Consider the following 288,358-nt stretch of genomic DNA (forward strand, 5'->3'; position numbering starts at 1 on the left):
TCTATTCATTTTCATACGCTGCTTTTCCGTTGTTACTTTCTCTATTAGCTCTGCAATGACATCTACACTATAAGAAGAATGTAATTTAAACCCATGTAACAAGCTATCTTCCGCTTGATTTTTCATATTGACATGGAGAACATTAGCTAATTCTTCACAACTCAGATCTTCAAACTTAAAAATGTTAGTAACCCTTCTGCTAAAACCTTCATTAGAAGATATTACACGTTGCATTGCTTCGTTGTAGCCAACAAATATGACTAAAACTTTTCCATTGTCCATACAAGACATGATCTCTTCTAAGGCTTCTAACCCAAAGTCACTAGGACATGCGTCCTCCGGCATTAGTCGATATGCTTCATCCACAAAAAGAATACCTCCCTCGGCTTCTCTGATCTGTGCATGAAATTAAAATTTTTTTTTTTTGGTAAAAATAAACCATAAAATCTAATATATGTTTGCAAGATATTACGCATTTTGAAATATAAAAAGGTAAAGAGAGGATACAAGTCCATCAAACTATATTCATTTTTTTAATTAATAAACTTCAGGCTATGTCGAACATATGATATAGAAAGCAAAGTGGTGTACCATCTCCCTAGTCTTATAACCAGTATGACCAACATATTCACCAATTAAATCTGTCCGTTGAACTTACACCTTCAATCAGCTCAGACCGATTCATCGACATGCACCTCCGATCGGCTCAAACCGACTCATAAAACTCACATATTCTATTGGCTCAGACTGATTCATCAGCATACACCTTCGGTCGGCTCAGACTGATTCATCGGTTTATACCTTCAATCGACTCAAATTGATTCATTGACTTACACCGCCGGACGGCTCAGACCGACCTAGCAACTCAATGGCTTACACATCCAGCTAACCTTACCAACATACCACCACAACACTGGCAACTCAACCACTTGGTCTCGTCCATATCACAGCACAAGTAGTTGGTTCAACCCCCATATATTTACAAACAATCAAGCAATCAATTCATTCATCCACAAATTTAAGGGTTAAAGTTAAGTAAATAGATATTTTTCAGTTATAATAAACAACCGTCACAAATTTTATTAATGATTTCTACTAAATGAGGGCTAAGGTTGCATTTTCCAAACTAGCTAGTGCATCATGTTATTTCATTAAATATATGGGATTTACTGAAAAATACCCTTTAGAATCGATAGGTCCAAAACTATCTTGCAAATTTAAAGTAGTTAGTTGATTGATGGTACCTTACCATTAATTGATTTCTGATTACCGTACAAATTTAAAAAAAATTCACAGAGTTTGTTGATGATGGTACCTTACTATTAATTGATTTCTGATTACCGTACAAATTTATAGAAAATTCAAAGGAGTTAATTAATCGATGGTACCTTACCATTAGTGAATTTCTGACTACCGTACAAATTTAAAAAACATTCAAAAGAGTTAGTTGATTGGTGGTAGTTTTATCATATACTCCCTCAGTTTTTTTTTTTAAAATATCAAGCGTAAATTTTTTTCAAATTAAATGATATTGTTTTATCTTTGTCCCACATCTTTATTTTCTACATTTTTTTTTATGACCTACATCTTCTATCCCTCTCTTTATCTTATCTCTTCTTCTCAATCTCCTTTATTCTGGCAATATATATATTAAATTATTTAAATAACCCGTGTGCAACGGGATAAACAAACTGCAAAATTGAAAACGTTGTGCGCAAGTAAATTATGTAGAAACTTAAATCGTGAGAGGGAGTAATTGATTTCTGACAACTCGGGGAAAAGGCTGAAAACATTGGTATAAGTGTTTGCAACGAGTTATTTTTTCTGAATACTTTGTGAAGCAGAGCTGGAAACATTGATTTTACACTACGATTGAGTTGACTACTGAGCATTAAATGAGTTTATATTCCACGATCTGCATTCTGCAAGTCTTTGGTTAATTGCTGTGCCTTCTTCTATTTTTTTTTTTCATCTTTTTCTATTTTATTTCCATCTCTTTTCCTCGAAGTTGCCTGCCTTTTTTTTTGCTTTCTTTTCTTTTTACCAGACCTATAATTGCATTCCTAACAAGCAACTAATGAGCCATTCATTTTGATGAGATTGTATTGCAAAATTCATTAATTCACACACAAGAAATTCCTCAATGAGGGTTCACATTTGTAACACATAGTTCTAGGGTAATAAACAATGATCAATAATTTAAACCCCCCGCCCCCCCCCAAAAAAAGTCTGTTCAAGAAATTTCACACCATTTTTTGTGAAATTGCTAACAACCGTTCTACATTGAGTCTCAACAATTGAAATTCTGTTGTAGAACTGTCGGCAGGATGAAGTCAAAAGAGATGGAAAAATTTGATATCTTCTAATAAGTTCATCTTCATCAATGAAAGTCTCAATTATTTTCTGACACAAGGCTTCATAGTATGGCTAGTAAAATTGTCATGGTGGTCCTCAACTCTGAAACTATTAAGAAAATGATGATACTTATTCGGCAATAGGAAGAAGATAAAGAAGCCATTAACTTTCCACAAATCCAGTCAGTTCACATTGGCAAAAACATAGAGAGCTAAACCAAGACAGCATATAATTGAGTATTTGCTGTAAGCATTTCAGCTTTAATTATCTCTTTTCCTAAAAGATGCCTTGCCTTTTTTTATTTTTTGACCAGACTTATAATTGCATCCCCAACAGCAACTTATTGGAGAATGGTTGCTGTTATTATTATTGGTACAGTTGCAGATTGTAATTAGTTACAACTAGCTTAGTTAAGTTTGTTACGGCTAGTCAAGTCATCATGTTGACTATAGTTAATCAGTTGTTAATCATGGTTGTAGTTAGAGTTAAGTTGACTACTTGGATAAAGGACTTCGATCCTTTCTTTGTAAAGTGAGACTGAATTTCATAAAATATGTTCCTTTCTTTTTGGCTCTCTCTTCTTTGTTCTTTGTCACAACTAACTGAACCATTCACTTGGTATTTTTTTTTTTTTTTAACACATTCTTGAACATGACCTAGATAGTAATTGATGGTTTGCTCCCACGTTAAAAAAAAAAAAATGTGACCTATTACTATTAAATATTTTATTTCTCAGGAAATGCCCAGAATAAACAAACCAACAGTGTTAAAAAAAAAAAAAAAAAGTTCAAGTAATAAAGATAGGAATGACAAAGAAAGAGTAATAAATATATGACATATACAAATTGAAAGTTCAACTGATACACAAGCTGAAAACACACTAAAGCAAAGCAACATTCAAACATCTATTGGGGTAAAAATCTCAAAGCTGCTTCAAAATCCTCTAATTTGATCGTAAGCAGCTCATCCATGTCTGCACAATCATCACTAAGCCTAAGATCCAGATTCCCCTTGGCATTATTTAACATTATATGCACTAAACCTCCATTCATTTTCATACGTTGCTTTTCCGTTGTTACTCTCTCTATTAGCTCTACAATGACACCTACACTACAAGAAGAATGTAATTTAAACCCATGTAACAAGCTATCTTCCGCTTGATTTTTCATCTTGATATGGAGAACATTAGCTAATTTTTCACAACTTAGATCTTCAAACTTAAAAAAAATTCGAAAGAGTTAGTTGATTGATGGTACTTTTACCATATACTCCCTCTGTTTTTTTTTTTTTTTTAATAAATATAAAGTGTAATTTTTTTTCAAATTGAATGACTTTATTATGTCTCTAACCCATATCTCTATTCTCTTCTTTTTTCTGTGGCCCACATCTCCTCTCTCTCTCTTTATCTTATCACTTCCCTTTATCTCATCTCTTCCGTATTTTTCATCGCCCGCATCTTCTTTATCTACTCTGACTATATATATATATTAAATTATTTAAATAATTCACTTATGTGTATAGCGGAAAAAACAAGCTGCAAAATCAGAGGAAAAAGTTGTGTGCAGGAGTATTAGATAGGATGTAGGATTAATCTATGTAAAGAAATGAGGGTTTATTTTGTAATATTTCAAAGTAAATCAAACGCATCTGGTGTGCTCATTTATTTTGCTTAATTTTATTGCGTAACACGTTAAACGTCAGCATGGAAAATTTTAATTTAGAGTCTTCAATGAAGGTTCCTTAGCTTTCAGGTACTTCTTCTTGATTGATTTGACTAATTTTTTGTAGTATGTTAAGGAAAGATGAATCCACCTAATGCAGCTTTCTTTAACCTTTCAGAAAAGGAGCGCTTGTATGCCAAGGTATTTTTATATCAGAAATGATACAGCCACCGAAGGTTATACACCGATTTTATGCATCGAATGCGTGGTAAAATCCTGACCGTTGATTAATATTAAGTTAAAATTAATCAACAATCAGGATTTTGTCACGTCATTCGGTGCATAAATTCGATGCACTACTTCAGTGACTGTAACATTACTCTTTATATATATATATTAACGGCTTCACGTTCTGCGAAAGGGCCGTCTTGAACATTGTCTATTCCATAGCTTACATCAGGGTCCACTTGACATAGAAATTAATTACAATTTATTTATATATTTTCGAAAAGAGTTGATATATATTTTAAGCCAATGCATATTTATGCCATGTAAGTATAAATTTTAGTAATACTATCCATCTCATCAAACATAAAATAGTTTTAAAAAAAAAATGAATAATACTGCATTTACGAACTTTTTTTTATAAACTTTTTCATTCAAATTGATGCGAACAAAAGATGATTGAGTGATTTTATTTATTTTTATTTGATATGGTACCATGTTGTATTCTAAATTTTTCTCCTCTACTTATAATTATCCTATTTTAATGATTTTATCACGACTCCCTAATATAGGGTCTGTTTATTTTTTGTTCTTAATTTTTTTTTTTTTTTTTGCGTAACATTTTAATAATTTTATCACGACTCTCAAACATAGGGTCTGTTTATTTTTTGTTCTTAAATCTTTTTTTACTTTTCATAATAAAGGTGTTCAGGCTAGCTTATGTGTACCTTAACTAATTCTCATAATGATTTTAACTTTTAACACAAAACTCAATCTCTCACATATATTATAACGTATCGTCAATTCCAGTAAATTTTTTTTTTTTTTAATTTGAATTGAATCAATTTGCTAAATTGTTTAACAAATGAGGATCAACTCAAATGTTTGACTGTCACAGGCCCAGAGTTTCAACACAGCATAACATTTCGTGCAGCACTCCAATATCACCATTAGTGAGGTTAAGCTTGCACATCGCACCATTCATTGGGTCGAGGTTAACTGGTTTCCTTTTGCCATGGACTCATTAGGAAATTAATAGTTCCAACTCCAAACCAATATGTGCAGGGCTGTCCAAGTCCAAGTCCCTTTTTAATAATTAAATCTGAAAAAAAACTCCTTATTGCCTATTGCACTCCCCTTTCGAAGCACATCCCACACTAATACTTCGCTTAACCAATTGACCGCACATGCTCATTCTACAAAGTTGTCAAATAGAAATTTAAAAATTCGGTCCAATAGGAAATTTCCGGTAAATTTCCAAATATAGCTCCAAATTATCAACTTAATCATAAAATTATCAAATTGTCCCCTATTTTTTTAAATTTTAATTTAGTCCTAGTTTCCAACAAATTTTGAGACTGGAACCGACCTTGTGAGGGTCAGTTCTGAAGGAATCGAAACCAAAATCTCTATACTTGTCTGTTGATGCTCGTTTTAAGCACCAACGAATTCTCACGTGCGTAACGTTGATTGGCTGTTAAATACACGTGAAAATGGAATATAGAGCGAAATAAATGCAAATGGAGTTTTTTAAGTGGTTCGGATGCTAAGGTAGCATGTCCTACGTCCACTGATTTATTGATATTAGTGTGGGGTCAGGTCGCAACTGCGGACTGACTTACAAAGAGTTGGAAAATAAAAATGTCTTTACAGAGAGAGAGATTTTTCTCTTTGTATGAAATGGCCGAATCCCCTTAATGAAGGGGTCTTCTTCATTTTATTCAAACTGAAGCGTGTAATCATCATTAAATCCATGGTTTGGTGTGATTGTCAGGTATAATCCGGCTTTACGTCCCTTTTCCTTTTCCCAAGCTGACATCGCACGCTATTATTGCAGGAAATGGACGCGTGTGAGCTCTATATCATTGTGCGGTCTGACGTGTGCGTGTTGCTCTGACGGGAGCAGGTCACCCTCACGTGACTTTCCTACGTCGGCCCTTTATTTCCCGGCATAACATTGTCGATTCCAGTTTTACCCTAAATCCTTACACGCCTTTAGAGATTATGTATGGCAACCGTCATGCAAAGGTCAATACTTGATGGATTTAGGGTCAAGAGTTAAGTAATAGGTATTCTAGTTATAATAAAACCGTAAAAATTTTATTATGATTTTTACTAAATAGGAGCTAAGGTTGCATTTCCCAACTAGCTAGCGCATCATGTTATTATTGAGTAGTACCCTTTAGAATAGATAGGTCCAAACTATCTTGCAAATTTAAGTATAGTTAGTTGATGATGGTACCTTACCATTAATGATTTCTTTTACCGTCAAATTAAAAAAAATTCACGAGAGTTTGTTGATGATGGTACCTTACTATTAATTGATTACTGATTACCGTACAAATTTAAGAAATTCAAAGGAGTATTAATCGATGGTACCTTACCATAGTGATTTCTGACTACCGTACAAATTTAAAAACATTCAAAAGAATTAGTTGATTGATGGTAGTTTTACCAATACTCCCTCAGTTTTTTTTTTTTAAAATACAGCGTAAATTTTTTTCAATTAAATGATATTGTTTTATCTTTGTCCCACATCTCTATTTTTTACATTTTTTTTTTATGACCTACACTTCTATCCCTCACTTTATCTTATCTCTTCTTCTCAATCTCCTTTATTCTGGCAATATTATTAAATATTAAATAAACCCGTGTGCAGCGGGATAAACAACATGCAAATTGAAAACGTTGTGCGCAGTAAATTATGTAGAAACTTGAATCGTGAGGGAAGTAATTGTTTTCTGATAACTCGAGAGAAAAGGCTGAAAACATGGGTATAAGGTTATGCAACCAGTTAATTTTTTCTGAGTACTTGTGAGAAGCAGAGCTGGAAAACATTGATTTTACACAACGTTGATGTTGACTACTGAGCATTAAATGAGTTTATATTCCACGATCTGCATTCTGCAAGTCTTTGGTTGATGCTGTGCCTTCTTCTATTTATTTTTTTTCATCTTTCCCCGAAGTTGCCTGCCTTTTTCTATTTTATTTCCATCTCTTTTCCTCGAAGTTGCCTGCTTTTTTTTTGCTTTCCTTTTTTACCAGACCTATAATTGCATTCCTAACAAGCAACTAATGACCATTCATTTTGATGAGATTGTATTGCAAAAATTCATTAATTCACACACAAGAAATTCCTCAATGAGGGTTCACATTTGTAACACATAGTTCGGGTAATAACAATGATCAAATAATTTAAACACCCCGCCCCCCCCCCAAAAAAGTCTGTTCAAGAAATTAAAACCATTTTTTGTGAAATTGCTAACAGACCGTTCTACATGTGAGTCTCAACAAATTGAAAATTCTGTTGTAGAACTGTCGGCAGGATGAAGTCAAAAGAGATGGAAAAATTTGATATCTTCTAATAAGTTCATCTTCATCAATGAAAGTCTCAATTATTTTCTGACACAAGGCTTCATAAGTATGGCTAGTAAAATTGTCATGGTGGTCCTCAACTCTGAAACTAATTAAGAAAATGATGATACTTTAGTCGGGCAATAGTGGAAGAAGATAAAGAAGCCATTAACTTTCCACAAATGACAGTCAGTTCACATTGGCAAAAACATAGAGAGCTAAACCAAGACAGCAATAATTGAGTATTTGCTGTAACGCATTTCAGCTTAATTATCTCTTTCCTAAAAGATGCCTTGCCTTTTTTTATTTTTTGACCAGACTTATAATTGCATCCCCACAAGCAACTTATTGGAGAATGGTTGCTGTTATTATTATTGGTACAGTTGCAGATTGTAATTAGTTACAACTAGCTTAGTTAAGTTTGTTACGGCTAGTCAAAGTCATCATGTTGACTATAGTTAATCAGTTGTTAATCATGGTGTATTAGTAGTTAAGTTTACTACTTGGATAAAGGACTTCGATCCTTTCTTGTAAAGTGAGACTGACATTTCATAAAATATTTCCTTTCTTTGGCTCTCTCTTCTTGTTTCTTTGTCACAATATGAACCATTCACGGGTATTTATTATTTTTTTTAACACATTCTTGAGCATGACCTATTAGTAATTAAATATTTATTTTTCAGGAAATGCCCAAAATAAACAAACCAGCAGTGTTTCAAAAAAAAAAAAAAAAAAACACAGTGCTAAGTAATAAAGATAGGAATGACAAAAGTAATAAATATATGGCATATACAAATTGAAAGTTCGACTGATACACAAGCTGAAAACACACTAAAGCAAAGCAACATTCAAACATCTATTGGGGTAAAAATCTCAAAGCTGCTTCAAAATCCTCTAATTTGATCGTAAGCAGTTCATCCCTGTCTACACAATCATCACTAAGCCAAGATCCAATTCCCCTTGGCATTATTTAACATTATATCCACTAAACCTCCATTCATTTTCATACGTTTTTTTTCCGTTGTAACTCTCTCTTGCTCTACAATGACTTCTATACTACAAGAAGAATGTAATTTAAACCCATGTAACAAGCTATCTTCCGCTTGATTTTTCATCTTGATATGGAGAACATTAGCTAATTCTTCACAACTTAGATCTTCAAACTTAAAAATGTTAGTAACCCTTCTGCTAAAACCTTCATTAGAAGATATTACACGTTGCATTGCTTCATTGTAGCCAGCAATATGACTAAAACTTTTCCATTGTCCATACAAGACATGATCTCTTCTAAGGCTTCTAACCCAAAGTCACTAGGACATGCGTCCTCTGGCATTAGTCGATATGCTTCATCCACAAAAGAGTACCTCCCTCGGCTTTTTTGATCTGTGCATGAAATTAATTTTTTTTGGTTAAAAAAACCATAAAATCAATATAGGTAATTGTAAATTTATCATTTTGAAATTATAAAGGTAAAGAAAGGAACAAGCCTCAATTATCATTTTTTATTATAACTTCTGCTATGTTCGAACTTGTATAGAAAGCAAAGTGTGTACCATCTCCCTAGTCTTATACCAGTATGACCAATATTATCACCAACTAAATCTGTCCGTTGAACTTCTTTTACATTGTCAGTTTGCAAAATTCCCACACCATGGAGTAGTCTTCCAAGGATTCGAGCCACCATGGTCTTACCTATCCAATTATGAAACAATCTTTAATTTGATAGGAACAAAATATTCCAGCAGCAATTTTAACTGAAAGGTAAAGATAAAGTAAGCACAATTTTACCTGTTCCAGGATTTCCTAAAATGCCATGTGAGGAAGTTTTCCAGCAGTGCCGATTTCAAGTCCAATGGCCTTGCGCCTCTCATCCAAAAGAAGGCCCTTTGCCCATTTTCGAAGTTGCAACTTGAGTTCATCCAGACCCCATATTTGAGCTCTTTTTCGAGGGCATTTATCTTTTGTTTTTGCTTGCTGCATGCTTCAAGTATTTTTTTCTTTTGTCGTTCTTGTTGATGAGAAAGTAATAAATCACGCAACTTCCCACTTTCTGGATTTTTAAAGATGATCAACAGGAGTCATGCCCTCCTGCATTCAAATTACTTAATCACTGCTAATTAGCAAGAAATATATTTATTATTTTAGACACAAAATACATACATCATCTCTACATCAAATCGGCATTATTCTCGAGCAATGTCTCACACATTGCACAGTCTTCAGCTCGAATTGAATGACAAACAAAAGCATTTGGTGTCATTCCATACTGCGTGTCAAATGGGAATAAAATGAAGAAAATATATATCACATCACAAATCTCAGGAAAATTATATCTGAATGAGAATATAGAATAAATTATATGAAAGCACCTTAGTTTCGCTTCAACAAGAGCACCATGAGCAAGAAGTAATCGTGCAGCTTCATTGCACCCATTCCGCTGCTACATGCAATGGAGTTTCTCCATACTGCAAAATTCAACATATATATCAAAAACCAAAAATATAACAGATGTTTGTTTTCCCATTTTACTAATTAAGCGTGCATATTTTTACTAGCATACTTTTCGCTTTGCAGTGGTATATTTCTCACTGGATAACTGATAAGAACACATACCGTATTTTTCGCTTCCAAGTCACTTTATCATCTCCTTTCCATTCAAGCAGAAATTTCACCATATCTTGTCGTGTGTTACTAGCAGAAAAATGAGGGTGTCTCCATATCGCATTAAACCAAATTAATACATAAATTGGAGAAAAACACACTCAGCTTAATTTTACTTAAATTAATTAATTTTCAAAGAAATTTAATTTTTGTTCTCTTCTTAATCTGTCAAAACCCTCTAAAGAAACAACTGACAAAATCTAATTCTTTCAAGTGGTGTATATTCATAATAAAAAATTATATTAATTGAAGAAAAAAAAATCTTACAATGCATTTCTTTTGAGAAAGAGGGATCATCCTGAAGTAGTTTCTCAAACCCATCAATATCCCCAATTGAGCACAATCAGGAATGGTTATACGTTTCTCAGATCCTGAGGATTGTTTATCCTGACCATTCTCCATTGTCATATGTCTTTTTATCTCTTGAAGATTAAGGAGATTAAAGAGAACAAAATAAGACAAAGCAAAAACAAAGAGAGATTTGGAATGTTCACGGAATGAAATGAAGTTTCGTTCCCTTTCCATTAGCATCTATATGCTCATATTTTGCTTAATTTTATTGCGTAACATGTTAAACGTCAGCATGGAATATTAACGAATCTTCAATGAAGTTCGTTAGTCTCACTCTCACCAATAATATTGTATCTCTAATGTCTGATTTCTTTTGTTGACTTAACTAAAGGTATGTTTGTCATATGTCGAAGAAAGATAATTCGACCTAATGCTCCTTTCTTTTCTTTCTGAAAAGGAGCGCTCATATGTCTAGCTGTTTTAATATTAACGTCCTCCTTTTCTGCGAAAGGACCAATTTGAACACTATCTCATATGTAGTTTACCTTAAAGATATGTTTGACATAGAATTTAAATATAATTTTTTTTTTTGAAAATAAATTATACAAAAATCATATAAAAATTATATTTGATACAAAATAAGTTAGTACATATTGCAAGTCAATGCATATATACCATTTAATAACGCTATCCATCCCATTAAATTTAAAAATAGTTAAAAAAATTCATATATAATATAAATTTATTAATTTATGGTATAGATCACATGGTACTTTCTTATGTTCTTGTCTTTTTCTTATACTTATCCTGTTTTGGCAATTTTATCACGACTCTCTTAATTGCTTTTACTATTAATAATTTGATTCTTACGGATAAGCAGCAATGTAATGTGAAAATGTAGATGAATAAAGTTAATCTGCAAAATTAAACGCATTGATTAATTGGGAGTTTTTCTTCTTCTTCTTCTTTTTGTTTACAAAGCAATTTCTTTGAAAATTCATTGAAGTTTCACATCTTCCTAGGGGTGAGCGGTTCCGGGTACTCTGCATTTTTCGGGGGAACCGAAACCGTACAGTGCAGGTTCCCAAAAAAAGGAACCGAAACCGGAACCGCATAATGTAGGTTCTTAAATTCAACGAACCGGAACCTAAAATGCAGTTCCGGTTCCTTTCCCAAGTACCCTGTAAAAAATTATTACCCCCTATTAGTTTAAAAAATGATAAAAATACCTTAAAAGTTTACAAATACACCCCTAACAAATTTTGATTACTCATTCATTTGTGTCCAATCTTTGAGAGATGTGCCAAATCTTTGAGATACCCTAATCGAATTGGGTATTTCGCTTTGTTTGTAAATGTAAAATTACAAGATACCCCCATTATTTTATACTAACGTTGCACAGGGGTCTATTTGATAAATTAATAAATTATTAATGTTTATAAATTTATTAATTTAATGTTATAATTAGGTATTTATAATATACTAAATATAATGTAGTAAATTTAATATTATAAATTATTAATGTTTATAGTGTAATATAGTGATGTTGTAATTAATTAGTAATTATTAAATTATAATGTACTATTATAATTAATTAAGTAATCATACTATACATTTATAATATAATGTTATAATTAATTAAATTTATAATTAGTGGCACAAGTTAAAAATATCATAATATTGAGGGTTTTTATGACTGGACTAAAAGTCTCAAAATAATCCAATCCAGCAGTTTGTTGGAAACCCTTTGCAACTAATCTTGCTTTATCCTTCTGTAAGTGCCATCAGCATGATATTTGACTCTAAAACCACTTTAGTCCACAACATGCATATCTGAGGTAAAGGGAACAAGGTCCAGTTATTATTGGCAATAAAGCATCATATTCAATTTGCATGGCTTGTTTCCATTCTGGCAAGCTAGACTTCAGAAACTGATGCCGGTTCGTCACAAAGAACTTATAGCTTAAAAACTATAGGACAGATGCTTTGTTCTTTCTTTTTGCTCTTGTCATCATGGGTGCACATTAAGAACAGAATCTGATGTTTCATTTTTATCACATACTGAGATGGACACAGATCAACCTCTAAGAGCGATGGAATAACCTTGTCTGAAGGAATAGTCTATGGTGATTGGGAGATTTAGATGATGATGGATTAATGTTAAATGGAGTATTAGTTGTAGAAGGTGTAGGAAAAGTGTGGGTGGTGAGATGAGGATAAATATAGATATGGGCAGATTGTTTTTGGGATATGGGAACAGTGTTATGAGAGAGGAAAAGAGATTGTGTGGAAGAATTTTGCTTACCAGTTGCTGTAGAGAACTTAGGTACAGAGCACTTTACTGTAGGGACTCAGAAGAAGCTATATTTGAAAAGGTAAACTAGAAAACTATTCGAAAGACAGGAAGACTGATTCTGGTCTGAAGAGAAAGTGTGGACAGGTTAGGATGCTTAAAACCAGTGGAAAAAGGGAACAATTCATTGATTTGACACTATTGTAATAATGATTTTGCCATCAGGTGTGAGACACTTATAGCCTTTGTGAACTAAACTATACCCTACAAAGACACTCTTTGACAATGGAAACTAAATTTATGCCTATTAAAGTTCTAACAAAAGGAAAACATGCACAACCAAACACTTTGAGTGTTGAAAATAGGATCTGTCTTAAACAACAATTGATAAGGAGACAAATTATCGGTTGCTGGTGAAGGCATTCTATTAATGAGGAATGCAGCAGATTCAAAGGCAAGCCACCAAAAATCTAAGGGTAATGCATGAGCTAAGAGAGTAAGGCTTGTTTTAACTATGTGCCTATGTTTTCTTTCACTACGACCATTTTGTTAATGCACATAGGAACAAGAATATTTGAATTGAATGCCTTCAGTGGTAAGATATGAAACCAGTCCCTTGTACTCACTACCTTGATCAGATTGAAGGCATTTCAATTTACAGTTAAACTGTCTTTCTACTAGATGATGGAATTTTACAAATATAGATTTGACTTCAGCCTTTGTCCTAGAGGAATAACCAGTGAATCTACTGTAACATCTATAAAGTGTACATAATACCTAAAACCTTCTGTGAAACCAATGGGCAGGACCCCATATATCACTATGTACAAGTTCAAGAGGTGCACTAGCTCAGAATGTAAAGTAGAAAAGGTGTTTTGATGCATTTTCCCTAAATGGCAGGCATCACAAAAGGGAATTGGTAGTTTAGGTTTAGTGATTAGGGATTCACTTGCTACCATACTTGTTAAATCTTTTGCAAGGTTGCTAAGTGTGGATGTCCTAACCTCATATGCTATAACTAGCATCATCATGTGTTTTATGACAACATAGCTGATGGTAGTGAAGTATTATTACTATTAAGTCAACTAAAGAATTATCAGAAACAATAAAATCTTCATTACACAGGGTGAAATAAAATTATCATGCAACTAAAACTGTATCAACACAAACTAAAGCAAAACTCATTGTTTTTTATTAACACTAGATAAATGGGAGAATCAGAATTTGCAATACAAGATGTAGAGTTATCGTAACAGGTGTAATAGCATTCTGCATACTATTATTTGACCATTTAAGCTATCATGTATCACTATAGCACATCTTTATTGATAGTACAAGTATGAGACTCATTTAAAGGTTCGGCAGTCAGGTTGACATTATAGGAACATTTTGAGGTGAAATCGTGACTTTAAGCAGAAGGTGAATATGAGGTAATTTTGGGGAAAGGTTCAGTTGATATAAGCCTGCTCTGAGCTCTCCTTGCAGTAAGTTGCTATGTGTGACTTTGTCCTTAACACACAGAATCAGCATTAAATTCAACTACAACATTATCTTTAGTGAATTTTGATATCGAAGTAATTTTTTTGGTTATTCTAGGAACATAGAGAACATGTTTTAAATGTAAACATTTATTTTGTAAAATCCTAGGCAAAGAATAAAACCAGTGTGTGTAATGTGAAGAACTCACCACTGCCTACTTGGAGTTGATCTGATCCATCATAGTCCTTGCTGATGTTTACCTGAGTGAGTCACAATTTGTCTTTGTCTAAACCCCAGTCAAACTAAACTCTACTACTTACACTTTTGACTTGACCATGTTTGTCCAACAATCTCATCACTTTCTAAATCTTATATTGCAATGATTGATAACTAAACTCGATCGTATTATAAATTAAGCCAAATATTTAATTAACTAATATAATCCATTAAAACTTTATTTGGTCTATAGAATTTAAGCAATCAAATCTTTCTCTTACCACTTTAAAAACAACAATGCTATAGATACTTGGGGTTTTTACACCGAATTATTGTACCGGCCTACGTGTCCCGTGATCACACACCATTCAACACCTTTCACGTTATTAATTTTTTTAGTGAACTTTATTCATCAAATGTAGATGACCGTTCCACTTACATGGACTCCTGTCCATATTATATGGACGGGGGTCTATTTACTACGACGGGCGTCCCCATTTAAGGATCCCGTCCATCATAAATGGATAAAAAATATGAAAAAAAAATTAGGGACGTCTGTTCAAGGTATGGACGGTCATCCATAAATATTAGACGAGCGTTCATATGTTATGGATGCCCATCCATAAACATCGTTTTTAAAAATTAAAAAACTTTAGGGACGGCCGTTCGTCTTAATAGACGGTCGTCCCTTAATGGATGGGCACCCGCAAATAAGGATGCCCATCCATAATGTAAATATAAAAATTTAAAAAACATTGGGATGCCTGTCATAAATTGTACGGGCGTCCCTAACGTGTGGACAGGTGTCCGTAAAGAATGGTCGCCCATCCATAATGTGCGGGCGTTCGTAAGGAATGGTCGTCCATCCTAATGTTGTTTTAAAAAATTTAATAAAATCTTTGGACGCCCGTCATAAATTATGGACGGGTGTCCCTTATGTGTGGACGGGCGTCTGTAAGGAATGGACGCCCGTCCATTATGTATGGACAGTCGTTCGTAAGTAATGGACAGTCGTCTATTATGTAAGGACAGCCATCCGTAGTAATGGACGCCCGTCCATAAGGAATACGGCCGTCCTTTAGTTTTGGATAAGCATCCGTACTGTAATTAAAAAACGCATTAGGTTAAAAATTTTGGGGAAGTTTTTAAAATAAACAACATATTCGCGGTCTTCTTCTTCTTCTTCCATCTGCGTTCTAGTTTTTCTTCTTTCTCATCTACACTCTTGTTCTTCGTCTTCGTCATCTGCCATTGGTAATTAGACACTTTCATTTTCAAGTTTTTTTTTTTTTTTTATGTTGGATGATGTGTTGGATTCTACATTTGTGTTGAATGGAGTTGAGTTGATAAAGAGAATCCATCGATTTGGTGGGACTGTTTTCGATTGTAAATAGAAGTGTTCTGTTTTGAGTGTTTTTGGCTTGGAAAAACTACTTTTGTTGGTTGTGTGATGTGGTCTCTTTTGAAGGTCGTTGTATAGACTGTTCGATGCTCTGTCTTATGCCAATCAGAGTTATAAACAATTAGAGTTGGGAGCTTGAACTACCAATTCAGCTTAAACATCTGTTTTTGTCATTAGACCTGTATGCAAAACATCATTTTTTTTTTTTTTTTTTGGTGGTTGTTTGTTCCTATATGATTAGAGTTAGAGATTAGTTTAAGCCGTTGCAGATTTGGTGCTTCAAATATTTGTGGATGAGCTGCAGATTTGTTGCAGGTTTAATGAATGATTTGAAGTTGATTTGAACTACAGGTTAATGCAGGATTATAAAGCATTTTTGCAGAAAAGTTTAACGTTCAAATTTGAAGTGGATTGAGTTGAGCTGCAGGTTTAATAAGTTGAGTTGGAGTTGTTTTGAACTGTAGGTTTATGCAGATTTTATAATGCTTGATTTGAGGAGTTGATTTGAGCTAAAAGTTTAATGTGCAATTTTGAGGTTGATTAGAGGAATTGATTTAAGCAGCAAGCTTAATGTGCAATTTTGAGTTGATTTGAGGAGTTGATTGAAGGTGCAAGTTTAATGCGATTTTATAATGCTTAATTTGAGAGTTGATTTGAGCTACAGTTTAATGTGAAGTTCAATGCAAGTTTGGAAAGCTGATTGGGTTGCTCTTATTGCTTTTTTTTTTTTTTTTTTCCTTTTTTACTCAGATTTAATTTTTGAATATATATTTTTTGAACAAAATGTATGCACCAAATTCAGAGTCTATTATATACTTATTTTTTAGCTAATGAGCATGGTGTAATAGAAATATTTCTTTCTCCGGTTCATTTTTGCTTGACTTGTCATTTTAAAAAGACTATATGGAAGAATTGGGGAGAAATATGCTGCCATTTTGATTAATTTCTCTTTCGTTGTCTGCAATGTGATTGATTTTGATAGTATGCTGTTAAAGTGGGATACATGGTTATGCTGCATGTGCTTTAAAGTTTATGCTTAAAATATGGTTGTGATAATTGTGAGGAAGCTTTTTGGCCTTTGGACTTTGCTAGTAACTGTGCTTTTTCCTATTGCAGGGGAGGATAGATGTGGTGATCTTGATTTATTTGTTAGTTTTAGGAGAAAATTATGTGCGTTAGAGACAATGATAAATGTCTTTCTACTTTCTAGTTCATTCAAGTGATGCCTAAGTTGGATTGGTTGAACCACTATCTTGAATGTATTATGGTTTAAAAGGGCACAATTTGGTGGTCTAATGTCGTATATGTTTTGTCATATAACATGAATTACTTATGATATGTTTTTTTCCAGGAAGTTGCTGGTTTTAGAAGAAACCAGAAAATGGTAAGAGCAAAAATCATAACCACTCCGGGTGAAGCACATCGTCATCTGGAGTCTAATTTCGAGACGTGCAACATAAAAAACAATACAAGAGATGGCGAAAGAGATATTTGTCTTGGAAGAATTTTGATTTAGGATTTATAACTAGTTTGGGTTTAGGTGATAGATTAATGGTTGGATCAGTAATTTGAAATGGGACCATTAGTGAGTATTAATATGAAGATATAGCATTTGATTTATGAGTTTTTTAGTATTTTGGAATTATGGGACAATGTACAATGATTTTCCTGCGTATACATGTTTTTTAGATTAAAGAATCAGAATTGTGTTAATGAGCCACAAGACTTAGCAACTGGTAGGATTGATTTTGAAGGTTTGGATAACGTATCCAGAACATGGGATTCCAACAAGCTTGGACAGATGTTTTTGAATAGGGGTTTATTATCCACATAGGTGTAAATCTACAAAGTTAAAGAATCCTATCATGAGAGTTTTTCACATTTCTGACATTCACATTTAGTGCAAGAAAAGACAAGGAAATGTGAGTAAGGATTTATTGTTGATGGAAGCAGCAATAAGGGAAGCAAGTAATTTAGCAAAGTTATTGATTAAGAAGTTGGGAGAGATTAAAGTAGAAAAAGGTGACATTTATTGGGGGAAGGTTTACGCTAATATGTGAGAAGTTGTGCTTGAGATCACCCCTTTAGATGAAGCCAATAAGATACCATTTTCTCAAATAATTTGTTGGGGATGTCACATTGTCTAAAATGGTTTGATTAAAAAGATGTGTTAGGAGAATGGTTGATGATTAGGGATGAAATGGAGGAAAAGGCAACGGTTCAGGAAGTGTCCCTGTTCTAGAAGGGGAAGAAGGACAAGGTTTGTGCGACAAAGAAGAAGAATGAGTGTTGAACCTGGATCTTCTCAGAATGTAGAGAAATATCTTCTCATACCTTAGACGAAAGAGTAAGCACAATTGATCGATTGAAAGGTTTCAAGAAGAGTTTTTCACATTGAGAGAAAGTAGAACAACAGATCAGTTGCAAAGTGATTTCAACTCGCTGCATACAGATAAGAAAGAAACGGTTGACATCCGAGGGACCATGACAAAATCCACAATGAATAAAATTGTCATCAGCCTCTCCCCCTCCAATCAGCCTCCACCCCCTACACTAGGATAAATGAACACTCGAACCCTTCTCAACATCTTTGGGAACACACTATAGATTTAATTGTAATATGTGTAGTCAAATACTAAACTGTATGTACGCCAATATGTTAAAATAAAGTTTGATATTTCACAATATGTTCTCAATTAGCTAAACTCTCCATCACTATACATATGATAGTATAATTCTCATATAAAGTTTATGTACAAAGATTATTTTGCCACATATCATATCATTAATTATTGTTCAATACATATCTGAATGCTCATGTATATGAATACTATCCATACCAAAAGACATATCAAATTAAAATCTGAAATGAAATGTAGAATAATATATACTGAAATGTGACGATAATATAACTGAAAAAATTCAGAATAAGGATAATACATACATTTACACTATTATTATAATCAGCACCCTACAACCACAGTATACTCTTACCCACCAGCAACAAAATATAAAAACAAAACATCTATTCAGCATATAGCTCAACTGCATGTCAGAAATTAACCAACGCGAATAATTTCTACCGAATACAATGAATTGCTTCAACCAGTAACAATATCAAATCCTCCTAATGACTGTTCATCATTTACGTCCTCCTGTCCAATACATAAATTACTATTTCCTACGAGATTCTGAAACCGAACCAGTGGACAACTGTCAATGTTAAATAATCACAATTTAGCCCATGTTATAGAAACTTAGTTTTTACAATTATACAACATACATACACATACCTGAGTAGCAACAACATCATTTGATAACACTTGAGTCCAGGTACCCTTTCACAATGTTGTCTTGCTCGCTGATGATTCTTTCCCTATAAGTAGCATAACACATTATAATCAAGTAAATATTATTATAAACTTCAACTAAGTAAATAATGTTTAAAAACAAATATCATTTCATAATGGGTGTATAACCATACCAAGTCTTGTGTTCACATTTTTTATTTTTAGCCCTACTTACAATTTTCAACCTTCGATTGCTTTCTTTTGCATGGAAGACGACCTTTGCTGCGAGCTACCGTGGACTAATAATTAGACTATTCCCCTCTTTTGGAGGATTGTCCCCCTCTTTACTACCAAGCCCTCCCTCACTTTCCTTCTGCTCCAACTTATTTCTCATGCAAGTTATCAATTCCATCAACATGTTACAGTCTTCCCAATTTTGGATCCATATCACGCTACTGTCAGCATTAGATTAGACAACTTCCCAAAACGTTGTCCTTCAACGTTGTGCCCCACCTATTAACTTACCTTGATTTTCGTATGAATCTTTTTATGTTTTCCTCCAACGCCGTAGAATGTACTTTCTGGAATGTGTGAAACCCTTTTATGAATCACAACAATAATGGACGTCTGCATAAAATCCCTTTGAACTCAAACAAACGACAATTACAATGAATATCATGAATTTCTTCAAAGTATACCAAAAGGGAACACCCATTACTATCTCCAAGCCAACATCTTTTAAAACTTGATACTCCTTATACGAATCAGACTTTTTCAGAAAAGATAATTCACATAAATCTTCCCCGCAATCTCTTCTTGAAACTCTTTAATTTTGCAGTTGTGTATCATTTTGAAATTGTTTCTCAATGGGGTAATTAGTTATGCATGGTATCCAAGACTTGAAAGATCTAAAATCAGCCTCCCTTTCCTTTTCCACTTTATCTCGCAATGCATTATCAATTGTTCCACAAATCGTTTCAATGTTGTTTTGAATTTACATATCTATCGAAATTCATGCACTTTCACTACGTTGGGTAGTAGACATACCTACCCAGAAAGTATCTTAAAAAATGTAGGCACCCAACGTACTCTTTCTTTATACAATCTAGATAACCATTCATTCTCTGAAGGTTATACACATCAATGATTTTGTTCCACCGTTCTTCTGAACTCTTCACATGTCAACGAATCTACACAATATTTTGTAACGTAAACTTTGTAGCTTTATATTCGTTATACCCTCTTAAATTTTTAGGCAGTTTCTTCATTAATGCCACAAACCACCTATGTCTTACCAGGGAAAACAATCTCAATTGCATTTTGCATGGCCTTATCTTGATTAGTGAATTCCATTAGGAGCAACATCCATGCATTCAAGCCAAGAACAAAATAGCCATACAAATGCTCTGTGTCCTCATGTAATAACCCACAACCTAACAATGTCGAATGTCCATGATGATCAACCCCACAAAGCAACAAATGCATATCATACTTGTTCGTTAGATATGTTGTGTCGAAGGTCACAACATCACACAATCTTATATATACCCTACATCTAGCATCAACCCATAACACATTTTTAATCGACTCTCTTCCTCACACAATCATGTACCAGAAATTTGAATTGTTCTTTTGCATTTTCATAAGATACTCTAATACTGCCGAAGCTCTCCAACTCCAAGTCGTAGCCTTCTAACTTTCAATGTATCCTACAATCTTTTTGTAGAAATGCCAATTCTCTACACCTCTTACCTCAATTGAACATGACTGAAAATTTTTATACGGTCAATCCCAGCCTGATCATTAACTTCAAGCCTCATTTTCACAAAGGCTATATCGTTCGGTTTACCTTGAAATACTCTTTTCGTCGACTTGTAAGATCATGGTTATGTTCAAGCACAACTGATTTAATTCCCATTTGTATTCACCATTAAAAGCTGCACTAATTCGACTCTTACATCTGTTTTTGCAATAGTTGTTTTTTCAAGGTATTTCGTGCATTTACTTCTCTCTTTCCTAGAACAAAACAAGAACACGCCACTGTCACGTATCTCATCTCCCCATCATCTCCTTTCTTTGACGTACGTATCATTGCTTCAAAACCCATTTTATTCCCATACCTTCTGTAATACTTCCCAAACTATCAACTGAATCGAACACCATTCCAATTGCACATCCGTATCTTCTAATTCATCACATTCATTTTTCTATTCAATGTTTTATATAAGAAAATTAGAATGTAATAATACAACACATCATAATAAACAATACAATATAGCACATTTGAAAATGTTTCAAACACAATTTACCTTAACATCATTGAAACGAGGCAAACTGGACTCTTCCATATTCCATTATGTCTTGCACAACTAATACCAGTTTTTTGCGTTCACGAATTTAGTTTAACAACAGTCGCCAACAAATATTATCTATCAAACATATATTTAATCCAAAATAGAATATACTAAATGAATATATAAATAAGTCAAAATTCTTTACCTTGACAAAAATTCCGAGCTTTAAAAGGTTTGATATTATTTTTTTGTTTCTCAGTTATCTCTATAAAAGAGGTATTGCTGCTGGTGCTTGGTTGTAAAGGAACAATAGGCGTCAAGCAAGGAATCACAACACGTAGAGAAGGAGAAGCGAAGAAAAACAATACGCAGATGAAATCGAAGAAAACAATTGACGAATGAAGGAGAAAAGAGAAGAAAAATTTTGGCGCTTACAAATGAACAGTATTAGACAACCATTCATTAATATTAATTAAACAAAATATTTTCAACAACATGAAGAAAGTCCATGTAATGCAGACAACTGTCCATACTAGATGGACTTCCATCTAATATGGCAGCCGTCCAAAGTACATGGACTGGCGTCCATACAAAAGGAACAGTCGTCCCCACTAGATGGACTGGCGTCCATATGTCATTATTTTTAAATAATTTTTTAAAAATAAAATTTCACAAACTGGGACGACAGTCCATCTAGTGTGGATAACCGTCCCTACAAGATGGACGACCATCCACAACAGATGGATTGTCGTCCTATTATATTTTAAAACTATTTTTTAAAAAAAATTTCACAAACATCATCCATCGTTTAAGGACGGCCGTCCCTGTAAGATGGACGACCGTCCACAAAGATGGATTGGTGTCCATCTTTATGGAGACCGTCCATAAATTGTACGGCCGTCCATATTAACGGGATACCTATTCGTAGAATTTGGATGGGAGTCCATTGTTTTTTTTTTTTTTTTTTTTTCAAACAAAACAACTTTTTATGGACGGTCGTCCATTCCACTATGACAACCGTCCAGGATGTATGGACGGCCATCAAAACCGTTGGACGACTGTCCATTTATGTAAGTATTCATTCGTCCAATGTGGCGACCTCAATGTTTTTTTGGTCAATTGTTTGGTGGATATAGCTTTTAATTTAAAAAAATATGTTTAATTTGTGTTTACATGTTAAAGAAAGCCATCCCCTTTATCTTTTTTTCTAGAAGATGCCTCGGCTAAAGAAATTTATCGCGAGATAAGAAGCAACTCATAGAGTTCCTCAAACAAAACCAGGACTATTTCGCCTAGTCCCACGTAGACATGACAAGAGTCAGCCCTGAGGCAATCGTCCACCACCTCCAAGTAGGTCCGGATCACCCCCCATGAAGCAAAGGCGAAGGAAGTTCGCACCAGAACGCACCAGATCGTCAATGAGGAGATTGACAAACTATTATAATAGGCTGATCAGAGAAGTCCACTACCCTGACGGCTAGCAAACTTGTGGTCATAAAGAAAAGAACGGAAAGTGGATGGTCTACATAGACCTCACAGATTTGAACAAAGCAGCCCTAAGGACTCCTTCCTGCTCCCACATATCGACATATGGTTGATGCGACAGCAGGTCACAAACTCCTAAGCTTTATAGATGTCTTCTCAGGGTACAACCAGATTTTGATGCACCCAAACGACAAAAAGAAATCAACCTTCATCACAGAAGGGGGACCTACTACTACAAGTAATACCATTTGGTCTCAAGAACGCCGGGGTCACCTATCAGCGACTGGTCACCAAATGTTTGCTGAACACCTGGAGGCACAAAAAGTATACATCGATGACATGCTTGTCAAGTCCCTTATCTGAACAACACCGCACCACCTCAGCCAATCGTCGTCGTCCTAAGGAAATACACACTGAAGCTGAATCCAGCCAAATGTTCGTTCGAGGTCTCATTAAGAAAATTCTTGGGATACATGGTACTCAGCATAGGATAGAAGCCAACCCTTATGATATCCAGGCGATCCTTGACATACCATCACCAACTTGCATCAAAACGTCCAAACACCTCGCGAGGTGAATAGCTGCCTTGAACCGCTTCATCTTCAGATTCGCCGACAAGTGCCACCAATTCTTTGCCACACTCAAGATCCAAGAAATTTGAGTGACCCCCACCTGCGAGGGGCCCTACAACAATTAAAAAGGTTCTAACCTCTCCCCCGCATTTCCAACCGCGGTTGGGGAAACGCTTTAACCTACTAGCGGTCTCGGAGACAGCCATCTCATAGTATTAGTCCGGGAAGACAATGCGTAGCAGCTACCAATTTACTACGTAAGCAAATCACTCTCGATGCCGAGACACATACAGTCGTTAAGAAACTGACACTCGCCCTGTCCACGCATCCAGGAAGCTCAGACCATACTTTCAATGCCACTCCATAGTCGCCTCACGTTCATTCCCACTCAAGAAGATGTTCCATAAGCCAGAGTTATCAAGCCGAGTCACACAATGGATAGTGGAGCTTAGTGAGTTTGATATATCTTTCTAACCACGCACCACCATCAAATCCTAAGCACTGGCAGACTTTACTGCTGATTTCACACCGAATACCACCATCCAGGCAGAAAGGAGTTATTGTGCATCAATAGCGGATCACCTTCGAAGTGGACTCTCTCACAGATGCTCAAGCAATGCGATGGAAGCAGGTTCGACGTTGTCTTTTACACCCAGAAGAGGATATCATCCAACGGGCCATATGATGTGGGTTCAAGTGCACAAACAATGCCGAATACAAAGCCCTCATCGCTGGACTCTTTCTGGCCAAAGAGATCGAAGTAAGGAAGCTGGAGGTGAAATTCGACTCTCAACTTGTAGTCAACCAACTACAAGGCACCTACCAACCCGAGACTTAAAGATGATAGCCTACTTGAACTTGGTCAAGGAAATATAGACTGCCTTCGAAGAATTCTCCATCACCCAAGTCCAAAGAGCGGAGAACACCCAGCTGATGCCTTCAACCTCGGCTCGGCCCTTCAAGGCTTCTCCCAATCGTCCATCCCACTACTATCCTCCAATGCCAGCCAACTGAAAGAACACCTAACGAACAAATTGCCCAAAGAAGTAATGGACGTCGAACTAGCCGACTCCTGGATGACACCAATACTCAATACTTGGAACATAATGAGCTCCCAACTGACAGGTTGAAGCATGCTGCCTAAGAACGAAGCCACAAATTCATCATATAAGAGGGCCAGCTCCTATAAGTCGTTCTCGGCCCCTATCTTAAGCCATAAGCCTAGAAAAAGCCAAGTGGGTTCTCGCCGAACTCCATGAAGGTGAATGTGGACAACATGCAGGAGGACGCAGCCTTGCCTAGCGGGTGTCACTGCGGGTAATTATTGGCCAACCATATGCACTGACTCAGCAGCCTACGTGAAGAAATGTGACAACTGTTAGAGATTCGCCACGTCTCACACTTCCCACCTAAGAGCCTCAACTTCACCCTCACACCTTGGTCATTCATGAAGTGGGGAATGAAAATAGTCGAAACTCGCGACCACGCCTAGGCAGCCGGTCTTCATGTTAGCAGTCAGTAACTACTTTACTAAATGGATCAAAGCCGAAGCACTCGCCCAAGTCAAAGACTGAGAGGTAAAAGCCTTAATCTTGAAACAGTTATCTATTGATTTGGAATACCGAGAAATATTCACTGACAGTGGATCCCAATTCATTAGTTTAGGCTTCAGACTTCGTGACATCTGAGGATCAAGCTCAACTTCTCCACCCTTTGCAACCCCTAATCAACGGCCAGGCTGATGTCATCGAATATAACATATGCAACTTTAAAGAAGCACCTCCAAAAAGCCAAAGGCGCATGGAAACGAACTACCCGGTCCTCTGGTCCTATCGGACAACAACCCGCTTGTCCATGGGCAAAACTCCTTTCTTCCTCACATATGGATCTGAAGCAGTCATCCCAATCAAAGTATTGTTCCTCTCAACCAGACTCCAATGGTCAGACGAAGAAACCAACAACAAACCTTCTCACAACTTGACACAGTCAAAAAATACGCGAGCGGGCGAATATCCGCAATGCAACCTACCAGTAGCACCGCTCAACATTACAACCGTAATGTCCAAGTCAGACTTTCAAACCACCGACTGCGTCCTCCGCAAAGTCTTTCAAACAGAGGGAGATCACTCTGGCAAGCTCCCCCACCTAGGGGTCTCAACAAGATTGCCAAGGAAGTAGGGAAGCGCCTACAGACTCCAAACCCAGAGGCAGGGACATCAGCAACAATTGGAATGCAATCCATCTCAAAGGTTATTTCTAGTCAGACTTTCTCATCGACATTTCCATTTTCTTGTTTTTGTTTTTCAAAAAAGGATGAATGGGCCTGCCCACCTCCTTCATCATCATTTGGCCTCATGCTTGAATTCAACAAAAGAACTATTTAGCAATAGAGCAGCATACACCTTCAATCGGCCAAGACCGATTCATCGACTTACACCTTCAATCGACTCAGACGATTTATCGACATCCACCTACAATAGGCTCAGACCGACTCATAAACACATATTCTATCGGCTCAGACTGATTCATTGACTTACACTTCAATCAGCCTAGACTGATTCATTGACTTACATCTTCAATCGGTCTAGACCGATCATCGACTTACACCTTCACAAGCTCAGACCGATTCATCGACATACACCTTCGTCGGCTCAAACCGACTCATAAAACTCACATATTCTATTAGCTCAACTGATTCATCAACATACACCTTCGGTCGGCTCAGACCATTCATCGGCCTATACCTTCAATCGGCTCAAATTGATTCATTGACTTACACCGTTGGACGGCCCAGACCGACCTAGCAACTCAATGGGTTCACATCCAGCTGACCTCCACAACACACCACCACAACACTGGTGACTCAACACTTGGTCTCATCCATACACAGCAAAAGTAGTCGGTTCAACCCATATATTTACAAATAATCAAGCATCAATTCATTCTCCACAAATTTAAGGTTAAGTTAAGTAAATAGATATTTTTCAGTTATAATAACAACCGTCACAAATTTATTATGATTTCTACTAAATGAGGCTAAGGTTGCATTTTCCAAACTAGCTAGCGCATCTTGTTATTTCATTAAATATATGGGATTTTTGGAAAATACCCTTTAGAATCGATAGGTCCAAAACTATCTTGCAAATTTAAAGAGTTAGTTGATTGATGGTACCTTACCATTAATTGTTTCTGATTACTGTACAATTTAAAAAAAATTCACCAGAATTATTTGATGGTACCTTACATAATTGATTTTTGATTACCGTACAAATTTATGAAAATTCAAAGGAGTTAATTAATCAATGGTACTTCCATTAGTGAATTTCTGACTACCGTACAAATTTAAAAACATTCAAAAGAGTCAGTTGATTGATGGTAGTTTTAACCTAATACTCCCTCAGTTTTTTTTTTTTTAAAATATCAAGCGTCAATTTTTTTCAAATTAAATGATATTGTTTTATCTTTGTTCCACATCTTTTTTTTCTACTTTTTTTTTTATGACCTACATCTTCTATCCCTCTCTTTAACTTATCTCTTCTTCTCAATCTCATTCTGGCAATATATATATTAATTATTTAAATAACCCGTGTCCACAGGATAAACAAACTGCAAAATTGAAAATGTTGTGCCAAGTAAAATTATGTAGAAACTTAAATCGTGAGGAGGAGTAATTGATTTCTGATAACTCGAGAGAAAAGGCTGAAAACATTGGTATAAGGTTATGCAACCAGTTAATTTTTTCTGAATACTTGTGAGAAACAGAGCTGGAAACATTGATTTTACACTACGATTGATGTTGACTATGAGCATTAGCGAGTTTAATTCCACGATCTGCAAGTCTTTGGTTGACTGCTGTGCCGCTTCTATTTTATTTTTCTCACTTTTCCCCGAAGTTGCCTGCCTTTTTCTATTTTATTTTCATCTCTTTTCCTCGAAGTTGCCTGCCTTTTTTTGCTTTCCTTTTTTACCAGGCCTATAATTGCATTCCTAACAAGCAACTAATGAGCCATCATATTTGATGAATTGTATTGCAAAAATCATTAATTCCACACAAGAAATTCCTCAATGAGGGTTCACATTTGTAACACATAGTTCTAGGGTAATAAACAATGATCAATAATTTTAAACACCCCGCACCCCCCAAAAAAAGTCTGTTCAAGAAAATTTAACCATTTTTGAAATTGCTAACAGACCGTTTACATTGAGTCTCAACAAATTGAAAATTCTATTGTAGAACTGTCGGCAGAATGAAGTCAAGAGATGGAAAAATTTGATATCTTCTAATAAGTTCATCTTCATCAATGAAAGTCTCAATTATTTCTGACACAAGGCTTCATAAATATGGCTAGTAAAATTGTCATGGTGGTCCTCAACTCTGAAACTAATTAAGAAAATGATGATACTTAGTCGGGCAATAGTGGAAGAGACAAAGAACCATAACTTTCCACAAATGAGAGTCAGTTCACATTGGCAAAACATAGAGAGCTAACCAAGACAAGACAGCATAATTGAGTATTTGCTGTAGGCATTCAGCTTTAATTATCTCTTTTCCTAAAAGATGCCTTGCCTTTTTTTTATTTTTGACCAGACTTTATATTACGTCCCCAACAAGCAACTTATTGAGAATGGTTGCTGTTATTATTATTGGTACAGTTGCATATGTATGTATTAGTTACAACTAGCTTGTTAAGTTTGTTACGGCTAGTCAAAGTCATCATGTTGACTATGCTAATCAGTTGTTATCATGGTTAGTAGTTAGAGTTAAGTTGTACTACGTGATAAGACATCGATCTTTCTTTGTAAAGTGAGACTGATATTTCATAAATAATGTTCCTTTTCTTTTTGGCTCTCTCTTCTTTGTTCTTTGTCACAACTAATTGAACCATTCACATTGGTATTTTATTTATTTTTTTTTACAACATCTTGAGCATGACCTATATATATTTAGATGGTTTGCTCCACGTTAAAAAAAAAAAAAAAATGTGACCTATTACTATTAAATTTTTATTTTCAGGAAATGCCAGAATAACAACCAGCAGTGTTTCAAAAAAAAAAAAAAAAAAAAAAAAGCAGTGCTAAGTGATAAAGATAGGTGACAAAGAAAGAGTAATAATATATGGCATATACAATTGAAAGTTCGACTGATACACAGCTGAAACACACTAAGCAAAGCAACATCAAACATCTATTGGGTAAAAACTCAAACTGCTCAAAATCCTCTAATTGATCGTAAGCGTTCATCCCTGTCTACACAATCATCACTAGCCTAAGTCCAGATTCCCCTTAGCATTATTAACATTATATCCACTAAACCTCCATTCATTTTCATACGTTGTTTTTTCCGTTGTTACTCTCTCTATTAGCTCTACAATGACATCTACACTACAGGAAGAATGTAATTTAAACCCATGTAACAAGCTATCTCTCCGCTTGATTTTTCATCTTGATATGGAAACATTAAGCATTCTTCACAACTTAGATCTTCAAACTTAAAATGTTAGTAACCCTTCTGCTAAAACCTTCATTAGAAGATATTACACGTTGCATTGCTTCATTGTGCCAGCAATATGACTAAAACTTTTCCATTGTCCATACAAGACATGATCTCTTCTAAGGCTTCTAACCCAAAGTCACTAGGCATGCGTCCTCTGGCATTATCTATGCTTCACCCAAAAAGAGTACCCTCCCTCACTTCTTGATCTGTGCATGAATTAATTTTTTGGTTAAAATAAACCATAAAATCTAATATATGTTGGTAAGATATTATACTTTTGAAATATAAAAAGTAAAGAAAGGATACAAGTCCATCAAATTATTTTCATTTTTTTGATTATAAACTTCTGGCTATGTCGAACATATGATATAGAAGCGAAGTGTGTACCACTCCCTAGTCTTATAACCAGTATGACCAATATATTCACCAACAAATCTGTCCGTTGAACTCTTTTACATTGTCAGTTTGCAAAATTCCCACACATGGAGTAGTCTTCCAAGGTTCGACCACCATAGTCTTACCTATCCAATATGAAACAATCATTTAATTTGATAAGGAAACAAAATTCCACAGCAATTTTAACTGAAAAGGTAAAGATAAGTAAGCAGCAATTTTACCTGTTCCAGGATTTCCTGAAATGCCATGTGAGGAATTTTTCCAGCAGTGCCGATTTCAAGTCCATGGCCTTGCGCCTCTCATTCAAAGAAGGCCCTTTGCCCATTTCGAAGTTGCTCTTGAGTTCATCCAGACCCAAATATTTGATACTCTTTTTCGGAGGGCATTTTATCTTTTGTTTTTGCTTGCTGCATGCTTCAAGTAATTTTTTCTTTTGTCTTTCTTGTTGATGAGAAAGTAATAAATCACGCAACTTCCCACTTTCTTGGATTTTTGAAAGATGATCAACAGGAGTCATGCCCTCCTGCATTCAAAGTTACTTAAATCACTGCTAATTACAAAAAATATATTTATTATTTTAGACACAAAATCATACATCACTCTAGCATCACAATCGCAATTATTCTCGAGCATGTGTCTCGACAATTGAACAGTCTTCAGCTCCAATTGAATGACAAACAGAAAGCAAGTGGTGTCATTCCATACTGCGTGTCAAAATGGAAATAAAATGAAGAAAATATTATCACTATCACAAATCTCAGGAAAAGTATTACTGAATGAGAATATAGATAAATTATATAGAAAGCACCTTAGTTTTCGCTTCAACAAGAGCACCATGAGCACAGTAATCGTGCAGCATCATGCACCCATTCTCGGCTGCTACATGCAATGGAGTTTCTCCATACTGCAAAATTCAACATATATATCAAAAACCAAAATATATAACAGATGTTTGTTTTTCCATTTTACAATGCGGTCATATTTTACTGCATACTTTTCGCTTTGCAGTGGTATATTTCTCACTGGATAACTGATAAAGAACACATACCGTATTTTTCGCTTCCAAGTCAATTATCATCTCCTTTCCATTCAGCAGAAATTTCACCATATCTGTCTTGTTGTTACTAGCAGAAAATGAAGGGTGTCTCCAATATCTGCATTAAAACCAAAATTATACATAAATTGGAAGAAACAACACACTCAGCTTAATTTTACTAAATTATTAATTTTCAAAGAAATTTAATTTTTGTTCTCTTCTTAATCTGTCAAAACCCCTAAAGAACAACTGACAAAAATCTAATCTTTCAATTGGATTATGTCATTATAAAAATTATATTAATTAGAAGAAAAAAAATAATCTTACAATTGCATTTCTTTCATTAGAGAGATGGATCATCCTGAAGTAGTTTCTCAAACCCACATATCCCCCAATTGAGCCACATCATGAATGGTTATACGTTTCTCAGATCCTGAGGATTGTTTTACCTGACCATTCCCATGTCTATATGTCTTTTTATCTCTTGAAGATTAAGGAGATTAAAGAGAACAAAATAAGACAAAGCAAAAACAAAGAGAGATTTGATTTCACGGAATGAAATGAAGTTTCGTTCCCTTTCCATTAGCATCTATATGCTCATTTATTTTGCTTAATTTTATGTGCGTAACATGTTAAACGTCAGCATGGAATATAACGATCTTCAATGAGTTTCGTTAGTCTCATCTCACCAATAATATTTGTATCTCTAATGTCTATTTCTCTTCGGTAATTTAAATATGTGACTTAAATTTGTAAAAGTAATTATTGGTCATAGATTCCCGGTAATTCAATAAACTTGAGAGAGAAGTTGAAATAAATTATTTATTGTGTCATCTCTGTGAAGGTTAGGGATTTTGTGAAAGTTAGGGATTCGAGAGCAAAGAACTCAGTGAAGAAGAAGAAATACTTCCCGTGTTTTTTTTTCAATAGTGAACAGTGTTACAAAGTCAGCTTTAATAGCTGATTATTACAATTCAAAACGGCAACACTTTGGACTTTATACAAACGTCACCGTTTCACAATTTGTCTTTGTCTAACAGCCCTAATCAAACTAAACTCTACTACTTACACTTTTAACTTGACCATGTTTGTCCAACAGCCCTTGTCAAGCTATACTGCACTTTCACAGCCTCACATCTGCACCATGTTTATCCAACAGCCCCTGTCAAGCTATACTGCACTTTCACAGCCTCACATCTGCATATTCATATCTTTTCTTCTGCACTTTCACAACTAAACATTTGCACTTTCATACGACTTTCACACTTGTTCAGCTGTAGATAAATTGAGGCTAACACCTTACAACAAAAACTAACACCACTTTCATATAATTTTGCCACTTTGACAGCCTCACATCTATGTTTTTATACAGTTTAATATCTGCTCAACTTTCACATCAACTTCAGCTTCACAGCAGCATTTTTCATACAGTTTAACACCTACTCAACTTTCATACAGCTTCAGCTTCACATCAGCATTTTTTTCATACAATTCAACACCTGCTCAACAACAACCTGCAATTTCTCATTATCACAACTTCATACACTGTCATACAACTTTTACATCAACTTCAACTTCACAATAATACAACTGTGATTTCACATTTTTCACAACTTCACACAAGCATTTTTTCATACAGATCAACACCTGCTCAACACCAATCTGTAATATCTCAGTCTTACAACTTCACAACATTTTTATACAATTGCACTTTTTTTTTTTCAGCTTGACATCTACACTTTTAAACTGCTTCATCTACCCAAAGATAGATTGCTTCACAAAACACAGAAACACTGCAATATTTCAACTGACTACAAAAATACTCAAGCAAAAAAGAACTGCAAACTTTTAATCTACACAGCAAGATTTTCACGACAACACCAACTTTCACAGCTCAAGAACTCAACATCAACAATCTTCATCTGCATAACTACCAAGCCAGTACTTATGCAGTCAAAGCAACTTAATCAGCCACTGTTGCTTGTACCCTGATCAACAACATTCAATTTCTGCTTTAAGGTAAGAAATTGAGAAATAGACAAAGCTTTTGTTAAAATATTTGCAATTTGTAACTTGGAAGGAACATATTGAACTAAAAGTTTCTTGGCTAGAACTTGTTCACGGATATAATGCGCATCAATCTCAATATGCTTTGTCTGGGCATGAAAAACTGGATTTGCTGCCAAGGCCCCTGCACTAACATTATCACACCAAACAATTGGAGATTTGTCAAATGTTAGACCCAATTCAGAAAATAAACTTTGTAACCAAGCTACTTCAGTAGCTGTTTGTGCCAATGCCCTATATTCTGCTTCAGTGGATGACAAGGCAACCACTCTCTGTTTTTTAGAGCTCCATTGAATCAAATTGGGCCCCAAAAATACACAATATCCACTGGTGGATTTCCTATCTGCAATACTACTACCCCAATCTGCATCAGCATAACATTCTATGTTTAAACTGGCTATTGGTCTGAAGAGCAAACCATGGCTGATAGTGCCTTTAAGATATCTTAAAATCCTCTTACATGCTTGCCATTGCAGGTCAGTGGGAGCTTGAAGGAATTGACTAAGTTTGTTTACTGAAAAACTAATATCAGGTCTAGTAAGAAGCAAATATTGCAAAGCTCCTATAGTGCTTTGAAACAAGCTAGGATTATCAAACAGTGGACCATCTTCAGGAAATAATTTAGTACCAAATGCCATGGGAGTAGAGCAAGGATTGGCCTCAAGCATTTTGGTTTTAAGCAACAAATCAGTAGCATATTTAGTTTGCTTTAGATGAATCCCAGCTGCATTTCTATTGACCTCAAGACCTAGGAAGTAATGTAAGGAACCAAGAGTTTTCAAAGCAAACTTATCATTCAGCTCTTTCACCAATTGATGAACAAAATCAATGTTTGATCCAGTAAGAAGAATATCATCAACATATATTAAGACATATGTAACCTGATGATTTTCCTTATGCACGAAAAGACTAGAATCAGATATTGAATTATGAAAACCTTTACTGATAAGAGCTGCTTTTAACTTGTCAAACCAAGCTCTAGAAGCTTGTTTAAGACCATATAAGGCCTTATTCAGCTTGCAAATATGAGAAACTCTATACTGATCAACAAAACCAGAAGGTTGTTCCATATATACAACTTCATTAAGCTCACCATTCAAAAAAGCGTTATTAACATCCACTTGTTGTATATCCCAATTGTATGTGGCAGCAAGTGTAAAAATAATCATAATAGTTGAGGGTTTTATGACTGGACTAAAAGTCTCAAAATAATCCAATCCAGCAGTTTGTTGGAAACCCTTTGCAACTAATCTTGCTTTAGACTCTTAAATGTCCATCAGCATGATATTTGACTCTAAAAACCCACTTATGTCCCACAACAGGCATATCTGAGGTAAAGGGAACAAGGGTCCAGGTATTATTGGCAATTAAACATCATATTCAATTTGCATGGCTTGTTTCCATTCTGGCAAGCTAAGAGCTTCAGAACTGATGCCGTTTCAGTCACAAAAGAACTTATAGCTGTAAAAACTATAGGACAAGATGCTTTGTTCTTTCTTTTTGCTCTTGTCATCATGGGGTGCACATTAAGAACAGAATCTGATGTTTCATTTTTATCAACATACTGAGATGGACACAGATCAACCTCAATAGAGCAGATGGGAATAACCTTGTCTGAAGGAATAGTCTATGGTGATTGAGAGATTTAGATGAGGATGGATTAAGTTAAATGGAGTATTAGTTTGTAAGGTGTAGGGAAATGTGTGGTGAGTGAGTGAGGATAATATATGTGATAGGCAAATTGTTTTTGGGATATGGGAACAGTGTTAGAGAGGAAAGGAAAAGAGAAGTTGTGGAAGAATTTTGCTTACCGTTGCTGTGAGAACTTAGGTACAGAGCCTTACTTTGAGACTCAGAAGAAGCATATATTGAAAAGGTAAACTAGAAACATTCAGAAAGACAGGAAACTGATTCTGGTCTGAAGAGAAAGTGTGGACAGGTTAGGATGCTTAAAACAGTGGAAAAAGGGAATCAAATTCATTGAATTTGACACTAGGTGTAATAATGATTTGCCATCAGGTGTGAGACACTTAAGCCTTTGTGAACTAAACTATACCCTACAAAGACACTCTTTACAAATGGAAACTAATTTATCCTATTGAAAGTTCTAACAAAAGAAACATGCACAACCAACACTTTGAGTGTTGAATAATGGATCTGTCTTAACACACATTGATAAGGAGACAAATTATCGGTTGCTGGTGAAGGCTTCTATTAATGAGGAATGCAGCAGATTCAAGGCAGCCACCAAAAATCTAAGGGCATAGATGCATGAGCTAAGAGGTAAGGCTTGTTTTAACTATGTGCCTATGTTTTCTTTCACTACACCATTTTGTTAATGCACATAGGAACAAGAATATTTGAATTGAATGCCTTCAGTGGTAAGATTGAAACCAGTCCCTTGTACTCACTACCTTGATCAGATTGAAGCATTTCAATTTACAGTTAAACTGTCTTTCTACTAGATGATGGAATTTTACAAATATAGATTTGACTTCAGCCTTTGTCCTAAGAGGAATAACCAGGTGAATCTACTGTAATCATCTATAAAGTTACATAATACCTAAAACCTTCTGTGGAAACCAATGGAGCAACCCCATATCACTATGTACAAGTTCAAGAGTGCACTAGCTCTAGAATGTAAAGTAGAAAAGGTGTTTTGATGCATTTTCCTAATGGCAGCATCACAAGGGAATTGTAGTTTAGGTTTAGTGATTAGGGATTCACTTGCTACCATACTGTTAAAATCTTTTGCAAGGTTGCTAAGTGTGGATGTCCTACCCTCATATGCTATAACATAGCATCATCAGTGTGTTTATGAACAACAGAGACTGATGGTGTGAAGTATTATTACTATTAGAGTCAACTAGAATGAATCAGAAAACATAAAATCTTCATTAACACAGGGTGAAATAAAATTATCAGATGCAACTAAAACTGTATCAACACAACTAAAGCAGAAACATCATTGTTTTTATTAAAACTGATAATGGGAGGAATCAGAATTTGCAAACGAATGTAGAGTTATCAGTACAAGGTGTAATAGCATTCTGCATACCTCATTTTATTTGACCATTTAAGCTATCATGTATCACTATAGCAGCATCTTTATTGATAGTACAAGTATGAGACTCATTTAAAGGTTCGGCAGTCAGGTTGACATTATAGGAACAATTTTGAGGTGAAATCGATGACTTTAAGCAAGAAGGTGAATATGAAGGTAATTTTGGGGAAAGGTTCAGTTGATATAAGCCTGCTCTGAGCTCTCCTTGCAGTAAAGTTGCTATGGTGACTTTGTCCTTAACAACACAGGAATCAGCATTAAATTCAACTACAACATTATTTTCTTTAGTGAATTTTGATATGCGAAGTAAGTTTTTGGTTATTCTAGGAACATAGAGAACATGTTTTAAATGTAAACATTTATTTTGTAAAATACTAGGCAAAGAAGTAAAACCAGTGTGTGTAATGTGAAGGAACTTACCACTGCCTACTTGGAGTTGATCTGATCCATCATAGTCCTTGCTGATGTTTACCTGAGTGAGGTCACAATTTGTCTTTGTCTAAAGCCCCAGTCAAACTAAACTCTACTACTTACACTTTTGACTTGACCATGTTTGTCCAACAATCTCATCACTTTCTAAATCATTATATTGCAATGAGTTGATAACTAAACTCGATCGTATTATAAATTTAAGCCAAATATTTAAATTAACATAATATAATCCATTAAAAAACTTTATTTGGTCTATAGAATATTTAAGCAATCAAATCTTTCTCTTACCAACTTTAAAAACAACAATGCTATAGATACTTGGGGTTTTTACACCGAAATATTGTACCGGCCTACGTGTCCCGTGACTCACACCATTCAACACCTTTCACGTTATTAAATTTTTTTCTAGTGAACAGTTATTCATCAAATGTAGATGACCGTTCACTTACATGGACTCCTGTCCATATTATATGGACGGGGGTCTATTTACTACGGACGGGCGTCCCCATTTAAAGGATGCCCGTCCATCAGTAAATGGAATAAAAAATATGAAAAAAAAATTAGGGACGTCTGTTCATAGGTTATGGACGGTCATCCATAAATATTAGACGAGCGTTCATATGTTAATGGATGCCCATCCATAAACAATCGTTTTTAAAAATTAAAAAACATTTAGGGACGGCCGTTCGTCAGTAATAGACGGTCGTCCCTTAATTTTGGATGGGCACCCGCAAATAAGGGATGCCCATCCATAATGTAAATATAAAAATTTTAAAAAAACTTGGGATGCCTGTCCATAAATTGTGGACGGGCGTCCCTAACGTGTGGACAGGTGTCCGTAAAGAATGGTCGCCCATCCATAATGTGGCGGGCGTTCGTAAGGAATGGTCGTCCATCCATAATGTTGTTTTAAAAAAATTTAATAAAATCTTTGGACGCCCGTCCATAAATTATGGACGGGTGTCCCTTATGTGTGGACGGGCGTCTGTAAGGAATGGACGCCCGTCCATTATGTATGGACAGCGGTTCGTAAGTAATAGACAGTCGTCTATTATGTAAGGACAGCCATCCGTAAGTAATGGACGCCCGTCCATAAGGAATGGACGGCCGTCCTTTAGTTTTGGATAAGCATCCGTACTGTAATTAAAAAACGCATTAGGTTAAAAAATTTTGGGGGAAGTTTTTAAAATTAAAACAACATAGTCGCGGTCTTCTTCTTCGTCTTCCATCTGCGTTCTAGTTCTTCGTCTTTCTCATCTACACTCTTGTTCTTCGTCTTCGTCATCTGCCATTGGTAATTAGACACTTTCATTTTTCAAGTTTTTTTTTTTTTTTAATGTTGGATGAATGTGTTGGATTCTACATTTGTGTTGAATGGAGTTGAGTTGATAAAGAGAAATCCAGTCGATTTGGTGGGACTTGTTTGTGCGATTGATAAATAGAAGTGTTCTGTTTTGAGTGTTTTTGGCTTGGAAAAAGCTTACATTTTTGTTGGTTGTGTGATCTGGTCTCTTTGAAGGTCGTTTGTATAGACTGTTCAAATGCTCTGTCTTATGCCAATCAGAGTTATAAACAATTAGAGTTGGGAGCTTGAACTACCAATTCAAGCTTAAACATCTGTTTTTGTCAGTAGACACTGTAATGCAAAACATCAGTTTTTTTTTTTTTTTTTGGTTGTTGTTGTTCCTAATTGATTGAGTAAGTTAGAGATTAGTTTAAGCCGTTGCAGATTTGGTGCTTCTAAATATTTGTTGATGAGCTGCAGATTTGTTGCAGGTTTAATGAATGAGTTGAAGTTGATTTGAACTACAGGTTAATGCAGGATTATAAAGCATTTTTGCAGAAAAGTTTAACGTTCAAATTTGAAGTGGATTGAGTTGAGCTGCAGGTTTAATAAGTTGAGTTGGAGTTGATTTGAACTGTAGGTTTAATGCAGATTTTATAATGCTTGATTTGAGGAGTTGATTTGAGCTTAAAGTTTAATGTGCAATTTTGAGGTTGATTTGAGGAATTGATTTAAGCAGCAATCTTAATGTGCAATTTTGAAGTTGATTTGAGGAGTTGATTGAAGGTGCAAGTTTAATGCAGATTTTATAATGCTTGATTTGAGAAGCTGATTTGAGCTACAAGTTTAATGTGCAAGTTTAATGCAGGTTTGAGAAGCTGATTTGGGTTGCTTCTTATTGCTCTTTTTTTTTTTTGCTTTTTCTTTTTTACTTAGATTTAATTTTTGAATATATATTTTTTGAACAAAATGTATGCACCAAATTCAGAGTCTATTATATACTTATTTTTTAGGCTATACGAGCATGGTGCAATAGAAATATTTCTTTCTCGGTTCATTTTTGCTTGACTTGTCATTTTAAAAAGACTATATGGGAAGAACTGGGGAGAAAATATGCTGCCATTTTGATTAATTTCTCTTTCGATTGTCTGCAATGTGATTGATTTTGATAGTATGCTGTTAAAGTGGGATACATGGTTATGCTGTATGTGCTTTAAAGTTTATGCTTAAGATTATGGTTGTGATAATTGTGAGGAAGCTTTTTGGCCTTTGGACTTTGCTAGTAACTGTGCTTTTTCCTATTGCAGGGGAGGATAGATGTGTGATGTGCTTGATTTATTTGTTAGTTTTAGGAGAAAATTATGTGCGTTAGAGACAATGATAAAATGTCTTTCTACTTTCTAGTTCATTCAAGTGATGCCTAAGTTGGATTGGTTGAACCACATATCTTGAATGTATTATTGGTTTAAAAGGGCACAATTTGGTGGTCTAATGTCGTATATGTTTTGTCATATAACATGAATTACTTATGGATATGTTTTTTTCCAGGAAGTTGCTGGTTTTAGAAGAAACCAGAAAATGGTAAGAGCAAAAATCATAACCACTCCGGGTGAAGGCACATCGTCATCTGGAGTCTAATTTCGAGACGTGCAACATAAAAAGCAATACAAAGAGATGGCGAAAAGAGATATTTGTCTTGGAAGAAGTTTGGATTTAGGATTTATAACTAGTTTGGGTTTAGGTGATGAGATTAATGGTTGGATCAGTAATTTGAAATGGGACCAGTTAGTGAGTATTAGATATGAAAGATATAAGCATTTGATTTATGAGTTTTTTAGTAGTTTGGAAGTTATGGAGACAAGTACTAATGATTTTCCTGCGTATACAATGTTTTTTAGATTAAAGAATCAGAATTGTGTAATGAGGCCACAAGACTTAGCAAACTGGATAGGGATTGATTTTGAAGGTTTGGATAACGTATCCAGAACATGGGATTCCAACAAGCTTGGACAGATGTTTTTGGAATAGGGGTTTATTATCCACATAGGTGTAAATCTACAAAGTTAAAGAATCCTATCATGAGAGTTTTTCACAAATTTCTGACATTCACATTTAGTGGCAAGAAAGAGACAAATGGAAATGTGATAGTGAAGGATTTATTGTTGATGGAAGCAGCAATAACAGGGAAGCAAGTAAATTTAGCAAAGTTATTGATTAAGAAGTTGGGAGAGATTAAAGTAGAAAAAGGTGACATTTATTGGGGGAAGGTTGTTACGCTAATATGTGAGAAGTTGGGTCTTGAGATCACCCCTTTAGATGAAGCCAATAAGATAACATTTTCTACAAATAATTTGTTGGGGGATGTCACATTGTCTAAAATGGGTTTGATTAAAAAGAATGTGTTAGGAGAATGGTTGATGATTAGGGATGAAATGGAGGAAAAGGCAACGGTTCAGGAAGTGTCCCTGTTCTAGAAGGGGAAAATGAAGGACAAGGTTATGTGCGACAAAGAAGAAGAATGAGTGTTGAACCTGGATCTTCTCAGAATGTAGAAGAAATATCTTCTCATACCTTAGACGAAAGAGTAAGCACAATTGATCAGATTGAAAGGTTTCAAGAAGAGAGTTTTTCACATATTGAGAGGAAAATGTAGGAACAACAAGATCAGTTGCAAAGTGATTTCAACTCGCTCGCATCAAGAATAGAAGAAACGGTTGACATCCATGGGGAACGCATGACAGAAATATCCAACATGATGAAGAAATTGTCATCAGCCTCGTCCTCCTCCAATCAGCCTCCACCCCCTACACTAGGATAAAGAACTACTGAACAACCTCCACCTTCTCAACATCTTTGGGGAACACACTATGAATGTTAATTGTAATTATGTGTAGTTCAAATACTAAACTGTATGTACGCCAATATGTTAATTAATAAAGTTTGATTTCACAATATGTTCTCAATTAGCTGAACTTCTCCAATATCATATGAATGTTAATTCTCAATATAAATGTTATGTACAAAGATTATATTTGCCACAATATCATATCATTAATTATTGTTCAATACATATCTGAATGCTCATGTATATGTAATACTATCCATACCAAAAGACATATCAAAATTAAAATCTGAAATGAAATGTAGAATAATATATACTGAAATGTGACGATAATATATACTGAAAAAATTCAGAATAAGGATAATATATACATTTACTCTATTATTATGAATTCAGCACCCTACAACCAACAGTATACTCTTACCCAACCAGTAACAAAAATAGTAAAAACAAAACATCTATTCAGCATATAGCTCAACTGCATTAGTCAGAAATTAACCACAACGCGAATAATTTCTACCGAATACAAATGTATATGCTTCAACCAGTTAACAATATCAAATCTCTCCTAATGAAACATGTTCATCATTACTCCTCCTGTCCATACATAAATTACTATTTCCTCGAGATTCTGAACCGAACCAGTGGACAACTGCAATGTTTAATCACAATTTAGCCCATGTTTAGAAAACTTAAGGTTTTTACAATTATACAACATACATAACACATACCTGAGTAGCAACAACATCATTTGATAACACTTGAGTTCCGGTACACTTTCAGAATGTTGTCTGCTCTGCTGATGATTCTTTCCCTATAAAGTAGCATAACACATTATAATCAAGTAAATTATTATAAACTTCACTAAGTAATAATGTTTAAAAAACAAATATCATGTCAGAATGGGTGTATAACTCATACCAAGTCTTTGTTTTCGCAATTTTTTATTTTTAACCCTACTTACAATTTCATCAACCTTCGATTGCTTTCTTTTGCATGGAGGACGACCTTTGCTGCAAGCTACCCGTGGACTATTAATTAGACTATTCCCCTCTTTCGGAGGATTCTCCCCCTCTTTACTACCAAACCCTCCCTCACTTTCCTTCTGCTCCTACTTATTTTTCACTCCAGTCATCAATTCCATCAACATGTTATACTCTTCCTCATTGTTTGATGCCATATCAGCTACTGTCAGCATTAGATTAGACAACTTCTCAAAACGCTGTCCTTCAACGTTTGTGCTCCACCTATTATAACTTACCTTGATTTTCGTATGACATCTTTTGCTATTTTTCCTCCAACGCCGTAGAATGTACTTATCTGGAATGTGTGAAACCCTTTTATGAATCAACACAATAATGGCATGTCTGCATAAAATCCCTTTGAACTCAAACAAACGACAATTACAATGAATATCACATGAATTTCTTCAAAGTATACCAGAAAGGGAACACGCCTATTACTATCTCCAAGCCAAACATCTTTTAAAACTTGATACTCCTTATACGAATCAGACTTTTTCAGAAAAGATAATTCACAATAAATCTTCCCTGCAATCTCTTCTTGAAACTCTTTAAATTTTGCAGTTGTGTATGCATTTTGAAATTGTTTCTCAATGGGGTAATTAGTTATGCATGGTATCCAAGACTTGAAAGATCTAAAATCAGCCTCCCTTTCCTTTTCCACTTTATCTCGCAATGCATTATCATATTGTTCCACAAATTGTTTCAATGTTGTTTTGGAATTTACATATCTATCGAAAAATTCATGCACTTTCACTACGTTGGGTAGTAGACATACCTACCCAGAAAGTATCTTAAAGAAATGTAGGCACCCAACGTACTCTTTCTTTATACAATCTAGATAACCATTCATTCTTATGAAGGTTATACACATCAATGAATTTGTTCCACCGTTCTTCGAACTCTTCACATGTCAACGAATCATACACAATATTTTGTAACGTAAACTTTGTAGCTTTATATTCGTTATACCCTCTTAAATTTTTAGGCAGTTTCTTCATTATATGCCACAAACACCACCTATGTCTTACCAGGGAAAACAATCTCAATTGCATTTTGCATGGCCTTATCTTGATTAGTGATAATTCCATTAGGAGCAACATCCATGCATTCAAGCCAAGAACAAAATAGCCATACAAATGTCTCTGTGTCCTCATGTGAAGTTAACCCACAACCTAACAATGTCGAATGTCCATGATGATCAACCCCCACAAAAGCAACAAATGGCATATCATACTTGTTCGTTAGATATGTTGTGTCGAAGGTCACAACATCACCAAAATCTTTATATATGACCCTACATCTAGCATCAACCCATAACACATTTTTTAATCGACTCTCTTCCTCTACATCAATCATGTACCAGAAATTTGAATTGTTCTTTTGCATTTTCATAAGATACTCTAGTACTGCCGAAGCATCTCCAACTCCAAGTCGTAGCCTTCTAACTTTTTCAATGTAATTCCTACAATCTTTTTGTAGAAATGCCAAATTCTCTACACCTCTTACCTCAATTGAACATGACTGAAAATTTTTATACGGTCTAATCCCAGCCTGATCATTAACTTCAAGCCTCATTTTCACAAAAGGCTATATCGTTCGGTTTACCTTGAAATATCTTCTTTTCGTCGGACTTGTAAGATCATGGTTATGTTCAAGCACAACTGATTTAATTTCCCATTTGTATTCACCATTCAAAGCTGCACTAATTCGACTCTTACAATCTGTTTTTGCAATAGGTTGTTTTTTCAAGGTATTTCTGCATTTACTTCTCTCTTTCCTAGAACAAAAACAAGAACACGCCACTGTCACGTATCTCATCTCCCCATCATCTCCTTTCTTTGACGTACGTATCATTGCTTCAAAACCCATTTTATTCCCATACCTTCTGTAATACTTCACCAAACTATCAACTGAATCGAACACCATTCCAATTGCACATCCCGTATCTTCTAATTCATCACATTCATTTTTCTGATTCAATGGTTTTATAATAAAGAAAATTAGAATGTAATAATACAACACATCATAATAAACAATACAATATAGCACATTTGAAAATGTTTCAAACACAATTTACCTTAACATCATTGAAACGAGGCAAACTGGACTCTTCCATATTCCATTATGTCTTGCACAACTAATACCAGTTTTTGCGTTCACGAATTTAGTTTACAACAGTCGCCAACAAATATTATCTATCAAACATATATTTAATCCAAAATAGAATATGAAACTAAATGAATATATAAAATAAGTCAAAAATTCTTTACCTTGACAAAAAATTCCGAGCTTTAAAAGGTTTGATATTTATTTTTGTTTCTCAGTTATCTCTATAAAAAGAGGTATTGCTGCTGGTGCTTGGTTGTAAAGGAACAATAGGCGTCAAAGCAAGGAATCACAACACGTAGAGGAAGGAGAAGCGAAGAAAAACAAATAGCGCAGATGAAGATCAGAAGAAAAACAATTGACGGAGATGAAGGAGAAGGAGAAGAGAAGAAAAAAATTTTGGCGCTTACAAATGAAACGTATTAGACAAGCCATTCATTAATATTAATTAAACAAAATATTTTTTCAACAAACATGGAAGAAAGTCCATGTAATGCAGACAACTGTCCATACTAGATGGACTTCCATCTAATATGGACAGCCGTCCAAAGTACATGGACTGGCGTCCATACAAAAGGAACAGTCGTCCACACTAGATGGACTGGCGTCCATATGTACATTATATTTTAAAATAATTTTTTAAAAAATAAAAATTTCACAAACTGGGGACGACAGTCCATCTAGTGTGGATAACCGTCCCTACAAGATGGACGACCATCCACAACAGATGGATTGTCGTCCTAATTATATTTTAAAACTATTTTTTAAAAAAAATTTCACAAACGATCATCCATCGTTTAAGGACGGCCGTCCCTGTAAGATGGACGACCGTCCACAGAAGATGGATTGGTGTCCATCTTTATGGATGACCGTCCATATAATTTGGACGGCCGTCCATATTAACGGGATACCTATTCGTAGAATTTGGATGGGAGTCCATTGTTTTTTTTTTTTTTTTTTTTTTCAAAACAAAACAACTTTTTATGGACGGTCGTCCATTCCACTATGAACAACCGTCCAGGATGTATGGACGGCCATCCAAAACCGTTGGACGACTGTCCATTTATGTAAGTATTCATTCGTCCAATGTGGCGACCTCAATGTGTTTTGGTGCAATTGTTTGGTGGATATAGCATTTTTAATTTAAAAAATATGTTTAATTTGTGTTTACATGTTAAAGAAAGCCATCCCCTTTATCTTTTTTTCCTAGAAGATGCCTCGGCTAAAGAAATTTATCGCGAGATAAGAGAGCAACTCATAGAGTTCCTCAAACAAAACCAGGACTATTTCGCCTAGTCCCACGTAGACATGACAAGAGTCAGCCCTGAGGCAATCGTCCACCACCTCCAAGTAGGTCCGGATCACCCCCCAATGAAGCAAAGGCGAAGGAAGTTCGCACCAGAACGCAACCAGATCGTCAATGAGGAGATTGACAAACTATTGAATAATAGGCTGATTAGAGAAGTCCACTACCCTGACTGGCTAGCAAACATTGTGGTCATAAAGAAAAAGAACGGAAAGTGGATGGTCTACATAGACCTCACAGATTTGAACAAAGCAGGCCCTAAGGACTCCTTCCTGCTCCCACATATCGACATGATGGTTGATGCGACAGCAGGTCACAAACTCCTAAGCTTTATAGATGTCTTCTCAGGGTACAACCAGATTTTGATGCACCCAAACGACAAAAAGAAATCAACCTTCATCACAGAGAGGGGGACCTACTACTACAAAGTAATACCATTTGGTCTCAAGAACGCCGGGGTCACCTATCAGCGACTGGTCAACAAATGTTTGCTGAACACCTTGGAGGCAACATAAAAGTATACATCGATGACATGCTTGTCAAGTCCCTTATGGCTGAACAACACCGCGACCACCTCAGCCAATCGTTCGTCGTCCTAAGGAAATACAACATGAAGCTGAATCCAGCCAAATGTTCGTTCGAGGTCTCATTAAGAAAATTCTTGGGATACATGGTAACTCAGCATAGGATAGAAGCCAACCCTTATGATATCCAGGCGATCCTTGACATACCATCACCAACTTGCATCAAAGACGTCCAACACCTCGCGAGGTGAATAGCTGCCTTGAACCGCTTCATCTTCAGATTCGCCGACAAGTGCCACCAATTCTTTGCCACACTCAAGAAATCCAAGAAATTTGAGTGGACCCCCACCTGCGAGGGGGCCCTACAACAATTAAAAAGGTATCTAACCTCTCCCCCGCTCATTTCCAAGCCCGCGGTTGGGGAAACGCTTTACACCTACTTAGCGGTCTCGGAGACAGCCATCTCAGTAGTATTAGTCCGGGAAGACAATGCGTAGCAGCTACCAATTTACTACGTAAGCAAATCACTCTTCGATGCCGAGACACGATACAGTCAGTTAGAGAAACTGACACTCGCCCTTGTCCACGCATCCAGGAAGCTCAGACCATACTTTCAATGCCACTCCATAGTCGTCCTCACGTCATTCCCACTCAAGAAGATGTTCCATAAGCCAGAGTTATCAAGCCGAGTCACACAATGGATAATGGAGCTTAGTGAGTTTGATATATCTTTCTAACCACGCACCACCATCAAATCCTAAGCACTGGCAGACTTTACTGCTGATTTCACACCGAATACCACCATCCAGGCAGAAAAGGAGTTATTGTGCATCAATAGCGGATCACCTTCGAAGTGGACTCTCTCAGCAGATGGCTCAAGCAATGCGAATGGAAGCAGGTTCGACGTTGTACTTATTACACCAGAAGAGGATATCATCCAACGGGCCATATGATGTGGGTTCAAGTGCACAAACAATGAAACCGAATACAAAGCCCTCATCGCTGGACTCTTTCTGGCCAAAGAGATCGAAGTAAGGAAGCTGGAGGTGAAATTCGACTCTCAACTTGTAGTCAACCAACTACAAGGCACCTACCAAGCCCGAGACTTAAAGATGATAGCCTACTTGAACTTGGTCAAGGAAATATAGACTGCCTTCGAAGAATTCTCCATCACCCAAGTCCAAAGAGCGGAGAACACCCATGCTGATGCCCTTGCCAACCTCGGCTCGGCCCTTCAAGGCTTCTCCCAATCGTCCATCCCACTACTATTCCTCCAATGGCCAGCCAACTAGAAAGAACACCTAACGAACAAATTGCCCAAAGAAGTAATGGACGTCGAACTAGCCGACTCCTGGATGACACCAATACTCAAATACTTGGAACATAATGAGCTCCCAACTGACAAGGGTGAAGCATGCTGCCTAAGAACGAAAGCCACAAAATTCATCATATAAGAGGGCCAGCTCCTTAGGAAGTCGTTCTCTGGCCCCTATCTTAAGGCCATAAGCCTAGAAAAAGCCAAGTGGGTTCTCGCCGAACTCCATGAAGGTGAATGTGGAAACAATGCAGGAGGACGCAGCCTTGCCTAGCGGGTGATCACTGCTGGTAATTATTGGCCAACCATATGCACTGACTCAGCAGCCTACGTGAAGAAATGTGACAACTGTTAGAGATTCGCCCACGTCTCACACTTCCCACCTAAGAGACTCAACTTCACCCTCACACCTTGGTCATTCATGAAGTGGGGAATGAAAATAGTCAGAAACTCGCGACCACGCCTAGGCAGCCGGTCTTCATGTTAGCAGTCAGTAACTACTTTACTAAATGGATCAAAGCCGAAGCACTCGCCCAAGTCAAAGACTGAGAGGTAAAAGCCTTAATCTTGAAACACGTTATCTATTGATTTGGAATACCGAAGGAAATAGTCACTGACAGTGGATCCCAATTCATTAGTTTAGGCTTCAGAGACTTCTGTGACATCTGAGGGATCAAGCTCAACTTCTCCACCCTTTGCAACCCCTAATCAAACGGCCAGGCTGAGTCATCGAATATAACAATCATGCAGACTTTAAAGAAGCACCTCCAAAAAGCCAAAGGCGCATGGGAAGACGAACTACCCGGGGTCCTCTGGTCCTATCGGACAACAACCCGCTTGTCCATGGGCAAAACTCCTTTCTTCCTCACATATGGATCTGAAGCAGTCATCCCAATCAAAGTATTGGTCCTCTCAACCAGACTCCAATGGTCAGACGAAGAAACCAACAACCAGAACCTCTATCACAACTTGGACACAGTCAAAAAATTACGCGAGCGGGCGAATATCCGCAATGCAACCTACCAGTAGCAAGCCGCTCAACATTACAACCGTAATGTCCAAGTCAGGACTTTCAAACCAAGCGACTGCGTCCTCCGCAAAGTCTTTCAAAACAGTAGGGAGATCAACTCTGGCAAGCTCGGCCCCACCTAGGAGGGTCTCAACAAGATTGCCAAGGAAGTAGGGAAGGGCGCCTACAGACTCCAAACCCCAGAGGGCAGGGACATCAGCAACAATTGGAATGCAATCCATCTCAAAGGTTACTATTTCTAGTCAGACTTTCTCATCGACATTTCCATTTTCTTGTTTTTGTTTTTCAAAAAAGGATGAATGGGCCTGCCCACCTCCTTCATCATCATTTGGCCTCATGCTTGAATTCAACAAAAGAACTATTTAGCAATAGAGCAGCATACACCTTCAATCGGCCAAGACCGATTCATCGACTTACACCTTCAATCGACTCAGACCGATTTATCGACATCCACCTACAATAGGCTCAGACCGCTTCATAAAACTCACATATTCTATCGGCTCAGACTGATTCATTGACTTACACCTTCAATCAGCCTAGACTGATTCATTGACTTACATCTCATCGGTCTAGACCGATTCATCGACTTACACCTTCAATCAGCTCAGACCGATTCATCGACATACACCTTCGATCGGCTCAAACCGACTCATAAAACTCACATATTCTATTAGCTCAAACTGATTCATCAACATACACCTTCGGTCGGCTCAGACCGATTCATCGGCCTATACCTTCAATCGGCTCAAATTGATTCATTGACTTACACCGTTGGACGGCCCAGACCGACCTAGCAACTCAATGGGTTACACATCCAGCTGACCTCACCAACACACCACCACAACACTGGTGACTCAACCACTTGGTCTCATCCATATCACAGCAAAAGTAGTCGGTTCAACCCCCATATATTTACAAATAATCAAGCAATCAATTCATTCATCCACAAATTTAAAGGTTAAGAGTTAAGTAAATAGATATTTTTCAGTTATAATAAACAACCGTCACAAATTTTATTATTGATTTCTACTAAATGAGGGCTAAGGTTGCATTTTCCAAACTAGCTAGCGCATCTTGTTATTTCATTAAATATATGGGATTTTTTGGAAAATACCCTTTAGAATCGATAGGTCCAAAACTATCTTGCAAATTTAAAGTAGTTAGTTGATTGATGGTACCTTACCATTAATTGATTTCTGATTACTGTACAAATTTAAAAAAAATTCACAGAATTAGTTTATGATGGTACCTTACTATTAATTGATTTTTGATTACCGTACAAATTTATAGAAAATTCAAAGGAGTTAATTAATCAATGGTACCTTACCATTAGTGAATTTCTGACTACCGTACAAATTTAAAAAACATTCAAAAGAGTCAGTTGATTGATGGTAGTTTTACCATATACTCCCTCAGTTTTTTTTTTTTTAAAATATCAAGCGTCAATTTTTTTCAAATTAAATGATATTGTTTTATCTTTGTTCCACATCTTTATTTTCTACATTTTTTTTATGACCTACATCTTCTATCCCTCTCTTTAACTTATCTCTTCTTCTCAATCTCTATTCTGGCAATATATATATTAAATTATTTAAATAACCCGTGTGCAACGGGATAAACAAACTGCAAAATTGAAAATGTTGTGCGCAAGTAAAATTATGTAGAAACTTAAATCGTGAGGAGGGAGTAATTGATTTCTGATAACTCGAGAGAAAAGGCTGAAAACATTGGTATAAGTGTTATGCAACCAGTTAATTTTTTCTGAATACTTGTGAGAAACAGAGCTGGAAAACATTGATTTTACACTACGATTGATGTTGACTACTGAGCATTAAATGAGTTTATATTCCACGATCTGCAAGTCTTTGGTTGACTGCTGTGCCGCCTTCTATTTTATTTTTCTCATCTTTTCCCCGAAGTTGCCTGCCTTTTTCTATTTTATTTTCCATCTCTTTTCCTCGAAGTTGCCTGCCTTTTTTTTGCTTTCCTTTTTTACCAGGCCTATAATTGCATTCCTAACAAGCAACTAATGAGCCATTCATATTTGATGAGATTGTATTGCAAAAATTCATTAATTCACACACAAGAAATTCCTCAATGAGGGTTCACATTTGTAACACATAGTTCTAGGGTAATAAACAATGATCAAATAATTTAAACACCCCGCNAGGATTAGACTTCTTTGTTTTCTCAACAAGTTTTTGGCATCATATTAAAGATAGGAATGACAAAGAAATAGTTGAGATTTCTAACATCCCAAATACTTCAAAATAGTTATTACAAATACAAATTAAAACTTCGACTAATACACAAGTTAAAATGATACTGAAGCCCAAAAACACTTATTCATCAGAAGATCAAACATCTATTGGGGTAAAAATCTTATGGCTGCTTCAAAATCGTCTAATTTGATAGTAAGCAATTCACCAGTCTCCACACAATTAGCACTAATCCTAAGATCTAAATTCCCTCTAGCGTTATTCAGCATTATATCCACTAAACCTCCATTTATTTTCATACGCTGCAATTATGTTGTCTGTCTCTTTATTAGCTTTGCAATGACATCTACACTACAGGAAGAATGTAATTTAAACCCATGTAACCAGCTATCCTCTGCTTGATTATTCATCTTGACATAGAGACCCTTAAAAATGTTAGTGACCCTTCTGCAGAAACCTTCATTAGAAGATATTACGCGTTGCATTGGTTCACAGTAGCCAGCAAATATGACTGATATTTTCCCATTGTCCATAGAATTAGTCGATAAGCTTCATCCACAAAAATAATTCCTCCTCCTGCTTCTTTGATCTGTGCACGAAATTTAAGATGTACATTACTTTGTTTAAATAAACCATATATATCCAGGGCCGGAGACACGGTCCTAATGGAGCTATTTACCCCATTGGGCACAAGTGGCTGTTAAATCCTCTGATATATATATATATATATAGAAGGTGATGCAAATCATTTTATTAGTAAATCTTTTCTTTAACCCAACAAAATTAATCATATGAAAGTATCTTTGCTATATAACGACTTTAATAGAAGCAAATATTATTAATAAATGTCAATTAATAAAAAAACAGCAAAACAACTTAGAGCTTAGAGCCTTAAGATATTAAGTCCCTATCAATTAAAGTTGAGGCAGATGCAGGCAGATGCTTGTGCCAAAAGCTATAAAGCAGCAAAACAACTTATTAAAGAATAATCTTGGAAGAAGGAAAGAAATTTGTCTGTATAAAAGAAGAAGAAGAAGAAGAGCTATTTTAGAAAATTAACTCATACAAAATCGAAAATATGATTTATTTTCTTAATGGCTAAGTGTTTTACCTTCTTCCTTGTCTGTGGTCCAGTTTGACCAAATATATTTAGCCACTAAATCTGTCCGTTGAACTTCTTTTACTTTATCACTAGGCAAAATTCCCTCACTATGGAGTAGTCTTCCAAGGATTCGAGCCACCATAGTCTTACCTATCCGATATGAAAAAATCAATTAATTTAAATTTTATTTAAGTAAACAAAATATATCAAGTGGAATTTAAATTTCATAAAACTATAAGAAGCAATTTCACCTGTTCCAGGATTTCCAGGAAAAGTCATATGAGGAAGTCTTCCAGTGCCAACTTGCAGTCCGAGGGCTTTGCGTCTCTTATCCAAAAGCATGCCAATTGCCCATTTCCGAAGTTGCATCTTCAGTTCATCCAAGCCCACAATATATGATAACTCTTTTTCGAGAGCATCCATCTTTTCTTTTTCCTTGCTGCATGCTTCCAGTGCCTTTTTCTTCCGTTGCTCTTCTTGATAAGAGTTTAATAGCTCACGCAACTTCCCACTTTCTGGGATTTTTGAGAGGGATGCTGCCAAGTGCATTGGAGTTTCTCCATACTCCAAAATTTGAGAACAGATAAGTTAAGTTGGAGCTTAAACCTAATTCTTGAAGGAGGTCAAGTACCCAACTTAAATGCCTAGTTTAAATTGAACTTGCCCTAAGTTTGAATTAAAATTATTAATAAAAAGAAGAAAAAAAAAATTGAAGAATTCGTGTTTTAATAGTATAATTATTTAAAAATAATAATTGGATAGCGTTAATAAATATAGAATTATATTATATGCAATGTTGTTTTATATATTAAAATTTAATCACATAAATTTATGGATCCGTCACTAAGTCCTATTCTTAAGACCAAACAATTCAAATAGGACTCCTTCTCAGCAGTCTCATACAGTACACAGATTAGTTTCTCTCCGGAAAATTAATAAAATATATATCTCATAAATTTCACATACCATATTCTTTGCTTCTAAGTCAACTTTATCGTTCCCCTTCCATTCAAGCAGACATTTAACTATTTCTGTCATGTTGTTACCAGCAGAAACATGAAGGGGATGTCTCTGATATCTGCACTTAAACCAAAATGAAAAAGAATACATAAATTAGAACATAAAACACTTGCTGCTCACTTATTTTTTTAAATATAAATTAACTTATTTGCTAAGAAACTTGTTTTTTTCCCCTTAATTCTTTGTCCAATACCTTTTACTTTCTTATTAAGTTCATGTTTATGTAATTTTATGTAATTTTTTAAGGATCTAATGACACGTAATGGTTTCATTATCTAACGGCTACTTCCAAGATTAGATGAAATTAGATTAATAGAGGATCATCTAATTATGACCATTCAATTAAAATATGCTCTAAAAGTGGATACAATTTTCATAAAAAATAAAAAGAATACTAAAAATTAATCTTACAATTGCATTTCTTTCATTGAGAAGAGATGGGTTGTCCTGTAGTAGCTTCTGAAACCCAACATTATCCCTGGACTGAGCACACTCATGAATGGTTGTAGGTTTCTCGGATCCTGATGACTGTTTATCCTGATTATTCTCCATGTCTCTTAATGTAGGAGATTGAAAATAACAAAACACAAACAGAAAGAGAGAGAATGGGCGGTTCAGAATGAAATGAAGTTTCGTTCCCCTTTTTATAAGTGTCTCATTTCCCATTCTTTTCTACTTTATTGCGTAATATGTTCAATTTTTCTAAACGTCAGCATTGAATAATGTTCAATGAATCTTCCTTCACTTTCTCCGTCACCAATGAATAACATTTGTACCTCTAATGTCTTTTTCTCTTTACTGACTTGATAGGTCTATTTTCCATGACAAAGAAAGATGAATCCACTTAATGTTACTTTACTTTTCTTCTTCTTTTTGTATTGTAAGGCTCCCTTCCTGTGGAAGGGTGTGATGAATACTAATTATATCTCCACATATTAAATTTAAAAAGGAAATAGAATAGGACATGTAGATGCTAAAATCTACAGTTNCGCTTCCAAGTCAACTTTATCATATCCTTTCCATTCAAGCAGAAATTTCACTATATCTGTCTTGTTGTTACCAGCAGAAAGATGAAGGGGTGTCTCCAATATCTGCACTAAAACCAAAATGAATACATAAATTGGAAGAAAAACACACTCAGCTTAACTGTACTTAAATTAATTAATTTTCAAACAAATTTAATTTTTGTTCCCTTCTTAATTTGTCAAAACCCTCTAAAGAATCAACTGACAAAATCTAATTCTTTCAAGTGGATATATATTCATTAATAAAAAATTATATTAGAAGAAAAAAGATAATCTTACAATTGCATTTCTTTCATTGAGAAGAGATGGATTATCCTGAAGTAGCTTCTCAAACCCATCAATATCCCCTGACTGAGCACAGTCATGAATGGTTATACGTTTCTCAGATACTGAGGATTGTTTATCCTGACCATTCTCCATCTCTCTTTGTCTTTATCTCTTGAAGATTAAGGTGATTAAAGAAAACAAAATAAAACAAAGCAAAAACAAAGAGAGATTTGGAATGTTCACGGAATGAAATGAAGTTTCGTTCCCTTTCCATTAGCATCTATATGCTCATTTATTTTGGTTAATTTTATTGCGTAACATGTTAAACGTCAGCATGGAATATTAACGAATCTTCAATGAAGTTTCGTTAGTTCACTCTCGCCAATAATCTTTGTATCTCTAATCTCTGCTTTTCTTTATTGACTTGACTAATGTTTTGTCATATGTCCAGGAAAGATAATTCGACCTAATGCTCCTTTCTTTTCTTTCTGAAAAGGAGCGCTTGTATGTCTAGCTGTTTTTATATTAACGGCCTCCTTTTCTGCGAAAGGACCAATTTAAACAGTGTCTCATAAATAGTTTACCTTAAAGATATGTTTGACATAGAATTCAAATATAATTTTTTGTAAGTATGAAGACTGAAAGAATGCCGTATTACTTAACTAAGTAATACGCTGTCATTTTAGGATAATAGAAGAATCAATCTGGACCATCAGTTATCTTGAGATCTAACGGTTGCAATTAGTCCAAGTCTGGTCAATGGTATTTAAGCAGATAAGTCTTCAATCTTCATTCAAGGGTTTGATAGATTGACACTGCATAAAGAGAATTGCTCTCTTAGGGTTTTTCGTTTAGTTCTGAAATCATAATCGTTGTAACTAGTTTGAGTGATTGTGTTAGTCATTCTGGGAGGGGGTTATTATCTCTCAAAAGGTTAGGGAATCTTAGTGTTGTTTCTCTAGGTTGTTTGTTCCAAGATTGGTTGATTTTGGGGTTTCTTCTTGGATCATTTGATTCGAAGTCTGTAATCTGTAAACTGCTTATTAATAGTGCAATGAGCTTCTTCTGTTTCCGGAGCTCAACATGGACGTAACCTTCTCATTCTTGGAAAGGTGAACCATGGTAAAATTGTGGTGTTGATTCTTTTATGTGGTTGCTTGATCCGTTTGATTTGGTAGGTTTGTGTGAGTGTTTTCACAACATATTTTTTTGAAAATAAATGATACAAAAATCATATAAAAATTATATTTGATACAAAATAAGTTAGTACATATTGCAAGTCAATGCATATATACCATTTAATAACGCTATCCATCTTATTAAATTTAAAAATAGTTAAAAAAATTCATATATAATATAAATTTATTAATTCATGGTATAGATCATATGCTACTATCTTATGTTCTAATTTTTTTTGTCTTTTTCTTGTACTTATCCTATTTTGATAATTTTATCACGACCCTCTTAATTACTTCTACTATTAATAATTTGATTCTTACGGATAAGCAGCAACGTAATGCGAAAATGTAGATGAATAAAGCTAATCTGCAAAATTAAAGGCATTGATTAATTAGGAATTTTTTTTTTTTTTAAAGCAAATTTCTTTGAAAATTCATTGAAGTTTCACAACTTCCAATTATTTAACCTTTCACGCTCTTCAACGATTTTATTTATGCCACGCATGTGATCAAGGAAACTGGGTGATAATTATTATACTTTATTTCTACTTTCATTTTCTTTCCAGGAAGTTGCCTAGCCTTTTTCTATTTTATTGTGTTTATCTCTTTTACCAGGAAGACATCCTGCATGCCTAAAATTATAAAAGCTTTGAATCATAAGGGTTAGGCGTGGTAAGTTGCCACCCCACTTAAAAGCTTAAATTAGTGGGTAAGGACTCATTATATAAGTCCAATAGAATCCCTCACATCGAACTATGATTTTTTTTTTTTTTTTTTCATTTTCTTTTATCTAGTTTATATGTGAAATTCAAACTTGAAACATTTGGCTTTGATATCATATGAAGTTGTCATTTGAGCCAAAAGTTTTGAATTGGTTTTTGAGTCCAATGTCTTGAATCTGGATCCCCACATAAAAACTAGGTAAAGAAAATGGAAAAAACAAATATCCGAGTTTGATGTGAGGGCAACTTAATATGGTATCTAAGTCAAATGTCTCAAATCGGTATTTAAACCAAAGGTCTTAAGTTTGAATCCTCACATACAAACTAAATAAAGAAAAAAAAAAAAAAAATCCAAGTTTGATATGAGGATACATAACTTAACATGGTATTTGAGCCAAAAGTCTCAAGTTCAAATCCCCACACGTGAGATGACAACTTAGCATAGTATTTGAGTCAAAGACCATCTTGGATTATTGATTAATTGTTGTAATTAGTTAACAAAGTAGTTAATTAGTTTTATAGTTAGTTAACTGCTGTTATGGTTAGTTAGAATGCTGATCTTGGATTATTGATTAATTGTTGTAATTAGTTAACAAAGTAGTTAATTAGTTTTATAGATAGTTAACTGCTGTTATGGTTAGTTAGAATGTTGTTATGGTTTAGTTAGAAATAATTGACTATCGTTAACTTAACCATAATTACTGCAGATTGTATATAACTGTAAATAACTCTTGTACAGTTAACCTTTGAGTTGAATAAATGAAATTCACTTTACTTTCTCTCTGAAACAGACTCGAACATGGTATCAGAGCAGTGTTTTAAGCTGCGGAATTTACAATCTTTCAATTGAAGAATCAAGCTCAAATAGAAGCTGTATTTGTATCATCCTTCAAGACCGGTTGATCGTCGTCATCAATTTCTTCCTTGATTAAAATAGGTTTTATGCCAATTTGATTTCTTCTATCTTCATCAGCAAATTTCGTCCTTGATTAAGCTGTTTTTCTGCTAAATCAGTTCATGATTAGCTTGATTTCTACACATACCTTAAAGTCAATCGATTCTAGATGTTGAATGTTACTGACTCGGGTTCTCCTCTCTACATTCATCTGTCGGACACCCCAGGTTCAACTCTGATTTCAGAACAACTTACTGGAACAGAAAATTATGGGATATGGAATCGTGCGATGACAGTCTCTCTAAGGGCGAAGAACAAATTGGGCTTTGTTGACGGATCTTGTGAGAAGTCAAAATTCAATGAGTCTTTGCATGCACAGTGGGAACGTTGTAACTCCTTAGTTTTGGCATGGATTTTCAACACTGTGTCGAAGGAGATATTCAACAGTATTGTGTACTCTACCAATGCTCATCAGGTCTGGCAAGATCTTCAAGAACAATACAATAAAGTCAATGGTACGAGAGTGTTTGGTATTCACAGAGAGGTAGCTAATTTGGTACAAGGAACAAGTAGAGTTGCAGCTTATTACAACAAATTGAAAACTCTGTGGGATGAACTGAGTTCATTGGTGAGTCTGCCGCCACCAGATAGTGAGTCAGCCAAGGCTTATTTGGCTCATCTCAACCAACAAAAGCTATTACAGTTTCTCATGAGACTTAATGAATCATATGCCTTGGTGCGAAGTCAGATTTTGTTGATGGTTCCTCTGCCATCAATTAAACAGACTTATTCAATAGTGAGTCAAGATGAGAGTCAGAAGGTATTGACTGGATTCAATCATAATACTGAAGTTACTACAGCACTGTACTTACAAGGGAATCAAAGGAATCAATCTCAAAACTCGAAATACAAAGGAAAGAAACCCTACATATAATGTGAATAAAATAAAAAATTGAAATGAAAGAAGATGATTAAACGATTTCATGATCATTAGCCACCTGATTAAGAATCAAAACATAGGTGATTATATAGCAATAACTTTCAACAAATAAACAAATTAGTGGTTAAAAGTATTTAAAAAAAAAAAAAAATGAAGAACATGACTGATGATTTCACGACTGCCAACGATCCGACGGAGAACGAGGACGTAATGATAGGCAGTTGGCTGTGGAGATGGTAATAAGATATTTTGTTTAACTTAAAGTGAGAATCGTAATTTAAGTTCAAACAAATTAAACTTATTAAAACATTTGCCATTTGGTCACACGTGGGTATATTTGATTGGGTAGCATCATCACAAAACTATAATGAGGTGGTGAAGCTATCCCATGTTCTCAAACATTTCCTAGATCTCCGTGCACCGAATTTTGCACTACCTTACCAAGTGTTTGGACCCAAAGTTTTATGTGAAAGGGGTTATCATAGGAATTTTAATATTTAATTAATATTACTTTAATAGTTATTTCTTAATTAAAAATCATGAATTTTTCTTTTTTTTTTTTTCTCCGGAACCTGGCGGTGGGCCGGTTGCTTGTGCCCCCTTACTTTCTATGTGGGTCCGCCGTAACCTTAAGAACGCGAGTACATTATAATCCTTAAAGGAGCAAATCATCTTTCTCCTTTGGCCCTAAAGTCTTTCTTTCTATTCACCACCTCATTAAAAAATTTGATTCAATTTCTTTGAACAGCACTTTGGCATGTCTTTTGCTTTATGTTCCAAACTATAATTTATGTTTCTTTAATCATTCATCCCTAGAATCCTGTATCACACAGATCCTAAATAAAAGCTACTCTTTAAAAAAAAAAAAAACTTGGAAAAGTCATACCAAACAAACCTTTAAAAAAAATAAATAAATAAAGCAATCAAATATTATTCAAAAAAAAAAAAAAAATGTTAGTGATAATGTTGAATGCAATCTTGATAAAAAGAATCCAACTATCTGAGAGTCTTAACAACAATTAGCAGTTTATATGATCAAGTAGTGATAAACATTCAAAAGAGAAAACAAACCAATTATGCAAACATATACAATCAAGGCAAAAACAACAGGAAAATTTGAAAATAAACTAGTGCTTTAAATAGAACAGAACACACAAAATAATGGCAGAATGATTTTTGTTAGATGGGATTCATTAGCATTTAATAGGCTACTTTCTAAAGGTTTACAAACGCTACACTAACAATAGAGGGATTTAAGTCTTTATTAAACATACTAGTGGTACAAATTATATTAAATGTCATAATCCAAATTGTTTTAATCTAGTTTTTAAAAATTGTAACTTAATTTGAATAAAGAAAAAAATGTTGTTTTTAAACATAACCAATATAATAACTTAAATATGTGACTTAAATTTGTAAAAGTGATTATTGGTCATAGATCCTCGGTAATTCAATGAACTTGAGAGAGAAGTTGAAATAAATTATTTATTGAGTCGTCTCATCACTTTCTAAATCTTTATATTGCAATGAGTTGATAACTATTATAAATTTAAGCCAAATATTTAGGGAGTGTTTGTCTGAGCTTATAAATATTAGTTTATAAACAACAAGTGATAGCTTATAAGTATTTGAAATTTTAAGCAATTACGTGTTTGATTAAAGTACTTATAAGTGACTGATAAGTAGTTGATGTGTTTGATAAAATATGACTTATAAGTACATTTTATTATAAAATGACTAAAAATGGTACTACATTAAACAAGGGTACACTATGAAATTTTAAAATTAAACAAAGATAATATGGTAATGTATTTTGTCAAAGTAGCTTATAAGCAGAGTGCTACTTTTTTTTTTTTTTTTTTTATTTTTTTTTTTTTTTTGCTTATAAGCTCAACTTATAAACTCAAAAAAATTATAAACAAACATGTCAGCTTAATTTTATAGTTTATAAGCTTAGATAAACACCCCCTTAGACAAACACTTTTAGCTTATAAGCTAGTTTGATTAGCTTATAAACTTAGACAAACACCCCTTAAATTAACATAATACAATCCATTAAAAAACTTTATTTGGTCTATAGAATATTTAAGCAATCAAATCTTTCTCTTACCAACTTTAAAATTTATGTTTAATTTGTGTTTACATGTTAAAGAAAGCCATCCCCTTTTATCTTTTTTTCCCAGAAGATGCCTCGGCTTTTTTCCTTTTTTTACTAGACTTAAGATTGCATTCCCAACAAGCAACTAATAAACCATTCACATTTGGTGTGATTGTATTAAACAGATTCATTAATTCACACGCAAGAAATTGCTCAATGAGGGTTCACATTGTGACATAATTTCAATCACATTTGGTGCGAAAGTATCTTTTTTTATTTTTTATTTTTCTTTAGAATAGTCGGTGGGAATGCAATCATAAGAGATGGATAAATTTGATCTCCTCTAATAAAGTTCAATCTCTAAGCATTTCAACTTTATGTGGTGACTTTGACGGTTCCCGGAGAACGAAGCAGGTTTCTTTTAATTTTTTTCAATGAAGGTGAAAGTCGAAATACATTAATGCCCTTTAAGTTAAAATACATTATTTTATTGTTGTTGTTATTATTATTATTATTATTATTAATTTTTTTTGGCTGTAAGTTACCTTGCCTTTTTCTATTTCATAGTTTTCATTTTTGTTCGCATTAACAAAAGATGGCCGGCCTAAAATCATAAAAACTGTCAATCATAATTCACAAGGGTTACCATTGATCCAAAAGAAACAAAACCATCCATTTATCTTTCTTTAAAAATTTAGTTTGCCACTCCTTCTCCACCCACCCCACAACCATGTTCCATCACAAGCAGCCCATTACAATTCATATTTAAAAATTCAATTTGCTATTATTTTATTTTACTTTATAATATGATTACTAGGCTAATCATGTTCTTATTAATTTTACTTAGTGTAGTGAAGTTAGTCATTGTATTCACAGACTCATGGCCAACATGTTGTTATGAATCTTTTACAGATTTGTAAATATTCATAACCTATTGAATCATCAATTTTAATATAAAACAAAGTTTATTTTGTTAAATGGATTTGGGTAGAAACCGCTCCTAAAAGCTAGCTTAGGAAAAGAGGGAGTCCGATCACATATATAGAGTTTATCTTGATAAATGAGTTTAGAAGTGTCACTTCCAACCTATCTCAGCTGAGCATTAGTAAGAACCTGAAGCTTATCCTCACCTTCATAGTTCTTACTAATGCTCAGCTGAGATAGGTTGGAAGTAGCATGATCTGTTGCCCCAGAGTCCATATACCATGCTGGATCAATTGGAGTGATGACAGAGGCTTGTGAATTATTGTACAGTGCTGTGCAGTTCTGAGCTGGAAAAGCATTACTTCCAGGATACCCCAATGAGGTAATATCAGTATGAACCAGATTTGCTTGACTATTAGCTCCTATCTGATGACTAGGGACTCCAAAAGTTGCTGAAGCACTTTTCAAACTGGCAATGGAAATTTTCAGCCCACGTCATTTACAGATCCAATACTATATTCCCTATTGGTACCTCACAACAACATCCTGATAATTCATTTCAACCACAACACCTACCTTATAACCCATAGCAGTCACAGTACATTCAATCCCAACAACCACATTATACTCCACAGCAGTCACAGTACACTGGCAATCCTAAGAATAATGTCAGTGCTTCAGCAACTTTTGGAGTCCCTAGTCATCAGATAGGAGCTAATAGTCAAGCAAATCTGGTTCATACTGAATTACTCATTGGGGTATCCTGGAAGTAATGCTTTTCCAGCTCAGAACTGCACAGCACTGTACAATAATTCACAAGCCTCTGTCATCACTCCAATTGATCCAGCATGTATATGGACTCTGGGCAACAGATCATGTCACTTCCAACCTATCTCAGCTGAGCATTAGTAGAACTATGAGGTGAGGATAGCTTCAGGTTGGCAATGGTGAGTACCTTCTCATTTCCATATTGGTCACTCCTTTATTCCTAGTAGTCTTCATTCTAAGTGTCTTTATCTTAAAATATATTGTGTTCCTAAAATCACAAAAAAATTTACTGAGTATTTCTAAGTTTACAAAGGATAATAATGTTGTTGTTGAGTTTGATGCTAACTCTTGTGTTGTTAAGGACAAGTAACCAAGCTATGTTACTACAAGGGGGTCTTAAAGAAGGACTTTATCAACTGGAAATTCCAACAAACACCACTAACCTGTTCAAACCAGTGTCCTCCTTATCAGTCTGATCTGCCTACTGCTTATACACACCAACCTGGCAGCTACTGACATTTATTAGTCCTTCAACTAAAGACTCTTCTCAATACTTCCATAAACTGTGACCAATAACAACATCCAGAGTAGTTGGAAAAGTCAATAACATTCTGATATAGTTTCAAATGTTAGCTATATAGAAGTTCTGTTTCTGAAGAACAATGTAATGACTTTTGTTCTAGAAATAAGTCAAATGTATTTCTGTTGAACCTACTGTTTGTTCTACTGCTACTCTAATGGAATACATAATGATGAATGTTTGTTTAAGCCTAGTTTCAATAGTTGAGAATGATATTGCTACTGCTTCAATGAGTGAAAATAATACTGCAAACTGCTATTAATGATGAAATGTCTACGATTATCCTGTTAGTGAACAATTGTATGATGTTAATTGCACTAATCATGTACAATTGTCTGCTGAAAATTCTTACACTGCTGATTCTTCACTAAGTTGCTTGACTGTTGACAAACATTCACATCAACACATGATTGGCATAAAAGATTGGGTCATCCCAACTCAACTATATTGAATAAAATCTTATAACAACCCTTCCCAAATCTGTTTCTCTCACTTCAAACCAAAGTCTGCCTATCCAAATGTCTAATTTTTGTGATGCTTGTCAGCTAGGTAAGTTAAATCAAAATAGTTTTCCCTTGTCTCAATCTCATGCTACAGACCTTTAGCTTTAGTTCATAGTGATGTGTGGGGTCCTGCCAGTCACCTCAGTAGAAGGATTTAGGTATTATGTGCAATTCCTAGATGATCAGTCGCTTTACATGGGTGTTTCCTCTTAGAACAAAGCTAAAGTTAAGTCCATTTTATCAAATTCCACCACCTTGCTGAGAGGAGTTTGAAACCAAACTAAAGTGTCTCCAATCAGATCAGGGAGGAGAGTACAAAGCTTTACTTCCTTATCTGACTGAAAATGGTATTCAACCTAGGTACTCTTGTGCCTATGTCATCACAAAAATGGCCGTAGTGAGAGGAACATAGGCACATTGTTGAAACTGGACTTACCTTATTAGCTCATGCCTTATGCCTTTAAAATACTGGTGGTTGGCTTTGAAACAGCAACTTTTCTCATTAACCGACTGCCCACTGCTGTCTTAAAATAATAACAACATATTTCATGCTATTCTATAAACACCTATGTATGAAAGTCTTAAAGTTTTTGGATGTTTGTTTCCCTTTTCTTAGGAATTTTCATAGTCACAAGTTTGATTTCCATTCCTCAAAATGTGTATTTGTAGGGTATAGTTTACTTCATAAAGGTTATAAGTGTTTAAGGGCTGATGGAAAATTTTTATACTCTAGTGTCAAATTTAATGAAAATGAATTTATTCTCAAGAGTCTGTTATATCCTCTGTTCAGTCCAATCCTGACCTTTCAGCCAAATCCACCAATGCTTGTTCCAATAACACACCACTGCCATATATAATCTTCCAACATACCCCCTCTTCAGCAGCTTCTGATCCCAAGTAGTAACTGGTTCTCAGACTGTTCTTAACAATCCAGCAGTTGGTACTAATTCTACAGCAACAGACAGGTCAGAATCTTTCTCATCCACTCAAAAAATCATAATTGATATCTTCTTTACCTGTTATTCCTCCTCAAATACTTTTGCACAATTTCATATTGAGGGTTGATTTAAACTCTGCCACACCAACTTGTGATCCTGCATCTAGTTGTAAGCTTCCGGATTTAAATCCACTTTCCAAAACACACTCTAGCAGTTCTGATACGCTTTACAGACTACTCCAATCTCAGTCCATCTCACCTTGTTCATCATTCAGTAATCTACCACATTGTCAACTTGAGGCTGATCTTACTACTCACCAGTTCCCTAGTGCTCAACCTCCTATTCACTGAATTCTCACCCTATGACACAAGATCCAAAGTTGTTGCTGGTCATGACAATGTGCCTGTGATTTGTTGGATTGGTGTTACTTACAACCAGTCAGTTACCTATAGATCAGAACCTGTGACAGTTGCTGAAGCATTAAATCTGCAGTTTGGAAAGAGGCTATGCAGACAGAATTTGATGCTTTAATTAGGAACAACACCTGACTTTATTGCTCCTACTACAGACATGAATATGTGGGTAACAAATGGGTTTCAGAACTAAATTGAATGCTGATGGTACTCTGCAGAAGTATAAAGCAGACTAGTGGCTAAGGGGTTTCAAAAACTCCTGGATTGGACTACTTCGAAACATTAGTCCAGTTATAAAACCATCTACCATCCGAATAGTTCTCCACTCGCAGTAACCAATGCTTGGGATGTTCAACAAATTGATGTGAACAATGCATTCCTTAATGGCCATTGAGTGAGTTAGTGTTTATGCGCAACCAAGTGGTTTTGAATCAGCTGCTCATCCTTCATGTTGTGTAAGCTGACAAGGCTTTATATGGCCTTAAACAGGCCCCTAGGATGGTTTGATAAACTAGAGCTGCCCTTCAAGACAAGGGTTTTCAAAACTCAATTTCAGATTCTAGTCTATTTGTTCTAAAAAATCATCAGGACTAATCTATGTTCTTGTTTATGTAGATGATATTTTAATAACTGGTTCTGAGCAGCCTACATTGCTCAGTTGTTGAGAGAGTTAAATGAGCATTTGCTTTGAAAACTCTAGGATCACTCAAGTATTTTTTAGGTCTGGAAGCAGTCAGGACAGTGTTGGCATACATCTCAGGCAGTCCAATATGCCTCAGATTTGCTTGTTAAAACTCGAATGATGGATGCCATTCATGCTCTACACCAATGGCTGTTGGTACTAAACTGAGGAGTGTGACAGTGATCCGTTTGACAACCCCACTTTATATCGCAGACAATTGGCGCTTTGCAGTATCTACACTAACAAGACCAGATATAGCTTCACTGTTAATCGTCTTAGTCAGTTTTACAAGCCCCAACTGAGTTACAATGGCAAGCATGTAAACGTGTTCTGAGGTATGTTAAAGGAACACTGCACTATGGACTTCAGTTTAAACCAGCAAGCTCCCTGAATATTGAATGCTATGCTGATGCAGATTGTGGGTAGCAATGTTGAAGACAGAAGGTCTACTAGTGGATATTGTGTTTATCTGGACCTAATCTAATTCAGTGGAGCTCTAGGAAGCAAAAAGTTATTGCACTATCATCTACTGAAGCTGAATACAGAGCTTAGCACAAACTGCCACAGAGGTTGCATGGCTTAAAGTATGTTCACTGAACTCAGTCTTCAAGTGCCCTCCAAACCTGTAATTTGGTGCGACAATACAAGCGCCGGAGCCTTAGCTTCAAATCCTGTCTTCCATGCCCGAACAAGCATATAGAAATAGATGTCCATACTAGGGAGCAAGTTCTTGCCAAGAATCTGACAGTTCAATATGTACCTCAAAATGCAGATTGGAGTATTGCCATCAGTTGCAACAGATTTGCAGTTGAAAGCAAAGAGTGCATAAGCTGTGTGTGATTGTCTTGAACCTCAGATGATTAAGCTGAAACTGCAAATAATGAACTGCAAATGAAATACTGTCTAAAGATGATTGTCATGGTTGATTACTGATTTGTTAAGCTTGATTTGCTGCAGTTGAAATGAAATTGCAGAACTGGAAAAATGCAGAACTGGAAAATGAGTTTTGTTTTGTGAAGTTTGGTTGATAAGGTAGTGTGAAGTTTGGTTGATAAGGTAGTGTGATTGTAAAGTTGATTTGTTGCAGTTGAAGTTGCAATTGAAATAAAAATGTAGAACTGGAAAAATGCAGAGTTTTGTTCTGTGAAGTTTGATTGATAAGGTAGTGTGGATATGAAGTTTGATTTGCTGCAGTTGAAATGAAATTGCAGAACTGGAAAAATGCAGAACTTGTTTGTGAAGTTTGGTTGATAAGGTAGTATGGATGAAAAGCTTGATTTGCTGTAGTTGAACTGGAAAATAAGTTTGGTTGATAAGGTAGTGTGAACTGAAAAATGTAGAAAAGGAGGTTTAGTTTCAGAGGGGATGTTGGTCAAAGAACCAATGAGGTGAAAGGAAATGCTAAGAAAAGCTGGTAAAAGACTGCTGAAGCAACAGAAGCAGAGTGTCCAGTTTAAGAGGGGATGTTGGTCAAAGGACGAAAGTGCAAAAGAGCCAAAGTAGCAGGGGGAAAATGTAATTCTGCAAACGATGTCGTTTTATGTTTTATAATAAAAACAGTTGTAAAACGCAGCACTTTAGTCTTCTCTTACATTTTACTTGTATAAAAGAGTAAAGTTTAATCTTCACTGTATACAGAAAAAATAAGTTCGTCAGTAAAGAAGATTCAAACAATTTTCTCTCAATTCGTACTTGTTCACAAACCCTAAGCTAACCCTAAGCTAAATTCACAAGAAGAACTCACTCTAAAAAATTAGTTGAAAGAAAAAAGGAATTCAATCACATATATATATACAAACTATAACAATTCACCAACTTAATGACGTGGGAAGATTACAACTTATAACATGCTTAAAATGTTATAACAAATTGACCGCCGGTCAAATTATGTAATACACTCTAGAATTGAGGAAGATAAAACTAAGGTAGAGTTCCTTGGGTTGTACCTGAACCTGAAAACCTGTGCATGGATTAGACTTGCTGCTTTCAAAGTTTTGTTTTGTTGTTCTGTTGATTAACTTTGGTCGTGTGTTAAACTCTCATTTTTTATTTTCTGTTAGGAAAGGTGATGTTAAATACTTAATTATTTTTAGATAAAACAGTCCTCATCCAGGTATAACAACTTATAAGTAGAATGTATTGTATTTGGGGTGTGAACCCGTGACCGTGGCAAGACTTGCTTGACTTATTTTGTTTGACATAATGTGTTTATATTATGTGCTCCGAATTCGCACAAATTACAGTGCTTCATCATCAGCAACTGAATCATTCTGCAACTTGCTCTTGATAATTACAAGCATCAGCCATTATTGACTTCCATTTCAAGGATTTCTTAAACGTTAAAAAAAAAAAAAAAAGGGTAAAACAATAGTAAGTAATAAAGATAGGAATGACAAAGAAAGAATACAGATTAATTCCATCATCCCAAATACTTCAAATAGTTATTACAAATAAAAAATTAAAAGTTCCAAACACTCAAAAGCTAAAGTAATTTTTTTGTAAAATAAANCATTTTTCCGATGAGTGGCAGCTTCCATGGCCCTGCCGGTGGTAAGCTTGAACTTTATTTTGCATTTGGATCGTTTCCCTATCTTTATTACCATTACAATGAATATAAAGATCATATATATGTATATATAGAAAAGAAAATGAAATTAACATTTTCATTATGTAATAAGTGCTAGGAAAATTTTGGGAGCAAGCTTCACTGGTGAGCAAGCCAAGGAATGAGTTTGAAAGGACCTAGCTTATAAAATGAAGAGGAAGATGGAGAGACATACTGTATTGTATTAAACAATGTACAAACTGAAACAATCTAGAGTAATACGAAATCAAAAACAGTAAACACACACAAGTAAAGAGAAAGAAGAATAAGCGCAATTTACCCTAGTTCACCTAATTTACAGACTACGATTAACAAAGCCAATATTATTATAAAATTGTCTCACCTCTCTCATTATAATGACTATAATTTGTCATATGATTTGTTATCATATTCATACAAGAGAAAAATAACTTAATATAATAGATATAAAGAGTAAAACCTAGTAGTACAATGATTTATTTTCCTAGGCTCAAACCCAATTAAGAATTAATTACTTAGAGAAATCCTATAATGGTTCTTCATGGAATAGGCCCAAACCACATATGGGCCCTAAACCCCTAATGCGTTTGCATGATCTCTTATTGTTGAAGTAGTCGACAACTCAAACATAAATCTCCACAGCTTCATCAATTTATATAATCTCCTATTATGCAATTTTGCTCTTGTTTTCTATTAGATATTAATTCTTATTAAAAGAAGTTACACACTTTTTTTCCTTATAATAGATATCTTCTAGATCATCTTAAATATTTGGTACGAGCAAAAAAGCATAAATTCTTAGCCTATATGTGTTTTGTTTACTTGAAACTAAAGTGTTTTCAAAAATACATAATAAGCCTAAATAGTTCCATGAAACTATTCATCTGGCTGTGAGTGAAGTTAATAAAAATTTATTACTTCATACTCTATTAGAAAATCGGTTTAAAGCTAAGGGGAACAGTCGTCGTTTTACACTACTAAACATGTCGTTTTGAAGGAACAATGACAAAGTAAACAGTGTCAGTCGCGTGTCAAGTAAGCTGGTCGTTTTATGGAAAGATGAAAGACGCATGCTTTATTATTGTAACATTACACCACTGTGCACAATCAGGGGATGGTCATGGGAGAAATTCTAGATCAAAGATAGTTAAAACTAGTATATATATCAGTTGTTTTGTATTTTCAATATTTGTTATATACTTCAAATAAGCTCAAGATATCCATTTGTCATATATTAATAAGAGAGGCATAACTTCAGCCGAGAATGATGGAATTGATCAGTAACTAAAACTTAATGAGCAAACCAAAGGAGTGAGCTTGGAAGGATCTAGCTTATCAAATGAAGAGGAATATGGAAGGATATGATTAACTATATTGAGCAAGGTACATAGTTCGGTTACACTCTTCATGCTTAGTGCAATATAAATAATCATTAAATTAAGAATATATAAAATTTCTCCAATTAGCCAACAGGCTGAGGGAGATGAGGAATTGGAACCAAGATTAGGTCATCTTTTCTTCCCACTGTAAGACCAAAAACGTCAGTCATGTCAAGATCTTCATTCTTTTGTCCATTGGGAAGTTTCCAATCAAAATGATATAGCAAATGGGCAAGTGGAAGCTCCACATTGGCTATAGCGAATCCTATGCCAGGACAAACTCTCCTTCCAGCTCCAAATGGGATGAACTCAAGATTAGGCGCCCCTTTGTAGTCAAATCCATTTTCAATAAATCTCTCAGGATTAAACTTCTCAGCTTCGCTCCAGTAATTTGGATCCCTCCCTATCGCCCACGAATTTACTAAAACTCTGGTCTTCACAGGTATTTCATATCCGAATATCTCACAACTTTTCCTACATTCTCTTGGAAGTAACAAAGCAGCAGCTGGGTGTAACCGCATAGATTCCTTGATTACTGCCTTCAAATATTTTAATTCATGAAGGCCGTCTTCATCAACTGTTCCTTTCATTCGAAACACATTTCTTAATTCTGCTTGTGCTTTTGCCATCACACTTGGATTTTTTATCAATTCAGACATTGTCCATTCCACAGTTGAAGCTGATGTATCACTCCCAGCGGTAAAAATGTCCTGAAGAAGTTAGAAATATGGTCAATTATAATTCAGAAACAAATGATCCGAAACATATGATTATGCTGAAACTGATGTGAAAAGAAGATAGAAACACTAACCACGATAACTGCTTTGATGTTGTCATTGCTTAAGGTAAATTCATGGTCTCCATTCTTTTGAGCTTCCAAAAGAAGATCTAACAGATCTTTGTGATCCTCTTCATCCTCATCTTTCTTCATGGCTGGCTTTTTATTTTTATGCTCATTAATCATTTCATCAAACATTCCATCAACTTTGCGATGAATCGCTTCAAGTCTCCTCTTTGCCCCACTGATATAGTCAATATATTTGAAGGAAGGAAACATATCAGCCACAGTGAAACCTCCACCCACCTCTAAACCTTCTTCAATGGCATCCAAGAACGCCTTTTGATCTTTCATTATTTCACCAAACGCCGATCTCGTTGTGATGTCAAACATCATTGAAAAAATTCCCTTGCTAATATTGATCGTTCCTTTAGCTCTTGAAGAACACAAACTAACGAATTTTGATACCTCCTCTTCCCGGATTCCTCTGAAAGATTGCACAGATTTGGGAGTCATAAGCTGAGTAATGCACATCTTTCGTAGCTGTTGCCAGTAGTTTCCGTATGGTGAAAACACAACATCTGTGCAACCATAAGCTACAACATCTGCACAAAGAAGAGGAGGCCTTTGAGCGAAGTTAATATCATTATTTTTCAGCACTTCTCTAGCGGCTTCAGGCGTAGAAACAATAAGAGTTGGAATTTCGCCGAGCTGTAAGTGCATAAGAGGACCATGTTTTTTCGCCAGGTCTCTTAGCCTGTGATGAGGCTCACAATTAATGAAGTGGTGCATGTTTCCAATAATTGGAAGCTTCCATGGCCCCGGTGGTAATATTGATTTCTTGGTTATGGAATTCTTCAATGCAATGAAGGTGAAGAATAAAATGGAAAGTGGGATCAGAAAATAGGGGTTTTGGAGCTCCATGAGAGTTGGAAAATGATGATCGATGTAGAGATATTGAGAGGTTTCACGACTTTGTTGTTGGGTCACACTATAGATGTATCAGTTATTTATACACTTTATTTGGAGTTAATAACATTAACCTAGGTTAGATAAAATATAAATATTCTCCTGATATTTAAGAAATAACAGAAATTCTTTTACTGTCAAATCATTTCATTTATTAAAATAATCGATAAAACGGCAATTTGACAATATTCACTAACTTATAACATAATAATTTTAACAGCTTACTAACAATTCATTAACAGCAATGGATGTTTTGTCCTTTAAAAAACTATAAAGGGATTTTATTGTTATATCATATTCAAGGGGTTTATATCTTTTTAACCCGTTTATTAGTGTCATGTTATTAATACAAGTTATTTGTTTTTTAATAATAATTTTTTGTTTAACGTAGAGATGATTTTTGTTTACCATAGAGAACGGATTTTTTTCAACTAGATTTTAATTTTATAATCAATGAATTTGTCGTTTGTACAGTTGGAGTACTAACATAAAATATTTAAGTAGATTTAAAAATTAATTAAGAAGGATGAACTTTTAAGCTTCTCCTGTAAACATCAAACCACTTTTTTCATAATCACTCAAGGTCAGCCTAAGCATAAATTATGGTTAAAGGGTTTGTCATCCAGTCACAAGAAGAATCTGCTTAATAGGTCAAAACTACGAATCGATATCTTACATTACTCCTTTCTTGGGTGCCTCCGCCACTGAATACAAGCTGAATGTATCCTATATTATCGGCTTATAACATATTTAATCTAGATTAATGGATTATTAAATTAGCCATGTGTTCTTGTGTATTGAACTTCCAATTATTGGTAATTGGTGAAGCAAAAAATAATATTATTTGTACAAACTCGCTCTGTAAAGATCTCTATCTTAAAATTTACCTATTGAGTATCCTAAAAGGTTGATGCAAGCTCAATGTATTCTATATTACTCTTTCTTTGAAGGGTGCCAGTTATACTATCAAAAAAAAAATACCAATTTCACCAATACAAATTCTATCATGCCATTCATATTATTTTAAGTAATAATATTGAATGATTTTTTTTTATTATATCCTGTAAATCTTGTGACACAATGAAAGATATTAAATTAAATATAATCTTTTTTCGTAGATTGTAATGTAATCGTTTTTAACATAAAAAAATTTAAGAATGTGATCCATGCTTACACAACCTAAATTAATGGTCATGCAAATTATCTAGTTTCCAAGAGAAATATTGACCCAGAATTTCAACAAAGAATATGCTCTCTAATTAAATAGATTAGAATATAATGGTTCCAAATTTCACTCTATGGATATTGACTTGACTCCCAAGGAGAGGACGTTGCACCTTAATCTAATAAGTCTTTCCACATGCTAACTCTGAATAAAAGCACCAATATTAGAACTGAAACTGAAAGGAGAGCTCAACTCAAAAGACCTGCTTGATAGGTGAGCGAACCCCCAAGCTTAAGTACTATACTTGGTGGGTGTTAGATCCTAATGTGTGATCTTATTGAACATTGCTGAAAAATAATAAAGGATTCTTTATTTTGCAACGCCTTCGCAAACCATTTATTAGTATAAAAAAAAAAAAATGCAGTTGATTCTACTCAAAGGGAAGATCAAAGAAATATAGCAATTGGCTTAGGTTGAAGATGCGCATTGGGCTATAATATGGATACTTTTCAGCTCCAAGTGGAATAAATTCAAAATCAGAGATTTTTCAAGTATAGAGGTCTGCAATGATTAGAAAAAATTGTCACCTTAACTTCTTTCAGAAAGTAAAAAGTATGTTTAACATAGAGAATTTATAGGAGCTTTTAAATTCTGAGAGTTTTCTGATAAACTCTCCGAAGTTTACTCCATAAACTGCTGAATTTGAAGAAATTTGAAGCCATGAAACAATCCTCAACAGTGAAATAAAACCTCCTGTCAAGTTTACACTTTCAAGAACAACAGATGAATGTGATCTCTTCAGGATCTTTCAAGTTTTCACCGAAGGCTGCTCTACCAACTGTAAAAGAATCTTTTAAGACAGATTGTAAGTGACACCTTTCTCTTTTTTTGTTTTGTTGTAAATTTACCATACTATAAGAAACCCTTCTCTGCGAAATCTTTTTTTCATTCCAAAATTTGTTCCAAGTTGCTTCGAATGAATTCAGCTTGTGGGAATTCTTTTTCTATTTTGTTCATTTTCTTCTAATAACAAGAATTTTTCATGTAACAACAATAATTATAAGTTAACTGTAACACCCCGGCCCAACACTCTCAAGATATTATCCGTTTGGACAGCCAGGGTAGCCCGACTCCAAAACTCAACTTCTCATAGTTTTATTTTCAAGCCCAAGAACTCTTACTTAAGGGCAACCCTCTCCTTCCCAAGTGATGTGAGATGTTGTTTTCAGGCCTAACAACCCTTGTTTAAACCCAAAAAGTGTATACAAGAATCTTCTAAAATATTCATGAGATAACTCTCGTAAGGTTTAATAATTTAGGAAAATTACATGGATTTAACCTAAGTTTAGAGAAAAATAATAATAATAATAATAATCATCCTTCATATGTTTTAATAACTAACAATTATATAATGGTTAGTGTAGATGCAAAAAATCTACCATTATGGAAATAGGGTTTGATCCCATGAGGTTGAGACCACTAACAATCTAGTGGACTTGCACACACGAAAAGACAAACGTGAAGTTTACGAAAAACATCGGGGTGGTATTTGCCGTAGACAATCCGACGCTCAAGTCAACAAGGTTGAAAGAGATAATTTAATAAGAATTAGGGAAAGAAATATTACAAAGAGTCTTGTCGGAGGCCAGGACCACGCCGAAGATGTAGAATTCTCGGGAGCAAGAATTTAGGAGAAAAGAGGTGATTTGAGTAGTCAAGATTGAATATTCGAGATCGCCTTATGAGAGGGCAGACTTCTGTTTATATAGTGAACCCAAGGGGTTAGAATCCTAGTAGGACACTAAGTTCTACTTTGGGAGATAATCACTATCAAGAAATAAATAGAATTTCTTGCCTTTATCAGATTAAATTTACTAATTTCGGTAAGATTCAGGATCTTAACAAAAGAGGAAATAGAATGTGATTCTGATTTCTTATTTATGGACTGTTATAGGCTAATGGACCAGTAACTTAATTTAGCTTAACTCGTAGGATAGCCCAACTCATAAAGTGGGCAGTTCACAAGGCAATTTTAAACGTAGGCCCAATCGAGATTAGGTTAAGACCTTGGGTCGTGACATATTTATTTAATTATTGAGCCTCGTTAGGTCCAAGACGATTTTTTGCCCATACAATTAGCTTAACAAATGTGAAATCAAAATTAGACACCATTCAACTAATCATTAGCTTAAACAAAATGCACAATTAAAATTAGCAACTAATTGTCCATCCCTTAATTCGCATATTAAAAATTCAATATTCCAAACCGATTAATGATTTTATATAAATAATACAGAGAGGTCGTAGCTTAGTTGATATTACCTTCATACCATTAAAGTTTGTAAGTTTTTATTCCCGTAGACATCAACTCTTATTACAATAAGTCACAAACTTCGTTCCCTTAGTGATATCTTCTAGATCATCTTCAAAAATACTTAGTATAAGCAACAATACATAACTTAAGTCATTAACTTCAAGGTCACAAGAGACTAGTTGAAGTGCACATACGTTAGTCCAAACATCCTTGAATACCGAAAAAAAAAAAAAAAAAACAACAACACATTACTTCTAAAGAGAATCATAATGCATTTTTATCATAGCATATAATTTCTCCTATCAGCCAACAGGGTGAGGATGATACGGACTTTGGAACCAATTTCAGGTCATTTTTTCTTCCCACAGTAGCACCAAAAGCCTCAATCATGTCAAGATCCTCTAGCTTTTCGCATTGGGAAGTTTCCAATCGAAATGATATAGCAACTGGGCAAGTGGCAGCTCCATATTGGCTACGGCAAATCCTATGCCAGCACAAATTCTACTCCCACCTCCAAATGGGATGAATTCAAAATTAGCCCCCTTTTAATCAATTGAACTCTCAAGAAATCTCTCAGGATAGAACTTCTCAGCTTGGCTCCAATGTTTGGCAGGTATTTCATATGCGAAAAGCGCACAGCTTTTCCTACATTCCCTTGGAAGCAAGGGACCAGCAGGGCGTAATCTGATAACTTCTTTGATTACTGCCTTCAAATATTTCAATTCATGAAGCCTTTCTTCAGCAACTTTTCCTTTCATACCGAAGACGTCCTCACCTCTGCTTGTGCTTTTACCATGACACTTGGATTTTTAATGAACTCTGATAGTGATGGCAATGGGCCGGACCGAGACTAGGTACCCCTTGGTCCAGGCCCAAATCCAACCTCATGACAAAGGTCCAGCCCGGTCTAAGCCTGTCACAGGTATGACAGGTAAAGTTCAAGCCCGGCCTAACAGGTTTTTTATAACCTCATATCTGACCCAAGCCTACCCCTTTTTATATTGTAAATTTTTAAATATTAATAAATTTTAATTATTTTATATTTTTAATTCTAGAAACAGTTTTTAAATATTAATTTATTTTTTGAATACTCACCAAATAGGATGAGATGATGGTTTGAAAAAAAATGGTAGATATATGTAAAATAATATTGTAATTAAATATATAGTATAAGAGTAATTTAATAAAATTAATACTAAAATTATTGAATTAAGCTGGGTCGGGCTAGAAGATATACCCAAATTCAACCCGTATCCGAGATTGAGCTTTAAAAACAAGCCCAAACCGGCTAATACTAAGTAAAGTTTGACCTTTTCAGGAGGGTGTAATCTGAAAATATCAAACTCCTTGTCATCACTAAACTCTGACATTGCCCATTCTGCAGTTGTAGATGTTGGACCGCTCCCGGCAGTAAAGATGTCCTGCAATAATAGGGCTGAAAAACTTGCGTCAAACTATTAATCATTAATTTCTTCCCATGATGTACAAATATAGTTAATTATAATTCAGAAAGTTGCGTGACTAAAAGCATTAATATATATATAGATATATATATATATATATATATTATATAATAATATTATATATATAATATATTCTACAAAAAATAAAATAAAGTTTGATAAATATGATATATATTAGTTAGGACGTCTATATTAATTTTACAAGGAGTGAGCATGGATAAAGGGTAAAACCATATCTGTTATAGAAAAATGAAATCAGGAATTCTCGGGTCCAGTTTTGGTTCTTATAGTGCTAGAATCGGGAATGGGAACCAAGGCCCGGGTACCCAAATAGGAATTGGGATTGAATTATAATTTTTGTAAACTTTTACGGTGTAGTTGGCTTTAATAAAAAGTACAGGGCAATTGAAATTAACCAAGGTATCCAAAACCAAAACCTATGTTTCAGGTTCTGGTTACAGTTTTCTAGGAACCGGAACCAGTCGATTTCGGTTCTAGTTCTAAATCTTAGAAATCGACCGATTTCGGTTCTTATTTCGGTTTCAATTCTAGCTCCAGTTCCTTGTTAGGGCCAAAAACCGTCCTTGGCCCGAATAGGAAAACGGGCTCGACACTGAAGAAGAAGTCAGGCCCAATCCCGATATGACCCAACCAGATTAGGCCCATTCGGTATAAGATATAGCCAGCCCAAACCACGTGGGCACGAGCCTCCTAATCCCAGTCCATTTCTTAGGTCCATGGGCGAATCCAAAGCCCACAACCCCCTAAGAATACTTTCCTACTCATGATCAATCTCCCATTCAAGGTCACCTTCCTATTCCTGATCACTTTCCTACTCGGAGTTACTCTCCTAATCAGAATCACCTTCCTATCCAGACATTGGTAAGACAGCTTACCACGACCCTAATTCTTCTAGGGTTTGCATCAGAGTCATACTAGGACTCCTACTTCTACCAGGATTGGGAGACCAGACGACCAATATATAAGCAAAGGCCAGCCCTCTCACAAAGGACAGATGACATTACACCTTCACACTGAAAGCTCTGACTTGAAAGCTCCACATCATCGTCGTAGTCACAGTCCCCGACTAGACTTCCGGTAACCTCTACTCCCTAACCCTCACTATATTAGCCTCTCTTAGCCTTGCTGACTTGAGTGTCAGAGTGCCTACAGCAAACACCACCCCGGTGTTTCTCGTTCGCTTCACGCGTGTGTTTCTCTACGTGTGCAGGTGTAGCGGATCGCTAGTGGCCTCAACCTCACGGGATCAGACCCCCCTTCCGTACAAGTAGAATTTTACGTCTACAGTTTGGCGCCCACCGTGGGGCCTCTAACAATCATTCGGCTTGACGAACCTTGCTACATGGAGGAATATTCCATGGCTGACAATCCCAACAACGTTAACTCTGGCCTCGAGGCCAGACTGGAGGCTTTGACCGCTCTCATACAACAAAACTCGGACAAGGTGGCCGCGCTGGAAGCCGAAAACGCATCCATTAGGGCTGAAAACTAGTCTTTAAAAGAGAAAGTAAGTCAATTCTATGATCTCGAGTTTCTGCCCAACCAAGTACCCCCCAATCGGTTCCGCGCCCTTATCCCATCTAGGCAACCTCTCTCCACACCAGAGCATCGCCCCTCGGCCTCCGGTAAAGGGCCCCGTCCGTTAAGTGCACTGGCGCTCGACGACTCCGTTTTGACTAATGGGGACAAAGATATGCCAACAGAACACTATCCAGCCGATCCATCCCAGCCCCGTGACCAAGACGATCCAGTAACAGAAAGCCCGCATCTGCAAGACCAACCCATCCTTACCGTCCCGCTCCACCTCCAGTCAACAACCGAAACACAAACCCCATTCAGCTCGGCTCACCCTCGCGGGTTGAACGGCCAAACCAAACCAACTCTAGCACTCGAGCTCATCCATCCTGATGGACTGAACGACTACCAGACGACTCCCCTGACCATTCATGTAGGGTGGAATAATAGAACAATGACAATAGGAGTCATCCAACTGGAAGGAATGAACGAAGATCCATGCTACCAAGGAATGCACGACGGAATGATTTATCAGACCGCCCCCCGAGGGATGACCCAACGGAAGGTGCTGAGAACGAATGCAATAGTAGACCCAGTAAGACGAGATGATCCGGTAGTATCCTCCTTGATTCGGTAGTATCCCCCTCTCCTATGGAACAAGTACTGGCCAAGAGGCTGGCCGATGTCGAGGCAGTGATGAGACGCATTCCAGGAATGCCGGTCCCAACCAAGAAGAGCAAACCCCATTGTTACGCCGATTCACCCTTTGTGGATGAGATCGTCTTGGCTGACATGCCCCAGAAATTCACCATTCCCAACATGAAACCCTACGACTGCACAACCAACCCAGATGATCACATAGCCTCGTACAAGTAGCGGATGTTCACTGTCTCAATACCCCAAGCGTTGAGGGAAGCCTGCATGTGTAAGAGTTTTGGTTCAAGCTTATCGGGTCCAGCACTCCAGTGGTACACAAATCTCCCGAACGGTTCCATCGACTCATTCGCTCAGCTCACCGACACCTTTGTGGAGCAGTTCGCCAGCAGCAAGAAACTCAAGAAGCTGTCAGCCGATCTATACAAAGTATACCAGAGGAGGGGAGAGCCACTGAGAGAGTATGTCAACAGATTCAACAAAGAGAAGATTTCCATCCCTTCATGTAACCCTAAGACAGCCATAGACGCCTTCAAAAAAGGTCTCCTCCCGCATGGTGAACTATACAAAGAACTGACGAAGCTAGGTTGCACCACGATAGAAGACGCCTTGGCCAGAGCAACGATTCAAATAAGGTGGGAGGAAGATGAGATGAATCAGGCAATTCACGCTAGGTATGACTGAATGCAGAACGACAGGAGGCTAGAGCTCAGATCGATTGTAGGCTCTACAAGGTCACCAAAAAAGCAGGGAATGGTGCCTACAAACTCCAGACCCCCGAGGGCAAAGACATCAACAACAGTTAGAATGTCGTTCACCTCAAACGCTACTACTTCTAGGTGAACCTTGTCTTTTTTTCGTTTTTCATTTTTTCATTTTAAAAAAAAAAGATGAGTGGGCCTATCGACTGCCTCTTAGACAGTCGGCCTCATGGCCAAATATTTAATGAAGTGCTATTCAGAAGTTTTCGTCTCCAAATCTACGCCGATCAATGAATTACTTACACCTTCAAATCGGCCTTGCCCGATAAACGTACGGACACCTTCAAATCGGTCATGCCCGATAAACGTACGAACACCTTCAAATCGGTCCTGCCCGATGAACGTACGGACACCTTTAAATCGGCCCTGCTCGATAACCGTACGGACACCTTCAAATCGGCCTTGCCCGATAACCGTACGGACACCTTCAAATCGGCCTTGCCCAATGAACGTACGGACACCTTCAAATCAGTCCTGCCCGATGAACGTACGAACACCTTCAAATCGGCATTGCCCGATAAACGTACGGACACCTTCAAATCGGCCCTGCCCGATGAACGTATGGACACCTTCAAATCGGCCCTGCCGGATGAACGTATGGATACCTTCAAATCGGTCTTGCCCGATCAACGTACGTACACCTTCGAATCAACCCTGCTCGATTCACGACGACACCTTCAGATCGGCCCAACCCGATCAACGTACGTACACCTTCGGATTGACCTTGCTCAATCTACGGATTTAGACCCTCGGATCGACCCTGCTCGATCCACGGATTTACACCTTCGGATTGACCCTGCTCAATCCATGGATCTACACCTTTGGATCGACCCTGCCCGATCCATGGATTTACACCTTCGGATCGGCCCTGCCCGATCCACGGATTTACACCTTCGGATCGGCCCTGCTCGATCCACGGATTTACACCTTCGGATCGGCCCTGCCCGATCCACGGATTTACACCTTCGGATCGGCCCTGCCCGATCCACGGATTTACACCTTCGGATCTACCTTGCTCGATCCACGGATCTACACCTTTGGATCGGCCCTGCTCGATCCACAGGCTTACACCTCCAGATCAACCCTGCTCGATCCACAGTTTTACACCTTCGGATCGACCCTACTCGATCCATGAATTTACACCTTCGGATCGACCCCACTCGATCCACGGATTTACACTTTCGGATTGACCCTGCTAAATCCACGGACCTCCACTCTACCCGATGGACCAACTCAACTCTACCATCACTCCCCAAGAACCAAGTATTGGACCTCCACTCTACCCGACGGACCGACTCTACTCCATCCTTACTCCCCAAGAACCATGTACTGGATGTCCACTCTACCGGACCGACCGACCGACCGACTGACTCAACTCCATCCTCACTCCCCAAGAACCATGTATTGGATGTCCACTCTACCCGACCGACCGACCGACTCAACTCCACCATCACTTCCCAAGAACCAAGTATTGGACCTCCACTCTACCCAGCGGACCGACTCTATTCCATCCTCATTCCCCAAGAACCATGTATTAGATGTCCACTCTACCGGACCGACCGACTGACCGACCGACTTAACTCAACCATCACTCCCCAAGAACCAAGTATTGGACCTCCACTCTACTCGACGGACCGACTCCACTCCATCCTCACTCCCCAAGAACCATGTATTGGATGTCCACTCTACCCGACCGACCGACTCAACTCTATCATCACTCCCCAAGAACCAAGTATTGGACCTTCACTCTACCCGACGAACCGACTCCACTCCATCCTCACTTCTTAAGAACCATGTATTGGATGTCCACTCTACCGGACCGACCGACCGACTCAACTCCATCCTCCCCAAGAACCATGTATTAGATGTCCACTCTACCCGACCGACCGACCGACTCAACTCCACCATCCTCCCCAAGAACCATGTATTGGATGTCCACTCTACCGGACCGACCGACCGACTCAACTCCATCCTCCCCAAGAACCATGTATTAGATGTCCACTCTACCCAACCGACCGACTCAACTCCACCATCCTCCCCAAGAACCAAGTATTGGATCTCCACTCCACCCGACCGACCGACCGACTCAACTCCACCATCCTACCTCCCCAGGAACGAAGTATTGGATCACTACTCCACTCGACCGACCGACCGACTCAACTCCATCCTCCCCAGGAACCAAGTATTGGATCACCACTCTCCCTATGCCACCGACCAACCTAGTCTTTTCAAACTTTGACTATCACCACTCCCCCCGCCCCCCACCACCGATCAACACACAGACTTAACCTGTCTAAAAGATTCAATCGCCCTTCCTACCCAACCGAGCCAGCACATTGCAACAGGTTGGCTCCCGCAACGAAGCTTACACTCCCATGCTTCACGTCTAGGAGATTCTCCAAATCTGGGTGATCGGCTAGGAGCAGTCTCGCACTTGTTCACCCTCGAGGTGATCAAGCTAAGGGGCCTCGTCCATTCAGTCTTCCATAGCAGACGAGTGGGAAGCCATGGGTCAAATGTTTGCGTATTTTGTTTGGCCCTTTGGCATCCAGTAAAAAGCGCCATGGAGTCACAAGTGCAAGTCTTACGGTCCAACAAACCAGTCGAGCCGATTCCATCCCATTCGATCACCCGAGTACCCCAACTGAATGAACCTTTAATTTAACATCGTCTCCAACTCATTCGACCCGACATACCGAGCGGATACCCCTGTCATGGGATTTTAGTTCACTTCTCCAGTCAGCAGGACACACCGAACGAGCACGTGAGCCCCAGAAGTCTCGTTATCTCAGTCCCTTCGACCCTTCACACCGATCGGGCACACCCTCTTGGGGTGACTGCATATTTCGGATCAGCTTTGATACCGAACGACCCTCAACTACGAATCACCTACATCAAACTAGTCAGCTACGCCGACAATCGACCGTCCAAGAAGGGAGATCGAGTGCCCATCGATTGCTTCCTACTCTGACTTAAGAAACTCTTAACTCAGAGAGTGGGGGGCAAACTGTTAGGGCCAAAAACCATCCTTGGCCCGAATAGGAAAACGGGCTCGACACTGAAGAAGAAGTCAGGCCCAATCCCGATATGACCCAACCAGATTAGGCCCATTCGGTATAAGATATAGCCAGTCCAAAACACGTGGGCACGAGCCTCCTAATTCCAGTCCATTTTCTAGGTCCATGGGCGAATCCAGAGCCCACAACCCCCTAAGAATACTTTCCTACTCATGATCAATCTCCCATTCAAGGCCACCTTCCTATTCCTGATCACTTTCCTACTCGGAGTTACTCTCCTAATCAGAATCACCTTCCTATCCTGACATTGGTAAGACAGCTTACCACGACCCTAATTCTTCTAGGGTTTGCATCAGAGTCATACTAGGACTCCTACTTCTACCAGGATTGGGAGACCAGACTACCATTATATAAGCATAGGCCAGCCCTCTCACAAAGGACAGATGACATTACACCTTCACACTGAAAGCTCTGACTTGAGAGCTCCACATCACCGTCGTAGTCACAGTCCCCGACTAGACTTCTGGTAACCTCTACTCCCTAACCCTCACTATATTAGGCTCTCTTAGCCTTGCTGACTTGAGCGTCGGAGTGCCTATAGTAAACACCACCCCGGTGTTTTCCGTTGGCTTCACGCGTGTGTTTCTCTACGTGTGCAGGTGCAGCGGATCGCTAGTGGCCTCAACCTCACGGGATCAGACCCCCCTTCCGTACAGGTAGATTTTTACATCTACATTCCTTCAAAAAGTGTAGAGTGTCCAGAATCGCTCACGTCTCAATTGTTGATTCATTCTTCTCATTGGACTGTGATTATATTTTATAGCTCAGATCCAACGGTATACATGTATAGTCCTGACAAAATTATATTAGTACGTTTGAACTACAGAATTATCGTATAAACATAAAGAAAAGAACTTATACAAAATCTAATATGAAAAGAAGATGGACACTAACCATGAGAACGGCTTTGATATTGTCGTTAAAGAAAGTCCAAGGTCTCCATGCTTCTGTAATTCAAAAGAATGTCTAACAAATCTTTACAATCATCATCATCCTCTTCACTCTCATCCCTCTTAGTTCCTGCCTTTCTTCTTATACGCTCATTGGTCATACTATCAAACATTCCATCAATTGTATGATGAATCTTCTCAAGTTTGCTCTTCACCCCACTGATAGAGTCAACAAATTTGAAGGAAGGAAACATATCGGTTGCACTGAAACCTCAACCCAACTCTATTAATGCTTCTTCAATAGCACCTAAGAACTCCTCTTTATGTTTCACTTTTCCACCAAACACCGCTCTCGTTGTTATGTCAAGTGTCATTGAAAATTTCCTTGCTAATATTGATCATGCCTGCTGCTCTTGAAGAACACAAACGAACGAGGTTTGATACCTCCTCTTCCCCGATTGTTCTAAAAGATTGCACAAATTTGGGAGATAGGAGCCGAGTTACGCACATCTTTTGTAGCTGTTGCCAGTAGTTTCCATGAGGCGAAAACACGATGTCTTCGCAACCATAACTTCAAATATCTGCAGCAAGAACAACAGGCCTTTGAGCGAAGTTAATATCATTAGTTTTAAGCACTTCTGGAGCAGCTTCGGGTGAAGAAATAACAACAGCTGAAACTTGGCCGAGTTGTAAGTGCATAACCGGCCAATGGGGCGAAGAGCCAATCAATTGGTGAATATTTCCCAAAAGTGGCAGCTTCCATGGGTAATCTTAAACTTGATTTCTTGGTTCTAAAATCCATGAATGCAAGGAAGGTGAAGATGGTAAATAGGATCCAAAAATAGGGAATTTGGGGTTCCATGAGCGTTAGGAGAAGATGATCCAAAAATACGGCACTGTGCCATATTACATTTGATGGTTCTCTTTGGATTATCCTATAAAAATGTGGGCTCCATTTNTGTTAGGGCCAAAAACCATCCTTGGCCCGAATAGGAAAACGGGCTCGACACTGAAGAAGAAGTCAGGCCCAATCCCGATATGACCCAACCAGATTAGGCCCATTCGGTATAAGATATAGCCAGTCCAAATCACGTGGGCACGAGCCTCCTAATTCCAGTCCATTTTCTAGGTCCATGGGCGAATCCAGAGCCCACAACCCCCTAAGAATACTTTCCTACTCATGATCAATCTCCCATTCAAGGTCACCTTCCTATTCCTGATCACTTTCCTACTCGGAGTTACTCTCCTAATCAGAATCACCTTCCTATCCTGACATTGGTAAGACAGCTTACCACGACCCTAATTCTTCTAGGGTTTGCATCAGAGTCATACTAGGACTCCTACTTCTACCAGGATTGGGAGACCAGACTACCATTATATAAGCATAGGCCAGCCCTCTCACAAAGGACAGATGACATTACACCTTCACACTGAAAGCTCTGACTTGAGAGCTCCACATCACCGTCGTAGTCACAGTCCCCGACTAGACTTCTGGTAACCTCTACTCCCTAACCCTCACTATATTAGGCTCTCTTAGCCTTGCTGACTTGAGCGTCGGAGTGCCTATAGTAAACACCACCCCGGTGTTTTCCGTTGGCTTCACGCGTGTGTTTCTCTACGTGTGCAGGTGCAGCGGATCGCTAGTGGCCTCAACCTCACGGGATCAGACCCCCCTTCCGTACAGGTAGATTTTTACATCTACATTCCTTCAAAAAGTGTAGAGTGTCCAGAATCGCTCACGTCTCAATTGTTGATTCATTCTTCTCATTGGACTGTGATTATATTTTATAGCTCAGATCCAACGGTATACATGTATAGTCCTGACAAAATTATATTAGTACGTTTGAACTACAGAATTATCGTATAAACATAAAGAAAAGAACTTATACAAAATCTAATATGAAAAGAAGATGGACACTAACCATGAGAACGGCTTTGATATTGTCGTTAAAGAAAGTCCAAGGTCTCCATGCTTCTGTAATTCAAAAGAATGTCTAACAAATCTTTACAATCATCATCATCCTCTTCACTCTCATCCCTCTTAGTTCCTGCCTTTCTTCTTATACGCTCATTGGTCATACTATCAAACATTCCATCAATTGTATGATGAATCTTCTCAAGTTTGCTCTTCACCCCACTGATAGAGTCAACAAATTTGAAGGAAGGAAACATATCGGTTGCACTGAAACCTCAACCCAACTCTATTAATGCTTCTTCAATAGCACCTAAGAACTCCTCTTTATGTTTCACTTTTCCACCAAACACCGCTCTCGTTGTTATGTCAAGTGTCATTGAAAATTTCCTTGCTAATATTGATCATGCCTGCTGCTCTTGAAGAACACAAACGAACGAGGTTTGATACCTCCTCTTCCCCGATTGTTCTAAAAGATTGCACAAATTTGGGAGATAGGAGCCGAGTTACGCACATCTTTTGTAGCTGTTGCCAGTAGTTTCCATGAGGCGAAAACACGATGTCTTCGCAACCATAACTTCAAATATCTGCAGCAAGAACAACAGGCCTTTGAGCGAAGTTAATATCATTAGTTTTAAGCACTTCTGGAGCAGCTTCGGGTGAAGAAATAACAACAGCTGAAACTTGGCCGAGTTGTAAGTGCATAACCGGCCAATGGGGCGAAGAGCCAATCAATTGGTGAATATTTCCCAAAAGTGGCAGCTTCCATGGGTAATCTTAAACTTGATTTCTTGGTTCTAAAATCCATGAATGCAAGGAAGGTGAAGATGAAGATGGTAAATAGGATCCAAAAATAGGGAATTTAGAGTTCCATGAGCGTTGGCAGAAGATGATCCAAAAATACGGCACTATGCCATATTACATTTGATGGTTCTCTTTGGATTATCCTATAAAAATGTGGGCTCCATTTTGTTAGTTATTTAGAATAACATTTCTGGAAAATAGCATAAGATTATAAGAAGTTTTTGGTACATTTATGAATAGCATTTTCTGAAAATATTTAGATTATTTTTAACTCCACAGGTTTGTTAATTTAACTAAACATCTTCCATAATAAAGTTTAAAATTTGATAAAAATACCCCCACCCATCCATCTATTTATTGCCAATAGCTAGCCACCACCATCAAAAGGTGGTCAGAATCTGCCGAAATAGTGTGCAACTGGCTGGATCTGGCCGGTCATGCGTCGATCTAGCGTTTTTTAGCCAAATCCACTATGGATCTGGTCAAAAAGGGTCAAATCTACAGCCACAGATCTAGCCGTTGACAACCAAACAACGGTCAAGATATCTGGTTGTCAACGATAACCAAGATATGGATGTTGTTTAGCCATCAACGACGGTCAAGATATGACCATCGTCAATGGTCAGATCTTTGGTCGTAGATCTGGCTGTTTTCAGCCAAATCCATGGGGAATCTGGTCGAAAATAGACATATCGGCGTACGATCGGCCAAATCTAGCCGATCGTGCGTCGTTACAATGCCGGTAACAGTGGCTACTGGGGGGTGATAGTGGCTTGGATAGGTAAGAGTGTTTTTGTTCATGTTAAAAATTTTATTGAGAAATATAATTGTTAATGTTTGAGTTGAATATGATATAATTGGACTAAAATAATAATGAAAACAAACACAGTAAAAGGTGTGTATATATATATATATATATATATATATATATATAAACCTTAGGATATGATAGGGGAAAAAAAAACAAACACAGTAAAAGGTGTGTGTGTGTATATATATATAACCTTAGGATATGATAGGGGAAAAAAGTGTGTCAAACGGACCCCACTTCTCCGTCTTGAGCTCTCTGCAACATTGGCTAGACTAAAATAAGACCGGGAATAACAAAACACATTAAAAGGTTATAAATAATCTAATCAATCCAGTTACAGATATCGGGGTTTTACACTAAAATTTTATACCGGCTACATGTCTCCTGACTCAAAACATTCAACATATTAACATTATTAAATTTTTTTTAAAATATAAAAATTTAAAAAAAAAACTGGAATGGACGGGCGTCCATTCCAAATGGGACACCCGTCCATTGTGTAAGGACAACCATCCTTTTTTTTTGGACGAGCGTCCCTACTCTAATTAAAAAGCTTCAAGCTTCAAGTCCTAACTTATCATCTCCATAACCTCTGCAAGTCACCCGACGGTGTTTCAAAGCTCATAACCAATGGCTTCTTCTATGCCTTCCTCTACCTTCTTTCTCTACAGCTTTTCACGCTTTCGCACAACCCAAAACGCACCCACTTCTTCTCATTAACTGCTAAAAAATTACCTTCATGCTGCAAAAAGGGAGATTTAGATGACCCAAGTGAAGATTTGATGGAGGGAGTCAATGAAGAAGAAGCATGGAAGGCCATGAAGAAGAAGAAGTGTCGTCAAAAAAAGCACAACAGATTTGATGGAGGGAGTCAACGAAGAAGTCATGGAAGGCCATGAAGAAGAAGAAGTGGCGTCAAAAAAGCAACAGGGTTGTGCCAAAAGCATGAAAGACATTTTTTTTTTTTTTTTTATTTTGGTTTAGCATTTTTGGCTTCCTGATAGAGGAAAAGAAGCTTCACCTGTTTCGGTTGCAATTTTCGATGCAATTTTTTCGGTGGATATAGCATTTTTGAATCAATATATATATATAACACTAATTAATTATATTTAATTATGATTTTATTTTAGATTTTCTATAAATATTGTGATACATATTAAAAGGTATAATCAATAATATAATATAACACTAATTAATTATATATATATATACAACACTGTTAATATACATATTTAATTAATGATTTTATTTTAGATTCTATAAATATTGTGATACATATTAAAAGGTATAACAATATATTAATAACACTAATAATATATATATATATATATATAACACTGATTAATTACATATTTAATTAAGGATTTTATTTAGATTATTCTATAAATATTGTGATACATATTAAAAGGTATAATCAAGATATATATATATATATATAACACTAATTAATTATATAATATATAACACTGATTAATTACATATTTAATTAATGTTTATTTTGATTATTCTATAAATTTTGTGATACACATTAAAAGTATAATCAATATATATATATATAACACTAATTAATTACATATTTAATTAATGATTTTAGTTTAGATTATTCTATAAATATTGTGATACCTTGTACCTTTCAAACCTCCATAGCATTGTTTAGAGGAGATGATAATGAAAACAAAACTGTTTCAGCATTAAGAGCTTGATCTATTAAATTATAACATACTTAACCTACGGGAATAAAAATTATAATAAAATTAACATAAAAAAAAAATTAAAAATTCTAGCAAGTGAAATGTGCCAATTAATTGGTCTATTAAAAAAAATAAATGAATTCGAACCTGAGTTTGATCAAAAGAAGTAGTCGACCTCTAGAATACTATTGAACCTTCAGAAGAAGAATACATCTATTAGTTAGAGTATTCAATGTAATATAACTGAATCCTGTTATAATCTTAGTGGTGTAATTGTAACAAAATAAACTAAAAGGGATTGTGAAAAAAAGAGCATAATAAAGAGGGCTGAAATGAGAAGCTTTTATTAACTCTCTCTCAAAATTGAGTTGTCTTTGTCAATAAAACGAAGGAAATTGGTTCAATTTATCGCCCTTTCTCACTGTAAAATGAAGGGAATTGGCTCAATTTATAGTTTTTCCCCGCCACCCACCTTATAAGGACTAATTATCCAATAACAATTCTAATACATATGCCTTCAAAGGACGATACATAGGTCATGTGTCTTCAAGTAGATTGTATGAGCTATGTCCCAAATCCCAGTTTTTTAAATAACGATGAGGAAGTGACAGTAGCAGCTAAGTTGAAGCTTAAGATGAGCTATAACATACGATACCTTTCAGCTCCTGTTTTAAAAAAAGATTCAAACATCCCATCAAAGAAACCCTTCTGTTGTTTCATGCTTCAAGATCCTGAATGCTTCTGCAAATTCAAAGGGACTTCTAGCAAACACATCTCATGATCATCCTGACAACCATTCTCATTGTCTGTGTTTGTGAAGCATTCTATCAGTTTTCTTATTAACCCTCTCAAGTGTGCTCCTTCTCCTGCATAATTTTCAAGAATTTTGAAGGCGGAAAACAACCATCAACATTAAATCCTGCTCCTTCACGGATTAATATGAAACAATTGCTAGACTTTGGACTAAGAAGTTGATTTATGAAATTTTCCTAGCTTTTCCAATAGCTCCATGTGGTGAAAGGACACTGTCTGTGGAACGTAAGTAATGGCCAGGCAGAAGAAAGAGAAAACACCATTTGAGCAAAGTTAAGATCAAGAGTTTTCATTACTTGATTAGCATATCTAAATGACATATAGAATCATATTTTGTTGTCAGTCTTTAGACTTTGATGAGGAAGAGACAGAAAGAAAAGGGTGAATGTTTTGAGGGAAGACGATGCCTGAGTAATTTACATTATGTCCATTGAAGTTTATGGTGAAGAATCACTGAAGAAACAACAGTGTTTGACACAAAACCAAAGTTTTGTTCATCAATCATCTGCGACATGCTAAAAACTGTAGGTCCAGATAATTTTCACTAAATCAAGGCTGTGAGTGCAATTTCCCATATATTAATTACAACACAGGATTTTTAATCAATCAATCGGATGAAAGGTAGTCTGCTCGTTTGCACGCTTAACTCCTACTTCAGAAACTAACCATGAGTTGCTAGTACCACTACTTAAGCAAAGAATTTTGTGGTGGTGATGAAATGAAGTCTGAACTTAAAATTTTACACTGAAATAATTATAGCAAAAGAACAGTTTTTTCTAGTTGTTTTTGACTAATATTTGCCCTCCCCTGCCTCTGGGGGTTACAAAATGTAAAGACCAGAACATTGTCCTAGTAAAAGTGGTGAAAGATTGATGAAATCTCTAGTAGAGTTAGAATTATTTTCATTCTCAAAAATATCTGCAGCCTACATTTTTGTTTTCAACTCAAGGATTCTGGTGCTCTGCTTCTGAAACAGAGCTCTCTGCTTCTAAAACAGAGCTCCCACAGTCACTACAAAAGTTCCATAACTAAAAATGCATATTCTGGTAAACAAACAAGCAAATTACAACAAACATACCAAGAACACAAGAGAAAAATGCCCACACAAATCTTATTTATCAATGTAATTACATCAAAAGTACTACATATCATCCATATATGATCCTCAAATTCTTCTGTTGGTATAGGAGAACTTCAGTTCTCACTAAAAAACCACAAACAAGCTACAAAAGGAGCCCTCTATATAACATAATCAGACCATTAATGAATATGCGAAGTTTGATCCATTGTAAACTAGGAATCTTATCAAGCCTAGTTGGATTCTCCTTCCCCCCAAACCAATCTAGCCGGGTTACCAACAGCGTAGTTCTCGCCGGCACAATTTAACACAACCGAACCCGCCCCAATTTTCGCCCCCTCACCAATCTAATGTTCCCCAAAATAACAGTCCCCGCGCCAATCAAAACCCCATCACCAATTTTCGGATGCCTGTCACCAGACGCCTTCCAGTTTCCCCAATGTCAATATGCAAAATCGAAACATTGTCACCAATCACAGCCGTTCTCCAATCACAAACTCCAGTGGCGTGATCAAACAAAATCCACTTCCCATTTTTGCTCAGGATGAATATCAACTGCGGAAAACTTCAGAAACCCGGTTTTGTATCAACAAGGCCAAGACTTTTCGGCCTGGGACCAAAGTTTATGCCCAATTCTATGCGCCGACATGCGAGGAAAACCCTTTGAAATTCAACAAGCAATGCACATAACTTATGCAAGCGGGGTCTCTCATCTTTAACGCTCTCAAATCAGCTTTCACAGCTCTAACGAGGGTTTCTTGATCCTCTACAAGCCCGCCTGTGAAAATATCATACAAAGTACCTTCAGGGAGACTTGAAAATGCTCAGTTTGATGGAAAGAAGATTCGCCAAAGCGCTTCGAGTGATAGCGACAAATGAAGTGAAAGAGTAGTAGTTTGACAAGATGGGCTCTTGTTCGACGTTCTGATCTTGCTTCATCTAGCATTTCAGCCATAGATCTTGATCATCACGATCCCGATTATCATGATTGTTAAACCCCACGCGGGGGCATGGTTTTGTGTGGTTCTTGTTGAAGGGTAGCAAGAAACATGATCAGAAAAACTGGGCGACAGGTTTTGACATAGTCGTATGCATGGTCATCGATTGTGGACCTGTTTGGCTCCTGGGAAAGTTGAGAGGTGTCCATACAAGTAGCCATGGACACTGAGAATTTTGTTTGGTGGTAGAACGTGAAGAAGAAAGGTGTGAAGAGAGGAGAGGTCTTAGGAGAGGGAAGAAGGAGGAGCGTTATTATATAGAGGAAGGGAAAAAGGGTCGAACATCACCTGAAGTGAGTTTCATGGGAACTGATATTTTCTTGGGAAATTTTTATCAAGTCGGTTTGTTAAATAGAAAAAAAAAAATGCTTTTTTTTTTTTTTTTTATCGTAATCTGATTGTGGGATTTCTAGTTTGAAGATGAACTGTCTGAAGGGAAGCACATGATTTAAAGAGTTCAAAAAGAGGTTTGCCAGTTTTCTTGTGGACCTTTCACACATGATTAATTGCTCTTTTTTTTATTCTATTAATATTATTCCTTCCTTTATGGAGGATTAATTAAATAAAAATATTAAATATGGGTAAAATCTCTGACATACCCTTACTTTTAGAGGTACTTCTCAAATATCTTCTACAATTTGAAAACTATCATTGACCTCCTTGTTGTTTGTAGTAGAACACATTGACCTGTGTTGTAATACCGTTGGCCTCCGAAAGCTCCCTTAAAAGGGTAGGTTTGAGGTGGATTAGCGATGATTGAGCAAAATATGAAAGGACGGTAAGTAATCTAAGGAGAGATAGTCAAGAATTCAGATTAATCTAACAAAGGTCACCGAGAACTCAACATAATCTTGATAGGGTTTTAGATGTAATTAACAATGGTTAGTTAAAATATTAGGGTGATTTGTAAATATAAGCAAAATCTTCTTAGAAGTCAACAATGTTTATAAGGGGTGGTGAGCGATGATTTTCAAACTATAAGGGTGTACGAATCTCAAACAAACCTAAGGTGGAGTTGGTAACTCTCAAAATAAATGAAATAATAAACTAATCCTATAAAAATATGGTACTAAGTTTGATAATATAATTAGTGTTGATATTGCCCTTTTTCTTGATGTAACAACCACTAAGATAAACAAAGATTATGAAATTATTAATTACTAATTTAATTAAATATTGCATTATCCTAATACTTTCAACAAATCACTAGTCAAGTCAAAAGGGCATCTTTTATTCCTAATATTTATTGAGAAAAACTTATACATAATACACTTAACATGCTAATAGTCATTCATTAGAATTAAGTCACAAATAAACACTATCACTAATTCAATTAACGATAAATAAAATTATTGAGTTTTTTTTTTTTTTTCTTTGTTAACTAATGTATTTAAATTAGCTTACGCGTACCTCAATTAATCATCAAGAGAAGCTATCGCACAGCAACCCACTGCCGTGGCACCCTATGTAAATCATAGCCAAAAGTATTATACATTTAAGTTATTTCATTTGTCCTTGAAAGATAGTTAACTCTTAAACGCTTCAACAACTTTCAAAAAATATTGAAAACCCCCTTCAGTATATGGGGTTTTTTTTATATTTGTAAGGGATAATATTTTTGAAAAAGTTTTTGGTAATTTCATATGATAATTAACCTTACTTTTATTATATTCATATTCTTTATTTATTTATTTATTTATTTATATATGATATGCAATATTCTTTTTCAAGATGAAATAAGCCCACGTAGTGGACCAAGTGCCATTTCTATAATTGACTTAATTTCACTATCAAACAATCAAAATGAGGCTTTTAATCAACAAATGGGTTTATACAAAAGCATCTTCCATGCCATTTAGACATATCATGTTGTAGCCAAATGCAACTTTAATGCTCTTTTTGATGTCCTCTATTGGTGTCACTTTGCATAAAATGTGTAATTACTTGCATATGTTGCTTATTTTTATGGCCATAAATTGCCTATTGGATAACCCACTTTGGCTGACCCTTTAGTCTCTATCATTGAATCAATGGAACTTTTATTTACATTTATAGAAGAAAGTTTTAGGTGAAGAAGCTTTTATCAATTTTAGGAAAAATAACTTACGCATAACATTCGTAACATGTTATCTTACTGACGTGTCAATTAATCAAAACACGTTATAAATGTTTCTATGTTTTTCTCTATCTAAATAAAGTATATCTGTCCCATCAAAAATATTCTTATTATTACAATTGTGTAATGAATTATGAATGCATATTTTATATGTATCAATTTGGCTTGAATGAATAGATATATCCTTGTAGGTAACTAGCACAATATCATACCGTCATGATCACTTGTTTAAATCTTAGGAGTCAAAAGAATTTGAATCTGAAACCGCACATTTTAACTACACATTTTATGTGTCTGTATAGGAAGGTGATTCTGATTAGGAGAGTAACTCCGAGTAGGAAAGTATTCTGAGGGGGTTGTGGGCTTTGGATTTGTCCACGGACCTAGGACATGGGCCAGGTTTGAGAGGCTTGTGCCCGCTCAGTTTGGGTCGGTTTATTCCTCATGTTAGAAGAGAACTAACATGGCGTGGGCCTTTGCAGGACTGGGCTTGGTCCTTCTTCGCTAATGGTCCTTTTTCCCTATTTGGGCCAAGGACGATTTTTGGCCCTAACAGTATTTCAATTGAATGAATTACAGAAAGAAAAGAAGTAGACTGTTATATACAGTTTACTTGAACACAAAACGGCAGCGTATTGCTCTGCTTTATACTAAATTACATTTTGACCCTTTTTACTTCTTATGGTCAATAATTAAAGCCTCGTTCCATGAAAATTGAACATAATTTTTTGATTGATCAACTTAGGTAATTCATGGATGTTTACAAATCTATTAATAAAGCCATTATCTGGCCATTTATATGTGAAAGCCCCACTTTCTCCTCCATGCTCTAGATATTTTACTATATAAAATATTCATTGTTTCCTTGCCTCTTTGCATCAATATAGCGTTCTATTATCATGCAAAAATAGAATATTAAGACCGTGTTTGTACATAGTACCTGATTGCATTATTTTCTTGGGATTGGACTGAATTAGATTAGAGTGGATAAGACTGAATAATTATGTATATATACATTACTCCAACATTATATATTCATGTAGTTAAAAGTTACTATATATGCATATGATGGAATATATACCTTATGGAATTTGATATATCTTATCAAAATCAAAGGTGTAAGCTATTTATGAAAAACAAATTTGATAAACGGAATGATAAATACTATTGAAAGTTTACAATTCCTTGTGCTAACGAGGGTAGAGTTCAGTGATGGGCTCGTGATTCACATATGAAGGCATGGGTTTGCCTAAATATTGAATTGAATCTGTACTCTTTTTTGGCATGCTTTGCTCTGTCGTTCTATGAATAGAAAATGCTGGTTGTTTCGGTAACGGAAGTGCAGTAGAGAAACTATTAAGCATGAGTAATATTGTTGCCATTATAGGTCTATCTGTTGGATCTTCTTGAACGCACAATAACCCGATATAGATACATCGAATGACCTCATATGGGGAAAACAAATCACCTAAAGTTTGATCCATTAGCTTTAATGGTGTTCCTTCCCTCCAAAGTTTCCAAGCCTGTGACAAGCATCAGTTAATTCTCATAACAAAATGCAGCTTCTATTCTATGTAAGATTAAATTGAGTTAGTGCTTACATAGCTCAAGAGGCCCTCGGCATAAGCTGATTGATAGAAACAATTGTTCTTTTTACCACTTATGATCTCTAGTACTAAAACTCCAAAACTGTACACATCAGACTTAATTGAGAATTGTCCGTGCCACACATACTCTGGAGACATATAGCCACTAGAATCTAGCATCATTAGTATACTAGTCTAGTATATATCCAAATAATTGCTAAGAATAATGAGAAGGACTATTATTGTGTTAAATCTTACTATGTTCCAACAATTCTGTTTGTTCTTCCTCGGCTTTGATCCATCCCACAAATACTTGCTATGCCAAAATCTGCTATCTTTGGCTCCATATCCTCATCCAACAGAACATTACTAGCTTTAAGATCACGATGTATAATTCTGAATCTGGAATTTCGGTGAAGATACAGAAGTCCTCGAGCAATTCCTTCTATAATCTTGAAACGTGTTGGCCAATCCAAAAGTCCTTGTTTTTCACGGTCTGTACATGCATCCATCAAAATAATAAATTCTTAGTTGTGAGATGAGAGTTTGAGACATTGAAGTACACTTATTTTATGATGTTATGAAGAAATAAAGAAATTTCGTATACCAAAAAGGAAGTAGTCAAGGCTTTTGTTGGGCACAAATTCATAGACGAGTATTTTCTCCCCTTCTTCCGCACAAAACCCTAATATCCTCACTAACTTTCTGTGTTGAAGCTTGGCTACCAACGCAACCTCGTTCCTAAATTCTTGCAAACCTTGGCCTGAACCTCTTGATAGCCTTTTAATAGCTACTTCCTGTCCATTATGAAGTGTACCCTGAGGATAGATAATAGTCCATTAATCAACCATTTGCAAATACATATACTAATTAACCTCTTAATGATGTTACCGACAATGATGTCTTGACGAGTTTCCAGAGCAATAATTTGCGCCAGTGCTCATTTGCCCTGACGCGTTTTTCAAATTTTCCGGCAACATGGTCGCGTCGGGGCAGGGTCATTTTGTGATGGTGTGAGTTCATCTGGTCGGATCCTTAGGGATAAAATTTTGCTTATTTCATTGTAAAGAAAGAAAGAAAAAAGGGAAAGTTTCTTACCTTGTACACGCTGCCAAATCCACCCTCACCGATCTTGTTTCCATCAGAGAAATTGTGTGTGGCAGCTTCAATGGTATGCAAATCTAATTGTAAAAATTCCACCATTGAAATTTCATCACCAGCTGGAGATAATACTTTACCAAAAAAAAAAAAATGGAAGTTTTAAGTTAGTATTAGTTAGAATATGATAAAACAAAAGCTTTTTAGTTTTGTTATATATATATATATTACCATTTCCCTTATTTACAGCTCTGTACTTTCTCCCTGCTTTCCAACGTAAGAGACAATAGCATGAAGTGGATAAAATTATTGTGAAGACAAGTACTGTAGGAACTCCAATTTCAATAATCCTCTTTGGGGAGATCTGCCTATTTCCTGCATACACAAGAAATATTTGATTCCCTAAGACACAATATACTTAGCCATATTCTAGCTAGACAGAGTCAAATGATTCACTTCGGCAAAAAACGTAGATGGAATGAGTTTAGCAATTCATATTATCAGCTGGTAAGTTTAGCAAATAATAATAAATTTTGATCATTTTATTTCTTATTATTAATCAAATGTTCATCAGATGTATATGCATTCAATGAATGACCTAGAGTCATAATCGTGCATCTGGCATGCACTGTAACATCTCATGCCCACTTCCTCTGGTGGGAAACCAAGAGTTATGTTCTTCATGTATCGTTCTAGTCACCTCATATGGTGGGGTTCGGAATATTCTCTTATCCACCTCAATTAGTGAGATTTACAGCACATCTCTCTTCATTCGAACCCAAAACAATACGTGAAAGAACAACGTAACTCTCAAAGCCCCGTAAGAGGAAGTCGGTATGCAGGCCATTACAAGCACAAACTTGCTAATTGGTCTGATGTAAATGAATCCGATAATCCAAAAAATTTGTAAAATCAAATGCTTACCACTTGTTGAGGATGCTGGCTGTGGAGGTGGTCCTAGTGGTGGTAGAGATGGAGGTGGAGGTGGAGGTGGAGGTGGAGGTGGAGGTGATTGAGAGTAAAAAGGATACATTTCAAACCTGATATTGCAACTAGGCTTATAGACTCTACCTCCTTCCTTCCCATAACAGCATTCAGACATCTCACTGACACAGTCATCCAAGCACTTGTTGCAGTCAGATGAAACAATGTCAGGAGTGCATTGCGCCAGCCCATATAGCCTGGTAACAGTTGAGGGATTCACTGTTTCTGTGGCAAAAAAATTGCTAGAACCCACAGCCTTTTTGATCAAACTATTCATCAACCCATCCAAACTCTCCTTAAACTGACTCGCATTCAAAGCATCGTTCATGTTCTCCAACCAATAACCAGGTTTCTCTTCCATGTCGGCGAAAATTGCCCTGTTTGAGTACCTTAACATGCACTCATCATACCATACAATTGCTTCCTTCTGTTTTGGACAAAGGGTTATGATCTTTTCCCTAGCGGCCTTGACACAATTTTGGCAAAAATCTGGAGCGATGTCTCCTCTGCAAAGAAAGAGACCATAGGCTTTATCGGTGCCGTCCAGCAGGCCGCCGGTGCTGGTGTTGTAAAATCCATTGCTGAGGTTGGCGTTTGAGATTAGGGAAGAGAGAGTTCGATTGAGGTTTCTTGAGAAGGCAACATTGGGAGAATAAGTTGTTGAGTTTATTGTGCATCTGTAGTAGGGATATTGGTGTGTGATTTTTGCAGAGATGATGAGCATAACAATGGCGGAAAAGACGATTTTAGACAAAGAGATGGAACAAGCCATGATTGTTACTAGTTCTGATACAATTTCGATGTCCTATTTATAAAGAAAATGCATGCATTAAGAGGTTGACTTGACTCTCCCATGTGTTTGGTGAGCATCCTAGGACGGCGCCACCACTGAAATAATTAATTGCATGTTTGGCTTATTATCCATATTCCCAATCCTATTCTCCAAATAATGTTTCGCATATTATTCCAGAAATATTACCCTATTTTTTAATTACTTTTAGACCCTAGAAGGTTATGAATTTCATTAAATGCCCCCTGAAAAAAAGTTTAAAAATTAACAAAAACACTCTCGCGACCCATACTTGTCAGATTCCGGCAACCACCGTCAGTGGTAGCCGGAATCTGTACAACGACCTACCCATCTTTGGCCGTAACGACGGCCAAAGAAATTGTTGTCGTTGCCTATCAACGACGGCCAAATCTTGGCCATCGTTGACCGAAAACGACGGCCATATCTTTAGCCGTTGCTGACGGCCAAAGATGGCCGTCGTTTTGGCCTTTTTCGGCCATCGCGACCACGGCAGGCCGTGGATCTGGCCTTTTCTAGCCAGATCCATGGTGGATCTGGCCGAAAAAGGCCATAACGACGCGTTACGACACAGATCCGACCTATCTGTGTTGTAACGCGATTTTCCGGCCAGATTCCGGCGGTGGTAGTTGGAATCTGGCACTGCAGGTGGTGGGGGTGTTTTTGTCATTTTATAAATTAGGGTGTTTAATTAAATTAGCAAACTTAGGGGCTTTTTCATAAATTTTAAAATTTTACCTCGTAATACTCCCCTATCCAACTACCGAATATTATTCCCAAAATCCTATCCAAAATAATAAACCAAACGCACCCTAAGGTGTTTAAAAACTTTAAATAACATAATTTTAATTTAATATATATTTAACTAAATTATATTGTAAAAAAACACTCATAAATTAATGTTTCCATTTCTTAAACTTTTGTACACCATAGTTACTTTAGAGAAGAATTTATGAATTTTGAAGTGGGATATTATCTTGTCAAAATTGAAGTTATTAGTATAATGTTACAAACATTTGTGGTTTTTATTAATGAATTTCGTGTTTAATTTTTTTTTTTTTTTTTTTTTTTTTGTATTAAATTGTTAATGGTGTTAATTATTAAGTTTTATACAATTGTAGATTAATTAATACTAATAATAAAAGATATATTATGTTTAGAAAATTATTCCCCCATTAAACAAAATTCTTGGCTCCGTCAAGAATCTTCATTTGCTAAAACAAAGACATCAAATACAATATTGAACGCGGCATTTACTCTAAAATTACATAGTTAAAGTCTTATTCCAAATTTTCTTTCTTGAATTATTCTATTTTACAGTAACATGTAAATAACACACTGATGTGGTAGTTGATATATTAATATCCCTAAATCGATACATCAAGTACTTAATTAAAATCAGGTATTTTAAATAAAAGCTAATTAGGATGTGTAATATTTCCCAGTATGAAACCAACTCACCCATATATGCTGCTTTTGCTTTGTTTGGCCTTAAAATATTAAAAAATCCATTCAATTATAATTTAAAATAACTTTAACTTTTCAACATTCAATAAGATGGAAAAGTTGTGTTTGCATTATATTCTCGAGACATATTTGCGACTTGGTCAATATATCACATAATTGGTGAGGGCAAATGTCATTTCAAGAAATCTTAAAGTGTCCCGTGTCATTTTACTTGTTAGATTGATGGTTTAAAAAACATAAGGTTAAGCCTCTTCTGATGAGGGAAATTTTCAATATCTACTCTTTAGGTTTTGTTAATACTCAACTTTATGGAAATTATGTTACGAATTATTAGAAAATACCCCTCGTTACGAACAACGTTAAATTATTCTAACGGTTATAAGGCATTGTGGTCATTTTGTTAAGAATATTTCATTAAAATTAATCACTGGTAAACTTAATTAACCCTAATTTAAATTAGCCAAACATTAATTAGTCTTAACCCTATTGTTGCTAAGTAAAATTAATAATATTAATTAAACTAAAATTGACTGGTTCAAAAATACTTTTCCATCTTCAATAAAAGTGAGGGCAAAATGGTATTTTTTCAAATAAACTAAAAATTCAAGGTAACAAAAGTTAATGGTATAAGTGATAATATTTTGTGATGATTTCTAGTATAAGTGCCACAAAGCTGAGTATTAGCAAAACCTCATAGATATATTTTGAAAATTTTCTCTTCTACGAACAATAACTTTTGATCAGGTGATAAGTGTACAATCCTAACTAGATTTTGATGTTGTAAAAGAAAATTGAACTGAACTTGGGTTTTTTAATATATTCGTAGTATAAAGTGCTCTTCATATTTGTTTACACCCAAAAAAAAAAAAAAAAATAATATTTGAAGGCTCTTCATATTTTCATATTGGTCATTGTTTTCTTTACCACAAATAGAATTTATCAATTAAAGAAGACTTTTGTATAAAAAGGCCTCCACCTTTTCATACACATAGATTGACCACTACATGACAAGCAATGCCTGCTTTTATGACCATGCAATATCACAAAAATTGAGTTTTAACTCATTTCTACACGTGTTTCATCCCTGACGTGCTCTCTGGTTAGATTGAAATTAAAGTAATTTAGGGTTGAGCGGGTCAAGGTACCCAGCCCAATCCCTTAGAACCAGATCTAGATCCAGACCCAATGGTTCCTAGGATTTAGGAATTGGAATTGGACCTAGTCAGAACCGGTTCCAAAATGCCTAAAACTAAAAGTTCTATCCAATGTTCTTAAAATCGGACTAGGCCTTGACCCGTTCATGGGTTCAGTTCTCGGTTTGACCAGTTGAATCTGTCAGTTGGACCGTATTATATAAAACTACTGTTAGTCCCTAAATATTTAAAATTAATCAAAAACACCCCTAAATAATTCCCATAAGTCCCTAAAGGTTTGAAATCTATCCAAAACACCCTTGTCGCGCAAAAAGACTGGTGAGTGGTGGCTACAGTGATGTTCGACAGCCAATCGAAGTTTGGAATGATGGGGCTTTTGATGTGTAGATGTCGGCGAATCTTATGGTGGTGTCAGGGAGTTTTAAAGGTGCCGAAATTTGCCGGAATCAACAAAGAAGGTCGACAGTTGCGTCAACAATAGGTGGACAGCAATCGAGGGCTAATCGAAGTTTGGAATGATGTGGCTTTTGATGTAGAGGTGTCGGCAAACCTTATGGTGGTGTCAGGGAGTTCTGATGGCACTGGAATTAGCTAGAATCAAGAAGGAAGGCCGACGGTCGCTTGAACAATAGGTGGACAGCGAGCGACGAAAGGCTAGATGGTGGCCACTGAAAATGGATGGGTTTTGTTGTGGAGGTGCTGCCAAGTCTTATGGTGTTGTTATCTCCCTTGAACGATGCTAGAATCTAGCGGGATTGACTCACAATTGGACCGTAATTTGACACTATTCCGACGTCCAACTATGACTCAATCCATTTTGATTAAGGATACCGGCTTTTCAAGGGAAATTGGACCATAGATGACGCCAATTCCTGGTCAAACTGGTCCAACTGGCCGATCCTGTCCGGTTTTCAGAACACTATCTGTACCATGAGTTTCGATTCTGAGTCTAGGTCCGCGTACCCAACAGTGGTCACAAAAAATTACAAATACACCCCTTACATTCGCAAAAATGATAGACATACCCTGAAAAACTTACAAACACAGCCCCAACTATTTGCAAAAATTACAAATACACCCCAAGTACACGTCGGTTCCACCGGGGGCACCCATTGGTGGAACCGACGGGTACTTGGACCTCGATTCCGGTTTCGATTCTCGAATCAGATTCCTCGATTGTTGGAATTAGACCTCGACCCGCACAATGCCGATTCCATCAAATTTGGAACTAGAATCGACACCCTTGTTCAACCCTAAAAATTTGGTCACCCCTAAGCATCCATAGAACCTACTATTTAAAATTGAAGTTTTTGATAAGACTTAAAACCCAAACTTTGGGAAAGCAAACCACAAGCATAATTGCTCTTCACACACATTATAGATGCAAGAGCACAAAGTCTCTATTAAACAAATTTGAGGCGTCTTATAGGATTAAAAAAAAAATTAGAAAGCATATTCCATCATGGAGAGTGACATTAGAAGCAAGAAGTGTCCTACAAGATCATGTTCCTGTGTCGTTCTCATAAGCGCTGTTGGTTGTGAAATTTCATGTGTAATAGCATATAATTGCTCTCGTAACACCAATATTTATAAGCTAGCATATAAAGAAACTAATCAAATTAAGCACATATATTGTAAAAGTAAAACCCATTTGAGGGTTATGCTTTTTTCATTTGGAGAAGTCACAAAATATAGCTAATGGCTTTATTACTTCAAATGCGTGTATGCTAATGACAGTCACACCTGGAACAATCACTGCATAACTCAGTCATACGTGTCCCAGAAGAATAAATTATTAATTTTAATTTATTAAAATATTATCTACTTTTATAATTACAACACGTGTCAAGAGCATGTATTTGGTAGGCAGTATCATTCAATATACATGTGAATTTTATTTTTTTTTTATTATTATATAAGTAAGCTTTTATCAATAAAATGAAAAAGAATATACAAAAAACCAGAAAAAGGCAATGCAGACAATTCTCTAGGCAAGAATGCAGCAGACACCGGGGTTTTTATATCAAAATTTTGTACCAGCCTACATGTTTCTTGACTCACACCAGCAATCCAGACACATTTTATGTTATTAAATTTTTTTCTAGTGAATAGTCATTCATCAAATATGGACGACCGTTCACTTATATGGACTCTTATCCATATTATATAGACGGGGATCCATCTACTACGATCAGTAAATGAAATAAAAATTATAAAAAAATTAAGGACAATCGTTCATAGGTTATAGACGATTGTCCCTAAATATTGGACGGGCGTTCATATTTTAATGGACACCCGTCCATTAACAATTCTTTTTTAAAAATTAAAAAACATCTAAGAATCATTAGTTACGAACAGCCGTCCCTTAATTTGGGACGGATGTCCGCAAATAAAGAACGTCTGTACATAATATAAATATAAAAATTAAAAACAATGGATGCTCGTCCAAATGCAATGGACTCGCGTCCAGTTAACATGGATGGTCGTCCAAATTATAAGGACGAATGTCCAAAAAGCACATACTCCGAGCTCTTGTTTCCAATTCAGCTTGCTTCTTCTTCGCTTTTGATAATTTAACCTCCTTTTGCAACAAGATTGACTCGTCCTTCTGCACCAAGACTGAACCAAGCTCTTGTTTCGGAGCTTCAACTTGCCTAAGTGCTCAGCCCAATTCTTTGGGATTTGCATCTCTGAGCATATCAATCAGCCTATCCAACTCTACAGTCTTTTTGAATGCTTCCTCAGCGTCTTTGAATGGCGTCCATATCGCTGTAAAAATTTTAAAATTTCAACTTCAGCTACATCTTCTTCACAACTTCTTTTATCAAGCTCTGGTTCTCTATCTCATCTCTCTCCTTATCAACTGTGTGGGTTTGATACCAAAACACTTGTCTCATGTCCCAGTAACTGCAACAACGTTAATGTCAAGAGAAGACATGTTGGTGCCGATGTCAAGTGCATGGCTGTAGGGACGGCGTCAGAGGTTGAAACCAAGAAGAAAAGTGTGTTTGAGATTCAAACACTCACAAACTGGTTGTTGAAGCAGGAACAAGCTATTGATGTAGAGCTCACTATTGTGCTTTCAAGCATCTCTACAGCTTGTAAGCAGATAGCTTCTTTGGTTCAGATAGCCAGCATTTCCAACTTGACTGGCATTCAAGGTGCTGTCAACGTTCAGGGGGAGGACCAGAAGAAGCTTGATGTTGTTTCAAATGAGGTTGGTAGGGCTTGCATTGGGAGTTAATCATCTTGACTGCATATAATGAGTTAGACTCTACCCAAAGGTTCTGAATGCCCATTCGCGAAACCATCTCCACCGTATGGCAGATTGCATAAAGTTTCACTTTCCAAATCTCTCTCCACTCAACCGTCTTCTGAAAAGCCCAAAGAGGATGGCCGAAAAAGTCTCGTGCTATCGCAACCTCTATTGCTACTGAGCTGTTTGTGTTCACTTTTGTTTCCGGAGGGTTCGAAGAAGAGTAAGATTCAACCATTTATGGCTGAGCAGGGTGACCGTGCACTACCCAAAACGGACGCCCGTCCACACTTAAAAGGACGGCTGTCCACAATTTATGGACAGTCATCCAAAGTTTTTCTTTTATTTTTTAAAACCAAAATAATGGACGGGCGTCCATTCCTTACGGACGTCCGTCCAAACATAAGGGACGGTCATCCACAATTTATGGACGGGCGTCCCCAAAGTTTTTTTATTTTTTTTTATTTTCATATTTAGATTAAGGACGGCCATCCCTTATTTGCGGGCGCCCATCCAAAATGAAGAGACGGCCGTCCATAATGGATGAACAGTCGTCCCTAAATGTTTTTTAATTTTTTAAAAAGAATTGTTAATGGACGGGCGTCCATTAAAATATGAACGTCTGTCCAATATTTAGGGACAGCCGTCCATAACCTATGAACGGTCGTCCCTAATTTTTATAAAAAAAAAAAAAAATTATTCTATTTTACTGATGGACGGGCGTCCTTTAAATGGAGACGCCCGTCCGTAGTAAATGGACCCCCGTCCATATAATATGGACGAGAGTCCATGTAAGTGAACGACCGTCCATATTTGATGAACGGTCGTTCACTAGAAAAAAAAATTATTAACGTGAAACGTGTTTGGATTGCTAGTGTGAGTCAGGGGACACGTAGGTTAGTACACGATTTCGGTGTAAAAATGTTGATGTCCATAGCGTTATTGTTCTCTAGGTTAGAACCCAAAAAAATAGCCTATACACTATATATGTTCACAATACACTCTTTCCGTCTCGAGACATATCCTGGGTTAAGAACAAAACCAAAGAAACCCATAAGACAATGCTTAAATAGGCGACAAAAACCCAACAGCCACATGCCCTCGACTCGAAAGAGGAAAAGACTCCACACACAATGCAAAAGGCCGAGGCATCGAAAAAAAATTATTTTTTTCCCTTTTTTTAATGCCTTGCGCTATGGGTACATTCAAAAAATCAGAAATGACCGTGCCCAAATGAGTAATACTAGCCTTACAAAGGGGCATACAAAGAGTCAAATTCAGCCCTTAAAAAAGGGAAAGAGAGAGAGAGAGAGAGAGAGAGAGAGAATCATGAATTTTAAACGCTGAATTTGACTCTTTGTATGTCTCTTTGTATGCATCTTTGTAAGGCTAGCTAGTATTACTCGTGCCCAAATACACATGTGATTTTGATTATACAAAAATTATAACCTAATTTTAATTTTGTTGGCTCAAGTCCGTGTTAATATGTATAAAAATTTAAGAGTGCAGAGCTTACAAACAAACAAGAAACAAGTGGATTTGCATTATTTTATGTCCTGATTTTACTTTTATCACTTTCTCTCCAGTCAAATAAATGAGATTATGAACTGATCAAGAATGTGAAATTGGGTGAGTATTATTAAGATAAATTCAGTTTAAACAAATTATATATCCTTTTGCGATTTAATAATTGGAAAAATTATATTATTAGTAGTAACGTTACACTCCCATAATTGGCCCTTGGATCACTCTTTTTTTTTTCTTTCGGTGACTGGGTGTGTCCGACTCCGAGTCAATTTACGCATATTTCGATTAATCTCCTGAAACTCTGAAGTTAACGATCAAATAAAACCTTCAGTGACCACCCTTATTCACAACCGAAGAGAATCGAACTCATTACCTCTTAAGTAATACACCCAAGAGTCTCTATCGCCTCACCTGATTACCTGGTTTCAAGTAACGTTACCTCTACATTAGGGGCGGATGCTACCCTAGTGGCCCACCCTCAAATTTAAAAAAAAAAAAAAAAAAAAAGCTATTAATATGTATAATTTCTGGATTTTACCCACCCTAACAGAAATATTAAAAGACAAAAATATTAATATGTAATTAGTTTTTATTTTGGTCCATAATATCAGATATATTTGGATCCACCCCTGTCCATATTGTAGAATCAAACTAATTATTGTCACAATTTATTTAAAATAATAAAAATAAATAATATTTTAACCACAATTTTTTTTTTTTCTATCCAAAATAAAATTTATAACATATAAAATGTAAAATTGATTGTAAGTTTGATACACATAATTAAACTATTTTACAAATCTAAATATATATCTCACACCTGAACTTGAAATTATCACATCCACAGCCCCTCACCAATATCTTAAATCTATTAATAAACTGAAAAAAAAAAAAATCATAAAAATGAAAATCATATAATCTCGGTGGCTGCAGCAGCTGCATCGTGTACAATAGTAATATTGGAGCTGATACTGGCACTCGATTCACGGCTCTGATCATCATCATCTTGATCACTGAAGGCCTTCCTCTTGATGAACTCAATGCAGTCGGCGACGGCCTCGCTGTGGTGGGGATCCGCCGGGTTGTAATAATACGACTGTGACGCGTGAGATATCGAGGAAGAAGACGATAACGAACACGTTGTCCTTGCCCTTGTCCTTGCTGTTGTTGCTGCTGTCGTTGTTGGATTGTTTTGAACTTTTGAAAGCGCGGAGAGCATGATCAGACGAAACACCGCTTCACGAAAACGCTCAAGGAGGGTCATGGGAGTGAGGGGTTTGGAGGGTCGGGAGGCGGCGGAGGTGGCGGAGGAAGAGGATGAGGAGGTGGTGGTGTTGAATCTTTGGAGGCGTGGAAGGCAGAGATTGAGATTTGTTTTCATTTTTCTGATGGGGCTGTTGGATCCTTTGAGTCTGTCCATGTTAGTTTGGTTTGAAGGGGACTGGAGTGTGAATATATTTGAGAATCTTGTAGTGTAAGACAAAATTAATATATTTTTTTTAATAAATATTATATAATATAAGCCTGGCTGGCTGCAACATGCAGCTAGTGAAAGCTTGAAGAGTATTTTAGTAATTAAACAAACTAATAAGGGTTTACTATTGGTTACTGGAAAGAACATGTAAGCTGATTGTATAAAAATACTTTATGTAGAACAGTTATTGTCTTACTTTATTGATGTGATAAGACCGTCCAACATAATAAAGATATATTGTTAATTAATTAATTAAAGTTACATTAAGTTTTATTATATAGTTAAATTCTTCTCTTTTTAAGGATTGAGACGATCAATATAAAATCTCTGACATGGGTCCAAAAACCTGGAAAATTTTATCATTGCTTGTCAGAAAATTTTGCTGGAATCACTGAAGAATTAATGAATTATTAAGCGTAATTAAGTCAACACTAAACACAATTATTCTCTCATTAAGAAACAGATTAGGTTTTAGGGTTTTATTTGTCCACTAATGCCTAGGGCCAACTCAATTATATGTGTTAATTTTGTCTCTACTTGGTTGTTTCCTAAAACATATTTATTTATTTAATCGGGTCTTTTTTTTCATATATCTCTATAAAATAATTTAATATTATGAGGAGGTCGAGTTTTCAATATTTTCTTTGGGATTTTTATTGGTTTTTTGATAATTTATAAATAGAATATATATAATATTTCTTTATAATTATAGATATATTTTATAACAATCGATCTCATAAAGGGTAAATGAAATAAACCCTATTTAATTAAACATTATAAATTTTTAATTCATTATATAAGCTTTTGGATTGATATTGTATAAATTGTCCTTGGATACTTCAAAATCAAATCCTTTCTCATGGTAGATTATGTTTCAATAATTCAATGTTTTTAATGATTTTGAGAATATTCTTAAGATTAATCACAAGTATCATTCAAATGTATCATAAATAAGGTATAACTACCTTCTTTTTGTATTTAATGTTTGTCAAAATTTAAATATTATTATGTTGGGGCCTCTCTTAACTTAATTAATTCCTTTTTTTGGAATATTTAGGACTTAATTATTTAATATTAGTATCTATCTATTTATTTTTGAATCATACATTAAGGTATTCACATTATAAAATTATTTACAATATTCGATCAATAATGATATGTTGATTCACAAAACCATACATAGGAAAAAACAATAATGGATGCGTTTGGTTTATTATTTTGGGAATAGTATTGGATAATTGAATATGGGAGTATTACAAGGTAAAATTTAAAAATTTATAAAAAAAACTCCCTAAGTTTGCTAATTTAATAAATACCCCCAACATGTAAAATGACAAAGATATCCCCACCACCTACAGTGCCAGATTTCGGCCACCACCACCAGAATCTGACCGAAAAATCGCATTACGACACTGACCGGTCAGATCTGTGTCGTAACGCGTCGTTATAGTCTTTTCCAGCCAGATCCACCACGGATTTGATCGAAAAATGCCAGATCTGCGACGTGCCGTGGCCGTCGATGGCCGAAAAAGGCCAAAACGACGGCCAATTTTTTTTTTTTTTTTTTTTTTGTATTTGACTAGTTAGCTATGGTTCACATGGGTACATGTGCATGCATACATATTTTTAATGTACATCCATTCATGACTCAACACTATATATATTCAAACTCAGCCGACTTAACCACCCCTTTAAATTTAATTAATTCTCCTGTTAATTTATTAATTATCTCTTAATAAGACATCAAATTAGTGTTCTCAATTCCATTCATGATTCTATTCAAAGGAACAAAAGAGACTATGTGTGCATTAATAGCAACATCACATTTATGCATAAATCCAGATAAAATATTAGGTGAGATAAATATATCACGTCATTTACATGTCTACTGACATATAAAATATTCAACAAGCTTTGGTAAGAATTTTTGGGGGCTTTTATAAAAATTTAGAAATCTGATGTTTTGATAAAGAAAACAATCCAGGATAGACTGATTTTGAAGATCGATTTATTAGTTAAAAGCTTTCTCCCATTATTGAATTGTCTAAACAAGAATTTTATACGAGACTCGAAGCCCAAGGGGAGAATTACAAATTTTTTTTTTAGGAGATCAAAGCCGTACATAGGAAAAAACAATAATGGGTGCGGTTGGTTTATTATTTTGGGAATAGTATTGGATAATTGAATATGGGAGTATTACGAGGTAAAATTTAAAANACAAATAAACCCTAATAAAATTACAATTACACCCCAAACAATTAAGTGCAAAACATTAAATAATATATTTGTTTATATTTACTTGATGTTTGATGCTTGATTATAAGTATTTAATTGTTTGTTTTCACCGATAATAAACATTTAAAAGCTATTATTTAATTTTTTAATAAGTAATAAGTGAAACTTAATATTAATAAGAATATTTTGAAAAACTGATCTTTTAATGAAAATTAATAAGACTTTTGATACTAAGATAAAAAAACCAAAATTTTCTTATATATTTATATGATATGCAAAATCCCATATGCAAAATATTAAGAAACCCCTATTCTTTAATATTATATCAATTTAGTCCCAGTTTCGATTCCTTTGATTTGGAACCTGAACCGGAATCGCATAGTATCAGTTCTAATTTTTTGGAACCATAACCTACCCTGTTACGACCGGTTCTAGATAGGAACAGGAACCGACACCCAGGTACCTGTCGATTCCGGTTCTACCCTAAAATTTTGCCCACCCCTAGATATGAAAGTCAATGTGGGCTATGGAGAATTTTATTAAGAAAAATAGGACAAAGTTTTAATATTAGAAAATATTTAAGGGTTTAATTAATTATAGCTAGTTCAAGTACTAAATTGCACTCCACTTTCAAATTGCTAAAAATATAGAATCAAAATTATGAGAGAGTTTATTAGGTTTTCATGCATGTTAATTGAAACAATTTCTCATCTAAAAATTGTTTGAATATATATATGTTAGATGAGAAATTGTTAAATAACAATTTCTCATCTAACATGCATATATATATTTATTATTTTTTTATTTTTATTTTTTTGCATAATTCCCGTTCCTTTCTTAATGTCATAATTTCGGTACATAATCACTTTGTAATTTTGATTATTTTTTTTCTAACACTAATGTTATTCGACCGCCGTTTATTTGCACCTGCTACAAGGATATAATTGTAATAAAAAAATAAACTGGTTTGGGGCTTGGACTACAGCCTTCGTCATTGGAAAATGGGCCTGGCTTGGGCTCCTCAAAGCCCAAAAAATATATTTATGGCCAACAATTATCTTCTGTGGCCCAATGACTTAATAACATTAAAGGGAGCCCTTAAGTGGCCCACCTTGTCAAGCCCATGTTTTATTATTTTTTAAATAATTTCTCAACAAATTTAATTTTTGTGCCGAAAGTTATGTGAACTTATATAGGAAGTTAGTGAATTTCACCTTAAAATGAACAAGAACCATACATTAAAATTTTCATAAAATTGTTTAGTTAATCTACCTTTATTATGAAAAACAGATTGTAAAACTCTAAAATATGACTTATCTAACTGTTGTCGATAATATACCACTTACGACTCTTCCAATAAATAAATAGTGGCAATTAAATAAGTACAATGATAAGGTTTACTTCCTTTGATTTTGAATAAAAAAAGCTTTCATAAATTTATTTTTGCACTAAAATTATCTTTCTAAAATTTCTCAAAATCGATTGAAAATTCATCAAAAAATCTTTTAATATAAATATATAGCATGAAAAGCCTGAAATAAAAATTTATAGATAATTACAAACATTTCCCTCACGTTTTCCAAAATCATCACTCAAGTCCCCTTTACGTCTTTACCATAATCGATGAGCAAAGGGCAGGTAAGGTCATGAATTTAGCAAAAATATGTGAGGGATAAGGTTGCCACTGCATTTGGGTTTTTATAAAGCATCAGGAAACTTCAGGGATCTCTGGAGGTTATCCGAAACAATTTACAGACATCTGTGATCTGTCTCTCAGTAGTTCTCGGGTGCGTATTGTAGTATTTGGATATGATTTTTGAAAAAGTAAGAGTTGAGTAGTTATTACGAGGTAAGATTTAAAAATTATAAAACCACCCCATAAGTTTGTTAATTTCTAAACACTCTTGTAATAAAATATTAAAAATTAACAAAAATACTCCCACTCACCCATTCAATATTGGCAGCTAGCCACCACCGCTGGAGGGTGGCTGGAATCAACGTATCGGCGCACAATTGGTTAGATTTGGCTTGTGGTACGTTGATACGGTGTTTTCCAGCTAGATCCACCGTGGATGTTGGAAAATGCCAGATCTATGGCTAGATTTGACTGTTGATGGTCAGATCTTGCTGCGTTTGGTCGTCAACTACGGCCAAAGATATGGCCGTCGTTGAAGACTAGCTACGACTAGATCTTTGGCCGTAGATCTGGTCGAAAAAGGCTAGATTGGTGCACTATCGACCAGATCCAGCCAGTGGTACGCCATTATACTAGATTCTAGGCACTTTCTGACGGTGGTGGCCGAAATTTGGCAACTGTGGGTGGATAGGGGTGTTTTTGTTATTAAACTTTTTTGGGGGTATTTAGTTAAATTAATAAACTTAGGAGGTTTAAAAAATTGAATAAAATAGAATAGAATTTTTATAATAAGAAAACAAATGTGTATTTTAGGTAGGATACGGATATGATAGTGTAAAAATATTAAAACAAACACAATCGTACTTGCCTCCCCATGACTTGACTGTGCCGTGAGGGGGACTTTGGAAGCTTTGTAATATATTATGGGCCTTGTGATATTTATTCTCCGCACAAAAATATACACACTCCTCTCGTTTTCAAACCGAGACAATCCGCGTGAAATTCACGTCGAAAATTAAAATCCCTATATAAACCTACATTCAAAACTCTCTCTTCGTTTCTCTCTCTCTCTAAAATTCAAATTCTGTCACTCCGATCCAAATCCAAATCCCAAGGACCCAAACCCTATCTCTCTCTCTAGAACTCTCAGCTTCATAGCAACGACAATGAGGAAGGGCGCTAAGCGAAAGGCCGCCACCAAAGATGGCGCCGACGCCTCCAAAGCTTCGTCTTCTTCGCAGGACAACCACAAGGAGGAGCAGCAGCAGCCGAAGCAGCAGAACACCAAAGCTCCTCGAGCCAAGCGCGTCAAGGCCGCCAAGCCGGAAGCCGAGCCGGAGTACTTCGAAGATCAGCGCAGCTTGGTAATATGAATGTTTCTTCCTCTTGTTTATTAATTTCTGCTTTTTTCGTATTGAGCACGTGCGGATATTGATTCTTTTGAGTTCGTGGTTTGGCGGAGTACTGTGTGGTGCTGAACTGGTAATGTTACCAGATGTGGAAAGGATAATGTGTTATTGGTTGTGTTCGTTTTGGAGACTTTTTGTTTTTTGTAGCGATTTTTAGCGGTTTCTGTTTGGTTGCTGAGAAAATTTTGGAGGTGGAAAGTGATTTGAGTTTTTGACTTGTGTACTTAGTTGAAGGTAGTAAATGTCAATTTCTGCTGTTTCATATTGAGCACGTGGTTTGGCGGAGTAGTTTGTGGTACTGGACTTGTTATATTAACAGATGCGGAATGCGCTTTTGGTTGTGTTCGTTTGGGACACTTTTTGTTTTTTTGTAAAATTTTAGAGGTTTGTGTTTGGTTGCTGAGAAAATTTAGGTGGAAAGTGATTTTAGGTTTTTGAACTTGTGTACTTAGGTGAAGGAATAGGTCTGTTTCCATTGAGTTGATTAGTGTTGCAAAATGTTAATGTCTGCTTTTTCATATCGAACATGTGCTGGTATTGGTTCTTTTGAGCTTGTGGTTTGGCGGAGTACTGTGTGGTACTGGACTGGTAATGTTGCAGGATGCAGAAAGGATAACGTGTTTTTTGTTGTGTTCATTTTGGAGAATCTTTGTTTTTTTTTTTTCTTTTTTACAATTTTTGGAGGTTTCTGTTTGGGTGCTGAGAAAATTTAGGAGCTGGTAAATGATTTGCGGTTTTTGAACTTGGGTGAAGGGATAGGCCTGTTTCAACATTGAGTTGATTAGTGTTACAAATGTGAGTTTTTTTTTTTTTTTTTCCGAAACGAAGTTGTGAGTTAGCGTTTTTGCTGTACTTTATGCATGAAGATAGTGAAAAAGAATAGGAAGTGTAAACTGTTGAGAGGCTTAGTTAGGTTTTGGAAGTATAAAATCAAAGGAAAAAGAATTTTTTGCTTGTGAAGTATGATTTTGTATTAGTTAAATTCAATGACCTTTATCACTAATTGGCGTTGATGTTACTGGTATCATGTCTTATGCAACAAGTGCCTTGTTAGATGTTATAATAACGCATCCCTTTAACAATATGGACCCGGTAAATATGAACTTACAATTAATAATTGAACATAAGTAAATTTTGTTTGCAAATTTTCATTAGAATATGCAGTGGTAGTGCTGCTTTCTCTGTATTATGCCTGTACATACCTGCACATTCTCGAGTGTGAGTGTGGGTGGGGTGGTGGTTGGAAATGATTTTCAATTGACTATGTTCAGTTTTACCTGATTTAAATTTGCCAATCATATGTTTTGTAGGAAGATTTATGGAAGGTGGCATTCCCTGTTGGAACAGAGGTTTGATTAACACTCTAATTTTGTTTATTCATGTATGTTGCTTCTCTGTCTGTATAGTCAAGTAAGTTCTGTTCCTGATGTATGTACATGTTTTCCTGTCAGTGGGATCAATTGGACTCACTCTACCAATTCAAGTGGGACTTCTCAAATCTGGAAGTGAGTTTCAAGAACATCATTGCTTTTTATGTTTTCATTTTCATTTTGCTGTTTCGTCTATTTTATTTTTCTTTAGTGTTCATTGGTTTAAAGAATCAACCAGACTGATAAGTGGTAAATATCCTGTTTAATTCTTGGCCAGGATGCATTTGAAGAAGGAGGAAAGCTCCATGGGGAGAAAGTTTATCTTTTTGGCTGTACTGAGCGTAAGTTTGCAGACTTGGACTTCATAGGGCTTGTTTGTTGGGGTTTTCTGTTGTCTGTTCTCAGGAACATGCTCTCAGGGATGAGAAGAGGAATTATTTTATTTTGTTTTTAATATTGGTACACGTTTGGGAAATTGGAATCAGGAAATTGTTTCAATTGTGTAAATTAAGTTCTTGTTTACATTATAGAAGGCAGACGACTATGCAAAAGAGTTTCTCAAAACACCAAAAAAAACAGTGGCTATTGCAAAAATTATAGGTGTTTCAAGGATAGTTTTTATGGATTGTTTTTGGGGAAGGGTTAGCCAAACAGTTTTTGTAGTTGAGAGAACAGAAAATTTATTCTAAGAAAACGAAACTCTTTTGAGGGCAGCTTACCTGATGTCTATCCTTGATTGACTTACAGTAAGCTAATTGAATTCTTTATGCTACCCTTTTATTAAGTTTTCTCGTCCTGCAGCTCAATTGGTCCCATACAAGGGGGAGAACAAACTCATCTGCATACCTGTGGTGGTGGCTGTAAGTTTATTTGCTTCTAGAATGTTAATTCGTTGCAAAAATCAATTTTTATTCCTGGGTTTTCAAGTTTCTCCATTCATATATTTTCTTATTTGTGTAGGTTGTTTCTCCTTTCCCACCTTCTGATAAGATAGGGATTAACTCAGTTCAAAGAGAGGCTGAAGAAATTATTCCCATGAAGGAAATGAAAATGGACTGGGTTCCATATATACCTCTAGAAAAAAGGTATCTACAATTGAACTTCTTTTTCTTCTGTTTTTGAATTGATTTTATAGAAATGGTTCTCTTCACTCATTTTTAAGATTATTTCACAAATTTTGATATCATTGGATAATTTAATTCCTCTACAGAGACAGGCAAGTAGAGAGGCTGAAATCTCAAATATATATCTTGGGCTGCACTCAGAGAAGGTAAAGTTGTCTTTGCACTTTTCAAATTTGTTTTATTAGATTAAATGATCTGATAAATTGTAGGTTGCATGGTCTATGTTACGTTACTAGTTAGATGTCAGATAAGTTGTTTACTGATGGTAAATATATATATATATTGCAAATGTGAAGGTGTGTTTCTATTATTTTTACTTATGCATTTGAAATCCTTTTGCAGGAGTGCTTTGAGACATTTGAAGTTAGATCGCCTTAAGAAATATGAATACTGCTTGCCTTGTAAGTTTTAGAGCTGTATTTTTATGTTAACATTGCTGCGTTGCACATAAATTTTGTAGTGATTTAGAACAAATCATAGTATAAGAGACAGAATTATTTTCTGTTTCCTGAAAAGTAAGTTGTGGCAAGAAAAAGGACAAAACGTAATAAATGAAAAAAAAAAATAGATTCTCTTGCTCACATATAATGGTGAAAATTATGTGTATGATCATTGATGCTTTGTACGCGGCAATAATCAGATTTTTCACTTTCATTGGCTATTGAGGAATAATGACAACTACCCCCAAGGGGCTAGCTTAATTCGTTAGAGCTCTGGGGATTAAATCCTTCTCATACCAACCTTGAAGGGGGATCTGCTTAATTTGAGTTTGTGGATTAGGAAGAGTGGGGTGGGGTGGGGTGCATGATTGAAAAGGAGGAAAAATGACTGTCCACTCATACACCTCATGTTGGTGTTCCATCTTATATTGTTGCCATTGCTTGTGGATCTACACTATTTAATTGACACCCTTATATTCTTGTTGACAGATTTCTACCAGCCATTCAAAGAAGATGAATTTGAACAAAGTACCGAGGTTCAAATTATGTACCCACTTGAACCACCGGTAGGGTCATAGTTTTGATATAAAGGGGTTCTCTTGGTTATTTGTTAACAAACTGTGTTGATTAATTTTATTTGATAATTTGGGAAGATGTTGTAATTGTTTGGATTGATTTTTCTTTTTTATTCTTGCAGGTTGTTTGTTCATTTGATTGGGAATTAGATGAACTTGAGGTATAAAATTGTCTTTTAAAGTTTAAGTTCTAGTATAACATGGAATTTGAAGTTTGTGCCTATTATTAGCTTTAAAGCTCGCGAATATTGGGGTCCTTTTGACAATATAAGTTTCCTTGAAATATGGGGTTTGTTATTTTAAAACAACTTCTTTTGGCTGGGATTGATGTTTAACTAGCTTTTTGCAGTCATCTTGTAATTATATTTAATTGGCTTAAATATGAGTTTATATGGATAGGTTTTTCAATTTGTGCTCGAATGGGATTGCTGGGATTGATGTTTAACTAGCTTTTTGCAGTCATCTTGTAATTATATTTAATTGGCTTAAATATGAGTTTATATGGATAGGTTTTTCAATTTGTGCTCGAATGGGATTTAGCTCTCGTGTGATTTCTCTATATTGTTTTGTTTCATTACTCTCTATGTCTCTCCCCCTTTTTCACAACAAAAAGAAAGAGAGAGAGAGTGGAAAAAAGAAGAATTTATTTATTTTACTAAATTTATCTATAAATTTGTAGGAGTTCACTGACGATTTGGTAAAGGAGGAGGCATTGACTGAAGATCAAAAGGATGCCTTTAAGGTGAAGTACAATGAAAGATGTGAAAGTAATATTTAGCTTTTAAATAATCTGGAGTGAATAATGATTTTTTTTTTTCCTCCTTATCATTCTCAGGAGTTTGTAAAAGAGAAAGTTCGAGAAGCCAAGAAAGCCAATCGAGAGGTATTTTTTTAACAGATATTTGTTGTTGTAGACATGCTCTAATAATTCTACTAATTTCTTCTTTTTTTAAGGCAAGGGAAGCCCGAAAAAAAGCCATTGAGGAAATGAGTGAAGAGACTAAAGCAGCATTCGACAAAATGAGGTTTTACAAGTTCTATCCTGTCCAAACACCCGATACACCAGACATATCAAATGTGAAGGTAAAACTTGAAGACTACTGCTTTATATTTATCTGATGCATACGTCCTTTGAGTTTCTGTTATGCCATTTGGTCATTAAAAGCAGCATTGACACTATTTGCTAGATCTTGGTTTTAGGCTAATAATTGTTGAGATACAGGTCAATCATTTCCCAGAACTAGATATTTTAAGCAGTATACTGACACACATTGTTTTTATCATTATCATTATTATTATATTGTTCATAAGAAGGAAGCTTGTTACGTGTATTAATAAAGCGTAGAGTCAAGTACATATTTTGTCGGAGCTCTTGTGCCCTTTTTATAGAAAACTTGAAATTGGAATATAAATGTAGAAAGATGGGTCTCTTGAAAGTGTTATTGAGCTTGCTTTACAAAAGAATCTTGTGCATGAAGTAGACAGTGACACAGATGTCATCTTAGTATTTCTTGCTTTTGGAGTTTGCTCTAGCACGATGCAACTAGAAGAGGGAAAGCTAAAAATAAATTATCAGAATAATGTCATATCAGTTTGTATGAATACACGGTTTTTCCGCTAATACTTTTTCTGCATTCTAACTTTTCTGTGCAGGCTCCATTCATAAACAGATATTACGGAAAGGCTCACGAGGTTCTATAATCAAGCTCATTGCATAATTGTATTCGACAGATGTTTGAAATCTGATTTTGCTTCCAAAAGGAGGGAATCGCTCAATCAATGATTTTGATCATCATATGCACTCAAATTACAGGGCATGCTCTTGGTGCCCTGACACATCGTTTCTGCATCAGTCAAGGTATTGCAGGCAAAGACATGTAAACTTGCAGTAGTAGAGTTTCCAGATAATTGATTTAGTTATTCATGTTAGTATAGAGGAAGATCTGTAGTTGAGTTGAGGTGTCAAAATTTTTGAATGAGTTCTCTAGCTTCCGGTGTGGAAATTCCCCGTTGCTTGAGTTTCTTCGGAGTTTCATGTTTCGGAACTTTTTTGTACGAATGGAAGTTGGATTGTCAAACATTAACGAAATGTAGAACCAATTTAATAATTTTATGTAATAAAAAACATTGATAATCGTTTAGGCAACTCATTTAAAACCGTTGATTTCACTTTTTTTTTTTCTTTGTTTTATTTTATTCTCCATTTTATCTTGTAAAATGTATCACTTGTTCATTTATAATTTCTTTTTTCTAGAGTGGAAAGCAGAAAATATCATAAATGACTTAAAAACTGAAAATACATTGCATAATTTTTTTTTTTTATATTTTATGTTTATCGCAAGAAAACAATAACAAAATATTATTGTTTTGTTTTTTTTGTATCACAAGGATCTATATATATATAATATAAGAAGATGTTACATCTATAACTTTTTTTCATAAATTTTTTTTCATAATTTCGATATAATAATTCATAATTAGTTGGCTCATAATGATAATGAGTTTTATCAGAGGTTGTGGGTGTAACATTAATTATAATATATTTATAAGAAAATAATAACAAACATATTTTTACTGTTTTAATTTTCAAATATTATTCTTAATATAAATGATAACGAACACATTTTCAAAATTTGAAAATGCAAAATCAAATTTGTTATTTTCATTTTGATTTCTTTCTAAAAACAAAAATATAAAAAATGTAAATAATGCCACGTAAATATTTTTTTTTCTTCATGGTATCTCATCCCACGTATCATTAGATAATAGTTTCCCACTTTTTAATCCGTTACATTGAGCACCAAAATCCGATGAAATACTAAGGGTCTGTTTGGTTCATTATTTATATACTTTTTAGAATAATATTTTAAAAAAAAGTTAAATTGGGTGGGTATTACGATGTAGAATTTGAAAATTAATAAAAATACTTGATATGTTTGTTTATTTACTAAATACCCCTATAATAAAATATTAAAAGCTAACAAAAATACTTCCAACCCATCCATTAAATACGGACAACAGGCCACCACCCTCCGAGTCGTTATATCAGCGCATGACCAACTGGATCTTACCGGTCGTGCGTCGATATGGCTTTTTTCAGTCAGACCCACAATGGATCTGGCCAAAAAAGACCATATCTACTGCTAGATCCGGCCATTGACGGCCAGATCTTACTGCATTTGGTCGTCAACGATGGCCAAAGATACGGTCGTCATTGATGGTCAATGACGACCATATTTTGACCGTCGTTGACGACTATCTATGGCCAAAGATCTGACCTTTTCCAACCAGATCTTTGGTTGTAGATCTAGCTTTTCCGGCCAGATCCACAGTGGATCTGACCAGAAAAGGCTAGATCGGTGCACTACTAGACAGATTCAGTCGGTAGTGCGCCATTACATCAGATTCTGACCAGCTTCACGCAGTGATGGCCAGAATATGATAAATGCGGGTTGTTGGGGTATTTTTATAATTTCTAAAAAAAAAATTAAGAGTGTTTAATTAAATTAACAAATTTAGGGAGTTTAAAAGAAATTGAATAATATAGAATAATATTTTGAGAATAAGCCAATTTTACTGTTTAACTTTATTGGGAAAACCAAAAATAACATTTTGAAGAGCGAAACAAACAGAGCCTATTAATTTTTTTTTTTTTTAATAATTTAGAAATTTGATACTTAGTGATAGCTCGCGGGGGGAGAATACAAATGATAATGATACAAGAGACAATGTTTGCTTTTATGAACTATAATGACTGTAACATAACAACATTGTCACTGCAAAAACACATCCTTAGACATAGCAATAAACATCAACTGTGATTGAAAATTCTACCTCTGCCTTTTCCAGGTAAAAGAAATTAATTTACATTATCGCCAGACTCGTTCCGGTTGAGACACCTAAAATTACTGATACAAGAGATAAATAAACCAAGCTGCAGCTACAGAAAATTATTCAGGGCAAATACAACACCGGAGCAGCTTGACATAAAATACAAGAGTAATTTACACCAATAGTCAATAACAGTAACTCGATGACACAAGGAATCAGTGACTAATACGACGCTCAAAACTGTAGCATTAATCGTCTATCGATGATGATTGAGAGTCTAAGATTAGTACTGAGAAGTGATCCTTCCATTCATTAAGGGTTGCAAAAGGCATAAGGCCACAGATTAGTGGTAAGAACAGAAGAAGAGTAGCATAGAACACAGATCTACGTGCCCAGTATGGAACCACTGTCTTGCCTTTCATCCCTTGGGAAATGTCGACAGGCCCATGAAGGATAATGAACAATGGTGATGTACAGACATTTGCGAAGAAATGCAGCGAGCAGAGAATCTCCCAACATATGAGCCAGTAATATCCACTTCCACCCAGAGTGTCTACGCAAAGCTTGCCGGCAAAACCACAGGCAGCTCCCAAGAGCAAAAGGATAAAAGTGATAGGCATTGTCTGTCTTGAAGTGGCCGAACGCTGGAGAAGCAAGTAAGCTATTGCGAGAATCATTAGAAAACCAAATATCATTCGGCTCATAACCTGAACTTGGCACTTAATGGTATGCAGCCCTGAATTAAACGATGACACTGTATTCGGCATCCACCAAGACTTGGATTCCTGAAACAAATAAAAGCGTATCATATATTCTGTCAAGAACAAAAAATAATGCAGGTTTTGTATGAAAATTATTGAGGCCCTAAATAAGCACGGTCGTTACCTTTTGTAAAGGCGCACAGGCTGCAGTAGCTTCAGAAATCTTTTTGTATGAAAAAACATAAGCGGCATAAGAAAGGGAAGCTGACATGAGGACTATACCGGCTACAAGACAGTCGATGCACTTTTTAAGCAGCTCACCATGTCTCATGTCTTCTAATTGATTTTTGAATTTTTCAGCTTTAAAGGATGCCTTGGATATACCCACAGCTAATTTTGACCTCTCCAAATGATTTGAATCATGGTTGAGAGCCAACTGGGCCTCTTTCAACTTCAATCTTTTCATTACAAGACCAAGCTCCAATGCCTTGAGGTCATTCGAACGGACTTGTTCTATAACAGATTTTTCCATCGTACTCAGCACGTTCTTATTGATTGCAGAATCTAATGAGCTTGAAGAGGCACAAGCCAGTTGGTTGTTTTGATCATGCAGTACAAGTTCCTTATAAATAAAACTTGCTGTTGTTTGTTCAGGTTCTACTTCAGGGGTGGTCAATATATCTTCAGTTGCAATAGTAGGCAAGTCTGTTTCCGAGTGACAATCATGAAGCTCAGAATTGCTTGAGCAACCCGCTTCATTAGAAGGCAAATCCAAATTAGATACACGGTGATTTTTTAGGTGGTATCCTTCCTTCTTGGTGGATGATTCATTAATCAATCTAAGAGTCCTCAATGTGCTCCCAAACGATTTCTCAAAGTTCCTCGCGAAATAATTAAAATTGTCCCCAAAAACCTGTTGCCGAAAAGGCAGTCAAAACAATGAACACATACGTAATACTTTAGAACCTTGATCTTCAGTGCTGTTGATACGAACACAACGAAACTTATTTCGTAAAAGCAGATTCAAGGCATGAGTCAGCATTTAAGCTCTGGCTTACATTGGTTAAAGATTCTCTGACAGCTGAAGTGCAGATCTGCAATGAAGTTAACAAATTTATACCAGTTTTAGGTACTGCCAAAAATTTTAAACATCAAGTATACGCAAACAAATTGAACAAAAAGCTTTATGAAGAAATAGATAGGTCAAGGTCAACTAGTATGTCAAAAATGAGTTGGCAAGCAAATTAACGGTTATGAGATAACAGTAGTAGATGACTTCGAAAACAAATTTTAATTACTCTTAATGAAGGATGGAATACTACCCTTGAAAGATGGTCGATGGATATCCTATCACCTGCTGCATCTTTCCTTTCCAAAACCTAAAACCAACAAGCAGCACGTTGACATGAGCAATCAAAAAATAATCATGTGAACTCAAGATCAGTGAAGAAACACGATAAATTTCTGCACAAGAACGGAGGAAAGACATATATGCTATTCTGAAGCAGCACATGACAACCATAAATAACATACTCTTGACAATAAAACTCAGACCTTGAGCTTTGCCCCACAGCAAGATTCAAGAAGAAAGGCCAGAGCCTAGGCCATCCATAGCAAACAAATAAAGACACATGCTTCAAAGTGTGAAGAACATCGGGGTCACAAGTCTCAAACTCCACTACTTCCCTTACATTGAGGAGTAGATAAACTTGATGAGCATTAAATCATTAAAGATTACAAGTAAATAGCAAAGCCAGATGCTATCCATTTTTTATCTCATAAATGACAAGAAAACTCCAAAAGAAATAAAGATAAACAGACTTAAGACAACCATTAACAAGAAAAAAGGAAAAACCCACATTTCAATGATTTTAGTTAGAAAGTACAAAATATAAGAATTCACATTAAACATCAGCGAAGATATATCATGAAATCCAGATTCAAAATATAATAATCACTTCCAACATTAATACAAGCTTCTGGTGTCTTTATGATCCACTAAAGCATAATAAAGAAAAAAGATAGTTCTAAATGTATACCCAAACCTCTCAATACCATCCACCTCCTTTTATAAATGTTATCGGCATAAGCCACCAATCAAAAATTTTAAATTAGTGTCTATTTTCCCAAAATGTAAGGCAAAAAGCTTCAAACAGGCATATCTCTTAACAATTACTCATTTGGAATAATTTCCTTATATATTTTCAAGAACAGTATGCCATGCACCACTTATTTTCCCCTCTCTCTGGGCTGACAAACAAATAACTAAAAGAAAACAAACTAAGGCAAACTACATCTCAAAAGCACCAGAACCTGATGAGAATAAGCCTGGGCCGTGTGAAACCAGAGACACCATTAAGCAGCACCCACCAAGGCCAGCTCCACATTGGCTTCTCTGAAACATAGTAAATTATGAAGATCAAAGGCTCCAGAGGCTCTTCTTCTATCTTTAATAACTACCTTTTCATCCCAAGCAGTTGAAGCTTGGAAGTTCAGAGCACTCTTGTAGTGGGTTGAATTGACCATCACCTTCAAGTTGAAGGTGTTCCTCATCCTTTTTCCCTTCAACTGAAAGTACAATTACTATGTCACTCCCACAACTACACCCCCACAATCTCTTGCAAATCAAACACCATAAGCTTTCTTTCTAACACATGTACCATCAACATTTTCTTTCTTCCATGCTTTACACTCTCAATTTCATAAACTAATTTTCAAAGCAGCTTAAAAAAAAGTACTCTAACCACATTCTTGAAGTTGCATTGTCAAAAATAAGGTATATTTCACAAGAATCAAATTTTAAAAGCATATAAAGTTTAAAAAAGAGCCCAACAATCAATATAAAGGAGAAAAGTTACTGAAAAGTCTCCAATTACAATTCACAGAAAGTGCAAGACCAACTTAATCAACAAGCAAGAACCAAAACCCTATCAATAACTATTCATAAAGATCAACAATGAAACAACCACATTGCACCCACTTTCGACAACCATTAAAATCATAATAAAATCCCACAAACCCCAAAACAACACAAAGACTCAACCTTTGACACTATGGATAAACCAATCATATAACCATTCATCAAAATTCAAACTTTCCCACCTCAGAAAAACACCGAGACAACCAACAAAGTTCCCCCACACCCCCCCCCCCCCCCAAAAAAAAAAAAAAATAAAAAGCCTTTAACTTACCTGAGCAACAACAGCGGCAAACGACATTCCAAGAGGAAGAGCAATAGCCTCTATCTCAGTCCCCTCGCTCGGCCTTCGAACCTGACCCGCCCGGAACTTAACGTTGCGTCGTCTGAACGCCAATCCCTTGCCTTTGCTGGTAGAACATAAGGAACAAGAAGAGGATGATGGTACATCTTTGTTAAGTCTTTTCTTCTTGTTTTTTCCACGGTTGAGGGGCTTTGAGGACGAAGCGGAGTTACAAGCCGTTGGATTCGGGTCAGAGGGAAGCGGGTTCGGCGGGTTTTCGGCGGAGACGGGGGCAGTGGATGGGTGATGCTGTGGAGAAGAAGGAGAGGGAGGTGAAGGCGCAGGGGTGTCCATAAAAGAAAACAAAATCAAGTGGGCTGAATTTGAAAAAAGTCATGTAAATATGTGGGAGAGAATTAGAAATTGAAATAAAAATCAATGAATTTGGTCAAACTTTACAACTAAGAGAATTTAATTGATGTAGAATTCGAATATATAGTTTTTTACTTTTTTATTTTTGAAATAAAAGTTATAAATTGAAATATTTTTTTAAATGATTTGTTTTTTGAAAGTGGGTGTGTATAATATCAGAAAATGAAAATTTTTACTTTTTTATTTTTGAAATAAAAGTTATAAATTGAAATATTTTTTTAAATGATTTGTTTTTTGAAAGTGGGTGTGTATAATATCAGAAAATGAAAAAAAATTGATACTCCTAGAAGCATATAGTTTAATTTCAAATTATTTTTAAATATTACATCGAACATGTTTTAAGATAATAAGATTATTGAAATATAATTTTAAATTTAAATTTTATCTTTACTATTTTCAAATTATTTGTGAAACAATTTTTTTTTTTAAATTTTAAAACCTTTTAAGTTTATTTATTTAATGATAATAAACATACTATAATTTAATTCTCCAATAATAGATACTAATATTAATCTTGTTGTCCATGTGCAATGTATGCTGATTATTCTAATATCTTATACTAACCTCATCCCCTAAAAAAAAGAGAGTAGAAAAGAAATCGCTTATGCATATCTTAAAAAAAATTAATGGACTTCTATTATTTTTTTATTACCAACATATGATTTGAGTTTTAAAATATTTTAAGCTAGATATGAGTTGTGGTCTAGTTGGTAATTGGATTCTTGTAGACAAACTTTACTTAGAATGTCAGAGATGTGAATTTCATTGAAAGTAATTTGTAGTCAGAGACATTTACCCAAACCACGATCGAAAATTAGTCTCATACATCTAAGTGTGGGAAATCTCAACGCTTTCACCGAGAAAAAAAAAAAACATATCTTAAGTTCGAGTTTTAGGTCAACAACACCATGTGTTTGTTTATTTGTCATTTGGTCACCCATGTTATATGTCTATTTTTTGAATCGTTATTGTTGGCAGATTCAAAGTTCGATTATATATATGTGTGTGAAGAACTTCTTTTACTTTTTTTCGGTTTTGGGTAAAATCGGATCGACTAATTCTAATAAATAAGTTTCTATTTATATATATTCTAACACAAAACGAAATAATATAAGATTAATCTAAAATTTACTTTGAACTAAAGAATAATAATAATAGGTATACTTATATATAAAAATTATTGTTAAATCATTAAACAGGAGCAACAAGAAATCAACTTACACATATATTAATATAAAAATTGCTGGTATTAATTATTTCTTTCCAAAATCTCTACCAATCAACTCCTCCATGAACATGAGCAGCTGCCAAGGCTGCTCTGTTTCCATTTCCTTCTCCATTTTCATGGTGAATCCTGCTGAAATTAAACCCTTCTGTGCCCAAATTTTCTCCGTAGCTGATCACCCTTGTGCCCTCTCCAATACTTTTTGCAGCTGCTTGTGCCCCAAGGGAGTAAAATCCCATGTTAAAATTCTGAAAATCTGCCTTTGAAACTGATAAAGAACCATTCATTTTATGAATTTCTTCGTGGTTCATGCTGGTGACGAGAGTTTGATGATGATCATCTTGTCGAGGCATCAAGTTTTTTTCACCTTCGGTTTCTCGATATTTGTTGAGGTAAGTCTTCAAGGTTCCAACGTAATTCTCGAACCCTAACGTTGTCATCGCCCACAAAAGATCGTCGCCATTGATGGTCTTCCGCTTCTCTCTTTGGCACTTGTCTGAGGCCTCCCCAGTGATGAAGCTAATGAACTCGGAAACACATTCTTGGACAGTATCTTTAGCTTCCTTGGAGATTTTCGCATTGGCGGGTAAGGCCTTTTTCATGATCCTACTCACATTCGCAATAGGCAGAAACCGATCATGCTCCTTCGAGGAGCTGTCGGAGATGTTCCCCGACGACGGGCTGCCAATCGGGCTCGATTGGTTTCGCTTTCCAGTCATCGAAGTGATCAGAAGTTGAAGAAAAAATCAGTGTTTTTATCAAACGTTTGATATGTTTTTGTAATGTTTTTTTTTTTGGTTTTCTAAGTGTTTGATGAAGAATCCAGTGTAGGGAAAATGTGAACTTATAAGCAAAGAAGAGTGAGGGGAAAGAGGTCAATATATGAAAAGGTGGAGAGGCGGTTTGATGGGGACAGAAAAGGAAAGAAACAAGCACTTGCAGAATTCCAATTAATTTACAAAAGGATGGTTTAAGAAGTGAGGAATCTTGAAAGGAAAAAAGTGACCAAAAAAATTGGATATGAAAACAAAATCTAGGCATGAATATTTGAACAAATAATGTTAGGGGACCTTTTGTCCCATGGAATTTCTATATGGGGATTACTTTGTTTGTTTGGTGAGGTTTGCTTTCAAAAAACANCAACGAAATAATATAAGATTAATCTAAAATTTACTTTGAACTAAAGAATAATAATAATAGGTATACTTATATATAAAAATTATTGTTAAATCATTAAACAGGAGCAACAAGAAATCAACTTACACATATATTAATATAAAAATTGCTGGTATTAATTATTTCTTTCCAAAATCTCTACCATTCAACTCCTCCATGAACATGAGCAGCTGCCAAGGCTGCTCTGTTTCCGTTTCCTTCTCCATTTTCATGGTGAATCCTGCTGAAATTAAAGCCTTCTGTGCCCAAATTTTCTCCGTAGCTGATCACCCTTGTGCCCTCTCCAATACTTTTTGCAGCTGCTTGTGCCCCAAGGGAGTAAAATCCCATGTTAAAATTCTGAAAATCTGCCTTTGAAACTGATAAAGAACCATTCATTTTATGAATTTCTTCGTGGTTCATGCTGGTGACGAGAGTTTGATGATGATCATCTTGTCGAGGCATCAAGTTTTTTTCACCTTCGGTTTCTCGATATTTGTTGAGGTAAGTCTTCAAGGTTCCAACGTAATTCTCGAACCCTAACGTTGTCATCGCCCACAAAAGATCGTCGCCATTGATGGTCTTCCGCTTCTCTCTTTGGCACTTGTCTGAGGCCTCCCCAGTGATGAAGCTAATGAACTCGGAAACACATTCTTGGACAGTATCTTTAGCTTCCTTGGAGATTTTCGCATTGGCGGGTAGGGCCTTTTTCATGATCCTACTCACATTCGCAATAGGCAGAAACCGATCATGCTCCTTCAAGGAGCTGTCGGAGATGTTCCCCGACGACGGGCTACCAATCGGGCTCGATTGGTTTCGCTTTCCAGTCATCGAAGTGATCAGAAGTTGAAGAAAAAATCAGTGTTTTTATCAAACGTTTGATATGTTTTTGTAATGTTTTTTTTTTGGTTTTCTAAGTGTTTGATGAAGAATCCTGTGTAGGGGAAATGTGAACTTATAAGCAAAGAAGAGTGAGGGGAAAGAGGTCAATATATAAAAAGGTGGAAAGGCGGTTTGATGGGGACAGAAAAGGAAAGAAACAAGCACTTGCAGAATTCCAATTAATTTACAAAAGGATGGTTTAAGAAGTGAGGAATCTTGAAAGGAAAAAAGTGACTAAAAAAATTGGATATGAAAACAAAATCTAGGCATGAATATTTGAACAATAATGTTAGGGGACCTTTTGTCCCATGGAATTTCTATATGGGGAATACTTTGTTCGTTTGGTGAGGTTTGCTTTCAAAAAAAAAAACACTTTTGGACCAAACGAAAGTGGAAAAGTTTTCCAAACTTTTTCTTTTTTTCAATATTCGTGTAGTTCGTTTAACTGTTTATGTACATATCTCTGTTTTGAAACATGTTTTATTTAATTAAGACAACTTACTATTTATAATTAGTTCAAACCAACAATCATTAGTTATGCGAGATATGATAGTTATTTCTAATTATAATTTTTGGTCAATCAGAATTAGGGTAAAACTGAATTTTATTCTATAACAAATTGTAAATAATAAAACTATATCATATGTAACGTTAAACCCATTTTTTTTTTCTTTCGTAGAAATTTTCTGATCTTCATGTAGTTAAGAGTTAAAAAAATTATAGGTGTAACATGTGCACGTATATCCAACTAACAAATACATAGTATATTTTACGTGTGTTGTTGTGTCACTTTCTCATTGGTTGGTGGATGCATGTATGTCATTATACAATTTTTTCCTTATGTGGGTATTTTTATTTTCAAAAATAAGATAATTATTCACCAATGGACATGCATACTTTAAAAAGCTTGGAAAAGCGAAGGACATATGCTTCACTTTGCTCTATCTCTTTAATTACTTTTAAGTTCACTTCACTGAACTCCAAGATTCTTCTCCATCACATTCAAGAATTTTACAAACTTTCAAGACCATTTCTAGGCCATTAAATCTTATTAGAACTGTCCCTTGTGAATAATAGGCACAATTCAAAAAGTTGATTTGATTTGATTTGTGATACCAACATAATTGTCCCATATAAATGCTACATAAAACCCTTATTATATTTTTTTTAATCCACTTCCACCCAGAGTGTCTACGCAAAGTTGCCGGCAAAACCACAGGCAGCTCCCAAGAGCAAAGGATAAAAGTGATAGGCATTGTCTGTCTTGAAGTGGCCGAACGCTGGAGAGCAAGTAAGCTATTGCGAGAATCATTAGAAAACCAAATATCATTCGGCTCATAACCTGAACTTGGCACTTAATGGTATGCAGCCCTGAATTAAACGATGACACTGTATTCGGCATCCAAGACTTGGATTCCGAAACAAATAAAAGCGTATCATATATTCTGTCAAGAACAAAAATAATGCAGGTTTTGTATGAAAATTATTGAGGCCTAAATAAGCACGGTCGTTACTTTTGTAAAGGCGCACAGGCTGCAGTAGCTTCAGAAATCTTTTTGTATGAAAAAACATAAGCGGCATAAGAAAGGGAAGCTGACATGAGGACTATACCGGCTACAAGACAGTCGATGCACTTTTAAGCAGCTCACCATGTCTCATGTCTTCTAATGATTTTTGAATTTTTCAGCTTTAAGGATGCCTTGGATATACCCACAGCTAATTTTGACCTCTCCAATGATTTGAATCATGGTTGAGAGCCACTGGCCTCTTTAACTTCAATCTTTTCATTACAAGACCAAGCTCCAATGCCTTGAGGTCATTCGAACGGACTTGTTCTATAACAGATTTTTCCATCGTACTCAGACCGTTCTATTGATTGCAGAATCTAATGAGCTGAAGAGGCACAAGCCAGTTGGTGTTTTGATCATGATACAAGTCTCATAAATAAAACTTGCTGTTGTTGTTCAGGTTACTTCAGGGGTGGTCAATATATTCAGTTGCAATAGTAGGCAGTAGTTTCCGAGTGACAATCATGAAGCTCAGAATTGCTTGAGCAACCCGCTTCATTAGAAGGCAAATCCAAATAGATACGGTGATTTTTTAGGTGGTATCCTCCTTCTTGGTGGATGATTCATAATCAATCTAGAAGTCCTCAATGTGCTCCCAAACGATTCTCAAAGTTCTCGCGAAATAATTAAAATTGTCCCCAAAAACCTGTGCCGAAAAGGCAGTCAAAACATGAACACATACGTAATACTTAGAACCTTGATCTTCAGTGTGTTGATACGAACACAACGAAACTTATTCTCGTAAAAGCAGATTCAAGGCATGAGTCAGCATTAAGCTCTGGCTTACATTGGTTAAAGATTCTCTGACAGCTGAAGTGCAGATCTGACATGAAGTTACAAATTTATACCAGTTTTAGGTACTGCCAAAAATTTAAACATCAAGTATACGCAACAAATGAACAAAAAGCATTATGAAGAAATAGATGGTCAAGTCAACTAGTATGTCAAAAATGAGTTGGCAAGCAAATTAACGGTTATGAGATAACAGTAGTAGATGACTTCGAAAACAAATTTTAATTACTCTTAATGAAGGATGGAATACTACCCTTGAAAGATGGTCGATGGATATCCATCACCTGCTGCATCTTTCCTTTCCAAAACCTAAAACCAACAAGCAGCACGTTGACATGAGCAATCAAAAATAATCATGTGAACTCAAGATCAGTGAAGAAAAACGATAAATTCTGCACAAGAACGGAGGAAAGGCATATATGCTATTCGAAGCAGCACATGACAACATAAATAACATACTCTTGACAATAAACTCAGCCTTGAGCTTTGCCCCACAGCAAGATTCAAGAAGAAAGGCAGAGCCTAGGCCATCCATAGCAAACAAATAAAGACACATGCTTCAAGTGTGAAGAACATCGGGGTCACAAGTCTCAAACTCCACTACTCCCTTACATTGAGAGTAGATAAACTTGAGAGCATTAAATCATTAAAGATTACAAGTAAATAGCAAAGCCAGATGCTATCCATTTTTTATCTCAAATGACAAGAAAACTCCAAAAGAAATAAGAAAACAGACTTAAGCAACCATTAACAAGAAAAAGGAAAAACATTCAGAAAGAATTCACATAAACATCAGCGAAGATATATCATGAAATCCAGATTCAAAATATAATAATACTTCCAACAATATACAAGCTTCTGGTGTCTTTATGATCACTAAAGCATAATAAGAAAAAAGAAGTCTAAATGTATACCCAAACCTCTCAATACCATCCACCTCCTTTTATAATGTTATCGGCATAAGCCACCAATCAAAAATTTTAAATTAGTGTCTATTTTCCCAAAATGTAAGGCAAAAAGCTTCAAACAGGACATACTCTAACAATTACTCTTTGGAATAATTTCCTTATATATTTTCAAGAACAGTATGCCATGCCACACTTATTTTCCCCTCTTTCTGGGTGACAAACAAATAACTAAAAGAAAACAAACTAAGGCAAACTACATCTCAAAAGCACCAGAACTGATGAGAATAAGCCTGGGCCGTGTGAAACCAGAGACACCATTAAGCAGCACCCACCAAGGCCAGCTCCACATTGGCTTCTCTGAAACATAGTAAAATATGAAGATCAAAGGCTCCAGAGGCTCTTTTCTATCTTTAATAACTACCTTTTCATCCCAAGCAGTTGAAGCTTGGAAGTCAGAGCACTCTTGTAGTGGGTTGAATTGACCATCACCTTCAGTTGAAGGTGTTCCTCATCCTTTTTCCTTCAACTGAAAGTACAATACAGTCACTCCCCAACTACACCCCCACAATCTCTTGCAAATCAAACACCATAAGCTTTCTTTCTAACACATGTACCATCAACATTTTTTTCTTCCATGCTTTACACTCTCAATTTCATAACTAATTTTCAAAGCAGCTTAAAAAAAAGTACTCTAACCACATTCTGAAGGTTGCATTGTCAAAAATAAGGTATATTTCACAAGAATCAAATTTTAAAAGCATATAAAGTTTAAAAAAGAGCCCAACAATCAATATAAAGAGAAAAGTTACTGAAAAGTCTCCAATTACAATTCACAGAAAGTGCAAGACCAACTTAATCAACAAGCAAGAACCAAAACCCTATCAATAACTTTCATAAAGATCAACAATGAAACAACACATCAGCACCCACCTGACAACCATTAAATCATAATAAAATCCCAAAAACCCCAAAACAACACACAAGATTCAACTTTACCTATGATAAACAATCACATAACCATTCATCAAAATTCAAACTTTCCCACCTCCAGAAAACACCGAGACACCAACAAGTTCCCCCCCCCCCCCCCCCCCCAAAAAAAAAAAAAAAAAAACTTTAACTTACCTGAGCAACAACAGCGGCAAACGACATTCCAAGAGGAAGAGCAATAGCCTCTATCCAGTCCCCTCGCTCGGCCTTCGAAACTGACCCGCCCGGAACTTAACGTTGCGTCGTCTGAACGCCAATCCCTTGCCTTTGCTGGTAGAACATTAGGAACAAGAAGAGGATGATGGTACATCTTTGTTAAGTCTTTTCTTCTTGTTTTTCCACGGGTGAGGGGCTTTGAGGAGAAGCGGAGTTACAAGCCGTTGGATGGGGTCAGAGGGAAGTGGGTTCGGCGGGTTTCGGCGGAGACGGGGGCAGTGGATGGGTGATGCTGTGGTGAAGAAGGAGAGGGAGGTGAAGGCGCGGGGTGTCCATAAAAGAAAAAAAAATCAAGGGGGCTGAATTTTAAAAAGTCATGTAAATATGTGGAGAGAATTAGAAATTGGAATAAAATAAATGAATTTGGTCAAACTTTACAACTAAGAGAATTTAATTGATGTAGAATTCGAATTATAGTTTTTTATTTTTTATTTTGAAATAAAAGTATAAATTGAAATATTTTTTAAATGATTGTTTTTGAAAGTGGGTGTGTATAATATCAGAAAATGAAAAAAATTGATACTCCTAGAAGTATATAGTTTAATTTCAAATTATTTTTAAATATTACATCGAACATGTTTTAAGATAATAGATTATTGAAATATAATTTAAATTTAAATTTTATCTTTACTATTTTAAATATTTGTGAAACAATTTTTTTTTTTAAATTTTAAAACCTTTTAAGTTTATTTATTTAATGATAATAAACATACTATAATTTAATTCTCCAATAATAGATATAATATTAATCTTGTTGTCCATGTGCAATGTATGCTGATTATTCTAATATCTATACTAACCTCACCCTAAAAAAAAGAGAGTAGAAAAGAATGCTTATGCATATCTTAAAAAAAATTAATGGACTTCATTATTTTTTATTACCAACATATGATTTGAGTTTTAAAATATTTAAGCTAGATATGAGTTGTGGTCTAGTTGGTAATGGATTTCGTAGACAAACTTTACTTAGAATGTCAGAGATGTGAATTTCATTGAAAGTAATTGTATCAAAAACATTTACCCAAACCGAGATCGAAAATTAGGTCATACATCTAAGTGTGGGAAATCTTCAACGCTTTCACCGAGAAAAAAAAAAAACATATTTAAGTTCGAGTTTAGGTCAACAACACCATTGGTTGTTTATTGTCATTTGGTCACCCATGTTATATGTCTATTTTTTGAATCGTTAGTGTGGCAGATTCAAGTTCGATTATATATATGTGTGTGAAGAACTTCTTTTACTTTTTTTGTTTTGGGTAAAATCGGATCGACTAATTCTAATAAATAAGTTTCTATTATATTTTCTAACAACAAAATCAAATTTGTTATTTTCATTTTGATTTCTTTCTAAAAACAAAAATATAAAAAATGTAAATAATGCCACGTAAATATTTTTTTTTCTTCATGGTATCTCATCTCACGTACCATTAGATAATAGTTCCCCACTTTTGAATCCGTTAAATTGAGCACCAAAACCCAATGAAATACTATGGGTTCGTTTGGTTCATTATTTATATACTTTTTAGAATAATATTTAAAAAAAAGTTAAATTAGGTGAGTATTACGATATATAATTTGAAAATTAATAAAAATACTTGATATGTTTGTTTATTTACTAAACACCCCTATAATAAAATATTAAAAGCTAACAAAAATACTCTCAACCCACCCATTAAATACGGACAACAGGCCACCACCCTCCGAGTCGCTGTATCAGTGCATGACCAATTGGATCTTACCAATCGTGCGTTGATATGGCCTTTTTCGGCTAGATTCATTGTGGATCTGGCCCAAAAAGACCATATCTACTGCTAGATCCGGCCATTGACGGTCAGATCTAGCTGCATTTGGTCGTCAACAACGGCCAAAGATACGGTCGTCATTGATGGTCAATGACTACCATATTTTGACCGTCGTTGACGACTGTCTACGACCAAAGATATGACATTTTCCAACTAGATCTTTGGTTATAGATTTGACTTTTCCGGCCAGATCCATAGTAGATCTGGCCAGAAAAGGCTAGATCGGTGCACTACCAGCCAGATTCAGCCGGTAGTGTGCCATTACACCATATTCCGACCAGCTTCCCGCAATGGTGGCCAGAATCTAGTAAATGTGGGTTGTTGGGATATTTTTACAATTTCTAAAAAAAAATTAGGAGTGTTTAGTTAAATTAACAAATTTAGGGAGTTTAAAAGAAATTGAATAATATAGAATAATATTTTAAGAATAAGCCAATTTTACTGTTTAACTTTATTGGAAAAACCAAGAATAACATTTTGAAGAGTGAAACAAACAGAGCCTAAATTACTAATAACAAGAGGTAAATTACTATTTCAAATGCTAGGCTCCGTTTAGTTCACTTTTTTGCATTTTTTAGAAAAGTCTTTTGAAAAAAGTTAAAAAAAGTTGAATTGGGCGTGTATTACGATGTAGAATTTAGAAACTAATAAAAATACCCCCTATGTTGGTTTATTTACTAAACACCCCTATAATAAAACTTTGAAAGTTAACAAAAACACCCCCAACCCACCCATTGAATAATCACAGCCGGCCACCACCGCCGGAGGGTGGCCGGAGTTGCTGTATCGACGCATGACCAGTTGGATCTTGCCGGTTGTGCACCAATATCGTCAATGGTCAGATCTATGGCTAGATTTGACCATTGACGGCCAGATCTGGCCACATTTGCTCATCAACAACGGCCAAAGATACGGCCGTCGTTGACGTCTAGTTACGGCTAAAGATCTGACCGTCAACGGCCAGATCTTTGGCCTTAGATCTGGCTGGAAAAGGCTAGATCGGCGCACTACCGGCCAGATTCAGCCGGTAGTGCACCATTATATCAGATTCCGGCCAACTTCCGACAGTGGTGGCCGGAATCTAGTATAATGTGGGTTTAGGGGTGTTTTTGTAATTTCAAAAAAAATATTTTGGGGTATTTAATTAAATTAACAAATTTAGGGGGTTTAAAATAAGTTGAATAATATTTGATAATATTGTGAGTTTTTTGACATTTTACTATTTAACTTTTTTGGGAATATTAATAATAGTATTCCCAAAAACCAACCGAACGGAGCCTATTAATTTTTTTTTTTTTTTTTAATAATTTAGAAATTTGATATTTAGTGATAGCTCGCGGGGGGAGAATACAAATGATAATGATACAAGAGACAGTGTTTGCTTTTATGAACTATAATGACTGTAACATAACAACATTGTCACTGCAAAAACACATCCTTAGACATAGCAATAAACATCAACTGTGATTGAAAATTCTACCTCTGCCTTTTCCAGGTAAAAGAAATTAATTTACATTATCGCCAGACTCGTTCCGGTTGAGACACCTAAAATTACTGATACAAGAGATAAATAAACCAAGCTGCAGCTACAGAAAATTATTCAGGGCAAATACAACACCGGAGCAGCTTGACATAAAATACAAGAGTAATTTACACCAATAGTCAATAACAGTAACTCGATGACACAAGGAATCAGTGACTAATACGACGCTCAAAACTGTAGCATTAATCGTCTATCGATGATGATTGAGAGTCTAAGATTAGTACTGAGAAGTGATCCTTCCATTCATTAAGGGTTGCAAAAGGCATAAGGCCACAGATTAGTGGTAAGAACAGAAGAAGAGTAGCATAGAACACAGATCTACGTGCCCAGTATGGAACCACTGTCTTGCCTTTCATCCCTTGGGAAATGTCGACAGGCCCATGAAGGATAATGAACAATGGTGATGTACAGACATTTGCGAAGAAATGCAGCGAGCAGAGAATCTCCCAACATATGAGCCAGTAATATCCACTTCCACCCAGAGTGTCTACGCAAAGCTTGCCGGCAAAACCACAGGCAGCTCCCAAGAGCAAAAGGATAAAAGTGATAGGCATTGTCTGTCTTGAAGTGGCCGAACGCTGGAGAAGCAAGTAAGCTATTGCGAGAATCATTAGAAAACCAAATATCATTCGGCTCATAACCTGAACTTGGCACTTAATGGTATGCAGCCCTGAATTAAACGATGACACTGTATTCGGCATCCACCAAGACTTGGATTCCTGAAACAAATAAAAGCGTATCATATATTCTGTCAAGAACAAAAAATAATGCAGGTTTTGTATGAAAATTATTGAGGCCCTAAATAAGCACGGTCGTTACCTTTTGTAAAGGCGCACAGGCTGCAGTAGCTTCAGAAATCTTTTTGTATGAAAAAACATAAGCGGCATAAGAAAGGGAAGCTGACATGAGGACTATACCGGCTACAAGACAGTCGATGCACTTTTTAAGCAGCTCACCATGTCTCATGTCTTCTAATTGATTTTTGAATTTTTCAGCTTTAAAGGATGCCTTGGATATACCCACAGCTAATTTTGACCTCTCCAAATGATTTGAATCATGGTTGAGAGCCAACTGGGCCTCTTTCAACTTCAATCTTTTCATTACAAGACCAAGCTCCAATGCCTTGAGGTCATTCGAACGGACTTGTTCTATAACAGATTTTTCCATCGTACTCAGCACGTTCTTATTGATTGCAGAATCTAATGAGCTTGAAGAGGCACAAGCCAGTTGGTTGTTTTGATCATGCAGTACAAGTTCCTTATAAATAAAACTTGCTGTTGTTTGTTCAGGTTCTACTTCAGGGGTGGTCAATATATCTTCAGTTGCAATAGTAGGCAAGTCTGTTTCCGAGTGACAATCATGAAGCTCAGAATTGCTTGAGCAACCCGCTTCATTAGAAGGCAAATCCAAATTAGATACACGGTGATTTTTTAGGTGGTATCCTTCCTTCTTGGTGGATGATTCATTAATCAATCTAAGAGTCCTCAATGTGCTCCCAAACGATTTCTCAAAGTTCCTCGCGAAATAATTAAAATTGTCCCCAAAAACCTGTTGCCGAAAAGGCAGTCAAAACAATGAACACATACGTAATACTTTAGAACCTTGATCTTCAGTGCTGTTGATACGAACACAACGAAACTTATTTCGTAAAAGCAGATTCAAGGCATGAGTCAGCATTTAAGCTCTGGCTTACATTGGTTAAAGATTCTCTGACAGCTGAAGTGCAGATCTGCAATGAAGTTAACAAATTTATACCAGTTTTAGGTACTGCCAAAAATTTTAAACATCAAGTATACGCAAACAAATTGAACAAAAAGCTTTATGAAGAAATAGATAGGTCAAGGTCAACTAGTATGTCAAAAATGAGTTGGCAAGCAAATTAACGGTTATGAGATAACAGTAGTAGATGACTTCGAAAACAAATTTTAATTACTCTTAATGAAGGATGGAATACTACCCTTGAAAGATGGTCGATGGATATCCTATCACCTGCTGCATCTTTCCTTTCCAAAACCTAAAACCAACAAGCAGCACGTTGACATGAGCAATCAAAAAATAATCATGTGAACTCAAGATCAGTGAAGAAACACGATAAATTTCTGCACAAGAACGGAGGAAAGACATATATGCTATTCTGAAGCAGCACATGACAACCATAAATAACATACTCTTGACAATAAAACTCAGACCTTGAGCTTTGCCCCACAGCAAGATTCAAGAAGAAAGGCCAGAGCCTAGGCCATCCATAGCAAACAAATAAAGACACATGCTTCAAAGTGTGAAGAACATCGGGGTCACAAGTCTCAAACTCCACTACTTCCCTTACATTGAGGAGTAGATAAACTTGATGAGCATTAAATCATTAAAGATTACAAGTAAATAGCAAAGCCAGATGCTATCCATTTTTTATCTCATAAATGACAAGAAAACTCCAAAAGAAATAAAGATAAACAGACTTAAGACAACCATTAACAAGAAAAAAGGAAAAACCCACATTTCAATGATTTTAGTTAGAAAGTACAAAATATAAGAATTCACATTAAACATCAGCGAAGATATATCATGAAATCCAGATTCAAAATATAATAATCACTTCCAACATTAATACAAGCTTCTGGTGTCTTTATGATCCACTAAAGCATAATAAAGAAAAAAGATAGTTCTAAATGTATACCCAAACCTCTCAATACCATCCACCTCCTTTTATAAATGTTATCGGCATAAGCCACCAATCAAAAATTTTAAATTAGTGTCTATTTTCCCAAAATGTAAGGCAAAAAGCTTCAAACAGGCATATCTCTTAACAATTACTCATTTGGAATAATTTCCTTATATATTTTCAAGAACAGTATGCCATGCACCACTTATTTTCCCCTCTCTCTGGGCTGACAAACAAATAACTAAAAGAAAACAAACTAAGGCAAACTACATCTCAAAAGCACCAGAACCTGATGAGAATAAGCCTGGGCCGTGTGAAACCAGAGACACCATTAAGCAGCACCCACCAAGGCCAGCTCCACATTGGCTTCTCTGAAACATAGTAAATTATGAAGATCAAAGGCTCCAGAGGCTCTTCTTCTATCTTTAATAACTACCTTTTCATCCCAAGCAGTTGAAGCTTGGAAGTTCAGAGCACTCTTGTAGTGGGTTGAATTGACCATCACCTTCAAGTTGAAGGTGTTCCTCATCCTTTTTCCCTTCAACTGAAAGTACAATTACTATGTCACTCCCACAACTACACCCCCACAATCTCTTGCAAATCAAACACCATAAGCTTTCTTTCTAACACATGTACCATCAACATTTTCTTTCTTCCATGCTTTACACTCTCAATTTCATAAACTAATTTTCAAAGCAGCTTAAAAAAAAGTACTCTAACCACATTCTTGAAGTTGCATTGTCAAAAATAAGGTATATTTCACAAGAATCAAATTTTAAAAGCATATAAAGTTTAAAAAAGAGCCCAACAATCAATATAAAGGAGAAAAGTTACTGAAAAGTCTCCAATTACAATTCACAGAAAGTGCAAGACCAACTTAATCAACAAGCAAGAACCAAAACCCTATCAATAACTATTCATAAAGATCAACAATGAAACAACCACATTGCACCCACTTTCGACAACCATTAAAATCATAATAAAATCCCACAAACCCCAAAACAACACAAAGACTCAACCTTTGACACTATGGATAAACCAATCATATAACCATTCATCAAAATTCAAACTTTCCCACCTCAGAAAAACACCGAGACACAACGAAGTTCCCCCCCCCCCCCCCCCCCCCCCCCCCAAAAAAAAAAAAAATAAAAAGCCTTTAACTTACCTGAGCAACAACAGCGGCAAACGACATTCCAAGAGGAGAGCATAGCCTCTATCTCAGTCCCCTCGCTCGGCCTTCGAACCTGACCCGCCCGGAACTTAACGTTGCGTCGTCTGAACGCCAATCCCTTGCCTTTGCTGGTAGAACTTGAGGAACAAGAAGAGGATGATGGTACATCTTTGTTAAGTCTTTTCTTCTTGTTTTTTCCACGGTGAGGGGCTTTGAGGAGAAGCGGAGTTACAAGCGTGGATGGGGTCAGAGGGAAGTGGGTTCGGCGGGTTTCGGCGGAGACGGGGCAGTGATGGGTGATGCTGTGGTGAAGAAGGAGAGGGAGGTGAAGGCGCGGGGTGTCCATAAAAGAAAATAAAATCAAGGGGCTGAATTTTAAAAAGTCATGTAAATATGTGGAGAGAATTAGAAATTGGAATAAAATAAATGAATTTGGTCAAACTTTACAACTAAGAGAATTTAATTGATGTAGAATTCGAATAATAGTTTTTTTATTTTTTATTTTGAAATAAAAGTTATAAATTGAAATATTTTTTAAATGATTGTTTTTTGAAAGTGGGTGTGTATAATATCAGAAAATGAAAAAAATTGATACTCCTAGAAGTATATAGTTTAATTTCAAATTATTTTTAAATATTACATCGAACATGTTTTAAGATAATAGATTATTGAAATATAATTTAAATTTAAATTTTATCTTTACTATTTTCAAATTTTGTGAAACAATTTTTTTTTTTAAATTTTAAAACCTTTTAAGTTTATTTATTTAATGATAATAAACATACTCTAATTTAATTCTCCAATAATAGATATATATTAATCTTGTTGTCCATGTGCAATGTATGCTGATTATTCTAATATCTATACTAACCTCATCCCCTAAAAAAAAGAGAGTAGAAAAGAATCGCTTATGCATATCTTAAAAAAAATTAATGGACTTCATTATTTTTTTATTACCAACATATGATTTGAGTTTTAAAATATTTAAGCTAGATATGAGTTGTGGTCTAGTTGGTAATGGATTTCGTAGACAAACTTTACTTAGAATGTCAGAGATGTGAATTTCATTGAAAGTAACTTGTATCAAAAACATTTATCCAAACCGAGATCGAAAATTAGCTCATACATCTAAGTGTGGGAAATCTTCAACGCTTTCACCGAGAAAAAAAAAAAACATATTTAAGTTCGAGTTTAGGTCAAAACACCATGGTTGTTTATTGTCATTTGGTCACCCATGTTATATGTCTATTTTTTGAATCGTTATGTGGCAGATTCAAAGTTCGATTATATATATGTGTGTGAAGAACTTCTTTTACTTTTTTTGTTTTGGGTAAAATCGGATCGACTAATTCTAATAAATAAGTTTCTATTATATGTATTCTAACACAACGAAATAATATAAGATTAATCTAAAATTTACTTTGAACTAAAGAATAATAATTAGGTATAATTATAAAAAATTATTGTTAAATCATTAAACAGGCAACAAGAAATCAACTTACACATATATTAATATAAAAATTGTGGTATTAATTATTTCTTTCCAAAATCTCTACCATCAACTCCTCCATGAACCGAGCAGCTGCCAAGGCTGCTCGTTTCCATTTCCTTCTCCATTTTCATGGTGAATCCTGCTGAAATTAAACCCTTCTGTGCCCAAATTTTCTCCGTAGCTGATCACCCTTGTGCCGTCTCCAATACTTTTTGCAGTTGCTTGTGGCCAAGGAGTAAAATCCCATGTTAAATTCTGAAAATCTGCCTTTGAAACTGATAAAGAACCATTCATTATGAATTTTCGTGGGTTCATGCTGGTGACGAGAGCTTGATGATGATCATCTTGCCGAGGCATCAAGTTTTTTTCACCTTCGGTTTCTCGATATTTGTTGAGGTAAGTCTTCAAGGTTCCAACGTAATTCTCGAACCCTAACGTTGTCATCGCCCACAAAAGATCGTCGCCATTGATGGTCTTCCGCTTCTCTCTTTGGCACTTGTCTGAGGCCTCCCCAGATGAAGCTAATGAACTCGGAAACACATTCTTGGACAGTATCTTTAGCTTCCTTGGAATTTTCGCATTGGGGTAGGCCTTTTTATGATCTACTCACATTCGAATAGGCAGAAACCGATCATGCTCCTCGAGGAGCTGTCGGAGATGTTCCCCGACGACGGGCTGCCAATCGGGCTCGATTGGTTTCGCTTTCCAGTCATCGAAGGATCAGAAGTTGAAGAAAAAATCAGGGTTTTTATCAAAAGTTTGATGTATTTTTGTAATGCTTTTTTTTTTTCTAAGTGTTTGATGAAGAATCCGTGTAGGGAAATGTGAACTTATAAGCAAAGAAGAGTGAGGGGAAAGAGGTCAATATATGAAAAGGTGGAGAGGCGGTTTGATGGGGACAGAAAAGGAAAGAAACAAGCACTTGCAGAATTCCAATTAATTTACAAAAGGATGGTTTAAGAAGTGAGGAATCTTGAAAGGAAAAAAGTGACCAAAAAATTGGATATGAAAACAAAATCTAGGCATGAATATTTGAACAAATAATGTTAGGGGACCTTTGTCCCATGGATTCTATATGGGGATACTTTGTTTGTTTGGTGAGGGTTGCTTTCAAAAAACACTTTTGGACCAAACGAAAGTGGAAACGTTTTCCAAACTTTTTTTTTTTTTCATATTGTGGAGTTGTTTAACTGTTTATGTACATATCTCTGTCGAAACATGTTTTACAATTAAGACGCTTACTATTTAATTAGTTCAAACCAAGTCATAGTGATGCGAGATACGATAGTTATTTCTGATTATAATTTTTGGTCAATAGAATATGGGTAAAATGAATTTTATTCCATAACAAATTGTAAATAATAAAACTATATCATATGTAACGTTAAACCCATTTTTTTTCTTTCGTAGAAATTTTCTGATCTTCGTGTGATTAAGAGTTAAAAAATTAGGTGTAACTGTGACGTATATCCAACTAACAAATACATAGTTATTTTAGTGTGTTGTTGGTCACTTTCTCATGGTGGTGGATGCATGTATGTCATTATACAATTTTTTCCTTATGTGGGTTATATTTTCAAAAATAAGATAATTATTCACCAATGGACATGATACTTTAAAAAGCTTGGAAAAGCGAAGGACATATGCTTCACTTTGCTCTATCTCTTTAATTACTTTTAAGTTCACTCACTGTCTCCAGATTCTTCTCCATCAATCCAAGAATTTTACAAGCTTTCAAGACCATTTCTGGGCCATTAAACTTTATTAGAACTGTCCCTTGTGAATAATAGGCACAATTCAAAAAGTTGATTTGATTGATTTGTGATACCAACATAATTGTCCCATATAAATGCTACATAAAACCTTATTATATTTTTTAATTCTAACGTACTTGATTATTCAAATATCATTTTTGATCAGAAAATGTGGAAAATAAAAAAAAAACTTTTCACTTTTTAATTATTCCTTGAGTTTTTTTTTTTTTTTTTTCCTTTGATGTAAATAAATATTTTAAGATTATTTGAGCCGACAGACCAGAATAATATGTAATATTTTAATTTCCAATGGATTTTAAAAACTACATTCAAACCCTAAAATCAAAAAACACAATTGTGACAAGTGGCTTATTTTGCAACTACCTTTTCCTATTCCACTTACTTTAATAAAAAAAAAGGGACTGTCTCTAACTAGCTGTCTCCTCATAATATAAAACTAAAGTCTAATTATTTATCTACAAACCTAATTTTTATGGGTATTTTTTTCTTTTTAATCCAAGTATGCTCAAAATCACATTTGAAAATTCAGAATGATCAAATTGTGATCAGGGTGGGACCTAAATGGAGGTTTCTAGGTCAATCTTGAGGCTTCATTAATAATTAATTGTTTTTGTATGATCTTTCTTGATGAAACATTATCAAATTTACATATAATATATGTTGATGGATTAAGCATAAACTGTCAGAATATTGGTGAACAAAAGCATCCAAACAAATAATATTGATAACCTAAGACAATACTTTTCAATTTATCTTAGATTATGAGGAAAGTTAGACTTTGTTGATCTCTTATATTTTCCCATGAAAACGATGCTTTTTAAGGGCTTATAATTTTAAAGTATCTAAAAAAGTTTTTTTTTTTTTTTTTTTTTAAATAAACAAATTTAGATTTTTTATCTTCGAAATAGAGGGTATTGTCATTAAAAGACATTAATCAAATAAAAAAAGTCTGACATAAATTGTGTTTTTGTTGACTAGGGGTGTCTAGGCCAGCTTACACATACCTCAATTAATTCTCTGAGACCCTAAAACTATCAGCCGAATAAGAGTTTTAGTGATTACCCCTATTAGCAAGTGAGGAAGGATTCGAACTTAAGATCTCTTGAGTAATACACTCAAGAGTCTATTGAATCACTTGACAACCCAAAAATAGTTAACATAAATTGCATTTCTGTTAATGAACACACTTTTTATTAATTAACCGACACTTCCTCTCAACAAAGTGTCTATTTTTTCAAGATATTAAAAAAAAAAAAGTACCCATTAATCGATAAAATTTGCTCGGATAAAAATACATTTTGTGTCCTTTTTTTTCATTTTTTTTTTTTAAAGTGATGTTTAAATGATAATACGGTAATTTATTTTGAGGAAAAAATACGTAAAATCTCACTGGTTTTAAAATTCTCAAAAACACCATTTGTTTTTTTATTGTTGGTTATTAATGTTTTTAAGGGTGCGTTTGGTTGGGGATTATATGAGATTACTAGGGTTATGTCATCTTATATTACTTGATTACCATGTTTGGTTGTCAAGTAATATAAGATTCCAATAATCTTCAAATACCAATAGTAGTTATTGTTGGTAATATTGGAGGCAATCTAACAACGTTTATTTTCATAGGTATTGTAAGATTACTAAGGTAATCATATTTTTGTTACAATTCTATCCCTTATTAATAAAATTTTAGGACAATAATACCCTCATTTTTAAATTTATTTACATAAATCTGGCTTTTACTATTTCACCACAATTAATTAACTTTTTGGACAAAATTACCTTTGAAATCAAAACAAATTGCAGCCCACCCAAGCCATCACCCCCACCCACGTGCCGCCACCAACCATCAAAGGTCGCCTGGAATTGTTGTAAGTAGCCGAGAGACACCAGGAGACTTCGATATAGCCTTTTTTGGCCATATTGATAGCCAAAAAGGTCATATCGGAGTAGATATGGCCGTTAACAGCGAGGTCTATGGCCTTTATCAGCCATATTTGGATGGGATATGGTCGTTAACGACCAGATCTATTCTGGTCTCCTTCTCACACGCTGCTGCTCTATCACCTCTCCTTTGTATCGATCTCGTCTCCAACCTCATCTCTGCCATTGACGAAGAGCCCAAGGTCGCTCGATCTAAATGATGCGTTTTCCAACTTCTTTCGATGACTTTCGACAGCAGATGGCGATGGTGGGCAGTGGCCTGGGGTGATGAGGGTGATTTTGTTATAAATTAAAGTTTTATATAAGCGGTGGTGTTTTAGCTAAATTTAAAATGTTGGGGTTAAAAAAAATTGTTCAAAAATTAATAATAAAAATAATATTATATTAATATTAAAAAAGAGGGCAATTTAGTAATTTAAACAACATACCCATCAATTTATTCCTCTCAACCAAACATATTAATATAACATACCTACCAATTTATTCAAACTAACCAAACACATTTTCCTAATATAAACGCACCCTAATTGTCATCTCATTGGCTAAGCAACAAATAAATAGTCATCTTATTGTCTAATATTTTTGTTTCCTAAATGAAAAAATATCTATATGATATCTACTTGCATAAGCCTCCATGAGCTAACCATTAGTCCCCAAAACATTTCTTAAATCTTCTAATTTTTTTTATATAAATATTTATAATTTTACTTTGTCTTGAACTCGACAACATGTTCCCCTCATGAGATTTGGTCAAATTGTTTACATAAGCTTAGAGTCAATTTTTATTGTGTCAAAGATTCATTATGTGCTTACATGTATGGAAGCTTCTTTTGAAGTCAAATGCACTGATGATATGTTAATATAATCTTAAACAAATATAAATATTTTTTATAATTTTTTACTATTATTGTTTTAAATTAATAAATATCTAACTAAATTTAAAATTTTTAAATTTTATAGTAACTATTTAATTAAAATAATTGAAGTAAATAAATGCATTTTATAACCCACCAGCCTCTTTTCTTTGGTATTGTATAGATTTGCATATGGTATTAATTAAATATAAAATATCAAGTTTAAACCTAACATAACATCGTATTAATTTAATGCTATTATTTTGTTTTTAAATAGAAAACGAGTGAAAAGACAAATTTGGTCCTTCGTCAATCACGGAATTTGTAACAGTGTTAGTTCTAAGGGTGGTATCTAACTAATTGTCTACACATTAAGGGTGGTTCTTAATTCTTATATAAATACATCCGAACTCAGCATTTAAGTTTCAATTTCTAAAACCTCAGTTGTGGTTATTACAATTAACCCATTTCTACAAAGATTGTAAGTTAATTTGTTATTGATGAATGAGCATTGCTTTATACATCGATTAATCCCTGTAGATGATTAACACAATATTCTATTGTCATAATCACCTGTTTAAATTTTAGGAGCCAAGAGATTCGAATCTGAGATCGTGTACCATAACCACACATCTCAACGCTTGTCGTACTACTTGACCAACCTAAGTTTGAGTCTATTCGTGCAAAACTATTTCTTACAAATTGACGTGGTAACCCTACATGTTTGTCATATAATATCCTTTAAGAATTTAATTTGAAGTCACCAAATCGTCTTAAAACACCTTAGTTTATATGAGAGAGTTTGTATAAAAATTTCGTATACGAAGTATTATTCTAATCTCAATAGTGTCACAGAGAGTCAAAGAGTGCCCAAAAATTTTAACATTTTAGTTATGAATTCCTTTTCATGGTAAAAAGGAAACTCAAGTGTATAGTTATGAATATAAAGTGCATGGGATCTACTAATTCAATTAACACACAACAACCTTTCCTTCTTCAAATTTCTTAGTCCCAGAATCAGTACTACGTAATTTAGCAATATTCATAACCATGAAAATGATTTGCGCAAAAACAATCTGACAAATCACGAACTGTAAATCGTAAAATAGGAAATTCTAATTTACTACATTCAGGTTAATAAGGATATAATAAGTAATATAAAAATTGCATTGAATATACTAATAAATTAATCCATTATAAGATAATCACTTTGGAAATATTTACCAATAACTAATTTGATAAAAAACATTATAAATAGTCAGATTTTAATAGGAATGGGCCTTGTAGGCCATAATCTATCAACCTTTGCAGTCTTCCTCACTCACCACCCATGGACTAATTAGTCTATGGGTGTGGGAAGGCCCATCAACTGGAGCCTAATTTTGATGAGTCTTAGACTAATATTGATGATCACTTCTAAAGTTGTGAATGGAAAACCGAGAAGCTATCCTACAGTAACTTATCATCGCGGGTCCCCATGTAAATGATAAAAAAATATACTATCTTTACACCCAACGGAGAATCAAACCTATGACTGTTGGTTGAAACCATGCACAACCACCCCGGTTCACCCTTACCGTTGCACCACCCATAGGTGGGTCAATTATGTTATTTGTACCATCGTCAAATATTTGGGGCAGGAATCCTCAGAGATTTTACAAATCCCTAGCTTAAATTATGAAATACTGGAAATGAGGAACCATAGTTTAAACTTTGAACTTTGAACAGATGTTACGTGTAAAGTGTAAACCAAAATAAGCAACTTCTTTCAGGTCACAGATGAAACTATTTCATTAATTTGTTCAATGATAAGCATACAATTGAATTGACCCTAAAACCATTTATATGCATAATTAGTGATATGCTGATTACACGATGAACTTACAGAAGAATGAATGATAAGTTTACCTATAAAAAGCGTGAAAAAAGTAAATGATTTCCCTTTCTATCAAACTATAACGTTATCTTGGACCTGATAACTCGAAAGCATGGAGATTTTCAGTAGAGTGGACAATCCAATCAGAATTTCGGGGTGGGGCAAGTTCAAGGTCGTGTCGGACCACCTCCACCTTTTGCCACTCATCCCATTTTTCTGCTAAGCCATCACCTTCAAGCATTCTGACAACCTCAGACATCTTAGGTCGCTCCATCGGGGAGCTTTGTGTGCAAAGAAGTGCTACTTGGATGAGCTGCTCAACTTCAGTATCGACATAGTTGTTCTGCAGGTCGGGATCAACCAGCATTTCCAGTTTCTTCTCTTTTAGGAGTCCCTTAACCTGAAAATCACGCAGAGATGCATGTCAAATCAAGTAAGACAAAAATTCCAGTAAAAAGCAAGATCCTTTACCATTTTTATAATGGAATACTGATTTGACAATAGACGGTTACGCCTAAGACCTATAAACTGTGAGCCCTATAGAGCAATCATATCATATTTTTGGTGTTTATAGTTTGGAGAAAACCATGAAACTAGTATGAGATATTGATAGGAACCAACTCCAATAACTCAACAATTTGGACTGGACCATAGGTCTTTCATGGGCTTGGGTAGAACTCTCATTGCAAAACCGACTTGCCAAGGGAGAGTGTCCAAGCCTTTATAACCCACATACCCACCCTTTTCACTTTCAATATGGGATCCTAACATTCCCTCACGCTTCGAGACCCAACGCCCTCGTTGGTCTTTTTTCCAGAGAGCGCCCGCCCTCATCGGCCTTTACTGCCCTCCCTTTGGATCTTACTTCACCTAGAAGTCTGTCAGTAACTCTCCTTCTCGACCCCTCGGGGGGCCCACTGGGCCCTGCTGCGTGGGCTCCACGTCGGCCTCTTTACCCCTTGGGTGACTTCGCGGATCCCCTTTCCCTGGGGTAACAGTCCGAGCCCAAGGTCAGCCTGCCACGCGTGCGTAGGAACTTGACTCTGATACCAATTGATAGGAACCCACTCCAATAACTCAACAATTTAGGTTGGGCCATGGGTCTTTCATAGGCTTGAGTAGAACTCTCCTTGGAAAACCGGCTTACCAAGGGAGGGTGCCCAAGCTTTTATAACCCACATGCCCACACTTTTCACTTTCAATGTGGGATCCTAACAGATATTTACCGAACTATGCTATGAATTCCAGCTTAAAGTATCTTAAAATAAATGTGTGCTTGAGTTAATGCATAAAGTACTTACCCAATCAAGCAGCATAACATCATCATCATTTGCAAGCCTAGCCAGATCAAACGCCCTCTGCCCAGTGATTAGCTCTAAAAGCATAATACCATAACCAAAAACGTCAGTTTTCTCTGATGACTTTCCCGTGGAGAGATACTCAGGGGCAATATGCCCAATGGTGCCACGTACAGCAGTAGTGACATGGGTATCTTTGTAATCCATAAGTTTAGCTAAACCAAAATCACCAACAACAGCCTCAAACTCCTCATCCAACAATATATTTGCAGCTTTCACATCACGATGAATGATCTTTGGATCACAATGATCATGTAAATATGAAAGGCCCCTAGCAGACCCTATTGCAATTCTCTTCCTAGTTGGCCAGTCAAGGGGTGGTTCTGATGGTGGCCGCTCTGCAGGAACATAACAACACAGTCATGAGTTCACCAATCATTCATAAGTCAACTAAGTTAGAGTTGAAATTTTAAAGTACTAAAACAAAGCAATGTTATGTGACACGATGAGATGCAGGAGGGCAATGGAAACTGAAGTATTCATACTCAATTGTTAGTATAAGTTTGCAAAGAGAAATTTTATCAGGTTCCACTGGATGAGGTTCTCATCCATGGTTGTGAAAATAATTGATAATTCCAAATTCTTTCTTTTTTTGGAAAAATAAGACATAAATGGAACATTAGAAACGATATATTACCTAAAGAGACATTTCTTAAAAAAAAACTATTTCTTCATTTTATAAACATGGTTCATTTTTTTTCCTGCAGAAAAGAACAATTTTTAACATCCAAAACACAAAATCCTGAACATATGATTAATGTCCCCTGGCGGAGTGCAACTTGTCTTTCTCTTTCAGGCACATCTCAACGTACAAATGCAACTTAAGTGATGAGGAAGAACCAACAATACCTCTTAGGCATGATGCAACACTTCCATTAGCCATGTATGGATAAACAAGCAGTCGCTCAGTTGGAGTCATGCAAAAACCACGTAAACGCAGGAGATTCCGATGCACAGCCATGCTAATCATCTCCACTTCTGTTTGAAATTGCAGCTCTCCACCAGGTGTCCGCTCTTCTTTAAGTCTTTTCACTGCCACCAATGTGCCATCAGCCAAGCGTCCCTTATACACCTTACCAAATCCACCTCTGCCCAGTATGTTCTTGTTGCTAAAAGTATCAGTTGCAACTTGTAATTCTCGTAAAGAAAATCTTTTCAGCTGTCCTAAATGGACTTCTGGATCTTCTTCCGCTGAGAAACATACGCCAAGTAAAAATAAAATCCAAATCAAACATCAAGGTGAATTCCTTTTGGATATTAGACACTAACCAGGTACATCAAAGAAAAATTCTTGTGGTTTTCTTCGCCGCCAATATGCAAAACCAACAGCTGGAGCAGCGAATAGTAAAGCAGCACCAGCAGCCACTCCTCCAGCAATTGCTGCAGTTGGACTATTTTCACCTGAAATGACAATGAAGAACAATGCAGTTCAGTCCTCTAATGCATGTTATAACGAAATTTACCCTAACATGTAAGTTTGAACAGAAAGAAACTACACTACTCAAGCATGTTTACACTTCAATGTCATTTATTAAAATTATTTTCTTCGCGGCAAAACTGAGAAGATATAATGTAAACAAAAGAACAGTTACATTACCAGGTCGGATGCTAACAACACAAAATATCTATTTTCATAATAGCATTTTATAATGATAATCTTAATAAGAACAATAATAGCAAACTTAGGTCACCAGTGGTACAAGAGACTACCTGGAGAAGAAACCGCTGCAGGTGGAACAAATGGAGGTGGTGGAGCAAATGGTGGAGATCCAGGGCAAGGCTTCCCAGTAACAGGGCCACACAGACCTATGTTATTCGCAAAACTGCAAGGTAAATCAGCAATTATGTCGTTACTGCACCATTCATCCAAGGAAAAAAAAAAACACTGTTTATATCCTTGATCAATAAAAAACCTGATGGGAGTAAAAAGTGAAAACGAGCCATTGTCTGGAACAGGCCCTGATAGACGATTGTTTGATAAGTCTCTGCAGCCAACATTGGAAAATGAATGTCACATCATCATAGCAAAGTTAGTACTGATAGGCAGAAAGGAATAAGAAGAATAGAGACAATATATTACTTAGGCACTCACAAGACTTGCAGGGCTGTAATATTTGTCAAGGACAGAGGTATTGGACCTGACAGGCTGTTATTGTTGAGCCGGCTTTCCTTACACAGACATCCAAAAAATTTTTTAAGTTCTAATACAAACAAGGACTATTAATGAATAGCAGATATAGCAGATATACACACAAGCGCAAGCAAGCACACACACACACACACACACAAAATGTTAAAAGATTAAGTGCCATAATTTTGTAAAGAATATATGCAAATTGAGAATCCTCTGGTTCAACATCTGCTAATTCTGCTTTTGGATGCAAGTTTCTATGATATTGATATGATCCATAATGCCTGAGAGAACACGAGTAATTTCCAAACATACTTTGAAAAGCAAACTATCCTCTTAAAGTAGATCCAACAACACTGGATTAGAAAGTCAGTACATGGAAGTGCAAGCTGCATATCTTACAGTCAGTAGGATGGGATTCATCAGCTAGCTAGTTATGAGAGTATTCTCACAATTAACCAGTTAAAGTTCAATATTGACCTTTAAATTAATCAAAGGTTCACAAACTCAAACTCTTTCCTTGTCGTCAATTAATGCATAGAGGTATTTTACATTATATGGTGGTCTACTAGAATTTGGTATCCATTAGTCAACATAAGATTGGTTTCTATTTTAATTACAGTAATGGCAAAGATCAGTATGTATATAGTTCTTCTCTGAGGACCTCACAAGCTTCTCTAAACAATATCATATTGGCAATTTCATCAACAAACTTAAATATGTTATCCTTTTCCTTTTTGCATTAACTCCCTTCAGTCAAGCTAACAAGCTCAAACTCTTAGTCCCAATGTTAGAAATAATTTAAAATCAAACACTCAACATATTCAGAGTGTAGCGTGAATTTTACAATAGTCTCACTGCAGAATTACCAAAGACTTGATTGGCATTTCACTTTTACCAATCTTCTTCACAACATAAAACAAATAGTACATATCTGTATTATGCTACATATTTAACATAAAGTTGCAGCCAGTGAGTGAGCAATAAACCTTCTAATAAAGAACTAAACAAAGTTACCAACGAAGAAAAGAAATAACCTTAAACAAACAATAATCTTAGTATAAGGGAAAGTGATCATACAGGAAACGCAGTTTCGTCAGCTTGCCTAATGAGTCTGGAATAGGACCAGTGAAGCTGTTCAAGTAAAGATCCAAGCTCACCAAATTTGTCAGATTCCCAAGAGCACTTGGAATTTGTCCAGTTATGTTATTACTATAAAGTTCCCTGTCATATGTAAATATTTGGAACAATCCATAGAAGGAAAACATTATGATTAGTAAACAACTTAGTAGTGAAACAATAACTAGGCCACATAAAACCGAAATAATGTCACCAACCAAGGTTATGAAAAGAATCCACTTCATTGACTGAGGTTATTATCCATGTAGCAAACAGTGACACAATCATAACGAGCAGAAAGGAATACAGGAACTGCCAATCTAAGCAACATAGATTATTTATCCATTAAATATGACTTACAGGTACTGTAAATTTTTGAGCTGGCCAAGATCTGGGACTAATTCACCGGATAATGCTGCATTTCCAAGATCACTGACAGAGACAAAAAGAGTTTTGAGGAACATCATGACACTCTCATGCGTTCATAAAAGAGATATTAATAAATGAAGTTGCTTACACTCTTATAACGCTGTTTTCATTGTTACATGTAACATGAAACCAAGTGCATGGATTAACAAGTGTCGGGTCCCAACTCTGCAGGACATTGTTAGGATCGAGTAAATTAGCCCGGAGGCTGTGCAAAGCATCACCTGTTTACACAAAAAACAATAATTACACAAATCAGCTTAAATTCAATGAAGAAGGCCAGTATTATCATATTTGGAGCAAAAGAGAATAGGGTCAGAATAGCATCTTTATTAGCCATATAAATTTCCGACGATGAAAAGCAAAAGCCATAGCCAAACACAAAACAAGAATGAAGCTCTTATAACTTCTTAAAATTTAAAACAAAGTAAAATTTCAGAAACTTTGGGACCTCATTATGGAACATTGCAGATACCTTTCCAGAAAATATTTTTATATTTCATATTAAACAATTAATAATTCTGATTTTTAGTAGATACTCATATTCTCTTCATCAATATCCCTGAAGTTAAAGTTAGCACCCTCTGTCACAACTACGGCATCGAAGCACCCACAAATTTGATTTGTTAGAAAATTATCAACTTTGTAAGAAATAAGATCAATGCACAATATACCAAAAATAACCATATTCTTCTATCAACTAAACTGACTCATATAAAGCACAAAGTAAATAAAAATCTCATCCATCATCACAGTCCAAGTTAACCACATATATCAATCAACCTCTTCAAAGAATACCAAATACCAAGAATCAACATAATTATCAGCAAAGAATCATCATCAATAACAGAACAAATCTCTAAAATTACAAAAATTTCTTTCAAACAAACACAACAATAATAACAAGAAGAGATCAAAAGACAGTACAAAGTAAAAAAGTGAGTACCTTCCATGTTAGCAGAGATCTTTGACAAAGGATGCACCAGCAGGATCATCCAAACCAGGAAAAGAACAAGAACCCATTTCTCCATTAATGATGTTTCACAACTTTACTCTTGCACCCACAACATGAAACCTCTCTCCACCATTTTTAACCAAAAACCACACCACACCATTTGTTTTGGAAAGATGGCCCCATCCCATGTCAAGATAAGAGTTAAACAGAAAGAAGATTATGAGAGACAGATTCTTGAATATCTTACTTTAAGTGCCAACTTTTGTGTACTTTTTTCAGCATGAATTTATATATAAATATATTATAATTAATATATTTTATATATAAGATTAAATCTCACTTGTTTCTTTTTAAGTGCAGTGACAGATAGAAAGAGAAGCTGGCGTGCTGTGTGCCCCTTTTGGGCCCAGTCAAAGCATGCACACATACAGGGAAAGGGAAAATTTTGACACCCCTAATCTTACATAAATGACAGAACCACCCACTGAGTTCATAAACTAATAACATCACCCAAACAAGTAACAATTTTATAAGACATGTTTAATGATAATTGACCTATAAATCTGTTTTCCTCTTCCTTTTTTTAACCATCATCATTGTTCATTAATCCTTAAATGTATAAACGGTGAAAATCGAGAAAAGTTTATTATATCATGTTGACAGGATGAAACTCTTCAATTAAATTAATAACATAGGAGATAGTTTTTTTTATTCCATTGACAACGATCGTCATGGTTTATCAATAATCATCATCACCGATATTTTTAACTACTTATTGGATGAAAAGTTAGAACCCTTTTTGAACGGGCAAATGAATGACATGATACATATGTTCTATCAAGACCTTTTATAGTTTGAGCTATACCTATAATTGAGTCATACTAACAGACAAAAAAAAAAAAAAAAGGATAAAATAATCATTTTATATAAATTTTGTGTAATTTTTATCTGTTTGTATGATTCAGTTGAAAGTAAAATATTATAGTTATAGTTTTGTGGTCTAACTGTTAGTTTCCAAAACTAGTGAGAGATGACTGTAATTACCATATACTTGGGGTGACAATGTAACCTTCTCCAACAAAAAGACCTTCTTGGTCAATGACAAGTACCTAATATTCTAGTTAACAAAACGGAACTAACTTCACTTGGGCGTGGTTAGGCACATCTTTCCAACAGTTCGATCAAAGTCCTGTGAGATATTTTTAATAAATATAAAAGTTTGTTCTTTAAAGGTTTGACGAGGACTCCAGTTTCGAACTCGGTTCAAACAAAATCGAGAGATAAGAGGATTTCTGAATAATAAAAAATAAAAAAAGTTGGTATTATAATGAATGGCAATGCAATATGAAAATGGAGAAGGTGGTGGGTGGATGTGTTATGCGTAGGCACTCTTGGGACATTCTGTGGTGCTTGGACCCTACTTTGTGAAAAGGATACCTCCTTTATTCAACCCTCAATGAGATGCTTACAAGTTGACAATTTCCATACACTGTTTCTTTCATTTAAAGTCAGAAAACATCCTGAAATTATGGAGATTATGGATGTTTCTAAAATATCTTAGAGGTATTGCTTCATATATATACATACAGGGTCGAGTTATAATAACTTAATTTTAAAACACTCATTTATAGTCATTGATAAATGACAATCCAATAGTTGAAACGGTAATAACATGACAAGTAAAATAATTATTTGTAACTTTCTATTCATCAATCGCTAATCGTTTCAAAATAAAGATTGAAAATTTAAGTTGATATAGTGTGACCATACATACACACACATATATATAGGTTAAGATACTATGACTCAAATTTTTGACATTCCCGTTGAATTGATCATATATGGAGATCTAGCGGTGATGAGATATATATAAGGTTGAGATATTGTAACTTAAATTTTTTTGACTTAATTTTTTACATTAGTTTTTCATCTTTGTTAATTCAATAATGATAAAATAAAAATTTAAGGTACTTACATTTAATACCAACTCAACACATTGTATTACCATTAAATCAACAAAAATAAACGGTTTATAAGGAGTATCAAAAAATTAAATCACAATATCAATTATCCCTGAAGCAAGACTATAAAACAAAGATTTATCTTCGACCTATATTAGTATTGCTACTAAAATACATGCACAAGCTCACTATATGTCTCAGATGCATAATAGGCTTAGATAAAATTCTGAAACTTGGCGGTGAGTTGTTGTATTAGTCACCTACAAGTATTAGTCGAGCTGTACGCAAGCTATTCCAGACACTCCTCCCATCTTTCCGGCAAGCCACCACCTTCAAGCATCCTGACAACCTTCATTTAAGTAGTACATGGAGGAGTTGGTGAAATTGAACTAACAACCAGAGTGCTAAATTCTTACTAAACAAGTCAATAAAGCCCCTGGTAGCAAGCAGCTGGAGTCGAAAAGGATGTTAGTTCGATTTTATCACCCTTGAAATTAGGAAGACAAGGTTTCAATGGAACGGTTCTTTTACGTGCCAATATTTTTCCAGTTCTTGAATAATTTCCTGAATAGGATCTTTGATGGAAAAACCAAGTTATGAGATGAACATCTTCGGACTCTTGAACACCCGCTTCTATTCTTCAAGAATGGTTTAAGGGTTCCTTGTTTAACTTCTCCGTTTTGCTCGTGGGATCGGATGTGTTCTATAATTCTTCTAACAAGTCTTTTTAACTTTCAGGGTCTTTATGTGCTTACAGCTCTATTCAGCACCAATCTTGAAATTTGGATCAAACTTGCTTCTGGGGTGCTTTTCTGATATGGGTTGGTGCGGTCCTTGCTTCAAGCTGTATATATATGCTTTTCTTGGAATACTGTTAGCAGTATAAAAACACAATCCGTTGCAGTTATATCAACCTGGGCAATTGGTGGGTATTTTTCATCAATCTATCTATATTCTACTGCAGTTTTTGTAGGCCTTATTGTTGCCTCAGCTTTCATGAAGCCTCTTTTTCTCAAATTATAGGATAGACCTTAACAGAAAACTCAGTAAAGTATTGATTCTGCTCTCAATCTGTGTATGTATAAATCGACACCATATCGATCGTATTATCGTTCCTGGAAGCATCCACAAATGGAATTCATTTTTTGTTCTTGCAGAATGATTCTATCGAAGGCTGGATAGAAACCATTGGTTTCTTTGGGACTAAACTGAAGACTCCTTATGGCAGCTACTTCTGCATTCCTAACACCATGTTAATGATAAGGTTAATATGATAGGTTTTTTTTTTGATATTTTTCTTTATAAATGGGCTTCAGAATTTTATTAGGGGTTCTTTAAACTTCTACATTGAAAAAGGTAGCTGGATGTAATTTGGGGGGCTTTTTAAAACTTTTTAGAAGGCTTATTGCAGGGGGTTATAAATATACATAAGGGACAGATATTTACATATTTATATAAGGACCCGAGCCCCATTTTCTAGGTCCGGGCTTGGGCTGCTTGGGGTTATATATAATTATATTATATCTATATTCTTATATAATAGTCCTATACTACACCCAACAAAAGATAGTATTATAGATAATCAAGTCCAATTTTCATCCCCAAAAGGCCAAAAGTAATCCAATCCAACCCTACCTCCCAGTCACACTCACACCCTATATAAAGATTTATTTGTACGTCTATTATTACTCATCCGTTAAATAGATTCATCTCTTTGCTTATATCAATTGATGCAAATATTAAACCACTTATCTATTAAACTTTAGCTAAATAATCAGAATTGTGGTTTTCTTTCCAAGATTGTAGAGTTAAGTATGAAATTAGGTAAGAACTAACTTGAAACTCGAAATTCTAAGAATGTTTTCAAATTAGAAAAGAATTGAGTGTTGTTATTTGAGCCTGTATCTAAACTCCAAATAAAATAAAATTATACAAATAATCATATTATAAAATTAATCTTATATTTATATCTCCTCTTCACGATCACATGGCAAGCCCTTTAATCGTTGGCCTCAATTATATTCAAGAGTTGTGTGCTCAAATCACAGGATAAACAGTTACCTTAATTATGTAATTATCTTATTCCATTGGACTTGAATAGGTGTTTTGTGACCTTTCATTATGCACAAATATGAAATAACTCATTTATGAAAAAAATAAAAAAAAATAAAAAAAAATTAACCGTATATCCTTCTTCTCCTTTTTAACTTTGGACCATGATTTTTTAAGAATCTGGGAACAAAGGTAAGCCCAAAAGTGTCCAAAACATATTTCACAAAGACAAAACTCACTTTGTGGGCAAGACAACTCTAAAAAATCCTTAACCAATCACAGCCCTTAATCCTACCCCACACTCATCTCTTAACGCCACGTGTCCTTCTAACTACCACCCCTTTCCCTCCTTTTTATTTAGTTTCTGATTTCTCCTTTCCATTTTTCTTCCTCAATTGTCTTCTTCTACTGCCCTCTTCGTCTCCACTCGCACGCCACAAACTCAGAAACCCGATTTGCATTCTCTCTGAAAATCACCATCAATGAAAATCAGGGCTAGGGTTTCATAAATAACACCCTTAGCATACCCACCAAAAAAAAAAATTCTTTAAATGGCTTCTTGTTCTGCTTCTTTGGCTTTGCCAGAACTTAGATTTCTATCATCAAAATCCTCTTCAATTCGCCGTATTTATATCTCAAAACTCTCTCTTTGTAGACCTTCTTTGGGTAGAAATTATAGGTGTCAAAGATTGAATCTTTGTGGTTATAGAGCTAGAATTCAAGCTGTTAAAGAAGATAGTGCTGTGGTTGAGGAGAAGACAGAGGATGAACTGATTGAGGACTTGAAGGGTTTTAATGGAAATGGAAATGGGGCTGCAAGTAGAAGAAGTGATAATGTCAACAGTAGTTTAAATGGGTTCTCAAATGGGAGTGCAAATGGGAATTTGGTGAAATATGTGAATGGGAATGGAGTGGCTGTGGATGTGGAAGTGGTGGGTGAAGTTGCTGAGGGAGAGTTGGTGGATGAGTTGAAGGAGAAGAAGAAGAAGGAGGATGAGAGGAAGAAGAAGGTGGAGGAGATTGGGAAAGAGGAGGCTTGGTTTAAGAAAAGTGGGCAAGAGAAACAGATTGAGGTATAAACTTTTTTGCAGTGAATTGTTGTATTGTGTTGAAGTTAATTGTGCACTGGTTTGTTGAAGTAGCCTAGATGAATAATTTAGTTCATGTAACAGAGGGTTTGATCACAATGCTACTTTATCAACTTGGTTATCAGTAAATTCAAAAGATTAAGTTGGTTGGGAATTAATTCTTCATGTTAATTTGTTGATTTGAATTCTATTTATTGAAGCTAATTCATGCAATAGAGGATTTAAGTACGGTACTAGTTGATCAATTTGAATATGCTTAATTTTAAGCTTATCTTATTAGGTAATGATGTTTACCTTTTTGTTTGTCGACTGCTTTTGTAATGATGTTTAGAAAGTAGTACAATTGAAAAAATTAAAACATAAGAGAGGCTCTGAGCTGAGCTGTCTTCTGAAGGCTTTTAGTTGGGTAGTGTATTGAAGATAACAGTGCATTTTATATCAGTTTATGGGAACACTATCATATGCCAATACATATTGCAGGTTTCTGTTGCACCTGGTGGTCGTTGGAGTAGATTCAAATCCTACTCAACAATCCAAAGGACTTTGGAAATATGGGGATTTGTTCTGACATTTATCTTTAAAGCATGGCTTAACAATCTGAAATTTACCTATCGAGGTCAGTCACTTCTAGTAGATTGAGCTTTAGTTATCATTATAATGTAACTTGATTTTAATTAGCTAGAATTCTTTCAATCTTTAACACAATGATGACTTCCCTGTAGGCTAAAGAACATCTCTAGCTTAATTGTGCATGTGGATATTTTATATCAAATTACAGGTTCAAGTTCAGGCAGTAGAAAATCATCTGATACAAATCTCATATTTGTATACTAGAAGAAACAGTCCATAATTTTTTCAAGCGAACCCAAAAAAAGGGATTAGAAAGACTCAACTTTCAAAAGTATAAGATTAGAAACACTCAACTTTCAAAAGTATAAGTAAATAATCTTAATCTTAAGGATATACATGTACACAGGAGGAATGACTGAGCAGAAGAAAGCCCTAAGGCGGAAGACCCTTGCCAAGTGGTTGAAGGAAAGTATTTTGAGATTGGGTCCTACATTCATCAAAATTGGTCAGCAATTTTCCACAAGGGTGGACATTCTTGCTCAAGAATATGTCGATCAGTTGTCTGAACTTCAGGTTAACTTTCTTTAATTTTAACTGTAAACTTTCAATGCTCCGTGAAACTGCTTGCTTCTTTTGGTTGTCTTATAACTTACTGCTGGACTATTGATTTTGTCCACATGATCCTTTGATGAGTTGTATGTTATTTATCTCTTCCCTGACAGAAAATGAAATAGCTAAAAATTTCCTGTTCAGCTTTCTTAGGACTGGCTTCTTAGCATACATATTAAATATGCCATATATGAGCAATTGACTTTCATTAGAAATGTAATGTTAAATGTTGCTGTTCTGTGATAATCTTCAATTTTAGAGGTTCTTAAAATAGTAATATGTCCTTCATTGACCTTCTATATGACATCTTTGAAGTAACTAGTAGCCTGAAAATCGCTGAAGATTGTAGGATGGAGGTGCCCAAGGTAACTAGTTCCAGATAATTACTATTCATGAAGGCTGTTTTTCCTGTTTGTGCTACCAATATAGAAGCTTCCCTGCTAGCTACTGCTAGCATACAAGCCTGCGATCTATGAAAGAAGAAAAACACTTGAAAATTAGAGTAACTTAAAAGCTACTAAATTTGCAACGGCAAGTAGTGCTAAAATACATATAAGATATGAGGAGTATTGGTTCTAGATTGCATCGAATTTGTTTTCCTGAAGGTGAAATGATAATCTCTGAATTGAAGCTACCAAGCATGGAGAAAAAACAAAACTCACCGGTTTTGAATATGATCTCGCTTCATTATCATGTTGTTAAGAAGAGGATACGACAAGATAAAATTCATTTCAGGATAAACAGAATATAGATGTTCTTGAAGAGATAATTAAAAATTGTATATTTATGTTAAGACTTAATTATTTGAGTTTTCAGTTTGTGACTTAAAACATGTTAATCAATAAAAAAGAATTTGATTTAAAGCCTAAAGATTTTGATTGCTAATCGTTTTTCTTTTTTATCACAACCCAAACCCCCCCCCCCCCCCCCCCCCCCCCCCCCCAATTTTTTTCTATTTTAGCACTAATATTACTTTTTAGCTCTGTGAAGTGAGCTTAATTTTTTGTTATTCATATTCTTTCTCTAAGAGGCAATGCGTATCACCATTCTTGTTTTAATGCCTGTCTGTCTAAAACTATTGATAGTTTAAGCCAGTACCAAATTATTGACTTTATGCAGGATCAAGTTCCTCCTTTCCCTTCAGAGACTGCTGTGTCTATAGTTGAAGAGGAGCTTGGAGCTCCTGTGGATGATATATTCGATCGTTTTGATTTTGAACCAATAGCTGCTGCTAGTCTTGGTAACACTGATTTTCCTTTGGATGCTTTCTGATTGGGAAGATTCTTGAATGTGACTGAAAGCAGATTAAGTGTTCTGAAGTTGTAGTTGTGAATTGAAGTAGCCCAACATTTCTCTTTCATCTCCAGGTCAAGTCCACCGGGCAAGATTGAAGGGAGAGGAAGTTGTTGTTAAAGTGCAAAGGCCTGGTCTCAAGGGTCTCTTTGATATTGATCTTAAAAACCTGAGGGTAACTTGTTTACTAGTTTAAAACTCTATGGTCATTCCTTCATCGTTAATGTACTTTCTGGTACTTCCAACACACAAGCCATTGTTTTATTTTTTTCCCTTCCAGGTAATAGCTGAATATCTTCAAAAGGTTGACCCAAAGTCAGATGGTGCAAAGAGGGATTGGGTTGCTATTTATGATGAATGTGCGAGTGTCTTATATCAGGTAGTTATTCAGCTCAATAGCCTTGTCACTGTGGTGATAAAGAAAAATAAAATAAAATGCCATTTAGCTTTGTACTTATCAAATGCTTGGGTCAAAGCTATAGCGTTTATAATAACTGATGTTTTACCTGTAGGTTTCATCGAAGTTCATTTATTCTATGTTTTTAACTAGTTTTTCTTTCTACAAATTGTGGTTGAGGTATATGAGAAGGTTGTTAGACTGGCCATGCTTCAAGAAAGGACATTTTTATAATGGCCAGTTCTAGCTGAAATGAGAACGTTGACATGCATGAACAGGATGCCCTGGATAAACTATTAAATTGAAGAAGTTTAGACAGGAGTAGGATTCCATAATTTAGCCAAAAACAAGTGGGGTGGAATCCTCTCATGATTAAAATCAATTATGGTCATCCATTGCTAGAAGTTTTGGTACTTTAGTGAATCATTTATATGCAGATATCAAGTGCTTATCTATTTACATGTTTTTCAGTTCACTAGTTAATGTTTGTGATGGCTAATAGATATTAAATATTTTCCAGGAGATTGATTACACCAAGGAAGCTGAGAATGCAGAACTTTTTGCTATTAATTTCAAAGAGATGGATTATGTAAAAGTCCCAACTATAAAATGGGAGTACACCACACCACAGGTTCAACCGCTCAGAATATTAGTTCTCTTTTATTTATTCTTTTTGTTCTATTTAAAATTACATACAATATTTCATTCATTCATTTGTTTTTTTTCTTTTTTTTATTTCCCTGTAGGTTCTGACAATGGAGTATGTACCAGGGATCAAAATAAACAAAATAGAAGCTTTGGATCAATTAGGTGTTGATCGGGAAAGGTTAAGACTGTCCCGATAACATTTCCAAGTCATATTATACTATCATGTTACTGTCTACACATGCTTTCAGCACCATTACTTGATTTGAGAGAAGGTGCTAAGTTTCTTGTTACTTGTTATGGTATGCAGGTTGGGTAGATATGCTGTTGAATCTTACTTGGAACAAATCTTATCTCATGGTTTTTTCCATGCTGACCCTGTGAGTTTCTACCGGTCGCTTGTTATTTTTGGTGCTAAATAAATCTGTAAGTCATTATCTAACAGTTTACCGGTGGGACAAATTTGTGGAATAAGAAAGGGAAGTCGAACTCATAGCACGATATTCACACTACACAAGAATTTTGACTAACTATTTGACCCAAAAGCTAAGCTCATATCATACTATTATGTTTGAATATGCTTCTTTATGTGCAAGGCTCATGAATTAAATGCAGCTGCAACTATAAATACAATCGCAGGCACATATACAACTTACTATAATCTGTTTTACAATAGGCGCATTTGAATACAAGACCACTTGGTTAATTTGGCTTTAATACCACGTTAAGTTTTAGGTTAAAGAAAAAATAAAAATGCAAGAAAATGGATTTTCTATTACGAACTTGCAGTATACTCTTATGTTTCATGATTACATGATGGTCTTATTCGCAATGTTGTGTAACATGGCCATCTTGTTTTTCTTTTTCCACATTCTGCAGCATCCTGGAAATATTGCGGTTGATGATGTGAATGGTGGAAGATTGATCTTTTATGACTTTGGCATGATGGGAAGGTACTCTCTAGACTTGGTGTTGATTACTTGAGACAAGTTTTTTCAGTTAATTTTCTTTGAAGTTCTGTATGATTTCCAAATATATTTTCTTTCATGTCACAATGCAGTATTAGTCCAAACATTAGAGAAGGTCTGCTGGAAACGTTCTATGGAGTTTATGAGAAGGATGCGGATAAGGTGATTATGTCCCCATTTTATTTGATTAATGATATTATGGTTCTCATAGTCAGCCTTTATTTACTTCCCCGTGGAAATTTTTACCGTAGTGCAGGTCCTACAAGCAATGATTCAAATGGGTGTTCTTGTGCCTACTGGAGATATGACAGCTGTCAGAAGAACAGCTCAATTCTTCCTAAACAGGTGCTCTCATTGGAGATTGAAATTTTTTTTTTTCGTGTTCTCTTTGCTATTAGTATCAACTCTTGAACTGCTTGTTTGGACAACCATTTCCTTAAAAAGAAGCTTTTACGTTAATGATAATGTTCAAAATATAGTTGACATAATTGTCCAGAGAATTTTGTTGGATAATGATAAAATGGTACCGCTCTTTTCATTTTTTTTTACGGAAAAAATATTAAATATATGTTTAGCGAGCTCTCTGCAGTCATTTATGTTTTTAGCCTCTCTTAACAACAATTCTTATTCTTAGCCCATGACTTATCAAGGGGCTGACATTCAACCTTGCACTTCACTGTTCCTATGATTGCATTTGATACTAGTGTCATCCTTCATGAAAATAACGCAGCTATGTATGAATCTCGTCTTTTTTTGGTTTAGTAGGACTATTTTGGTCTAACAACGTTGTCGCATTTGGAACCCAATTTTATGATCCAACTAAACTGAGAAGAAAGAGCTAACATACATCATAGAGCTCCTTCCTTTCACTTGAGCATTTTTCTGATCATGAAGTTCTTCATATTTGAACCATTGCAGCTTTGAAGAGCGTCTTGCTGCACAAAGGAGAGAGAAAGAAATGGCAACAGCTGAACTTGGATTTAAAAAGCCTTTGAGCAAGGAGGAAAAGATACAGAAAAAGAAGCAACGGCTTGCTGCTATTGGTAATTCACTAGTGTGATTTTATATGTAAGAAAAAATGATATAAAAATGATTTAAGTATTAGCTAAGACCTTATTATTTCTTGCTGATGTTAAGATTATAGGATTAGGTAATTAACTAGTTTTGTCAGATTACAGTTTGTCCATTACATATGTAGACACTGATTTTTGTCGATGAATTTTGTGAATGTACTAAAAGCTATAAACAGTTCCGGCATCAAAATTTTAGAGTATAGCTTGGTAATATGTTACTAGATTGTGTTGTCTTCCTCAGTTTAGATTTCATTTCTGAATTTTGTGATACTCAACGGCATTGTTTAAGGACCGGTTGATTATGCAAATTTTGTTCTTTGATAGTAGATTCAACCTCTAGGTCTTTAAACTTCTTTGATATGAGGTTGGTTGCGCTGCCCAGTACTCACAGTTATTAATTGCAATCTGCAGGGGAAGATTTATTGGCTATTGCTGCAGATCAACCTTTCCGATTTCCTGCCACATTCACATTTGTTGTAAGAGCATTTTCAGGTATAGTATAAAATGCGGTGGATTCATTGCTGTCGACTGATTTATTCAACAACAATTTCAGAATAGTAAGGAATAACTTTCTTTGTTACAGTATTGGATGGCATTGGGAAGGGTCTTAATCCTCGGTTTGATATTACTGAAATTGCAAAACCGTGAGTGTGATTAGGCTGACACTGTCCTCTCCAAATCTTTACTTTCATACTTTTAGAAACCGTTGTAGCTTTATTTTCTTGGGTCTATCTGAAATATATTGTTTTTCTTGTAGCTATGCACTAGAACTGCTGAAATTTCGTGAAGCTGGAGTTGAAGTTATCTTGAAGGCAAAACATCTAGACTTTACTGTGATTCTATATACTGTTATAGTAAGATTCTGTTTTCATTGTCTAGTTTAAACATTTCAGGATTTCAGAAACAGATGGGACCGGCAATCCCGTGCATTCTACAACTTATTTAGACAGGCTGACAGAGTTGAAAGGCTTGCAGAGACTATCCAACGATTGGTAGGGTTCACTATTACTTTCTGCACTTTAATTTATATGCTTTATATTGTTTGTGTTGTCAATATGAGACTTTGACTAATTTCACCAACTTCTTTTAACTCTGTCTATAGGAGCAAGGTGATTTGAAGCTTCGAGTTCGAGCCTTGGAGTCTGAGAGGGCATTCCAACGTGTTGCCGCCGTTCAGAAGACAGTGGGGAGCGTGAGTTTATCTGGCTCATACTACTTTTGTATCTTATTCATATGTTTTCTTTTCTTTACTCTCTAGGACCTCCTCCTGCTTATTTATCCTTTTATATTTTAAGCCAAAATAACTTCTCCATGATTATTTCTTTGACCATTCAACAGGCTGTAGCTGCTGGAAGCCTGGTTAACCTTGCAACAATTTTGTATCTCAATTCTATACGAGTAAGCTATTCATTTTTAACTTCTGATATTATGCATTGTTTTTGCCCCTTTGATTCTTAGTTCATACCTAACATTCAACTCATTTGGTTTTCTACTGCAGATGCCAGCCATTGCAGCATATACTGTATGTGCATTCTTCGGTGTCCAAGTTCTCATCGGAATCATAAAGGTCAAGAAATTAGACGAACGGGAAAAATTGATCACAGGAACCGCTTAAGCAATCGGTTAGTAAATCTTCTTGTGTATCCTATACTCATACTACCAATCTGGAAATGTAAAGCATTTTACAGATTTCAACTCCATGCTTCCTGCAGACTCACAGCAGCTCTAATAATGGAAAAGTTCATCTCATCTGACACTCCTGATTACGACCAAACTTCACAACCACGCAAAAGGAAACGAAGATGAAGATCTAAATATGCTCTTTAACATGAAATCGGGTCGAAACCTCTGAACTTGCATACATGTCCGAAGGGTTAAATGCAACAAAACTAGGAACTTTTATTGTTGAAATAGAGTGAATTTTCCACAGGAAAATGTAGTAAATGAGTGTCTTGAGGTAAAACCTAGTGTAGAGTTCTATATGTAACAATTCTATGGCCACCCATTGCTATTCTGCAAAATGGGCTGTCCATAAACTGTGTATAAATCTTTTCTATAAAATTTCTTGGTGGTAACGTATTTCACTGTATACTTTTTGTAAAATGCCATGTGTAGATGAATTACACCCAATCATTCCAGATAAGGCTTGCATTCTACGATCAACATTCAAAAACTTCATATAAGCTTCATGCACTGCAAACGCGTCACAAAATTACAAATCTATCATTATAATAGTATAGTACTCTATCGACACGGGAAAATCGCTAAGTATTATTGGGATTCAGGAGAGGTTTTCAATACTTTCTGAATATCGCAAATGCAGTTAATACCTAACTTCGCTTACAGGTCATCCATGTTAAAAATTCTAGAAAAAATAAAAAGAAGTTATGGGATTTGGCCTTACTTGAAACTGAAAGCTGATAAATCTGAGAATATTATTAATGGTGGTTTGTCATGTTCATCTTCCTTTTGTATCTGCAGAATCACAGGTTGATTTACATTTCATTAATCGAGCTCAGAGAATTGTCATTTTGTATATTACAGGACAATTTTACACTCCCTTCCTTCCGTTTTTTTGTCTCTTCTTTTAGTTGTTTCTGGGTTTGTCTTATTAATATGCAAAATGATTCAACACTAGGCATCTTGGAAGGAAGATTGATTTCAGATGCTTCTTAGAAAGGATTCAAAATTCATTTTACATATTTTTTTTTATTGATTATCATATTTTCATTAATTAAGATATATTAACTTTGAGTTACAATCGTAATTCGAATACAATCATTATAAAATATGGTGTTTTATACCCTAAAATCTCCTTATAATGTTATGTTTAACAGTTCTATAACACAGTTCGTCATTTCTATAGACTTTTTTTTTCTTCTTTAAATCTAGATTAAAACGCTTGCCAATGACAGAATGTGACGTTCTAAATCGTAAAATAACAAACTCTGTTAATGTTGAACTTTGACACCAATGACTTACACGCGTAAACTGTTAAGTGGATTTATAAATTAAATGTGATATGAAAATGTGCAATGAAACAAGAGACGATTTTTAAAGTGGTTCAGATGCTCAAAAGCGAATCCTACGTCCATTATATATGTATTAATTGATGATTACAGTCAGATCGCGTACAGCGATATCCTTAATCGCGTAGGGCTTGGGTAGGTGGATAATTCCTAGCCACTCACAAGCCAGACTTTCACCTGCCACACTGACGACAGTCTTACCTCTTCTGTTCTTGCACAACGTGACAACGTTTGGATGGTACAAAGCCTTCTTGAACTCTGATTGGCCCTTGCTAGCATGAGCTTACGTCAACCCTGAATTTTTAGACATAACACTCTCATATATAAGAATCAACTCTTAGGATGATAGTTCAACTTCAACTTCAAAGTCCACACTTAAAAATATTCGTACTAATTAACGACGATCGTTAATTATTACCTGATAATCAACTATTTAATTCATTCTTTTTAAGTCAGAAAATCCAATTCTGTCAACAAACCACCCACAGAATTGTTGAACCACATTTCTTGAACTTGAGGATCAAAATTATTGATCTGAATTAAACTAATTAACAAGAATATTAAATAATGATAATCACATAAGTCAAATAAAAAATCAATTAAATAAATATGGAAATTTTACTAACAAGTCTAGATGTGACAGAAAATGCTACAAAAGGGTAGCTTGAAAATGTTCCCTGAAAATGCAATTAAAAATTCAATTAAATCACAAAAGATTCCACAAGTCATGTTCACTTGTAATACAAATTAATTATAATAATTATTTAATTATTATAATTCAATATTTATTGTCTCTGTTTCTTACAATGTGATCAAAATGAATCTTCTATGAACCCATTAGAAATTTAAATTAAGAGTTATTATCTCTCGCCTCCATTGAAGTTTAAGGAAATGTCNTTTACTAACAAGTCTAGATGTGACAGAAAATGCTACAAAAGGGTAGCTTGAAAATGTTCCCTGAAAATGCAATTAAAAATTCAATTAAATCACAAAAGATTCCACAAGTCATGTTCACTTGTAATACAAATTAATTATAATAATTATTTAATTATTATAATTCAATATTTATTGTCTCTGTTTCTTACAATGTGATCAAAATGAATCTTCTATGAACCCATTAGAAATTTAAATTAAGAGTTATTATCTCTCGCCTCCATTGAAGTTTAAGGAAATGTCTGTAAAACCCTTAAAGTATGAGAAATCATCAATAACTTCCCTTTGGATATGGAAAAATCATCACTTACCTCAGATGATCAAACTTAACATGATCAGGGAAGGGAGCTAGTTGATGAGTTCTAATGCTTATGGTGTCCTATTGATATTTTCTTAAACCTCAAGGGAGACAAGAGATAATAAGCCATTAAATTAAGCCATTTTGAGTTTAACATGATCAGGGAAGATTAGCGATAATTCTATGTGAGATGAAAAGGGAAATAGCTCATAATTTCTACTGCTTATGGGGTCTTTCTGATATTTTCTTAAATGTCAAGGGAGGTAAGGATACTGAGCCATTTGGGTTTGACTTGGCTAGCCATGGCTCTAGTGCTCTGAGCCAGGTCAAGTGAACCAGAGGACAATTATCAGACTTTTAGTCTTGTGACTCACAAAATCCAAGAAGTATGTTGGAGTAGTGTGATTAAGATAAGGCTATATTAGATTCATAATTCTACAAGGGTGACTTTGAAAATTTTACAAAGATTTAGGGTTCATATGTTATAATGTTAAGTGTTTTCTCGTTAGAAAATTATGGGGGTAATTAAATCATATAATGTCATTGGGGTGATATTATAAATGGTTTTAGATCAAAGGATTTAAATTATTAAGAAAAAGAAAAAATAAAAAAATAAACTATCTCAATTATATATATATATATAACCTTGAATATTCTCTCAAATCGTACTGAGGATTAATTTAAATCTGAATTATCACTTAGTATCATAATAAATTGAAATCAATAAAATTTCAACCAAACCTTTAAAAACAATAAAACTTTATATTTAACGTTAATTGACAGTCATAATCAATGGTTTGGTTTCGAAAAAATGTTGGTATATTATGAATTTTAGCTGTTCATTTTGTCAATCTAATAGTATTTAAAGCTTTTAACACTAATGAATCGACAAAGAAAAAGGGTTCACAAACAATGTAAAAAAATTTAATTACACTATCCCGAACCTTATAAAAATATGACCGTCTACATCAGAAAATGACTTAAAACTTGTTAAAACCCATAGATAGTGGGTAACAATGACAATTAATCAAATTATAAAGCATGTTTATTATTATAAAAAAATATGGGCTTTAAAAAATTGAAAAAAAACAACTGTATGCCAACATATATACTGCAGTAACCAGAGAAGCATAGCATAAAATATATTTATTTATAAATAAATAAATAATTATATTCTGTTTGGTCCACATGTTTGGATTGCTTCTTTGAATCAGCTTTTTAAAGTTTATTACTTTCCAGTTTGGACTCTTCTACCAAACACCACTTTAATATTTATTTATTTATTGATATTATTATTATAATACCCAGTGGCCAAAATTTATATTTGTGCTTTGCATGTACTCAAAACTATCCAGTTAATCTTTAGACCATAATTCAACAGTACAGATAAGAGGTAATGTTACCTCAATATTGCAAATTGATTTTATACGAATTATGTTATTGTAAGTAACATTACTATGCTCCTGAACCATTAGACTATGGTTCGATTAACCTTCAAACCACAATATCAAGATTCAAGTGAGAGTAACGTTACACTCGATATTTTATACTAACCCTGCTCGATTGCTCGTATAAAGGTCTTCATAGAGAGAGCTGTAACATTACCCTCGTCCTCCTAAACCATTAGATCATTGTACAATTTAATCAACCTTCAAGCAATAATATAAAGATCTAGATAGAAAATAACGTTACACTTAATACTGTAAAATAACTCTGTTTACACATAAAGAGGTCATTTAAAAAAAAAAAAAAAAGATAAAATACTTATAAGTAATAAAGGTACTATTTTCAAGCAGATTCTAAACGAATGATAATTACTGATACAATAACATTATTAAAACCGATAAAATAGTGAAATTTATGTACATGGAGTGTTAATTTACTTGCTAAGTGACATTATTATTGTGATTTAACATGAATACACAAATAGATTTTATTAATTAATTATTGCGTAGCTAGAAAATTAAGTTGAAGATCCCCATAATATTGATCCAATAATTCAACAAATAAAATCTACCTCACAAGCTAAGCTAGCTAATTAATTAATTAAAAGATTAATAATGTAATTAAGGGAGAGAGTTGGTGTAGATGTAATCTTCATGCACTAAAAAACTCTCTTCTGTTTCTGATGCCCCACTCTTTCCTTCCTTGCACTCAACTCCCTCCTCTCCACACTCAACTCCCACCTGCACTCAATTAATTATCCATATCAATCGTCACGACATAGCAAATATATACAGAAGAACTTATAGTCTTAGATGAAACAGATATATCAACTGTATTATGTGTAGTATAGGCATATGTACAACGAGATTATACTCGTTCTATTTAAGACTACTATTTCTATACGTATACGTACGAAATACAAATACAGAAAGATCAGAAACATCATAAACTCACCACATTACTGGCGAAATTCTGAGCACCAACTGCAAGTTCCTTGGCAATGTCCTCTTTCCCACCATGAACAACAAACATCAAGAAGAAGAAGAAGAGAAGAGCAAGAAAGTGAAAGAAACTACTTGAACTTTTCACCATTGAGACAAAATCAAAAGAAAGAGAAGCTCTCAAGTTTCTTTCATTGCACAATCTGTATAGTGGTAGAATTAAATTAAATTATTCATTAAATAATTTTTATTTATATGAGAGAAATAGTGAGAGTTTTAAGCTCTCTTTTGACCTGTCTCCAGATTCCTTGGCAATAAGCTCATGCCTCTAGAAAATGGGTTGGCTAATTTGGTGTTTACTAGCTCAAAAAATATTATAAAATTAACAAATAAATTTAATTTAATTAATAATTATATATGAGAGAGAGGGACAAGGGAGTTGTAAGATGTTTGGTGTACAGTACATTTGATTCTTCACTTAATTAATTGCCACCGTCTAAATTTGATTATTTTTAAATTGGGATTTGTATCTTTACGTATCCAATTTAATTACTTCATAATTTTTTATATAAATTCTTATTTATTGATTCGATATAATCCGAAAAATTGATATAAAAGTTAAAAATAGTTAAATTTAAGGTTGAGTTGTAGATTTTTCAAAATTAGATCACTGTAAATTACAGGCTAAGAATTTATATTATAAATTTGTATGATAATAAATTAACCCGTTATTTTATATTCCGTCATATAACTTATATCATGATTGTTAATATAAGTCCCTATTTAAGTATATATTAGTAATTACTAATTAATGAAAAAAATTAGTAAAATATAATACATTTTGATTATATATTTCCATGTGCCTATTTTATGAAAACTTATATGTAATTAATGCATTATTTGTATCTAATAATATTTTTGATAAGCCTTCGAAAAATACTCTACATTGAAAAATAATCTAATATCTAAAGATATTTTATTTATTTATATTTGTTCCACTAATTTAAAAATTATCTAGAATTTCTCCTAAGTTATGTCATTCAATAAGCCTTTGAGGCTATATGTTGCTCTACCCTTTTTTATGTATTTAACAAAATAAACATGTGAAATATTATTTTCCTTTATTTTTTATTTTATGTCATCAAAAAATCAATTGATTTAGAATTTACGTAGAATTTTTTTTTTTTTAAAACAAGAGATATAAAAGTAATTTTAAAACACGTTTTTTATTAAACTGTTTTCAAAACAGTCTTCAAACACAATCATACGAAGTAAATAAACTCCAAAAAATTAAAATTATATATTTTTTTAAATATTTAATTTTGAAAACAGTTTTTGAACCATTCAAAATTACAAATTATTTACAAATATTTATTTTTTAATTATTTATTTATTAAAAAAATTTGGGCTTCATATTGGGTTTAGTTGGTGTTCATTGGGGCCAATAAACTTCCAACTAACTACACACGTGTATGATGATTGGCAGTGGACTTTTTTGTAAAACATCTTAAAGGCATTTCTATTAAGAAAAATATTTTAAATTTAATTTTCCAAATAAAACGTTTTTTTATTTTTTATTTTTTATTTTCTTTCAAGTTAGATTAGATCTTGTTTTATCTTAAATCTAAATAAAAGTTTAAGATATTAAATAGTCACTTAATATTGAAAGTAATCATCACAAAATTGGAGTTAATGAGATTATTTAATTAGATTAGTTGAAAATTGAGAATTGGATGAGAAACCGAGTCGAGATCAAGATGATTAAGATTGATTTGATATGATTTGTGATTTGATTTGATTAGTTGAAAGTTTTATGTGATATATGAGTCGAATGCGAAATCCTTAACTCTAACATCATATTTTTAAAATTACTTGACTAAAAAATTTAAGCTACCAGACAAAGATCCAATATTAATAATTTAAATCCAACATATATTTATTTAATGTTAAACATAAATTTAAGAAAAAATGATTAACTATAAAAAATTAACAATGGGATATCTTATTATATCATGATTAAATTTATTTTTGAAATATTGTAACATGGTAATATAACATTTATCATATTTACAAGTTATATTTCGATATAAGTTTAACATTCAATGTTTTAATTTATATAAAATTCTCTTATGATTGAAATTGAACTAATTTTCTCATAAATATAATTTATATAAAAGTAAGGCTAGCGTAACAATCCATAGTCACGGTCTCTCACTTAAATTGAGAATACTCAAATAAGGAATCGAACCTGAGATCATGTGCCTATCCACACTATCTTCGATTTGCCTAAACCATCTGGGTTACTGACGGATGGGTAGTTTTTTTATTTTTTCTTTCCACTTATATATAAAAGTCAACACAAAATAAAATTTCAATAGTGACTATTTAACTTTAATTATGAAAAATTAATTATCAGTAATAAATTTTAAAACTCAAGTGGTTTTTAATTGCCCTAAAGATCAATTCAAAATTTTCATAATTTTTTTTTAAGAACTTCTCCTTTACATGAGAAATCTTTACCTACTTTCCAAATAAAATTAATTGTTTATAGTTAGGCCAAATATAATGACAATTAGATGTATAATTAATTGTGATTATACTAATCCCATTAATTAATTATTATAGTTGAACCATCCATCCTACACTTCTTCCCTTAGAAGGCATACAATGCCAACTAACGTCGTTAGTTGGCCGTTAGTTGAGATATGTAATGGTACAAGCATGCCTATCATAGTAGATCTATACTTGAACCAAAGGGACAAGGTCAAAGAAGATTGATTTGATTCCACTCAACAGTCACAATAGTCATAATTATTGGTATGAAATAAATTTCACACCCTTGAGGTTTAAAATGTGGAAAAAAGACACCCTAAACGAGTAAACGGAAAAATAGTTGCCCATAATATTAATATATAAAAAAAAAATATTTTTTTTTTAACAAATAATCGTTGAATACTACAAATCTATCTAGTTTTCTATAAAATCAAATCAAGTTAAAATTTGAATAATAATACACTCTATATTATTCACTAATATTTACTGTTATAAGTTTATTGTTATAATATTGTAAAATACAACGATAAACTTGTGCCACATGTGCCAATGCCTTGAAGGCATCATAGACAAACAAAAATAGTCCTCATAATTTACAAATTCTAGTGGTGTTGTTAGTTTGGGGGTGATTTTGTAAATATTAAAAATGTATAGGAGTAAAATGATCCAAATAGAGCTGCGGGGGTGTTATGATTTTTACAACTTCTAACGGTGTTGTTAGTTTAAGGGTGCGTTTGTTAATATTGAAAGTATACGTAGTTCACTGTTATCTATATAAACCTTGATGGTGTTAACAGATCTCACTTAATTTAAATTCATTAAATCAATCTCATGGATCTAATAAAATATTTTAAAAATACTATATAGTGTAACATCCACACGATTATTAAAAAATTTAACTATGAAATGGTCCAATATTCCAATTTAAGGGGTGTACTATTAAATTATTTCAACTAGTTTTAGACAAAATATTTTATTTAAATTTTTCATCATATGTTTAGGGTAATTTTTTTTTTTTACTACTTCAAAATTCAAATATAACCTAAATTCTAGCAAATAATAAAAAAAAAAAATGACCGAATTCAGATTATAAAATGAAATTATTTATTTTTGTCTATTATTTGACCAGAATTTCTCATTATTAGATCATATTCCACTAGTACTTTTAACATTTTTAATCGAGTATATAATAATAATAATAATATAATATTTTCTTCCATATTGTCTTAACAATATTAACGGCTCCGTTTGGTTCACAATTTTGTGCTTTTGGGAAAAGTTTTGTGAAAAAAGTTAAAAAAAAAGTTGAATTGGGCGGGTATTACGATGTAGGATTTACAAATTAATAAAATACCCCATATGTTTGTTTTTTTACAAAACACCCCTTATAATAAAGCATTAAAAGTTAACAAAAAAACCCCCAATTCACCCTCAAATACGGACAGTCGGCCACCACTGCCGGAGGGTGGCCGGAGTCGCCGTAACAAAAACATTAAAAATATTTAGGGGTATTTAATTGAATTAACAAATTTAGGGGGTTTAAAAAATGTTGAATAAAGTTAAATAATATTGTGAGTTTTTAGGTATTTTACTGTTTAACTTTTTTGGGAATACTAAAAGTAGTATTCCCAAAATCCAACCAAACGAAGCCAACATGTCTCTTATTAGCAAATATTCCCTTAACTAGAATCTTAAGTCATATAGACGTAATTTAAGATTCTAACCCGACGATGATTGTCCTTAATTTGTTTCTTATATATAGTAGCTTACGATTGAATTTTTAGACTCATTATTCTAGAAACATTATCGATAAATAGTATTGGATTGAAATCTTAGACATGATTGAAGATTTTAATCTAGCGTAACACTACTAATTTGATAACATTATTGAACGAATACTATAATTATTTTGAAATGTCTTAACAACGAGTGTAAAATTGATTAGTACTTTAATCTTCTCGTAAGCTTTCCCTGATCAAAACATAAGATTATCGACCGTGATCAATAGCAAAAAAATAAAACAAGAAACAAGTCTCAACCCTTGATGCTAGTTAACATACACGTACTACAATATTTATGAAAACTCAGAAATATTCATATTAGAAGAACTTAATTGATTCTAGAAATATTATCACACTAACAATTATTGTTCGATATCGAATCAAAAAAGAAAAAAAATACTTAAATGTCCCATGGGAGTAAGGTAAACTTTGGCCGTAAAAACTCATTGAACTCAAGAAAATCAGTAAAACTTATATGCAGATCAATATACTTATATCATAAGATTTATAAAAACTCAAGAGATATAATATAAGAAGAAAAAACTGATTCAATGCAGATATTTAATCAAAGTGATAATCATCGGTAAATTAGAATCTGGAACCATATTAACAAGAGTCAATAACATTATCGAACAAAATGCATATCCTAAAGCACATCGAGCATGAGAAAATCAGTTAATCATACTGATTCTAAAAATATTATTAAACCAATAATTAGCGTTAGACTAAAATCTACCGAATCAGACAAGATACATGTCATAAAATAGGTCAATGGCGAGTATGGTAAATTTTGGTCTTAGGAATAGAAGAAAACCAGCTAACGCCGTCAAATGAAGCCGGCATCATCGGCATCACCATCATCAGTCTCACAGCTTACTCTTAGCTTACCCTTAGCTCACTCCCATCTTAACCCTTTCTTCCTTTCTTTACAGTGAAAGAGGGGAAAAAAAAGTAAAACAAAAAACAAACAACACAAGACAACACCATACCACACCATACACACTCTCTCTCACAAACACAACACAACAAAACATACATAAAATACTACAAATCTTGTCCTTTACAGAGTGTAGTTACTCATCCCCAACAACCAACACACCACAACACAACACACAAAACTCAGAACCAAACCCCAAAATCACACCCCTCTTCTTCTCCATCTTCTTCAACTCATTCTTTTGAGTTTTTGTTGTTAGGGTTTTGAGGTTATTTGGCATATGAATCTTTATTATTGTTTGTAATTTCTTTGTATTATGACTCACTCTTCTTCTTTGATATCTTTCTTCTTGTTGGTCTTGTTGTTCTTGTGTGTGGTTTCGAGTTCTCGGGGCTCCGAACGCGAAACCGGATCTCTGCTTGAGTTCAAGAAAGGAATTAGCAATGACCCACTTGGAAAAATCCAGTCTACATGGAATCTTTCTTCTCTACCCGACCCGAAGGCCTGCCCCGTGTCGTGGACAGGGGTTACTTGTGACCCCGCTTCCGATTCTGTCATTTCTATTGATTTGAGCCAAATGGGTTTGTACGGGGACCTGAAATTCAGCACGTTGTTGAACCTGAAGGAGTTGCAGAATCTTTCTCTTGCCGGGAATAATTTCTCGGGTCGGTTGGTGCCCGCATTGGGATCCATGAGTTCGTTGAAGTACTTGGATCTGTCGGGGAATAGTTTTATTGGTCCGATCCCGGGCCGGATCATGGATTTGTGGGGTTTGAATTATTTGAATTTGTCTGGAAATAAGTTTGAGGGAGGGTTGCAGGGGAGTTTCAGGAACTTGCAGCAGCTGAGGGTGTTGGATTTGCATTCAAACCAGTTGAAGGGCGATATTGGGCAAGTGTTGAGTGGGTTGAGGAATGTTGAGGTTGTTGACTTGAGTTTGAACCAGTTTTATGGAGGCTTAGGAGGGGTGAGTGTGGATAATGTTTCAGGCATTGTGAACACAATGAAAGCTATGAACTTGAGTCAAAATGGGTTGAATGGGAGGTTTTTTCCGGGGGATGTGATGGGGTTGTTTAAAAGTTTGGAGGTTTTGGATTTGAGTGGAAATGCGATTTCCGGTGAGTTGCCGGTTGGTTCATTTGGGAATTTGATGAATTTAAAGGTCTTGAGGTTGGGGAATAATCAGTTGTTTGGGATGGTTCCTGAGGACTTGTTGCAGAGTGTGGTTCCAATTCAGGAGTTGGATCTCAGTGGCAATGGATTCACAGGTGATGATTTTGAAATGAAATTTTAGTTTGTTTTGACATGTTTATATGGATATCAAATATGTTCCAAAGTCGAGTTTGCTTTGAATTTTTTTGTCATAGAGAATGCATTTCTGGTTGCAATATGGATGTAATTGAATTAACATGAGATGATGTAGATTATCGGGATCCAGAATTTAGCTATTATAGTTCTTTTAAAGTGGTTGTTATGTTACCCGTCTTTTCCTTCTCGAAATTTCATTTGGAACATTTTGGAGATGATTTGATGCGGTAGTATAGATCATTTTTGCATGTAGATACCTATAATGAATAATTGATTTCAGAAAAAAAGGTGTAGTAGAAGTTTGAGAAAATTAGCATTTTAGGCCTTTGGATCTTGTCATATTAGTGCCTGATAGGTGATTCTTCATGTGATGTTGACAATACAGACAATTATTTACAAAAGCCGGTCTGTCTAAAATTCATTATATAAAATTTTAAGTCCTTGGATCGATGAAGAAACTATATTCTATATGCTGATTTATGAACACAGAGGTCTCTATGCCATCCAGCAGATTAGACCATTTTTGGGTGATATTTATTGGGTTTCAGTGTGTTGTTATAAGATCTAGTTAAGTGGAAATGGCGTTTTGTCGAGTGAGTGTTTCAATACAACAGAACTTGAAGTAGCGAAAAGGATTTTAGTATGGACACTTGTTAAGAATTTTCTTTTTCTATTTGGTGGTTGAGGTAATTATTTCTACATGAATGGTCATTAATACTTTTAAGTTTATTCTAGGCCCCATAAACAGCTATGCTCAAATCATTGTCAGATATAACATTCACCTTGTAGAATTTGAGTAATTCTGAGTTCAAGCTTCAGAATAGAGAATACTGCTTATTTAAGTTCACTATAGTTTTTGCTGTCAAAGAATACTGTAGCAAACTTATTAATAATAATTTTTGTAATTGCTTTTGCTAATGATAAAATAATTTAATTGCCACTTCCGAGTTGCACTTACGTCTTTAGATTATTTGTGTAGTGAATTGTAGGCCAATTTTCGTTTATGTTGTGTTTTGACCGTAATTTTTCTTCATTCTTATATACAGGTTCTATTCCTGGGATTAACTCCACATCTTTGAATGTTTTGAACCTATCATCAAACAGTTTATCAGGTTCTTTGCTGTCTTCTTTAAAAAGCTGTAAAACAATGGATCTGAGCAGAAATATGATTTCCGGTGACATATCTGTTATGAAAAATTGGGAAACAAGTTTGGAGTTTCTTGATTTAAGTTCAAACAAGTTGTCAGGAAGCTTACCAAACTTGACTTCTCAGTTTTATAGATTAAATACACTTAATCTCAGGAATAACTTGCTAGTAGGTAACTTGCCTTCTCTAATGGAGACCACTCCGAGATTGGTTGCTGTTGACCTCAGTTCAAATGGATTTAGCGGGTCCATTCCTGGTAGTTTTTTCACCTCAAATAACTTGGTAAGCCTGAATCTTTCAAGTAATAAGTTTGTGGGGCCTATTCCTTTTCAAGGATCCCGTGCAAGTGAATTGTTAGTTCTGCCTACATATCCTCTAATGGAGTCTCTTGATCTCTCTGATAATTCCTTAGAAGGAGTCTTGCCCTCGGACATAGGGAACCTGGGAAGACTCAAATTACTGAATCTTGCAAACAATGACCTCTCGGGACAGCTACCTACTGCATTGGGCAAACTTAGTGACTTGGAGTACCTTGATTTATCTGGAAACAAATTCAACGGTCATATCCCTGATAATCTTTCATCTAGACTGATTGAGTTTAATGTATCAAATAATGATCTGTCGGGCCCCATTCCAAAAAAATTGAGAAACTTCCCTAAGTCTTGTTTCCGTCCTGGTAATCACTTGTTAATCATCCCAGATGGCATGGCATCAACAAATGATGCTGAAGGTAAGGTTCCTGCAGAAGTAAAACATCATAGTTCGAAGAACAGTATTAGAGTAGCAATCATTGTTGCCTCAGTTGGAGCTGCTTTGATGATTGTTTTTGTTTTGCTGGCCTATCATCGGGCACAGCTGAAAGAATTTCATGGTAGAACGAAATTTAGTGGCCAAACTGCGGGGAGCGATATTAAGGAAGGAAGACTGCTTTCCCTTTTCAATTTCCACTCAAACGTTCAGCGCCCACCAACTTCCTTGAGCTTTTCAAATGATCACTTGCTTATTTCAAAATCAAGGTCATTATCTGGGCCGACGGAATTTGCAACTGAAATTACTGAGCAAACTGAGGGAGTGGCTGCCGGTTCAGCGTCTATGAATCCTAATTTGATGGATATTCATCCTGCAACATCTGGAAGGAAGTCCTCTCCAGGCTCTCCATTGTCTTCCTCACCCCGTTTTGTTGAGGCATACGAACAGCCTGTGAAGCTGGATGTGTACTCACCAGATCGGTTGGCTGGAGAACTGTTCTTCCTGGATGCTTCACTGGCGTTCACAGCTGAAGAATTATCTCGTGCCCCAGCTGAAGTTCTTGGTAGAAGCAGCCATGGAACTCTGTATAAAGCTACTCTAGACAATGGGCATATGTTGACTGTGAAATGGCTGCGGGTGGGGCTGGTCAAACATAAGAAAGAATTTGCAAAGGAAGTTAAAAAGATAGGATCTATGAGGCATCCAAACATTGTTCCACTGCGAGCATACTATTGGGGACCTAGGGAACAAGAGAGGCTTCTTCTAGCAGACTATATCCAGGGAGATAGCTTGTCCCTACATCTTTATGGTAAGAACTCTTCTGAATTTATATTTTTGGATTATTTTTAATCCTTTCCTGCTAACTTTCTCAGTCACATTTTGAGTACACTACTAAGGTCATTTAAATCTTGAATAGGTCTTGAATGATACTTTATGGTCTTTCTACATTTACTTCAGTACGGTCTTTCCTCCAATAGGGGAGTTTCCATTAGTTGGACGTGATCCACATTGGATGCTTATGCCTCTAATGCTGCCCTATGGGCCTGGCTTGCTATTCAGGTTTCTGACAAGCCTTGAGATTGCTGATTAACAGCCATCCTAGCCTGTCATGATATCTAAGCTCGACTTTCTTGTGGATTCTGTAATATAGCTTGTGGCCTTGTAATATATTATCTGCTGGATATTTTAGCAGACTTAAGTGAGGTTTGCCCTGTTATTGTTTACTTCCTATTAACGTGGTCACATGGATAGATGTCTTATAGTTCATGTACAAATTTGGTTTCAAATGGAAAGTTGTTTTCGAGTAAAATCTGGTTGCAGTCTGCTTCTCTCCCCTGGTCTTGACATGTGTAAATTTTGGCTTGATTACAACCATTATTCTCTTAACTAAGATGTATTAGATAATTTTGCACTTCAATCTTTGGGCCAAGAGTAATCGGCTATTCTAGGTTTCATTTTTGCCACTGTCTTGCTATCTAGATTTACCTGTCCGCAACCACTGTGTTTCCTGGAGTTTTTTGCACTGCAATGAGCTCTTTTCTTTAGTCTTTTAGTATTAAATCCATATATTCATTAACGCAGAGAGCACTCCTCGAAGATACTCCCCATTATCGTTCATTCAAAGACTGAAAGTTGCTGTGGATGTGGCTCAATGTTTGTTGTATCTTCATGATAGAGGCTTGCCACATGGAAACCTAAAACCAACAAACATACTCCTGACAGGCCAAGATTACAATGTTCGCCTTACAGATTATGGTCTTCACCGCCTAATGACAGCAGCTGGAATCGCCGAGCAGATATTGAATCTAGGAGCACTCGGATATCGAGCTCCAGAACTTGCGAATGCATCCAGACCAGCCCAATCATTCAAGGCTGATGTGTATGCATTTGGAGTGATCCTGATGGAATTGTTAACCAGAAGAAGCGCTGGTGACATAATATCAGGCCAATCAGGAGCTGTCGATCTCACTGATTGGGTTCGCCTCTGTGATCAAGAAGGTCGTGGAATGGACTGCATCGACAGAGACATTGCAGGCGGGGAAGAACCCACAAAAGCAATGGACGATTTGCTCACGATATCGCTCAGGTGTATTCTCCCTGTAAATGAAAGGCCTAACATCAGACAAGTCTTTGATGATCTCTGTTCTATATCTTCTTGAAATTTTGTAAATGCGTCTTGGAATTATTTTTTTCTTGTTCCTCGACCCAATTCTCGTTCTTTTCATTTTTCGTCCCTTAATTCTTCTTTCGATTAATTGGTTTCTAGCCTGCTGATTTTGGGGCTAATCATCACATTTTTTCACTGAAAATTTTCTTGTAAAGGAACAACTCCATTGATTATTTGACGGTGTTTTGAGTTTGATAATCATCTTCAATTGGAAAAAGGATTGCAATTCTTTTGTGTTCTCTCAATGTGTTTATTTTCATAGCAAGAAATTACTTAAGCCTTTTTGGCCATCTTGTACTAGTTTGAGACATTAATGAGATAGATTATTAACGAAAAACTGCACTATTTGAACACCACAATCCTTTAATGCAAATACTTGGTATCGATTAATAGTTTATTTCTCTCTGATAAAAGATCAATGGTCAAACTTTTTTATTTGAATATACTCATAGATAATTTACATGGTTAAAGGTTATTGTTTTATGGTTTAGACAAAGGTTTTTCAATTCTGAACTCACGGTTGCTTTTATTGGCATTTTGAGAATTTTTGTTTGAATGATGAATAATTAATTTTGCATGGGGAATAAGCCAACAATAATAAAGTTTAGTCAAAACGCCTTTACATTTAGTTACCAAACAAAATAATTGCATAACAACCAACTTGATTTTTTTAATAAAATAAGAAAAATAAAAAAAATGAGAAAAACAAGAAACCCACAAAAAATGAGGTTAACATCACATCACTAATAGTGGGTTAATTCTATTTCTTCTTATGATTTTTGGCTAATTATCACAACATATAATTTTCTGTTGATTACTGAAAAAGCCTGATTGAGCTCAAATTAGTCTTAATAATAATTAAATTATTAGGTTAGTAATATGTTTATTAAAAAAAAAAAATGACTGAAAAATATTAACATATACACCCCNGTTAGATAATTTTGCACTTCAATCTTTGGGCCAAGAGTAATCGGCTATTCTAGGTTTCATTTTTGCCACTGTCTTGCTATCTAGATTTACCTGTCCGCAACCACTGTGTTTCCTGGAGTTTTTTGCACTGCAATGAGCTCTTTTCTTTAGTCTTTTAGTATTAAATCCATATATTCATTAACGCAGAGAGCACTCCTCGAAGATACTCCCCATTATCGTTCATTCAAAGACTGAAAGTTGCTGTGGATGTGGCTCAATGTTTGTTATATCTTCATGATAGAGGCTTGCCACATGGAAACCTAAAGCCAACAAACATACTCCTGACAGGCCAAGATTACAATGTTCGCCTTACAGATTATGGTCTTCACCGCCTAATGACACCAGCTGGAATCGCCGAGCAGATATTGAATCTAGGAGCACTGGGATATCGAGCTCCAGAACTTGCGAATGCATCCAGACCAGCCCTATCATTCAAGGCTGATGTGTATGCATTTGGAGTGATCCTGATGGAATTGTTAACCAGAAGAAGCGCTGGTGACATAATATCAGGCCAATCAGGAGCTGTCGATCTCACTGATTGGGTTCGCCTCTGTGATCAAGAAGGTCGTGGAATGGACTGCATTGACAGAGACATTGCAGGCGGGGAAGAACCCACAAAAGCAATGGACGATTTGCTCACGATATCGCTCAGGTGTATTCTCCCTGTAAATGAAAGGCCTAACATCAGACAAGTCTTTGATGATCTCTGTTCTATATCTTCTTGAAATTTTGTAAATGCGTCTTGGAATTATTTTTTTCTTGTTCCTCGACCCAATTCTCGTTCTTTTCATTTTTCGTCCCTTAATTCTTCTTTCGATTAATTGGTTTCTAGCCTGCTGATTTTGGGGCTAATCATCACATTTTTTCACTGAAAATTTTCTTGTAAAGGAACAACTCCATTGATTATTTGACAGTGTTTTGAGTTTGATAATCATCTTCAATTGGAAAAAGGGTTGCAATTCTTTTGTGTTCTCTCAATGTGTTTATATTCATAGCAAGAAATTACTTAAGGCCATCTTGTACTAGTTTGAGACATTAATGAGATAGATTATTAACGAAAAACTGCACTATTTGAACACCACAATCCTTTAATGCAAATAGTTGGTATCGATTAATAGTTTATTTCTCTCTGATAAAAGATCAATGGTCAAACTTTTTTATTTGAATATACTCATAGATAATTTACATGGTTAAAGGTTATTGTTTTATGGTTTAGACAAAGGTTTTTCAATTCTGAACTCACGGTTGCTTTTATTGGCATTTTGAGAATTTTTGTTTGAATGATGAATAATTAATTTTGCATGGGGAATAAGCCAACAATAATAAAGTTTAGTCAAAACGCCTTTACATTTAGTTACCAAACAAAATAATTGCATAACAACCAACTTGATTTTTTTAATAAAATAAGAAAAATAAAAAAAATGAGAAAAACAAGAAACCCACAAAAAATGAGCTTAACATCACATCACTAATAGTGGGTTAATTCTATTTCTTCTTATGATTTTTGGCTAATTATCACAACATATAATTTTCTGTTGATTACTGAAAAAGCCTGATTGAGCTCAAATTAGTCTTAATAATAATTAAATTATTAGGTTAGTAATATGTTTATTAAAAAAAAAAAATGACTGAAAAATATTAACATATACACCCCTTAAACTCGAACCTCTCTCCCTTCAAATCAAACCACTCCAAATGTGTAAACTCAATTTTTTTTTTTTCTAAAATTTTTAATAGTCTTTATTTAATAAAATACACGTTTAAAATAATATGTTTCATTAAAAAATAATAACATATATTAGGGTACTATAAATGAGAAAAAAAAAATTTAAATTACATTTTTATAGATAGACGAACACTTTATTAGTTTACATTTTTTTTCAAGATGCATTTTCAAAATTTTTGTTAATTGATGAAAAATATCCATTTATAGATAAAATTTCCCTTTTAGTTTTATCCTATCTTGAAAGACCCGTTAAAATATAGTTATTGAAAGACCCATAAGGATTCATATTTTTCAAAGGAACCCCTAGACAAACCCCTAAAACCCTCTTCTCCCTGCCTCACTCCAAAACCCCTCCCAAAAATATGCAAACTCTCAACTGCCTGCATCACCATCTTCACCTTCCCTTCAATGTCCCTCCAAAACCTCTCAAATTCACCCTCATTTCATCCCTCTTCTCCTCCTCCTCTCTCAGAAAACCTCCAAAACCCACCAACTCTTTTCTCCACGATTACCTCGTTCAATCCTTCAACCTCCCCCCTCAAAAAGCCCTCTCCATCTCCTCCAAGTACTACTATATTAAAAGCCTCCAAAAACCCCTCTCCGTTCTCCAGTTCCTCCGCTCTCTCGGCCTCTCCGAACCCCACATCCTCTCCTGCGTCCGCGTGACTCCCAACATCCTCTTTTACGACGTGCCCAAGACGCTGAAGCCGAAAATCGAGTTCTTTCGGCAACTGGGTCTGGTGGATTCTCAACATCTGGGTAAGTTTCTTTCATCAAATTCCAAGCTTTTGACTGTTAGTTTAGAGAGAAAGTTGATTCCTTGCATTGAAATTCTCAAGAAAATCTTGGTTAATGATGGGAATAATGAAGATTTAATTAGGGTTTTGAGGAGGTGTAATTGGGTTGCTGCAATGGACCCCAGTTGGAGATTGTTGAATAATGTCTCATTCTTTGAGAATTGTGGCATTGTTGGTTCTCAATTGTCCATGTTGTTGAAGAGGCAACCTAGATTGTTTGCAATGCAAGAAACTAAGGTTAGAGGGCTTGTGAAAAAGGTTTTGGATATGGGGTTTTCAGTCGATTCTAGGATGTTGGTTCACGGGGTTCATACAATTAGTTGTATGGCTGAGGAGACTTTCGAGAGAAAGTTGAAGCATTTTAGGGGTTTTGGGTATTCAGATAGGGAATGTATGGAGATTTTTAGGAAGGCGCCAGCGTTGTTTAGGGGGTCTGAGGAGAAGTTGATGTTAAGACTTGAGTTCTTTTTGAATGAGGTTGGGTTTGAGAAGGAAGTGTTGGTTTGTCAACCAGCATGTTTGATGTATAGTATGGTGGATCGAGTTGTTCCCCGGCATAGAGTTCTACAAATTGTGAATTCGAAGAGGTTGGTGAAGAAGGACCCTAGTTTTCTCTCTGTGTTGAGATATTCTGAGCAGGAATTTGTGGAGAAATTTGTGGCGAGTTTTCCGGATAGCGCTGAGGAATTGCTTGTAGCTTACAAGGGTCATGTGTTGGATTCTTCTTCTTCAGCCTCATCTGAAGAAAAAGATAATTCAGAGCAAAAAGAGTCTTGATGCAAGTTTTTCAATTTCATTTTGTTTATGGGGGCCCTGGGGCCATTTTGAATTGATGTTGAAAATGAAGGTTGTTGAATTGACTTGTAGAAACACTTCTGAGCCTTGAATGAGAAGGATTCGGACATGGTTCAACATTAACCTAAATGATCCAGTTCTTACTTGAAAGAAAGAGACTGTCCAATGATGACATTCAACGTTATGGACTGAGTTGTTTATGGAGATTCGATCTTTATGCTGCAATATGAGTAAGCAGCTGAGGTTTTCAGAAAGTAGAACGGTGTCTTTTGGTGAGATAGATTGATGAAATGAGGGGTCTGAGAACTGAAACATATTGGATTGCTCTATAAAATTGGTCAAGTGTTCAAGATAGGGCAGCATATATGCAGAGAAGCCGAAATTCTATTCTATGCAATGCTTATAGGTTTCATTTTAGCTATGGTGCTCAGTTTTAGACGAGCTAAAGGCGCTATATTGAGATATTTTCATTTTCCATCCTTGATCATCCAACATTATATCATTCAGAGTATGTATTCCGATTGATTCATGAAGGAAGAGTTTTTGATACCAGATTTTGTTCGAATTGACGTTTTGGGTAAATTTTGGGATTTTGTTCGATTGATCAAAGGCCGGTATCCAAATATTTAAATATATAAATATATTATCGACGATTGGAATTATTTCTTGTTGACTCATCTATTTATGTGATATCGTATGAGTGTATATGTCTTAAGAGTTAGTATAAAGAAAAATTCTTAAACATGAATACTATCTAATCTCTATACTAATTTCTTATTAAAATTTTATCGTTTAGTATTCATCGATCATAGTAACAAAAGATTAACTGAGGCTAAAAATAAAAAAGCGATAGATTCTCCACATAATAATTAACAAGAAAAAGTATGAACAAAAAATAAATAAAAATTAAAAAATAAGGCCTCAATAAGAGAGATATAATAAGTAGGTATACCAGAAGTGAATATGAAGAAAAGAATTAGAAGCAGAGATAATTAGGCAATGATATAATATTTTCTGAAATCTTATAATATATATAGGTGAATCAACAATTCATATTATACTTGTGAATTAATAAAAATATAAATAATATTAACAAAAAAAAAAAAAAAATATATTTTTGAGGAGATAAATGTGACCAGAAAGAAAGCTTTAAAATGAAATAAATCAAATGAAAAGAGGAGATTAACACTTAAAATTATTGAATTATATTGAAACGATGGTTACATATTTAAATGACAATGGCAATTGTCAGAGTCTATGCAATGAGAAAAATCAACTTGGCCTAGATTGGATTTGCAAAGCTTACTGCATTCATCATCAGTGCAACCTGGCATAAAAAACATTCCCGCTTGAAATGATCCTGAAACTTTGCTTTTGTTCATACCTAAAGATGAAAACAGAAAAAAATGGCGATCAGAATACAAACTCATTCATATAAACTGATAGAATAATAATTCACTCCTCTATTAATATGAGTAAGTTTAAACAAAAATTCTCAAATGCCGACGCTTGTGTTTTCTTAAAATTTGAATTTTCAATATTAGCGTCTATAAATCTTATAAATAAAATTTTACAATCACCAATGTAAGATCTTGTTAACTGAAATTTCTGAAAATAAGACCTTATTAAGGGGTATAATTAGCTACCAGAAGTGAAGATGGAGAAAAGAAGTAGAAGTAGAGAGTAAAGAGAAGAATTTTTCATTTTTCTCTTTTGTGTTTGTTAAATGATAGTAGTTACACAAGTGAGTAATTTTATATTTTTTGAAATATTATATGTATATATAGGTGAATCAACCATACATTTGATACTATGAATTTGTTAAGAGATAAAGGACTCTTTTTTGTCATTAAATTTCGTAGAACTTGCATGCAATAGTTAACTCTCGCAAGTAGTTTAGATATTTTGCATTCTTGATGCTTCATAATTGGTTGAAATTTTGTTTTTTAATGTTTTTTTACGATGTTCGGAATTTGAACATACAACAGTTTAAATATAAAATAATTTCACTGTACAAATCTCATAAATTCAAGATAATTAAGTTCACAACAGAAAACTAACTTAAATTAAACAAATCAAAGCTGCGAAGTCTGCTGAAATAAAAAAGAACGTGGAACTGGAAAAAAGCTATCACCAGTTATTCATGAACAAGAAAATGAGAAGATTAGCATTATTTAATAGGGTCACAATTTAACTAAACAACTAACAAGCTCCTAAATTCAAGCACAATATCTCACCAAAAACTCAATCAAATGGTAACTTGCCAAAAAAAAAAAAAAATGTTTCAACTTCCGAGGGTAATAACCTTGATGGTGAAACAATATTACCGTCGAGCCCTTACACATAAACATTAAAGCTTTTCGAGTCAAATGGTTACAACAGAGTATGAGAGCTTTTGGTTCTTATCTATTCATTATATCATAGTTTTATATGCGGAAAGAAAGATGGGAGATAAATAATCTCTACATTTCTCAAAATTGTTTGAGTTACATATGAACCATAAGGACTATCCATCAGATTGAAATCCAAAAAATGGGAATTTGATTGCCATCTGAATGGTCAAATCTAACATATACATGCTAAAACAATAAAGAATTTTCCTATTCATGTTGTGAAATCTCCTCAAATTGCGGTAAGTATGCTTTTTCCTTTAATTGAAAAGTTAAACAGTCCAACAGTGCATAGATTACTATGCCTTCAGGATGATCTCTATCTTCAACTGTAAACGTACAAGTCTTACCATTGACGTGAACTTGACTTTGTCCTGGAAACTTGTTCACGTTGTTGCATTTCATCATCGATCTTATTTTTGCAACTCCATCCCACCTTCCCCAGAAAGCATATATATTAGCCATCTCCACATATGGTGCTGCCACATGGGGCACTAATTCAAATAGACGATGAGCCACATACTCGCCTATCTCTATGTTATGGTGAATCTTGCAAGCACTGAGCAATGCCCCCCATATGCCAGCGTCGGGTTTGATGGGCATGCTTTGAACAAAATCCAATGCTTTCTTTAGCTTTCCTCTACGCCCAAGAATGTCGGCCATACAAGAATAATGGTCTAATCCGGGATTGATGTTATATACCTCGGTCATCATATTGAAACACTCCCATCCTTTCTCAAGGAAACCTGCGTGAGCACAAGCTCGAAGAACCGCAAGAAATGTTACGTGGTTTGGCCACAAACCCAATTCCACCATCTGGTGGAAAAGGTCCAAAGCTTCTGAGAACTCTCCATTCAAGGCACAACCTGCAATCATAGCTGTCCATGAGACAACAGTTCTCTCAGGCATGGCAAGGAAGAGCTCTCGAGCATCAGGAATGCTTCCACATTTTGCATACATATCTATCAATGCATTGCAGACCATTACATTATCTCTTAACCCTTTAGAACTGGCATAATTGTCAATCCATTTTCCAAGCTCAAGTGTACCGCCTTGGCCACAACCTGAAACCAATGACAGCACAGTGACCAAATCAGGTTTTTCACCAGCTGCTTCCATAGCAAAAAACAATTCCAATGCCACATCCATGTCCCTTTTCTTGACATATCCGCTAATCATAGCGGTCCAAGAAACACAGTTTCTGTATAGCATACCATCAAATAAAAATCTTGCAGAATAAATATCTCCACACTTGGAATACAATGAAATTAGTGTATTAATCACAAATATATCTACGTCAAAGCCCATTTGAATTCCATGAGAATGAATCAACCTACCATGTAACAGTGCCTCTAGCTGCGCACATGCTGAAAGTAGGCTAACAATGGTACTAACATCAGGCCTAAATCCATCTAGCATCATCCACTTGTAGAACCTAACTGCATCAAAAACCTTACCATTGTTTGCATATCCTGCAATCATAGAATTCCACGAAACCACAGTTTGTAAACCCTGCTCAATCCCATAAAACACCAACTCCGCAAAGTTCAAGTCACTGCATTTGGCATAAGCAGAAATCCATGTAGTAGCAACTTCAATATCAGCATCCATCCCCATCTGAATACCAATAGAATGAACAGCCTTCAACAGGTTCAAATTCTTCGCCTCCAAAACCGACTGCGTCAACCCCATAGCCGTGACCGCATCACCCTTAATCCCTGCAAATCTCATCTCATAAAAAATTCTCAACACTTCATTAACAAAACCTTTTTGAGCAAACCCCACAAGCATCGCATTCCACGACGCAACATCTCTCTCTGTCATTTCATCAAACAAACTACACGCGTAATCCAATTGATCACATTTTACATACATATCGACCATTGTGGTTTGCACATAGATATGAGACCCAAAAGGGGATTTTACGGTGTGGGTATGGATCATTTGTGAGTATTTAAGATTGGAAAGCTGGGCACACGCTTTGGCTATAAAGATGAAGATGAAGTTGTTTGGAACAATGTCGTTTTGTTTCATTTGGCGAAAGAGAAGAAGGGCTTGGTTGGGATTGTGTTTGCTCACAGCTTCCCTTATTTGAAAGTTCCATTGATTAGAGGGTGAAAATTTTGAAAATCGGTTGAGACGTAGAGGAAGAGAAGATGTGACCATTTCTCACTGTTTTGGAGGGAAATTTAAATGACAGTTAAACTTAATTGGTAAATTTTATGGACCGGGTTGAGCTATTTGAGAGAAAAATTAAGGCTTAAGCAACTAAAAATCTAAAACCTCTCGACAATTTTTACAATATTAGATAGTTTTGATACATTCAATAATTTAATTCTCAAAATATGTTGAATACTGTGATAAAAGAAAATAGAGTAAAAGAGGTGTGCTAGCGTTAATCGACAATTGTATACCACGGTATTAATTTGTGATTGGGATAAATATTGACTCACAAGTTACAAGTCACAATCTAGTTTTATAAATTTTTTTTCACAATCTCGACGTATAGCTTACTATTGGTCCGCTCGTGATTGGACAGACAAGACCTATAATGAGTAAACATGACTTATTTACGAGTTGATCAATTGTGAACTACAATTAATGGTGTGAAAAACTGGTTAACCGAATCAGTTGGAGGTTTTTTTAACCGAACCGATTTTTTGGTTCAAGCAGCATTCCAAAACTGAAACCAAGCCGGAATACTGCTTAATCCGATTTCTAACCGAACTGATAATTCGGTTCAGTTACATGTGCAAAAGCAGGAGAATACATTCCACCCCAACTTCAAACCCACTTAGTAATCACCAAAATCAAACAATCCACACAAAACCAACATCAAATCTCAACTTCTCCACCTACTTCCACACACTTACACATCAACTACTCATAAACATAACCACACACACAAATAAACAAACAAATAACAAATGTCCATCCTGAGTAGAGCAGATCTGCAAATCAAAAGTTTTGATGCAAAACCCACGAGGCGTTTCAAGTGCTTCAAAACCGACGCGCCACATAGCCAAGTGATGGATTGACTCCGATTTTTTTTTTTTTGTGTGTGTGTGTGTGTGTGTGTGTGATGAGAATAAAGAGAGAGGGAAGAAAGAAGAGAAGGAAAGAGAGAGGGAACAAATAGAAGAAAATAGAGAATGTGAATATGAGAAAGGTGAAAGAAAGAGCGCCGCTGCCCGTCGGGTCTGGCAACTTCTCTCTTTTTCTAAAGCAAAGAAACGAAGGGAAGAGGAGCGAGAAAAGTTGCGGTTAGGGATTAAAATCATGGTTATCGAATAGGATATCATATCGTTTATTAAAAACTTACTGCATGTTTGGCTTACTATTTTTATCCCTATTCTGGATCCTATTCTCCAAATAATGTTTAACATATTATTCTAGAAATATTATCCTATTTTTTTAATTATATTTAAATCCTATAAGATTATTAATTTCACTAAATACCCCCTAAAAAAAAATTTAAAAATTAACAAAAACACCCCCATCAACCCAACTTGTCAGATTCCAGCAACCACCGTCAGTGATAGCCGGAATCTGTACAACGACCTAACTTCCGACCAGAAATGGCCGGAAGTTCACCGCTGTGGCCTTTTCCGGCCAGATCTGACCGTCAGCGACGGCCAAAGAAATGACCGTTGTTAACGTCAACGACGGCCACATCTTTGGCCGTCGCTGACGACCAAAGATGGCCCTCGTTTGGCCTTTTCCGGCCGTCGACGGCCATAACAGACCGTAGATCTGGCCTTTTCCGGCCATATCCACCATGGATCTGGCCAGAAAAGGCCATAACGACCTGTTATGGCATAGATCCGACCGCTCTGTGCCGTAACGAAATTTTCCGGCCAGATTCCGGCGGTGGTGGCCGGAATCTGACACTGCAGGTGGTGGGGGTGTTTTGGTCATTTTATATGTTAGGGTCTTTAGTTAAATTAGTAAATCTAAGGGCTTTTTCATAAATTTTTAAAATTTACCTCGTAATACTCCCCTATCCAATAACTCAATACTATCCCTAAAATCCTATCCAAAATACTAAACCAAACGCACCCTTAATTTTTTGAATCGTGTATTATATACTGTATCGTATCGTATCGTATCGTAAGATAATTAAAGAATTTTGTGGTATCATTGACTTTAAATTAAAAAATTAATAAAATTATAAATTTTTTCTAAAAATTAGTATAATATCTAAGATTAATTAAAGAATTTTGTGGTATCATTGACTTTAAATTATGGTATTACATAATCAAAATTAATAATAAAATTAAGAATCTATATTATTTTTTCTCAATTATTCATATCACTTTCAAGATCAATGTCAATATTTATATCCCTACTTATATTATTATTATCATGCAAAATAAGCAACACATATTTCTTTTCACTTTTTCCATGCAAAATAGGTAAATTTGGACAAGTTTTAATGAATCGGGTTGGGTGACCCAAAATTCTTTTTGGGCCTTTAGCCCAAATTAATAAAGTCGTGTGAATTTATATCGATATTTTTAAGGATACGAACGGATACGTATTGTATCGTAGGATACATATCAACGTATCGAAATGTTTAGAATATACTCTCTGATACGTATCGTTGGCGACCTGTATCGAATCGTATCTTATGATACGTAAGGATACTAACAACCATGATTAAAATTAGATTTAGATTTAGGATTTTTTATTTAAAACAAAAACCGGTTTCGGTTAACCGATTATTTAAAATGGTTGAACCGATAACCGAACTAAAAAATCGGTTCAACCATTTTTTTCAAATTGAAACCGAATCAGTTACTTTGAAAAACCGGTTTTTTGAATCGGTTTTAGTTCGATTTTTTGGATCGGTTCGATTTTTATTTGCAGTCCCAGTTATAACGTTGGATTTGTGAGATTGAATTGTAAGTATAACATTAACCTTTGTGATTGGTGTCATGAGATTGTGTAACGGTTGTTCTCACGCTACAGTTGCTAGCGTAATTCATAAGTAGTATGCAACATATGGAATCGTTATCAAATTTGTCGAGTGCCCAAGTTCAGAACTAAGTTTAGGCCCACGGTGCTCATGGCCACTTCGACCCTATTTTTTTTTTTTTTTAATTTATATAAACAATTATCGTGTTAGTCCTTACAAATTCAGTTTTGAATTTAACACTTTGACTCTCGTAAATGAAACTTCTAAATTTCTCTATTCTCTCATTCGTTGAACATTACATTCCAACCTTTGAATAAATTTCCTAGCTTCGCCCTTATGATAGCCTTTAATCAAAATGATGCTACGGAATAGTGTTTTAGGCCAATTTCTAATTTTTTTTTTTTTTAATTATCAAGTCACAAAGGTAATGACACAAATAGATATCATATGCATAACGTTATCCGATTAATAACATTTTGAATTTGAACCTATTGCATCATCTTCAAAGTCAAACAAATGAACTAAAAAGGAAAAAGAAAAGGCAAAATAAGGCAAGAGAATAAATAATTTTTTTAAAAAGCATTGACATTCCAAATTCTAATGCTATATGGGAGAAACTATATATGATAAAATATTTTGAAAATATATAGTAAAATATTGCAATTGTAGTGATAAAATAATAAAATATAGCAAGTAAATTTAATTTGAAATAATCATATATAAAAAGAAATCGTGGAGAAAATATAATAAAGTTCTATTTAATTATAGATTCTATCATAATTTTTATTATCTATCAACATTTTCATATATGTAAATAAATCTTCTAATTTAAGTCTAAGAGTGTAACCTACCAATAATTATTTAATTATAGATTTTCAAAATAAGATTAATACCTATATATATAATCAAGATTACAAAGGGAATTTTCTCATACAAAAGAGTCATTAAACAATAGAGAAAAAAAAAAAAAATGAAAACTTTCTCTCTTCTTTCATTGCTTTTAGTTCTCTTTCTTTGCACTTCTGGTAATTGGTTTGACATGAAACATTATACTTGAAACAGTTTATCGATACTGTAACAAAACCCTATTTTTGATTGATATTCTCTTATCTTTATTGCATCGAAATATTTGTTTATGCATTTGTTTTTTTTTTTTTTGCTTAATTCTCATTGATTTTATTCTTTTTTTTTTTTTTTTGGGGAATTTTTGATAATTAGGAAGCATGAAAGTTGAGGCTCAAGAAGAGGTGTGTTATGCGACATACCACTTGCCAAAATGTAAATTTCAGCGAGGTAAATGCATGTCGTTATGCAAAATTTACGATCGAGGAGACAGTATCCGTTGTAGTGACCCAGTGACTTGCTGTTGCCTATAAAGGTATTATGATTATTCAGTTAATCTCTTGTGTGATCGTCCTAATTTTTTTTTTATAATTCAGACTTCAAATCTTGCTTCTTGCCAGCAACAATTCAGATTTGGATTTTAGGTCTACACCTAAGAAGTTTTGTTTATTAGTTAATATAAAAAAAAAATATATTGAAAAAATACTAAATTCTATAAATATTAAGATTTTGTATCTCAATTTTTTGAAATTGTTTTCAGATCACAAGCCAAATAATCGATACTATAAATTTGTTTTCAAACCTTTAGTAGTTTTTTTTTTTTAATTGGAAAAAGAAGAAACAGAATTTTATCTTAATTCTAATCTGATATTGATTTTCATTTTCAGGGTAAGAGGGAGGCACCATGCTTAGCAAATAACTTGTGGCACAATATCTACTGGGGAATATTGTAGAGACTTTGAAATTTCTTGTTACCATTATGTGCCTTAAAATAAATTGTAATGAAGCATATTGTCTTTGAAATAAATTTTTAATAAAACAAGTAACATGTTATTATTATTCTCGTGCGGCTATAATTCATCATGAAAATGAACATATGCCCTGTGTTGCTTGATACTAAAATTAAATAAAAGGTGAAATGAACTAGGCGAAAGATAAATTGAAAATTCTTAGGTGCAGTCCTCTTTTTTTAACAAAAAAAGATTTCCACGTTATAATAATTAAAAGTTTATCCTTCTCAATATCTTTTGAAAGTGGAAAATAATGGTTTTTGGCTACGTAGGAGTACTCCATACCTTATGGCAGCACTGCACACTCGTCTAATAAATCGTTCGGCCAGCCTCCTATGAGTTCTTGATCCTCTATAGTCTATGCAATCTGAGAGGACAAGACGACCTTGTAACTTTAATGTTATCAAATTTTATCATTTGGATGACAATTTTTGCTGTTTTTGTTAAATGGACTCCCAAAGTTTGAAAACTATATTAAGGTTTTCAAATAATAATATGTATATAATAAAAAAAGTTCGAAATGCCAAAGGTTATTGATTCATAACAAAGAAGATGAACTCTTTTTTATTATATTAAAATTTTGGTCGTATTTTCAACAGTTGAGTGGCTTCTCTGCAAAACATTTTTGATATTTTTTTTTTTTTTTTAATTTTTAGGTGTATTTTTGTCTTTAAATTTAAAAGAAGACTAGAATGGTCTGATCAAGAGGCTGAGCCAGTTGGTCATTGGATACGAAAATTTTAGTCATTATTAGACATAAAATCCTACATGATCATGTGTATCAGATATGGATGAGAAAGATTTAATATCCATTTAATTATAGTTTTCCAAAATAAGAGTATTTTTGTTAATAGCAAATCATTTATTGCAAAAGGATGGTTAATGTCTATATATACATAATCAAAGATCACAAAGGGGATTTACCGATATATTGTAACAAAACCTTGGCAAGTAGTAGTTCAAAATGAAACATCGTACTTGAAACAATTTACCGATATATTGTAATAAAACCCTTTTCACCGATATTCTTTAATCTCTATGCATCGAAGAATTTTGTCAAGGAGCTGGTAGCCACTATATGAACCATATTACTTGTATACAAGATTTTTTTTATTTTTTTTTATTTGATAAAAGGAAAATACAGAATCCTGCAAGCAATCGAGAATTAAGATTTGGATTTTTGTTCTACACCGGAGAAGTTTTTTATTTAAATTAATATAAAAAAATACATTGAAAAGTATTAAATACTTTAAATATGAAGTTATCATATACTTTTAGATAATTTTATTTGGTTGTATGTCTAGTTGTATGATTCAGTTGTAAGTATAATATTATTCTTTAGATAATTACTATATTTATCTCTAATTTATCTCTAATTTGATCTTTAATTTTCATTTTCACATTAACAGGAAGGCACCATGATAATGAATGCTGAGACCTGGAAATTTCTTGTTGCCATTCTATGCCTTGATAAATTATACTGAGACATAATGTCTTGGAAAAAAATTCTTAATTAATTAAATAAGTAACATTATCAATTATTCATTCTCGTTTGGATTCATAATGAAAGTGAACATATACCCTAAGTTGTTTGACAAAAAAATAATATAAAAAGCAAAACGAAGCCAAAGATAAATTAAAAGATTTTAGAAGCGGTTCACATTTAAAATAAAAATAAAAATAAGACCTCCATGCTATAAGAAAAGAATACCCTTCTCAATATTTTTTGGAAGTGAATATAATATAATTTAGGGGTTTTCTTAACGCGGTGTTTTATTTTTTTTTAGTAATCTTAACGTGTGTTACACGTTAAAACAAACCTTAGGTTTATATAATATCAAGACTCAACATCAAGAATAACCAACAATAGAAAGATCTTCTAAACCTCTTGAAATCTCAGTTTACATTATGTTGCCACCTCAACAGATGTTACGTTCAAATTATAAATATAAAAAAAATCTTAAGTCTATCTCTTTTGATGATAAATCCTAACATATAGATCTTAAATCAGTAAAGCTTTTTTCCTATTTCCTATTCATGTTGTGAAATCTCTCCAAATGTGGTAAGTATGTTTTTTCGATTGATCAAAAAGTTTAATAATCTAATGTTAATATCCTGTTAAAAGATCATGAGAAAGAGTTTATATGTATAATATTATTCTTTACAGAAAAAATCTCTCGACCACAAAATAATGTGATGAAAAATTACAATAATGATATAAATAGTTACAGTTTAATTTGTCATTTTCACTCCTTTTAAAAAACATGTGGCCTTTTAAAACTTTTTCAGTTTATATGTTTACTACTTTTTGACTTTAATCAAGACTTCACATGATCTTTTCTGCCATTTATATACAATACTATTAATTAGAGGTGGGCAAGGGACCGGTCCCTTGCAGGCCTAGGCCTGGGCCTGGGACCGGTCCTAGGCCCATGAGAAAAGCCAGGACCTGGACCAGGCCTTAGACCTGGTCCCATGGGCCCAAGACCGGTCCTAGGACCGGTCCCATGGGCTTGGATAATTTTATTTTCCCCCCTTAATTTTTTTTATATTTTGGGGGCAAAACGAAATTTTATAGGGGTTGATTAGTAAGTTTCTAAAAATTTAATTAATTTTAAAAAATAATAAATTAATAGTTAATTTTAATTTTTAACATAAATATAATATTCACATTTCACACATTCCGCTCACAAATAAACAATTAATAATTTTTTAATTAAATATTCATCTTCAATTTCATCGTAACACTAACATATTCAAATTTGTATCCTAAGAGTTCGAGTAGTTCGGGATCTTCAAGGTGCTTTTGTAGTCTTCTTTCTGCATGAGTCCAATCCCGTAAACACGTTATCACTTCAATCATCATCGGTAAAGAGCATCTTGTCTTCAACAACATCCGACACTTGTTGAAAATGTGACTCGGATGCAATTGTAGAAACGGCACAGATAAAATGTCACGTGCCATTTGTGATAAATGGGGAATCGACTTTCATGTTGGTTCCACCATTGAAGAATATCCATGTCAAGTGTCTCCTTCATCGTCATATAGGTCAGGTCCACCTGTAGGTAGCGAGGCATCTCATTTGGTCTATGTGTACGAGCTAGAGCTGGAGCTTCGCCATGTTCCACAACGCCCACTTGCTCGATCCTTGAGGGGGGGCTGCATCAAGGTCCTGATCACCTCTCCTAGAACGTTCCACTTCCACTTCCACTTCCATTGTACCTGTTCTCATATAAAAAAAAAAGCCTATCCAATTTGGTTTAAAGTCAGTTAAGTAAGACGTATAATCATGTCCTAATAATGGCCTAACTCAGTAATTACATGTAACGACTCATTCTTATAAAAAAAGCACAGTGAAAATACACATAACCAAATATAAAAAGTTGGGCCCAAATTTTTCTTTCATTAAACATATGCATTCTTTATAGAAATTTATACAAGGTTTGTGACATATGCAAAACTATCAAAAAGGGTGGACAGTGTAGCCATTCTCTCTGTGTGCCGATGTCCACCGATGTGTCCTCATCTAGAACCTGTAAAAACATAGGGAACAACTGGATGAGCACAAACAAGGCTCAGTAAGTAAACCCCTAAACTCGATTGTTCCCGTAACTCTTTCTTTACTCACTGTATAATTACTCTTTTCATAGCTCCTCTATACTAACTTTCTTTCTAGAAGTCACGGCCCCATCTGACCGGAGGCACGGCTGGGACTCGCTCCCACTCCAGTGACTTCTACTCATTCTAGCCGATCGGACTGGTTATGCATGGATTCGGAACCTTTGGCCATGTGAGTGATAGACATCTCTCGGGTAAACTGGGTATAGCCCTCATCCGCATGTACACTACGGGCTAACCCACTTCTCTTTCTGACACTCTGGCCGCTTTATTGCTGCGGCGTACATGCGGGAATACTCTACCTACTCATAAGTTCCCCATCGCACAACCTACTCTATTCTCTTATTAAGCACTACTCTAGCTTTACTCCATAGTGCTCATTCTCTCTTTCTTCTACTTTGGAGTAGTCTAAACTCAAAAGTCTCTATCTCTTTTCTAATGCATAACTAAAGCACAATTAATGCACATCAATGACTCATTCTCATTAATGCAATTATGAAAGTAACTATGATGTAGCAACAATTAAGGCTTTCTATCCTCACTTATGATTCTTTTGAGCATTTCATCATACAACTCATGTGCATAAATAACTCTACTCTAACTCTAACTTTTCTGTTTTCTTTAATCAAAATGGGAGAAGACTCCCTCATAAACCCTAATTCTCTATCAAAGAGAAACACTTCCATAATCTTGCTCAAAACCTCCTCCAACTCCAATCAACTCAACCCAACATCAAGCAAATACCAAACTTCTCATAACTCATAACTCAAACATAATTACTACTCTCATTCAACAATTAAAAGAATACACATATGTATTTAAATCTACTCAAAGAATTCTTAGATCTCAACTTAGGTTGAGTTTACTTACCTTATGAGAAATTAGCTTCTTTACACTTCTTCTTTCCTTTGGAAGCTTGCTTTTCCTTACAATTTAACCAACAATCACAACATGAGATTTAATCAAAACATAGGAAAACTCTCATCTAAAGCAAAATCTTACCTTAGGAAGCTTTAGATTAAAACCCTACTAAAAGTTTCTCAAAAAGGCTCTTGGAAATCCTTGAAAGATTGAAGGAAATTTGAGAGAGTTTAGAGGAATGAAGGAGGCGGTGGAACTGGAAAATGAAGAACTTTCAAAGGCTAAACCCTTTTTAATAACTCTTAATACTTATTCTTCCCATTTTGCCCTTGCTCTTTTATGGAAATTCCATCCATATCCTTTGATTCCTTACTAACACACCCCCATACAACATATTCTCCTTGAAATTTCCTTACAATTTACTCCCCACTTTTCGCTAATTAGGGTAGAATGGTCAAATTGCCCTTAATGAAGAAATATCTAAAACTTGGTAAACATTTTGGTCGGACCGTCGCCGCGGCGAGGAAACGTCTGTCGCCGCGGCGAAACTGTCAGGAAGTTTCCCTTGGTTTCCCATCTCTTCGCCGCGGCGAAGCTTGCACACCTTTCTATCTATTTTTTTAACCAATTTCAAGGCAATTAATCACACAACACTCTATACTAATGTCAATCAAACAATATTACCACGATATCATCTCAAATAAGAGCAAACGAAAGAACAGTAACTACGTACTCAAGTGGGGCGTTACATTACACCGTTAACTACGGATAATTTAAACCTAGGATTAGAAAAGGCCTAATCCATTAAGAATGGAATATCTAACCAATATCTTTATATTTTTCTTCCATACTTGAAACAATTTCACTTAAAATGTTATCATATCTATATTGAGCAAAAGTTTAGCAATATGAACTAAAATATCTAACACTAATTAGTAGTTGGATAAAATACCACTTAGTGTATTAATAGCATCATAAATTTTTTTAAGAAATGAATAAAAAAGTTCACAAACCGCCAATCATCATAGTTGACAACTTCCTCTGGATAGTCTTTCCGGTTGACGAAATCTGTAATTTGTTTCGCGGTTGGCAAAGCTTTTCCAACATCAAGTAGGTAGAGTTCCAACGGATAGGCATGTCTGTACATAACTTCAAAGTTTGAACAGTGGCTCCTCTGCTTAATATTTGACGTACTCCTGCCATTTTATGTTACCGCAACGATAAATCCGATAGCTCTACGCACCTCTCCATCTTTGAATGTATAGCATCTAAACCTGCTTTAACTATCAAATTGATGATGTGACAAGACATCTCTGTGATAAAATTTGCCTTTACCAAGCGATCACATTTCTTTTCAAATAAAGAGATTGCCGCGGTGTTAGCAGCTGCATTATCAGCGTTAGCGCTACAACTTTATCAGTTAATAAATATTCTTGCAAAATTTCAAGAATTGTAAAATAAATAGTTTCAGCACTATGTTTTTCATATAATGGTTTAAAACCTATCAATTTTGTTGTAAACCCCATTATGATCTAAGAAATGTAATGTGACAGTTAAAAATCGGTTTTGATCTACAAGCCATATGTCTGATGTAAGTGCAATAGATATATTCCTAAAATTTTGAAATTCGTTTTTAAGTTATTATTTATTTTGTTAAAGTTTTAGATATCTCTTCTACTTGTACTTCTACAACATCGGTATATGCTGGACAAAATGCAGTTTTAACAATATTAACAAAAAAGGATTTTCAGATAAACAAATGGGAGAGTCCGTAGCAACTATATATCTTGCTATTTCCTCTCGTGCAACATGTGTATTGTATTGCCATGTTGAGAGAGTTGAGTATTGTGGATTAAAATTAAGTTGAGTTTGATTTTGTCTACTGATCGCTTGAAGATGCATTTATTTGGGATGCTTCTTCTCTACGTGTCGTCGCATCGTCGAAGTCCCCTTTTAGCCCCAATAATGGTTCCACATAATTACATATCCCACACGATTCTTCCCCTCCCCATTTGTCTTTGGCTGTTTTGATTTGGTGAAGTATCGCCAGACATTGCGACATGACCCTCTTTGACAGTTCGGGGGTTGAGCTATGTCCGGCCCATTGACCGCAGCTCACATGTGTTTGGCTATACCTCGTCCCGACCGAATGTGTTGTAGAATTACAACTGCTTCCTCGGAGGAAATGGTGAAAATGGATTGAAGGCTTCAATTTCTTCGGGATGGAACGTAAAACTCATGGGGAAGACATTATAAATTTATGATAAAATAATAAATAATTAAATGAAAAGAAATTAAATAATAATATGAAATTATGATGATATTGAAAAATAGAAAAATTTGAATAATATAATAAATAATATGAATAAATTATAAATATAAATTGAATGAGAAATTGATTGGAGATTTGGAGTAGAGAGATTGAGAGAATGAAAGAATGAGAGTTGATTGGTGTGAAAAAAATTAAAGGTTTTAGGGTTATTTATAGTGTAGTTGTGGGGGGGAAATGAAAAAAAAAAACTTATAATTATAAGTTTATAACCGTTGGCTGCTCTTGTGACCATTGGTAGCACGGTTATAAAAAGTTAAATAAAAAAAAAAAATAAATTTTATAAAATTTATTTTAGTCCTTATAATTTATACTATTTTAGGTGTTAGTAATTTTACATAGGACTAAAATGATAAAATGCAAAAAAAATTTGGCCAGGCGGGATCGGCCCAGGCGGCCTTGGAGGAGGGCCCAGTGGAGGGCCGAGCCCTCCTCCTTAGGCCTGGTCCCGTTTTGGGACTAGGCCTCCTAGGACCGGGTTTTGATGCTGGGCTTTTAGGCCCGTCCCAAATGCCCAGCTCTACTATTAATGAAGAAGTAGAAAAGTAATTAGTTGAGTCACTGTTATTAGGTGCTGTTAGTTACCATTAGTTTATGGTTAGTTGTAGTCAGTTAACTTTCTATATTTCTATTAACAGTGCACTATAAAACGCTACTTTACTGTAGTGAAAACTAAGCTGAATACACACGTTTTGTGAGCTTCATTTTACTTCCTTTTTCTTCTTTTATTCTCTCTCAGTTTAGCTGGAACTCTCATGGTATCAACCCCTTAGACTAACGTCAAAATGGTACATCTGTCGTAGTTCACTCCCAATCAAAGTAATTCTGGTAAAAATTGACTTCTGATCTGTTAATCTCATGAATACACTTCTATGTCTTCTTCAGCTCTTCCAGTAATCTCCCCAAACTAACTAGGGATAACTATAGATTCTGGAAATCACAAATTTTATTTGCTATTGGTTCGCACGATTTAGAGGAGCATCTCCCCGGATTAATTCCTTGTCCAGCTCTATTCATCAAAGTTAAGCCAAAGTTCTAATGGAGCAACTGAAAAGAAACCCAATCCAGCTTAGTTATTGGAAGAAGACCGACAAGCTACTTGTAAATTGGCTTCTTGGATCTATCTCAGAATCTATGTTTAATGTTGTATCAAAATGTCAATTTGCTGTTGTATGTGGATAGCTTTAGAGAAAGAGTTCCTCTAAATCAAGAACCAAAACCCTACATATCATAAACTTATTGCAAATACCAAAAGGTAACCTTAGTTTCATGATTACTTTGTTAAAATGAAGGGATTGTTGAAATTTTATTACTAGTGGATTGTAGTTGCATATGAGGAGTTATTGAACTACATTCTTGATGGGTTGAATTCTGAATATGATGCTGTGTAGTTAATATTACTACAAGATTGGAATCTAAGTTAGACCCCCTTTTTGTCCAAGAAGCACAAATCTTCTACGAAGTAGAGTTGAGATTGGAAAAGGCCAATTTAGCAAAACATGATTATTAGTACTGAATTTCATAGAGGGTCTTACATCTAGCTAATATCACAACTGATGAGTCTAGTAAGAAATTTTAGAATGTACAACCTTCGTTTAACACTGGACAATAGTTTCAACCCTTACAATCTCAGCCTCTTCGTTTCACTCCTCATACCTTCACACCTCACCAACCTGGCATTGGAACTAATCAATTGCATCACAGAATCACCTTTATTCTCCTCAGTTTGCTGGTGGTAGAGGACGAGGTAAGGGAGCTGGAAGAGGCAGAGTCATTTGCAAGTTTGTGGCAAAAGTGGACATCTTGCTTCAATTGTTCATAGGTTTGATACAACCTTTTCGGGAGGCAGTACCTCAGTAGGAAAAGGTCAATTTGGTAGCACTAATTTCTCCAGGAATCAGAAGCTTTTAAAGGCTCATCATACCCATTGACCTTACCACAGCTTCCTATAACTTCTATAACTCCTATAACTCCACTCCAATACTACCCAACCTTTCTTTTCATTCTCACCTTATCCTAGCTTAGGATCACAAAATACCACCTCAACTGGCTTTACAACATGGTCCAATACAGCTCCAGCACAATCACAAATGCCTATAGGATCTCACTCATCTACACCCAATGGACACAATCAAGTGTTCCTGTCACATACTCATCCACAACATTACTCACATCCTGCAGCCAATTTTGTTACTGCTCCTGCTGCCATTACATTTCAACTGTCCAGGAGCATTTGGTACATGGATTCTGGAGCCACAGACCATGTAACATTAGACTTAGCACAACTTTCAGTGAACTCTATGTATAATGGTCATGAGCAGCTTCAGGTTGGAAATGGTGAGTTGCTTTCAATTACTCATACTGGTTTCACTTCATTACCTGTTCTTCTAGATCCCTTTATCTCAAACATTTTTTATGTGTACTTCATATCACTAAAAATTTGCTAAGTATTTCAATTCACTAGAGACAACAGGGTAGTAGTTGAGTTCTTTGCTAACATTGTGTAATTAAAGACAAACAATCCAAGGTTGTTCTTCTTCAAGGAAGGCTTAAGGATGGTCTTTATCAACTCCAAATTCCAACTCCACAATCTACTTCAACCTCAAATCAAGCTACTAGTCCTTCTACCATAGTCTTAGCCTTCAACTCCACAGCTTTTCCTACTTTGTAATCCACAAAGTCTTTGTTTTCTCAATATCCTACTGTTTGTAATAATGATGCTAATAACATTTGTGTTTCTAATATTTCAAGTAATGGAACAAGTAATTTTGCCACTTCATTTGTATCCTCTTGTATTGATGCCACTATTAGCAATAAAAGTCCTATCATTTCAACTATTTTAACTGCAAAAAGTAGCGGCTTCCTGTGGCATTAACGCTTAGGTCACCCTAATGCCTCTGTCCTTGCAAAAAATTTGTAGTCTTTAAAGTTAACTCGTGCTATTACTAATACCTTCTACTTTTGTACACCTTGCCAACATGGGAAATTGCATCAGACTGTATTCCCTAAGTCTAACTCTAAAGTCTCTCACCTTTTAGAATTAGTATATTCAGATTTATGGGGACTATCTCCCCTTCCCTCACCTAAAGATTTTAAGTATTACATCCAATTTTTAGATGACTATAGCCATTTTACTTGGATTTTCCCTTTGAAAACAAAGTCTGAAACTCAACTTATTTTCAAACAATTTCATAAATTGGTTGAAAAACAATTTAATACTAGCCTAAAATGTGTCCAAACTGATTGGGGAGGGGAATGTAGGAGCTTAGTTTCTTACTTTCTTGACTAAAGAATTATTTTTCGACACCCATGTCCCCATACTCATCAACAAAATGGGAGAGTAGAGAGAAAGTATAGACAAATAATTGAACAAGGCTTGACCTTGCTTGCTCAAGCCAGCATGCCCCTAAAATTTTGGTGGTTTGCCTTTCAAATTGCCACCTACCTAACCAATAGATTACCTTCACCTGTTTTGTCTAACCTTTTCCCTTTTCAAGTCCTGTTTAACAAAATTCCTGATTACTTAGCTATTAGAGTATTTGGTTGTGTAGTCTACCCTTATCTTAGGCCATACAATTCTCATAAATTTGATTTTCACACTAGTCAATGCACTTTGGTTGGATATAGTATGCATCACAAAGGATACAAATACATGGCTCCTAATGGCAGAATTTACATCTGTCAAAGTGTCAAATTTGATGAATCTACCTTTCCTTTTGCTTCCTCTTCATTACTTCAGTCTTGAGCAGTTCCTACTTTTTTCCCTCCTGTCTCATTAAATGATAATGGTTCAGCCCCCTGTTCTATCATTGCTCAGTCAACTCCAAAAATACCTATTCTTCCTACCAAATCTTTGTCGCCTGTTGCTCCTGACTAGCATTTTCCAGTCATCATTGATTCACCTCATGTCTCATCGCTTCCATCCATGAATGCTCAATAGAACTCATCACTACTACACTCTCCCAACTTAGCAGACCAAGTTAATGAATCCTCATCTGTCAATCCTATTGCTAATATGATTTGTGAGTCCACTTCAGATAGTCCTACTACACACCAGCCTTGTGAGTCTACTTCCGTTAGTCTTCCTACATATCAGATTAATAAGCCCACCTCTATCAGCCTTACTATTAACCAGACCAGTGAGTCTTCTCCTTATTTTAAGTCACCTGAAGCTATTCATCTTACATTTGAACTTCCTTTTGAGACACAATCATCTAACATAGCAGATCAGCTTAATAAACCTCTTCTATCTCGACCAACTAGTACATCACCACTCAACCTAGCACCACATTCAGAGTCACCTGAAGGCATTAACCTTATAGTTGACCTACCGANCAGTCTACCCTTACCTTAGGCCATACAATTCTCATAAATTTGATTTTCACACTAGTCAATGCACTTTTGTTGGATATAGTATGCATCACAAATGATACAAATGCATGGCTCCTAATGGCAGGATTTACATCTGTCAAAATGTTAAATTTGATGAATCTACCTTTCCTTTTGCTTCCTCTTCATCACTTCAGTCTCGAGTAGTCCTTACTTCTTTCCCTCTTGTCTTATTAACTGATGATGGTTTAGCCCCCTGTTTTATCACTGCTCAGTCAACTCCAAAAATACTTGTTCTTCCTACCAAATCTTTATCTCCTGTTGTTCCTGACCAGCATTTTCCAGTCATCATTGATTCACCTCATGTCTTATCCCTTCCATCCATGAATGCTTAGCAGAACTCATCACTACTACACCTCCCAACTTAGCAGACTAGGTTAATGAATCCTCCCTTGTCAGTCCTATTGCTAATCCGATTTGTGAGTCTATTTCAGATAGTCCTACTACACACTAGCCGTATGAGTCTACATCTATTAGTCTTCCTACAAATCAGATTAATTAGTCCACCTCTGTTAGCCATACTGTTAACCAGACCAGTGAGTCTTCTCCTTATTTTAAGTCACCTAAAGCTATTCATCTTACAGTTGAACTTCCTTTTGATACACAATCATCTGACTTAGTAGATCAGCTTAATAAACCTCCCCTATCTCGACCAGTTAGTTCATCACCACTCAACCTAGCACCACATTCAGAGTCACTTGAAGGCATTAACCTTATAGTTGACCAACCAATTGAGTCAAAACCTTTGAACAATCACCCCATGATTACTAGGTCCAAAGCTAAGTTTCATAATTCTATGTTAGTCTCTTCTACCACTACTCTTTCTCACCTTGACAATAATGAACCAGTAAGTGTCTTTGAAGCACTTTCCCATCCTTCTTGGAAAGCTGCCATGGAGAGTGAATTCACTGCCTTACTTTCAAATAACACTTGGGAGCTTGTTCCAGCAAAATCTCATATGAATGTGGTAGGTTGTAAGTGGGTTTTTCGAATTAAACACAACTCTGATGGCTCCATTCAAAGATATAAAGCCCGGTTAGTTGCCAAAGGCTTCTAACAAACTCTGGGAATTGATTATCTTGAGACTTTTAGTCCTGTCATCAAATCCTCCACAATTAGAGTTGTACTAAGCTTAGCCGTCACCTATGGATGGGACATCCAAAAAGTTGATGTCAACAATGCTTTTGTGAATGGGGAACTTAGTGAAACAGTGTATATGACTCAACCTACTGGTTTTGTTGATCCTACAAACCCACTCCATGTATGCAATCTGGTCAAGGCTTTTTATGGACTTAAACAGACTCCAAGAGCGTAGTTTGAGAAACTTAAAACTGCATTTCTGTAGTGGGGGTTTGTTAGTTCAGTAGCTGATCCAAGTTTATTCATTTACAAGCTCAATGATCTGGTGGTTTATGTATTAGTTTATGTTGACGACATCCTTTTAACTGAAATTAGCTCTCAACTAGTTCAAGAAATAGTGCACAAGCTGAATGATGAGTTTGCTTTTAAAACCTTGGGATCCCTTAAATATTTTCTAGGTTTTGAGGTGTATCGAACAACATCTAGCATCCATATGTGTCAAGAAAAGTATGCCAAGGATCTGTTAACAAAAACTAGGATAATGGACTCTAAGCCATGCTCTACTTCTATGGTTTTGGGGAACAAATTAACTCTTGAGGACAGTGAACTGTTTGACAAACCATCACTATACAGGAGCACAATTGGAGCCTTGCAATATTTAACTTTGTCACGACCTGATATTGCATTTTCTGTTAACAAGTTGAGCCAATTTCTCAAGGCTTCTACTCACCTACATTGGCAAGCTTGCAAGAGGTTACTTAGATCCTTAAAGGCACAACAGACTTTGGGATTCAATTTCATATAAAGTTCACAGGTTCAGTCTAGAGTGCTTCACTGATGCTGATTGGGCAGGAAATATTCAAGATCGCAGGTCAACATATTGCATTTTTCTTGGTCCTAATCTACTTCAATGGAGTGCTAGAAAGCAAAAGGTAGTGGTCTTGTCTTCCATAGAGGCTGAGTACAGAGCCATTTCTCAAGGAGCTACAGAAATAGCATGGTTCAAGAGCTTATTTTCTGAAATGCACTTAAATCTCTTTGCCATACCGATTGTGTGGTGTGATAATCAGAGTGCTGGATTTCTTGCCTCAAATCCAGTCTTTCATGCTCAGACCAAGCATATTGAGCTGGATGTTCACTACATTAAAGAACAAGTAATTGCTAACAACTTAAAGGTCCAATATGTTCCAACAGAACACCAAAAAGCTGACATCTTCACCAAATCTTTGTCAACTTCACGCTTTGAAACTCTTAGAGATAAACTGACAGTAGCTGCTTCTCCTATGAAAGCTGATGTTCCCTCTTGCAATTCTACAAAAGAAACTGTAGTGCTTAGAGAAGAAGTGTTCTGATGTTGTTCTAGTGGTGCTTAGAGAAGAAATGTTTTGATGTGTATGCATTTTGCAGTGTTCTAATATTATACTTCTAGTGCTTAGAGAAGAAGTGTTCTGATGTGTATGCATTTTGCAGCGTTTTGATACTTTTGTGCTTGCAATGTTCTATTGGTTGATTCTACTGGTGCTTAGAGAAGAAGTGTTCTGATGAGTATGCATTTTGTAGTGTTCAAATAACTTTTGTGCCTGTTGTGTTCTACTAGTTGATTCTACTGTAGAATCAGTTTCCTTGGTGGTTTAATGCATACTGATCCATTGCTGATAAGTTGATTGATCTTGTATGGCCTGAATAAGTCTCCTGGATGATTCTTTATTGATAAGTTGCTAATTCTTAGTTGACTCAAAATTAAAGGCTCTATGTTGTGTAGCTGTTGAGTTGTTTATGTAGGTGTTGAATGATATAGTTATATTGTGCATCTCATTCCTATATCTCTATTCATTTTTGAAAAAGTCTGAAGTAGAAGACTCAAGTGTTAATGAAAGGCTACTGTGGTTCTACAAGGTGTGAAGTAACTATGCAGCAAAGCAAAATAAGGGCAGAATTAGTCTCAGTCTCAGTTTATTCACCAAAGAATTAATGTCAGGATGTCAGTAAGATGTACAAGTAGACAAGTAAGAAATGTAAACTCCCAGTTCAGTTTACCTTCAGAATCCAGTTTACATAATGAATCCTCCCAAGACATACAACTTGAAGTTGTTTTGCCTTTTACTAAACCACACCATCCATCGTCAACTAGCAATTGTCACCCCATGATAACTCATTCCAAGGGTCAATCTTAGAACATTATGAGTCAGGCTTTGCTCTCAACCTGCCATATTTTACCTGAACCAAAAACTCCCTCAAAAGCACTAAAAATTCCAGAATGGAAAGTAGCCATGTCAGGTGAATTCCAAGCTCTTTTGTGCAACAAAACTTGGGATTTAGTTCCCTATTCACCAGGTATGAACATAGTAAGCTGCAAGTGGGTATTTAAAACTAAACTCAAGTCAGATGGGACTTTGCAAAATTACAAAGCAAGGCTGGTTGCCAAGGGTTTTCAACAAACCCTTGGCTTGGATTACCTTGACACTTTTTCTCCTGTCATTAAGCCTACCACCATCAGAATTATGTTATCTTTGGTTGTCCATCATCAGTGGGATATTCAACAAATTGACATCAACAATGCATTCCTTAATGGTAATCTCACGAAAACTGTCTTTATGTGGCAACCTAAGGGATTCTCAGATATTACTTGTCCCCAACATGTATGTAAGCTCAACAATGCTTTATATGGACTAAAACAAGCTCCTAGAGCTTGGTTTGACAAGTTGAAAACAACCCTTGTTGGTTGGGGATTCACCAATTCATTGTCAGATACTAGTCTTTTTTTCTTCAAACATGATAGTCAAGTTATATATCTTTTGGTATATGTGGATGATATTCTCATCACTAGGACTGATTCTACACTCATTATCAAAATAATTGAAGATTTGAATCAATAATTTGCCTTAAAGCACCTTGGTTCCTTGCAATACTTCCTTGGATTTTATGTCAAAAGGAGTACCTCCACCTTATTACTTACTCAATCCAAGTATGCTCAAGATTTTTTAATCAAGGCTGGCATGAGTGAGTGTAAACCATGTCATACCCCTATGGTCACAAGAGTCAAACTTAGCAAAGAAGATAGTGTCTTCTTTGAAGAACCTTCTCTCTATAGAAGAATTGTAAGAGGCTTACAGTTTCTTACACATCCCAAGCCTGACCTAGCCTTTTCAGTCAATCGGTTGGGTCAATTCCTTCAGGCACCTATTACTGCTTATTGGACTGCTTGCAAAAGAATCTTTGCAGTACATCAAGGGTATCTTAGAGCATGGACTTTTGTTTAAAGAAGGGTCATATTTGATGCTTGAAGGTTTTGCAGACGCTGATTGGGCTAGTGATGTAAGTGATAGACGATCTACAAGTGGTTATATCTCTTCCTTGAGGGCAATTTAGTACAGTGGAGCTCTAGAAAACAAAAGGTGGTTTCATTATCTCCGATTGAAGCTGCATATGGAGCTCTTTGTCCAGTAGCCACTGAATTAGTTTGGATTCAACATTTATTTCAAGAACTTGGTATAAGTATCAACACAACTCCTGTTTTATGGTGCGACAATATGAGCGCAGGAGCTCTCTCATCCAATCCTTTGTTTCATGCTAGAAGAAAACACATTGAAATCGATGTGCATTATGTTAGGGAGTTGGCAGCCGAGAAGAGATTAGTGGTTCAATATGTTGGCACTGAATACCAGGTTGCTGATATTTTAACCAAGGCACTGCCTGGGAATAGGTTTCAGTGTTTAAGAGAAAAGTTGAATGTTATCTCTAGTACTAATTCTAAAGAGGAAAGTAATGTTCTTCAGAAGGAGTCTGGTTGTTGTTGATAATGTGTCAGTTAATGCTCTACTATAGTATTCTCCAGTTTAAGGGATTACTATTTTGCTGATGAGATCACTGTTCTATTGATGAGTTTATTGTTTTGCTGATGAGATTACTATTCTGATGCTAAGATTACTGTTTTGCTGATGAGTTTACTGTCCTGGTGTTGAGATTACTATTCTGCTAATGAGTTTACGATTCGGGTGCTGAGATTACTGTTCTGCTGATGAGTTTATTGTTCTGGTGCTGAGATTACTGTTATGGTGCTGAGGTCCTAAAGTTGTTGTCTTTTATTCCCTGTTAATATTCTATTGTTGAGTTTTTAAGGCTGTTTTTATTGTTCTGTTATTGAGATTTTAAGGCTGCTTTTGCTGTTCTGTTGATAAGATTTTAATGCTGTTTTTTGCTGAGGTTCTGAGTTGCTGTCTTTTATGCTCTGTTGCTGAGATTCTAAGTTGCTGATTTTGTTATTCTACTGCTGAGACTCTAAGTGGCTATCCTTTGCTGTTGTGGTACTAAGATTGGAATGACAAAGTACAAATAATAAAGATAATATGCTACTGTTTTGAATATTATAAATCTGGTATATAGTTTAGTTTAAGGGAGCATATTAGTATACTATACTGATATAGTTAGTGTAGTCCAGTTTAAGGGAGCTTATTGTTGTGTTTTATGCATTTTGGACATGGAAACGGAGAGAAAATGATGATCGAGATGATGAACATAAGGTAGAAAACAAACCATTAAAACATTAACATATCAATGTAAGAAAAGGATAGAAAATTACCAACTCCTTTGCTATTCAACACTTGAATCTTCTTTCTTGGAGTCTTAGTTCTTCAAGTGGACTTGAAGAACCTCAAAATGTGATCCACACAAGTCAAGGAAAAGAGAGCCGAGCGAATGAGAGAGAAAATGAGAGAGTGATTTTTGTTTCAATTCTTTCAATTCTATGAAAATGGTATAACACTTGGTTTATATACCATGGGCACAAAGTGTAATTTTAAATTGTCTTGGGAAATCCTCAAACAATTTAAAATTAATCTTGGAAAAGAGCATTTATGTCAAGTCCTTGGTTTTATGGTTAATTCATAATTAGCCCAAATTTTAATCCCATTAAATATTCTAACTCTTTAGAATAAAACCAATGCNTTTAGTTGCAGTAGTTTAAGATGATTTGTTGATCATTGTTACTGCTGAATAATGCTATTGTAGTGGTGAAGTATAGCAGTGGTGAAATGTAGATGGTTGAGAAAATTTTCATCAACTGAATGTTGTTTTGTGATTTGCTGGAGTAATACTACTACAGTGTTTTTAGTTGCAGAAGTTTGAGAAGATTTGTTGTGCATTGTTACTGCTGAATAATGCTATTGCAGTGGCGAAGTATAGTAGTGGTGAAGTGTAGATGTTGAGAAGTTTTTCATCAACTGAATGTTGTTTGTGATCTGCCGGAGTAATATTCCTGCAGTGTTTTAGTTTCAGAAGTTTCAGAAGATTTGTTGTGCATTGTTACTACATCAGTGGTTTTCGTTTAAGGGGAAATATTGTGAAATTGTTGCAGAGGAGATATTGGTCACCTTTTGGTGGTTTTTAGAGTGTTTAGTTTGAGGGGAAATATTGTCATCAACTGAATGTTGTTTGTGATCTGCCGGAGTAATACTCCTGCAATGTTTTAGTTGCAGAAGTTTGAGAAGATTGTTGTGCATTGTTACTGTAGCAGTGGTTTTTGTTTGAGGGGAAATATTGTGAAATTGTTGCAAATGAGATATTGGTCACCTTTTGGTGGTTTTTAGAGTGTTTAGTTTGAGGGGAAATATTGTGATATAGAGTGTCAGTGCCAGACGTTAAAAGAGTCTCTATTTTACATGTTCTATTTTATACTTTAGTATAGTTTATGTTTTACTTAGTTTTGTAGAAACCTGGGGTGAAATTGTAAGAATGTAAAAGATGACTTGGGTTACTTTGTAAACTCTAAGGAGTTATGTAAAACGGTGCGTTTTAGCTGTCTTTAGCTTTATATCTTGTCGCATGCAGTGTCAAAGAATTAATGAAAAACACTTTACAAAAGTAAAGTTTTGTTACAACAACTTCTCTGTTTCTTCCTTTCTCTGCATTTTTCGTTCATTTCTTTAAGCTTCTTTCTTGAGATCTACATGGTATCAGAGCCTCAGACACATGTCATTGGCAAATCTGAATCCTGAGTTTTTCAATAATACCTCTAAAGTAGATATGGAGCAGATTGGTAATGCAAGTGCACAAACTCAAGCAGCTCAACCTTCACTTCCCACGCTGACTGTGAAATTGACCAATATAAACTACAATTATTGACGTCGCAAGTCTTACCAGTGCTGGTATCTCACGAATTGGATGGTTTTGTAACCGGTGAGAATCCTTGTCCTTCAATCTTTAAATTTGAGAAAACAGAAGAAAGTGAAGATTTGATTAAGAAGCCAAACCCTAAGTATCATATGTGGAAACGAACTGATCAATTCTTGGTGAGTTGATTGATTTCTTCTATTTCCGAGTCAATGTTTAGACATGTAGGAAAATGCCACAGTGCGTATGAAGTTTGGAACACTTTGGAACTGCATTTTCAGTCTTTTTCAAAGGCAAGAACTTTGTATTTGAGAAATCTGTTAAAGACAACTAAAAAGGAGTCACAGAGTATAAATTAATATGTTTTGAGGATGAAGGAATTAGGGGATGAATTAATTGTAAGTGGAGTGAATATTGATGATAAAGAATTATTTCTATATATATTGGATGGTCTTGGACCAGAGTATGATGCCGTTGTTGCAAACCTTCAGTCAAATAGCAGTCATGCTACACTCCAGGAAGCCCAGTTTCTTTTACATAAACATGAAATGCGTTTAGAAAGACAACATGGTGCAATGATGAATTTTCATGAGCATTTATCCTCTGCCTTAATGGCTTCAAGACAAAAACCACCTAAAATAGCTTCAACACTAAATTTGACTTCATCCGGAATGCCATTACACTATCCTTCGAGTGGTGTTCAATCAACTGCAACTTATCTTGGTGTTGTGCATCCTGGTGTTGTGTCTCAGCATGTAATGCCTCAGCAAACTCAGAACAATATTGGTGAACCTCCAGTTCATTATTAGTATAGTGCAGGAAATCAGATGTCGAGAGCTTTCACTGCTGAACAAAACAGATTTCCTAATAATCTTACCTCACATTTTGTTCCTGGGAGTGTACCTTTCTTTAACAAAGGAAGAGGACGAGGTAGATGCTATTTCAAGCCAAGATTGGTGTGTAAAGTGTGTGGAAAAACAGGGCATTCAACATTGCAATGCTATCATCGTTTCGATCATGATTATCGAGGTTTCACAGCAGCTAATCCTAATTATGAGCACACAGGTCACAATCCTCCTGGTTCTCTTTCCCTCTCAATCCAAATGAACCTGTTCAAGCTCTATTTGCTTCCAACTCTGTGTTGCCGAAGGGTGTTCATAACTCAATTGCTGGATACCATGATTACTCAGGACATAATTGCCCTTCGCTGCCTCAACAATATTCTGGTCAAATGCAATATTCTGGTCAAATGCAATATTCTGGTCAAATGCTTATTCCTGGTGGTACTTCATCAGCTTCACATTATTTCGGTCTTGTTTCATATCATTATTTTCCTAACAGCATACCATATAGTTCAGCTGTCATCACTAATCATTCTGGTTTCTCATCCCAGAAAGCCTCTGCAAATGGTAGCTCGTCTTCAGGAACCATTGGGCAATCTGTTGCTACCCCTCAAACCATTACTGATCATCCAGGTACAAATGGATTCAAGGGCTTCCAACCACATGACAGCTGACCCCTCAAATATGGTGGTAAAATCAAACTATCCAAGCACCTCTAAGCTACAAGTTGGGAATGGAGACTCATTGCCTATCACACACACATGTATGATGTTCCTGCCCTCATTTGATTCCTATAGGATTGTGAAACTTCAGAACATATTATGCATTCCTAAGATAGCTAAAAATCCGCTAAGTATTTCAAAAATTACCAAAGATAACAATGTAATTATTGAATTCCATGCTGAATATTGTTTGGTAAAGGATAAGCGCACTCAAGTTGTATTACTACAAGGTCTAGTTAAAGATGGCCTATATCAGTTAGTTGTTCCAGCAGAAAACTTCCAGAAAGCCCTTCAATCTCATGATGCATCCACTAAAATAAAGTATGCAGTTCCAGCCTTAAGAATAAAGATTGTAGCTCTAGATTCAATCATAGCAGAATCTTGCTTGGTTCAAGATGGTTCCAAGGCTTTTACTAGTATTACTCATGATGTTCCTGTTTGCAATAAGACTTCTGTAGTCCTTGATTCTGCTGTGTTATGGCATGCCAGGTTAGGGCATCCAAGTGCTAAGACACTTTACTCAGTTTTGAAGAAATTGAATGTAAAAGTTCCTGATGATAGTAATAAAAACTTCTTTTGTGAAGCCTGCAAGTTTGGCAAACTAAAGCAGTGTTATTTTCCTAGTTCCACCTCAAGAGCAAAAATCCCATTAGAACTCATTTATTCTGATCTTTGGGGACCAGCTCCTATGTTGTCCAGTGAGGGATATAGGTATTATATAATTTTTGTGGATGATTACAGCCGATAAACTTGGATTTACCCTTTGAAACTTAAGTCAGAAGCTTATAATGTTTTTACCCAATTCCATGTTTTTGTTGAAAAACAACTTGGGACTAAAATCAAGTGTCTTCAAACTGATTGGGGTGGGGAATTCCAACCTTTTTCTCAGTATTTGCAGCAATATGGAATTCAGTTTCGACATCCTTGTCCTTATCTCCACTAGCAAAATGAGAGAGTGGAGAGGAAACGCAGATCCATTGTTGAATTTGGCCTATCTCTTTTGGCCCATGCTTCCATGCCTCTCAAATTCTGGTGGTCTGCTTTTGCCACAGCAACTTTTTTACTAAATAGGTTACCTTTAGTAGTGATTAATGGTGCTTCACCTTATCAACTCATATTTCAACATGAACCTTCTCTTATTGATCTTAAAGTCTATGGTTGTAGTTGTTATCCATTTCTTCGGCCTTATCAACAACACAAATTGTCTTTTCATACAGAGAAGTGTGTATTTTTGGGGTATAGTCTTGATCACAAGGGTTACAAATGTATGGCTTCTTCTAGGTGCATTTACATAGTTCGACAAATGAAATTTAATGAGACTGACTTTCCTTTCAAATCTGGATTTCATACTCAAGATTGTCCAGCCTCTGTTTCTAATGTCATTTCAACTGCTACAGTTGGTTCAAACTGGTCCTTACCAAATGCTGTGGCTGATGTTAGTTCTATTTCACCAAATCACACTAATTTAACTTCTTCCACTAATGTTGGTGAAGGTTTTCCAGAAGTTAAATCTAATGTATCTTCAGCAAGAGTCAGTAGTGAAAATACTGTGGTTGCAGGTTCTCCAAAAATAAGGTCTGATGATTCTTTAATGAGAGTGATACATGGCAATCCTACCTCTTCAAATATTTAGTTAGAGGTTGATCTACCTTTACCAGTACCTTCAGTTTCCAGTTCACTCACAACCACTACTGCTCCTAATTTTCCAGCAGCTGTAGCCTCCAGACCAGTGAACAATGACACTAATGTCCATAAGATGGTTACAAGATCCAAGTCTGCAGCATCTCAAGCTTTACTCTCTACACATACAACTTCACCACAGTCACATATTGCAAAAAATGCGACTGATCTGACTAGTGCAATTCCTTCCAGCTCTCTCACAACTATTGCTGCTCCTAATTTGGCTACACAGTTACAGTCCACTGCAGCATCAAATCTGCCATTTAATCATACCATTCTAAAGGAACCAAAGACTGCTAAAGAAGCCTTGGAGATCCTGGAATGGAGACAGGCTATGGAAGCTGAGTATTTAGCTCTAATGAGAAATAATACTTGGGAAATGGTACCCTATGAGGATGGAATGCATGTTGTAGGCAGCAAATGGGTCTTTAAAACGAAGTTGAACTCTGATGGATCTTTACAGAAATATAAGGCATGTTTAGTGGCCAAGGGGTTCCAACAAACTCTCAGTCTTATATACATTTGATACATTTTCCCAGTAGTGAGGCAGCAACTATTCTTATTTCTCTTTGGCAGTTTATTATGATTGGGATTCAACAAATTGATATTAATAATGGCTTTCTCAATGGAACTTGACAGAAAAGGTTTTCATGGTTCCACCTTGGGTTTTCTGATTCCTCTCAATCACAGCAAGTTGGTCGTCTTCATAAGGCTTTATATGGCTTAAAACAAGCCCCAAGGGCATGGTTTGATAGTTGAAAGGTGCCTTACTGACCTGGGGTTTTGTTAACTCTACCTTGATGTAAGTTTGTTCTACTACAAAAAAGATTCTCATGTCTTTATTTGTGTCATTTATGTGGACGATTATTGATAACAGGGAATAATTCTCATCTAATTGATCAAGTTGTGAAGGATTTAATAATCAGTTTGCTCTCAAGACAGTGGGAGTTGTACATTACTTTCTTGGGTTGAAGTTCAAAGAAATCAGTTTGGTTTACTGCTTACTCGAGTAATATGCACAGGAGCTGTTAGAAAAGGCTCGAATGGAAGACTCTAGCCATGTATCAGCCAATGGCCACAGATTCCAACTGGTGAGAGATGCTGAAATTTATTGATAATCCTACACTGTTAGAAGCATATTGGTTCGTTCAGTACCTAACTCTATCCCAACACGATTTGGCTTTTACGGTTAACAAATTAAGCAATTTTTTATAGAATCCAACTGAAGCTCACTGGACTGCTTGTAAGAGAGTTGAGGTATATAAAAGGTACTTTGAATTATGGTCTTATCTTTAGAGAAACAAAGAGTTTATATTGAAGCATATGCCATGCGGATTGGGGATTGATGTGAATGATAGGAATCCACAAGTGTTATGCTGTGTTTCTTGTGGGTAATTTAGTTCAATGGAGTTCCCGGAATAGAAAGTTGTCTCACTTTCTCCATTGAAGCTGAATATAGGGCTTTAAGCCAAGCAGCCACTGAAGTTGTATGGACTCAACATCTTTTCAAAGAACTTGGGATTGAGGTTAAAAATGTACCAGTTATATGGTGTGATAATATATGCTGGTGCACTTTCTGCAAATCCTTTTTTCAGCAAGAACTAACACATCGAAATCAATGTATTACGCAGAGAATTAGTAGCTCGAAAAAGTTGATGTGCAGTATGTAGCTTGATTTTCAAAAAGCTGATGTTTTACTAATCCTTCATGGTAATCGTTTTGGTATGCTGCGCACTCACAATGTGTTTTGTGATTTTCCAGAGTATGTTACTATCTAGAGTTTAGTTGCAGTAGTTTAAGATGATTTGTTGATCATTTTTACTGCTGAATAATGCTATTGTATGGTGGTATAGCAGTGGTGAAATGTAGATGGTTGAGAAAATTTTCATCAACTGAATGTTGTTTTGTGATTTGCTGGAGTAATACTACTACAGTGTTTTTAGTTGCGAAGTTTGAGAAGATTTGTTGTGCATTGTTACTGCTGAATAGCTATTGCAGTGGCGAAGTTAGCAGTGGTGAAGTGTAGATGTTGAGAAGTTTTCATCAACTGAATGTTGTTTGTGATCTGCCGGAGTAATATTCCTGCAGTGTTTTAGTTTCAAAGTTTCAGAAGATTTGTTGTGCATTGTTACTACATCAGTGGTTTTCGTTTAGGGGAAATATTGTGATGTTGTTCAGAGAGATATTGGTCACCTTTTGGTGGTTTTTAGAGTGTTTAGTTTGAGGGGAAATATTGTCATCAACTGAATGTTGTTTGTGATCTGCCGGAGTAATACTCCTGCAATGTTTTAGTTGCAGAGTTTGAGAAGATTGTTGTGCATTGTTACTGTACACAGTGGTTTTTGTTTAGGGGAAATATTGTGAAATTGTTGCAAATGAGATATTGGTCACCTTTTGGTGGTTTTTAGAGTGTTTAGTTTGGGGGAAATATTGTGATAGAGTGTCAGTGCCAGACGTTAAAAGAGTCTCTATTTTACATGTTCTATTTTATACTTTAGTATATTTTATGTTTTACTTAGTTTTGTAGAAACCTGGGGTGAAATTGTAAGAATGTAAAGATGACTTGGGTTACTTTGTAAACTCTAAGGAGTTATGTAAAACGGTGCGTTTTAGCCGTCTTTAGCTTTATATCTTGTCGCACGCAGTTTCAAAGAATTAATGAAAAACCCTTTACCAAAAGTAAAGTTTTGTTACAACAACTTCTCTGTTTTCTCCTTTCTCCTGCATTTTTCGTTCATTTCTTTAAGCTTCTTTCTTGAGATCTACAGACCTTTTTCCTCTTAGTGACAATTAATATATATGACTTAAGATAAATTTATGTCAAGATGAGAGTTATTGTGATGAATGAAAATGGAATGTTGATATCGTGTTGCCTATTTAATGAGATTACATCATTATTCCTTGTATAGTTATTGTACTTTTGTATAAATAGGATAATGTATTCACTTGCCATATACAATTCAATAGAAAATAATTTTGTTAATCTTTTATTCTTTTTACTTCAGGCATACTCAGCAGTCTCTTTTCCTCTCTTGCCTTCTCAAATCTGACAATATTGTTTCACAGTTCAAAATATATAGATTTATTGTTTGAATCAAGACAATTATAATTATATGGACTTAAGATGAATTTTATGGCAAGATGAGAGTTATTGTGGTGAAATACAAAATGGAATGTTATATTGTGTTGCCTTATTAATGAGATCACACATTATGATAATATTGTGTTATCTTATTTAGTGAGATTACATCATTATGATAATATTGTGTTTCCTTGTATAGTTATCGTACTTTTGTATAATAGGGTATGTATTCACTTACCATACACAATTCATAGAAAAACAATTTTGTTAATCTTTTATTCTTTTTCCATTGCATACTCAGGAAGTCTCTATTTGCCTCTCGTGACTTTCTCATAATCTGACAATATTGTTTCACAATTCAAAATATGTAGATTTATTGTTTGAGATCAAAGACAATTAATAATTATATAAGAGTATTATGTTGTTGGGCAATATTATCCCAGCAATACCGTTAGATCGTTGACACTTTGATCATTAGAGTGACCTAGGTCAGTATAGGAGAGAGCAATGTTACTCGTGCTGTAGTATCATTCTTTGAAATTATTCAAACTACCGCTAATGACAAATGGAAGTGGTGTATGCTTTTTATAGTATATGTACATTAATATTTTAATATAAATTTCTTAAAATAAACATTATATGTTTTAGAAAAGAAAGATATTACAATAGAGAAAATATTTAAATATAAATTTGAGACTTAATTACATTAAAAGGTACCGAGTTACACTTTTTTCTATTGAAAGTATTGAACTTTTTTTTTTCCTGTTGAAGGTACCAAACTATCATTTATTTCGATTGAAGGTACCGAATTTTAAGTTTTTTCTATTGAAGATACTAAACTTTCATATTTTTTCTTAAAGAGATAAATGGTTAAGTTAACGCAATTTTTTTAATAAAATTTAAACACATCAAACAAAAACTAAAATAAGTGTCCCATTGACAATTTAGACTGTTATTAGTGTAGTATCAGTTGAAGGTATAAAGTGTTGAATTAACCCCTTCAAGCATTAACTGAATGATAGACTTAAAGCTTAAGCCAATGAGTTGCATACTCCTCTAGTTCTAGTTTGGTATTGGTGTGAAATACAGTTAAACTTATAAATTATATTTTTGGGACATAAAAAATTATATTAATCAATATATTTTAATCGTGTAAATTATAAAATTATTGATTTATTGAGGCATTCTTTATTTTCTTTTTCCAAACATTAAACTTAATGCATGTACATATTTCGTATTTAAATATGTATAGGGAATAACGGTTAGAAATAACATCATTAGCCTTGCCTATAACTAGGAGTTAATGCAATATAGAATAACTCATAGTTAATTTGGTATAGGGAATAGCTCAAGGCCTCCTAATCGAGTCATGTATATATATGATTTTGATGTATAAAGATTATTATTTATTATCAAGTGGTATCTGTATGTTTTTTTTTTTTTTTAATGCATTATATTATATTTAGTGAATTATTAATTTATCACATTGGTCCCAAGTTGAGACTGGCAAAATATTATTTAATCAAGGGTTATTAATTTATTGAGTATTAACTTATCGATGTTAAATTGTATTTATATAGAACAATTTCATTCTATTACCATGATGATTTGGTGAACTTTTCGATTAAATTAATATATTATACCCAAATGTGAATGCTGCTTTATTGGATGATATCATCATGTTATAATGATGATTTGTTGAAATCATCTCACAAGGATGGCCATATCTGTGACTTATTAACTTATTATAGGTTGTTTGTGTAATTGTTATTTATGATCGTTTTAAGTCCTACACTATCTTTTTCTTTATGCCAATGTGGTACACTCTTTAAAGGTGATCATCTTCACAAGTGTGAGCACTTTAGAGTATGTGTACTCACAATGCATCTAGTAGATATTTTCCTTAATCACACATCACACTCGTTTTGCTTTGGACGTATTATTCCTTGTTGATATTCTGTTTTGCCTTTCCACTTGTCCACTTTCTATTCTTTGTGGGAGAAAAAAATTTTGCTTTGTTTGTGGTCTCAAAGATTCTTTTCCAAAAAGCGAAACCAAAAGTTTTACTTTAACTTTTTTGTCCCCCAACCCTAGTCACCTTGTTCTCTATATTCATACTTTTCGGGTGTCTTCTTAAGAAACCTATTTGCCTCTGATTCATCACTGAATATCCTCTGAGGTTTTTGTTTTCATCTATGGTTTCACGTGCTTTGGTTGACTTAAAATTACCTTTTCACTCTTCCTTGTGTGATGACTTTGATGTTTGATTCCATGGTGTGAGAGTGTGTGTAAGTTGCTGTTCCGAAGTTGATTCTTCATTGTTGAAACTTGAGAGAGCTCAAATACGACTTGGTGGTCTCGTGTGTGAAGCTTGCTATGGTGGCTTAAAGTTCAACCGAAGAAGATTGATGTGTTGAAAACAGGGAATGTTTGCAACTATGCTTTTCTTGCTTTGATTTGAACTCATAATTTACATAATAGATTTGCTTCTTCTGGACTGGTCCCATGGATATAGACTGTTGCCGAACCATGTAAAAATGAGTGTGTTCTTTTCTTGCCTTGATGGATGTTTCATTTATGCTTTAAACATCTTGTGCAAAATGAACAAGCAAACAATTCTGCGTAAAGTTTTAATCACTCTTAATCCTTTAAAACTCTCGTAGGTGTTTAAGTGCTCTAGCATAAGCAAAAATTTATGGAAGTATTTATAAACTTAAAAAAAAGCATCCTTAAACTTTTTTTTTTTTTTTTATTATTATTATTTTGAACTCCAAATTTAAGGCTGAAGAGGAAGCTTTTCTGCCTTGGTATCTCGAGGGGATGAGTATCTTTGTAGCAATGAAAGCACCTGCAGATTTTGCTGCTGCTACATGAACCCCAAACTGTTATTTTCTGGTAAAACGAGTGCAAAATTGGTAACTCGGTTGCTTGCATGGAGAAGGTGAACCTATTGCATTCTCATTCGTGCATATGTGCCCCACTTGTAGCTTTCACCTGTTAAATCAGGAGAAACTTCTCATTTACCCATTGCTTTTCAAGATAAAATATGGGTTCTAAATTCTAATACCTATGAGAAGAGAGTTAACATTTTACGCGTTTCTTGTAAAGTAATCATTTGACTTAAAATTTTAATCTAACGAGTGAGACGTAGATATATAGATGTATCTCACGTCTAACGTGGATATAGAGAAAACCGACTTTTTAGCTCTAATAAATATTACCTTGATGGAAGAGGTAAAGAAGATAAGAGGACTAAAACTGCTGCAAAGGACTTCATCTTTGGTTGAAATGGAGCAAATCTTATGGTGGAACAAAGAGGAAGACAAAACAGTCCTGTGTAGTTACAAGGGGATTTAAGACTTATTTTGTTGACAGTTACTAACTAAATGAAGCATGGAGGAAATATATGAATTAGAGAAGGAAAATCTCAGAAAAACTTGCTAATTTGATAATTAATAGGCTAATATACATATTTTACCCAAAAAGTTTTGCACATGAAGAAGTAACTGCAATGTAAGTTATGTGTTGTTAACTAGAATGGCAATAAGTTCATGACCTATCTAATTGAATGTAAGTAACTAGATATTTCATGGTTTTGGCCTGTTTGCATTACCCAATGCTTACCAGTTCTGCCTGTCATATTATTAGTTAGAATTTTTTTGCATAAGTTGTGTTCATGTTGACCTCATTTCTTTCCACTAAAACATGGACTTCTGACTGTATTATGGGTTCCAAATGTTAAATGTATAAGGAGAATTCTTCTTCCCAAAGATTTTGGTAAAACCAACAAACCAATCATGTGGCCCTTGTATGTCACGCGTCCATGGATAAAGAGTACAATTTTACAATCTGGGGTCCACTTTTATTTAAATACAGAAGAAAAATGATAAAATAACATTGAAAATCCTTATTTGATATATAGAAATAATACTGTGGCTAATGCTAGTTAGTTCTGAAATGCCATTTATTTCCGTACAAAAGAAATTATTCAGCAGAATGCAAATTCTGAAATGCATGACTGAGGAGGGAGGACAATATCAGAAATTACACAGGTCAATTAATATTGTCCAGACGGTAAGTAGGAATACCCCAAGATTGTTGTTCTATGCATTGCAAGACCAAACTCCTCAGTCATGTCCAATTCACTTGCAACATCCCTTTGGAAGCTCCCAATCAAAGCAATGCACAAGTTGTGCTAACACTAGCTTCAATACTATGAGTCCCATTGCATTCCAGGCAGATTCTTCGCCAAGCCGAATGAGAGAAGCTAAAGTGGCGGCCGCGAGATCGATATCACTCCCAACAAACCTTTCAGGGAAAAAATTCTCAGATCAGTCCAGGCTTCAGGATCTCTTCCGATTGCCCATACATTTACAAAAACGCGTGACTTTTTCGGTATGTGATAGCCGTCTACAGTGCATCTTCCTGGATTCATAGGGGTTAGAGGTGATACAGGATGGCCTCAAGGTTTCTTTCACAACCATATCTAAGTATTCCAGGTTCTCCAAATCAGATTCTTCAACCATCCTGTCTAGTCCCACAACATTTTCCAACTCCTTTTGTACTTTCTTCATAACTTCAGTGCTTGAAAAGTTCTGAAAGGTCCACTCAATGCTAAGGCTGAAGGATCCACTGCAGCTACAAGCATGTCCTGTTCTATTCATATCAAGAAAAGAAAATTTAGAACGTTAAATTTGGCATGGATTCCAGTCCTACAAATTTAGGTTGCTTACCAAGAGTATGGCTTTGACGTGCTCTCGCTCGATTTTGTGCTCAGTTTCTTGTGATCCCATGAAATTCAGCCATTACATCACAAAGTCTTTGGTTCTATTCACATCCTTGGATTGAACATGCTCGTCATAATCTTTTCAAAGAAGTCATCAAACACCTTGGCAACTGCTTTCGCGCGCTTTGTCAGTCCCTGGAGATCAAGTGAAGCAATTTGAGGAATGTAATCATTCAAGTTACTAATGGCTGCCAATTTTACGGCCTCTTGAAACACAGTGTTGAATCCTCTTCTCATCGAAATCTACATCTGCATATTTCTCCCAACAACCATTCTACAAGTTAGGTCTGCACTGAGAGATGTGACTTTGCATTTAATCAACAGCAACACCGCACCAGCAGCCTCTTTTATGTGCTCAATCAAGAGATCAAGCTCTTCTTTTCTCATGCCCATTTCGAACTAATCTTATTTCTGCTTAGAATTCCGCTGCAAATCTTGCGCATGGTTCGCCAATAAGATCCATATGGAGAAAAGGCGAGGTTCCTTTGACCATAAGCCATGTGCTTTAAAGTATCAACAGGAGGCCTGCTGGCAAAATTAAGGTCATGAGTTTTCAGGAACTGTTCAGCAGCGTGAGGTGATGAGACGACAACAGTCGGAATCAAGCCCAAACGTAAGAACATGATGGATCCATATTTTTGGGCAAGCTGATAAAAATCTCTGGGAGGAAACTTCCCCATCAAATGAAGGCTTCCCAAAATTGGGAACCCTCTTGGACCTGGAGGTAACCTTTTACTCCTTGTACTTCTAGCCCGTTTCAATGATTGTAGAAAGAAGAGAAGAATAAAGACCACTGCAAGTGAGGTCCATGTCAAAGACATGATTATGATGCAACCTTTTTCCTATAAATTTTGCAGAGTCAAGAGGAGGAGCTGCTGCAGATAGTGAACTCAGTGGTTAGCTATATATAGAATGTGATGGTTGGTTAACTCATTCTAATAAACATTATAAGATAAGTTTATACATATTTTAATACAAAATAATATCTGCTTTAATTTTTCCCTTTCTAATAATTCTCAGGTCCACACATAATCAAATTTTTTACATACATATTAAAGGGGAGTAACTAATCACTAGCTTTGATTTTTCATTAACAGTAAATGACATATTCCCACCCGAATTTTAGTGAAATCCCAAGTTAGACACCCTTGGTTGTATTTATTCTAAATTCTCACTTTTAAACTAACACTGTTAGTGTTGTAGGTGGTCAGAAACGGTGAATAAGGTTGGCAAGTGAAGGTATCAGTTTTATAGAGGAGGTTGTGAGGAGTTCAATGATCCACTTTTTACTAACATGAGCCATTCTTTGACCAAAGAAAGCGTGAGAGCATTTTAGCATGCTAACAAGTATTGCACTATAGTGAAAAGTTGAAAATTTGTTAAACTAACATGCGTTATGTTATGATAAAAAATCAAAAATCTATTAAAATCTGAAATATGTGAAATAAATACAGTATTATTTTAAAAGTAAAACTCTAAAATAAATACAACCAAGAGTATTAACAGTTCGCCAAACTTAGGGTGGGAATATGTGGTTTGGTCTTCCATTAATTTTGCTTAGTTTTCTATTTTGGTTAGACTGCACTTGTGCTTCCTAGATTTGGCCTCACTGAAGTTTCTCTAGATGTATATTAAATTAGTTATCCTGTCATAGATCTCAAGACGTTGGTAGGAGAGATTTATTATAATATATCTTGCGCGATTTGAATTTGAGATTTTGACAGATAAATATTTAATATTTTCCCTCCACTACTCAGTAAACGAACACAATATCGGAATAACCAATAGGGAGAACGACTTTTTCCCACTTTGGCCGAATACTTTCCCACCCTTTAAGTTTTAAAATCTTTTCCACCCATTAACTTTTAAAATAACACTTTCTCACCCAACATTTTTGTACTTACAATTTAGTGTAAGTTTATCTACAGATAATAAAAAGACATAATTGCCATTAAACTATTTTTTGAATTTACTATTATATCCTTCTTTAATTAAAATTGACAAATAGATTTTAATATGAGTGAGAAAGTGTTGTTTTGAAATTTAACGGGTGCGAAATGTCAGAAAGCAAACCTTGGGTGGGAAAATGTTGTTCTCCCTAATCAATAAAGTTTTGGTGTCAGGCACGCCTTTTTTTAATTGATAAATGCTTTTCTAGAATGTCGTGTAAAGTGAGTGGACCCCCCTTAAACTATTCGTGAAATAGTTATTTTTAATTGTCATATACATACAAAATAATTTTACAACACTAAAGGGTATAAATCTTATCATGGATTCTTAACTTTTAATTATTTATTCTACATTAAAATACATGTTTTATTTTTTATTTTTTTTATTTCATTAAATTTCTATGAACTTATATGTATATTTTATAAAAAATCAAGTCAATGAGCTTTAATACAAGTCTCCATAATCATGATTAGTTTTTCATTATACTTTTGAAATTTTCATTTTTTTAGTATAAGAAATCTAGTATGATGTTTTTATAAAGAAATGATTGCTTTTATATAACGTTTTAAAGATATTAAATTTTTTATAATGCTGCCTCTCCCTTCAATTATGTACATATAAGAGTTCAAAGTGTGAATAATATGTAATCAATTTATGGTGATGAAAGACTTCAAAGTTGTAAATAAAGTGTGATTAATGTTTTTTATTTATAAAGATCTGTTTATGATTTAAGTCTTTCACCTGATAAGTAAAGTTTCAAGATATTTTCACACCAAAAGCTTTATTAAAAGCATAAGATTAAAAAATTAACTCTAACATAAATAATCTTATTGGTAATATATATCCGAATTTTGTTTGATTATCACCGGTAAACGAGGTAATAACATTTAAAAGAATATTGACATTAACAAAAGTGTTTAAAAATATATGATGATCTTATTGGTGATTATAATTAAATTAATTTAAAAATTAAAGTTATAAATATTCTATATTTTATTCCTAAATTGCCAATTTCTCATATTTTTCTTTCTAAATATCTTTGTTAACGCTGTCATTCCTATTTTTTCTCCTAAGTTTAATTTTAGTTGCCATTTTTGTTCTTGATAAAATTGCTTTCTTATACTCTAGTATTTTTATTCAATTAAAGTTCAACTTCCATGAGAATTAATATCAATTATCATGGGATGAACGTTATTTAAAACTTATTATTGGGACTTAGAAAGAAATTTTGTGGGGTTTAAATTACAACACTCTTAGTTTTATTATGGAGATGTTTGATTTGATTTATTTTTTTTTAAAAAAAAAAAAAAACCTAAAAGGGGTTTTCTTGACCCTCCTAAGGTTTAATCAAATAACAAAGTTCCCATGACATTTCAAATAACAAAAACTCCACTATTGTTAATTAGTTGTTAGTGTATCGTTAGAGTTTATAACGTGATTTGTGAATGAATATTTACTTAATTTGCCCCTCTACCATTTATTTTAACACAAAAAAATTAACAATAGGGAAAATCATGTTATTTCTCTAACTACTTGGGGATTATTGTCATTTAATTATACCAAAGGGGGAGTATGTTATTAACCTTAAATATTACAAATATATATTTATATATTAATCATTAAGATACTTATTGAATTTTTAGGAAAATTTTTTTAATAAAAAAATCCAATTTTTTAACTTTATTTCCGCTTTCTGTATTTTAATTAAAAAAAACAAGTTCCAAATGTTTATAGAAATTTGTACTATTGACTACCTAGTTGCAATTTGCTTATTAATCACCTTTTATTTGCTGATAAAAATATTTGGACTTAAATAATCTAGAAATTAATCAAATTGGTTGTAGCAATCTATTAATGATCCAAATAGAAGTTATGTGAAATTAATTAAATTGGTTTAGAGGATAAAAAACTTAAAAATTGATGATTGTTTGTTTATACAATTTAGGTGTGTTTTAATTATGATAAGTTTTCATTCTGGGTAGGTTTTATTTATTCTGTGAGGTTTTTGTGTTTTTATTGGAATAATAATTAAAAAAAAAAATGGTTCATTTGAGTTTTTTCAGATTATAAATATCTAAATCAACCTTAATTATCACGTCAAAATATCTAGTCAGCACACCAAAATTGTCATGTCAGTGATTTTTTATGGAAAAAATGTCAGGTCATCAATATTTAACGCTGTAGGAAAAAAATATAAAAGTTTGGTACCGTCAATAAGGAAAAACTTAAAGTTCAGTACCTTCAATATAAATAATTGATAGTTTAGTATCTTGATTTCAATAGGAAAAAAAATAGTTTGGTACCTTCAATAGGAAAAAAGTGATAGTTCAATACCTTCTGATGTAATCAAGCATTTTTTTTTTAAAATAAAACTACCGACTTTACCCAAAAAAAAAAAAAAAAATTGTACGAACTAGGGAAGTAACCCTGTCCCCAATAGTCCAAAAATGAAAAATGAAATCTTTAGAATATTCTGAATCATTCATGAACATTATAACAACTACCAAGATTAAAACATTTACAACACCCACGTAAATAAATTGTGTAGTGGCTACAAACTGGGATTCTACGTTGTCCCCAATTCTTTACACTAAAGCATAGACAGTTTACTTTATGGCTTCCAAATGATAAAATGGATGAGTAAAGTTTCAATATCTGGATTCACACTATTTCAAAACAAAAGCAAAAATGATAAACTAAACATAAAGTAGATCTTTTTATTTGCATATAAATGTTATACAGTGGCTTGAATTCTAGTTCTGAAAATGCTTCTTATTAATACAAATAAAATTATTCAGTGGCATGCAAATTCTGATGTGCATGACTGAAGACAATTTCAGAAATTACACAGGCCATATCAATATTTGTGAAGTCGATAAGTAGGAATAGCCACAAGATGATTTGATCTCGGAGTTACAAGACCAAATTCCTCAGTCATGTCCAATTCACTTGGCAACATCCCATTGGGAAGCTCCTAGTCAAAGCAATGCAGAAGTTGTGCTACCACAAGTTTCATAAATGTGAGTGCCAATTGCATTCCAGGGCAGCTTCTGCGGCCAGAACCAAATGGGAGAAGCTGAAAGTGGTGGCCGCGAAGATCAATATTACTCCCAATAAACTTTTCAGGATCAGTCGATGCTTCAGGGCCTCTTCCGATTGCCCATGCATTTACAAAATGCGCGAATTTTTCGATATGTGAAAGCCGTTTACTGTGCAATCTTCCAGGGATTCATGAGGGATTAATAGAGGTCCTACAGGATGGAGTCTCAAGGTTTCTTTCACTACCATGTTATTCCAGGTTCATCAAATCTGATTCTTCTACCATCTTGTTTAGTCCCAAGACATTTTGCAACTCTTTTTGTACTTTCTCCATAATCTCAGGATGTTTGAAAAGTTTTGAAAGTNTTATGAGTTACATTGGACACAAATGAATGAATAACGAAAATTTGTTAGGGGTGTATTTGTAAACTTATAAGGTGTTTTTGTTATTTTTTAAACTAATAGGGGGGTAATTGATTTTTTATAGGGTACCCTGGAAAGGAACCGGAACCTGCATTTTAGGTTCCGGTTCCGGTTCCTTGAATTGAAGAACCTGTACTGTGCGGTTCCGGTTCCGGTTCTTTTTTTTGGGAACCTATACTGTGCGGTTCCGGTTCCGGTTCCCCGGAAAAGTACAGGGTACCCGGAACCGCTCACCCCTAATGTTACAGCAGCATCATGTCAAGTTTTTAAATTATTCAGCGTGAATAATTTGATTTTATGCAGAAAAAGATTATGTAAACATGGTTATAATGGCTAATAGTAACTTTAGCTCTCTCTCTGGTTGGCTAAATGATTCGATAGAAACTCTTGGATGTATTATTAAATGGATCCTGAATTCTAGTCTCTCCTCAATTGTTAATAGGGACAGTAAGTAACTACTGGAACTCTTATCCGATTGCTAATTTTAGGATCCAGAAGAATTAGTTGAAGTATACGTAAGCTGGTCCAGACATCTTCGACTAAAAAAAAAAGAAAAAAACTAATAGTAACTTCAATAAACTTATGGAACTATACAATGTGAATCTTTAGACTTAGACCCATTGCAGAATCGCCTTCAGAACCTAATGAAAAGAGAAATGTTTTTGCTTGTGTTGGATGGATTATGTGTGGAATGAAGAGAAAGAGAAATGGGATAGATAAAGGTGTGTGTAGCATGTGGGTCGAAAGGTGATTCAACATTGTAACCACTCGAAATAAAAAGGCTGCATCCATTATGGGAACGCTCCCGCCATATCACTTGTCATGTTTATCGAAGGATGAATGCTGGTCATTATTCAAAGAACGTGCATTTGGACAAGAAAAAGAAGAACGTACAGACCTTGTAGCGTTTGGGAAAGAGATAGTGAAGAAATGTAAAGGTGTGCCTCTAGCTGTGAAATCTCTAGGAAGCTTGATGCGCTATAAAACAAAGGAAAATCAGTGGTGTTCTGTTTAAAAAATAAGACCATATTCTGAAATTTGGGCAATGGCTTTATTTCAACAAGTGGAAATGCTGGGCTATCAACAAAAACTGGACTTATCTTGAGAAGCCCAACCCATTAATGAATTTGAGAAATTGATAAAACACATAAAGTTAATGGGATTTCATAACTAATCGATTGAGTAGCAGCTCGCATACCACCTAAAAAGGAATATTTATTATTTGATCAATATCCTGACATAAGAAGTCCAATAGGAGCAATACTTGAAATGGCAATCCATAAAAAAATATCGATATTGAAATTAGCTAAAACAAGGTGATAACTAAAAGGAATTAATGAATAACTTAGTAGAATTGATATGACTGCTATAGATGGTCCAATAATGAATAACCGAGTATTTCCTCTAGATGGATTGCAAATAAAAAACCCTGAATTGGCACGAGAGGACTACTATTTACCCTGAATTGGAAACACATAGGCAATGTTTGTAGAAGGGAAGACTCATAATTACAATTCCACGCTTCAACTGGTACGATAAATTGACAGGAAGGAACAATCCCCCAACACTTGCACAGCATCAACTGTTCATCATCATATCTGCAGTTGTTGAAGACATGAGGTTTATGAGTGGATAATGTTAAATTGAAGCAGAATATGAACTTAAGGGTGCACATACCTCTCAAATTCATGCAACAATTAGTTGTTTGTGCAATCTATCTTGTCAAAATTGAGAGGACAAGAGAGGTAATTGAATAGAGTCGGAGTCTGTTCAAGAGATATCTTTTAAAAGACTTAAGAGACAATTGAAGAAAGTCGGAGAGTCGAAGTATGTCCGAGAGATATCTTTAAGAGAGAAGCTTGTACTAAATTAAATTGAATTATTTGTATTGAGTTGTTGTGAATTGTATGTAAATACACAATCTATTTTATACAAACATACAGTAACTATGTAAGGAAACATAATATTATCTTAATAGGTAAAGAAATGAAATATCTCATAATAATGTTTGTAATCTTTCCAGGTAAAGAAATAGAATATTGACATTCTATATTCGCATATCAACACTCCCCTTAAACTTGTGGTTTGTATAAGTTATAAACTTCAAGCTTGCATGGTAGATAAGAATGTTGTCTGCCATTAGATGTGGGATAAGTAGTACTCAAGGAGTGGTTATCTAACCCGAGTGTCTATGTGTCTTGCAGGCTGAAGTAGAATTTAAGGCTAGAGTGGGTTGATTAGCGGTAGCTTGATTAAGACGATGAAAACTTTGAAATAACTCAATAACCCAAGATAGTAGTAAGTGCTGAAAATGATTTAATATGCACTAGGAAAATTCCTAGGAAACATTGGAGGGGTCATAAACGGTCCCACTTAAAACCCAATAGTCTTAGACATTTATCTTTTTGTTGACAAAATTTTCCTAGACATGCATATAACCATATGAATAGCTATCCACTGTCCTAATCTCATGTCATAAATAGCTACTCACTGTCCTATTCCTAGGCTCTAATACCATGTCATAATTATGAGCGGTGAAGAGTTATCAGAACCTAGGATTAGGACAGTAAAAGATAGATAAAGGAGATTCAAAGAGATAATTTAGTGAATTCGATTATTATTGAATTATTTGAATTGAGTTGTTGTGAATTGTATGTGAATATACAACCTATTTATATAAAAGTATAGTAACTATGTAAGGAAACATAATATTGCTACAATAAGTGAGGAACTGGAATATCTCATAATAGTGCTTGTAATGTTCCTGGGTAAGAAAACAGAATATCAACCTTCCATATTTGCATGTTAACATCTTATTCCACTTTCAATTTAACATCAGAAATATGAGCTATATTCTACCAATCCTCCCAGTACAAGGCAAACTGAAAATATGCAAACTTTTTAGATTGCTAAGACTGTGAATGCTGGTGGGAAGAGATGACAAACTTAGTGTTGAAACCACTACCAAACACATGCAATAAAATAAAACAGCAAAGTAAATAGAACAATAGATTTACCCTGTTTCGTTTTGATTAAGGAACTACGTCCAACATTTAAGTAGAGATTTTGTATTAAGTTTCAGAGCTCTACAACAATTACAATCTATGGTGATGGCAGCTCACTCTCTCTATCTTTTTTTAACCTTGGTTTCTCACTATTACACCATAAATATATAATAGAAAACCCTACCCCCGAATGCGTCTATGTAAGGGGCTTCAAGTTCATGCAAAGTATGAACCATATCCAACAAATTTAGGACAATGTAAAATGTACAAAGACCGAAGAGATGTAAGGTCTCCCAACCACTGTGGCAACGATGCTAGATCGGGTAGCCGGATATACACAAAGGAGCAGGGAACCTGCACTTGACTCAGTTATGAATTTATTAAAGCTAGCGGGATTTGTGGCAACAAATTTTTTTATAATGTAACACCAGTGGCTTCACCAGATATGGTTAAATGCTAGAAGTAACATAGATGTTTAATACCATCTGGCAAAGCCACCGGCTCTGGCCAGTTAAACCCAGAGACTAGAAGGATGTGCTATTTTGTAACAATCCCCCGCTGCTTTTTCTCGCATTGGTTCACCAGTTAAGGGCAATGAGAAATCCCCTATTTTCGTAGACTACTGAGACTCTTGAATGCTGACTGAAAGATACTTGCGGTGGAGTCACCATTGTTGGAGTTGTCGACTACTTCAGCATTATGGGTAACGGAGACGCACTTGGGGGTCCCACTGACAGGTCAGCGGGCGAGTGCCCCACTCCCCGGTGAGTAGGCGGGGGTCGCGGGGGCAACGCCCCCTAGCTCGTAGGCGGTTTTGGGCTTTTCCATGTATAACTGCTGTAGGATTTCCTTTAAGTTATTAATTTCTTTTTGGGTTGGGCTTAGGAATAGGAATCCTTGTAAAACTAGGTTTAATCTCTTAAACCTAGTATATAAACATACTTTTCTCTTGTTATGAGTGTGAGAGCAATTCATTCATTGTAAACGAGAGAGGTGAGGCATATTGCAATAATATTGACTCAGCTGGACGTAGCTCACATTGGGTGAACCAAGGTAAATCGCGTGTATTATTTTTTCTTTGTTTACTGTTTGTTTTGTTTTACTATTATTATTTTGTTCCTGTTGTAGTCTCTATTTCGTTCAATTGGTATCAGAGCAAGGTTCTGTTAGATCGTGATTTAGAGATGGCGAGATCAAAGGTTGAGATTGAGAAGTTCGACGGCAAACGCTTCGAGCTTTGGAAACTGCGGATGGAGGATCTACTCGTTGATAGGGACCTGTGGGGTGCAATTGTGAATAATAGGCCAACAGTCGGGACTGCCGTTGTTACAACGAGTGAAACGTCTGGAACTGGAGTTTCAAGTACGCTTGGGTCTAAACCTGCTGAAGGAGAATTATCAGCGACTGATCGTGCCGCACTTGCTGAATGGGACAAGATGGATCGGAAAGCCAGAGGTTTGATTCGCATCTGTCTTGAGGACTCTGTTCTAACAAATGTGATGGATCAGGATAGGGCTAAGGGTTTATGGCAGAAGCTGAAAAATATGTATCTGAGTAAGTCTTTGGTGAACGTGCTGTTCCGTCGCAAGAAATTGTACAATCTCCGTATGCATGATGGGGATTCTCTTGCTGCACATCTAGATGAGTTTAATACTCTGGTGAATCAACTGCTGGCTGTGGATGTACAACTCACCGAATCTGAGAAAGTGGTAACATTGTTATGCTCGCTGCCTTATACGTGGGACAAACTGATTATTGAGATTGGTGGTGGAGGATTGACACAGATGTCGTGGGAATCTGTATGTTCTACATTGTTGGTAGAGGATATGCGGCGAAGAGGTTCAGAAGGTTCGTCTAGGGATGCTTTAACTGCTAGGGGACGAAACCTTGATAGGAATTCTAATAAGTCTGGCGACAGGGGAAAGTCGCGAGGTAGATCTAAGAGCAAGGATAAAAGTAAGATTAAATGCTGGAGATGTCAGGAATTTGGGCATTTTAATAAAGATTGCAGAAACAAACCAGTGAAGGGGAAGGAAGCTGAAACTTCGTACAAACGGGAATCAAATGGTGATATGTATATGGCTGCTGCATGTATGGCTGGATCAGACCAATCAGTTTGGTATGTTGATATTGGTGCGTCGTTCCATATGACACCTCACAAGAAATGGTTTTGTGAGTATGAGACATACAATGGAGGAAACGTTCTGTTAGGAGATGATATTGCTGTGAAGATTATTGGTCGCGGGAAAATCAGGCTGAGGTTGCATGATGGTTCAGTGAGGACGCTCCCTGAAGTGATGCACATCCCTGGTATGAGTAGAAATCTGCTCTCTGTTGGAACAATGGCTGACGCAGGTATAGTATTCAATTGTGACAGAACATCCTGTAAGATGACTCGGGGATCTATGGTTATTGCACGAGGAGTTCGACATGGTACATTATACAGGCTGCAAGCATCAGTTGTAAGAAATTCCTCTTTGGGTGGTTATGTTTCGGAAAAGGAGGCTGAAAAAGAAATTGATTCTGCAACATTGTGGCATCAGCGAATGGGGCACATTGGAGAGTCGGCTTTGTCTACTTTGGTGACTCAGAATATGGCTGAAGGTATTCCTAACTGTTCCATGAGTTTTGGGTTTTGCGAGGAATGTTTACAAGGCAAGCAGAATCGGGTTAGTTTTCAATCGACAGGCACGAGAGCAACAAATATACTGGAGTTAATTCATAGTGACGTTTTTGGGCCCACTCCAGTGGAATCTGTTGGTAAATCCAGGTATTATGTATCTTTCATTGATGATTTTTCTAGATACTGTTGGGTTTATTTTATGCGCAGCAAGTCTGAGGCTTTTGAGAAATTTCGGGAATTTAAAGCCTTAGTTGAGAATCAGTTTGACAGGAAGATTAAAGCTTTGCGAACTGATAATGGCGGTGAGTTTTGCTCTAGTAAGTTTGAGCAATTTTGTGCGACACATGGAATTGCAAGGCAGAAAACTACACCTTACACGCCTCAACAAAATGGAGTGGCTGAACGTCTCAATCGGTCACTGTTAGAGAAGGCTAGATGCATGCTGAATACGACAGATTTGGGGTCTGAATTTTGGGCAGAAGCTACAGCGATGGCTTGTTATTTGAAGAATCGGTCTCCCACTTCTTCTGTTAAAGACATGACGCCATATGAAGCTTTGTATGGTAAGAAACCTAATCTGTCTTTTATTCGAGTTTTTGGTTGTGATGCGTATGTGCATGTACCAAAGGAGAAGAGAAGCAAGCTTGACAGTAAATCTGAGAAGTGCAAGTTTGTGGGGTTCAAGGATGGCATCAAGGGATACAAGTTATGGAATCCTGTGAGTAGAAGCATTATATACAGCAGAGATGTAATCTTTAGAGAGGTAAAACAACGTGTGGGAACTCCTGAAGATCTTGAGCAGTCAAAGAAAATTCAGTTTGATGTGACTACAGTAGAGCAAGAGGAGGAGATGACTCCTAATGTTGCTGCAGAGACTGAAAATTTAGAGTCTATAGAATCTGACCATGAAGATAAACTTGATAGCGTGGCTGATGAGTTCTATAGATGATTTAGAGGATGATTATGATGATGAAGTTATGGTGCCATCAACTTTGAGGAGATCTACAAGAGTTAGAAAGGCACCAGTTCGTTTCTCTCTAAGTGCCTTGAGTGGATTACATGCTTTGAATATGATTGGTGATGAACCTAGGAATGTAAATGAAGCAAGAGCCATGGAAGATGCAAATCTGTGGGAGGTTGCGATGAATGATGAGATGCAATCACTGGACAAGAATAATACATGGATCCTATGTAAATTGCCTAAAGATAGAAAGGCAATTGGTTGCAAGTGGGTGTTCAAAAGAAAGTTGCAGGCAGATGGGACAATTGCAAAGTATAAGGCGAGACTTGTTGCAAAGGGATTCTCGCAGATTGAGGGTGTTGATTATGGTGAGATTTTCTCTCCTATGGCCAAGTTAACATCAATCAGGGATGTTCTATCTATTGCTGCTGCATTTGATCTTGAAATTGAACAACTTGATGTAAAGACGACATTTCTACATGGAGATTTAGAGGAGGAAATTTACATGAGGCAACCTGAGGGGTTTGTATGTAAAGGGAAGGAAGACTTGGTGTATAGGTTGAGAAAGTCTCTGTATGGGCTTAAACAATCACCAAGGATGTGGTACCAAAAGTTCGACTCCTATGTTCTTCAATATGGTTTTAGCCGCAGCAACGTGGATCACTATGTGTATGTAAAAAGGTTAGAAAATGTCTTTGTTATTTTAACCTTATATGTAGCTGATATGCTGCTGATAGGGAATAGCAAAGAGTTGATAAATTCTGTGAAGGGTTTGTTGGCTGCACAATTTGACATGAAGGATCTTGGGGCTGCAAATTTTATTTTGGGTATGCAAATTACCAGAGATCGTCAGAGTTGTAAATTGTGGTTAGGGCAGAGAAAGTACATCGAGGAGGTGTTGAAGAAATTTAACATGGTAGACTGCAAACCTGTGAAGACTCCTATGACTTTGGGAGTGAAATTGTCTACTGATCAGTGTCCTAAGTCTGAGGAAGATGCTGAAGAAATGACACATGTGCCATATGCGAGTGCTGTAGGTAGTTTGATGTATGCCATGGTGTGCACGCGACCCGATATTGCACAAGTAGTAGGAGTTTTGAGTCGCTTTATGTCAAATCCTGGAAAGGAGCATTGGAGTGCTGTAAAGAGGGTTCTTAGATATCTTCGTGGGACCTCGGATTTATCATTATGTTATGGAGGCATGGCGACTGGGGATGAGCTAGATGTGATAGGTTTTGTGGATGCTGATTGGGGAGGTGATCTCGATAGTAGGCATTCCACAAGTGGGTATGTATTCTGTTTATTTGGTGCTGCTGTTTGTTGGATGAGTAAAAGGCAAAGTACTGTGGCTTTGTCATCGACTGAGGCAGAATACATGGCATTGACACATGCTGGCAAGGAAGCTATGTGGCTTCGAAGATTGAGTTTAGAGCTTGGCTTCAAGCTTGATGCTGTGAAGATTGGATGTGACAATCAAGGGGCTATTTACTTAGCCAAGAATCCTGCCTTTCATTCGCGATCAAAACACATTGACATACAATACCATTTCATCAGGCAAAAGGTGGAGGAAAAATTGGTGTTGTTAGAGAAGGTTGATACACTTGTTAATGCTGCAGATTTTCTTACCAAGGCTGTGAGCTTAGCAAAGTTTACATGGTGTGTTGATGAGGTAGGCCTTCATTGTGTGAAGTATTCGCCAAGTGGGAGAATGTTGGAGTTGTCGACTACTTCAGCATTAATGGGTAACGGAGACGCACTCGGGGGTCCTATTGACAGGTCAGCGGGCGGGTGCCCCACTCCCCGGTGAGCGGGTGGGGGTCGCGGGGGCAACGCCCCCGAGCCCGTAGGCGGTTTTGGGCTTTTCCATGTATAACCGCTGTAGGATTTCCTTTAAGTTATTAATTCCTTTTTGGGTTGGGCTTAGGAATAGAAATCCTTGTAAAACTAGGTTTAATCTCTTAAACCTAGTATATAAACATACTTTTCTCTTGTTATGAGTGTGAGAGCAATTCATTAATTGTAAACGAGAGAGGTGAGGCATATTGCAATAATATTGACTCAGCTGAACGTAGCCCACATTGGGTGAACCAGGGTAAATCGCGCGTATTATTTTTTCTTTGTTTACTGTTTGTTTTGTTTTACTATTATTATTTTGTTCCTGTTGTAGTCTCTATTTCGTTCAACCATTACTATTGCCCTTTTGTCCATCAATCAGTTCAGTACAGGAGAAAATGCATTCCCATCTTCGGGACCAGGATAGCTCACTCCTGGAATGTGATTGCCCAACCATATAAAACAAGACAACCCTTCAAGGGCTCTTATTACTTCTATTTGTTTTCTAAGTCGGTTTATAATTTTCTTAGACGGCAATCGAAATTCTAGATAACTACAAGCATAAGGAGTCAAATTTCCAAGTCTTTTTTTATGTCCTGGATTTTTATTTTCATCAACTTCCAAGAACACAAAGGCCTTTTCGTATTATTTTCGCCGGCCAGTTCTATCTTTTTGCAATTACAAATTTCACTCATAGCGTTGGATTTCCATATTGAAAATGAAAATGACTGACGCTCTCGTTCAAATGTTGCTGGAGTATCTGAATTCACTCATCCGAAAGGAGGTTGGGTTGCTCTGGGGTATTAACGACGAAATGAAAAAACTTTCGAGCTTGCTCTCAACTATTCAAGCTGTGCTTGAAGATGCTGAGGACGTGCAACTAAAAGAAAAGGCAATTCAGAATTGGTTGCGGAAGCTTAAAGCAGCAGCTTATAAGGTAAATGACATCTTGGATGATTGCGCAACGGAAGCTTCCTGGTTAGAGTCTAAACGCCAAAATTCAAGGTTCATCAGCAAGGTATACACTTCTTTCATTAAAAGGCTTCGTCCCACTACTATTTTATTTTGTCACGTGATTGGCAATTGAATGAGAGAGATTATTTGGTGGTGTAGATGAATTTGGCCAATGGCTTTATTTCAACAAGTGGAAATTAGGAGACAGAAGAAATTGATAATGGCATGACCTTGTTCATGAACAAAAGCGCCGGCCATTTTCAATTGCAAGTTTGACAATCCAAAGCTCTGAGGAAGATTTGCAAAGGATGCTGCATGTGGAGTTCATCCAAAGTCGATAAATTTGATTTTTTTTTTTTAATTATAAAATTTGAATTTATATCCTTTTCTATATAAAGTATGAGAATCTGCAAAACTTTTCAATATATTATTAAAACTGATTTCATAGTGCAATTAAAAATGGTTAAATATCTGTTTACGCAATGGTTTATTTTACAAAATAATAATAATAAATAAAAAATCCTAAAATTTAATTGCAAATTTAAATAAAGTAGAAGGAAACTCCAAGCCACCAAATCCACATTCATCACCATCTAAAGCAAAAGCAGCTTTGCCCATTAGCAAATAAGTCAACCTCAAGGGCTCCTCATCTTTGCAACTTCCCAAAAAGTACTTAATGAATCCCTCCAGTTTCCCCACTCCTTCCCACACTTGGATCCCTTAACTCCAACAAAACCCCACCTTCACATTCACAACAATTGCCAACACCACCCCTGTCTTCCTCTTTTTCGTTTCTCTCTTCAAAATGATCGCATGTACCCAGAAGCTGCATTAATATTTTAATGTCATCAACATCATTAGATTCTTGATCATGGGTCGTTGTTGGGTTTATCTGCTGAGGGCATTGTTGGGTTGAAGTTGGAAATTTAGGAGACAAAGATAAAAATACTTGTGGGGCTTCACTGTTGTCACTTTCTTGAAGAGTTGGGCTGTTGTGGGTTTGGTCTAAATGGAGATAGATGGGGGAGCCAAGCGATTCTGTTGATGATTTGAACTTAAGAGTTACTTTCTTCAACTGGTTGCGCAGAAAACAGTTGTTGTGTCTGATGTTCAAGTGTCAATCTTTTCTAAACCTGTCCGCAAATTAATTAAAAAAGGAATGAGGTAGAAATGCAGATTAAATATAATTAGTCATGGAGATGAATCGTGAGCAATACTGGACTATCGACAAAAACTGGATTCATCTTGAATTTGATATTGCAAATAAGACCTTGTTCTGTTGTTCATGAACAAAAGCGTCCGCCATTTCAATTAAATACTATTACACCGTCTTTTTTCATAAACTTTTTTTCACAATTTTGAAAGAGATAATTCACAATTGTTCTCTCGATATGATAATTTACAATTAGTTAACTATGATTTATAGATGGGTCTCATTTTTTTTTTTTTTTTTAATGAATGGCGTGCTTCTACTGCTGTCAAATCTTGAAATCTTCCTCTCAAGGTTGAAACACATCATCACAACCACTAGGAAGGGTTCAAGATTGACTAGATGGGTCTCATTGCGAGATAATCAATAACGAATTATCACCTTGGGGTTGTGAAAAAAAGTTTGCAAGAAGAGATTGTAAGTGTAATGTTACTCTTTTCAATTGCAAGTTTGATAATCGAAAGCCCTGAGAAAGATTTCCAAAGGATACTGCATCTGGCGTTCATCCAAAGTTAATAATTTTTTTTTTAATTATAAAATTTGAATTTATATTCTTTTTTTTTTATACAGTATAAGAATCTGCAAACATTTTTAGTATATTATGTCTACTTTGTACGTTAATGATCCATGAATGTAAGTATGTAACATGTGATTTGCTGAAACAGATGACAAAGAGTATGAAGATATAGGTAAGTAAGGCTTCTAGAATGTGAGATTGATTTTAGAAGTTCCCCATTGCAAGAATGAATCACTAAACTTTTTGCTGAAGGAAGACATGGCAAGGTAGTTAATTCAGGACAATCGTAAATTTTTAGCTTCGTAAGACATGGGAATAACTCACTTCCATCTTGTCTTGACAACATTTGTAACCTCGGCAATCCATCAATGTGGAGTTCCTCCAAATACGGGAATTTTCTCTCACCTTGGAAACTTGTATTAATGTACTCTAGGTTAATCAAATTTATAATTGTAAGACATCGAAGCCGAGGAAGTTGCCACAAGGGAGGAAGTTGTCGACAATTCTCACAATCAGAGAGCGTGATAGAAACAACATTACTTAGAATTTGATAATCCATCCAAACTGGAAATTTGGCACCTTTATAACCTTCAATTTTCAAAATTTCAAGGTTTGAGTGAGGCTGGAGAGCTTCAAATATTTTTTCAACCTTTTCTCGGGATTCTGATTCACTATTAAGTTCCCAAGATAATTCCAAGCGGCGTAGATTCGGTTTTTCGACCGAATTGGCTTCTTGGGTATCCATCAGATTGCCCACTCTATTAAGATGCGTGACACGTAATTCTTCTCCAAGATTTAAGTATTTCAATTCAGCCAAGTGGCAACCTCTCCTCTCACCCACGATGAAGAGAGTTAAAGTTTTTAAGCAAGTGATCTGTCCAATATGTGGAGGCATTTGAGATAACTTGGTACAGCCATTCAGATGAAGATGTCGAAGATTTTTCAAGCATCTCATGCGGTTAGGTAGCTTCCGAAGTGCAAAACAATTTTTCAGATTCAAAGTCTGCAAATTAAGCAAGTTACAAAGTGATTTAGGAAGCAGTTTGATACCGCCGTGAGAAAGGTCCACGTACCTTAGATGCTTTAAATGGTGAATTGAGGATGACACCGACATTCCAATTGTGGGCATACGAAGAACTCTCAACGAGATTAATGTCGAGATGTCACAAGAAAATCCTGAGGCTGGAGCCATGATTAATGTCCTTAAGGTTTCAACTCCATACAAAGCTTCAGAACCTTTATATGATGATTGGAAAGAATTAACATCTATTCTGACATGAAGAGTGCTTTTTGAGATATTATTTGAATCTTTGGCCTCCATGACAGCAAATTCATCCTTAACAATAAATTGTGCAAGATCATGAACAAGATCATGCATTTTAAATAATAAATTATTCTCAAACTCATCTTTTTTTGCATCTTGAAAAAAGGATCGCCAATATAGTTCATTGCATATCTCAATGCCAATATCTTCTGGCTCAAAATTTTGACTGCACTGAATAAAGCCACTGGCAATCCAAAGATGAATCAACTTTTGTCTCTTAATTTCGGAATCCTTTGGGAAGACAGCACAAAAGGCAAAACATCTTTTTATTTTCGATGGCAAATGGGAGTAACTCAATCTTAAGGCTGGTAAGATGGAATTTTTATCTTGTGGCAAATTCCAGAGCTCACTTTCCTTGATACAAAGCCACTCATTTTCCTCACTTTTATAACGCATCAAGCTTCCAAGAGACTTTACAGCCAGAGGCACACCGCTACACTTCTTCACTATCTCTTTCCCTACTGCAACAAGGTTTGGACGTTCTTCTTTCTCTTGTCCAAATGCCCGTTCTTTAAACAACAACCAGCATTCATCTTCTGATAATCCTGACAAATGATGCATGGGAAGCGTTCCCATAATGGATGCAACCTTTCTGCTTCGAGTAGTGACAATAATCGAAGCACCTTTCGATCCACATGCCAACACACACTTTAATCTATCCCACTTCTCTTCATCTTCACTCCATACATCATCTAGCACAAGCAAATACCTTTTCCTGTTCAATATATCTTGAAGGCGTCTCTGCAAAGGGTCTAACTCTAGATCTTCACAAGCAGTTCCAGTTGCAGATCCAATTATAGCTTTTATGATCTTCTTCACACTGAAATCCTCTGAAATGCAAACCCAAATTCTTAGCTCAAAATGCATGCTCACTCTCTCATCATTGTAGACCACCTGAGCAAGTGTTGTCTTCCCAAGCCCCCCAATACCAACAATAGGGTAGACGGAAATGTCATCACAACAAGCTACATGATTCACCAAATTTTCAACAATTATTTCTTTATCTTCATCTCTACCATATACGTGAGATTGAGTAATGATGGAGCCAGTTTGGCGTTCTTCTCCAACTTCAGCTCCCCTCTGTAAAACTACCTCATTCAAATGAAACTTTGTCCTCTCCTCTGCAATTTCGTCTAACCTCTCTCTAATCTCTCTCATCCTAATGCCAATCTTGCGACAAAATAAAATATTATCTGGACGAAGTTTATTTAAGAAAGAAGTGTTTACCTTGTTGATAAACCTTGAATTTTGGTCTTCAGACTCTAATCGAGAGACTTCTGCTGCACAATCATCCAAGATGTCATCTACCTTATAAGCTGCTTCTTTTAACTTCTGCAGCCAATTCTGAAGCGCCTTGTTTTTCACTTGCTTCTCCTCAGCATCTTCCAGCACAGCTTGAATAGTTGAGAGCAAGCTGGAAAGTTTTTTCATGTCTTTGTCAATACCCCAAAGCAACCCAACCTCCTTTCGGATGAGTGAGTTCAAATTCTCCAGCAAAATATGAACAAAAGCGTCAGCCATTTGCAATTGGAAGTTCGAAAATCCAGTGCTCTGAGAGAAATTTGTGATCGGAAGTAAATAGAGGTGGCCTGAGTAAACGGAATTGGAAGACTTGAAGGTGTTTGGAAGTCAATATTTGTGGATTCTGACTTGGAAATTTGAGTCATGTGGGATGCTAATAAGAAATTTACAGATTAACAATTAAGAGAAAAGAAATAGAAGGCTTTTGAAAAGTCTAGCTTCCCGTCTCTGGAATTTTCAAGGAAGATGGAAATGCAATTTCTACTCTAATTTATTATCAAAGTAAGAATATGTGTAGATTGATGAAGTGGTAAGATTGAAACACTAATGGAGACAAATGCCTTCACCGACAGTGCTCATTAACTTCTAATGGATGATTGACGTTGTAAAGAATAAAAGATTGAGGATTGAGGAGAAAAAAGAAATGAAAGATTCTACAAAAGCTTACTTTTCCCATGATAAGATTACTCTGTCAACACTGGTCGGACGTTAGCTATTAGAATCTTATAAAGTGTGGTATTTAAGCTGAGGGCTCTCCCACCGGCTTTCAGTCTATTGACACTAATTCGATGATAGCCTTTTCTTCGTTTAGACTACTAGCTCTTTAAACTGTTTTTCTTCGTTTAGACTACTAGCTCTTTAAACTGTACCTTAATCTAGTCTATAGATAACTCTTTCTATAGCCCAACCCTCCTTTAGTTTATACCTTAATCTAGCTTATAGAACAATGTTGGACTATCAGCAAAAACTGGACTCATCTTGAGAAGCCCAACCCATTAATGAATTTGATATTGCAAACAAGGCCTGTAAGCCCTGAATTGGCACGAAAGAATTACTATTTTCTTTAAATTGCAATTGCAAGTTTGACCTTATTCATGAACAAAACGTCCGCCATTTTTAATTGCAAGTTTGAAAATCCAAAACTCTGAGAAAGATTTCCAAAGGATACTGCATCTGGAGTTCATCCAAAGTCAATAAATTTGATTTTTTTTTTTTTAATTACAAGAATCTGCAAATCTTTTCAGTATATTATTAAAACTGATTTCATATTATAATTGAAAACGGTTTAATATTTGATCAAAATATATAACATTATTTTTTAGATTCCAAAAATATTTAAAGATTTTCTTACCCAAAAAAAAAAAAAAAAAATAGCAATTTCATTTTCTTGCTGGAAAATTTTAAATTACGTGGAAATACTTGAGAAAGTTTTTAGAAAAAATAATTAATAAATCCCTTTAAAAATATACGTATTCACATATGTTTCCCTCAAAATAAAAAAATATTTACTCAATGATTATTTAACAAAAATAATAAAATAAAATAACCCTAAAAGCATTATAGATAATCTTCAATAAATTGCATCTAATTTAATTTAGTATCGTTATCTCCACACAAGGAGAAAATCATAATCGAAATGAAATTAGTCACAGAGCCTTTTCATGGTTTTTTGGTTATATACTTCAAGCAGAAATATGTTGTATACATATACTATTACATGAAAGTTTCACATTAATTAATAATTATGCAATAAGCATCAACTAACAGTTCATACCTTCACGGCATTCCTACAGTATCACTAGCTCTTCATATCTGCAATAAATCAAAATAAAATCTATGTTTATGGGGACAAAATGTTAATACTTAAGCAATTGAAGAAATTCAAAAGGGGAACATTGATTGACATACCTCCCAACTTGATGCAACCATATAATGGGTGTAAGGTTACAACACGAACGTTCGGAACATGTGCTATCTTGTACCAATCTTCTCCTGTTTCCTTCTCACATCTCTTCACCAGTTCAGGGCATGCCAAAATGAACAATCCTTGTAGATTGGTGAGGCTCTGGATGCTGGCGGGAAGAGATGACAACTTTGGGCATTCATCAATATACAAAGACTGAAGAGATGTTAGGTCTCCCAGCCAGTGAGGCAATGATGCTAATTCGGGGTACCAGCGTATGATCAGTGTTTGCAATGTAGGGGCATACCTTATGGACTCAGGTAAGACTGTCAACTTTGGACAATGATTGCCACCCAAATATGATGGGTGTTCGCCACATATGGTCAACTCCTGGAGGGAACTAAGGTGTTTGATACCATTAGGAAAAGTCACCAGCTCTGGGCAGCCCTTAAGCCTCAAGCTTTCAAGGGCGGAGAGATGTCGTAACCCCTCTGACAAATTTGAAAACTTTATGCACTTTTCTAAAGTCAAATGCTGAAGAGAGTTTAGGCCTTCCAATACTTGCTCCGGAAAAGCCTCAAGCTCAGAGCATTCATAAATTGTTAACGATTTAAGACCATTGAGGCTAGCTCGATCAGTGGCAAACCCTTTAAGCTTTTTGAACCTTCTAATAGACATTTCGCAAAGAGAGGAGAGATTTTGCAGAATCTCATGAGGAAGGTAAACTAAATCGCAATTTGTATCAAGATGTAGGTAAGTAAGGCTTCTGAAATGTGAGATTGATTTTAGAAGTTCCCCATTGCAAGAACGAATCACTAAACTTTTTGCTGAAGGAAGACAAGGTAGGGTGGTTAATTCAGGACAGTCGTAAATTTTTAGCTTCGTAAGACATGGGAATAACTCGCTTCCATTCTGTCTTGACAACCTTTGTAACCTCGGCAATCCATCAATACAGAGTTCCTCCAAAGACGGGAATTTTCTGTCACCTTGGAAACTTGAATCAATGTACTCCAGGTTAATCAAATTTATAATTGTAAGATATCGAAACCGAGGAAGTTGCCACAAGGGAGGAAGTTGTCGACAATTCTCACAGTCAGAGAGCATGATAGAAACAACATTACTTAGAATTTGACCATCGATCCAAACTGGAAATTTGGCACCTTTATAACCTTGAATTTTCAAAATTTCAAGGTTTGAGTGAGGCTGGAGAGCTTCAAATACTTTTTCAACCTTTTCCTGGGATTCCGATTCACTATTAAGTTCCCAAGATAATTCCAAGCGGCGTAGATTTGGTTTTCCGACCAAATTGGCTTCTTGGGCATCCATCAGATTGTCCACTCTATTAAGATGCGTGACACATAATTCTTCTCCAAGATTTAAATCTTTCAATTCAGTTAAGTGGCAACCTCTCGTCTCACCCACGATGAAGAGAGTTAAAGTTTTTAAACAAGTGATCTGTCCAATATGTGGAGGCATTTGAGATAACTTGGTACAACCATTCAGATAAAAATATCGAAGATTTTTCAAGCATCTCATGCGCTTAGGTAGCTTCCGAAGTGAAAAACAATTTTTCAGATTCAAAGTCTGCAAATTAAGCAAGCTACAAAGTAATTTAGGAAGCTGTTTGATACCGCTGTGAGAAAGGTCCAGGTACCTTAAATGCTTTAAATGGCGAATTGAAGATGACGCCAACATTCCAATTGTAGGCATACGGAGAACTCTCAACGAGATTAATCTCGAGATGTCATAAGAAAATCCCAAGGCTGGAGCCATTATTAATGTCCTTAAGGTTTCAACTCCATGCAAGGCTTCGGAACCTTTATATGATGATTGGAAAGAATCAACATCTATTCTGACATGAAGAGTGCTTTTTGAGATATTATTTGAATCTTTGGCCTCCATGACAGCAAATTCATCCTTCACAATAAATTGTGCAAGATCATGAACAAGATCATGCATTTTAAATAATAAATTATTCTCAAACTCATCTTTTTTTGCATCTTGAAAAAAGGATCGCCAATATAGTTCATTGCATATCTCAATGCCAATATCTTCAGGCTCAAAATTTTGACTGCCCTGAATAAAGCCATTGGCCATCCAAAGATGAATCAACTTTTGTCTCTCAATTTCGGAATCCTTTGGGAAGACAGCACAAAAGGCGAAACATCTTTTTATTTTCGATGGCAAATGGGAGTAACTCAATCTTAAGGCTGGTAAGATGGAATTTTTATCTTGTGGCAAATTCCAGAGCTCACTTTCCTTGATAGAAAGCCACTCATTTTCCTCACTTTTATAACGCATCAAGCTTCCAAGAGACTTCACAGCCAGAGGCACACCGCTACACTTCTTCACTATCTCTTTCCCTATTGCAACAAGGTTTGGACGTTCTTCTTTCTCTTGTCCAAATGCCCGTTCTTTAAACAACAACCAGCATTCATCTTCTGATAATCCTGACAAATGATGCATGGGAAGCGTTCCCATAATGGATGCAACCTTTCTGCTTCGAGTAGTGACAATAATCGAAGCACCTTTCGATCTACATGCCAACACACACTTTAATCTATCCCACTTCTCTTCATCTTCACTCCATACATCATCTAGCACAAGCAAATACCTTTTCCTGTTCAATATATTTTGAAGGCGTCTCTGCAAAGGGTCTAAGTCTAGATCTTCACAAGCAGTTCCAGTTGCAGATCCAACTATAGCTTTTATGATCTTGTTCACACTGAAATCCTCTGAAATGCAAACCCAAATTCTTAGCTCAAAATGCATGCTTACTCTCTCATCATTGTAGACCACCTGAGCAAGCGTTGTCTTCCCAAGCCCCCCAATACCAACAATAGGGTAGACGGAAATGTCATCACAACAAGTTACATGATTCACCAAATTTTCAACAATTATTTCTTTATCTTCATCTCTACCGTATACGTGAGATTGAGCAATGATGGAGCCTGTTTGGCGTTCTTCTCTGACTTCAGCTCTCCCCTGTGAAACTACCCCAGTCAAATGAAACTTTGTCTTCTCCTCTGCAATTTCATCTAACCTCTCTCTAATCTCTCTCATCCTCATGCCAATCTTGCGACAAAATAAAATAGTATCTGGAAGAAGTTTATTTAAGAGAGAAGTGTTTACCTTGTTGATAAACCTTGAATTTTGGGCTTTAGACTCTAATCGAGAGACTTCTGTTGCACAATCATCCAAGATGTCATCTAACTTATAAGCTGCTTCTTTTAGCTTCTGCAGCCAATTCTGAAGCGCCTTGTCTTGCACTTCCTTCTCCTCAGCATCTTCCAGCACAGCTTGAATAGTTGAGAGCAAGCTGGAAAGTTTTTTCATGTCTTTGTCAATACCCCAAAGCAACCCAACCTCCTTTCGGATGAGTGAGTTCAAATTCTCCAGCAAAATTTGAACAAAAGCATCAGCCATTTGCAGTTGCAAGTTCGAAAATCCAAAGCTCTGTGAGAGATTTGTTATGGGAAGGGGATAGAGGCGGCCTGAGTAAATGGAATTGGATGACTTGAAGGTGTTTGGAAGTCAATATTTGTGGGTCCTGACTTGGAAATTTGAGTCATGTGGCGTGCTTTTCAAAAGGCTAGCTTTCTCTGTCTGTTTATGCAATTGCAAGTTTGAAAATCCAAAGCTCTGAGAAAGATTTCCAAAGGATACTGCATCTGGAGTTCATCCAAAGTCAATAAATTTGAATTTTTTTTAATTATAAAATTTGAATTTTTATCCTTTTCTTTATACAGTATGAGAATTTGCGAACCATTTCAGTATATTATTAAAACTGATTTCGTATTATAATTAAAAACGGTTTAATATTTGTTTACAACATTTGATCAAAATCTATAACGTTATTTTTTAGATTCTAAAAATATTTAAAGATTTTCTTTTTTTAAATTCACATTTTTTTGCTGAAAATTTTTAAATTTCTTGGAAGTACTTGAGAAAGTTTTTAGAAAAAGTAAATAATAAACCCCTTTAGAAATATATGCATTTAAATATGTTTCCCTTAAAACAAAAAATATTTACTCAATGATTATTTTACAAAAAAATAAAAATAATAATATATCCCAAAAGCATCTATATCTATATATTAATTTAATTATAAGGCCCACTCTTGCTATTGATCACCATTTGGACACCATGTAGGATTCCAGCAAGGATCTCTTAAATTCCATGTAAGATTCCAGCATGATCTCTATAATAATTACATGTGTTTGGCCTATTTGCTTTGTATAGATTGTTTACATTCGCATTCAATAATCTGTATAAATTTCTCGCATCCACATTCACATTAAATGCTCAAATTGTTATTTGGTTTGTAGAAACCGTTCACATTCACATTCAATGTTTTGTAGAAGTCTTTCACATTAACATTCATATTAAATGTTGGGATAATTCGCATGCATTCATTGTTTTGTAAAAACTTTTGACATTCATATCCACCGTAATTGTTTTGTTGGTTATATTGCTTTTGTATATGCAAATGTGAAGTGGCGCATTTAATTTTTTTGTGAAAGGGTATACATGCATGGATAGGCATGAATACTAATGGATTGAGAACGTGTATTATTGATTTTTGTGAATGTGAAAAGATGCATTTAATTAGTTGAGTATTAATTACTTTGAATCCTCTATATATATATATATATATATATATATATATCCATTATGTAATAGTTTGTTATACAATTTATCTAAAGAAAGACATGCGTGTAATTCCTAATTCTTATTTGTCATTGTTTTCTTTTGGTTTTTCCAGTTTATTATTAAACTTTTGATGTTGATAATGTATTCATTTCTCTACGCATCTTTGATTGGTTGGAATTCATTCGCTGTTGTATTGTTATAGTCCTATTTGATTACTTTACGCATCTTTTCCATCTTCATTTTCATCTGTTTCGGAAAAATCAAGTGATGATGACCTGTGAGGACTGGTATCATTCGACATTTCAAAATAAATATGTGAGGATTTGTGTCATAAAAACGAATTCAATTTTAGTAATGAGAAAGGAAAACAAATCTATATATATATATATAGATATTATATATATATATATAATTATATATTGCTAAGTAAGTAACTTTTATTAAAAAGAAGAGGATTTACAAAAGCCCACAAAAAAGGCGGCCAATCTCCATCGAGACATCCCCGTGTAGGGTGCAAAAAATAAACAAATGCCTAAACCTAATGCTGCACAATTCTCTTGGGAACCTATCTAAACCAAGAGAAAAGAGAGATAAGATCCAAGAGAAAGAATCTAGCTAAGAAATCAACAACAAAACACCATCCTCAAGACAATCACATAGGTTTGGCTCCAAAAAACACATACAATGAGACACAAAGAAGACTCAAGGCAAAGAAAACAAAAAGAGTGAGGATACACCACGACAAATTCTTCACAATAACAACAAGCAAGCTAGTAAGTCTCTCAATGAAAAAACAACATCTCACGCAATCACATGGTCATCAATAACGTCGGGAGTGGAATGGGTGTCTTTGAAGATGGTTTTAGGAAGTCTCCATGAATCAACCAACTTCCTATTTTTATGGGAAGATTTAATATTGCTGGGTCCATGGCTTTGTCTCTCACCACACTTTTGATAGTTTTGATAATAGTGAGAGAATTCTTACACTATCCCTCAAGGAAAACAAATATTGATATATAGTTTTAATTGTAATTGTTTAATCCCTTTTTGTTGATATTTTTTTATGTTACATACATAAATTATGAAAAGAGGTTGTTGTTGAATATAACTAATTTTATTTGTTTAACAAATATCAACTGATGTTTGATGCCAAACCATATAGCTTTAGTAAACCATTTGTAATATGTCAAACCATTATTATTATCCCTAAAGGAAAACAAATATTAACATGTAGTTTTAATTGTAATTGTTTAATTTCTTTTTGTTGATATTTTTTTATATTGCATACGTATATAATGAAAAGAGATTGTTGTTGGATATAACTAATTTTATTTGTTTAACAAATATCAACTAATGTTTGATGCTAAAACCATGTAGCTTTAGTAAACCATTCATTTTTTCATCACACACATTTTGGTTTCCACTGAACAATAAGTCGTAAATTGATCATAACTTGCTCAATAAAAATCCAATTGATACGAGGTTTGAATCTGTAAAAACTAGACCGATAGGGCTTTCATTTATATATTATATGCTTAATTTGGATGACTGTAGTCCCACTGCCAAACTATTACTTTTATCACCACACACATTTTGGTTTCTATTGAACAATCAGTACTAAATTGACCATAATATGCTTAATAAAACTCCAATTGATGAGAGGTTTGAATTTTTAGACACTACATAGATAGGGCTTCAATTTTATATGCTTAATTTTGATAACTGTAGCTCCACTGCCAAACCATTCTTTTATCATCACACACATTTCGGTTTCTGCTGAACAATCAGTAGTAAATTGATCATAAGTTGCTCAATAAAACTCCAATTGATGAGAGGTTTGAATCTTTAGAAACTAGACAAACATGACATTAATTTGATATGTTATGCGCGTAATTTGGATAACAGTAGCCCCACGGACAAGCCATTCTTTTTATCATCGCACATATTTCAGTTTCCCCTGTTTCTTGATTTCCACTGAACATTCAGTAGTAAATTGGCCATAACTTACCCAATAAAAGTCCAATTGATGAGCGGTTTGAATCTTTGAAATTTAGAAAGATAGAGCGTTAATTTGATATATTATACAAAGAATTTGGAGAACTATAGAACTACTACTGAACCATTTATTTTATCATCACACACATAAAACTAATTCAATTTTAATGATGACAAAGGAAAACAAATATTGATATGTAGTTTTAATTGTATTTGTTCTATCTCTTTTTATTAATATTTTTTTATGTTACATACATATATCACGAGAAAAGGTTGTTGCTGAATATAACCAATTTTATTTGTACAACAAATATCATTTGATGTTTGTTGCCAAATCATTTAGCTTTCGTAAACCATTTGTAATATGCCGAACCATTATTATTATCCTTAAAGGAAAATAAATATTGATATGTAACTTTAATTGTAATTGTTCTATCTCTTTTTGTTGATATTTTTTTATGTTACATACGTATATTACGAAAAGAGATTGTTGCTAAATATAACCAATTTCATTTATTTAACAAATGCTAACTGATGTTTGATGCCAAACCATGTAGCTTTAGTGAACCATTCATTTTATCATCACATATATTTCGGTTTCCACTGAACAATCAGTAGTAAATTGACCAAACCTTGCTCAATAACATTCCAACTGATGAGCGGTTTAAATCCTTGGAAACTAGACAGACAGGGCTTTAATTTGATATATTATCTGCTTAATTTAGACAACTGTAGCCCCACTTCCAAAAAATTCCTTCTATCATCACACACATTTTGGTTTCCATTGAACAGTCAAGAGTAAACTGACCATAACTTGCATAGTAAAACTCCAATTGATAAGAGATTTAAATCTTTGGAAACTAGATGGGCAGGACTTTAATTTGATATATTATAAGTTTAATTTAGATAGCTTTAGCTCCACTGTCGAACTATTCCTTTTATCATTACACACATTTTAGTTTTTACTGAACTGTTAGTAGTAAATTGATCATAACTTGCTCAATAAAACTCCAATTTGAATCTTTAGAAACTATATAGACAAGGCTTCAAATTTAAATATTGTACACTTAATTTAGATAAATGTAGCCCCACTTCCAAACAATTCCTTTTATCATCACAAGTCAGTAGTAAATTGACAATAACTTGCTCAATAAAACTTCAATTGATGAGAGGTTTGAATCCTTAAAAACTAGACAAACAAAGCTTTAATTTTACATATTATACCTTTAATTTGGATAACTATAGCCCCACTATCAAACCATTCCTTTTATCATGATACACATTTTAGTTTCCGCTGGACAGTCAGTAGTAAATTGACCATAACTTACTCAATAAAACTCCAATTGATGAGCCGTTTGAATCTTTAGAAACTAGATATGCAGAGCTTTAATTTGATATGTTATACGCATAATTTGGATAACTGTAGCCCCATTGTTGAATAATTTCTTTTATCATCACAAACATTTTGGTTTCCCCTCTTTTTCGATTTACACTTAATAGCCAGTAATAAATTAGTCATAACTTGCTTAATAAAAATCCAATTGATGAGCGCTGAACCTTTGGAAACTAGAAGGACAGAACTTTAATTTGATATATTATACAATGAATTTGGATAACTATAAACCTTCTGCCGAACCATTTATTTTATCATCACACATATAAAACCAATTCAATTTTAGTAATAACAAAGGAAAGCAAATATTGATATGTAATTTTAATTGTATTTGTTCAATCTCTTTTTGTTGATATTTTTTTATGTTACATACATATATCATGAAAAAAAGGTTGGTGCTGAATATAACCAATTTTATTTGTATCACAAATATCATCTAATGTTTGTTGCCGAACCATGTAGCTTTAATAAACCATTTGTAATATGCCGAACCATAACAATTATCCTTACAGGAAAACAAATATTGATATGTAGTTTTAATTGTAATTGCTCTAGTTCTTTTTATTGATATTTTTTTATGTTACATACATATATCATGAAAAGAGGTTATTGCTAAATATAACTAATTTTATTTATTTAACAAATATCAACTGATGTTTGATGCTGAACCATGTAGCTTTAGTAAACTATTCATTTTATCATTACACACATTTTGGTTTCCATTAAACAATCAATAGTAAATTGACCATAACATTCTCAATAAAACTCCAATTGATAAGAGGTTTGAATCTTTAGAAACTAGACAGACAGTACTTTAATTTGATATATTATACACTTAATTTGGATGACTATAGCCTCACTACCAAACCATTCCTTTTATCATCACACACATTTGGTTTTCACTAAACAATTAATAGTAAATTGACCATATCTTGCTCAATAAACTTCCAATTGATGAAAGGTTTGAATCCTTAGAAGCTAGACAGATAGGGCTTTAATATGATATATTATATGCTTAATTTAGATAACCATATCCCCACTACCGAACCATTCCTTTTATCATCACGTACTTTTTTATTTCCATTGAACAGTCAGTAGTAAACTGACCATAATTTGCTCAATAAAACTCCAATCGATGAGAGGTTTGAATCTTTAGAAACTACACTGGTAGGGATTTAATTTGATATATTATACGTTTAATTAGATAATTGTAGCCCCACTACCGAACTATTCCTTTTATCATCACACATATTTTGGTTTCCACTGAACTGTTAATAGTAAATTGATCATAACTTGCTCAGTAAAACTCCAATTTATGAGAGGTTTGAATCTTTAGAAACTAGGCAGACAAGGCTTTAATTTGATATATTATTCACTAAATTAAGATAAATGTAGCCCCACTGCCGAACCATTCCTTTTATCATCACACACATTTCAATTTCCATTGAACAGTCAGTAGTAAATTGACCATAACTTGCTCAATAAAACTTCAATTGATGAGAAGTTTGAATCCTTAGAAACTAGACATAAAGGGATTTAATTGGATATATTATACCTTTAATTTGGATAACGGTAGCCCTATTTTCGAACCATTCATTTTATCATCACACACAATTCAGTTTATGTTAAATAATCAGTAGTTAATTGACCATAACTTGCTCAATAAAACTCCAATTGATGTGAAGTTTGAATATTTAGAAACTAGACAAGCAGAGATTTAATTTGATATGTTATACACATAATTTGTAGCCCTACTTTCAAACCATTCCTTTTATCATCACAAATATTTCGATTTCCCTTGTCTTTGAAAATTCTCTAAGGTTTCGTTTTATTGGGTTGATATGATGGTTAGAGTATTAGCTTTGTGTATTGCCTCTCTATGTGTTTTAGCTGATTTTTTTTTTTTTTTTAAATTATAGTTTGCTTTTTCCCTTTACACTGTTTGTGGTTCTGTAAGCTTGTGGATTTTTAGTTTATAGAGGAAAAAGGAATTTGCATCCTTGATGAACACTTCACAAACAGTGATGGTGTCTCATTAATTTCATCAAATAAGTAGGCATGTTACAGCATCTTTTGTCTAGGAAATAGTTGTAAACTTTCAATCCAAATATTCTTTTTTATTTGTAAAAAAGCATAATAAAGTCTATTTGGTTGAAAACCTTTGATGAACAGTTAGGTATGATTCTAAAAAAAAATACAATGCTGTTTTCGTTATTCAGTATGAAACTGTATAAGATTACATCCACCATTTTTTAAAATTGTATTCGGATCTCCTGTTCCTTTTTCTACCTCAATTATATTTTTAGTCTTGACAGCATCATTAAATTGGTATGCACAATTGTAAATTAATGGATTACTATATAGAAAAAATTTACCAAGGTGAATGCCAGCACTATCTTGACGACTGTGAGTCCAAGAATGAGAAGAGAAAAGCTGATGACGTTGTTCAAGCCTCTAATGGGAGTCAATAGTTGAATGGAAAAGAATTCTAGGACCAACCAACTATAGATGTAAGATTTACATGTTCTTTGTGTTGATCTCTACGAAATTGTAGTATTTTCAAAAAAAAAAAAAAAAAAAAAAAATTCACAAATAGAGTTTAAGTCTTGGGATAATTACATCAACAAGTGGAAACGAGGAAGGGAAACTCTATTATTTTTCCTCTATCAGGAAAGCACTCGTGAGAGTTGGCCTGATGGTTAAGGAGGTTTGCTCCCTTCTTTAAGTTTCTGGTTCAAACCTTAGAGTCACCTATCATAATAATATTGTGACCTATCGAATTATTTGGATTTGCTAAGTGTTCAAAGGACCCAATTTACCTGATCATTTAGATTTATAAGATGTTCAATAGACCCGACTTATCTGATTATTTGGGTTTATAAGATGTTTCATAAACTCAAAAGTATTATTTGAGGTATACGTAAAACTATAACAATTGAGAGAGACTATATAAAACTGACAGATAACTGTTCCGTCATCAAATTGTCCTCCCATGACAATCCTTTTCTTTGATTTCTTCCAAGCGTGAGATGCAAAAGAAGCCAGCTTACCTCTTTCTCAAATTTCACCAATAAATCAACAAGCCCTCTGCCCTCGTCTCATTAATACAATACAAGTGGTCATCCATCTATGCACTCTGTCCTCTCTGGCCAGTCAGTGGCTACGGTCCAGGACGACTCCATCATGAAAGAGGTGGAAATGATTAACTCGTCTAAATCCTTACCACTGTGGTCACCACCCAGAATTCTCGCCACCAATGGTACCCTCTAAATACAGCCACCTATTTTAGTCCTACTCGTTGTCTCTTTCAGTATCATAATGCATTGGATTGCGCTCTTATCTACAGTACCTACTTTCTCCCTCATTTGTGCAACCCGGTTGCCTTTCAATGCTCTTTTCATTTGCCACAAAACCAGAAATATAACTAACAAGCATAAAAACATTCTCAGTCCTACATAAGTATTTATTCAGTCAATAAAATCTAGCACTGGAAATTTAGCTTCAGTCTTTTCTAAGATGTTCCATCTACTATAAAAAGGCATTATGAAAGGGAAAGAGTTGACTTATAAACAGCCTTAAAAATCCATCAAGTAGAAACGGCAATAACCAACATGAACCAGGAAGGCAGTCTGAAAACCAACCCTCAAAGCAAATCCAAGGAAATTTTGTTTCCAAAAGTCAATGACAAAAGTTAAAATAAATCGTATCAAAATCAGGGGTGTCACTCTGTTTATGCAGATAAAAATTTACACCAGTAAACCGACTCTGCCCTGTCCTCTTTGGTGAAAGCTACAAGAAGCTTGTGGATCTCACTAGTATAACTTGTGTACAACTTAACTTGAGAATCAACCATAGAGCAATTTTAATCACTTTAAAAATGTAAATTGGCACAGCAAAAACTTGAAGAAATGTTACAGTACCATGGCAGCAGGAATTCAATCAAACTAAATAGACATTTCGCGAAGAGAGGAGAGATTTTGCAGAATGCCATGAGGAAGGTAAACTAAATCTCAATTTGTATGAAGAAGCAGGTAAGTAAGGCTTCTGAAATGTGAGATTGATTTTAGAAGTTCCCCATTGGAATAATCAATCCGTAAACTTTTTGCTAAAGGAAGACAAGGCAAGGTGGTTAATTCAGGATAGTCGTAAATTTCTAGCTTCATAAGACATGGGAATAACTCGCTTCCATCCTGTCTTGACAACCTCTGCAATCTTAGACATTTACGAATAATGAGTTCCTCCAAAGACGGAAACTTTCGCTCACCTTGGAAACTCGTATCAATGTACTCCAGGTTATCCAAATTTCTAATTGTAAGATATCGAACCTAAGGAAGTTGCCACAAGGGAGGAGGTTGTCGACAATTCTTACAGTCAAAGAGCGTGATAGAAACAACATTGCTCAGAATTGATAATCCATCCAAACTGGAAATTTGGCACCTTCGTAACCTTGAATTTTCAAAATTTCAAGGTTTGAGTGAGGCTGGAGAGCTTCAAATACTTTTTCAACCTTTTCCTGGGATTCCGATTCACTATCAAGTTCCCAAGATAATTCCAAGCAGTGTAGATTCGGTTTTTCGACCAAATTGGCTTCTTGGGCATCCATCAGATTGCCCATTCTATTAAGATGTGTGACATGTAATTCTTCTCCAAGATTTAAACATTTCAATTCAGCCAAGTGGCAACCTCTCCTCTCACCCACGATGAAGAGAGTTAAAGTTTTTAAGAAAGTGATCTGTCCAATATGTGGAGGCATTTGAGATAACCTGGTACAACCATTCAGATACAGATGTTGAAGATTTTTCAAGCATCTCGTACGCTTAGGTAGCTTCTGAAGTAGACAACAATCTTTCAGATTCCAATTTTGCAAATTAAGCAAGCTACAAAGTGATTCGGGAAGCAGATTGATATTGCTGCCAAAAAGGTCCAGGTACCTTAGATGCTTTAAATGATGAATTGAAGATGACAACGACGATTCAATTGAAAGCACACGAAGAACTCTCAATGAGATTAATCTCGAGATGTCACCAGAAAATCTCGGGGTTGGATCCACGATTAATGTCCTTAAGGTTTCAACTCCATACAAAGCTTCAGAACCTGTAGCTGATTGACACAACCCGTCCCGAATTTCCTCATCCCGTAGGATCCGGGCGCTCCCACAAGACTCGGCTATCCGAGACGTGCCATGTAGAAAAACTGCGAAACCTGTTTAAAGACATACTTTTCCTGAATAACATCATAGTATTTCCATCTCCAAACATCTCAAAAAGACATGCATCATCTTTCGTTTTACAAAAGAAAATAGTTAGGGAAACTTTTGGTATCAGGTTTTCCACTTATACTACACATTCCAAAATATGAAACAAAAGGAAATACATCATGGAAAACATGAGTTCTTGAAACGAAAGTCCAGATTTACAATGCGACATAAATATAAGACCCACATAAAAGATGTCAACGCGTGGCACAACCCTGAGCGGAGGCTCTGCCGGCACGACTCGGAAGGTCCTGGTGGGGGGAAAACATTAAAAGGGGTGAGCTAAAATACTCAGTGAGTGGGGAAAAAGGGGGAGGTTTATAAAAGTTCTTAAAAAAAAAGATAATGCTAACATACAACATTTTCAAGCAAATCATGGCAACAATGTAACTTTATGAATATGCAATAGAACAACCACCCCGGTTCTCGCATACAATATACAATTTTTTTTCTAATCATCCTGCACTCAGTAAACTGTACTCTGACTTACTTCCTTTAACTGTATCGGATTCTGTAAAAACCTCAACATTTATTATTAAAACTCTCACCACAACTAGTACCCTGGGGGAAATCTGTCATAACTGGTGGGGTCCACACGCAGGCAGAGCGAGGGACGTACCTGTCATACCCGGCAAGGTCTATCATCGCGGGCAGAGCCTCAAAAACTGCATACCTGGCGGACCACTCAAGCCCAGGCAGAGCCATAAAATCTGTCTATACGCATGCGTAGAGCCAAATCTGAAACTGTCATACCGGCGGAATCCTGCATCGCTCGGTAGAGCCAATAATCTGTATCTCTGGGGGATGGGTACTTCGTAGGGTGGTTTTAGCACCATAACAATCTCATGCATAATCTCAAGTAACATATAAGTCAATAACACATTACTATGTTTATAAATCATGCATATATGACATAATATTAAAAATCACATATAGGGTGAAACTGCAATTTTCTAAACATGTTTCAGAAATTGAGGGTTTAACCCAGATAAAAAAATTACTCAATATCACATTACCACATCATATGTCCGACACCAATCTCTACAGTAGGTTCACTCCAATTACAAAGGCATCAGATTTAATTTTACTATGAAGAGCATATATATATATATATCATTACCCCCATTTAACCATTTCAAATTTTTGGAGTTTGTCAACTATTCATAAGCCAAGGTTCCAGTGTCGTAATTAATAATTTAATCTTTATAAAACAACGGAGTTAAATACTATATGAATATAATATATCATACTAAAGTGGTGGTATCACCCTTACTAGACAAAACATACTCAAGCTGCCTTAATTTCCAGCATTTCCAAACACAAATCAACCAACCTCCCACCACTATATTCTAGCGAGTGTAAGCAAATGGGGTGTCCAACAAAACACGGAATTAAAAACAAATTAGATCATCTTCTAATATGACCTCCAGCAAGCAAAACAATAAAAAAAAAAGAACCTACTCAAGCATTACTTAATATCTTGTCCAGCCGAAATAAATTTCTGTATACATAAATTTTCCAGCAACATACCAATAGACAGACAGCCGAAAGCAAAAAGAACTAACATCCACAATATATGTTTAATATCATCTTTGCTCAAATATGAAAAGCAAATCAAAACTTTAACATGCAAGGATCATTAACATGCAAGGACATTAGGCAACGTTTTGGGAAAAAGTTTGGATCCACTCACTCTTTATCCTATAGTTGGCTGCTATTACAGTGCTTGGATTCGATCTCCCCATTCAGAATGTAGAGCTGTGTTTCATGAACAACATATCCGAAAATCAGCACGATCGGACGCGAATGAGCTCTAGATCACGATTTGATGATCCACTGTTCACAGAATAAAACTAATAAACTCTCCCTTTCTCTTTGTTCTTCTTCTCTCTCATCTATCTTCGGCCAAACCACTCTTTCTTCTCTTCTCTCCCTTTTTTTTTCTTTCTTTCTTTTCTTCTCCTTCTCTCCTCTCTCTTTCTTTTCTCTTCTTTCTTCTGCTCTCGTTTCTCCTTCTCTTTGGCTAAACTGCCAGTCTTCCTCTCCTTTTAACAAACACTTTTTCTAAAATTATTTCTGCCCCAATCCTCTAATTTCAGTTTAACCCAGCCACATAAGCTTCCCTAGCAAAATGTCCAAATTTTTCCCTTGATACATGCAAACCCATCAGAGATTATTTCTTTGATTACCCCCTTAACACAGCTTTCAAAATGACAGAAATACCCCTATCTACTACCACAATACCAAAAATCAAATTAAAAAAAAAAGAATTAATAACTTAAATACAATTATGATCTAACAAAATCAGGAATGGGGTTTACAACTTCCCTCCTTAAAAGAATTTCGTCCCCGAAATTTCACTAACCTTATTGAAAAAGGTACGGGTACTTAGTCGCATGACATCTTCAGGCTCCATGTTGTCTTCAATCGCATGATTCCCATACGACTTTTACCCAAGGAATGGTTCTAGTACGGAGCACTTGCTTTTTATAATCCACAATTTGGACCGGCCTTTCCTCATAAGTTAGGTGCATCCAATTGAATCGGTTGTTGCTGGAGAATGTGGGAGGGACTGCTCATACTTACGGAGCATGGAAACATGGAAGACATTATGGATTCTTCCAATTCTGGTGGCAAAGCCAATTGGTATGCTACTTCACCAATTCTTCCAAGAATCATAAGGGCCAATTATCTTGGGTTAACTTACTCGCTTGCCAAACTCTAAACCTTTCCATGGTGAAACTTTTAGGAAAACCTATCACCACTTGGAATTCAAGCTCCCTTCTCCGCTTATCGGCATAACTCTTTTGTCTATCTTGAGCCGCCTTAAGTCTCGCCCTGATAATATTAATCTTCTCATTGGTATCTTGCACAATCTCGGGGCCTAACAATTTCCTCTCCGACCTCATCAACACACTGGAGTTCTACATTTTCGACTGTATAAAGCTTCATATGGTGGCATCCAATACTAGAGGATAAACTGTTATTATGGCGAATTCCACCAAGGGTAAATACACATCCCAATTACCCTTGAATTCATTAACAAGCCGCAACATATCCTCTAAAGTCTGAATTGTCCTCTCTACGAGCCCATCAGTCTGAGGGTGGATACCGTGCTAAAATTAGTTTGGTACCTAAAGCCTTCTGTAAACTTGCCAAAATCTAGATGTGAACCTGGATCCCGATCCGATACTATAGAACAGGGCACCATGAACCTCACAATCTCTGCGACATAGATGCTCGCCAACCTATTTTGGAATAGGTGGTCTTAATCGGTAAGAATGAGCGAACTTTGTCAACCGGTCAACAATCACCATATACCATCATGCTTATATGTAGTACGAGGGAGGCCTATCACGAAGTCCATGGTAATGTGCTCCCATTTCACTGTGGAATGGAAGCGGTTGGGACAATCTGCTGGCTCTGATGTTCAGCCTTACTTGTTGACAAACTAGCATCTAAAACAAACCTCGTACTTCCCTTTTTCACTGGCCACCAGTAATGTCCTTTAGAGTACGGTACAACTTCGTACTACCTGGGTGCATAGCATAGCTGACGAATGAGCCTCCTCTAATATCTCCCTTTTCAACTCTTCCGCATTGGGCACACAAAGTCTATTCCCATCATTAACATACCATCGCCCCTAATCCAAAAATCTGTCCGCAACCCCTCACTACTTCTCCCATTAACTTCATATTATTAGGGTCCATAAACTGAGACTCTCTGATTCGATCCACCAAAATAGGCCTAACTTGAAAATGTGCAAAGTACCCCTGACTCATTCATTCCCAACTCAACTCCCAAGGTCCTCAACTATAAGCAAGGGAGAACGCACCTCATATGCGCCATGACGCTCGGGGTTTTTCTACTTAGGGCATCCGCCACTACGTTGGCTTACCAGGATGATAATCAATCATACAGTCATAATCCTTGATAAGCTCAATCACCTTCTCTGCCTTAGATTCAATTCCTTTTGAGTAAACAAATATTCAAACTCTGAGGTCCGTAAAAATCTGACAAGTTACCCCATACAGATAACGTCTCCAATTTTAAGGCAAAGACTACCGCTGCGAGTTCCAAATCATGGTGTTGGTAATTCATCTCGTGTTTCTTGAGTTGCCTGGAGGCATAGGCTATTACTTTCCCATGTGCATCAACACACACCTAAACCTTGACGGGATGCATCACTAAACACCACAAACCATCATTACCGGAAGGCAAGGCAAGTACGGGGGCTGAAGTTAGCCTTACTTTCAATTCCTGGAAACTCCGCTCACAATCGTCATCCCACTCAAACTTTACCTCCTTCCGAGTCAATCTGGTCAAAGGGGCTGCTATCTAGAAAATCCTTCCACAAATCCCGATAGTATCCAGTAACCGAGGAAACTCCTTACTTCTGTCACATTAACAGGTCTCTCCCAATTCACACTGCTCTACTTTCTGGGATCCACATAATACCATTTGCGAGATCACATGACCCAAGAACGTAATTTGATTGAGCCAAAACTGACACTTACTAAACTTCGCATAGAGTCTATTTTCCCTGAGGGTTTGTAGGACCATCCTGAGGTGTCCTCATGTTCCTCTCATTTCTCGAATACATAAAATGTCATCAATGAATACAACCACAAACAGTCCAGGTATGGACGAAACACCCTATTCATCAGATCCATAAAAGCTGCAGGAGCATTGGTTAAGCAAAAGGCATCACTAAGAACTCATAATGTCCATAACGGGTCCTGAATGCTGTTTTTGGTTATCAGTCTCCCTAATCTTTAGTTGATGGTAACCAGACCTTAGATCTATTTTGGAGAAGACCTAGCACCCTGCAATTGATCAAATAAGTCATCGATCCATGGCAAAGGATACTTGTTAGCACTGTTACCTTATTTAACTGTCGGTAATCTATGCATAATCTGAAGTACCATCTTTCTTTTAACAAATAAAACTGTGCTCCCCACGGTGACACATAGGCCTAATGAAACCCTTATCCACCAATTCTTGCAGTTGTACCTTTAACTCTTGCAATTCCCGTGGTGCCATTCTATAAGGGGCCATGGATATGGGGGTTGAACCGGGAACCAAATCTAAGTGAACTAATTCTCTATCAAGTGGCAAACCAGGAAGGTCTTCAGGAAATAGTTGGGAATTCCCTCACCACCAAAATATCCTCTAACCTCAATTCACTAATTCTAGTGTCACCACATAAGCTAGATAAGCGGGACATTGTTTCTTGAGTAGTCGCCTGGTAGTCATCGCTGAAATAACACAAGAAGGAAGGATACGACGCTCTCCACAAAAAACAAACTTTGGTTTCCTCGCTTCTTAAAGGTTACCTCCTTACGGAAACAATCCACAGTGGCATGATGCAAGGCTAGCAATCCATTCCCAAAATCACATCAAAATCGGGCATGTCTAGAGGAATCAAATCTACCTGCAACTCATGCTCACCAATCCTCACCACACTACGTCTATACACATACTCAACCATTAAAGAATCTCCAATGGGTGGATTGCTAATTTACACTTAAGGGTTCTAACTTTATTTGCATGCACAGCAAAATGATATGAAACGAAAGAATGTGTAGAACCTGGATCAATAAAAAGCGGGCCTCATGATCAAAAACAGTCAACATACCCGTAACCACGTCTGGGGAGGCTTGAGGCATCCTGCTCGGTGAGAGCAAAGACACGAGCTTGAGTCTGAGGTCGCCCTGTTCCTCTCTGTCTAGCACATTTCTACCGTAACACTACCCTGGGCCCTCTGAACCTGAGATCTCTGTTGTCCTTGAAACTGGCCCCTATTTCTCTGAAATTCTGCGACTGAATGAGGCATATCACCTTGGGCCAAAATGGGACAATTTCTCTTGTATGGCCAAACTGCCCACAATGATAACAACCTGAAGCTCCTTTCTGACACGCCCGAGTGGAACCTCCACAACTGTACAGGGTGGTCGTTGGCTCTCGCTTGCACCACCACTTTGATATCTATTAGTGAGACCTCATATTCCAATTACTACTGTCTCTGAATGTGACTCTGAGCATATCTTTGTATCCGTTGAACTGCTTGAGGTCCCAGAAAAACACCCTCTCTTTTCTGATTTCTATTACTAGGGCCGCCAACTGTCCATTCACGGTACTACGTTTCGGTCTTCGTGGCTCTCCCTTATCAAACTCTCCCAAATTACTCTCAGTTCTCAAGCTATCTCTGTCAATTTCCCAAACTCTGAGCAGCAGTGTGAGGCACTATTGTTTATCCTACCTCTGAGGCCCTCCTCGAATCTCCTACATTTTGCTCTCTCATTTCCGACTTAGTGGGGCAAAACGGATAACTCAATAAACTTAATCAAATATTCCTCCACTGACATATTTCCTTGGGTTAGTCTGAGAAACTCACTCTGCTTAGCGTCGATACCCTACAGGAAAATAATGTCGAAGAACTCCTGACGGAAATTGGCCCAAGTAATTGTTGTCGGATCCCCATATCTAAGTTGTACCGATCTCCACCAATGACGAGCCCTGCTTTAAGTAGAAAGGTAGCAAACCGTAGTTTTGGTCATCAGTGCACTCCATCATCCAAATACTGCGTCTAATTGATCCATCCAGGAGTCGGCATCTGTGGGATCTCCCGTCCCCTCAAAGTCTGTTGCCCCTAATTTTCTTGCTCTCTCTATAGTTTTTCCTTCTCCCTGAGCCCATGCGTCCTATCCTGCATTACCCTAGTCATTAGTTGAGCTATCCTATTCATAGTCAGCTCCATGTTATCCCCATCACCTTGGAGCCCTGTATTTGTTCATTCACTAGTCCTTCCTCGACATTTTGATTTTCGGCATCTGATTCCTCCTGGGGTCCCTGAGGTCTGACCTGTGGGCATCCGACTCTTCTACTCTCTCTTCCTAGGCTCACTCACCCCTTGAGCACTCTAGGAACTAATAATCTCTCGGATTTCGTGCGAGGCTGCCACGTTGACTCATGTGATATCTACAAACATAAACAAATTTGTTCTAAAATAAAACTCATGGACGGAAATAAACTTCATTAAGGGACAAATTGGCATGCGTAATTTTAAAAAAAAATGCCCTTAAAAATCGAAACCATGCTCTGATACCAAGTTGACACAACCCGTCCCGAATTTTTCTCCCGTAGGATCCGGGTGCTCCCACAAGACCGGATACCCGAGACGTGCCATGTAGAAAAACTGCGAAACCTGTTTAAAGACATCATCATCTTTCGTTTTACAAAAGAAAATAGTTAGGGAAACTTTGGTATCAGGTTTTCCACTTATACTACACATTCCAAAATATGAAACAAAAAGAAATACATCATGGAAAACATGAGTTCTTGAAACGAAAGTCCAGATTTACAATGCGACATAAATATAAGACCCACATAAAAGATGTCAAGCGTGGCACAACCCTGAGCGGAGGCCACTGCTCGGCACGATCTCCGGAAGGTCCTGGTGGGGGGGAAAACATTTAAAAAGGGGTGAGCTAAAAATACTCAGTGAGTGGGGAAAAGGGGGAGGTTATAAAAGTTCTTAAAAAAAAGAATAATGCTAACATACAACAATTTTCAAGCAAATCATGGAACAATGTAACTTTATGATAATGCAATAGAACACCACCCGTTCTCGCATACAATATACAATTTTTTTTTCAATCATCCTGCATCAGTAAACGTACTCTGACTTACTTCCTTTAACTGTATCGGATTCTGTATAAAACCTCAACATTATTATTAAAACTCTCACCAACAACTAGTACCCTGGGGGAAATCTGTCATACCTGGTGGGCGTCCCACACGCAGGCAGAGCGAGGGACGTACCTGTCATACCCGGCAAGGTCTATCATGCGGGGCAGAGCCTCAAAAACTGTCATACCTGGCGGACCACTCAACGCCCAGGCAGAGCCAATAAAATCTGTCATACGCATGGTAGAGCCAAAATTGAAACTGTCATACCGGCGGAATCCTGCATCGCTCGGGCAGAGCCAATAATCTGTATCTCTGGGGGATGGGTACTTCGTAGGGTGGTTTTAGCACCATAACAATCTCATGCATAATCTCAAGTAACATATAAGTCAATAACACATTACCTATGTGTTTATAAATCATGCATATAGACATAATATTCAAAAATCACATATAAGGGTGAAACTGCAATTTCTAAACATGTTTCAGAAATTGAGGGTTTACCCAGATAAAAAAAAAAAAATTACTTCAATATCACATTACCACATCATTGTCCGACACCAATCTCTACGTATGGCTTCACCTCCATTAACAAAGGCATCAGATTTAATTTTACTATGAAGAGCCATATATATATATATATCATTACCACCATTTAACCATTTCAAATTTTTGGGAGTTTGTCAACATATTCATAAGCCAAGGTTCCAATGTGTAATTAATAATTTAATCTTATAAAACAACGGAGTTATAATACATATATGAATATAATATATCATACTAAAGTGTGTAGGGCCCTCCCTTACTAGACAAAACATCACTCAAGCTGCCTTAATTTCCCAGCATTTCCAAACACAAATCAACAACACTCACACCACTAATTCTAGCCGAGTAAGCAAATGGGGTGTCCAACAAAACACGGAATTAAAAACAAAATAGATCATCTTCTAATATGACTCCAGAAGCAAAACAATAAAAAAAAAAGAACCTACTCAAGCATTACTAATATCTTGTCCAGCCGAAATTAAATTTGCATACATAAATTTCCAGCAACATCACCAATAGACAGAGCAGCCGAAAGCAAAAAGAACTAACATCCCACAATATCATGTTTAATACAATCTTTTTGCTCAAATATGAAAAGCAAATCAAAACTTTAACATGCAAGGATCATTAACATGCAAGGACATTAGGCAACGTTTTAGGGAAAATAGTTTTGGATCCACTCACTCTTCTATCCTATAGTTGGCTGCCTATTACAGTGCTTGGATTTCGATCTCCACCGTTCAGAATGTAGAGCTGTGTTTCATGAACAACATATCCGAAAATCAGCAGATCGGACGGCGAATGAGCCTAGATCACGATTTGATGATCCACTGTCACAGACTTAAAAACTAATAAACTCTCCCTTTCTCTTTGTTCTTCTCTTTCTCTCACTATCTCTCGGCCAAACCACTCTTTTCTTTCTTCTCCCCTTTTTTTTTTCTTCTTTTTCTTTTCTTTCTCCTTTCTCTCCTTCTTCTTTCTTTCTCTTCTTTCTTCTGCTCCGTTTCTCTTCTTCCTTGGGCGAAACTGCCCAGTTCTTCCTTCTCCTTTTTAAACAAAAGTTTCTAAAATTTATTTCTGCCCCCCAATTCCTCTAAATTTCAGTTTAACCCAGCCACATAAGCTTTCCCTAGCAAAAATGTCCAAATTTTTCCCTCTTGATACATGCAAACCCATCAGGATTTATTTCTTTGATTTCACCCCCTTAACACAGCTTTCAAAACTGACAGAAATACCCCTATCTTACCACAATACCAAAAAATCAAATTAAAAAAAAAGAATTAATTAACTTAAATACAATTCATGATCTAACAAAAATCAGGAATGGGGTTTTACAGGGTAGTCCTCATTTTCTGATATACCAACAGTTTTCATACCCCAAGGGTTCCGCGCCTTCCAGAGTATAGCTTGATACAATTTTTTACGGTCTTCATTGAACCTTGTATCATCTGTAAAGGTGAAACAAGAAGGAAGTTTTATATGTAAAAACTAATTCATTTAAACATATAGTGCTGATGTAAATATATAATAATATTAAACATATGAACTATATATACAAAAGGTCACGCTATTCGTACATAAATTGAATAGACACTCTGTATGCCATTGCTAATATTTGAAACTGTAATTCTTACTTTACATAAATATACTTACTTTACTACAAAAGGCGACCTTTATAAATAATAAATCAGTTGAAGAACCGTTAAAAGGGTGGTTAAAAAATATATGTTTCTGAAAATAGAGAAAATCTGCAGTAGCCGGTGGTACAAATCAGAATGCTGATTTGGTACCACAAACTAATAATAAACTGACATGTGTGAATTTATTTAAATTAGATAATAAAATTAAGGACTAGACAAAAATAAACAATAAAACTAAGGATGATAGTGCAGTACAGTACATGGCCAAACTAAGTGAATTCGACAAATGCTTTTTCAGTGTTTATTGCGGCAAGAAACCGATGAACTTGTAAAGTTGTAGTGCCTAACATAAATCAAGACCGGTTTTTCCGAACTGAAACGGTAACAAATGCTCTCCGTCTTGCAAGTGGACAAGTGATAAAAAATGTTTGAGTGGGTTGATTTGAAATCATTGAGTTGGATTGTTTTTTAGGGAAAAAAGTATATCAGATTTATGGTGTGTTTGCTTCATTTGGATAATTACTTTGTTGACTGAGTGTTTGTTGACTTGAAAAAATTACACTAGGTTAATAAAAATTGGGTGAGGGAGATGGCAGAGGAGGAGCTGAAAAATTAAAACTGGGTTAATAAAAAAATAGGGTAAGGAGGCGATGTCAGAGAAGGTTGAGGCAATGGCTGAAGAAAAAATGGGGGAAGGAGAGGAGGCTATGGCAGAGAAGGTTGAGGCAATGGCGGAAGAAAAACCTAGGGGAAAGAGCCTGGCAAAGAGGGTTGAAGCTATGGCGGAAGAAAAAAAGGGAAAGGAGGCGCTACCGCGCTGGCGATACGGTTGAGGCAATGATGGATGATAAAGTGTTTTAATTGGATTATAATTTTTGATAATATTAAAATAAATTTTTTAATGCATTTGACACATGTCAGTTTATTATTAGTTTGTGGTACCAACTTAGCATTCTGAGTTGGTACCTCTAGGTTACTCTAGATTTTCTTCAAAAGAAAAAGATATAAGAGTGATTTATGAACAGAAAATTAAAAAAAAATATATTTGTTTTCCGGATATTAAGACGTATCTTAGGAGGGGATGTGACTTCTCTGACACTTAATATCGTAAATCATAAATACCTTGACCCAAATAATATGAAAAAAAAAAAAAAAAAAAAGCTTCTTAGTACAAGTCATCGTGATCTCAAATTATATTTATTTTAGTCATTTTAATGAAATTTAATGTTAACTTTAAACCTTTAAATTTTAACCAATCTTTTTTCAAAATGAAATTAACTCTTGAGAGTTAAATTGCAAAAAATTCTAAAATGTTAATCTCACGGTTGATCGCCTATTTTAATGGGCACTTCTTATGCACTTATATTACAATAAATAAATTAATTTTCTCTTTGTTTAGTTAATACCAAAACGATTGCTAGGAAATTTTTATGACGTAAAAATGAAAGGATATTCAAAATGATTCATCTTTAATAATATGAAATAAAATAATAAGCAATTTACAAGATAATATCAAAATGTACCATCGTTTTCTTGAAGAACAAGTGTCTCATTCTCAACTATTTCGTTGGATGACCCTTCTTTCGATACAGCTGTTGTATCTCTCACTGTTTCATCAGTCAAAATTTTATCATAATTAATTCTTATGTGTTTATATAAAATTAGATAAACAAATTAATTTCCTTTTTCTATAGATAATCTAAAGAAATTGTTAAAAACAGTTTAAATACATGAAATTACTGTCTAAACATTGCATCTTTGAAAGTGAAAATAATATTAAAAATAAAATAATAATATAACGTGTAGTTTAGAAGGTAATTTAGAATAGTACCGTCTTGTTCTTGAGAGTAAGGAGATGTCAAAACTCAAAAGTTCATCCTTTTATTAATGTAACTCAATTTCTAGTGCAATGTTAACTCACACTTTATCATCGATCATTGGACATTTTTGTGATAAAACCTTTAAGGAACTTTATGCATTTAGATGTAATTTGAGTTCAATGTCATACTTTAAAGTATTTTTAATGAAATACTTATTGCTAATATCAAGTGAATAACATATACATATATAAGGTTAAACAATTGAACATAACACAAATTCGTAGTCATGAATACAGTATTGCAATCAAATAAATTTGAGAAATAAGGTAGAGATCATTATTTTTAACACCAACTCAACAACTAAACTATTAAATTACATGGATTAATATCCAAATATTTCTTTTACATGAAACTTGATCCCGTTAGAAATATTACTAGTCTAAACTTACTCTTTGATCGATCCTAAAACTCCTTGTCGTCTTACCAAAAGTTAGTAGCCTAAAGGGTGCTATTTTCTCTTCCCTCTTTTACCATTATCTTTAATTCTTAATATTAGTACCCTTAGCTAAAAACCTTTTAATTCTTAACATTAATTTTAGATAAAATTCAAAATTGAATTAGTTCTGAAAGTTTATGTTACAAAAGTTCTAATTTTTTTCGTAATCTCAAAAAATCCTAATGCGCTTATAGAATGACAACAATAACAATAACAAAAAAGTAGACTTCTTATTAAAAATAAAATGGTTGGAAAAGAAGTTTAAAGACATAAATATTAAAGGATGCTCAAAACAATGCATCTTTAAAAGTATAAATTAAAATGATAGGCAATATAAAAGGTAATATTAAAATGTACCAGGCAAGTCTTGAGGAGGAGATGTCTCATTCTCTAATTTTTCATCTGATGAACTATTCTCTGATGCAATTGTTGTATCAGTCACTATTTCATAAACAACATTTAGTGATAATTAACCAAGACGATTATTAAAGAAGTTTAATGATGTGATAGGATTGATGCTCAAACAATCATTCTTTTTAAGTTTAAAACAATATCACGTTAAATTTAAGAGGTAATATTGACTCATACCACCTTGTTCTTGAGGAGGAGATGTCATAAGTTCATCTTTCTTGTCATATGACTCGATTTCTGGTGCAATGTCAATCTTCACTTCATCGGTTGACATTTTTGTGCTAACATTGTAATGAACTTTAGGTAATTAGACGCTTGTCAAATTTAATTTATAAGACAACGTATTGGGGATTAAGTCTTTATAAACTTGTATTTTACAATCTTTCCAAGTTTAATTAATAAAAACATTTACTCATAATTATTCATAATATCAAGTGAATGAGAAACATATATAAGTTTAAGCACTTGAGCTATTGAAATTAAAAAATAATAATAATAATAAAAAAAAAATTGATCATTAATGAGATGAAATTTGTATTTGAGAAACTTTAATGTAAAATTAGCAACTTCTAAATTGTTAGATTACATTAAATCAATGTTCAAGAATTTATGTTAGAGGAGGTTGATTCTTTCAGAATTAGGTATAAAATTAGTAGTCTTAAGGCTGTTGCTTGTCGTTTTGTTGAAGTATGGCTCATAGTGTTTTTAGTTTTTCGTTATGGGCAATATTGTAATTTTGTGCCTTAGTTTTGGGTATTATTCAAATAATCAAATTTTATATAAGGCTCATTTGAGATGATTAAATTAGAAATGAAAAGTGGGTGGTAAAGGTCCATTTGATACTACTTTAAATAGAGCTTATGAAAGAAAAGCTTATAGAAGAACTTTTTAGAGTAGAATTTTTGTGAAAAATTTATTAGTTGTTGTTTGGCTAAGAAAAAAAGTAAAAGACTTTCTAGTATTAATGTACTAAAAATCGTTTTAATATAAAAGAATAGATCAATAGAATTTTTATAAACTTGAATATGGATATTTTTTAAATTTCAACATTTTTCATAAGCTTTTTTGACTTTTCTACTGACTAGAAAAACTTATTTAAAGCTACGAGCACTTTTGAAATTCTTTTCAAAAATGGTTTTGATATAATTTTCTTTTAGACAAGACTCTTTGCACTAAACAAAGAAAGGACTCTTTACACCCGTTTACTAAATTCAAAAATCAATTGATTTTAGTTTAAAAGTTAGATGTTTATATATCTCTATCATTAAAACAAATATATATATAGTACTATTAAGGATAACTGAATTAATAAAAGTGATTTAAAATTTAAATGTTCAAATTGCAGTACAGTAATTTAGTGGGTGTAGATAGCTTTATCCTTTTCTCTCTCTTCTCTTCCTCCACTTTTGCACCTTTCTCTCTCATCACACCTATCCTATGAGATTTGATATTATTTCATGCTTAATTTCCATGCCCTTTGTTATATTAATTCCTGTTCAACAGTTAATTCTTTATCAAAATTAAAATTAATAATGTTTTACCATCATTATTATTTATATGCTTATTTTAAATTTTGGTCGCATAGCTTGTGGATTAGATAATTAAAAAGGAAAATTCTATTGACTTCTAACGAAGTTTGTTAAGTAGATCTCATGAAGTTAATTTTGATATTCATCTTGTCCATTTATTTTACATAAAATCTTAACTAACATCAATTTCAAGAGCATTTTGCTCCTCATGTACACTTACAGATCTTACACTATGAAAAAAAATGTGAAAAAAAAGCAGAAGAAATGGGTTAAAGGGGTTACCTCTTTTGGTACCTAAAGAGATGATGCAATCTGCAGCTGCAAATTAATGGAGCTCAAGTGGAGCGTAGAGAGAATATAGATGATAAAGTAGAAGCAGCTGGATGATAAGTGTGGGGCTAATTAGCAAGAGAAATCATATATGAGATATTTAATAAGTGGACACCAACAAGTCTGATTGATGAGTGTGGGGGCATAAGCGAGAAACACATGTATTTAACATCTATTTCCAAGAGAAGCGCCAAATGATATTTTATCTCTACAGGAATAATATTATTACAACGTACATTTAAGTAAGAGCATGTTTGGAGATGCTCTATATTTTGAAGAGTATCTTTATTAATTTTAAAATAAAAAAAATATAATTTTATTCAATCTAATAGACTCCTTAAATTTAATGAAGATACTCTTTATTTTTAAGAAAGATACTTAATGGGAGAGAGAATTAATAAATAAAATGTATAGGAACTTGTAGTTTATTAATTAAAATTAGGATAGAAAGTGAAATTTGACTCTCTAAATGTGGAGAGTCAAACTCACTCTCTAATTTATATTTTAAAGATAAAGAGTCTGTTGAACTCTTATTTTTATGGATAAATTTTTTATAATAAATAGTTTGGATCATATAAAGAGTTTTTTGTAGATGCTCTAATATCTTAATATATATATAGAATATGATTAGACATGTTTCAACCAAACTCATTCCTAAATTTTGCAAAATCCATCACTTAACACCCTCTTGCTGACTCAGTTATATTTCTTTTATTCAATTTCCAAAAATGAATAATTTACCCTTATTTTCTAACTTTAAATGAGTTGGATTAAAAACAAATAAAATCCATCAAGCGAACAAACTAACACCAACCATATTCATTACATATTTATTACCCGCTTGCCCAATAGCTCCAATCCACCTCCATTTCCCACTTAACCCAAACAAAATTACAAAAATTACAAATAGAATTTTTTTTTTTTCCAGTAAAAGAAAAAATACAACAGAAAAATCTCTAAAAATATAAAAAACTAGATGAAAAGCCCGCATGTTACGTGGGTATGTTTATTGGATGATGTTGAAACAGTTTGTAAACAAATGTTTAAACATTTATGCACAAAGATTTGTTTGAACTTGGAATTCTGAGAGGAACATGACTTGGAAATTTTTAGAAAAAAGAATATGGGAGAGTATTAGAATTTGAAGCTGAGCATCCAAAGGATTTTGATAGGACGTACTATTCAATTTTGAATGAGAGTACGGAAACATTTAATCTCTTAGTTCATATGTATTTTAGCGACAGTATTTTTGCAACTGCTAATAACTTTGAATATTCAATATGTTTTGAACAATGTGATGTTTATAAACATCAAGAAGCCTAACCATTTAGATTTGTTAGATTTTATTAGATTTTTATTTTTATTTAAGTTATGGTTCGATAACTTGCTTATTTCAATTAAACATCCATTTAAGTTATGGTTCAGCAAGTGATTTATTACAATTAAAAATGGTTTAGCATATTTTTTGAATATGTAACAGTAATAGTGATTGGTGGATTTCTTAATCATGGTTCAACATTATTACAAACGGAAAAATCATGATAAACTATTGCATATTATAATTATCATAATACACTATCTCTTGTTGATTTACAACAGCAGTTAGACTTCAATTCAAACATAAAAATGTATGATTTGTTTTACCGCACACCATTCAAACCATATACAATTAAACACCTAATGTAATTCAAAGTAATATATTATTCTCTGCAAATATATATTTAATCTGATACAAGATCACCTTATCAATTATTACATGATTACAATATTTTCGTTGTCATTATGTTAAAATGCTGAACCATTGAATCAAGTTATTATCTAAAAGTTTGTTTCCTTTTGCTGTTTAATATAAATTCAATCGATTTATATTGCACTTCTTTCATGGATAGAACGATTGAATCAAATAGATAGTAGATACTTGCTATACACAGATAAGTATACTTTTCCAATAGCTTTCCTTACCCATATGAAAGCAATTTAATGCGATCGAGTTTTAGTTGACTTGAGTTTGTTCGAGTTCATCGTATGTGATTTGTTAATTTGATTGGAAATAGTTTTTCATGGGTTCTTATCATAAACTCTTTGAGCCTTTCATCAATCAATGATTTTTATACTATAGGTTGAAATGTTAACGGTCTTGATGTTTTTGTGCTGAATCATTGTACATGTTGTAGGTTCCATAATCTTCACACGGTGAAATTCCTCTTAGCAATATACTTTCCAGGTGCAGTATAACCATTATTGAACATATCATAACAACATTGGTACACGAAAAGTTCTCACCACCTTAGTATTAGATTTAAAACAATTGTTATGATTTATGTACACCACTTATATACAATAAGCAAGCACCTAGAAGTTGTAAACTCTAGAACATCAAGAATTTGATAATAGCAAAAGAACTGCTGTTGATAATCATGGTAGAGCATCTTGAGAATTACAATCTTTAGAATGGAAATAAGTTTATCTTCCCGCACAATCTTCAGATAGTCTCCAACCAAGTCCTCCACACAAAACAGCAAATAAATCTCTACAAACAATTCTAATGCCTACTCCCTAAAACCTACCAAAATGACCTTACAATTGGTTGATCGATCAATGAAATATCCAAAAGTTATTATTGAAGATATTTTAGTTCAATTTGATAAACTGATTGTTCTTGTGGATTTTGTAGTGATGGATATGGAGGCATCGTCGAATGGCCACAACGAGGACAGTTATAGACATTTAGAATAGGAAATTACGAATGAAAGTGCTTGATCAAACTATAGAATGTTTAGTTTTTCATTTCGTGCCTTCACCTTCTAAAGCTAATGCACGCTTTAATGTTGAATCTTTAAACCCAATTACTATTTCTAGTTTTCTGTAGGATAAGATAGAAGAAAAATAGGGGTTAGCTTTGATTGTTGAGGACAGAGATTTTGATGAAGCAAAAGCAAAGGCATATTTGGAGGCTATTAACAGAACAAGATCTAAGATCTCTACCGTTGAGTTAAGCATATCGCCTTGATAGATAGACCAAGCATCCCATCTAACTTAAGATGTTAAACGAGCACTTTTTGGGAGGCAACTCGAGGATTTCATTTTTCTTCATTTTTAGTTTATTCAATTTATTGTTTCAGCTTTATTAGAATTTTTTTATTTTTCTGTATTTAATCCTTTTGTTTTTGAATTTTCATGGAATTCTAACACTTGTTTTATTTTTTTTTCCAGAAATTCCAGTTCACACTGCGATGCAAAAAGCTCACACTGTGGCACATGTTGGCGTTATGGACCTAGTTAAATTCGCATTTACATCGCGACGCAAGTCTACTGCACTGCGGTGCATATCGTCGATTTTGAATTTGAGAAAACCATTTGACGCCGCGATGCATATCGGTGATGTTCGTGTGTGCGCCCAAAAATTCGTATGACACCACGACGCAACATGATTTCTATATAAAGAACAGACCTTTTATTTTTGTGCTGTAGCGCGTTTCTCTCAAAATTTCTCATCGTTATTCACCAAATTGGCTAAGATTTCATTGAAATCATTCCTTGCACATCCTACACACTCCCTCATCACCGATTTTGCAGATTTCTGGATCAATTGAGTGCTGAATCAAAATTGGGCACTTCTTGATCTTAGGTAATTATTTCCAATCTGAGGTATTCGATTGTTGTTTTTGCTTGGGTAAGCATCCTTGATCACTCATTTGTCATTTCCTGGATATTTGATTGCAAAAATTTTGTTTTGATTGCTTTGGGTGTTGATTGAGCGGGATAGTGATTGAATTGTGAGTTTATTGTATTATGTGTTGAGATTGGGAGTTAGTTGTTGATTGATTGCCGTATAATTGGGCAGTGGGTGAGATTGTTTGAGGAGTAGTGTTGATTTTTAATTTGTGGAAGTGTCGATATTCTAATTTTTATATGGCATCAAATAAATGGAGTAGGAATGTGGCTAGTTTGAGTAGGAGTCATGGGGCTGCCCCACAGGACACCCATGACAATATATTTGTAAGTGCGAGGTTGTTGCTAATAGTAGAAGTTCCGTTGATGGATGGGGTTTTGAGTTTGAGGGACCTTTCCCTGGGATTATTGACATTATTAGGGACCTAGGATGGGGAGCATTTATAGCCCACCTGGAAGCCACTGTTGAGCCTCTAGTTATGGAGTTCTATGCGAACGCTTCAAGAGCCGAGTAGGGATTATTATGATTAGGGGAAAGGAGGTGAGTTTTTCTACAGAGATGATCAACAAATATTATGGGTTGTTGGAATTCCACCTGAGCAAGATGAATTCTCCGCATTCGTCGAGGAACTGAAGTATGATCCGGTGCTTCAGTGCTTGAAAAAGGGTCAGGGAGAATGGATTATTGGCTGTAATGGCAAACATAAGGGTTTCTTTGCAACATCTCTCACCTTCAATCATAGGTTATGGTAGTACTTCGTCTGTGCCAAGATTTACCCTATGACACATCACAGCATGGTGGACAATGAGAGAGCCTTCATGTTTTTTGCTATCACTCAACGTATGTTGATGAACATTGGTCAGGTTATTTATTTCAGGATTATGCATGCTGTTCGACCTTCTGGGGTGTCCTACTTATTTTCGAGCCTTGTCACTACTTTGTGCATTTCCGCAGGGGTTCCATATAGAGATGATGAAGTGAAGAGGTAGCCACCTCTGAAGTTAACACTGAAGTATCTACAGAAGATCCACAGTGGGCCCAAGAGAGCTAGTACCAGTTGACAATAGTGCGGACATAGAGCTCCATGCTCGTCAACATCATCCACCCAGCCTGCACTTGATTAGATGGATAGTATGAGAGCACAAATTGCCAGAGTGTCCAATGAGGTTTCCCAGATAAGAGAGTGGCAGTCATGGGCTATGAGTTAGATGACCTATTAGGTTGAGTGCTATACCATGCAGTGGATCCCGGGCAGTTTGTATTTCTAATATATCTAAGAGGGTATGAGCCGAGAGCACTTGAGGGAGCACACTCCAAGGCTGATGATGTATGGGGTGCTAGTGATGATGATGAGGAAGGTGGAGATCATATGAATGATGCTGGAGAGGAGTGAGAGTGGAGTGGATGAGGACTTATGGATGTTCTGTTTTCAGTTTATTTTGTCATTTTCATTTATCATTTTATGCTTTTGTATCTTATGTTTGTTCATTGGCTTTTATTCGATATTTAGTGGCATGAACTCTATTTAATTTAGTGTTGATTTCATATCTTCTTATTTTTGTGTATATTTTTTTATCACTGCAAACTTATGACGATTAACAAACAACATGGATCCTATTTCAAGACACCATTGGTTCTTCTCTTTTGTGTTGGTAGATTTCATGTTGATTACAGGATGCAGATTCAATGGAGTTACTTTCAGTACTTTACGAGTTGTTAACCAAGGGGGTAACTTGTTTCTTTCCCTTTTACCTCTATTTTTTTTTAATGATTAAATTGAGGACAATGTAGGATCTTGGTTGGGGGTGGGGAGGATATGAAATCTATGCTTGTAAAATTTTTTTAGTTTGTGAGAATTTTTGTTTCCTGGATTATGTCAAATGTCTATGATATAACATGATTGCAATGATATGTAGTGTCTAGAAGAGGTAAATTTTTACACTAATTTAAGAATTATCTGGATGTTGGTTTTGCTTGAGTTTGAAACTCTCGGGTAGGTGGCTTGTTTGGTTAGTTGGTTCTAGCATTTAGAGGTGCTTTGTGTGTAATCTTCCTACAATTTGTGAGATCTCTAAAATTCTTGAACCTATTTGATGATCACTTGAGGTGAAATCCTAGATGACACATTATTTAAGAAAAGACTTAGGCTATCTTTGGACAGCTTGTGCCTTTCAAGCCAACCCTTTATGTTATTACCCTTAGTCAACTCTTTGAGCCTACGTTGTATATATTTAGCCTCGATTTTTTTTCTTTTAACCTGCAATAACTTGTCCTATATAACCCTTAACACATTTCCTAACTATGACATTCTTTTAAGAGGATTTAACCTAAATTTGTGAAAGTGAAAATGTGTATGGTTTGAGATTTGTATAAAATTTTGTGAGGATGTTTGAAAGAACTGGGAGGGGGTTATTGTATTGGAAAAAGGGGAATTTTTTTATATCCATACTTCCTGAATTTCTATAATCTTGATTTGAATTAAAAAGAAAAAAGAAAAAAAAATACCCGAATAAGGAAGTATGAAAAGGGTACAGATTCAATTATGGTTCTAAAAGAGTGATGTATAATAAAAAGGATTTAGGGTTTGAGAGAATGAGTATTTTGAGTGATCATGCTTTTGAAATATGGGATTATTCCTCTTAATTGTTTGAATCCCTTACCTTCTTTCATAACCCAATACCTTAGCCTAATGATACAACCTTAATGAAGTCCTAATGATATGAAATTGTGCGTTTGTTCTACATTAGTGGAGAGTGATCTGAAAAGTAGGCTTATGGAATTATGTTTTCAGAATTCTCATTTTTATGGGATCAATTTTTTTTTTTTTTTTTAAATGGAAGATGCATATGAAACTACCTCTAAGGCTAGGATTGATGGTTTGTGGAATGATTATGTTGTGAGAGTTGAGAATGAAGGTAAAAATGATGTTTAGGGTGTTCTTATATATGGGTAATTATTGTTTATTCTTTTTACTACATGTGTATGCAATTTATGAGACACTTCTTTTGATTAATCCAGGAAATCTTTGTCATGTAATTATTTGTTTTAGGACTTTTAGGATGTTTGTGGGTAACATCATTGCAAACCCTCACGAGAATACAACTCGTCCACTAGGGGGACCTACAGTAGGGGGACCTAGGAGTTTAAAGGCTTATTGTATACATTAAATGCATTGTGATAACCTATGGAAGTGGTTTAGTTTAGGATAGTTTAGTTAGGCTTAGATTTTTTTATCGCTTTCATTGTTAGGGACTAGCAATAAGCTGGTTGAGGGTTGTGATGAGTGTCAGAAATGCATTTATATTTAGTGATTTGGGGATGAGATTGTAGGGAATTTGTGGTTAATGCATTATTTATGATGAGATTCCTTGCATGTTTTGTTATCTTCCATAACCACGGGTTTTTGTGTGTTTACAGGATTTCAAGTGCAAAAATGGATTATTCGTATATTTGCTAATGTTCGGGCATCTTGGACTCATTCAAGTGCAAATAAATCAAGGCAATAAACAAGAAAAACAAAATTTCAAGTTTGTGCTACCGCGTAAATCGTCGAAATTCTGTTGCAACAAAGATCAACGACGTCGCAGCTCATATCAGTGCAATCAGAGTTGTATCGCAACATAGATATATCGTGCCATGGCATAAAGGCAGCAAAATCCTTATTGCGCCACAACGCAATTTATGTTGTGCCATGGCATGGGAAGGGTTTGATCGAAGCAGAGATCACCTAGAAGCATGCCATTGTGCTAAAGAACCATGCTACGACACAAAACATGATATTTGTAAAAATAACACATTTCCAACCCTAATTTCATTAGCCAATAATTACTAAAATGTTATTATGTGTAAAAATTATATAAAGGGGAATTTATTTCATGTATTCATTCATTCTTTAGCTTAAGAACTTTATAAACTTTTGAAAACACTTGGAGAAAGGGTTTTTTATTTGAATGATCCAATCTTGCTTATTTTTGTGTGGATTGAACATCCAAATGGTTATGGGTAACATTGAGGATTGTTCCATTATGATTATGTGTAGCGAAATCCCTTTCTGGTGTATCTAATGTAGCCTATTTTGATTACTCTATGTTTTAATCTAATTATTTGTTTAACCAATCCAATAAAATCTTAGTTTCATTCATTGTTATCTATTTAATCAATTGATGGCAGTATTATTGGATGGTTGTATGAATCAAGATTAGGCTTAATCATGGCTAATCTTGAAGGTATTGATTTTATTGTCTGATCACCATTAATTTATGGTTTGTTGGTTGTATGAGTTGGGATTAGACTTAGCCATAGCTAATTTCAATTCGCTCATGGGGATGATGGATTTATGACTTTGCGTACGCCTTGACAAGCATAATTGGTTTGTGAACCTTGGGTACTTGTTTACTTAATGGGTTTTCATCATATAAACTAGACTTAGCCGTAGCTAGTTTATATGACAAAAATACTACGTTTAATCTACACGCTTTATGATAATACCTTACTTTGGTGAGTATCAACCCTAAGATTTGGATTGAGAAAATGTTAATTAGATTAATGACATAGAGTAGGATGGTACGGTGAAATTGGATACATTAGACCTTTTTGTGATTGTTTATCACTTGTTTCGTTATTGTCTTTACATTAATGTTAATTTTAGTGTTTTTATTGATATTTAGATTTATTAGTTTGTTTATTAATTTCTTTATCTTATTTGGTTTATTCACGTTACTTGATTTATTAGTAACTTTCAATTCTTTGTGGGATCGACCCTTGCACTTTGCACACTAAATTGCAATTGTGACTTGTGCACTTTTGAGGACAGTAGACTATGTTTGTCAAGTTTTTGGCGCCGTTGCCGGGGATCAAACCTAGGTATCCGCTTGACAGGCAAAAATACTCACCACTATACAATAGCAACATGATATCCACCCTTCAATCGGTTTTAGTTTGGTGTCACCTTCTTCTTTAATTGCAGGTTCTTTCCAACCAACTACACATGAAATCCATACCCTTTCATCTATAAACTTAAAAAAGGCATTCATCCTAGGTTTCCAAAAGGCATAGTTGGGACCCTCTAACATGGGTGGTCATTGGTAGACCCACCTTCACTAAAGAAGTTCATGGTAAAAACACAGCAGGTGTCGTCACACAAAACTAATGTGGTCACACAGAAGCACATAAGACAAGGGTCACGACACACAATACAAAGGTGGTCATAGTTAGAACACGTAAAACAGATGTGGCGACAATAAACTAGTGTGGTCACAAGGTTGATGCGTGTTTCTTACAACATGCAATATGTAGCAAGTATACTAATCACACAAGTAATATAATGATGAGTGAGTATCGTTCCCACAAGGATTGTTGCTAAGCACTAAGTTTCCTAACGTTCTCAAGTTGAAGCAATCGAATTCTTTTTGGATTAAAGGGAGCAATTTAAACTATGATTAAAACAAAATTTGACTAAAATAAACTTAAACTATGAAGGCAAGATTTAAACGGGATAAAATCAATTCAAACAAACGGGTAGGGTTTTGACTTCATTCGGACTCTATGGGTTAAACTTTAAGAATTAAACTAAATTCAAATTCTCATGCATTGATTGTAAATCGAACTCTCTAAGGTGTCCAACATACCTTCTCAGGCTATGTTGTCCTACTTTTCCCTATTAACCTTCCGCACCCAACAAAATGAAAGTTAATAAATCTAAGTTCATTTAGCACAAGAATCCTAGATTGATTTCATCGGTTCTTGAATCTATCTCTAGCATCCAATAATACAACGGTGATTATCCAAGACGCTTAACATAAATTATCTCTTGATCTCATCATGTTCATCACATACAAACAATAAAAATAGAATAATCACACAATCAACACAAAATTATATGAAATTAATAATCATCAATTCTCTAACCGATTAGAATCCGAACTACATCAAAACCCTAACCCAAAATAGGTTAGTTCATGGCTAAATCAAATAAAGAATTAAAAGAAATGAAAAACTCCAGGTTCAACATAATGGATACAAAAGAAAAGGAAAAGAATCTCCCTAATTTGATGAATCCACTCGTTTCCTCGAATCTTCCAACCTTGTTAATCCAAAATCACTCAAAAATCAATATGAAAATAATGTGAAAAACTCTCTCTATCACTCCACGAACGCCCTAGACAAATAGACTAAGTCTCCAATTTATACCTCGCCCAAAATAATACAACTTAGCCTAAACACGAAACTATGCGTTTTACAAAAAGTGGAATACGCAGACTTCGCCGCGGTGAAGAAGGAATCTCGCCACGGCAAAGATAGAATCTGAATCTGGTGCGTCACTGGCCCATTTCGCCGCGGCAAAGAACAACCTTCGCCACGGCAAAGCTTCCTAAAGAATTCTGAAATTCCAGGATTGCCCTCCGCATGCTTCTGAGTCCAAAAACTCCAAATCCACCTTTATTTGCTCCAAATTTCCATTTTTAACCTGAAACACGAATTGTAAGGAATTAAGTATCAATTCAGGCAAAAATAGACTAAGAAGTATCTAAAATCCGGCCTAAAAGCTTAAATAAACTAGTATAATCCTCAGATTATCAAATACCCCCAAACTAAGGTGATGCTCATCCCCGAGCATCAGGTACACAACAAGATAAAAGAAATAAACACAAACGTACAAAAACACAAAACAGCAGATGACACAAATTAAATAAGAGAAACAAAAGACTCGACTCACAAAACAACTGCCTAGAATTTATACCAATCTTAAAAGTTGTTGCAAAATTATTAAAAGAAAAATGTTTAACACTCCAAGAAGTTATAAGTTGCATCGACTTTCTTTCTCAATTGGTCCCCCGAGTAGGTAATCCCCACTTCAATCCACCTTCCGACTTCCTGGATTATTTTATGCAGGAATGCAAAGTTTATCAAATGTTGGCAGACTCCATAAGCCTAAATATCGAACTACTCTCCACTAATGAGGACTAGACAAAGATAAGAATCAGCAGGTCTTTATAAGCTTGTAAATTTAGGCTCGGGAAGTGGGTTCCAAGAAAAAGGATAGGAAATACAAAGAAAAAGAACTCGATTTTCCTCATGCAAACACTCAATTCATATTGAACTCCATTTCTTCCCACCCACCAATCAACATATCCACTAATTTACACCCCTCAAACTTTTGTCTTTCTTATTTCTGATACCATAAATGCGTGGGTCGAAGGTGTACGTGGCGTTGTTAAACTCGAAGTCGCCAAGTCTGCTACGCAGTTTTTAAGGCGATTACTGGTTTCCAGCCGAGATACCCTTCAACTTGGCAAAAGAATTTTTTTTTTTCCACAATCATTTATACAATCAAGACACATCCATTGAATTGAGGTGAACTACCTCTTTTATTTCTATTGCCCTTCTCACAACCCCCAAATTAATTTTTTTGTCAATTCGTACAACTCTTCCCTTTCTTTGTGTTTGCATTAGGATCGAATTCTCCTAAGGGTACGACAGAGTATTTAGGGTACAAGGATCGGACAATTTTTGGTTAGCCAAGAAAAATGAAGCAATAATGATTCATAAGGCTCAAACGGGTGACTAGGGACAATTTTATTCCTGGGTTCGCTAGAAAGGCTCAAACGTTCCAAAAGAATGCCTAAGTCATCTCCTCAACCATGTCTAATCCTAGAATTTCGCCTCAAGCACTTCTCTACTAGGTTCTAGAGTCCACCAACATTATCAAACTTTACCCAAGTACATAAAATGAATCTAAGCATGCCGAAAAAAATGAAAATGGTGGTTGAACCACTCAACAAACCTCAATCAAAATTCAGTCAATAAACCTAAACTTGAAGCAATGCTTAACATTTCTCAACAATAAAAATGCAACAATCCAATTCGCATCATTGATTTATACAATTCATCATCGCCAAAAACAATCAAACTAAAACAAAAATAACGAAAGTTCAAAAATTCCTAATTTTCCTACCCCCAAACAAAAGATGACATTGTCCCCAATGTCCCATTACGCATAAATTTGGAATAGAAAATAAAAAATAACAAAGGTACAAGAAAGTTCCCTGGTTAATCTGTGAAGTGTCGCTCCACATTGCACACTTTGTCATCACCCAACATCTGTCAAAACAAAAGAACTATGGTGTCCATTGTGTTAGCAAAAATTCACAAACTAAATTGAAAATATTACATCCTAATCTTGTCCTTGCAACAACTACAACTTAAAAGAAAATGAAACAACTAAAACACTACACAAATCCAAAACAAAACTCAGAGTTGAGTTTAATGTTTGAAATGAAAAACCAATTCAATAAACAAATGAAAATAAAGACAACAACACAGGTGTTCCGACGCTCATTCTTCTCCGCCCTCGTCTTCCTCTTCTTCCTCGTCTTCCTCTTCTGATTTGGAGCCCATCCACTCATCTGAATCCCAATCGGCCCATTGGAATCCTGAAGTGTCAACGTTGAGCTTGTTAAAGCTACTCTTCTGCATCTCATACATCATGTGGGTCTGATCAACCAACCAATCCTGACGTTTTGTCATCCGTTTCATCAAACCCATCATCTGCTGCATCATCTCTTTCTGTGTAGCTGTGGAGCTGGAGGATGTGACAGGGCCTTGTGTGGTTCTCTGCCGTTTCGTTCCTGCCCTTGGTTGATCAGCTTCTGGACGTTCAAGATGCTTCTGGAAATAATCTATATCGAGGATAGGGGCAGCCTGAATATGTTGCTCATCATCTCCTACCTTGGCTCCAACTCTAATGCACAAAGCTGTGATGAGATGTGGGAAAGAATAACTTGATCGCCCTGGTTTGGCGGCATGATGAATGTTGTTAAAGATAATTCTTCCCATATCGATACTCTTTCCTGTGGCAATGGAATAAAGCAGGAATGCTTTTTTGTAAGTTACTGTGGTATAGTGCATTTTCGGCATCAATTTCGCACTAACAAAATACTGCCACACTCAAGCAAGCGGTGTCAAAGAAGTTCCCTTAATGGTCTTCTTTTGTTTCTTTGACACTGACCAAGTTGCCTCTGGTTTTGCAATGACTAGAGGAATGATACTATCCTCAAACTGTGTCCCCCTAAACCTTCCGTACTCATCCTGATCAAATCTAGGCAAGTTGTAAAACTTGTTGATCTCATCTGCTTTAAATGGCACATCAACCCATCTCACAAATGCAAAACCCTCATCATAATCCGGGAGATTGGCATAAAACTCCCTTACTAGCGGCTCTACAGCCGGTTGTGTAGGAACAATCATGAATAGTTCCCATCATCTCCCTCGACTCCAATCCAACGCCAGACTCGCGGTCAATCCACGCTCAGGAATAAAGCCCTTATCTCTTCTTTGGATAGCCACTTGATATCGTTTCTAGGCCTCTTCATTCACAAAATGGCTATCCACTTTCTTTCCTTTTCCCTTTCCTTTGGATGGCAACTTAATTTTGGGTGCCATTTCCTATAATACAATTCACAACACAACCCAAATATTCAAGCCTAGGTTCCCCACAACAACCAATTCAAACCTAAAAAAGAAAATGAACAACACTTCCAAGAATCTGCAATTAGACCCCCAAACAACGATTTCTCCGAATTCAACAACACACTCCAAAAATTCAACACCCACACTCCTCAAAATCACAATAAGCACAATAAATCCTTCTTCAACAAAATCCAACTCACAATATCCGCAATTCAACCAAAATTAAATTTCTCAGATCTACAACTTAAAACTTGAAATTTTACGAAAATGAGTTTAAGGAACTTGAGATCTTACCAAAATGAAGGATTATTTGCCACCAATTTACTCAGAGTCAGCCCAGATTGAAAAGCCCCAATTTTCTTGAAATTGAAATTTTCGTGAAATTTTCGAAAAATTTGTTGTTGAAATGAGTTGTTTTGGTGTTTAGGAAGGTTAAGGAGTGAAAACTTTGGTTAGGAAAGCACTTGGGAGGCAAAGGATTGACATTGGAAAATTTTTCTCTCAAAAATATTTGACACAACGCGTGGAAAATGAAAAGACAAAATGCGTGGAAGTTCTTTGTTTATGAACCCTAATTGGAAACCCAAGTTTCGCCTCGGCGAAGAACAAACTTTGCCGCGGCGAAGTTCTTCATTCATGAACACTAATTTGAAACCCAGTTTTTGCCGCGGCAAAGAAAAATACTTCGCCGGGGCGAAAAAAATACAGTGGCTAATCGTCGCGGCAAGAAAAAATCTTCGCCGTGGCGAAATTTCCTTAGAAAAATTTCGTCCTACCTTCTTCGCCGCGACGAAGACAAATTCTTCACCGGTATTCTTCACCCCGGAGAAGTCTGGAGTATTTTCCTTCCGTGCATTAGCTGAAAACTTCACCTGAAACACCCAAAAACACAAAAATTAAAAAGAATCAAAAACATTCAACGCACTAAAATAAAAATAGAAGAACAAAAATTTAAAACACTTGGGTTGCCTCCCAAGAAGCGTTTGTTTATAGTCGGTAAGCTCGACTCTCTCAATTTTTCAAGTCGGAATGTCAAGCCATATTGGGATGGATTTGCAACTCATCACCCCATCAATGTATGGCTTCAATCTCTGTCCATTGACTGTAAAAGTGCCCTTTTCTTCATGTGTAACTTCCACTGCTCCGGATGAGTGAATTCTTGTAATCGTGAATGGTCCGGACCATCTAAACTTAAGTTTTCCGGGGAATAGCCTAAGTCTATAGTTGAACAACAACACTTTTTGCCCCACTTCAAAATCCGTCTTCCTGATATGCTTGTCATGCCACCCTTTTGTCTTCTCCTTGTAAATTCGAGCATTTTCATATGCTTCAAGACGGAACTCATCGAGTTCGTTCAAAGTCAGCATCCTTTCCTCCCCAGCAACTCTTAAATCCATATTTAGCTGCTTGACTGCCCAGTATGCTTTATGCTTGAGTTCCACCGGTAAGTGCATGCTTTCCCATAAACCATTCTAAATGGGGACATACCAATCGGATTCTTGAATGCAATTCGGTAAGCCCACAATGCATCATCTAATTTCAATGACCAATCCTTCCTGGATGCATTAACTGTCTTTTCTAAAATGCCTTTAAGCTCTCTATTAGATAGTTCCACTTGCCCGCTCGTTTGTGGACGGTAAGGCGTTGCAACTCTATGTGTCACTCCATACTTACCCAATAGTGCATCCAATTGCCTATTGCAAAAGTGGGAACCTCCATCACTAATAATTGCCCGTGGTACCCCAGACCTTGAGAAAATATGCTTTCTCACAAATGTAATCACTACCTTGGCATCATTAGTCAGTAATGCTACTGCTTCAACCCACTTCGACACGTAATCCACTGCTACAAAGATAAATGTATTCCCAAAAGAGTTTGGGAAGGGACCCATGAAATCAATCCCCCACACATCGAAAAGCTCAATCACCAGGATGTTGTTCAACGGCATCTCATCTCTTTTTGAAATATTACCACTCCGTTGACATTGGTCGCACTCCTGAATCATTCGGAATGAATCCTTAAAGAGGGTTGACCAATAAAACCCCGATTGTAGAACCTTAGCTGCTGTCCTAGTTCCTCCAAAATGGCCACCTACTTCCCTCTCGTGACAATGTCGTAAAATGTTTTTCATCTTCTCCTCCGGGACACATCTCCGTATCACTTGGTCAGCATAATGTCTGTATAGAAATGGTTCTTCCCAAAAGTAGTACTTCAAATCTGAGAAAAATTTGCTCTTTTGTTAGAACGTCATACCGCTTGGGAGCACCTTTGACGACAAATAATTTGCAAAGTCTGCACACCATGGTGCTTCATCCACTCTCATCAACTTCTCATCCGGAAAGGTTTCTCTAATAGGGATTTCCTCCACATTTCCCTGAAGTGGTCTCTCAATTCTCGATAAGTGATCTGCCACCACATTTTCTGACCCCTTCTTATCGCGAATTTCCAACTCAAACTCCTGAAGCAATAAGATCCATCTTATGAGCCGAGGTTTCGCTTCTTGCTTTGCCAATAGGTGCCTAAGTGCTGAATGGTCCATGTAGACGATCACCTTTGCACCTAACAAATATGAACGAAACTTGTCAAAAGCAAAAACTACAGCCAACAATTCTTTTTCAGTGGTGGTGTAATTCAATTGTGCATCAGTGAGTGTTTTACTAGCATATTGAATTACATGCAACATTTTGTTCTTCCGCTATCCTAAAACTACCCCTAAAGCAAAATCACTAGCATCACACATTAATTCAAATGGCAGTCCCCAATCGGGAACTACAATAATAGGTGCAGATATTAATAATTTTTTCAGAGTTAGAAAGGCATGCATGCATTCATCATTAAAGTCAAAAACAATATCTTTATTCAACAAATTGCACAAGGGTTTAGAAATCTTAGAAAAATCCTTGATGAAGCATCTGTAAAACCCTGCATGCCTCAAGAAACTTCAGACCACTTTGACATTCGATGGTGGTGGCAGCTTCTCTATCACTTCAGTCTTTGCTCGATCAACTTCTATTCCATCCTTTGAAATCCTATGACCGAGAACTATTCCCTCTTGGACCATGAAATGACACTTCTCCCAATTGAGCACTAGGTTCGTCTCCTTACATCACTGCAAAACAAGAGAAAGATTAGTTAGACAACTATCAAAAGACGAACCAAAAACTGAGAAGTCATCCATGAAGACTTCTATGAACCGTTCCGCCATGTCTCCAAAGATCAACATCATGCATCTCTGGAATGTTGCTGGTGCATTGCATAACCCAAAAGGCATCCTTCGGTAAGCAAAGGTGCCGTAGGGGCAAGTAAAGGTCGTTTTCTCTTGATCCTCAAGAGCGATGGCAATCTGGTTGTATCCTGAATACCCATCCAAGAAACAGTAATAGGCATGTCCTGCCAACCTTTCCAACATCTCATCAATGAAAGGTAGTGCAAAATGATCCTTCCTTGTTGCCTTATTCAATTTCCGATAATCAATGCACACTCTCCAGCCCGTCACTGTCCTAGTTGGTATCAATTCATTACTCTCATTCCTTACTACCGTGATACCTCATTTCTTTGGGACTACTTGTACCGGGCTCACCCATGGACTATCGAAAATAGGATAGATAATCCCCGCATCTAAGAGTTTCACCACCTCTTTTCTCACCATTTCCTTCATCGAAGGATTCAATCTTCGCTGTGGTTGCACCCTAGGCTTAATATCATCCTCTATGAGTATCTTATGCATGCAAAATGATGGCGAGATGCCTCTAATGTTCAAAATCGTCCATCCAATTGCTAGTCTATGTTCCCTCAACACCCTAATCAACCACTCTTCCTCCAATTTACTCAATCCTGAACTAATGATCACTGGGAAGGTTTTTGAATCCCCAAGGTATACATATTTGAGGTGGGAAGGTAAAGGTTTCAACCCAAGCTTTAGAGGTTCTTCATTTTTTTCCTTTTCCTTCTCTTTTTCGAAATCAAACTCGTCAAATTCTAAATCCTGACTCTCATCAATCAGTTGAAGTGCTTCTAACAACCTAGCACATTCATTACTCGCTGAATCATCTACCTCTACTATTTTGGATTTGGCTATACATGTTTCTAGAGGTAATTGTGGGGTGTTTTCTTCGATGGATTCCACAACCAATTTGTCCACCACATCGACACTAAAACACGAATCCGTTTCGGATGGAAACTTCATCACCTCAAAGACATTGAAAGTTACTGTTTCATCTTGAACTCTCAATAGTAACTTTCCTTCCTGCACATCTATTAGTGCTCTCCCCGTGGCCAAGAATGGTCGGCCCAAAATAAGAGGCATTTCCTTATCCTCTTCCATATCCAGAATAACAAAATCAGCTGGAAAAATTATCTTGTCCACCTTCACTAACACATCCTCCACGATCCCCCTCGGATATTTTATGGACCTATCCGCTAGTTGCAACGACATGGTCGTTGGCTTCACTTCACCAATTCCCAATCTCTTGAAAACAGAAAAGGGCATTAAATTAATACTAGCACCTAAATAACATAAAACCCGATCAAACATAATATCTCCTATGATACAAGGAATAGTAAAACACCCTGGATGTTTGAGCTTCGGGGGTAATTTCTTCTGGAGAATGGCACTGCACTCCTCCGTAAGCATGACCGTTTCCTCATCTTCTAACTTCCTTTTGTTCGAAAGGATTTTCTTCGGGAACTTCATGTAGCTCGGCATCTGCTGCAATGCATCTGCAAAAGGAATGTTAATACGCAACTTTTTAAAAATTTCAATAAATTTTAAAAACTGCTTATCCTGATTTTTCTTCTTCAGTCTCTGAGGAAA

General features: G+C 35.4%; 18 protein-coding genes and 5 pseudogenes across 26 annotated transcripts; 5 read left to right on the forward strand and 18 right to left on the reverse strand.

Annotated features, from left to right (window-relative positions):
- The window catches only part of LOC116139961, a 10,214-nt pseudogene extending 154 nt beyond the window's left edge, over nt 1-10,060 (reverse strand).
- A 39,702-nt stretch (nt 10,061-49,762) lies between these two features.
- On the reverse strand, nt 49,763-52,440 carry LOC116139951 (annotated as a pseudogene).
- Nucleotides 52,441-67,820: 15,380 nt separating this feature from the next.
- On the reverse strand, nt 67,821-69,307 carry LOC116139861 (premnaspirodiene oxygenase-like). Its single transcript, XM_031425498.1, has 2 exons — nt 68,549-69,307; nt 67,821-68,447 (listed from the first exon to the last, which is right to left on the reverse strand). Exons 1-2 carry the CDS (start codon nt 69,305-69,307, stop codon nt 67,821-67,823), a joined length of 1,386 nt encoding a protein of 461 aa, XP_031281358.1.
- A 3,920-nt stretch (nt 69,308-73,227) lies between these two features.
- Nucleotides 73,228-76,709, reverse strand: LOC116139862 (annotated as a pseudogene).
- An 11,905-nt stretch (nt 76,710-88,614) lies between these two features.
- LOC116139977 lies at nt 88,615-89,662 on the reverse strand (annotated as a pseudogene).
- A 3,095-nt stretch (nt 89,663-92,757) lies between these two features.
- Nucleotides 92,758-96,007, reverse strand: LOC116139863 (cysteine-rich receptor-like protein kinase 25). The gene is made up of 6 exons (XM_031425499.1): nt 95,235-96,007; nt 94,252-94,381; nt 93,761-93,971; nt 93,412-93,649; nt 93,169-93,319; nt 92,758-93,090 (listed from the first exon to the last, which is right to left on the reverse strand). The coding sequence occupies exons 1-6, from the start codon at nt 96,005-96,007 to the stop codon at nt 92,758-92,760; spliced, it is 1,836 nt and encodes a 611-aa protein (XP_031281359.1).
- An 8,263-nt stretch (nt 96,008-104,270) lies between these two features.
- LOC116139831 lies at nt 104,271-104,857 on the reverse strand. The gene has a single exon (XM_031425481.1). It carries the CDS (start codon nt 104,826-104,828, stop codon nt 104,358-104,360), a length of 471 nt encoding a protein of 156 aa, XP_031281341.1. The 5' UTR covers nt 104,829-104,857; the 3' UTR covers nt 104,271-104,357.
- A 4,962-nt stretch (nt 104,858-109,819) lies between these two features.
- On the forward strand, nt 109,820-115,851 carry LOC116139929 (protein HEAT INTOLERANT 4-like). The gene is made up of 14 exons (XM_031425572.1): nt 109,820-110,156; nt 111,512-111,550; nt 111,653-111,706; nt 111,849-111,912; nt 112,373-112,431; nt 112,532-112,656; nt 112,782-112,841; nt 113,038-113,096; nt 113,625-113,701; nt 113,833-113,871; nt 114,390-114,452; nt 114,546-114,593; nt 114,665-114,793; nt 115,364-115,851. The coding sequence occupies exons 1-14, from the start codon at nt 109,959-109,961 to the stop codon at nt 115,409-115,411; spliced, it is 1,062 nt and encodes a 353-aa protein (XP_031281432.1). The 5' UTR covers nt 109,820-109,958; the 3' UTR covers nt 115,412-115,851.
- Nucleotides 115,852-117,515: 1,664 nt separating this feature from the next.
- On the reverse strand, nt 117,516-121,842 carry LOC116139928 (protein CPR-5). Its single transcript, XM_031425571.1, has 5 exons — nt 121,434-121,842; nt 119,565-119,621; nt 119,301-119,336; nt 118,427-119,155; nt 117,516-118,326 (listed from the first exon to the last, which is right to left on the reverse strand). Exons 1-5 carry the CDS (start codon nt 121,794-121,796, stop codon nt 117,790-117,792), a joined length of 1,722 nt encoding a protein of 573 aa, XP_031281431.1. The 5' UTR covers nt 121,797-121,842; the 3' UTR covers nt 117,516-117,789.
- Nucleotides 121,843-123,038: 1,196 nt separating this feature from the next.
- LOC116139930 (nuclear transcription factor Y subunit B-4-like) lies at nt 123,039-123,889 on the reverse strand. Its single transcript, XM_031425573.1, has one exon. It carries the CDS (start codon nt 123,816-123,818, stop codon nt 123,147-123,149), a length of 672 nt encoding a protein of 223 aa, XP_031281433.1. The 5' UTR covers nt 123,819-123,889; the 3' UTR covers nt 123,039-123,146.
- A 416-nt stretch (nt 123,890-124,305) lies between these two features.
- On the reverse strand, nt 124,306-125,153 carry LOC116139931 (nuclear transcription factor Y subunit B-like). The gene has a single exon (XM_031425574.1). It carries the CDS (start codon nt 125,083-125,085, stop codon nt 124,414-124,416), a length of 672 nt encoding a protein of 223 aa, XP_031281434.1. The 5' UTR covers nt 125,086-125,153; the 3' UTR covers nt 124,306-124,413.
- Nucleotides 125,154-132,863: 7,710 nt separating this feature from the next.
- Nucleotides 132,864-137,134, reverse strand: LOC116139864 (protein CPR-5-like). Its single transcript, XM_031425500.1, is given in 6 exon segments — nt 132,864-133,674; nt 133,775-134,503; nt 134,649-134,684; nt 134,913-134,969; nt 136,783-136,819; nt 136,821-137,134. Coding segments are annotated over 6 exon segments (1,710 nt in total). The 3' UTR covers nt 132,864-133,137.
- Nucleotides 137,135-138,346: 1,212 nt separating this feature from the next.
- Nucleotides 138,347-140,024, reverse strand: LOC116139865. The gene is made up of 2 exons (XM_031425501.1): nt 139,955-140,024; nt 138,347-138,882 (listed from the first exon to the last, which is right to left on the reverse strand). The coding sequence occupies exons 1-2, from the start codon at nt 140,022-140,024 to the stop codon at nt 138,347-138,349; spliced, it is 606 nt and encodes a 201-aa protein (XP_031281361.1).
- A 4,566-nt stretch (nt 140,025-144,590) lies between these two features.
- On the reverse strand, nt 144,591-150,788 carry LOC116139875 (somatic embryogenesis receptor kinase 2-like). The gene is made up of 11 exons (XM_031425509.1): nt 150,704-150,788; nt 149,849-149,981; nt 149,692-149,763; nt 149,293-149,436; nt 148,174-148,245; nt 147,995-148,066; nt 147,792-147,904; nt 147,351-147,482; nt 146,931-147,272; nt 146,025-146,419; nt 144,591-145,123 (listed from the first exon to the last, which is right to left on the reverse strand). Exons 1-11 carry the CDS (start codon nt 150,786-150,788, stop codon nt 144,809-144,811), a joined length of 1,875 nt encoding a protein of 624 aa, XP_031281369.1. The 3' UTR covers nt 144,591-144,808.
- A 4,337-nt stretch (nt 150,789-155,125) lies between these two features.
- Nucleotides 155,126-163,457, forward strand: LOC116139886 (protein ACTIVITY OF BC1 COMPLEX KINASE 8, chloroplastic). Its single transcript, XM_031425519.1, has 21 exons — nt 155,126-155,798; nt 156,294-156,429; nt 156,790-156,956; nt 158,112-158,232; nt 158,360-158,460; nt 158,566-158,664; nt 159,203-159,313; nt 159,429-159,508; nt 159,638-159,707; nt 160,207-160,280; nt 160,388-160,457; nt 160,552-160,640; nt 161,214-161,338; nt 161,780-161,860; nt 161,952-162,012; nt 162,126-162,180; nt 162,262-162,360; nt 162,471-162,560; nt 162,707-162,766; nt 162,867-162,990; nt 163,081-163,457. Exons 1-20 carry the CDS (start codon nt 155,277-155,279, stop codon nt 162,981-162,983), a joined length of 2,328 nt encoding a protein of 775 aa, XP_031281379.1. The 5' UTR covers nt 155,126-155,276; the 3' UTR covers nt 162,984-162,990; nt 163,081-163,457.
- A 9,892-nt stretch (nt 163,458-173,349) lies between these two features.
- On the forward strand, nt 173,350-180,577 carry LOC116139893 (probable inactive receptor kinase At5g10020). 3 transcript variants are annotated; one of them, XM_031425527.1, is made up of 3 exons: nt 173,350-174,554; nt 175,641-177,299; nt 179,775-180,577. In XM_031425527.1, the coding sequence occupies exons 1-3, from the start codon at nt 173,603-173,605 to the stop codon at nt 180,350-180,352; spliced, it is 3,189 nt and encodes a 1,062-aa protein (XP_031281387.1). In that variant the 5' UTR covers nt 173,350-173,602; the 3' UTR covers nt 180,353-180,577. The 3 variants fall into 3 exon arrangements, with proteins under 3 accessions (XP_031281387.1, XP_031281385.1, XP_031281386.1); XM_031425525.1 differs by lacking the exon at nt 179,775-180,577 and adding an exon at nt 178,073-178,831; XM_031425526.1 differs by lacking the exon at nt 179,775-180,577 and adding an exon at nt 177,408-178,035.
- A 1,138-nt stretch (nt 180,578-181,715) lies between these two features.
- On the forward strand, nt 181,716-182,927 carry LOC116139866. Its single transcript, XM_031425502.1, has one exon. The coding sequence runs from the start codon at nt 181,716-181,718 to the stop codon at nt 182,925-182,927; it is 1,212 nt and encodes a 403-aa protein (XP_031281362.1).
- A 2,415-nt stretch (nt 182,928-185,342) lies between these two features.
- LOC116139946 (pentatricopeptide repeat-containing protein At4g19191, mitochondrial) lies at nt 185,343-187,815 on the reverse strand. Of its 2 annotated transcripts, XM_031425591.1 has the most exons (2): nt 186,673-187,815; nt 185,343-186,399 (listed from the first exon to the last, which is right to left on the reverse strand). In XM_031425591.1, exons 1-2 carry the CDS (start codon nt 187,499-187,501, stop codon nt 185,546-185,548), a joined length of 1,683 nt encoding a protein of 560 aa, XP_031281451.1. In that variant the 5' UTR covers nt 187,502-187,815; the 3' UTR covers nt 185,343-185,545. The 2 variants fall into 2 exon arrangements, with proteins under 2 accessions (XP_031281451.1, XP_031281449.1); XM_031425589.1 differs by having other exon boundaries at nt 185,343-187,815.
- A 33,060-nt stretch (nt 187,816-220,875) lies between these two features.
- Nucleotides 220,876-222,488, reverse strand: LOC116139867 (annotated as a pseudogene).
- A 13,674-nt stretch (nt 222,489-236,162) lies between these two features.
- LOC116139869 (putative disease resistance protein RGA3) lies at nt 236,163-237,322 on the forward strand. The gene is made up of 2 exons (XM_031425503.1): nt 236,163-236,456; nt 237,254-237,322. Exons 1-2 carry the CDS (start codon nt 236,163-236,165, stop codon nt 237,320-237,322), a joined length of 363 nt encoding a protein of 120 aa, XP_031281363.1.
- Nucleotides 237,323-238,219: 897 nt separating this feature from the next.
- LOC116139870 (putative disease resistance protein RGA3) lies at nt 238,220-241,238 on the reverse strand. The gene has a single exon (XM_031425504.1). The coding sequence runs from the start codon at nt 240,962-240,964 to the stop codon at nt 238,220-238,222; it is 2,745 nt and encodes a 914-aa protein (XP_031281364.1). The 5' UTR covers nt 240,965-241,238.
- Nucleotides 241,239-242,323: 1,085 nt separating this feature from the next.
- On the reverse strand, nt 242,324-246,119 carry LOC116139918 (disease resistance protein RGA2-like). The gene is made up of 2 exons (XM_031425559.1): nt 242,654-246,119; nt 242,324-242,557 (listed from the first exon to the last, which is right to left on the reverse strand). The coding sequence occupies exons 1-2, from the start codon at nt 246,072-246,074 to the stop codon at nt 242,544-242,546; spliced, it is 3,435 nt and encodes a 1,144-aa protein (XP_031281419.1). The 5' UTR covers nt 246,075-246,119; the 3' UTR covers nt 242,324-242,543.
- Nucleotides 246,120-265,245: 19,126 nt separating this feature from the next.
- Nucleotides 265,246-270,499, reverse strand: LOC116139967. 6 transcript variants are annotated; one of them, XM_031425612.1, is made up of 6 exons: nt 270,357-270,499; nt 268,723-268,826; nt 268,492-268,575; nt 267,342-267,425; nt 265,514-265,626; nt 265,246-265,419 (listed from the first exon to the last, which is right to left on the reverse strand). In XM_031425612.1, exons 2-6 carry the CDS (start codon nt 268,817-268,819, stop codon nt 265,375-265,377), a joined length of 423 nt encoding a protein of 140 aa, XP_031281472.1. In that variant the 5' UTR covers nt 268,820-268,826; nt 270,357-270,499; the 3' UTR covers nt 265,246-265,374. The 6 variants fall into 6 exon arrangements, with proteins under 6 accessions (XP_031281472.1, XP_031281475.1, XP_031281473.1 ...); XM_031425615.1 differs by having other exon boundaries at nt 268,492-268,551; nt 268,726-268,832; XM_031425613.1 differs by having other exon boundaries at nt 268,726-268,832.
- Nucleotides 270,500-288,358: the final 17,859 nt, after the last annotated feature.

This window comes from Pistacia vera, unplaced genomic scaffold (assembly GCF_008641045.1).
Source record: "Pistacia vera cultivar Batoury unplaced genomic scaffold, PisVer_v2 Contig36, whole genome shotgun sequence".
NCBI classification, from domain to species: domain Eukaryota; kingdom Viridiplantae; phylum Streptophyta; class Magnoliopsida; order Sapindales; family Anacardiaceae; genus Pistacia; species Pistacia vera.

Excerpts from the sequence above, each read along its gene's own strand:
- LOC116139863 (XM_031425499.1), bottom strand. The coding sequence starts at position 96,007 with ATGGCTTGTTCCATCTCTTTGTCTAAAATCGTCTTTTCCGCCATTGTT. Across the intron at positions 94,382-95,234 it reads CCTCCACCTCCACCTCCACC|ATCTCCAGCTGGTGATGAAA; the intron begins TCCACCTCCATC and ends TGGTAAAGTATT. Across the intron at positions 93,972-94,251 it reads GATTTGGCAGCGTGTACAAG|GGTACACTTCATAATGGACA; the intron begins GTAAGAAACTTT and ends ATCTATCCTCAG.
- LOC116139918 (XM_031425559.1), bottom strand. The coding sequence starts at position 246,074 with ATGGCTGATGCTTTTGTTCAAATTTTGCTGGAGAATTTGAACTCACTC.
- LOC116139931 (XM_031425574.1), bottom strand. The coding sequence starts at position 125,085 with ATGACTGGAAAGCGAAACCAATCGAGCCCGATTGGTAGCCCGTCGTCG.
- LOC116139870 (XM_031425504.1), bottom strand. The coding sequence starts at position 240,964 with ATGGCTGACGCTTTTGTTCATATTTTGCTGGAGAATTTGAACTCACTC.
- LOC116139866 (XM_031425502.1), top strand. The coding sequence starts at position 181,716 with ATGCAAACTCTCAACTGCCTGCATCACCATCTTCACCTTCCCTTCAAT.
- LOC116139831 (XM_031425481.1), bottom strand. The coding sequence starts at position 104,828 with ATGAAAACAAATCTCAATCTCTGCCTTCCACGCCTCCAAAGATTCAAC.
- LOC116139861 (XM_031425498.1), bottom strand. The coding sequence starts at position 69,307 with ATGCACCACTTCATTAATTGTGAGCCTCATCACAGGCTAAGAGACCTG. Across the intron at positions 68,448-68,548 it reads ACATCAAAGCAGTTATCGTG|GACATTTTTACCGCTGGGAG; the intron begins GTTAGTGTTTCT and ends TAACTTCTTCAG.
- LOC116139930 (XM_031425573.1), bottom strand. The coding sequence starts at position 123,818 with ATGACTGGAAAGCGAAACCAATCGAGCCCGATTGGCAGCCCGTCGTCG.
- LOC116139929 (XM_031425572.1), top strand. The coding sequence starts at position 109,959 with ATGAGGAAGGGCGCTAAGCGAAAGGCCGCCACCAAAGATGGCGCCGAC. Across the intron at positions 110,157-111,511 it reads TCGAAGATCAGCGCAGCTTG|GAAGATTTATGGAAGGTGGC; the intron begins GTAATATGAATG and ends TATGTTTTGTAG. Across the intron at positions 112,842-113,037 it reads TTGGGCTGCACTCAGAGAAG|GAGTGCTTTGAGACATTTGA; the intron begins GTAAAGTTGTCT and ends ATCCTTTTGCAG.
- LOC116139869 (XM_031425503.1), top strand. The coding sequence starts at position 236,163 with ATGACTGACGCTCTCGTTCAAATGTTGCTGGAGTATCTGAATTCACTC. Across the intron at positions 236,457-237,253 it reads ATTCAAGGTTCATCAGCAAG|ATTCTTGATCATGGGTCGTT; the intron begins GTATACACTTCT and ends CAACATCATTAG.
- LOC116139928 (XM_031425571.1), bottom strand. The coding sequence starts at position 121,796 with ATGGACACCCCTGCGCCTTCACCTCCCTCTCCTTCTTCTCCACAGCAT. Across the intron at positions 119,156-119,300 it reads TCAGAGAATCTTTAACCAAT|GTTTTTGGGGACAATTTTAA; the intron begins GTAAGCCAGAGC and ends TTTCGGCAACAG. Across the intron at positions 118,327-118,426 it reads CCTGTGCGCCTTTACAAAAG|GAATCCAAGTCTTGGTGGAT; the intron begins GTAACGACCGTG and ends TATTTGTTTCAG.
- LOC116139946 (XM_031425589.1), bottom strand. The coding sequence starts at position 187,501 with ATGGTCACATCTTCTCTTCCTCTACGTCTCAACCGATTTTCAAAATTT.
- LOC116139893 (XM_031425527.1), top strand. The coding sequence starts at position 173,603 with ATGACTCACTCTTCTTCTTTGATATCTTTCTTCTTGTTGGTCTTGTTG. Across the intron at positions 174,555-175,640 it reads CAGTGGCAATGGATTCACAG|GTTCTATTCCTGGGATTAAC; the intron begins GTGATGATTTTG and ends TCTTATATACAG. Across the intron at positions 177,300-179,774 it reads CTTGTCCCTACATCTTTATG|AGAGCACTCCTCGAAGATAC; the intron begins GTAAGAACTCTT and ends TCATTAACGCAG.
- LOC116139967 (XM_031425612.1), bottom strand. The coding sequence starts at position 268,819 with ATGTCAACCGATGAAGTGAAGATTGACATTGCACCAGAAATCGAGTCA. Across the intron at positions 267,426-268,491 it reads TCCTCCTCAAGACTTGCCTG|TGAGAGATACAACAGCTGTA; the intron begins GTACATTTTAAT and ends CTGATGAAACAG. Across the intron at positions 265,420-265,513 it reads CAGAAAATGAGGACTACCCT|ATAGGGGTATTTCTGTCAGT; the intron begins GTAAAACCCCAT and ends TATTGTGGTAAG.
- LOC116139865 (XM_031425501.1), bottom strand. The coding sequence starts at position 140,024 with ATGGTCTTGAAAGCTTGTAAAATTCTTGGATTGATGGAGAAGAATCTG. Across the intron at positions 138,883-139,954 it reads GACAGTGAGTGAACTTAAAA|ATCATAAAAAGGCCTACCCC; the intron begins GTAATTAAAGAG and ends GAATGTGAGTAG.
- LOC116139875 (XM_031425509.1), bottom strand. The coding sequence starts at position 150,788 with ATGGAGAAATGGGTTCTTGTTCTTTTCCTGGTTTGGATGATCCTGCTG. Across the intron at positions 146,420-146,930 it reads TGTTGCATCATGCCTAAGAG|AGCGGCCACCATCAGAACCA; the intron begins GTATTGTTGGTT and ends ATGTTCCTGCAG. Across the intron at positions 145,124-146,024 it reads ATGTTATGCTGCTTGATTGG|GTTAAGGGACTCCTAAAAGA; the intron begins GTAAGTACTTTA and ends CGTGATTTTCAG.
- LOC116139886 (XM_031425519.1), top strand. The coding sequence starts at position 155,277 with ATGGCTTCTTGTTCTGCTTCTTTGGCTTTGCCAGAACTTAGATTTCTA. Across the intron at positions 159,509-159,637 it reads TTAGGTGTTGATCGGGAAAG|GTTGGGTAGATATGCTGTTG; the intron begins GTTAAGACTGTC and ends TATGGTATGCAG. Across the intron at positions 160,641-161,213 it reads GCTCAATTCTTCCTAAACAG|CTTTGAAGAGCGTCTTGCTG; the intron begins GTGCTCTCATTG and ends GAACCATTGCAG.